We start from the raw sequence: 288,358 nt of genomic DNA on the forward strand, positions 1-288,358 counted from the left end.
CTTTCTCCATGAACCACTACTGACCTTGTGCTGATGGTCGCAGAATGGTATTAGGAAGGGATTTTAACAATATAGCAACAATCAAAGAACGGCAATACATGTCCAAATCAGGATGCTGTGTGATTAGGAGGGAACTTAAAGGTCATGGTATTTTCTTGACTTACTGCCCTTGTTCTTCTCAGAAGGGGGGAGTGAGGTGCTGTTAAAGTAACCTTGGTGAGTTCTTGTAAATTGTACATACTGTTACCACAGTGCACAGGTGATGGAGGAGGGTAGAAATTGAGTCCAGTGAACTGCTCTTTCCTTGATGGTGTTGAGTTTCATGAGTATTGTTGCAGCCGCTCATTCAGGTGAGTATTTCATCACACTCCTGACTTAAGCCTTGCAGATGATGGCGAGGCTTTGAGGGGTCTGGAGGTGAGCCACTTATTGCAGAATACTTACCCTCTGTGCTGCTCTGGTAGCTATGGGGTTGATATGGCTGATCCAGTGGTGACCTCACAAGATGTTGATAGCCAGGAGCTTGGTGATGGTGGTGCCATTGAAGATTAAGATGACATGGCTAGGTTTTCATTTGCTGGAGATGGTCTTTACCTTGCACTTATGTGGCACAAATATTACCCGCCACTTATCAGCCCAAGGCCAGATATTATCCAGGTCCTGTTACAGGCTGGCATAGGCTGCTAACATTATTGGAGGAGTTGTGGAGGAAGCTGAACACCGTGGAATCATCTGCAAATAGCCCCACTTCTGAGTTTTTGACAAAGGGAAGTTCATTCGTGAAACAGCAGAAGATGTTTGGGCTGGAAAAGACTTTGCTGAGGAACTCCTACAGTGATCCAAGGGCTGTGAAGACTGACCTCTGGCAACCTCAACCATCTTCCTTTGTGTCAGATTTCGATCCAGAATTTTGTTTGATAATGCTCCTGAGAAGCGCCTTGGGACATTTTACTACGTTAAAACCGCGATATAAATACAATTTGTTGTTATTGTCCAGCCATGAAAGGGTTTTCCGAATGACCCCCATTAACTTCAATTTTGTTCGGCCTCCTTGATGCCAGACTCAATCAATTGCTGCCTTACTGGTGAGAGCAGCTACTCTCACCTATCCTCTGGCATTCAGCTTTTCTATATATATCTCGATCAAGGCCATGATGAGGTCTGGAGCTCAGTAGTTCTGAACAGAGCATCAGAAAGCAGGTTATTGGTGATCAAAGTGAAGAAATTGGCCTTGTTTGCGTCTCCGGGGGGTGATAATGGGTTGCTAAGGGCTTACCGACCGTGCGTGGCAAAATCAGCGAGGCCCGCGAACTTCTATGGCGGATTTGCGCTGGCGCTAAAACTTACTGCCTCGATCTCTTGCGCCCTGGAGATTGTGACGTCATTCAGTGTGCAGTGCCCCGTTATCGCCCCAGATGTAAAATTCAATTCTGCCATCTGCAGCTTCGCCGGGCGTCAACAACAGCAACTGCAGGAGGCATTGTGACCTCAGCTGGCCGCTTGGGGAGTGCTAATTAAAGGCAGTGGTGGCGAGGTCGGCCAAAATGTAATTCTGTCCTCAGTGTGTTGCATCTTGATTTGTTTGTACCATGTGATTACTCAGCCCTCCACGCTGAGAGTGCTTGGGGCTGCTATGCACATATCATAGGTACCGCTGCCCAACATACACATCCTTAGGCTTCATTGAACGCAGCATTAGCCCTTGCCTTTAAGGGAGAGAAGGGGTCTGTAAAACCGACAGCACTCCACGGAACATTGTGCAGCGCTCTGCTGATATCGCCCCTCTCACTCACTTTAGCACTCCAAGGAAAGTAGTAGCTCTTGATTTTGTGTTCCACTTCCCTCTTGGAGCGCTAAAGCAGAAGTTCCCAGCACAATCAAATCTTTAGCGCCCGACGATACTTTTGCGCTCGCGCAAAAGTTATCGCCCCAAATGGGGCGCTACACAATTTCTAGCCCTAAGATTCACAGAAATTAGAAAGAGACAGAGGCTGGAATTCTCTGTACCTGGACGGGTCGGATGTGGGCGGTCGTCATGGCGGGTCGCGACCCCGTTCCTCATTCCGTCCCGCTCCTGAGATTGACCTTCCGTTAATGGTGACTATTAAAGCGGCCCTGCGCATTACCCGGCCCTATTAAATGGTGCGGGTCTGATGATGTCATCTATGACGCATTTTCAGCCGGGATATTTAAAGGAGCCATGCCCACAGTGCATTTGAAGGTTCATCTAGGATGCCGCAGGTACTGCACTGCATCATTGGAGTGTTGCAAAGAGTGGCAAACTTAACTGCACATAGACAGAGGGCTGCACTAATGTTCTCAGATGACTCCCTCCATATACGCAGGGAGGTACTCTTCCCTTCCAATGGGCGGAAGAGACCTCCCCAGCAGACCAAAGGAGCCAGGCTCCAAATAGCAGAGAAAGTCAACAGCAGGGATGTTTTCAGGACCTGGGTGCAGTGCCGCACATTTCACAGAAACATAGAAACACAGAAAATAGGTGCAGGAATAGGCCATTCAGCCTTTCGAGCCTGCACCACCATTCAATAGGATCATGGCTGATCATGCAACTTCAGTATCCCATTCCTGCTTCCTCTCCATACCCCTTGATCCCTTTAGCCGTAAGGGCCACATCTAACTCCCTTTTGAATATATCTAACGAAGTGGCCTCAACAACTTTCTGTGGTAGAGAATTCCACAGGTTCACAATTCTCTGAGTGAAGAAGTTGTTCATCATCTCAGTCCTAAATGGCTTACTCCTTATCCTTAGACTGTGAAACCTGGTTCTGGACTTCCCCAACATCAGAAACATTCTTCCTGTATCTAACCTGTCCAATCCAGTCAGAATTTTATATGTTTCTATGAGATCCCCTCTCATTCTTCTAAATTCCAGTGAATATAAACCTAGTCGATCCAGTCTTTCTTCATATGTCATTCCTGCCATCCCGGGAATCAGTCTGGTGAACCTTCGCTGCACTCCCTCAATAGCAAGAATGTCCTTCCTCAGATTAGGAGACCAAAACTACACACAATACTCAAGGTAGTCTCACCAAGGCCCTGTACAACTGCAGTAAGACCGCCCTGCTTCTATACTCAAATCCCCTCACTATGAAGGCCAGCATGCCATTTGCTTTATTTATTGCCTGCTGTACCTGCATGCCTACATTCAATGACTGATGTACCATGACATCCAGGTCTCGTTGCACCTCCCCTTTTACTAATCTGTCACCATTCAGATAATAATCTGCCTTCCTGTTTTTGCCACCAAAGTGGATAACCTCACATTTATCCACATTATACTGCATCTGCCATGCATTTGCCCATTTACCTAACCTGTCCAAGTCCCCCTGCAGCCTCCTAGCATCCTCCTCGCAGCTCACATTGCCACCCAGCTTAGTGTCATATTCAAACTTGGAAATATTACATTCAATTACTTCGTCTAAATCATTAATGTATATTGTAAATAGCTGGAGCCCAACACTGAATCCTGCGGCACCCCACTAGTCACTATGTGCCATTCTGAAAAGGACCTGTTTATTCCTACTCATTGCTTCCTGTCTGCCAACCAGTTCTCTATCCACGTCAGTACATTACCCCAATACCATGTGCTTTGATTTTGCACACCAATCTCTTGTGTGGGACCTTGTCAAAAGACTTTTGAAAGTCCAAATACACCACATCCACTGGTTCTCCCTTATCCACTCTACTAGTTACATCTTCAAAAAGTCTAGAAGATTTGTCAAGCATGATTTCCCTTTCATAAATCCATGCTGACTTGGACCGATCCTGTCACTGCTTTTCAAATGCGCTGCTATTACATCTTTAATAATTGATTCAAGCATTTTCCCCACCACCGATGTCAGGCTAACCGGTCTATAATTCCCTGTTTTCTCTCACCCTCCTTTTTTAAAAAGTGGGGTTACATTAACTACCCTCCAATCCATGGGAACTGAACCAGAGTTCATGGAATGTTGGAAAATGACCACCAATGCATCGACTATTTCAAGGGCCACTTCCTTAAGTACTCTGGGATGCAGACTGTCAGGCCCTGGGGATTTATCGGCCTTCAATCCCTTCAATTTCCCTAACACCATTTCCTGACTAATAAGGATTTCCCTCAGTTCCCCCTTCTCGCTAGACCCTCGGTCCCTTTGTATTTTCGGGAGTTTATTCGTGTCTTCTTTAGTGAAGACAGACCAAAGTATTTGTTCAATTGGTCTGCCATTTCCTTGTTCCCCATTATGAATTCCCCAATTCTGACGGCAAGGGATGTACATAGGTCTCCAGAGTGCCTCTCCAACCTGTGAAATCTTCTTAAATACCTGTGCTCCCAAAGGATTATGGGATTCCTTGGGACTCCGGGGAATGAGCCCTCTGGTGGCTGTACAGAGTAAATACAAGTCCACATATATAACAACATGCCCCCCCAAAGTCAATAGTGTAACTATTTACAATGTGAGTTGATCCAGGGCCCTTCTTGCCCTGGTTGGTTGTCTCGGTGTGAAAGCTGGTGTTGTTGAATCATTTGTTGGGCCCTCGCTGGGCTGCTGTGCAGCTGGCCTTGCTGGGCTGCCTGGTGTGTTGGGCTCTGCAGGGCTGCTGTGGATGATGGGTTCTGCTTCGTGGTCAACCGTGGTGTCGGTTGCCTCTGGTGTGTGTTGGGGGATCAAAAAAAGTAGGTTTCAAGGTGGGTTGCTCAGGGTAGTCCGTGAATCTGAGTTTGATTTGGTCCAAGTGTTTCTGGTGAATGAGTCCATTTTAAAGTTTGATCCGAAACACCCTGCTCCCCTCTTTAGCCACAACAGTGCCGGGAAGCCACTTGGAACCTTGTCCATAATTTAATACAAATATCGGATCATTGACTTTAATCTCGCGTGACACATTTGTGCTATCATGGTATGCACTTTGTTGAAGCCGCCTGCTCGCTACCTGTTCATGTAGATCAGGGTGAACTAAAGAGAGTCGTGTCTTAAGTGCTCTTTTCATGAGCAGTTCAGCAGGTGGGATCCCATGAGTGACTGTGGTCTCATGCGGTAGCTAAGCAGGACTTGGGATAGGCGAGTCTGCAGTGAGCCTTCAGTTACCCTCTTCAAGCCTTGCTTGATGGTTTGCACTGCTCTCTCTGCCTGACCATTGGACGCTGGTTTAAACCGGGCAGATGTGACATGTTTGATCCCGTTACGGGTTATGAATTCTTTGAACTCAGCACTGGTAAAATATAGCCCCTTGTCACTCACCAGGACATTGGGTAAGTCACGTATGGCAAACATGGCCCATAGGCTTTCAGTGGTGGCAGCGGACGTCCTAGTCGACATTATCTCACATTCAATCCATTTGGAGTACGCGTCTACAACCACAAGGAACATTTTACCCAAGAACGGGCCTGCAGAGTCAACGTGTACCCTAGACCACAGTTTGGAGGGCCAAGACCATAAACTTAGCGGTGCCTCCTTGGGTACATTGCTTAATTGCGAGCATGTATTACATCTGTGAATGCAGGACAAATACTGTGAATGCATCGATACCGGGCCACCACACGTGCGATCTGGCTATTGCTTTCATCATTACGATGCCTAGGTGGGTATTGTGGAGGTCATTGATGAAGGTGTCTCTGCCCTTCTTGGGGAGCACTCCTCGATTGCCCCACAGAAGGCAGTCTGCCTTTATAGACATTTCATCTTTGCACCGCTGGAACGGCTTTATCTCTTCCTGCATGTCCACTGGGACACTGGACCAGCTCCCGTGAAGCACACAGCTTTTGACTAGTGACAATACGGGGTCCTGGCTTGTCCAGTTTTTGATCTGCTGAGCAGTGACGGGTGATTGCTCACTCTCAAATGCTTCCATAACCATGGCTAAATCTGCAGGCTGCGCCATTTCCACTCCCGTGGTGGGCAATGCCAGCCTACTGAGAGCATCGGCGCAGTTTTCTGTGCCTGGCCTGTGGCGGATGGCGTAGTTGTATGCGGACAACGTGAGCGCCCATCTCTGGATGCGGGCCGATGCATTGGTATTCATCCCTTTACTCTCAGAAAACAGGGATATAAGTGGCTTATGGTCAGTTTCCAATTCGAATTTTAGCCCAAACACATATTGATGCATTTTCTTTACCCCATAGACACACGCTAACGCTTCTTTCTCAATCATGCTGTAGGCTCTCTTGGCCTTAGACAGACTCCTGGATGCATAAGCAATCGGTTGCAGTTTCCCAAAATCATTAGCTTGTTGCAATACACACCCGACACCATATGACGACGCATCACATGCTAGTACCAAACGCTTACATGGATCATACAACACAAGCAATTTGTTTCAGTATAACAATTTTCTTGCTTTTATAAAGGCATTTTCTTGGCTTTTGCCCTAAACCCATTCACCCCCTTTTCGTAGTAAGACATGTATTGGTTCTAGCAGGGTGCTGAGACCTGGTAAGAAGTTATCAAAGTAGTTCAAGAGTCCCAGAAACGACTGCAGTCCCGTCACATTCTGTGGCCTCGGTGCGTTCTCGATTGCCTCCGTCTTCGCGTTGGTGGGCCTGATGCCGTCCACCGCAATCCTCCTTCCCAGGAACTCCTCTTCAGGCGCCAGGAAAACGCACTTCAAGCGTTTTAATCTGAGCCCCACGTGGTTGAGTCGATTAAGAACCTCCTCCAGGTTCTGCAGGTGCTCGACTGTGTTCCGACCTGTGACCAAAATGACGGGGACCGACTTCAGTAAACTTTCCATGTTTCTCTGGAATATCGCCGCCGCTGATCTGATTCCAAACAGGCATCTGTTATAAACAAAAAGAGCTTTGTGCGTCTTGATGCAGGTGAGGGCCTTCGATGATTCCTCCAGTTCCTGCGTCATGTAGGCTGAAGTCAGATCCAGCTTCGTGAATGTCTTTCCTCCCGCCAGCGTTGCAAAGGGGTCGTCGTCTTTTGGTATGGGTATTGGTCCTGCAGGGAGAAATGATTGATAGTTACTTTGTAATCGCCACAGATTCTGACTGTGCCGTCTCCCTTAGAGGACTGGGACAATAGGACTGGCCCACTCGCTGAACTCGATCGGTGAAATGATGCCCTCTCGTTGCAGCCAGTCTAGCTCGATCTCTACCCTTTCTCTCATCATGTACGGTACTGCTCTCGCCTTGTGATGGATGGTTCGCGCCCCCGGAATTAGGTGGATCTGTACTTTTGCTCCTTGGAATTTTCTGATGCCTGGTTCGAACAGCGAAGGAATTTCTTTAAGACCTGGGCACAAGAAGTGTCGTCAGTGAGCGATAGCGCTCGGATGTCGACCCAGTTTCAGCGTATCTTTCCCAGCCAGCTCCTGCCGAGCAGCATGGGACCATCGCCCGGTACCACCCAGAGTGGTAGCTTGTGCACTATTCCATCGTAGGAGACCTTTATGGTAGCACTGCCGATTACAGGAATCAGTTCTTTAGTGTAAGTTCTTAGTCTCGTGAGAACTGGAGTTAAGCTGGCCTTGAGGCCTTGTTGCACCACAACCTTTCGAAAGTCTTTTTGCCCATGATGGACTGGCTTGCGCCCGTATCCAGCTCCATTGACACCGGGAATCCATTTAGTTCAACATTCAGCATTATCGGGGGACAATTTGTGGTGAATGTGTGCACCCCATGTACCTCTGCCTCCTCTGTCTGAGGCTCTGGTTCGTAGTGATGCTCCGTGGATCTGTCCTCCTCTGCATCGTAGTGGTTTGCAGGTTTAACAGGCTTAGCAGCTCACCTGCACACTCGTTGGATGTGTCCCATTGTTCCACAGCCCTTGCAAACATATCCTTTGAATCAGGATGAATGGAAACAATGATCACCCCCACAGCGCCAAAAAGATTAATGGCCTTGCATTCATCACCCTTGATGGTGGACTCTAAGACATCTGCGGACGTGTAGCTGCAGGTATGCGTGACCTGCCATGTACGTTACGATTCGAAAACAACATCACTTTGTTCACAGTACTTGTAGCAGCACTTGTGTGCTGAGAGATTTGCTTCATATTGGCACTGGTGGCAATGAACGCCTGGGCTGTCGCTATGGCCTTACTCAAGGTTGGGGTCTCTACAGTCAAAAGCTTGCGAAGTATGGTTTCGTGGCCAATGCCAAGTACAAAAAAGTCTCTGAGCATGTGCTCCAAATGTCCTTCAAATTCACAATGTCCTGCAAGGCGTCTCAGCTCTTGCAACGTAACTCGCCACTTCCTGGCCTTCAGACCTTTTGTAGGTGTAGAGCTGGTACCTTGCCATCAGAACGCTTTCCTTCGGATTTAAATGCTCTCGGACCAGTGTGCACAAATCATCGTACGATTTCTCTGGAGTGAGCAGATTCTTCATGAGGCCATATGTTGGTGCCCCACAGACGGTGAGGAGGATCGCTCTACGTTTAGCAGCACTCTCTTCCCCATCTAGCTCATTGGCCACGAAATATTGGTTGAGTTGTTCCACAAAAGTTTCCCAATCATCTCCCTCTGAAAATTTCTCCAGAATGCCCACTGTTCTCTGCATCTTTGGGTTCGCTATCTGTATCTCGTCACCAGTTGTTGTGTATGGAGAGTCAGACTGAACACTGTGAACTCAAAGTAAAATGTGACCGTAGTCTTTTATTGCAGGTTTCCAGAGTGGCTCTCCAACCTGTGAAGCCTTCTTAAATACCTGTGCTCCCAAGTGATTATAGGATCGCTTGGGACTCCGGGGAATGTGCCCTCTGGTGGCTGTACAGAGCAAATACAAGTCCACATATATAACAATGGCCAAGTCTTCCCCTGCACAGGAGAAGCAGACATTGGCCGGGCCATCACAGGCTCCAACACCCAGAGGACGGCCGCCAAAAGTGTTTAAGCAGTCGCAGCAGAAAAGTGAGGAGGCTGAGTGAATGATGAGACATAACGTTACCTCTAGCATGGGGGGGGGGGGGGGGGGGGGGGGGGGGGCGTAGGGGTGCAGTGTGAAAGGAATGGCTTGGTCATTGTAGGAATGCTTTATGGTGTTGCTGCGGGATGGTGGGAACTGGGCGCAACATCCCTGGCCTCCCCAAGAGCTTGGGCTGATGAGATCTAGACCGTAGGTTCATCCTGCTTCTCCTCCTCCTCCTCTGAAAAGGCTGTGTACTCAGAGCCTTGTTCCGCATACAGCGCTCGTCCTCGCTGTTGCGCTATGTTGTGAAGGGCGCAATACGATTCTGGAGACCCTGGCTGATGCGTATTGAAGGGCTCCTCTAGATCTGTCAAGGCATCTGCTCTATGACATATCTGGTGGAAATATGGCTTTCATTATATCTATCCTAGGCCTCAGTACTTGGCCTCCTCATAAGTGTCATGAGCTACGTCTTCAGTGAATACCCCTTAAGGGGCTAGAAATTCGGCGATTTTGCGACTGGGTTTTTGGTGCTATTTCAACTTTTTTGGCGAAAACCCGGTCGGCGGAAAATTCAGAGACGTTTTGCATCAGCGGTTTTCAAATACCACTGGAGAGAGGAGCGCCGCTGTGCAAGACTCGAAATTTTGCTTTCACCAAAAATTTGGCTCACAGCGCACCCGTATTTAGGGCGAAAAAGACCGCCAGGGAAAAAGCTGCGTTGCAGCCTTTGGAGCCGTAGTAAGTAAGAAGACGTGCAAAAAAGGTAAGTTAACGTTTGTATTTTTTAATTCTTTTGCAGCGATTCGCGAGATAAGTGTCTTGTAAATGTTTTGTGAATTAATGGGGTCAATTTTGCCCAAGCCCGTTTTCTGGCATATTTCCAGAGTTACGCTGGGTTTTTAGGTCCAGAAGTGCGCCATAAATAATTGTCCAAACTTTCCCCGATCTGTAACTCTAATCCAGAGCCACGCAGCATGTCCGGTCGTCCCGGGAGGTGGAGCCTGCTGTTTGCGGTGAAAAATGAAGCCAGGCCTTCTGCGCATGCACGGGGCAAAAAAACTTATGTTTTTGATGTCTCTGCAATGGACGCGCATGCTCAGTACAACTAGTATTTGGCAATCGGCCATTTTTAAAGAGCCAGTTGTGTGTGTGTGAGAGAAGAAGTGCTGTGTGTGTGAGAGCATTGTAAAAATCGCAGCCTCAGCAGTACAAGATGCAACGCGGACCAAAGACCAAGAATTTCTTGCTGGAAGAAGTGGAGACACTAGTTGCTGTGATTGAGAACATATGGCAAGAGCTGGATACCAGCAGAGGTCACATAAAAGTTCCACCAAAAGAAATGAAGCAACGCTGGAACCAAGTTGCAGAAAATTACCGCGCAGTGGTGAACACCACGAGATCTGGAGGCCAGTGTAAAAAGAAATGGCAGGACCTTGGTCAAGTAGTTAGTGTAAGTAATATTTGCATTTATTCAATGCAATTGTAAATGTGACCAGCTGTATATATCCCACTCAGCAGAAAGACACCCTCTCTAAAAAGTTGTATTTTCATCTTTGCAGAAGAAAATGGCACATAATAAAAGGGAAAGAACTCGAACAGGAGGAGGCCAGGCAAATCTGCACCCACTGACACCCTTGGAAAAGAGGGTCTCTGCTTTGATGGGTCCTGCCTAGAGAAAAACAATCAGTACTGCACAAGCTGGGCCCACACTCGAGGGAGAGGGTATGTTATGTATGTATGTAAACCTCACCAGTATGTAAGACTTGCCACTAGGGGCACACCTGTGGGAGACCCAAGGGTCACCTGTGCACCCTGGGGCAAGCAGATATAAAAGGTGATTCGCCATGCTGCTTCTCCACTATGGAGTCTGAATAAAGAGACCAAGGTCACAACAGTTTGAGCTTACAATATAGTCCTGTGGATTTATTCTGAACATAACAGGGTAAGTCCTGCAAATTCATCATGGCCCTTCAAATCAACCTGCTGCCTGGCCTGCTATGTGTGAGCCTGCTCATGCCTCCCATCCTGCCCCTTCCTCTGCTGCTAACCATATGACTGTTTTGTTAAATTTTGCAGAACTTGAGGCCAATCCTGAAGATGCTGAAGAGGAGAACATTGTCCAATCCATCCATGGGGGTGAGGGGGAGGGGATGGACCTGGATGAAGCTCCCACTGTTATACTGACTTTGGAGGAGGTACCGCTCATGGAGTTGACAGCCCCTTCCGTGACTAGTGGTTTGAGTCCCAGGCTGCGGGTTCAGTGGTGGAGTGCAGTGAGGCACACCCGGGCCTCACCGTCCCAGGCTGCAGGTTCCAGTGGTGGAGTGCAGTGAGGCACACCCGGGCCTCACCGTCCCAGGCTGTGGGTTCCAGTGGTGGAGTGCAGTGAGGCACATCCATGGGGAGGAGGGGAAGGAAAGCTCGACCGCGCTCTCCTGAGATGCAGGATCTAACAGATGTGGTTCAGATGATGTCATTGAGTGCGGAGAGCATTGACCTTACCCGATCACTCCTGGACACCATCAGTGTGGGGTGAGTGATGAGGTCGTGGGACTATCGGGAGAAGTAACAACACTCGCTGGGACAATCAGTGAGGGAATAGTGTCCATGAGGGAGGAAATGTCAGCGGTAGTGCCAACCACGACACTAGCATTGAGTGAGGGAATGTCAGAGGTAGTACTGGCTATTAGTGAGGGAATGTTGCAGTCCGCTGAGACACTGTCAGGGTGCATGAGGGACGGCATGTGAGAGTTAGCTGCTGCAATAAGGGAACACGCCCAGACCCTGCGCCCATTGACCGAATCAAGTGCCACTCTCACAGCAATCCCCACACCAGCTTTTGAAGAGCCCAAAGCCGGGCCCTCCAACTTACCCGACGCTGACGCCCTCCACCCTCAAGAGGTGCGCAGTACCTGAGATGTTAGATGAATAAGCTTGGCACCAAGCCCAAAATCACTGCGCCACCGCCTGCGGGCAGGGGTGGTGGAGTGTCCAAGACCGAGCTCAGCGGGCAGTCTGAGACTAAGGGGGATGAGAGATGGGTGCAGCCTTTCTTTGCTGCTGCTGTTGTTTATTATTATTGTTACTATTGTAACTGTTCTCAAATTAAAAGTTTTTTGTAAGTTATGTAAATTTACAAGTTTATAAGTGATCTTAAAGTTTTTAAGTGATATTAAAGAGTGATATTAAAGTAAAGTTTGATACAAGAATAATTTTATTACTTTTGAATAAAATATATTTTACATTAAAACTGAATCATGTTCCATTAACAAAACACATTATGGAAGTGATCTCTCTCTCCCTCCTCCTCCCCCTCCACCGGGCACCAAGCCTTCTGATCGGCTGTCTCCCCCGTCCGAGCCTGGCCCCAAGTGCCCACCTGGTCCGCTGCCCGACCCTAGCCCAGGCCAAAGGGCTTGCCAATCCAATCCCCTGCCGACCCTGGCCCCAAGTGCGCTCCCGGTCCGCTGCCTGACCCTAGCCCAGGCCGAAGGGCTTGCCGATCCAATCCGCTCCATCCCCCGCCGACCCTGGCCACAAGTGCCCTCCCTGTCCGCTGCCTGACCCTAGCCCAGGCTGAAGGGCTTGCCGATCCGCTCCTCCACTTGACCCTGGCCCCGAGTGCACTCCCGGTCTGCTCCCTGCCCTTAGCCCAGGCCGAATGGCCTCCTCCGATTTAATTACCTGCGTCGATTTCTTTAACACTCCACAAGGGTTTTCTGGAGAGTCCACATACGCTGGCCTAAGCAGAACTGGAGTAACTGTCAGCTGGCCAAAGTTCCCTAAATGGCCAGAATTGGCGTAGGTGGCTGGTTACGCCCCCTTTGGCTGAAAAAAAACTTACCTAAAAAAATCATAACTACCTGGTGCAAATTGATTGGAGAAACTGTGGATTTTTAAATTTAGGCCAGAAAAAGCAGCCTGCTCCAAAAAAACGGCGCAAATCACTGGGGAAAATTGAGCCCAATTTATTGTTAGGTGTTTTTCCGTCCTCCCAAGGTCCAACTCGCAGCGGTATCGGCCTCGGACTAAAGTTGGCGAGGATCGCGGTTTGCACCGTGAATTGTTGTGCAACGCCGATTTTTACCACTGTGCAAATTAAACCTTGAATTTATGGCCTCACAGCAATAGTGCTGTGATAACGGTAATTTTGGCAAAAAAATACAGTTCGCCGAGAACCGAATTTCTAGCCCCTTGTCTCCAAGCAGCCAGCCGGAAAGTCTGTTTGGAGGAGTGAAGAGCTGAGGGTGGATTAGCACAGGACCAAAGCGTCATGGCAGCTGCCAAGGAATTTGGCACACACATATGTGATGATCTTACAAAAGCAAAATACTGCGGATGCTGGAATCTGAAATAAAAACAGGAAATTCTGGAAATCTCAGCAGGTCAAGCAGCATCTGTGGAGAGAAACAGAGATAACATTTCAGGTCTGTGACCATTCATCAGATGATCATGATGATCTTACTTTGGTTGCAGATCAGCTGCACATTGAGTGGAAACCTTTGCGGTTGACAAAGACTCCTGGGTGATGATGGGGTGCCCTGATGGTCACATGTGTGCAGACACCCTGCACCCATGGGAAGTCAGCCAGGGCGGCAAAGGCCAGCGCCTGCTCAGTAACAATGGCCTCATCAGTGGCAAGGTTGATATAATTAGCTGACTTGTCAAAGAAGTCATTGGTTGGTGACCTGTGTGATGCATCTGTGGGTGGCCGACTGCGAGATGCCGCAAATGTCTGCTATAGAGCCCTGGAAGGAGCCTGAGGCGATGAAGTTGAGGGGCTGGTGACTTTGACAGACACAGCTCCTCTGGGCTGCAGGTCTTGCTCCAGCAAAGTGCAAATGTCTGCGACGACCTGGCACAATAGCCTGAGCCTTCTTTGGCACTGCTGCTCTATCATGTTGAGGAAGCTCATCCTCTGCCTGTATACTCTGTGTTGGGAGTATTGCCTCACTATCCTCTGCAGCATCAGGTCGTTGAGGAGTGGGTTGGTAGTGGTGTTGGTGCTGCTGGTGTGCATGTATTGGGGCTCCTGGTGTGCAGGTATTGGGGCTCCTGGTGTGCATGGTATTGGGGCTCATTTTGGTCCAATTTTGAGGATCAAGATGAGACAGTATAAACGGCATCCATACTGATGTAATAGATGACAGGTCAAGTAAAGATGACAGAAGCAATCTGTCATTGGTGTGATAGGTGGTACCAATGAGGTGACAGTGAATCCTGACTTTGCTGAATAGACTTGCAACCACTAGAAAGTTAAATCTATGCTGAAAATCAACTCAGCAACAGCATCTGCCTTGGGAAAGTGACTAGCTGTCAGGTGAGAGTTTTTATTGTACTTTTCTTGCTATGCATTAATGAGGTGGATCAATGGCCACTCAACTTCCGCCTCAGGTTCAGAGACATGGTTCCCAAGCTGCGTGAAAATCTTGGCCTCAACTCCACTTTCCTGCCCGCTCCCCATAACCCTTGGACTCCTTTATCATTCAAACATCTGTATATCTCCACCTTAAATATATTCAATGACCCAGCCTCCACAGCTCTCTGGGGTAGAGAATTCTAAAGATTCACAACTCTCTGAGAGAAGAAATTCCTCCTCATCTCCGTTTTAAATAGGTGACCCCTTATTCTGAAACCGTGGTCATCTAGGGAAATTTGAAAGGTAGGTCTAAAAAGAGGTTCAAGGATCTGACAAGTACCTCAATCATCTAAATTAGCTTCGCTGCCTCTGGCGTTCTGTGCTGTACTGTGCTGGCAAATGTGCCAGAGGAAAAGGCGCTTGGGGGAGGGGGGGGGGCGTGGGTGGGGGTAACAGCAGGTTCCCGACCTGCTCCAAAGTTTTTCAAATTTATCGACCAGTCTCCAATCAGACCTGCACATGGGCACCAGAAATTTCTAGCCAGGGAGATTGGGAAAGGTACGGGGAAAAAACTATAGCTCAGCATGAGAAAGATCAGAAGTGCGAAAGAGTCAACAGCCCTCACCCCAAATAGAGGTAAGGAGTTGGAGGAGGATAGTCTGGTCAACTCTGTTAAACACTCCAAAGGTCAAGGAGGAATAATACATTATGGTCACAATTAACATAAAATGTAATTTGTGACTTTGATTAGGGCTGTGTCGGAAACCCCTAGAGGAATTCAAATAGGGAGAGAGTTGCGAGAGATGAGCATGGATCTGGGATATGACATGTTCAAAGACCTTGGAGAAGGGAGGTTAGAGATGGAGCAGTAGCAAGAAGAATGGGGCAACAATGGTTTTTAAAGGGAGGAGGACAGGGCCTTAGGCGACTGAACCATTTATATCAGCTGGCACTGAAGGGAAGCTGATTCCAAGACTACTGATGATGCTACTGAGGGGGCATGCAGTGAGGAAGAAAAGGAGCCAAAGACAGAACCCTGATGCACTTCTGAGGTGACCATGCAGGGCAGGAGAGATGGAGATTTTCTGCCTGCGGTGGAACAGATTTGGGTAACCAGCTGAGGTCAGTATCACAGAAGTGAGCCATGCAGAACAGAAGATGGAAGAGGATGGAGTAATTGCTGATGTCAAACGGGTTTGAGAGGTCAAGAAGAGCAAAAGAGAGATAATGTTGAAAAGTCACAGTTGAAAAGGATAACAATGGTGACTTTGACCAAGGAGTTTCCATGCTGTACCCACCTTTGCTGCATGAGAGGAGAAAAAATAATCACAAAACATACACATCTTTCTGGCTCAACAATTTAATTGCCTAAAATTACAATAAAACTAGTAATGTTATACAGCAATGTGCAACACACTCTAGGCTGCGTGATAGAATACTGTATACCTATTTCTAAAATATTCTATTGAGCATTAAATACCACATAAATTGTCATTATAAATCAAACAAACTAAAGCATCTGTCCATTGTGTAGCAAAAATAATTCTAACACACTTCATTGGGGATGATGCAATTTTCCCTCCTCCAGGGATGAATTTTCTCAGTGCTTGCATGAGGACGAGAAAGGATGTCCTGAAGTTTTTTCTGGTAAACTTCTTCTTCCAGTTTTCCTGCCTCAACCTCTCGCTGTTCTTCTGCCTTCGCTATCTCACGCTGCTCTTTTTGGTACCTCATCTGAGCCAGGAGGTCCTGTTGATATGCCTTGTCTGTTTGCTTTCCTCTATAGTTAAGAAAAGAATGTCATTCATGAATGCTACCAATGCAAAATCCTTTATTTTTTTTTTTAGCTTTTATATGATAGTGCAGACTTATTGTTCTATGACAAGAAATAGCTGGTGAGACCAGGGGGTAGAAATGAAATGGGTCACATTTACCATTGTTGATGTGTTTTCATCGCAGCTGTGGATGAGGTGGCCTCTTGCGCAAAATTCAGCTCGATGTAATTTTTTTTTGAGCGGACCCGAAGTCAGTCATAATGGGGGCAGTAGTACGGTGGTGGCACTTTAGAGGGGCGGAAGTGGAGGCAGGACCGAGTCACCGCCACTGTCAGTCATCAGCCTGGTGCTGATGACATCATGGCACGTGTGTGTTACCACATCTCTCCCGTTCACTTAAAGGGGAGATCCGCTGCGAGCACTGTGATTATTTTACTTAGGTCCATTGGGTCACCAGAGAGGGTTTCAGCTGGGCCAGCGGCTTGGCACCCAAGAGGGGGTGCCAGGCTGCCTGTTGGGCAGTAGGCCAACAAAAAAAATAAAATGGCGGTCGCGGCAGTGCGCCCTCCCCTTGAATAACCACCGCACAGACATGTCACACACACAGCGAACACAGTGCACCAACAGAAAAAGCTGTCGGGGACACCCCTCCATGGCCCGAAGATTTTTTGCCCTGAATTTCAATGGAGATGTGGGGGATTGGCGGCGCACACTTTGATGATGCAGTTAGGGGTTGGTAGCACCGGGATGGAAGTGGGTGCCACCAGAAAAAACACCTAGGAGAATTTTGCCAGCGGTGGCCATTTGACCCCAAATCGGTGGCCATTTGACTCTGCGACGTGGCCGCTGCTTTCCGACAGTGAGAGCCATTTTCGGGAGGCTAAATTTTGACCCTCAGGTCTACAGCCAACTATAGGGAAATGGTGTGGTACACCTGGGATGGATCCAGATCAGATTCCCTTTCGTAAAACCGTGTTGACTCTGCCTAATCATATTGTGATTTTCCAAGTGTCTGTTACCACATACTTAATAATAGATTCTAGCATTTTCCCTACGACTATATCAAGCTAACTATGGCCTATATAGTTCCCTGTTTTCTCTCTCCCTCCTTTCTTGAACAGCAGGGTTACATATACTACCTCACAATCCACAGAGGCCATTCTACAATCTCGGGAATTTTGGAAGATCAAAACCAATGCATCCATGACCTTTACAATCACCTCTTTTAAAAACCCTACGATGTAGGCCATCTGGTCCTGGGGATTTGTCAGCTATTAGTCCAATTAATTTCTCCAGTACTATTTCTTTACTAATATTAATTACTTTAAGTTCCTCACTCTTATTAAACCCTTGGTTACCTTTTACTTCCGGTATGGTTTTTGTGTCTTCTACTGTGAGGCCATTTCCTTGCTCCCCAGTATAGTTTCTCCTGTCTCTGGGCTAGAACCTCCACTTTTTTTGCTTGCTTAACGCCCACTTAACGTCCATTTTACCGCTGAAATGACATAACGCTGATATATCGCCCATTTTGGCACAAAATGGAAACTGACGCCCATTTTTAGGAAACTTATTGGCGAGCGTTACTTTCCCCATGTGCTTAACGCCGGGAAAAAATATTACAGCCCGCCCACTTTTTTAGGGCGGAATCATCAGAATGGGCGAAATCAACACCCATAATATCGCCTAGCGTTACTTTCCGCACGGATGTAACGCCGAGATTCAATATTAATGCCCGCCCACTTTTTCTTGTCATAAAAAGCATATTTAGCGAAACTAGCGGCCATCAAATTGCCCAGTGTCAATTTCACCACCTCGCACACATATCGCCCACAATATCGCTCGCCTAAAAACCCGTCCAGAAAAAGTGGAACTAACCAGAACTAATCACAGCGTTATGGACACCATGTTCTACATCACATGTCGCATCCTTTAAAAGACCCCGCTGTGCTTCAACCTCGGCGGAGTTCGGATGTACTCTGCAGGTTGTTGGAGTTGATGTGAACATCTGTAAAAACATCTTGACCATACTGTGACCGATTGGAATTGAATAGGTGTCTTCGTCCTTGTTTGTGACCAATCGGTGGAAAACAGAGAGCTACTGCAATGGGGCCTGTCCTTTCTCACCCTCTCTTGGTGACCAATTACATGCAGCAGACTCGACATCGCCGAAGGAACGCTCCACTGCATTATGTGCCCAACGTAAGACGTGACAGAGCGATGAGGAGGACCAGATGTTACATCCTCCGCAAGTACAAGGAGAAGTATTCTTACCTCGACTTGCCCGACACCACCTGCCTTCGGAGACTGTGCTTCCACAAAGAGGTTATCACTGAGGTATGCCAGCTGATAAGGGCAGATCTGCAGCCTGTCAGCACCATCAGTACTGCACTGTCCGTTGAGGTCAAAGTCACCGCGGGTTCTTTTCAGGCCACAGCTGGAGACATTTGCGGACTTTCTCAGCATGCCACATATTGCTGCATTACACAGTTCAGTGAAGCCCTGTACGCACGCAGGAGGAACTTGATCAGCTTCCCTATGACCAGGGAGGCACAGAGTGAGAGGGCTCTAGGATTCTCCAGAATTGCAAACTTCACCAAGGTACAGGGAGCAATAGACTGTGTGCACATCCTTTTCAGGATGCTGAGGTTTTCAGGAACTGCAAGGGATTCTAATCCCTGAATGTCCAACTGGTTGTCAACCACCAGCAAATTATACTGCTCACATCCTGCGTGAGAGCACTGTATCTGACTTGTTTAACAAGAGCCACAGAGCAACTCGCAATATCTTGGAGAAAACCATTGGAGTGCTGAAGCAGCGCTTTAGATGCCTAGACCACTCAGGAGGCAAGCTCCAAACCACCCTGAGCAGGTAGCTCAATTCATGATGATGTGCTCCATGCTGCACAACTTGGCTATCAGGAGGGGACAAGAATTGCCTGATGAGTCTGACAGTTCACCTCACCAGAGAGGAAGAGGAGGACGAGGAGGCGGACGCTGACATCGGCCCAGACAATCAGCTGACGCTGAAGCCATGCCCCCGCCTCCCTGTAGACCGCATGAAAGGGCCCATGGTGGCATGATAGCTGCAAGAGCCTTATGTCAGGAGCTGATCAATGATCGTTTTACCTGAAAGAACGTTGGTGTTATTTCCATGGCTGACAGACTGCTGGGTATGCAGGTGATACATCAATGGTCGGCATCACCTTGGTGACAGTTAACGTTTAAGTTGATTGAGGTTAAGTGTGATTATACCCTTTGATATTAAGGAATCACCAGCGTGTAATGGTGCAGCTATCTGAGCCAAAGCGCTACAAGGTTTTGTTAAATAAAAAACGTTTAAACCAAACATTAGTCTGAAATCATCAGTATTTCTGTACAAACCAACCCCCCCACCCCACCTTCTCCTCTCCACCGCTACCCCTTCCTCTTCCCCTCCTGACTCCAAGCTGCCTGGCTGAGGAGTTCCTCAGGCGATGGTTCATTGGAGGGGGGCGGGGTGATGGCCAAAGCGCTGCTTGGATGGATACGGGAGAGGACGGTCCTGAGGGAACGTGCTCCGAGGCAGAGGCAAGATGTTGCTGCTGGCTCTCATGTGTGGTTGGCAATGGGGATGCGTCACCTTGGGGTGCAGTGCCGCGCTCCGGGACCACTGGGAGCCCTCTGCCACCAGTGTTCCTGTCTACCAGCTCCATGGCCTCCTCCATCCCTTCCATGTTATATCTTATTTGTTGGCCAAAAACTCGGTGCCAACTATGTTCTTGGTGCTTAGTAGGTTTTTTGCTGCTGGTGAATCTCCCTCGTGCCTCCCACAACAGCCAGATAAGCACACACCACAGCCACGCACGCTTTCAGTGCCTCCGAGCTCCGTCTCTCTGTCTCCTCTTCTGCACATGTCATGATGACCCTTGACCTCCTGAATCGCGGGAATCGAGCGCTGCCATGCTGTTGCGAAGGACGGCCGCACTTTACGACAGAAGATCAAAACAATTTAATGTTACCGCCCATTTTATATCATTCGCGGTAACGCCCATTTTCAAAAATGGAAACTAGGTGTTTTGAGAATGGGCGAGAAGCCGGCAATCTGAAAACCCTTTGTTAACGCCCATGCCGGAAATAACGCCCATTTTTGGGCGATAAGCACAAAAGTGCAGGTTCTAGCCCTCTGTCTCTAAGGGACCCACATTTTCTTTCGCTGCTCTCTTTTTATATACTTGTAGAAACTCTTACAATCTGTTTTTATATCATATTCTATTTTCTTCCTCTTTATCAATAAGGTTTAAGTAAGCCTCTCCCCCGCCCGCCCCCTCACCCAGAAGTAATGTTTAGATAGCCCTTACAAAGAGACCACCTTAAAACTATAAAAACAAATTTTCCTGGCCATATCTTCAGTAGTACAAAATTTATATATGCTTTTCTTTTTTCATGATAGTAAACATGCCTGTCACATATCGTATTCAACGTGTTCATGTGCAATGACCTAACATATAGAAACATAGAAAATAGGTGCAGGAGTAGGCCATTCGGCCCTTCAAGCCTACACCACCATTCAATATGATCATGGCTGATCATGCACTTCAATATCCCATTCCTACTTTCTCTCCATACCCTTTGATCCCTTTAGCCATAAGGGCCACATCTAACTCCCTTTTGAATATATCTAACGAACTGGCCTCAACAACTTTCTAAGGTAGAGAATTCTACATGCTCACAACTCGGAGTGAAGAAGTTTCTCCTCATCTTAGTCCTAAATGGCTTACCCCTTATCCTTAGACTGGGACCCCTGGTTCTGGACATCCCCAACAACGGGAACATTCTTCCTGGATCTAACCTGTCCAATCCCGTCAGAATTTTGTATGTTTCTATGAGATCCCCTCTCATTCTTCTAAATTCCATTGAATATAAGCCTAGTCGATTCAGTCTTTCTTCATATATCAGTCTTGTCATCCCGGAAGTCTGGTGAACCTTCGCTGCACTCCCTCAATAGCAAGAATGTCCTTCCTCAGATTAGGAGACCAAAACTGTACACAATATTCAAGGTGTGGCCTCACCAAGGTCCTGTACAACTGTAGTAAGAACTCCCTGCTCCTATACTCAAATCCTCTCGTTATGAAGGCTAACATGCCATTTGCCTTTTTCACCACCTGCTGTACCTGTATGCCAATTTTCAATGACTGATGTACCATGACACCCAGGTCTCATTGCACCTCCCCTTTTACTAATCTGTCACCATTCAGATAATAATCTGTCTTGCTGTTTTTACCACCAAAGTGGATAACCTCACATTTATCTACATTATACCGCATCTGCCATGTATTTGCCCACTCACCTAACCTGTCCAAGTCGCCCTGCAGCCTCTTAGCATCCTTCTCACAGCTCACACTGCCACCCAGCTTAGTGTCATCAGCAAACTTGGAAATATTACATTCAATTTCTTTGTCTAATTCATTAATGTATATTGTAAATATCTGGGGTCCCAGCACTGAATCTTGCGGTACCCGACTAGTCACTACCTGCCATTCTGAAAAGGACCCGTTTATTCCTACTCTTTGCTTCCTGTCTGCCATCCAGCTCTCTATCTACGTCAGTACATTACCCCCAATACCATGTGCTTTAATTTTGCACACTAATCTTGTGTGGGACCTTGTCAAAAGCCTTTTAAAAGGCTAAATACACCACATCCACTGGCTCCCGCTTGTCCATTCTACCAGTTACATCCTCAAAAAATTCTAGAAGATTTGTCAAGCATGATTTCCCTTTCAGAAATCCATGCTGACTTGGACTGATCATGTCACTGCTTTCCAAATGCATTGTTATTACATCTTTAATAATTGATTCCAACATTTTCCCCACCACCGATGTCAGGCTGACCGGTCTATAATTCCCTGTTTTCTCTCTCCCTCCTTTTTTAAAAAGTGGGGTTACATTAGCTACCCTCCAGTCCATAGGAACTTATCCAGAGTCTATAGAATGTTGGAAAATGATGACCAATGCATCCACTATTTCTAGGGCCACTTCCTTAAGTACTCTGGGATGCAGACTATCAGGCCCTGGGGATTTATCGGCCTTCAATCCCATCAATTTCCCGAACACAATTTGTTGACTCATAAGAATTTCCTTTAGTTCCTCCTTTTTGCTCGACCCTCGGTCCCCTAGTATTTCCGGAAGGTTATTTGTGTCTTCCTTAGTGAAGACACATCAAAGTATTTGTTCAATTGGTTTGCCATTTCTTTGTTCCCCATTATAAATTCGCCTGATTCTGACTGTAAGGGACCCACATTTGTCTTCACTAATCTTTTTCTCTTCACGTATCTATAGAATCTTTTGCAGTCAGTTTTTATGTTCCCTGCAAGTTTACTCTCATACTCTATTTTCCCCCTTTGTCCTCCTCTGCTGAATTCTAAATTTCTCCCAGTCCTCAGGTTTGCTGCTTTTTTTGGCCACTTTATATGCCTCTTCTTTGGATTTAACACTATCCCTAATTTCCCTTGTAAGCCACAGTTGAGCCACCTTCCCCGTTTTATTTTTACGCCTGACAGGGATGTACAATTGTTGAAGTTCATCCATGTGATCTTTAATGTCTGCCATTGCCTATCCACCGTAAACCCTTTAAGTATCATTCGCCACTCTATCCTAGCCAATTCACGTCTCATACCGTCAAAGTTACCTTTCTTTAAGTTCAGGACCCTAGTCTCTGAATTAACTGTGTCACTCTCCATCTTAATGAAGAATTCTACCATATTATGGTCACTCTTCCCCAAGGGGCCTCGCACAACAAGATTGTTCATTAATCCTCTCTCATTACACAACACCCAGTCTAGGATGGCCAGCTCTCTAGTTGGTTCCTCGACATATTGGTCTAGAAAACCATCACTTATACACTCCAGGAAATCCTAATCCATTTTATTGCCACCAGTTTGTTTAGCCCAATCTATATGTAGATTAAAGTCACCCATGATAACTGCTGTACCTTTATTGCACGCATCCCTAATGTCCTGTTTGATGCCATTCCCAACCTTCCTACTACTGTTTGGTGGTCTGTACACAACTCCCACTAGCGTTTTCTGCCCTTTGGTGTTCCACAGCTCGAACCATTCCACTTCATCCACGCAAATGTCCTTCCTTACTATTGCGTTAATCTCCTCTTTAACCAGCAACTCTACCCCACCTCCTTTTCCTTTGAGTCTATCTTTCCTGAATATTGAATACCCTTGGATGTTGAGTTCCCAGCCTTGGCCACCCTGGAGCCATGTCTTCGTAATCCCAATTACATCATATCCATTAACAGCTAAATGTGCAGTTAATTCATCCACCTTATTACGAATGCTTGTCGCATTGAGGCACAGAGCCTTCAGGCTTGTTTTTTTTAAACACTCTTTGGGCCCAAGTTTCCACATGATTTGCGGCTGATTTTTAGGAGCAACTGGTGGAGAACGGACTATCTTAGAAATCGCAATTCTCCACATTTTTTTTCTGCAGTTCTAGTCAGGTAGAACAGTTCTACTTTGGAACAGAATTTTTTCTTCAAAAGGGGGCGTGTCTGGCTACTGACGCCTGATTTCAAAGTTTCCACAGTGAAAACGTACTCCAAACTAACTTAGAATGGAGCAAGTGAAGATTTTTGTTGAACTGAAAAAACCTGTTCTACACATTAAAAAATCAGGCGCAGGTTACAAATTAGGCGTCCAGAACGAGGTGGGGGGGGGTAGGGGGTGGGGAAGGGAAGTCATTAAATTCTACAATAAATCCTTATTTATACTTATACAAATATTATACAAATAAATCCAACCTGAATAAACATTTATAAGCAAAGAAAAGATTAAATAAACCATCTTCCTACCTGTGTGAAAGTGCTTCAGCCAGCCTCACAAGTTCGTTCGTTCGTTCCCGATGGCAGGGGGGGAGGAGGAAGCCGTTCCCGACGGCGGGTGGGCGGGAGGGAGGGAGTGCGGGCCCGACCGACCGACCGCCCGCCCGACCACAGCGTGGGGGGGGGGGGGGAGGAAGACGTTCCAGACGGCGGGAGGGAGGGAGGGAGGGAGTGCGGGCCGGCCCGACCAACCGCCCGCCCGAATGCAGCTGGGGGGGAGGAAGACATTCCAGACGGCGGGAGGGAGGGAGTGCGGGCCCGCCCGCCCGAATGCACCAGGGGGGGGGGGGGGGGGGAGGAAGACGTTCCAGATGGCGGGAGGGAGGGAGCGCGGGCCCGACCAACCGACCGACCGCCCGCCTGCCCGAACGCAGCGGGGGGGGGGGGGGGGCTGGGGGGGGGCGGAAGACGTTCCAGACGGCGGGAGGGAGGGAGGGAGGGAGTGCGGGCCCGATCGACTGAACGCAGCGGGGGGGGAGGAAGTTCCAGACGGCGGGCGGGAAGGAGACAGTGAGAAGGCTGCAGGAAGCCTCAGTGCTGATGGCAATGTGCTTTTATTAAAAAATGTTCAAAAATTAAACAGCTACAAAGAACTACAAAAATGGCCGAGTGCCAATGTTTCCTTCACACTGCGCGTGCGCGAACGCTCCAACGTGCACACGCAGGGTTGCTGGCAGGAAAAAAACTAATTTAAATAGTACCCGCCCCCTCCCACTTACAAAATCGGCGTGAGTGTAGGCTCCGCCAAACAGGCAAGGAGCTGCAGGGCTCTCCAGAATCGCGAGTTTTTTTTCAAGCGCCGTTTTAGGTGCGAAAAACAGGCGCCCAGCTCGGAGGGGCGCCCGTTTTTTATCGTGTGGAAACTTGGGCCATTTGTCCTTTTTGAATCATGTTGTAATGTGGCCCTTTTTGATTTTTGCCTTTGATTTTTCTGCCCTGCACTTCTACTTTTCTCCTTCATACCTTTTGCTTCTGACCCCATTTTACTTGCCTCTGTCTCCCTGCATAGGTTCCCATCCCCCTGCCCTATCAGTTTAAATCATCCCCAACAGCACTAGCAAACACTCCCTCTCGGACATCGGTTCCAGTCCTGCCCAGGAATTTGAATCTCTCCCTCTTTCACCATTCCTCAAACCACGTATTCATCCTAACTATCCTGTTATTTCTACTCTGACTAGCACGTGGCACTATAGCAATCCTGAGATTACTACCTTTGAGGTCCTACTTTTTAATTTAACTCCTAGCTCCCTAAATTCAGCTTGTAGGACCTCATCCCGCTTTTTACCTATATCGTTGGTACCTATATGCACCACGACAACTGGCTGTTCACCCTCCCCTCCAGAATCCCTACAGCCGCTCCGGGATATCCTTGACTCTTGCACCAGGGAGGCAACACACCATCCTGGAGTCTCGTTTGTGGCCACAGAAATGCCTATCTATTCCCCTTACAATAGAATCAACGAGCACTATAGCTCTCCCACTCTTTTTCCTACCCTCCTGAGCAGAGCCACACATGGTGCCATGAACTTGGCTGCTGCTGCCCTCCCCTGATGAGCCATCTCCACCAACAGTACCCAAGGTGATATATCTGTTTTGGAGGGAGATGACCGTAGGGAACCCCTGCACTACCTTCCTTCCACTGCTCTTCCTGATGATCACCCATTCCCTATCTGCCTGTGTAACCTTTACCTGCGGTGTGACCAACTCACTAAATGTGCTATTCACGACATCCTCAGCATCATGGATGCTCCAGAGTGAATGCGATCTGTCAGGAGGGGTGTGGACTGAAGGAGTGTATGTATAACTTGTACTGTTCTCTGGCGGTGCAGGGAGTGAAGAAACCATACTCAATCATGTATTTGTAATAAGGATGTAGACTCCATTTAAATGTGTGGTTTCCTTAAACAATTGCATCTAACAAAGAGAAAAGCTTGTCCTTGGAGTCTTTAGCTGTTGATTAGATGTTATGCTCCTCTTTGTGATAAGTGCCAAGGAACCACAAAGGCCTATTCAATTCACAGACTCTTCAGTAAGAAAGTTATGGAACTCCAAAGTGTCCTTGATTATGTCTCTTACATGAAATCACTGCTATTGATTGAATTTGCTAATACTGAATTGTGTGGGTATGTGTTGAAAGAAGATATGATTGTATTTGAAACCTTGAGACAAGAGCGGAACATCATGTTGAGACATGATCAAAACCCTAATTGCAAGGATCAGCCCAGCCACATGACTGACCAAAGTGAGATGATGCCGGGTGGGTTGATTCCCCACACAAGAGCTCAACTGAACTAATTAAGCGTTTGGACATGTACCAAGGAAGTGAGGAAGTAACAAACAGGGTGGATAAAGGGGAACCAGTGGATGTGGTGTATTTGGACTTACAGAAGGCATTTAACAAGGTGCTACATAAAAGGTTACTGCACAACATAAAAGTTCATGGGGTTGGGGGTAATTTATTAGCATGGATAGAGGATTGGCAAACTAACAGAAAACATAGAAATATAGAAACATAGAAATTAGGTGCAGGAGCAGGCCATTTCAGCCCTTCGAGTCTGCACCGCTATTCAATAAGATCATGGCTGATCATTCAACCTCAGTACCCCTTTCCTGCTTTCTCTCCATACCCCTCGATCCCTTTGGCCATAAGGGCCATATCTAACTCCGTTTTGAATATATCTAACGAACTGGCCTCAACAACTTTCTGCGCTGGAGAATTCCACAGGTTAGCCACTCTCTGAGTGAAGAAATTTCTCCTCATCTTGGTCCTAGATGGCTTACCTCTTATTCTAAGACTGTGATCCCCCAGGTTCTGGAACTTCCCAGCAATGGGAACATTCTTCCTGACTCTAACCTGTCCAATCCCGTCAGAATTGTATATGTTTCTATGAGATCCCCTCTCATTCTTCTAAACTCTAGTGGATACAAGCCCAGTTGATCCAGTCTCTCCTCATATGTCAGTCCTGCCACCCCAGGAATCAGTCTGGTGAACCTTCGCCGTACTCCCTCAATAGCAAGAACGTCCTTCCTCAGATTGGGAGACCAAAATTGAACACAATATTCCAGGTGAGGCCTCACCAAGGCCCTGTACAACTGCAATAAGACCTCCCTGCTCCTATACTCAAATCCCCTAGCTATGAAGGCCAACATACCATTTGCCTTCTTCACCGCCTGCTGTACCTGCATGCCAACTTTCAATGACTGATGAACCATGACACCCAGGTCTCGTTGCACCTCCCCTTTTCCTAATCTGTCACTATTCAGATAATATTGTCCTCCTGTTTTTGCCACCAAAGTGGATAACCTCAGTTATCCACATTATACTGCATCTGCCATGTGTTTGCCCACTCACCTAACCTGCCAAAGTCACCCTGCAATCTCTTTGCATTCTCCATACAGCTCACACCACCACCCAGCTTAGTGTCATCTGCAAACTACATTCAATTCCTTCATCTAAATCATTGATGTATATTGTAAATAGCTGGGGTCCCAGCACTGAACCCTGTGGCATCCCACTGGTCACTGCCTGCCATTCTGAAAAGGATCCATTTATTCCAATGCTCTGCTTGGTGTCTATCCACGTCAATACATTACCCCCAATACCATGTGCTTTAATTTTACACACTAATCTCTTGTGTGGGACCTTGTCAAAAGCCTTTTGAAAGTCCAAATATATCACATCCACTGGTTCCCCCTTGTCCACTCTACCAGTTATATCCTCAAAAAATTCTAGAAGATTTGTCAAGCATGATTTCCCTTTCATAAATCCATGCTGACTTGGACCGATCCTGTCACTGCTTTCCAAATGCGCTGCTATTTCATCTTTAATAATTGATTCCAACATTTTCCCCACCAACGATGTCAGGCTAACCGGTCTATAATTCCCTCCTTTTTTAAAAAGTGGTGTTACATTAGCTACCCTCCAGTCCATAGGAACTGATCCAGAGTTTTTTGACTGTTGGAAAATGATCACCAATGCATCCACTATTTCTAGGGCCACTTCCTTCAGTACTCTGGGATGCAGACTATCAGGCCCCGGAAATTTATCGGCCTTCAATCCCATCAATTTCTCTTACACAATTTCCCGCCTAATAAGGATATCCTTCCGTTCCTCCTTCTCACTAGATCCACTGTCCCCTAGTACATCCGGAAGGTTATTTGTGTCTTCCTTCGTGAAGACAGAACCGAAGTATTTGTTCAGTTGGTCTGCCATTTCTTTGTTCCCCATTATAAATTCACCCGAATCCGACTGCAAAGGACCTACGTTTGTCTTCACTAATCTTTTTCTCTTCACATAGTTATAGAAGCTTTGTAGTCAGTTTTTATGTTCCCTGCAAGCTTCCTCTCGTTCTCTATTTTCCCCCCTCTTAATTAAACCCTTAGTCCTCCTTTGTTGAATTCTAAATTTCTCCCAGTCCTCAGGTTTGTTGCTTTTTCTAGCCAATTTATATGCCTCTTCCTTGGTTTTAACACTATCCTTAATTTCCCTTGTTAGCCATGGTTGAGCCATCTTCCCTGTTTTATTTTTACTCCAAACAGGGATGTACAATTGATGAAGTTCATCCATGTGATCTTTAAATGTTTACCATTGCTTATCCACCGTCAACCCTTTAAGTATCCTTTGCCAGTCTAGTCCAGCCAATTCACGCCTCATACTGTCGAAGTTACCTTTCCTTAAGTTCAGGACCCTAGTTTCCGAATTAACTGTGTCACTCTCCATCTTAATAAAGAATTCTACCATATTATGGTCACTCTTCCCCAAGGGGCCTCGCACAACAAGATTGCTAATTAGTCCCTTCTCATTACACATTACCCAGTCAAGGATGGCCAGCTCTCTAGTTGGTTCCTCGACATATTGGTCTAGAAAACCATCCCTAATACACTCCAGGAAATCCTCCTCCACCGCATTGCCAACAGTTTGGTTAGCCCAATCAATATGTAGATTAAAGTCGCCCATGATAACTGCTGTACCTTTATTGCACACATCCCTTATTTCTTGTTTGATGCTGTCCCCAACCTCACCACTACTGTTTGGTGGTCTGTACACAACTCCCACCAGCGTTTTCTGCCCTTTGGTATTTCGCAGCTCCACACATACCGATTCCACATCATCCAGGCTAATGTCCCTCCTTACTATTGCATTAATTTCCTCTTTAACCAGCAACGCCACCCCGCCTCCTTTTCCTCTCTGTCTATCCTTCCTAAATGTTGAATATCCCTGGATGTTAAGTTCCGAGCCTTGGTCACCCTGGAGCCATGTCTCCGTGATGCCAATTACATCATATCCGTTAACTGCTATCTGCGCAGTTAATTTGTCCACCTTATTCCGAATACTCCTCGCATTGAGGCACAGAGCCTTCAGGCTTGTCTTTTTAACACACTTTGTCCCTTTAGAATTTTGCTGTAATGTGGCCCTTTTTGTTTTTTGCCTTGGGTTTCTCTGCCCTCCACTTTTATTATTCTCATTTCTATCTTTTGCTTCTGCCTCCATTTTATTTCCCTTTGTCTACCTGCATAGGTTCCCATCCCCCTGCCATGTTAGTTTAACTCCTCCCCAACAGCACTAGCAAACACTCCCCCTAGGACATTGGTTCCGGTCCTGCCCAGGTGCAGACCGTCCGGTTTGTACTGGTCCCACGTCCCCCAGAACCGGTTCCAATGTCCCAGGAATTTGAATCCCTCCCTGTGCACCACTCTTCAAGCCACGTATTCATCTGAGCTACCCTGCAATTCCTACTCTGATGAGCACGTGTCACTGGTAGCAATCCTGAGATTACTATTTTTGAGATTCTACTTTTTAATTTAGCTCCTAGCTCCCTAAATTCGTCTCAAAGGACCTCATCCCATTTTTTTTACCTATATCGTTGGTAGCTATATGCACCACGACAACTTGCTTTCACCCTTCCTTTTCAGAATGTCCTGCACCCGTTCCGAGACATCCTTGACCCTTGCACCAGGGAGGCAACATACCATCCTGGAGTCTCGGTTGCGGCCACAGAAACGCCTATCTATTCCCTTACAATTGAATCCCCTATCACTATAGCTCTTCCACTCTTTTTCCTGCCCTCCTGTTCAGCAGAGCCACCCACGGTGCTATGAACTTGGCTGCTGCTGCTCTCCCCTGATGAGTCATCCCCCTCAACAGTACCCAAAGCGCTGTATCTGTTTTGCAGGGGGATGACCGCAGGGGACCCCTGCACTAACTTTCTTGCACTGTTCTTCCTGTTGGTCACCCATCCCCATCTGGCTGTGTACCCTTTACCTGCGGTAAGACCAACTCGCTAAACGTGCTATTCACGTCATTCTCAGCATCGTGGATGCTCCAGAGTGAATCCACCCGCAGCTCCAGTGCCGCAATGCGGTCTGTCAGGAGCTGCAGGCGGACACACTTCCCGCACACGTAGTTGTCAGGGACATTGGAAGCGTCCCTGACTTCCCACATAGTACAGGAGGAGCATAACACGTGTCCGAGCTCTCCTGCCATGGCTTAACCCTTAGATTAACGTAATTTGGCAACAACAATGCTAAAGGTTACTTACTGATAAAGAAAAGAAGAAAAGTTACTCACCAATCACCAGCCAATCACTTACCCCCTTGGCTGTGACGTCACCTTTCGATTTCTTTCTACTTCTTTTTTGCCTCCCTGCTGCAGCTGCACCGGCTGGCCTCTCCGACACCTCCTCGACCTCCCGTTGGTGCCTCCCGACTGATGTGCCTCTTGTAGGCCTCCCGACTCTGCTGCTCCGCCTCTCTGATGCCTCTTCGACCTCCCCTTGAGGCAAGGTTGAGTAGGTTGGGCCTCTACTCATTGGAATTCAGAAGAATGAGGCGTGATCTTATTGAAACGTATAAGATTATGAGGGGGCTTGACAAGGTGGATGCAGAGAGGATATTTCCACTGATGGGGAGACTAGAACAAGAGGGCATAATCTTAGAATAAGGGTTCACCCATTTAAAACTGACATGAGGAGAAATTTCTTCTTTCAGAGTGTTGTAAATCTGTGGAATTCGCTGCCTCAGAGAACTGTGGAAGCTGGGACAGTGAATAAATTTAAGACAAAAATACACAGTTTCTTAAACGATAAGGGGTTATGGGGTTATGGGGAGCGGGCAGGAAAGTGGACCTGAGTCCATGATCGGATCAGCCATGATCGTATTAAATGGCGGAGCAGAATCAAGGATCGGTATGGCCCGCTTCTGCTCCTATTTCTTATGTTTTTATGTATGGGCTGGATTTTTGACTTTCGGGGTTTTTCGGCGAAAACAGTAGTGATACGTGAAACTTACCTTTTTTGCTGCGCTACCGTTTTTAGGCCGAACTTTCGGCCTTTACGCCTCGGTAAGGGGGGTGTTGCACAAGAATTCGGGGCGCAAAATGAGAGTTTTGGCAACTTTAGTCTGGGTCTGGGAGCGCTGCAAGAAAGGTGTTGGGGGCGGCGGAGGGGGGGAAATTCCAAAAAACATTACAAAAACATTTACAAGACCCTTAACTAAGTAATCGATGCTTAAAAATTAAAAACTTTAACTTACCTTTTTTGCAGGTTTTCGTATTTACCGCTGCTGGCAGGGCTGCACTGACATATTTGACTTGTTGTTATTCTGGGCACAGCATACGGGTCGGGAGAGAGCCGAAAGTTAGTCGCAAATGCAATCTGCGTCATTGCACATCGGCACACCTCTCCCCGGCGGTACTTGGAAGCACCATCACAAACAGGTATCTGAGGATTCCGCCCGGGCTTTGCGACCGGGTTTTCGCTGCGGAGAGTCAAATCGCGATGAAAACCTGGTCGCAAAGCTCTTGAAAATCCGGCCCATGTATTGTTTGCTTACTGTTGACTAATCAAGTAAAATAGTTGAACTAAGAAGTACCTGTTGTTGTGCCTTTCCTGCAGGTCAACCCTTAAGCTTCTCAATTGAAGAAGCAGAATCCTACAGCAGGGTGGAACTAGTGGAATGCCACAAGGATCAGTGTTTGGGCCTCAGATATTTACAGTTTATATCAATGATTTGGATGAACATAAGAACTACTAGGGGAGTGAGGGTCTAACGAGAAGGAGGAACTGAAGGAAATCCTTATTAGTCAGGACTGGCCCAGTCGTTGAATTCCACCGGCGCGATGATGCCTTCACGTTGCAGCCTGTCCAGCTCAATTTCCACTTTTTCATGCATCATGTACAGTACCGCCCGTGCCTTGGGGTGGATAGGTTGCGTACCGGGAACCAAATGGATCTGTACTTTCACCCCTGAGAAGCTCGAACAATGATGGGAACTTGCTCAGAACCTGGGTACATGAGGCGTCGCGACGGACGAAAGCGCTCGGATGTCGTCCCAGTTTCAATGGATTTTTCCCAGCCAGCTTCTGCCAAACAACGTGGGGCCCTCCCCTGGTACAATCCACAGCGGGAGTTCATGTACTGCTCCGTTGTAGGAGACTTTGACTTCTGCACTGCCAATTACAGGGATTAGTTCCTTGGTGTAAGTCCTTAGTTTGGTGTGAATGGGGCTGAGCTTGGGCTTGTGTGCCTTATTTTCCCACAGCCTGTCGAAGGCCTTTTTACTCGTTATGGACTGACTTGCCCCCGTGTCCAGTTCCATCGATACTGGAATTCCATTCAGTTCAACTTTCAACATTATTGGTGGACATTTCGTAGTGAACGTGTGTACCCTGTACACTTTTGCCTCCTCAGTACGAGTCTCCAATTCAACCTGATCCACTGTAGATCGATCTTCCTCTGCAACGTTTGCAGAGTTTGCAGCTTGCCTGCACATTCGTTGGAGGTGTCCCATTGTTCTGCAACCATTGCACGCATAGTGCTTAAAGCGGCATTGATGAGGCGATGATCACCTCCACAGCACCAACAGGGTGTAAACTGCCTTGGGCCACAGCAGCCGGCGTGTATGTTCTGCCATGTACATTTCTGCTCAAAACCAACATTACTTTATGCACAGGACTTGCCAAAACTTCTTTGTTCTGCAAAATCTGCTTGGTGTTGTCCCTGGTGGACATAAATGCCTGGGCTATCGTTCTGGCTTTACTTAGATTCGGAGTTTCTAAAGTCAACAGTTTGCGAAAAATTGTCTCATGTCTAGTGCCCAATACAAAAATGTCTCTGAGCATTTGTTCTAGGAATCCCTCAAACTTACAATGTCCTGCGATGCGCCTTAGTTCGGCGACGTAGCTCGCCACTTGCTGGCTCTCTGATCGTTGACACGTGTAGAACCGATGTCTCGCCATCAAAATGCTTTCCTTAGGATTTAGGTGCTCCCGGATCAGCGTACACAATTCTTCATAGGATTTCTCTGTTGGTTTTGCCGGGGCCAGGAGAATCTTCATGACGTCATAGGTTGTTGCCCCACCAGACTGATTCCCGGGATGGCAGGACTGACACATGAAGAAAGACTGGATCGACTAGGCTTATATTCACTGGAATTTAGAAGAATGAGAGGGGATCTCATAGAAACACATAAAATTCTGACGGGATCGGACAGGTTAGATGCAGGAAGAATGTTCCTGATGTTGGGGAAGTCCAGAACCAGGGGTCACAGTCCAAGGGTAAGGGGTAAGCCATTTAGGACCGAGATGAGGAGAAACTTCTTCACTCAGAGAAATGTGAACTTGTGGAATTCTCTACCACAGAACGTTGTTGAGGCCAGTTCATAAGATATATTCAAAAGGGAGTTAGATGTGGACCTTACGGCTAAAGGGATTAAGGGGTATGGAGAGAAAGCAGGAATGGGGTACTAAAGTTGCAAAAATAATCAGCCATGATCATATTGAATGGTGTTGCAGGCTCAAAGGCCCAAATGGCCTACTCCTGCACCTATTTTCTATGTTTCTATAAGAAATAGGAGCAGGAGTAGGCCATACGGCCCCTCGAGCCTGCTCCGCCATTTAATATGATCATGGCTGATCCGATCATGGTCTCAGGTCCACTTCCCTGCCCACTCCCCTGAAGGGACTGAGTGCAATGTATTCTGGTTTGTGGACGATAAAGCTAGGTTGGAAAGTAAGCTGTGAGGTGGATGTAATTATCCACTTTAATAGGAAGAATGGAAAAAGAGAATATTTTTTAAAAGGTGAGAGACTAGTAAATGTTGGTATTCAGAGGGATTTGGGGGTCCTTTTACAGGAATCACAGAAAATTAACTTACAGGATCAGCAAGCATTTAGGAAGGGAAAATTCCAAGGGGGTTGGAGTATAAAAGAGTAAGGAAATCTCGCTGCACTTATACAGGGCTTTGGTGAGACCACACCTGGAGTACTGTGCACAGTTTTGATCTCTTTAGTTAAGGTAGGATATACTTGCCTTAGACTTGATGCAACGAAGATTCACAAGATTGATTCTCGAGATGAGAGGATTGCCCTATGTGGAGAGATTGAGTAGAATGGGTCTATATGCTCTGGAGTTTCAAAGAATGAGGTGTGATCTCATTGAACTGTATAAAATTCTTAAGAGGGCTTGACAGGGTAGATGCTGAGGGCTGGATTTTCACCTTGTTGCCGCCTCTGTTTTCACCCCGGAGGGGTGGCAATGGCAGCGGTAAGTTCTTCTGTGCGAATGGTCAGCTTCCAGTGTCCCGCCAGGGTTTTTGGAGCCAGTTTCGGCCAGAGGAGGCGTGCCGGTATGCAACGCCACTGGTTGCAACACCAGCTCGATTTTTGACTCCAGTCCGATCCGTAGAACGACGTGCTGGGACTGCCTGTGAATGCCTGCGGTCCGACCTGCAGCGGCTGCAATGAGGTAAGCAGTGTCGACTTCAGGTAAGTGTGATTGTTTTTTATTTTATTTTGTTTGCGATTTATATTTTGGTGGTGTGAGGTATTTATTGGGAATGTTTTTGGTGGGTTTCTTCAGGGTTATTTTTTTCTCCCCAAGCCTCTCTTCGAGTGCTCCAAGGCCGGCTGGCTAGCTCAGGGTTTTTGTATGCTCAGCCGGTCTAGCACCCTTAGAGAGTTGTGCAACGCCTCCCTTAGCATTCCACCCCACACTCAGGGCCCACACGCCCAATTTTGCTGACTAAGGTGCAAACTTTTTACAGGCGCTAACAGAAATGCCCCTCCGCCATTACCGCCCCAAAATCCAGCCCTGAGTCTGTTTCCCCTGGCTGGAGAGTCTAGAACTAGGGGTCACAATCTCAGCCATTTAGGACTGAGATGAGGAGAAATTTCTTCATTCAAAGGGTTGTGAACCTTTAGAATTCTCTACCCCAGAGGGCTGTGCATGCACAGTCGATGAGTATATTCAAGTCTGAGATCGATAGGCACCAAGAGAACAAAGGGATTTGGGGATAGGAGTGGAAAGGGGAGTTGATGTAGAAATTCAACAATGATCTTATTAAATGGCGGAGCAGACTCGATGGGCAGTACAGCCTACTCCTGCTCCTATTTCTTATGTTCTCACTTTTGATTCCCAGAAGGGAGGGGGAGGGCATCCCAAATATGTTCCTTGCCCGCTAAAGGCATGCAAATCATGGGACATCTCCCGACCCTGTGCACTTTGGTAAATAGCAGTGGAGGCCCAAGACAGGTATGTCTTGGCTTTTAAGCCATGGCTCACTGAATATTAATTTAATCTTCATCATCTTATGCCAAAAACAAATCCTTTTTATAATTTTTGTTTTGAGTAGCTTATTTGCAAGCCTGCCAATGAATATTCAGGTTTGCAGTGATGCCATGCTAATGGCCTTCAGCATAGTTTCTAATTACAATAAAAAATGCTATAAATCTGATTCTGAGACAGACCATATTGATAACACTAATCACTATGGTAAGTGCATCGGCACAGTAAGATGCACGCAGTAACTCGGAGCACTGCTCTGTTGCTGCAGGATACTCTCATCCACACATGTCCTCTCAGCATCCTGTTCATTTTAGATACTGTAGGGGTTGTACAGCAAGTTGGAGGGGGTATGCATTGAAGGGAATCATAAAGAAGAAAGGTTATGGGAGGGAAAAATGATTTGATAAAGAATGGTAGGAAATTGAGTTATCAGGAAGCTTCCAGATGCTCTCCTTCATGTGAGTTAGCCATAAATTAGCTGGGGTAGTAGCAGGGGTGCTACACTCAGTCTCAATGTACCTGAGCTAGAAATGGGGAGGAAAGAAAATCAGCCAGCATTCCTTCTTCTGTCAATATATGGTGACTCCCGCCGAACAGCGAGTACATTATGCGGAGGACAAAATCAGGCTTGGCTGTGACGTCCACTACCAGCAGCAGGTTGGCACTGCCTGCATGCTTAGGTCAATATATGAAGAATTGTTACTGCTATCATGGAACTAGACCCTAGCATGAACTGCCAGTTTCAGCAGAAACAAAGAAGGGGATAAAATCAGAAGGATAAATAAGAGCTGAAGTCAGCTGGGGGGGGTGGGGTTACTACAATCAGTCTTCATGTACTCTTACATCAACCTGCTGAAAGAAATAGGCTCAGAAAATCCATCGGTCGCAATCCTGGCAGCTACACTAGGATTGCACCCACTAATGCCCTCCCGTGCCCAAGAGTTGACTAGAAGGCACCTAATTTACATGGGGTCAATCGGCAGCGAGAAAATTCAGTGATTACCTGCCTTGGGTGGTGGGATGGTGGTGGAGGGCGGGGAGGGAGTTGCCCATACCTGCCTTGAAAGCCCAGTCATGCCTCCTTTGGTCCCCTGTGCAAAAGGGATGATCCAATAATATATATTTTTTAAAACACCTGTGCTTTCTTCAGGGCACCCTGTATCCCCTCCTCAAGAGGGCCCATTTGCGCCCATCTAGAGACTGGTACGCGAGTGAGATTAATGAGCCATGGAAGTTGTAACTCCCAGCTTACAGAATCCCACTCCCATCCCTGGGGCCATCCCCTATGGTCATTTTTTAAAGGGCAGGTGGAGGTTCTATCCCCTTACAATGCCAACTGAGAGCAACCAGAATTGACAGGGACCTGGTGATGAGTTCCCCTGCAGTCCTGCTGGAATTATAGCGAGTGTCTGGCAGAAATCCTGAGCAAATTCGGGGTCACATCTTGCAAACTGAAACATTCTAATGCGCCTTTTTGTCAACTAGGTGGGTGAGATTTCACCTAAGAGTAGGAGTAAATGGGGACTTTTCAGAATGGCAGGCAGTGACTAGTGGGGTACCACAAGGTTCTGTGCTGGGGCCCCAGCTGTTTACATTGTACATTAATGATTTAGACGAGGGGATTAAATGTAGTATCTCCAAATTTGCGGATAACACTAAGTTGGGTGGCAGTGTGAGCTGCGAGGAGGATGCTATGAGGCTGCAGAGTGACTTGGATAGGTTAGGTGAGTGGGCAAATGCATGGCAGATGAAGTACAATGTGGATAAATGTGAGGTTATCCACTTTGGTGGTAAAAACAGAGAGACAGACTATTATCTGAATGGTGACAGATTAGAAAAAGGAGAGGTGCAACGAGACCTGGGTGTCATGGTACATCAGTCATTGAAGGTTGGCATGCAGGTACAGCAGGCGGTTAAGAAAGCAAATGGCATGTTGGCCTTCATAGCGAGGGGATTTGAGTGCAGGGGCAGGGAGGTGTTGCTACAGTTGTATAGGGCCTTGGTGAGGCCACACCTGGAGTATTGTGTACAGTTTTGGTCTCCTAACTGGAGGAAGGACATTCTTGCTATTGAGGGAGTGCAGCGAAGGTTCACCAGACTGATTCCCGGGATGGTGAGACTGACCTATCAAGAAAGACTGGATTAACTGGGCTTGTATTCACTGGAGTTCAGAAGAATGAGAGGGGACCTCATAGAAACGTTTAAAATTCTGACGGGTTTAGACAGGTTGGATGCAGGAAGAATGTTCCCAATGTTGGGGAAGTCCAGAACCAGGGGTCACAGTCTAAGGATAAGGGGTAAGCCATTTAGGACCGAGATGAGGAGAAACTTCTTCACCCAGAGAGTGGTGAACCTGTGGAATTCTCTACCACAGAAAATAGTTGAGGCCAATTCACTAAATATATTCAAAAGGGAGTTCGATGAAGTCCTTACTACTAGGGGGATCAAGGGGTATGGCGAGAAAGCAGGAAGGGGGTACTGAATTTGCATGTTCAGCCATGAACTCATTGAATGGCGGTGCAGGCTAGAAGGGCTGAATGGCCTACTCCTGCACCTATTTTCTATGTTTCTATGTTTCTATGTTACTAATAGTCATTTGGCACCATCTGCTGACCATTCAGATACACTGCACTTATTTATATTTATCACTGTAAAACATTACGGGCTGGATTTTCGGTATGTTGCCGCCAATGTTCGTACCCCAGAGGGGCGGTAATGGCGGCGGGAATAATTTCCGGGCAGGCGATCAGCTTCCAGCATCCCGCCGGGCAATTCGTTGGCGATTTTGGGGGACGCCGAGTAGCACCTCCCGGGAGTGTCGAGCCGGTGTGCAACGCCACCGGTTTCGGCAGCGCTTCAATTTTTGGTTGACGCTGACCCTCATGGCATAGTGGGACAATCTGGAAAACCAGCAGTCAGAGCTGTCCTGCCCCCGATGAGTGAAGTAAGTAATGAATAAGGTAAGTTTGATTGTTTTCTTTATTTTTATTTTTGCAATTTATCCTAATGTGAGGTGGTCATGGGTATTGTGAATGTTTTTTGTGTTGATTTATTTTTCCAGGGAAGCCTCTCTTAGGACGCTCCAAAGCTGGCTCTTTAGCAATGGATTTTCAGTTGCTCAGCCGGCCAAACATCTCCACACTCAGGGCCCAGCTGCTACATTTTGTGGCTGTAGACGCAAACCATTTCCCAGTGCAAACTTTACCGCCCGACTGCCATTACCAGCTGAAAAATCCTCCATCTGAAAATCCAGCCATACCACTCTCCTTAAAAAAAACACTCAAACACTCCATTCCCTCTGGTTAGCAGTCTATCCAATCTCTGCTTTATCTCCATTGCTGTGCATTGTGTCTCACAATTATGCACCCAACTCTTCTACCCCTACCTGGTTGAGACTCTCCAATATAACTTCCAGCCCACCCACAGCAGTGATCTGTGGTCCTGACTGCAGTGGTCTCCTCATTGTCTCCAATCCTCCTCCAACATACCTCCTCAACAATCCATCCCCACAACAGAGTTCCTTCCACTCATATTTGTTATAAGGAAGACAATGCAGGAAATTTTTTTCAAGTCTGCCCCAGGTACACATATTGCTCAATGGGAGAGCAAATTAGAGAGTCAAGCATGGAGCTCAATGCAGCCGATTTATTCGTGCTCCTAAATTTCTGATATTTAGGTGGGTGGGTGTCCTTTTAAGAGTATAAGGTCTATAATTTATCATGGTGTTAGCTTTTCTCTTTCTGTCACAGTACTTATGGACTCAAAAGCTAGATGCAATTACAGAAACTGTCTCAGCTTGTTTTGATACAATAGCTACAGAATATAGATGTTGCCCCTGAAAATGAGAGAAATTACATCAGGATTGTCCCATCAGGAATTTCCAATGTTAACTCCAGTGGACTTTTTGGGGTCTTACAAATTTGGCTTCAGTGGCATCAGTTCCTCCTGTAAGTAATTGGAATGTCTTATTTTTATGCAAATTGACCCACACTACGCTATATTTGTAGAAGAACATAACTGAGGGATATAATTATGGTATAGCTTGCTATCTGAACTGGATATTCTTGTCTTTTGCACACGTGCTTCTTCAATCTCTTCGAAGGTGAATGGAGTGAATGAGACTAAATACAGTGAGTGAACAGATATGAATAGATCCACTTCGTTTATTTTATCCATGAGAAGTTATACTGATTAATGAATATGCTACACTTCCCCGCATCAGCAGGTCATCTAGGGCACTTAAACAAAATTATTTCTGATTATGTTTTCCTACATTCCAACCATTTGCATAGGCACAGACGAACAGAAGTAGGCCATTCACCCCTTGAGCCTGTTCCACCATTCAATGAGATCATGGCTGATCTGTACTTCAACTTCATTTACCCACCTTTGTTCCACATCCCATAATACTCTACCAAGCAAAAATCTATTGATCTTAGTCTTGAAAATTTCAATTGAGACAGCATCCACAGCATTTTAGGGGTGAGAATTCCAGATTTCCACTCTTTGCATGTGAAATGCTTCCCGATTTCATTCCGAAATGGCCTAATTTTAAGATTATGCCCTCTAGTTCTGGATTTCCGCACTGGAAGAAATTGTATCGACCCTATTCATATAATCATAGAATCATAGAAAGTTACAGCATGGAAGGAGGCCATTTCAGCCCATCGTATCCACGCCGGCCGACCAAGAGCTAACCAGCCTAATCCCACTTTCCAGCTCTTGGTCCTTGACCTGTAGGTTACGGCACTTCAAGTGCACATCCAAGTATTTTTAAAAATGTGATGAGGCTTTCTGCCTCTACCATCCTTTCAGGCAGCGAGTTCCAAACCCACACCACCCTCTGGGTGAAGACATTTCCCCTATCTCCTCTAAACCTCCCCCCAATTACTTTAAATCTATGTCCCCTGGTTGTTGACCCCTCTGCCAAGGGAAACAGATCCTTCCTATCCACTCTATCCAGGCCCCTCATAATTTTATACACCTCAATCTCAGCCTCCTCTGTTCCAAAGAAAACAGACCCAGCATCTCCAATCTTTCCTCAAAGCCAAAATTCTCCAGTCCAGGCAACATTCTTGTAAATCTCCTCTGCACCCTTCCCAATGCAATCACATCTTTCCTGTAATGTGGTGACCAGAACTGCACGCAGTACTCCAGCTGCAGCCTAACCAGTGTTTTATACAGTTTAAGCATTACGTCCTTGCTCTTGTATTCCATACCTTGACTAATAAAGTCAGGTATTCCATATGCCTTCTTAACCACCTTATCTACCTGGCCTGGGATCTGTGGACCTGCACTCCAAGGTCCCTTTGTTCCTCTACACTTTTCAGTGTCGTACCATTTAATGTGTATTCCCTTGCCTTGTTAGACCTCCTCAAATGCATTCTCTTCTTAGGCAGTCCTTCAGAGTCGAGGATGACTTGCTTCCACACTAAAAATGAGTTCTCAGGTGAGTCCGATGCGGGACCTACAGTCTCTGTCACAAGTGGGGCAGACGGTGGTTGAAGGGATGTTGGTTGAAGGGATGGATAGGTGGGGTGCTTGAGTTGTCGTGCGCTCCTTCCGCTGTTTGCGCTTACCCTCCGCTTGCTCCCGGTGAAGAGACTTAAGATGTGCGGCGCCTTCCCGAATACTTCTCCACTTTGGGCGGTCTTGGGCCAGGGATTCCCAGGTGTCGGTGGGGTTGTTGCACTTTTTCAAGGAGGCCTTGAGGGTGTCCTTGAAGCATTTCCTCTGCCCACCTGGGACTCATTTGTCGTATCGGAGCTCCGAGTAGAGCACTTGTTTTGTGAGTCTCGCATCAGGCATGCGGATGATGTGGCCCATCCATCGGAGCTAATCGAGCGTGGTCAATGCTTCGATGCTGGGGATGTTGCCCTAAGTGAAAACACCGACGTTGGTGCGCCTATCCTGCCAATGGATTTGCAGGATCTTGTGGAGGCAGCGTTGGTGGTACTTCTCCAGTGCTTTGAGGTACCTGCTGTACATAGTCCATGGCTCCGAAGCATATAGGAGGGCGGGTATCGCTACTGCTCTGCAGACCATGAGCTTGGTGCCGAGTTTGAAGTCCTGGTCTCCAAACACTCTTCCTCAGGCGACCGAAGGCTGCACTGGCATACTGAAGGCGATGTTGCACTTCATCATCGACGACTGCCCTTGTTGACAGTAGGCTCCCTAGGTATGGAAAATGGTCACGTTGCCCAAGGCCTCGTTGTGGATTTTGATAATTGCGGGGGGGCCGTACTGTGTGGAGAGGGCAGGTTGGTAGAGGACCTTTGTCTTACGGATATTTAGTGTAAGGCTCATGCTCTCATACGCTTCTGTGAAGGTGTTGACGATGGTTTGGAGTTCAGCCTCTGAGTGTGTGCAGACGCAAGTGTCGCCTGCGTACTGTAATTCAATGACAAGAGGATGGGACGACCTTGGATCTGGCCTGGAGGTGACGGAAGTTGAACAGTTTCCCGTTTGTTCTGTAGATTAGCTCCACTCCAGCGGAGAGCTTACTGAGGGCGAGATGGAGCATTGCAGCAAGGAAGATCGAGAAGAACGTGGTGCGATGACACAGCCCTGATTGACCCTGGTCCGTACGTGGATTGGGTCTGTGGTGGATCCGTTGGTCAGGATCACGGCTTGCATGTCATCATGAAGCAGACGGAGGATGGTGACAAACTTTTGAGGGCAGCCGAACTTGAGAAGGACGCTTCATAATCTCTCATGGTGACAGTGTCGGAGGCCTTTGTGAGATCAAAGGTGGTCATGCAGAGGTTGGCATTGTTCCCTGCATTTCTCGACGATCATGTCCATTGTGCCCCTTAGTGGGCGGAATCCGCATTGCGACTCTGGGAAGAGCTCTTCAGCCACAGGGAGAAGGTGATTGAGGAAGATTCTTGCGACAACTTTCCCTGTGGCAGATAGCAGGGAAACTTCTCTGTAATTACCACAATCGGACTGGTCCCTCATCTTGAAGATAGTCATGGTTATGGCGTCTGAGATCCCCTGGCATGCTTTCCTCCTTCCAAATAAGAAAAATGAGTTCATGTATTCGCACCAATAGTGCTTCTCCGCCATGTTTTAGTGCTTCAGCCGGGATTCCATCTGCTCCTGAGGCTTTGTTATTCTTCAGTTGTCGGATGGCCTTTTCAACCTCATGCCGGGCTGGAGTTGTGCTGAGGCGATGGCGGGTTGGCGTCAAGGACACTCGCATCGAAGACAGAGTCTCAGTTAAGGAGATCTTTGAAGTGCTCCTTCCAGCGGGTATGACTGCCGCTCCGTACTTGATGAGTACCTCTCCGTTCTTGGCCCGCAGTGGGGTCGGGCCTTGGGCGCTTGGACCAAAGGTGATCTTGACTGCGCTAAAAAATCCACGCATGTCATGGTTGTCGGCGAGTTGCTGGATCTCCTGTGCTTTCTCCACCCACTATCTGTTCTTTAAGTTGCGAGTTTTTTGTTGGATCTCAACCTTCAGACGTCTGTAGGAGTGGAGCTAAACTACAGAACCAGTGGGAAACTGTTCAACCTTCGCCGTCTCCAGGCCAGATCCAAGACCACTCCAACCTCTGTCGTTGAGCTACAGTACGCGGACGACACCTGCGTCTGTGCACACACAGAGGCTGAACTCCAGGACATAGTCGGCGTATTTACTGAGGCGTATGAAAGCTAAACATTACGCTAAACATTAGTAAGACAAAGGTCCTACACTAGCCTGTCCTCGCCACACAGCACTGCCCCCCAAACATCAAAATCCACGGCGTGGCCCTGGACAATGTGGACCACTTCCCCTATCTCAGGAGCCTCCTATCAATAAGAGCAGGCATCGATGATGAGATCCAACACCGCATCCAGCGCAGCCTTCGGCCGCCTGAGGAAAAGAGTGTTTGAAGATCAGTCCCTCAAAACTGTCACCAAGCTCATGGTCAACAGGGCCATAGTAATACCCGCCCTCCTGTATGGCTCAGAGACGTAGCCCATGTACAGTAGACACCTCAAGTCGCTGGAGAAATACCACCAGCGATGTCTCCGCAAGATCCTGCAAATCCTCTGGGAGGACAGATGCACAAACATTAGGGTCCTCATCCAGGCCAACATCAAAGCACTGACCACACTTGATCAGCTCCGCTGAGCAGGCCACATGTGTCTGGCATGTGAACTGAGACACCCAAAGCAAGCGCTCTATTCAGAACTCGTCCACGGCAAATGAGCCAAAGGCGGGCAGAGGAAACATTACAAGGACACCCTCAAAGCCTCCCTGATAAAGTGCGACATCCCCACTGACACCTGGGAGTCCTTGGCCATAGATCGCCCGAAGTGGAGGAAGTACACCTCCTGTACTATGTGGGAAATCAGGGACGCATCCGGTGTCCCTGACAACTACGTGTGCGGGAAGTGTATCTGCCTCCAGCTCCTGACGAACCGCGTTGCGGAACTGGAGCTGCGGGTGGATTCAATTTGGAGCATGCACGATGCTGAGAATGACGTGAATAGCACGTTTAGTGAGTTGGCCTTACCGCAGGTAAAGGATACACAGCCAGATAGGGAATGGAAGACCAACAGGAAGAGCAGTGCAAGGAAGGTAGTGCAGGGATCCCCTGCAGTCATCCCCCTGCAAAACAGATACACCGCTTTGAGTACTGTTCAGGGGGATGACTCATCAGGGGGGAGCAGTAGCAGCCAAGTTCATGGCACCGTGGCTGGCTCTGCTGCACAGGAGGGCAGGAAAAAGAGTGGGAGAGCGATAGTGATAGGGGATTCAATTGTTAGGAAAATAGATAGGCATTTCAACGGCCGCAACTGAGACTCCAGGATGGTATGTTGCCTCCCTGGTGCAAGGGTCAAGGATGTCTGGGAGCGGGTGCAGGACGTTCTGAAAAGGGAGGGTGAACAGCCAGTTCTCATGGTGCATATAGGTATCAATGACATAGGTAAAAAATGGGATGAGGTTCTACGAGGTGAATTTAGAGAGCTAGGAGCTAAATTAAAAAGTAGGACCTCAAAAGTAGTAATCTCGGGATTGCTACCAGTGCCACGTGCTAGTCAGAGTAGGAATCGCAGGATAGCTCAGATGAATACGTGGCTTGAGGAGTGGTGCAGAAGGGAGGGATTCAAATTCCTGGGACATTGGAACCAGTTCTGGGGGAGGTGGGACCAGTACAAACCGGACGGTCTGCACCTGGGCAGGACCGGAACCAATATCCTCGGGGGAGTGTTTGCTAGTGCTGTTGGAGAGGAGTTAAACTAATATGGCAGGGGGATGAGAACCTATGCAGGGAGACAGAGGGAAATAAAAAGGAGGCAGAAGCAAAATATAGAAAGGAGAATGGTAAAAGTGGAGGGCAGAGAAACCCAAGGCAAAAAAAAAGGGCCACATTACAGCAAAATTCTAAAGGGGCAAAGTGTGTTAAAAAAACAAGCCTGATGGCTCTGTGCCTCAATGCGAGGAGTATTCGGAATAAGGTGGATGAATTAACTGCGCAGATAGCAGTTTAAGGATACGATGTGATTGGCATCATGGAGACATGGCTCCAGGGGGACCAAGGCTGGGAACTCAACATCCAGGGGTATTCAGCATTTAGGAAGGATAGACAGAGAGGAAAAGGAGGCGGGGTGGCGTTGCTGGTTAAAGAGGAAATTAATGCAATTATAAGGAAGGACATTAGCCTGGATGATGTGGAATCGGTATGGGTGGAGCTGCGGAATTCCAAAGGGCAGAAAACGCTCGTGGGTGTTGTGTATAGACCACCAAATAGTAGTAGTGAAGTTGAGGACAGCATCAAACAAGAACTAAAGGATGTGTGCAATAAAGGTATAGCAGTAATCATGGGCGACTTTAATCTACACATTGACTGGGCTAACCTAACTGGTAGCAATTCGGTGGAGGAGGATTTCCTGGAGTGTATTAGGGATGGTTTTCGAGACCAATATGTCGAGGAACCAACCAGGGAACTGGCCATCCTAGACTGGGTATTGTGTAATGGGAAGGGACTAATTAGCAATCTTGTTGTACGAGGCACCTTGGGGAAGAGTGACCATAATATGGTAGAATTCTTTATTAAGATGGAGAGTGACACAGTTAATTCGGAAACTAGGGTCCTGAACTTAAGGAAAGCTAACTTCGATGGTATGAGACGTGAATTGGCTAGAATAGACTGGCAAACGATACTAAAAAGGGTTGACGGTGGATAAGCAACGGCAAACATTTAAAGATCACATGGATGAACTTCATCAATTGTACATCCCTGACTGGAGTAAAAATAAAACTGGGAAGGTGGCTCAACCATGGCTAACAAAGGAAATTAAGGATAGTGTTAAAGCCAAGGAAGAGGCATATAAATTGGCTAGAAAAAGCAACAAACCTGAGGACTGGGAGAAATTTAGAATTCAACCGAGGAGGACTAAGGGTTTAAGTAGGAGGGGGAAAATAGAGTACAAGAGGAAGCTTGCAGGGAATATAAAAACTGACTGCAAAAGCTTCTATAAATATGTGAAGAGAAAAAGATTAGTAAAGGCAAACGTAGGTCCCTTGCAGTCGGATTCAGGTGAAATTATAATGGGGAACAAAGAAATGGCAGACTAATTGAACCAATGCTTCGGTTCTGTTTTCACGAAGGGAGATACAAATAACCTTCCGAATGTTCTGGGGACAGTGGGTCTAGTGAGAAGAAGGAACTGAAGGATATCCTTATTAGGCGGGAAATTGTGTAAGGGAAATGGATGGGATTGAAGGCCGATAAATCCCAGGGGCCTAATAGTCTACATCCCAGAGTGCTCAAGGAAGTGGCCCTGCAAATAGTGGATGCATTGGTGATCATTTTCCAACATTCCATGGACTCTGGTTCAGTTCCTATGGATTGGGGGGTAGCTAATGTAACCCCACTTTTTTAAAAAAAGGAAGGAGAGAGAAAACGGGTAATTATAGACCGGTTAGCTTGACATCAGTAGTGGAGAAAATGTTAGAATCGATCATGAAGGACGAAATAGCAGCGCATGTGGAAAGCGGTGACAGGATCAAATCAAGTCAGCATGGATTTATGAAAGGGAAATCATGCTTGACGAATCTTCTGAAATTTTTTGAGGATGTAACAACAGAGTGGACAAGGGAGCATTTCAGTTTTGGTCTCCTAGTGTGAGGAACGACGTTCTTGCTATTGAGGGAGTGCAGCGAAGGTTCACCAGACTGATTCCAGGGATGGCTGGGCTGTCATATGAGGAGAGACTGGATCAACTGGGCCTTTATTCACTGGAGTTTAGAAGGATGAGAGGGGATCTCATAGAAACATATAAGATTCTGACAGGACTGGACAGGTTTGATGTGGGAAGAATGTTCCCGATGTTGGGGAAGTCCAGAACCAGGGGACATAGTCTTAGGATAAGGGGTAAACCATTTAGGACTGAGATGAGGAGAAACTTCTGCACTCAGAGTTGTTAACCTGTGGAATTCCCTGCCGCAGAGAGTTGCTGATGCCAGTTTACTGGATATATTCAAGAGGGAGTTAGATATGGCTCTTACGGTTAAGGAGATCAAAGGGTATGGAGAGAAAGCAGGAAAAGGGTACTGAAGGAATGATCAGCCATGATCTTATTGAATGGCGGTGCAGGCTCGAAGGGCTGAATGGCCTACTTCTGCACCTATTTTTCTATGTTTCTATGTTCTATGCATTCGGGAGGGCACTGAGCTCCTCGAGTATCGTCGCCGAGCATGCAGAAATCAAGCGCAGGCAGCGGAAGGAGTGTGCGGCAAACCAGGCTTCCTGCCCACCCTTTCCCTCAACGACTATCTGTCCCACCTGTGACAGAAACTGTGGTTCTCTTATTGGACTGTGCAGCCAGCTAAGAACTCATGCTAAGAGTGGAAGCAAGTCTTCCTTGATCCCGAGGGACTGCCTATGATGATGATGATGATGATGATAAGGTAGAGTTGCTATCTTGCTCTCGAGTTGTGTTGCTGTTTCCAGTTCAAGAATGTCTTGCGGTTGCGGTTTATTAGCTCCTGGATTTCCTAGTCATTCTCGTCGAGCCACTCTTGGTGTTTCCTGGTTGAGTGACCGAGCATTTCTTCACAGGTGCTAATTATGGAGGTCTTGGCAGACCAGGCACTGTGGGCACTCTGCGTCTCTGGGAGTTGCCAGGATGGTAGTGAGGCGCTGGCTGAATAGGGCTTTCTTCGCAGGGTCTTTGAGTGCTCCAGCATTGATTTTTCTGCGGCATTATTTCTGCCCTGCCGCTGTTTTAGGGCTACCTTGATGGAGATGACAGAGCAGATTAGGTGGTGGTCCATCCAGTAATGGCACAAGTGATGTGCACGTCCTTGCGTCCCTTGCTCGAACGATGACGTAGTCGAGCAACTGCCAGTGCTTGGAGCGAGGATGTTACCATGAAGCCTTGTACTTGTCTTTGACGGAACAGGGTATTGGTTATGACAAGGTCATATTCTAAGCATTTCGTCAGGAGTTGGAGTTGGTTTTCCCTACCCCTCTCTACCGATCATTTCGCCCCAGGAGGTCTGTGTCCTTTCCAACTCTAGCATTAAAGTAGTCAAGGAGGATCAGCTTGTCGCCCGTTGGGACTCAGGACAGGGATTGTTTGAGGCTGGAGTAGAATTCCTCGTTGGTCTTGTCTGTAGCTTCCAGTATTGGGGCGTATGCACTGATGACCGTAGCACACTGGTTCCAGGCTAGGCTGAGCCGAAAGGTCATGAGGCATTCGTTTAACCCGCAAGGGGCGTCTAAGACGGCCAACTTGCTCATTTTTTATGGTGAAGCCTATCCCATGAAGGTGGCGTTCTTCTTCTGGTTTACCTTTCCCAGAAGAAGGTGTAACCACCACCTTGCTCCTTGAGCTGGCCTTCCCCTGCCCGCTGGGTCTTGCTTAAGGCGGCGATGTCTACGTCGAAACATCGGAGTTCCCGGGCAACGACAGCAGTACGGCATTCCAGTCTGTTGCTGTTGGGGTTGTCCATGAGGGTCCTGACATTCCAGGTCCTGAACTTCATCTTAAAGGGTGGAAGATGCCTGTGTGTGTATTCTTTTAACATGGGGTGACCGTTGCACACCAGCTACCATATGGGCTTGACAGAGCAAGGTCTTGGTCCAGTGGCAAGGGGATCCAAGACGACTGCTGCATGGGCCTAGTTCATTCACACACACATACTCCGACTGTCCTTTTTCCTCTTTTCCACAGGTCCTCTCTCCCGGGGATTCATAGGATGCAGTATAGTCCTCACGACCTCGCTGTTGGCCCATGCTGCGCCCCTTCCCTGGGCCACTCCTGGGGCCTCGACCTCGCCATTCCTTGGCCCTGATCTCGCGGCTGCTCCAGGCCTCCAGTCCTCTCTGGTCCTGACCTCAGCTCCCAACCTCGGCTCCTCCGGCTCCTGGGTCCCGACCACGCTCCGATTTCCGCTCCTCTGGCTCCTAGGTCCCGAACTCTACGCTGGGCTCGGCTTCGCTCCAAGACACGCCACCAATCAGCTACCTGGATTCCGGTGATGTTGACATTATCGTCCTCTTTGCTTTTCTTGCCCTCTCGGGGTGGCTCGCACTTCCCTCTGTGGTGGCTAGCTCCTCCTTTATTCTCTGCTGCCAGTGGTGGAGTTCCCTTCAGGTCGGGTTGGGTCGGCGTAGCCTCACACTTATCCGGATTGAATTCCATTTGCGACTATTCTGCCCACCTGATCAGTACATTGATATCTTCCTGCAGTCTGCAGCTTTCTTCATTATCAACCACACCGCCTATTTTAATATCATCTGCAAACTGCTTAATCATACCCCCAACTTTCCAGTCCAAGTCATTGATATATACCACAAAAAGCAAGGGACCCAGCACTGAGCCCGGCGGAATCCCACTGGATACCCCTATTGAATACATAAGAACATAAGAAATAGGAGCAAGAGTATACCATACAGTCCCTTGAGCCTGCTCCGCCATTCAATACCATTATGGCTGATCCGATCATGGACTCAGGTTCACTTCTCTGCCAGCTCCCCATAACTCCTTATTCACTTATCGGTTAAGAAATTCCTTTATTATTTTTAAACACCTCAATTAGATCACTCCTCAAGCTTCTAATCTCAAGGGAATACAAATTTATGCAACCTCTCCTCATAATTTAGCCCTTTAAGATCTGGTATCCATTTGGCTAATCTGCGCTGTAGCCCTGCAAGGCCAATATATCTTTCCTGAGGTTTGGTGCCCAAAACGAAAAGCAGTACACCAGACAGGGTATGACCAGCACTCTAAAGTATAAAGCATGACTCCTTTACTTTTGAATTCCAACCCCCTTGAGATAAAGGCCAATATTTTAACATAAGAAATAGGAGCAGGAGTAGCCATTCGACCCTTCAAGCCTGCTCTGCCATTCAATAAGATCATGTCTGATTCTATTGGCCTTATTAATTACTTTTTATCTGTAGGTATCCTTTTAGCGATTTAGAAACATAGAAACATAGAAAATAGGTGCAGGAATAGGCCATTCGGCCTTCCTGCTTTCTCTCCATACCCCTTGATCCTTTTAGCCATAAGGGCCATATCTAACTCCCTCTTGAATATATCCAACGAACTGACATCAACAACTCTCTGCGGTAGGGAATTCCACAGCTTAACAACTCTCTGAGTGAAGAAGTTTCTCCTCATCTCAGTCCTAAATGGCTTACCCCTTATCCTTAGACTGCGTCCCCTGATTCTGGACTTCCCCAACATCGGGAACATTCTTCCTGCATCTAACCTGTCCAGTCCTGTCAGAAGCTTATATGTTTCTATGAGATCCCTTCTCATCCTTCTAAACTCCAGTGAATAAAGGCCCAGTCGATCCAGTCTCTCCTCATATGTCAGACCAGCCATCCCGGGAATCAGTTTGGTGAACCTTCGCTGCACTCCATCAATAGCAACAACGTTCTTCCTCAGATTAGGAGACCAAAACTGAACACAATATTCCAGGTGAGGCCTCACCAAGGCCCTGTACAACTGCAGTAAGGCCTCCCTGCTCCGATACTCAAAACCCCTAGCTATGAAGGCCAACATACTATTTGCCTTCTTCACCGCCTGCTGTACCTGCATGCCAACTTTCAATGACTGATGTACCATGACACCCAGGTCTCGTTGCACCTCCCCTTTTCCTAATCTGCCACCATTCAGATAATATTCTGCCTTTGTGTTTTTGCCCCCAAAGTGGATAACCTCACATTTATCCACATTATACTGCATCTGCCATGCATTTGCCCACTCACCTAACCTGTCCAAGTCACCCTGCAGCCTCTTAGCATCTTCCTCGCAGCTCACAACGCCACCCAATTTAGTGTCATCTGCAAACTTGGAGATATTACACTCAATTCCTTCATCTTAATCATTAATGTATATTGTAAATAGCTGGGGTCCCAGCACTGAGCCCTGCGGCACCCCACTAGTCACTGCCTGCCATTCTGAAAAGGACCCATTTATCCCGACTCTCTGCTTCCTGTCTGCCAACCAGTTCTCTATCCACGTCAGTACATTACCCCCAATACCACGTGCTTTAATTTTGCACACCAATCTCTTGTGTTAGACCTTGTCAAAAGCCTTTTGAAAGTCCAAATACACCACATCCACTGGTTCTCCCTTGTCCACTCAACTAGTTACATCCTCAAAGAATTCCAGAAGATTTGTCAAGCATGATTTCCCTTTCATAAATCCATGTTGACTTGGACCGATCCTGTCGCTGCTTTCCAAATGTGCTGTTATTTCATTTTTAATAACAGATTCCAACATTTTCCCCACTACTGATGTCAGGCTAACCGGTCTATAATTCCCTGTTTTCTCTCTCCCTCTTTTCTTAAAAAGTGGTGTTACATTAGCTACCCTCCAGTCCATAGGAACTGATCGAGTCGATAGACTGTTGGAAAATGATCACCAATGCATCCACTATTTCTAGGGCCACTTCCTTAAGTACTCTGGGATGCAGACGATCAGGCCCCGGGGATTTAGCGGCCTTGAATCCCATCAATTTCCTCAACACAATTTCCCACCTAATAAGGATATCCTTCAGTTCCTCCTTCTCACTAGACCCTCGTTCCCTAGTACGTCTGAAAGGTTATTTGTGTCTTCCTTCGTGAAGACAGAACCAAAGTATTTGTTCAACTGCTCTGCCATTTCTTTGTTCCCCATTATAAATTCATCTGAATCTGACTGCAAGGGACCTACGTTTGTTTTCACTAATCTTTTTCTCTTCACATCTTTTGCAGTGAGTTTTTATGTTCCCAGCAAATTTCCTCTCATACTCTACGTTTCCCCCTCCTAATTAAACCCTTTGTCCTCCTCTGCTGAATTCTAAATTTCTCCCAGTCCTCAGGTTTGCTGCTTTTTCTGGCCAACTTATATGCCTCTTCCTTGGATTTAACACTATCCTTAATTTCCCTTGTTAGCCATGGTTGAGCCACCTTCCCAGTTTTATTTTTCCTCCAGACAGGGATGTACAATTGCTGAAGTTCATCCATGTGATCTTTAAATGTTTGTTATTGCCTATCCACCGTCAACCCTTTAAAGTATCATTTGCCAGTCTATTCTAGCCAATTCACGCCTCAAACCATCGAAGTTACCTTTCCTTAAGTTCAGGACTCTAGTTTCTGAATTAACTGTGTCACTCTCCATCTTAATAAAGAATTCTACCATGTTATGATCACTCTTCCCCAAGGGACCTCGCACAACAAGATTGCTAATTAGTCCTTTCTCATTGCACATCACCCAGTCAAGGATGGCCAGCTCCCTAGTTTGTTCCTCAGCATATTGTTCTTGAAAACCATCCCTAATACACTCCAGGAAATCCTCCTCCATTGCTACCAGTTTGGTTAGCCCAATCAATATGTAGATTAAAGTCACCCTTGATAACTGCTGTACCTTTATTGCATGCATCCCTAATTTCTTGCTTAATGCTGTCCCCAACCTTACTACTACTGTTTGGTGGTCTGTACACAACTCCCACTAGCGTTTTCTGCCCCTTGGTATTCCGTAGCTCCACCCACACCGATTCCACATCATCCAAGCTAATGTCCTTCCTTACTATTGCATTAATTTCCTCTTTAACCAGCAACGCCACCCCGCCTCCTTTTCCTCTCTGACTATCCTTCCTAAATGTTGAATACCCCTGGATGTTGAGTTCCCAGCCTTGGTCACCCTGGAGCCATGTCTCCGTGATGCCAATTACATCATACCCGTTAACTGCTATCTGTGCAGTTAATTCATCCACCTTATTCCGAATACTCCTCGCATTGAGGCACAGAGCCTTCAGACTTGTCTTTCTAATATACTTTGCCCCTTTAGAATTTTGCTGTAATGTGGCCCTTTTTGTTTTTTGCCTTAGGTTTCTCTGCCCTCCACTTTTACTTTTCTTCTTTCTATCTTGAACTGTATAAAACATTAGTAAGGCCACAGCTAGGGTATTGTGTGCAGTTCTGGTCATCACATTACAGGAAAGATGTGATTGCACTCGAGAGGGTACAGAGGAGATTTATGAGGATGTTGCCTGGACTGGAGAATTTTAGCCATGAGGAAAGATTGAATAGGCTGGAGTTGTTTTCTTTGGAACGGAGGAGGCTGAGCGGAGACCTTATTGAGGTGTATAAAATTATGAGGGGCCAAATAGGGTGGATAGGAAGGAGGGGTCAACAAACAGGGGGCATAGATTTAACTGATTGGTAGGAGGTTTAGAGGGGATTTGAGGGGAAATTGTTTCACTCAGAGGGTGGTGGGGGTCTGGAACTCATTGCCTGAAAGGGTGGTACAGCAGAAACGCTCACAACATTTAAAAAGCACTTCAAGTGCAGTAACCGACAGTACTACAGACCAAGAGTTGGAAAGTGGGATTAGGCTGGGTAGCTCTGACTCGGCCGGCACGGACACAATGGGCCAAAATGGCCTCTTTCCGTGCTGTAAATTTTGTTGATTCTGTGATATATATGCATGCTCTTTCATTTTCTTTTTAATTAAACGTCCTGTGTTGGAGAGGAGTCCTAGGGGTAGGGAGGTCCCACTCACTGCCTGTGTGACATTTTCCACATGGTCCTGCCTACTGAACAGACAGGTCTTACCCATCCCCCACTCACACTATTCAATCTCATTCCCCCACCCCCGTGGCTAATCTCTGTCAGAATGTCATTTACGCTGACAAGCTTCAGATTTCTCTCTTCCTGGTTCCTTTCTGATCCACGGATTCAAATTGGCCACGAGTGGTACAGCTTTAAGAGCAGTGCGGCTTTAAGACCAGGAAGCTCCACCCTCACCTGGGCAGTGAGTTTACCCAACCCTGGGCAGTGAGTTCACCCCACCCCCGCCGCCCCGGTGTTATATATGTAGACATGTATTTACTCTGTACAGCCACCAGAGGACTCATCCCTTGGAGTCCCAAGGGATCCCATAATCCCTTCGGAGCACAGGTATTTAAGGAGGCTTCACAGGTTGGAGAGGTACTCTGGAGACCTGCAATAAAAGACTAAAGTCACACTTTACTTTGAGCTCAGTCTCACTCTTTCTCCATACACAACAACTGGTGATGAGATACAGATAGCGAACCCAAAGATGCAGAGAACAGTGGGCATCCTGGAGAAATTTTTGGAGGGAGATAATTGGGAAACTTTTGTGGAATGACTCGGCCAATACTTCGTGGCCAACGAGCTAGGTGGGGAAGAGAGTGCTGCCAAACGAAGGGCAATCCTCCTCACCGTCGATGGGGCAGCAACGTATGGCCTCATGAAGAATCTGCTCATTCCAGCGAAACCCACGGAGAAATCGTACGACGATTTGTGCACACTGGTCCGAGAGCATTTGAACCCAAAGTAAAGCGTTCTGATGGAGAGGTACCAACTCTACACCTACAAGGCTTTGTGTCTTAATGCAAGGAGTATCCGTAATAAGGTGGATGAATTAACTGTGCAAATAGATGTTAACAGAAATGATCTGATTGCGATTACAGAGAAGTGGCTCCAGGATGATCAGGGCAGGGAGCTCAACATCCAAGGGTATTCAACATTCAGGAAGGATAGAAAAAAAAAGGAAAAGGAGGTGGGGTAGCATTGCTGGTTAAAGAGGAGATTAATGCAATGGTTAGGAAGGACATTAGCTTGGATGATGTGGAATCTATATGGGTAGAGCTACAGACCACCAAAGGGCAAAAAACGTTAGTGGGAGTTGTATACAGACCTCCAAACAGTCGCAGTGATGTTGGGGAGGGCATCAAACAGGAAATCAGGGGTGCATGCAATAAAGGTGCAGCAGTTATCATGGGTGACTTTAACATGCATATAGATTGGGCTATCCAAACTGGAAGCAATACAGTGGAGGAGTATTTCCTGGAGTGCATAAGGGATGGTTTTCTAGACCAATATGTCGAGGAACCAACTACGGGGCGGGGGGGGGAAGCCATCTTAGACTGGGTGTTGTGTAATGAAAGAGGATTAATTATCAATCTCGTTGTGCGAGGCCCCTTGGGGAAGAGTGACCATAATATGGTGGAATTCTACGTTAAAATGGAGAATGAAATAGTTAATTCAGAGACCATGGTCCAGAACTGAAAGAAGGGTAACTTTGAAGGTATGAGGCGTGAATTGGCTAGGATAGATTGGCGAATGATACTTAAGGGGTTGACTGTGGATGGGCAATGACAGACATTTAGAGACCGCATGGATGAACTACAACAATTGTACATCCCTATCTGGCGGAAAAATAAAAAAAGGAAGGTGGCTCAACCGTGGCTATCAAGGGAAATCAGGGATAGTATTAAAGCCAAGGAAGTGGCATACAAATTGGCCAGAAATAGCTGCGAACCCGGGGACTGGGAGAAATTTAGAACTCAGCAGAGGAGGACAAAGGGTTTGATTAGGGCAGGGAAAATAGAGTACGAGAGGAAGATGGAAGGGAACATTAAAACGGACTGCAAAAGCTTCTATGGATATGTAAAGAGAAAAAGGTTAGCAAAGACAAACGTAGGTCCCCTGCAGTCAGAATCAGGGAAAGTCATAACGGGGAACAAAGAAATGGCAGACCAATTGAACAAGTACTTTGGTTCGGTATTCACTAAAGAAGACACAAACAACCTTCCGGATAAAAAAGGGGTCAGAGGGTCTAGTAAGAAGGAGGAACTGAGGGAAGTTCTTATTAGTCGGGAAATTGTGTTGGGGAAATTGATGGGATTGAAGGCTGATAAATCCCCAGGGCCTGATGGTCTGCATCCCAGAGTACTTAAGGAGGTGACCTTGGAAATAGCGGGTGCATTGACAGTCATTTTCCAACTTTCCATAGATTCCGGATCAGTTCCTATGGAGTGGAGGGTAGCCAATGTAACCCCACTTTTTAAAAAAGGAGGGAGAGAGAAAGCAGGGAATTATAGACCGGTCAGCCTGACATCGGTAGTGGGTAAAATGATGGAATCAATTATTAACGATGTCATAGCAGCACATTTGGAAAGAGGTGACAATGATAGGTCCAAGTCAGTATGGATTTGTGAAAGGGAACTCATGCTTGACAAATCTTCTGGAATTTTTTGAGGATGTTTCCAGTAGAGTGGACAAGAGAGGACCGGTTGATGTGGTGTATTTGGACTTTCAGAAGGCTTTCGACAAGGTCCCACAAAAGAGATTAATGTGCAAAGTTAAAGCACATGGGATTGGGGGTAGTGTGCTAACGTCGATAGAGAACTGGTTGGCAGACAGGAAGCAAAGAGTAGAAATAAATGGGTACTTTTCAGAATGGCAGGAAGTGACTAGTGGGGTACCGCAAGGTCCTGTGCTGGGGCCCCAGCTGTTTACATTGTACATTAATGATTTAGATGAGGGGATTAAATGTAGTATCTCCAAATTTGCGGATGACACTAAGTTGGGTGGCAGTGTGAGCTGTGAGGAGGATGCTATGAGGCTGCAGAGTGACTTGGATAGGTTAGGTGAGTGGGCAAATGCATGGCAGATGAAGTATAATGTGGATAAATGTGAGGTTATCCACTTTGGTGGTAAAAACAGAGAGACAGACTATTATCTGAATGGTGACAGATTAGGAAAAGGGGAGGTGCAACGAGACTTGGGTGTCATGGTACATCAGTCATTGAAGGTTGGCATGCAGGTACAGCAGGCGGTTAAGAAAGCAAATGGCATATTGGCCTTCATAGCAAGTGGATTTGAGTACAGGGGCAGGGAGGTGTTACTACAGCTGTACAGGGCCTTGGTGAGGCCACACCTGGAGTATTGTGTACAGTTTTGGTCTCCTAACTTGAGGACAGACATTCTTGCTATTGAGGGAGTGCAGCAAAGGTTCACCAGACTGATTCCCGGGATGGCGGGACTGACATATCAAGAAAGACTGGATCAACTGGGCTTGTATTCACTGGAGTTCAGAAGAATGAGAGGGGTCTCATAGAAATGTTTTCAAATTCTGACGGGTTTCGACAGGGTCGATGCAGGAAGAATGTTCCCAATGTTGGGGAGTCCAGAACCAGGGGTCACAGTCTAAGGATAAGGGGTAAGCCATTTAGGACCGAGATGAGGAGAAATTTCTTCACCCAGAGAGTGGTGAACCTGTGGAATTCTCTACCACAGAAAGTTGTTGAGGCCAATTCACTAAATATATTCAAAAAGGAGTTAGATGTAGTCCTTACTACTCGGGGGATCAAGGGGTATGGCGAGAAAGCAGGAATGGGGTACTGAAGTTGCATGTTCAGCCATGAACTCATTGAATGGTAGTGCAGGCTCGAAGGGCCGGAAGGCCGACTCCTGCAACTATTTTCTATGTTTCTAAAAGGTCTGAAGTCCAGCAAGTGACGAGTTACATCGCCGAGCTAAGACGCCTTGCAGGACATTGCGAATTTGAAGGACATTTGGAACACATGCTCAGAGACTTTTTCGTACTTGGCATTGGCCACGAAACCATACTTCGCAAACTTTAGACTGCAGAGACCCCAAACTTGAGTAAGGCCATAGCGATAGCCCAGGTGTTCATTGCCACCATTGACAATATGAAGCAAATCTCTCAGCACATAAGTGCTGCTACAAGTACTGTGAACAAAGTAACGTTGTTTTCGAATCGTAACGTACTGGGCAGGTCACACATACCTGCAGCTGCACGTCCGCAGATGACTCAGAATCCACCATCAAGGGTGATGAATGCAAGGCCATTAACACCTTGTTGGCGCTGTGGGGGTGATCATCGTTTACATTCATGCCGATTCAAAAAGTATGCTTGCAAGGGCTGTGGCACAATGGGACACCTCCAACGAGTATGCAGGCGAGCTGCGAAGCCCGTTAAATCTGCAAATCACCATGTTGCAGAGGAGGACAGATCCACGGAGGATCATGACGAACCAGAGCCTTGGATCGAAGAGGCAGAGGTACATGGGGTGCACACATTCACCACGAATTGTCCCCCGATAATGCTGAATGTTGAACTAAATGGACTCCCGGTGTCAATGGAGCTGGACATGGGTGCGAGCCAGTCCACCATGGGCAAAAAGACTTTTGAAAGATTGTGGTGCAACAAGGCCTCAAGGCCAGATCACACGAAACTAAGAACTTACACAAAGTAACTGATTCCTGTAATCGACAGTGCTACCGTAAAGGTCTCCTACGATGGAGCGGTGCACAAGCTACCACTCTGGGTGGTACGGGCGATGGTCCCACGCTGCTCGGCAGGAGCTGGCTGGGAAAGATACGCTGGAACTGGGCCAACGTCCGAGCGCTATCACTCGCTGACGACACTTCGTGTGCCCAGGTCTTAAACAAATTTCCTTCGCTGTTCGAACCAGGCATCGGGAAATTCCAAGAAGCAAAAGTGCAAACCCACCTAATTCCGGGGGTGCAACTCATCCATCACAAGGCGAGAGCAATACCGTACATGATGAGAGAAAGGGTAGAGATCGAGCTAGACCGGCTGCAAAGAGAGGGCATCATTTCACCGATCGAGTTCAGCGAGTGGGCCAGTCCTATTGTCCCAGTCCTCAAGGGAGACGGCACCGTCAGAATCTGTGGCGATTACAAAGTAACTATCAATTGTTTCTCCCTGCAGGACCAATACCCACTACCAAAGGCCGATGACCTCTTTGCAACACTGGCGGGAGGAAAGACGTTCACGAAGCTGGATCTAACTTCAGCCTACATGACGCAGGAACTGGAGGAATCATCGAAGGCCCTTACCTGCATCAACACGCACAAAGGTCTTTTTGTTTATAACAGATGCCAGTTTGGAATCCGATCGGCGGCAGCGATATTTCAGAGAAACATGGAAAGTTTACTGAAGTCGGTCCCGCACACCGTGGTCTTCCAGGACGACATCTTGGTCACAGGTTGGAACACAGTCGAGCACCTGCAGAACCTGGAGAAGGTTCTTCGTCGACTCAACCGCATGAGGCTCAGGTTAAAATGCTCGAAGTGCGTTTTCCTGGCGCCTGAAGTGGAGTTCTTGGGAAGGAGGATTGCAGCGGATATCATCACGCCCACCAACGCGTAGACGGAGGCAATCGAGAATGCACCGAGGCCACAGAATGTGACGGAGCTGCGGTCGTTTCTGGGACTCTTGAACTACTTTGGTAACTTCTTACTAGGTCTCAGCACCCTGCTAGAACTACTACATGTCTTATTACAAAAAGGGGGCAAATGGGTTTGGGGCAACAGCCAAGAAAATGCCTTTGTAAAAGCGAGAAAATTGTTACACTCAAACAAACCGCTTGTGTTGTTTGATCCATGTAAGCGTTTGGTACTAGCATGTGATGTGTCATCATATGGCGTTGGGTGTGTATTGCAACAAGCTAATGATTTTGGGAAACTGCAACGGGTTGCTTATGCATCCAGGAGTCTAAGAACATAAGAACATAAGAATTAGGAACAGGAGTAGGCCATCTAGCCCCTCGAGCCTGCTCCGCCATTCACCAAGATCATGGCTGATCTGGCCGTGGACTCAACTCCACTTACCCGCCCACACTCCATAACCCTTAATTCCCTTATTGGTTAAAAAATCTATCTATCTGTGATTCGAATACATTCAATGAGTTAGCCTCAACTGCTTCCATGGGCAGAAAATTCCACAGATTCACAACCCTCTGGAAGAAGAAATTCCTTCTCAACTCGGTTTTAAATTGGCTCCCCCGTATTTTGAGGCTGTGCCACCTAGTTCGAGTCTCCCCGACCAGTGGAAACAACCTCTCTGCCTCTATCTTGTCTATCCCTTTCATTATTTTAAATGTTTCTATAAGATCACCCCTCATCCTTCTGAACTCTAACGAGTAAAGATCCAGTCTACTCAATCTATCATCATAAGTTAACCCCCTCATCTCCGGAATCAGCCTAGTGAATCGTCTCTGTACCCCCTCCAAAGCTAGTATATCCTTCCTTCAGTAAGGTGACCAAAACTGCACACACTACTCCAGGTGCGGCCTTACCAATACCCTGTACAGTTGCAGCAGGACCTCCCTGCTTTTGTACTCCATCCCTCTCGCAATGAAGGCTAACATTCCATTCGCCTTCCTGCACCTGCAAACTAACTTTTTGGGATTCATGCACAAGGACCCCCAGGTCCCTCTGCACCGCAGCATGTTGTAATTTCTCCCCATTCAAATAATATTCCCTTTTACTGTTTTTTTTCCCCCAAGGTGGATGACCTCACATTTTCCGACATTGTATTCCATCTGCCAAACCTCAGCCCATTCGCTTAACCTATCTAAATCTCTTTTGCAGCCTCTCTGTGTCCTCTACACAACCCGCTTTCCCACTAATCTTTGTGTCATCTGCAAATTGTTACACTACACTCTGTCCCCTATTCCAGGTCATCTATGTATATTGTAAACAGTTGTGGTCCCAGCACCGATCCCTGTGGCACACCACTAACCACCGATTTCCAACCCAAAAAGGACCCATTTATCCTGACTCTCTGCGTTCTGTTAGCCAGCCAATTCTCGATCCACGCTAATACATTTCCTCTGACTCCGCGTACCTTTATCTTCTGCAGTAACCTTTTGTGTGGCACCTTATCGAATGCCTTTTGGAAATCTAAATACACCACATCCATCAGTACACACCTATATCCTCAAAGAATTCCAGTAAGTTAGTTAAACATGATTTCCCCTTCATGAATCCATGTTGCGTCTGCTTGATTGCACTATTCCTATCTAGATATCCCGCTATTTCTTCCTTATTGATAGCTTCAAGCATTTTCCCCACTACAGATGTTAAACTAACCGGCCTATAGTTACCTGCCTTTTGTCTTCCCCCTTTTTTTAAACAGAGGCGTTACATTAGCTGCTTTCCAATCCGCTGGTACCTCCCCAGAGTCCAGAGAATTTTGGTAGATTATAACGAATGCATCTGCTATAACTTCCACTATCTCTTTTAATATCCTGGGATGCATTTCATCAGGACCAGGGGACTTGTCTACCTTGAGTCCCATTAGCCTGTCCAGCACTACCCCGCTAGTGATAGTGATTATCTCAAGATCCTCCCTTCCCACATTCCCGTGACCAGCAATTTTTGGCATGGTTTTTGTGTCTTCCACTGTGAAAACCGAAGCAAAATAATTGTTTAAGGTCTCAGCCATTTCCACAATTCCCATTATTAAATCCCCCTTCTCATCTTCTAAGGGACCAACATTTACTTTAGTCACTCTCTTCCGTTTTATATATCGGTAAAAGCTTTTATTATCTGTTTTTATGTTTTGCGCAAGTTTATTTTCGTAATCTATCTTTCCTTTCTTTATTGCTTTCTGAGTCATTCTTTGCTGCCGTCTAAAATTTTCCCAATCTTCTATTTTCCTACTAACCTTGGCCACCTTATACTCATTGGTTTTTAATTTGATACTCTCCTTTATTTCTTTGGTTATCCACGGCTGGTTATCCCTTCTCTTACCGCCCTTCTTTTTCACTGGAATATATTTTTGTTGAGCACTATGAAAGAGCTCCTTAAAAGTCCTCCACTGTTCCTCAATTGTGCCACCGTTTAGTCTGTGTTCCCAGTCCACTTTAGCCAACTCTGCCCTCATCCCACTGTAGTCCCCTTTGTTTAAGCATAGTACGCTCGTTTGAGACACTACTTCCTCACCCTCAATCTGTATTACAAATTCAACCATACTGTGATCACTCATTCCGAGAGGATCTTTTACTAGGAGATAGTTTATTATTCCTGTCTCATTACACAGGACCAGATCTAAGATAGCTTGCTCCTTTGTAGGTTCTGTAACATACTGTTCCAAGAAACAATCCCGTATAGAAACATAGAAACATAGAAAATAGGTGCAGGAGCAGGCCATTCAGCCCTTCTAGCCTGCACCGCCATTCAACGAGTTCATGGCTGAACATGAAACCTCAGTACCCACTTCCTGCTTTCACGCCATACCCCTTGATCCCCCGAGTAGTAAGGACTTCATCTAACTCCCTTTTGAATATATTTAGTGAATTGGCCTCAACTACTTCCTGTGGTAGAGAATTCCACAGGTTCACCACTCTCTGGGTGAAGAAGTTTCTCCTCATCTCGGTCCCAAACGGCTTACCCCTTATCCTTAGACTGTGACCCCTGGTTCTGGACTTCCCCAACATTGGGAACATTCTTCCTGCATCCAACCTGTCCAAACCCGTCAGAATTTTAAACGTTTCTATGAGGTCCCCTCTCACTCTTCTGAACTCCAGCGAATACAAGCCCAGTTGATTCAGTCTTTCTTGATAGGTCAGTCCCACCATCCCGGGAATCAGTCTGGTGAATCTTCGCTGCACTCCCTCAACAGCAAGTATGTCCTTCCTCAAGTTAGGAGACCAAAACTGTACACAATACTCCAGGTGTGGCCTCACCAAGGCCCTGTACAACTGTAGCAACACCTCCCTGCCCCTGTACTCAAATCCCCTCGCTATGAAGGCCAACATGCCATTTGCTTTCTTAACCGCCTGCTGTACCTGCATGCCAACCTTCAATGACTGATGTACCATGACACCCAGGTCTCGTTGCACCTTCCCTTTTCCTAATCTGTCACCATTCAGATAATAGTCTGTCTCTCTGTTTTTACCACCAAAGTGGATAACCTCACATTTATCCACATTATACTTCATCTGCCACGCATTTGCCCACTCACCTAACCTATTCAAGTCACTCTGTAGCCTCATAGCATCCTCCTCGCAGCTCACACTGCCACCCAACTTAGTGTCATCCGCAAATTTGGAGATACGACATTTAATCCCCTCGTCTAAATCATTAATGTACAATGTAAACAGCTGGGGCCCCAGCACAGAACCCTGCGGTACCCCACTAGTCACTGCCTGCCATTCCGAAAAGTACCCATTTACTCCTACTGTTTGCTTCCTGTCTGACAACCAGTTCTCAATCCACGTCAGCACACTATCCCCAATCCCATGTGCTTTAACTTTGCACATTAATCTCCTGTGTGGGACCTTGTCGAAAGCCTTCTGAAAGTCCAAATATACCACATCAACTGGTACTCCTTTGTCCACTTTATTGGAAACATCCTCAAAAAATTCCAGAAGATTTGTCAAGCATGATCTCCCTTTTACAAATCCATGCTGACTTGGACCTATCATGTCACCATTTTCCAAATGCGCTGCTATGACATCCTTAATAATTGATTCCATCATTTTACCCACTACTGAGGTCAGGCTGACCGGTCTATAATTCCCTGCTTTCTCTCTCCCTCCTTTTTTAAAAAGTGGGGTTACATTGGCTACCCTCCACTCGATAGGAACTGATCCAGAGTCAATGGAATGTTGGAAAATGACTGTCAATGCATCCGCTATTTCCAAGGCCACCTCCTTAAGTACTCTGGGATGCAGTCCATCAGGCCCTGGGGATTTATCGGCCTTCAATCCCATCAATTTCCCCAACACAATTTCCCGACTAATAAAGATTTCCCTCAGTTCCTCCTCCTTAATAGACCCTCTGACCACTTTTATATCCGGAAGGTTGTTTGTGTCCTCCTTAGTGAATACTGAACCAAAGTACTTGTTCAATTGGTCTGCCATTTCTTTGTTCCCCGTTATGACTTCCCCTGATTCTGACTGCAGGGGACCTACGTTTGTCTTTACTAACCTCTTTCTCTTTACATACCTATAGAAACTTTTGCAATCCGCCTTAATGTTCCCTGCAAGCTTCTTCTCGTACTCCATTTTCCCTACCCTAATCAAACCCTTTGTCCTCCTCTGCTGAGTTCTAAATTTCTCCCAGTCCCCAGGTTCGCTGCTATTTCTGGCCAATTTGTATGCCACTTCCTTGGCTTTAATACTATCCCTGATTTCCCTAGATAGCCACGGTTGAGCCACCTTCCCTTTTTTATTTTTACGCCAGACAGGAATGTACAATTGTTGTAATTCATCCATGCGTTCTCTAAATGTCTGCCATTGCCCATCCACAGTCAACCCCTTAAGTATCATTAGCCAATCTATCTTAGCCAATTCATGCCTCATACCTTCAAAGTTACCCTTCTTTAAGTTCTGGACCATGGTCTCTGAATTAACTGTTTCATTCTCCATCCTAATGCAGAATTCCACCATATTATGGTCACTCTTCCCCAAGGGGCCTCGCACAATGAGATTGCTAATTAATCCTCTCTCATTACACAACACCCAGTCTAAGATGGCCTCCCCCCTAGTTGGTTCCTCGACATATTGGTCTAGAAAACCATCCCTTATGCATTCCAGGAAATCCTCCTCCACCGTATTGCTTCCAGTTTGGCTAGCCCAATCTATGTGCATATTAAAGTCACCCATTATAACTGCTGCACCTTTATTGCATGCACTCCTAATTTCCTGTTTGATGCCCTCCCCAACATCACTACTACTGTTTGGAGGTCTGTACACAATTCTGTATGCATTCTATGAATTCCTCCTCCAGGCTACCCCGTGCGATTTGATCAATCGATTTTTAGGTTAAAATCCCCCATGATTACTGCCGTTCCTTTTTCTCATGCCTCCATTATTCCCTTGATTATTGTTCGCCCCACTGTGAAGTTATTATTTGGGGGCCTATAAACTACGCCCACCAGTGACTTTTTCCCCTTACTATCTCTAATCTCCACCCACAATGATTCAACATTTTGTTCATTAGAGCCAATATCGTTTCTCACAACTGCCCTGATATCATCCTTTATTAACAGAGCTACCCCACCTCCTTTCCCTTCTTGACTATCTTTCTAAATTGTCAGATACCCCTGTATGTTTAATTCCCAGTCTTGGCCACCCTGCAACCATGTTTCTGTAATGGCCACTAAATCATACCCATTTGTAATGATTTGTGCCGTCAACTCATTTACCTTATTTCGAATGCTGCGTGCGTTTAGGTCGAGTGTTTTAATACTAGTTTTGAAACCATGATTTTTAGTTTTGACCCCTCCTGCAGCCCCTTTATATTCATACATATTGTCCCTTCCTATCACCTTGTGGTTTACACTTACCCCAGTGCTACTCTGCTCTGTTGCCTCCTGCCTTTTGCATTCTTTCTTAGGGTCCTGTTCATCTGAGCTCTCATCCACTCTAACTAGCTCAGAGCCCTCTCCTGGGTTCCGAATACTCCTCACATTGAGGCACCGAGCTTTCAGGCTTGCCTTTTTATTCCACTTTGACCCTTTCGAATTTTGCTGTACAGTGGCCCTTTTTGTTTTTTGCCTTGGGTTTCTCTGTCCTCCACTTTTACTCATCTCCTTTCTGTCTTTTGCTTCTGTCTCCATTTTGTTTCCCTCTGTCTCCCTGCATTGGTTCCCATCCCCCTGCCATATTAGTTTAACTCCTACCCAACAGACTGAGAGAGCCTACAGCATGATTGAAAAAGAAGCGTTAGCGTGTGTCTATGGGGTAAAGAAAATGCATCAATACCTGTTTGGGCTCAAATTCGAATTGGAAACTGACCATGAGCCCCTCATATCCCTGTTTTCCGAGAGTGAAGGGATAACTACCAACGCATCGGCCCGAATCCAGAGATGGGCACTCACGTTGTCTGCATACAACTACACCATCCGCCACAGGCCAGGCACAGAAAACTGCGCCGATGCTCTCAGTCGGCTGCCATTACCCACCACATGGGTGGAAATGGCGCAGCCCGCGGATCTAGCCCTGGTTATGGAAGCATTTGAGAGTGAGCAATCACCCGTCGCTGCCAGGCAGATCAAAACCTGGACAAGCCAGGACCCCTTATTATCTCTAGTCAAAAGCTGTGTGCTTCATTGGAGCTGGTCAAGAGATAAAGCAGTTCCAGCGGCGCAAAGATGAAATGTCTATACAGGCAGACTGTCTTTTGTGGGGCAATCGAATAATGGTCGCCAAGAAGGGCAGAGACACCTTCATCAATGACCTCCACAGTACTCAACCAGGCATCGTGATGATGAAAGCGATAGCCAGAACCAGGTGTGGTGGCCCGGTATCGATGCGGACATAGAGTCCTGCATTCACAGATGTAATACATCCTCGCAGTTCAGCAATGTACCCAGGAAGGCGCCGCTAAGTTTATGGTCTTGGTCCTCCAAACCGTGGTCCAGGGTACATGTCGACAATACAGGCCCGTTCTTGGGTAAAGTGTACCTTGTGATTGTAGACGCGTACTCCAAGTGGATTGAATGTGAGATAATGTTGGCTCGCACGTCCGTTGCCACGACTGAAGGCCTGCGGGCCATGTTTGCCACTCACGGCTTACCCGATGTCCTGGTGCGCGACAACGGGCCATGCTTTACCAGTGCTGAGTTCAAAGAATTCATGACACGTAACGGGATCAAACATGTCACATCTGCCCCGTTTAAATCAGCATCTAATGGTCAGTGCAAACCATTAAGCAGGGCTTGAAGAGGGTAACTGAAGACTCACTGCAGACTCGCCTATTCTGAGTCCTGCTTAGCTACTGCACGAAACCCCACTCACTCACTGGGATCCCACCTGCTGAACTGCTCATGAAAAGAGTTCTTAAGACAAGGCTCTCGTTAGTTCACCCTGATCTACATGAACAGGTAAAGAGCAGGCAGCTTCAACAAAGTGCATACCGTGATAGCACAAATGTGTCACGCGAGATTGAAATCAATGATCCTGGATTTGTATTAAATTATGGACAAGGTCCCAAGTGGCTTCCCGGCACTGTCGTGGCCAAAGAGGGGAGCAGGGTGTTTCGGGTCAAACTTTCAAATGGACTCATTCACCGGAAACATTTGGACTAAATCAAACTCAGATTCACGGACTATCCCGAGCAACCCACCTTGGACCCTACCTTTTTTGATCCCCCAACATACACACCAGTGGTAACTGGCACCACGGTCGACCACAAAGCAGAACCCATCATCTACAGCAGCCCAGCAGGGCCCAACACACCAGACAGCCCAGCAAGGCCAGCTGTACAGCAGCCCAGCAAGAGCCCAACAAATGATTCAACAACACCAGCTTTCGCACTGAGACGATCAACCAGGGCAAGAAGGGCCCCAGATTGACTCACATTGTAAATAGTTACACTATTGACTTTGGGGGTCGGTGGGGCGGGGGGCGGGGGGGAGGCCGGGGGAGTGTTGTTATACATGTGGACTTGTATTTACTCTGTACAGCCACTAGAGGGATCATCCCCTGGAGTCCCAAGGGATGCCATAATCCCTTGGGAGCACAGGCATTTAAGGAGGCTTCACAGGTTGGAGAGGCACTCTGGAGACCTGCAATAAAAGACTCTGGTCACATTTTACTTTGAGCTCACAGTGTTCAGTCTGACTCATTCTCCATACACAACACCTAGGCAGTGAGTTTACCACTCCACCCTGCCCCCCCCTCCCCCGGGCAGTGAATTAGATTGGGCGGCCAAAACAATTCGGGGGTTTTGGGGGTGGGCCGAGGGGGGAGGGGTTGACGGAAGCCTTGGTAAAGACATTTAAATATTACATGGATGAACTACAACAATTGTACATCCCTGTGTGGCGTAAGAATAAAAAAGGGAAGGTGGCTCAACCGTGGCTAACGAGGGAAATTAGGGAAAGTTTTAAATTCAAGGAAGAGGCATATAAATTGGCCAGAAAAAGCAGCAAACCCGAGGATTGGGGAAATTTAGAATTCAGCAGAGGAGGACTAAGGGTTTAATTAAGAAGGGAAAAATAGAGTACGAGAGTAAGCTTGCCGGGAACATAAAAACTGACTGCAAAAGCTTCTATAGATATGCGAAGAGAAAAAGATTCGTGAAGATTAATGTCGGTCCCTTGCCGTCAGCATCAGGGGAATTCATAATGGGGAACAAGGAAATGGCAGACAAATTGAACAAATACTTTGGTTCTGTCTTCACTGAGGAAGACACGAATAACTAGAGGAACGAGGGTCAAGCGAGAAGGGGGAACTGAGGGAAATCCTTATTAGTCAGGAAATGGTGTTCGGGAAATTGAAGGGACTGAAGGCCGATAAATCCCCAGGGCCTGATAGTCTGCATCCTAGAGTACTTAAGGAAGTGGCCCAAGAAATAGTAGATGCATTGGTGGTCATTTTCCAACATTCCATGGACTCTGGTTCAGTTCCTATGGATTGGGGGGTAGCTAATGTAACCCCACTTTTTAAAAAAAGGAGGGAGAGAGAAAACAGGTAATTATAGACCGGTTAGCCTGACATCAGTGGTGGGGAAAATGCTGGAATCAATTATTAAAGATGTCATAGCAGCGCATTTGGAAAGCAGTGACAGGATCAGTCCAAGTCAGCATGGATTTATGAAAGGGAAATCATGCTTGACAAATCTTCGAGAGTTTTTTGAGAATGTAACTAGAGTGGATAAGGGAGAACCAGTGGATGTAGGGTATTTGGACTTTCAAAAGGCTTTTGACAAGATCCCACACAAGAGATTAATGTGCAAAATTAAGGCACATGGTATTGGGGGTAATGTATTGACGTGGATAGAGAACTGGTTGGCAGATAGAAGGCGAAGAGTGGGAATAAACGGAACCTTTTCAGAATGGCAGGCAGTGACTAGTGGGGTGCCGCAGGGTTCAATGCTGGGATCCCAGCTATTTACAATATACATTAATGATTCAGACAAAGGAATTGAATGTAATATCTCCAAGTTTGCAGATGACACGAAGCTGGTTGGCAGTGTGAGCTGCGAGGAGGATGCTAGGAGGCTGTCGGGGGACATGGACAGGTTAGGTGAATGGGCAAATGCATGCATAATGTGGATAAGTGTGAGGTTATACACTTCGGTGCTAAAAACAGGAAGGCAGATTATCTGAATGGTGACAGATTAGTAAAAGGGGAGGTGCAACGAGACTTGGGTGTCATGGTACATCAGTCATTGAAGGCAGGCATGCAGGTACAGCATGCAGTGAAGAAAGCAAATGACATGCTGCCGTTCATAGCGAGGGGATTTGAGTATAGGAGCAGGGAGGTCTTACTACAGTTGTACAGTTGAATATTGTGTACAGTTTTGGTCTCCTAATCTGAGGAAGGACATTCTTGCTGTTGAGGGAGTGCAGCGAAGGTTCACCGGACTGATTCCCGGGATGGCAGGACTGACATATGAAAACAGACTGGATCGACTAGGCTTATATTCACTGGAATTTAGATGAATGAGAGGGGTTCTCATAGAAACGTATAAAATTCTGACGGGATTGGACAAGTTAGATGCAGGAAGAATGTTCCCGATGTTGGGCAAGTCCAAAAGCAGGGGTCACAGTCTAAGGGTAAGGGGTAAGCCATTTAGGACCGAGATGAGGAGAAACTTCTTCACTCAGAGAATTGTGAACCTGTGGAATTCTCTACCACAGAAAGTTGTTGAGGCCAGTTTGTTAGATATATTCAAAAGGGAGTTAGCTGTGGCCCTTCCAGCTAAAGGGATCAAGGGGTGTGGAGAGAAAGCAGGAATGGAGTATTGAAGTTGCATGATCAGCCATGATTTTATTGAATGGTGGTGCAGGCTCGAAGGGCCGAAAGGCCTCCTCCTGCACCTACTTTCTATGTTTCTGTGTTTCTACCAGCAGAGCGATAATGAATTTCAGATGCAATGCAATCGGAATGATCATTTGCACTGGCTCCTTTCAGCTCTTGAAGGGGAGAAGAGGAGGAGGAACAAAGCACCGCGTCACTGTATCACTCATCCACAGGCACCACCTCATATACTGGCACTACGCAATTGTTAGAGGCAGGTTTAGTCGCGGGGTCTGCACTGGGTGATGCACCGGCGACGAGCGGGCTGCAGCAAGAACAGGGAGAATAGGTAGCATGGGAGCCAGCTCCCCAGAGGGCGAGTTCGCGAGAGAGTTTTGCTGCACGGGACTCAGATGAGGACCTTGATAGGGAGACATTCACAAGAAGGGTGATGGCTATGCACTCGAAGAGGATAGTTGCAATGACAAGCAGGCCACCAATCTGTGCTCCAACAGATTGGTAGGGATGCTGAGATACTACCCCGGGGGAGTGGCAGTGGGTCAGTGGAGCTGGAACCAGCTGTCCTCTCCGAGGATGACAGCATTCCTGATCCCACCACTGCCACTCCACCATTGCACTTGTCGCTGCCCGTCATCCAGCCAGCCCAGACTGCCGCCGCCCATCCTGAGGTGGTACAGTATACAGCCGGGCCTTTTAGGTCCAGAGCTGGCAGAAGGCGTCCCGCAAGGCCATCTGTCGTCTCTGGCACCGACATTCAGCAGTCTTCCAGCTGTCCTGCTGCAGCCACTGGGGAGACACTACGTAGGAGCAGTAAATTAGGAAAAGGCACCGTTAAGAGGGGTAGTAAGGGTTTGCACAAGGGTGATTAGTTAATATTGTTGTTGTATATGTGGTTACTGAATTTGGATACATTTATCAAAGCAATGTGGCAGATTTGATGTTGTGTCTCATTTCAGCTATGCGCTGTGATATGGAAGGTGAAATTAATGGAAAGATAGGGACGGCTGAGCAACCGGGAAGTGACTTCGAATTCATTGGAACTGAAGTCTGATGAGGCGGTTACAGAGAGCCCTTTCACAAGGCCGATTGAGTGGCTGTCTCCACACTTGCTGCTATTTGGGCTCCTGTTCCTCCTCGTCTCCCTCTTCCCCCTCCAGAGGTGGTGCAGCTATGCCTGGTGGCAATGGCTTCGTCTTCATGATGGTTGGTTGTGCAGAATGCAGCTGACGATGATGAAAAGGGACACTCGCTCAGCCAAGTATTGGAGGGCTCCACCCAAGCGGTCAAGGCAGAGGATGTGGTGGCTGGAAGAGCGCTGGCACATCGGTCTGGCACAGGATGAAGACATCATGGCTGCTGCCAGGATTTGCTGCGTATGCTCGAAGCCCAACTGCACATTAAGTGAGTGGTAGCTTTTGCGGTTACGGAATATCTCAGGATTGTTATGCGGTGCCCACAAAGCGACGTGGATGCAGTCAATGGCGCCCTGCATCATAGGAGGCTCACTGGGCGCTGTCAGGGATCAGGTGGAGCAGCTGAGTCGCCCACTTCCAGTGGGGAGCACGAGATAGGCCCAAACCTGTGGTTGGAGCTGGTCGGAGGCTCACCGGGTGCTGTCGGGAATCGGGTGGCCCCACCCCACTGCTGGCCAAAAACGGGGAAACACTCATCAAGGACACCGAGGCAGTCAGAACCCGCTGGAAGGAGCACTTCGAAGATCTCCTTAACCCGAGGTCTGTCTTTGACTCGAGTGTCCGAGACTCCATCCCGCAGCATGCTACCCGCCACCATCTCAGCAAAATCCCTGCCTTGCAAGAGGTAAAAAAGACCATCCATCAGCTCAAGAACAACAAGGCAACGGGAGCAGATGGAATTCCCGCTGAGGCACTAAAGTATGGCGGAGAGGCACTATTGGCACGAATGCATGACCTCATCTCTGTCATCTGGAAGGAGGAGAGCATGCCGGGAGATCTCAGAGATGCAGTAATCGTGCACATCTTTAAAAAAGGGGACAAGTCAGACTATGGCAACTGCAGAGAAATCTTCCAGTTATCAGCCACTGGGAAAGTCGTTGCTAGAATCCTCCTCAACCGTCTTCTCCCTGTGGCTGAGGAGCTCCTCCCGGAGTCACAGTGCGGATTTCGTCCTCTGCGGGGTACAACGGACATGATTTTTACAGAGCGACAGCAGAAAAATGCAGGGAACAGCACCAACCATTGTACATGGCCTTCTTTCACCTTACGAAGGCGTTTGACACTGTCAACCGTGAGGGGCTATTGAGCGCCTCCTCCGTTTCGGCTGCCCTCAAAAGTTAGTCGCCATTCTCCGCCTGCATCACGACGACATGCAAGCCGTGATCCTGACCAATGGATGCATTACAGACCCAATCCACATCCGGACCGGGGTCAAGCAAGACTGTGTCATCACACGAACCCTCTTCTCAATCTTCCTCGCTGCAATGCTCCACCTCACACTGGAGTGGAACTAAACTACAGAAGCAGTGAGAACTTGTTCAACCTTTGTCGCCTCCAGGGCAGATCCAAGGCCGTCCCAATCTTTCTGTCGTCGAACTGCAGTAGGCGGACGATGCATGCGTCTGCACACATTTAGAGTCTGAACTCCAAGTCATAGTCAACATCTTCACTGAGGTGTACGAAAGCATGGGCCTTACACCAAACATCCATAAGACAAAGGTCCTCCAACAGCCTGGCCCCGCCACACAGCACTACCCCCCAGTCATCAAGATCCATGGTGCGGCCCTGTACAACGTGGACCACTTTCCATACCTTGGGAGCCTATTATCAACAAGGGCAGACATCAACGACGAGATCGAACACAGCCTCCAGTGCGCCAGCACAGCCTTCAGCTGCCTGAGGCAAAGAGTGTTCGAAGATCAGGTCCTCAAATCTACCACCAAGCTCATGGTCGATAGAGCTGTAGTGATACCTGCCCTCCTGTATGGCTCAGCGACGTTGACCATATCGCTGGAGAAATATCACGAATAATGTCTCCGCAAGATCCTGCAAATCCCCTAGGAGGACAGATGCACCAACGTTAGCGTCCTCAATCCGGCCAACATCCCCAGCATCGAAGCACTGACCACACTCGACCAGCTCTGGTGGGCGGGCCACATTGTTCACATGCCTGACACAAGATTCCCAAAGCAAGCGCTCTACTCAGAACTCCTACATGGCAAGCAAGCCTCAGGTGGGCAGAGGAAACATTTCAAGGACACCCTCAAAGCCTCTTTGATATAATGCAACATTCCCATCGACACCTGGGAGTCCCTGGCCAAAGACTGCCCCAAGTGGAGGAAGTGCATCCAGGAGAACGCTGAGCACCTCGAGTCTCGTTGCTGAGAGCATGCAGAAACCAAGCGCAGGCAGCGGAAGGAGTGTGCGGCAACCCACCCTTTCCTTCAGCGACTTCTGTCCCTCCTATGACAGAGACTGTAATTCCTGTATTGGATTGTTCAGTCACCTAAGAATTCATTTTTAGAGTGGAAGCAAGTCTTCCTCAATTTCGAGGGACTGCCTATGATGATGATGCACCATAGGGAAGTCTGCTATCCTGGCAAAGCCACATGCACACTCATGGAAATGTAGTCCTTTCTATTTCTGTAGAGAGCCTCTGTGACTTCACGGATGCAGAAATACATGGTGAACTGCGATATGTTAGATATGTCTCCTGTTGCAGACTGGAAGGATCCGCTGGCGTAGAAATTGAGGGCGACGGTGACTTTGACTGCCACTGAGAGAGCTGTGATCACCCTGGTCTGAGGCTGCAGGTCTGGTTGCAGAAGGTGGCAGAGCTCTGTGACTACGACCTTGGTGAAGCGGAGCCTTCTAATACACTGTTCCTCAGTGAAATTGACGTAGGAGAAGTGCTCCCACAATACCCTGGGAGGATAAGGCCTCCTGTTGAGAGCCCTCTTGACCCTCCTTCCTTTGGCCACACTTTACAATCTTTTTCTCTGCCCCCGTTGCCTCAGACGTTGATGCTGGAGGGAGAGGTCCCGTGCCAGTACAGCCCCCATTAATGAATGGAAATGTAGTACTTTTAAATGTCACCTGAATGGTACTACATGATTTTTATGAGGCAGAAGACACCTGAAACTGAAAACCAATGAAATCCCTCAAAATGGCCATTTGCCTATCCCAACCTGACAAGGCAGCATTCTTTGCTGACCCCAAATAAACCAAATGTTGATGCCTTTAAATACCGCTCTTCTAGCGGCATAGCGCCTCCTCCTCCTGCCGATGTTGACGATGGGTGCTCAGGCAGGGGGCAAGAGTGAATTTCTGATCCGGGGTGGTAACGGGGCGCTGCGCACAGGATGACGTCATGATCAACGGGCCGCAGAGAGGGATGCGGTAAGCATTAGCGCCAGCGCAAAACTGCCAGGGAAGTTAGCGGATGTCGGTGAATTCACCGCGCCCAGTTGGGAACCCATTAGCGCCCCATTACCGTCCCCGCTGGTGCTAACGGGAGGCGCAAACCAGGTCAATTTCTCCCCCAAGGACTTTAAAGGCAATGAACTTGGGGAGTTGGAGCCAATGACGGTTGGCAAGGATGGGAGTTGTAGGACTTCAGGGCTTTGCAAAGGACATGATCATAGATAGTGGATGTATTGGTGTAATCTTCCAAAATTCCCTAGATTCAAGAACAGTCCCAGCGGATTGGGAGGGAGCAAATGTAACCCACCTATTCAAGAAAGGCGGGAGAGAGAAAACGGGGAACTACAGGCCAGTTTACCTGACATCAATTGTCAGAAAAATGCTGGAATTCATTATTAATGAAGTGCTAACAGGGAATTTAGAAAATCATATGATTAGGCAGAGTCAACATGGTTTTATGAAAGGGAAATTGTGTTTAACAAATTTATTTGAGTTTTTTGAGGATGTAACTAGCAGGGTAGATAAAGGTAAACCAGTGGATGTATTATATTTGGATTTCCAAAAGGCATTCGATAAGGTGCCATATAAAAGGTTTCTATGCGAGATAAGACCTCATAGGGTTGAGGGTAATATGCCATCACGGATAGAGGATTAGTTAACAGAAAGAAAACAGAGAGCAGGGATAAACGCGTCATTTTCAGGTTGGCAGGCTCACCTAGTGGCGCAAGGATCAGTGCTTCGGCCTCAGCAATTTACAAGCTGTATGAATGACTTAGATGAAGGGACCGAGTCTAATGTATCCAAGTTTGCCAACGATACAAAGTTAGGTGGGAAAGTAAGCTGTGAGGAGGACACAAAGAGCCTGCAAAGGGATATAGACAGGTTAAGTGAGTGGGCAATCAGGTGGCAGATGGAGTATAATATGGGAAAATGTGAGGTTATTCACTTTGGTAGGAAGAATAGAAAAACAGAATATTTTTTTAAATGGTGAGAAATGATTAAATGTTGGTGTTCAAAGAGATTTTAGTGTCCTCGTACAGGAAGCACAGAGTTAGCATACAGGTACAGCAAGCAATTAGGAAGGCAATGGCATGTTGGCTTTTACCGTAAGGGGTTTGGAGATCAAGAGTAAGGAAGTCTTCCTTACAATTGTACAGGGCTTTGGTGAGACCACACCTGGAGAACTGTGCACAGTTTGGTTTCCTTATCTGAAGAAGAATATACTTGCCTTAGGAGGTAGTACAACGAAGGTTTACTAGATTGATTCCTGGGATGAGAGGATTGTCCTATTATGAGAGATTGAGTAGATTGGGCCTAAACTCCCTGGAGTTTAGAAGAATAAGAGGTGATCTCATACAAGATTCTGAAGGGGATTGACAGGGTAGATCCCGAGAGGTTGTTTCCCCTGGCTGGAGAGTCTAGAACTAGGGGGCATAGTCTCAGGATAAGGGGTTAGCCATTTAAGACTGAGATGAGGAGGAATTTCTTCACTCAGAGGGATGTGAATATTTGGAATTCTCTACCCCAAAGGGCTGTGGATGTTGAAGCATTGAGTATATTCAGGGCTGAGATAGATACATTTTTGGACACTAGGGGAAATCAAGGGATTATGGAGATCGGGCGGGAAAGTGGAGTTGAGGTTGAAGATCAGCCATGATCTTATTGAATGGCGGAACAGGCTCGAGGGATCTTATGGCCTACTCCTTCTCCTAATTATTATAGCAACAGAGTTCTGGATGAGTTGGAGTTTATATAGGATAGAATTCTGGAGGTCTGAGAGCAAATCTTAGAGTAATTAAGTCCGAGATGCTGAAGACGTGGTGATCGGGGCGAGGTAGCGACATAAGTGACAAAAGTTAGAGGTGGATCAATTAGCCTTGGTGATGGAGCAGATGTAAAGTATGAAGTTCAGCTCAGGATCAAACAGGACACAGGTTACATACCATTGGGTTCAGTCCGAGTGCAGTTCAACCCATCCAATTTTGTATAATTGATACATCATGGCGATGGCTTGAACCAAGAGAAAGTTCAATAATTTCAGATCATAACTATTATATATGTAAACTTGTATATACTTGGTACAACCACCAGAGGGCTCATCCCCTGGAGTCCAAAGGGATCCCATAATCTCTTTGGAGCACAGGTACTTAAGGAGGCCTCACAGGTTGGAGAGGCATTCTGGAGACCTGCAATAAAAGACTAAGATCACACTTCACTTTGAGCTCACAGTATTCAGTCAAACTCTTTACTCATACATAACAACTGGCGACGAGATACAGACAATGAACCCCATTGCAACATTGCAGAGAACAGTGGGCATCCTGGAGAAGTTTTCAGAGGGAGATGATTGGGAAGCTTTCACGGAGCGACTCGACCAATACTTTGTGGCCAATGAGCTGGAAGAAGTGAACACTGCCAAACGAAGGGCGATTCTCCTCACCGTCTGCGGGGGACCAACATATGGCCTCATAAAAAATCTGCTTGCTCCAGCGAAACCCACAGAGAGATCGTACAATGATTTGTGCAGACTGGTGTGGGAGCATCTGAACCCGAAGGAAAGCGTGCTGATGGCGAGGTACCGGTTCTACACCTACAAAAGGTCTGAAGGCTAGGAAGTGGCGAGTTATGTCGCCGAGCTAAGACGCCTTGCAGGACATTGTGAATTTGAAGGACACTTGGAGCACATGCTCAGAGACTTTTTCGTGCTTGACATTGGCCATGAAATGATACTTTGCAAACTTTTGACTGTCGAGTCCCCAATCTTGAGTAAGGCCACAGCGATAGTCCAGGCGTTCATTGCCACCAGTGACAATACGAAGCAAATCTCAGCACAGAAGTGCTGCTACAAGTACTGTGAACAAAGTGATGATGTTTTCAAATCGCAACATCTAGGGCAGGCCCCATATGCCTGCAGCTGCACATCTGCAGATGTCTCAGAGTCCACCATCAAGGGTGATGAATGCAAGGCCAATAACATCTTGTTGACACTGCGGGGGTGATCATCATTTCCATTCATGCCGCTTCAAAAGGGCTGTGGAACAATGGGACTCCTCCAACGTATGTGCAGGCGAGCTGCAAATCCTGTTTATCCTGCAAACCACCATGTTGCAGAGGACAGATCCACGATGGGTCACGATGAACCAGAGCCTCAGACCAAGAAGGCAGAGGTATATGGGGTGCACACATTTACCACAAAGTGTCCCACGATACTGCTGAAGGTTGAACTAAATGGACTTCCGGTGTCAATGGAGCTGGACACGGGAGCGAGCCAGTCCATTATGAGCATAAAGACTTTCGAAAAATTATGGTGCAGCAGGGCCTTAAGTCTAGTCTTAACTCCAATTCGCACAAAACTGAGAACTTACACAAAGGAACTGATTCCTGTAATCGGTAGTGCTGTAAAAGTCTCCTACGACAGAGCGGTGCACAAGCTACCACTTTGGGTGGTATCGGGCGATGGTCCCTTGCTGCCCGGCAGGAGCTGGCTGGGAAAGATACGCTGGAACTGGGACGACGTCGGAGCACTCTCGCCCGTTGACGACACTTTGTGTGTCCAGGTCTTAAACAAGTTCCCTTCGCTGTTCGAACCAGGCATCAGGAGGTGCCAAGGAGCAAAAGTGAAGATCCGCCTAATTCCGGGGGTGCGACCCATCCATCACAAGGAGAGAGCAGTACCGTACATGATGAGAGAAAGGATAGAGACAGAGCTAGACTGGCTGCAAAGAGAGGGTATCATTTCGCCGATCACATTCAACGAGTGGGCCAGTCCGATTGTTCCTGTCCTCAAGGGAGATGGCACCGTCAGAATCTGTGGCGATTACAAAGTAATTATCAATCGTTTCTCCCTGCAGGACCAATACCCACTACCAAAGGCCGACATACTTTTTGCTATGCTGGCGGGAGGGAAGACGTTCATGAAGCTGGATTTGACCTCGGCCTACATGATGCAGGAGCTGGAGGAATCATCGAAGGCCCTTACCTGCATCAACACGCACAAAGATCCCTTCATTTATAACAGATGCCCGTTTGGAATTCGATCAGCGGCGGTGATATTCCAGTATGGAAAGCTTACTGAAGTCAGTCTCGCGCACGGTGGTCTTCCAGGACGACATCTTGGTTACAGGTTGAGACACAAGTGAGTATCTGCAGAACCTGGAAAAGGTTCTTAGTCGACTCAACCGCGTGGGGCTCAGGTTAAAATGCTCGGTGCGTTTTCCTGGCGCCTGAAGTGGAATTCCTGGGGAGAAGAATCGCGGTGGACAGCATCAGGCCCACCGATTCGAAAACGAAGACGGAGGCAACCGAGAACGCACCAAGGCCACAGAACGTGACGGAGCTGCGGTCGTTTCTAGGACTCCTGACCTACTTTGGTAACTTCTTACCAGGTCTCAGCACACTGTTAGAACCACTGCATGTCTTACTGTGTAAAGGAGGCGAATGGGTTTGGGGCAAAAGCCAAGAAAATGCCTTTGTAAAAGCTAGAAAATTGTTATGCTCAAACAAATTGCTTATGTTGTATGGCCCATGTAAGCGTTTGGTACTAGCATGTGATGCGTCGTCGTATAGCATCAAGCTAATGATTTTGGGAAATTGCAACAGTTTGCTTATGCATCCAGGAGTCTGTTTAAGGCTGAGAGAGCCTACAGCATGATTGAAAAAGAAGCGTTAGCATTTGTCTATGGGGTGAAGAAAATGCATCAATATCTGTTTGGGCTAAAATTTGAATTGGAAACTGACTATAAGCCACTGATATCCCTGTTTTCCGAGATTAAGGGGATAAATACGAATGCATCGGCCCGCATCCAGAGATGGGCGCTCACATTATTCGCATACAACTACGCCATCCGCCACAGGCTAGGCACAGAAAACTGTGATAATGCTCTCAGTAGGCTGGCATTGCCCACCACGGGGGTGGAAATGGCGCAGCCCGCAGATTTAGTCATGGTTATGGAAACATTTGAGAGTGAGCAATCACCCGTCACCAGCTTGACAGATTAGAACCTGGACGACCCAGGACCCCCTTACTGTCCCTAATAAAAAACTGCGTGCTTCACGGGAGCTGGTCCAGTGTCCCAGTGGAAATGCAGGAAGAGATAAAGCCGTTCCAGTGGTGCAAAGATGCAATGTATATACAGACAGACTGCCTCCTGTGGGGAAATCGGGTAGTAGTTCCCAAGAAGGGCAGAGACACCTTCATCAATGACCTCCACAGTACCCACCCAGGTATCGTAATGATGAAAGTGATAGCCAGATCCCACGTGTGGTGGCCTGGTATCGATGCGGACTTAGAGTCCTGCATGCACAGATGTAACACATACTCGCAGTTAAGCAATGCACCCAGGGAGGTGCCACTAAGTTTATGGTCTTGGCCCTCCAAACTGTGGTCTAGGGTCCATGTCCATGCAGGCCGGTTCCAGGGTAAAATGTTTGTGGTTGTAGATGCGTACTCCAAATGGATTGAATGGGAGATAACGTCGGCAAGCACGTCCGCTGCCACCACTGAAAGTTTGTCACGCACGGACTACCTGATGTCCTCGTGAGCGACAACAGGCCATGTTTTACCAGTGCCGAGTTCAAAGAGTTCATGACCCGTAATGGGATCAAACATGTCACATCTGCACCGTTTAAACCAGCGTCCAATGGTCAGGCAGAGAGAGCAGTGCAAACCATCAAGCAAGGCTTGAAGAGGGTCACAGAAGGCTCACTGCAGACACGCCTATCCAGAGTCCTGCTCAGTTACCACACGAGACCCCACTCGCTCACTGGGATTCCACCTGCTGAACTGCTCATGAAAAGGGCACTAAAGACAAGGCTCTCGTTAGTTCACCCTGATCTACATGAACAGGTAGAGAGCAGGCGGCTTCAACAAAGTACATATCATGATGGCGCAAATGTGTCACACGAAATTGAAATCAATGACCCTGTATTTGTATTGAATTATGGACAAGATCCCAAGTGGCTTCCTGGCACTGTTGTGGACAAACAGGGGAGCAGGGTGTTTCGGGTCAAACTTTCAAATGGACTCATTCACCGGAAACACTTGGACCAAATCAAACTCAGATTCAGAGACTATCCTGAGCAACCCACTTTGGACCCTACCTTCTTTGACCCCCAAACATACACACCAGTGGCAACCGACACCGTGGTTGCCCACGAAACAGAACCCATCATCCGCAGCAGCCCAGCAGAACTCACCACGCCAGGCAGCCCAGCAAGGTCAGTTGCACTGCAGCCCAGGGAAGGCCCAACAGACGGTTCACCAATACCAGCATCTGCACTGAGACGATCAACCAGGCAAAGAAGGGCCCCAGATCGTCGCATCTTCTAGATAGTTACACTGTTGACTTTTGGAGGGGGGGGCCGGGGGGAAGTGTTGTTATATATGTAAACTTGTATATACTTGGTACAGCCACTAGAGGGCTCATCCCTTGGAGTTCCAAGGGATCCCATAATCCCTTGGGAGCACAGGAACTTAAGGAGGCCTCACAGGTTGGAGAGGCACTCTGGAGACCTGCAATAAAAGACTACGGTCACACTTCACTTTGAGCTCACACTATTCAGTCAGACTCTTTACTCATACATAACAATAACCTTTGCCCCCATTCTTTCAGACGGCAGAATATAAGAACATAAGAATTAGGAGCAGGAATAGGCCATTCGGCCCCTCGAGCTTACTCCGCCATTCGATGAGATCATGGCTGATCTTCTACCTCAACTCCACTTTCCTGCACTAACCCCATATTCCTTAATGTATAAAAATCTATCGATCTCCGTCTTGAATATACTCAAAGACTGAGCCTGTATAGCCCTCTGGGGTAGATAATTCCAGAGATTCACCACCCTCTGCGTGAAGAAGTTTCTCCTCATCTCAGTCCTAAATGACTGACCCCTTATTCCGAGACTGTGACCCCTAGTTCTAGAATCTCCAGCCAGAGGAAACAATTCTCACCATTTAAAAAATACTCTGTTTTTCTATTTTTCCTACCAAAGTGGATAACTTCCAATTTTTCCATGTTAAATTCCTTTTGCCATTTTCTTGCCCACTCACTTAGCCTGTCTATATCCCCTTGAAGTCTCTTTGCATCCTTCTGACAACTTACATTCCCACCTAACTTTGTATCATCAGCAAACTTGGATATATTACATTTGGTCTCCTCATCCAGATCATTGATATAGATTGCGAATAGCTGGGGCCCAAGCACCGATCCTTGCGGCACCCCACTAGTTACAGCCTGCCAACCTGAAAATGACTCGTTTATTCCTACTCTCTGTTTTCTGTCCATTAACCAATCCTTAATCCATGCGAGTATATTACCCCCAATCCCATGAGCCCTAACTTTGTTCAATAACCTCTTGTGTGGCACCTTATCGAATGCCTTCTGAAAATCCAAATACACCACATCCACTGAACCCCCTTATCTATACCGCTAGCTACAACCTCAAAAAATACTTAACAGATTTGTCAAACATGATTTCCCTTTTTTAAATCCGTGTTGACTCTGCCCAGTCCTATTATTCTTTTCTAAGTACTCTGTTACCACATCCTTAATAATAGATTCTAGCATTTTCCCCATTGCTGATGTCAGGCTAACTGGTCTGTAGTTCTCCGTTTTATCTCGCCTTCCTTTCATAAAATAGCGGAGTTACATTAGCTATCTTCCAATCTGCAGGAACTATTCTCGAATCGATGTAATTTTGGCAGCTGTTGCTGATGATTCTGATATTCCCATTTACAACTCATCTAGACCCATCTTTTATTACTTTATTTGCCACTTTATCGTCTCCTTTCGCCTTGCGCCATCATCCCTGTTATCATTTAATCTCTCCTGCCTTCCACCCCATCACAGACCTTCCCTTTTGTTCTTTCCTCCCCTCCCCACTTTCCCTGCCTCTGGACTTCCTTAAAACCAGTTACATCTCTTACCTTTTCCAGTTCTGACAAGAGGTCATCTACCTGAAACGTTAATTCTGTTTCTCTCTCCATAGATGCTGCCTGACCTACTGAGTGTTTCCTGCATTTTCTGTTTGTATTAAAACAAACCATATATATCCCATAATCTCATACCTGGCCAGCCTCTCCTCGTCCACTTTTTTCTGATCTTCAATGAATTTATCGATTGTTGCTCGTTCCGCTGCCACTTGTTGCGGGTTCTTTGAATATTTTTCCACTGAAAACAGAAAGCAAACATTTTTTTATGAACATCTTTCATCACCTTGAAACTATTTCCAAGGCAGCAGTGGTGGGTGGTCTAAGTGGGACAGGAAAGAGGTTGGGGAAATTAGCATCCAGCAGGCACGCTGATGGGAAAGTCAGTGAGAAAGGTGGTGGAGCAATTGTGATTGCTGCTTGTAAAGAGGCAGTGATGGATGACTCGATGGGGCCCTTCGAAGAATACAGAGAGAGGCACAGAGGGTAGCTGTGGGCTTATCCGAGGCTGGGATAGTGGCAATAAGAGGGCATCATCATCATAGGCAGTCCCTCGAAATCGAGGAAGACTTGCTTCCATTCTAAAAGTGAGTTCTTAGGTGCTGTATAGTCCAATGTGGGAATTACAGTCTCTGTCTGTTCCACCTGTGACAGTCATTGAAGGAAAGGGTGGGTGGGGAGCCTGCTTTGCCACACGCTCCTTCCGCTGACTGCACTTGATTTCTGCATGCTCTCGGTGAGACTCGAGGTGCTCAGCGCCCTCCTGGACTCTTTTGCTCCATTTTGGGCGGTCTTGGGCCAGGGATTCCAAGGTGCCGGTCAGGATATTGCACTTTATCAAGGAGGCTTTGAGGGGGTCCTTGAAACGTTTCCTCTGCCCACCTGAGGCTTGCTTGCTTTGTTGGAGTTCCAAGTAGAATGCTTGCTTCGAGAGTCTCATGTTGGGCATGCGGACGATGTGGCCCGCCCAATGGAGCTGGTCGAGCGTGGTCAGTGCTTCAATGCTGGGGATGTTAGCCTGAGTGAGAACACTGATGTTGGTGCGTCTATCCTCCAAGTGGATTTGCAGGATCTTGCAGAGGCAGCGATGATGGTATTTCTCCAGCGCTTTGAGATGTCTGCTGTATATGGTCCACGTCTCAGCCATATATTAGGATGGGTAACACGACTGCCCTGTAGACCATAACCTTGGTGCTAGATTTGAGGTCCTGGTCTTCAAACACTCTCTTCCTCAGGCGACCGAAGGCTGTTCTGGAAAGTGGTGTCAGGTTGGTGGAGGACCTTTGTCTTACGAATGTTTAGCATAAGGCCCATGCTTTCGTACGCCTCAGTGAAGGGGTTGACGATGGCTTGAAGTTCAGCCTCCGAGCGTGTGCAGACGCAAGCATCATCCGCGTACTGTAGTTCGATGACAGAGGATGGGACAACCTTGGATCTAGCCTGGAGGCAGCGAAGGTTGAACAGGTTCCCAATGGTTCTATAGTTTAGTTCCACTCCAGCAGGGAGCTTGTTGAGGGCGAGATGGAGTATTGCAACAAGGAAGATCGAGAAAAGCGTTGGTGCGATGACGCAGCCCTGCTTGACCCCAATCCAGACGTGGATTGGGTTTGTGGTGGATCTATTGGTCAGGATCATGGCTTGCATGTCATCGTGGAGCAGGAAGAGGATGGTGACAAACTTTTAGGGGCAGCCGAAACGGAGGAGAAGGCTCCATAGTCCCTCGCAGTTGACAGTGTCAAAGGTCTTTGTGAGGTCAAAGAAGGCCATGTACAAGGGTTGATGCAGTTCCCTGCATTTCTCTTGTAGTTGTCGCGCGGTGAAGATTATGTCCGTTGTACCCCTTAGTTGACGGAATCCACATTGCGACTCTGGGAGGAGCTCTTCAGCCACGGGGTGAAGACGATTGAGGAGGATTCTTGCAATGACTTTCCCAGTGGCTGACAGCAGGGAGATTCCTCTGCAGTTACCGCAGTCGGACTTGTCCCCTTTTTTGGAGATGGTCACGATTACGGCATCTCTGAGATCTCCTGGCATGCTCTGCTCCTTCCAAGTAAGAGAAATAAGGTCATGCATTCGTGCCAATAGTGCTTCTCCACCATACTTTAGTGCCTTGGCAGGGATTTCATTTGTTGTTCTTGAGCTGATGGATGGCCTTTTCTACCTCGTGCAGGGCTGGGGTTTTGCAGAGATGGTGGCGGGTAGCACGCTGCAGGATGGAGTCGAGGACACTCGTGTCGAAGGCAGAGTCTCAGTTAATGAGATCTTTGAAGTGTTCCTTCCAGCGGGCCCTGACTGCCTCGGTGTCCTGAATGAGTGCCTCTCCGTTCTTGACCAGCAGTGGGGTGGGACCTTGGGTGCTTAGTCCGTAGGTGGACTTGACTGCGCTGAAGAAACCTCGCACGTCGTGGTTGTCGGCCAGCTGATGGATCTCGTGTGCTTTTCCACTCACCCACAATTCTTTAGGTCGTGGTTTTTGTGTTGGACCTCGGCTTTCAGCCGCCTGTAGAGCTGCCTTGTTGCTCCCGAAATGAATTGCTGCTTTAGGTTCAGAAATGTCTTGTGCTTGCGGCTTATTAGCTCCTGGATCTCCTGGTCGTTCTCATTAAATGAGTCCTGGTGTTTTCTGGTTGCGTGAGCGAGCATCTCTTCACAGGCTTTGAAAGCAGACCATGTGCTGTGGGCACTCTGCGTCTCAGGGTCATCGAGGGTCATCACGTTGGCAGTGAGGCGCTGGCTGTATAGCACTTTCTTAACTGGGTCTTTGAGTGCCCCAGCGTTGATTTTTCTATGGCATTGTTTCTGTTGCCATCGCTGTTTTGGGGCTATACTGATATTAATGATGGAACGAATTAGGCGGTGATCCGTCCAGCAGTCGTCGTCTCCAGTCATGGAGCGGGTGATGCGCACATCCTTGTGATCCCTCGTTCGGACGATGACGTAGTCGAGCAGATGCCAGTGCTTGGCGCGAGGGTGTTGCCATGATGCCTTGTACTTGTCCCTCTGATGGAACAAGGCATTGGTGATGACAAAGTGTTAGGTGAGGGTAGGGATTAGGAAAGGCCAAAGTATTCAAGAGGGTTGGGGTTAGGGTGGCATGACTGGCTAACAGGAAGGGGAACAAACAGGCTAGAAGAGAGATAAACATGGGTCAAGAGAACAAAAAACACGAGAGACAGAAGTATGGACAGCCAATATGCGTGTGCGAATGGGAACAAAGGGAATTCAGATCAAGAAAGTGGGTCAGGCAATCTTCTAAAGCCATATTAGCTGCTACTTACTAGCTAATTATCATACAAATAATCGTAGATACCTTCCAGTTCACTATTACCATTAGATCCCATACCCACGCACTCTAAAAATATCAAACTACAGAACAAAATATTTTTAAAATAGACACTAAAACTATAATAAAATGGTAGCCCGTCACAAATGTTTTCCTGAAAATTTTTGCTACCATCAGTTTAACATGTTTACAAACACACTATGGACATCAAAACTAAGGCACAATGGAAAATATTGGTGTTGACTGAATAAAACTTAACCATTGTACTCCTGTAAAAAGTTGGGGTAGAAATTAGAATGCACTGCGCCCGTTTTTTGGGTGTAGAATGGGGACAATGTATACTAATTAATCAGTGGGCCGGCCGACACACGGTCTGTGCAGGCATTGGTCCTATTGCTGGGTAGATGGCTAAAATAGGTGTTTGACCCCCTTACTTATGTAAATTATGACCATTGTTTATCGATCCTTGGGCCTCGGTTCAAGCGCGGCTGATCACATAGTGTTGAGTCTGGGCTGAAAACAGGCTTAGACTAATTTCTAGGTCAAAAGCTACAAAATTGTTATCATTTTTATTGGAGTGATGCAAGAGTCCAGTGAGGAGCATTCCCAGCATTTCAGAAAACCCCCTTCCTCAAAAATGTCATACGATGGACTCATTGGTCTTGATATTAACCCCTCATGATGGGCGAGAGAGTGTCTTGGGCGGGGGGGAGGGAGGGGTTAAAAATGAAAATAACGGGCAACGTGATCCCAACCCGTGTGAATGTCCCACTGTGGAGAATCGGGAAACTACATTAACATATTTAAATCTTACTCTCACAGTGTAATTGGGAGCCTGATTTATAATTAACAGTTGCCACATGGGTTTCCCAGGACTCGAGAAACCCGGCAGTGAAAGGGAGGCGGGAGCTGCTAGCTCCACAAGGCAAGTGCCTTTTACACCACTCCTTGTGGGCCAGGAGGGGCAAGAGGGCTGTAAAATCACAGATCATCTGCCTCGACCCACCAATGTTCCTTCCATGCTGCGACTGCTGGTCAACCTCCCCCGCCACCCCAAGCACAGATGTGCGGCCTTCACATGTGACTCCAGTGGACTTGTGGCATGGAAATAAGTGTCAGGGAGTGAATGGTGACAACATTATCTTGCACAGGGATTTGTGGGGTGAGGGGTGTCCCTCGGAGTTTAGATTGCCTTGCCCGTTTGCTCAGGTTTTAGGTTGCTTTGCCTGTTTTCCTGGTATCAGAATCAAATATATAATATGACAACAACAACTTGTATTTATATAGTGTGTTTAACGTAGTGAAACGTCCCAAGGCGCTTCACAGGAGCATTATGCGATAAGAATTTGACACCGAGCCGCATAAGTAGAAGATAGCGCAGGAAAGAGGTATGTTTTAAGGAGCATCTTGAAGGAGGAAAGAGAGGTAGAGCGGCAGAGAAGTTTAGGCAGGGAGTTCCAGAGCTTGGGGCCTAGGCAACAGAAGGCACAGCCCACCAATGGTTGAGCGATTATAATCAGGGATGCTCAAGAGGGCAGAAATAGAGGAGTGCAGACATCTCGTGGGGTTGTGGGGCTGGAGGAGATTAAAGAGATAGGGAGGGGCAAGGCCATGGAGGGATTTGAAAATAAGGATAATAATTCTGAAATCAAGGCATTGCTTAATTGGAAGCCAATGTAGGTTAGCAAGCACAGTGATGGGTGAGTGAGACTTGGTGCGAGTTAGGACACGGGCAACCGAGTTTTGGATCACCTCTAATTTACGGAGGGTAGAATGTGGAAGGCCAGCCAGCAGTGCGTTGGAATAGTCAAGTCTAGAGGTAACAAAGGCATGGATGAAGGTTTCAGTTGAGGCAAGGGCAGAGACGGGTGCTGTTACGGAGGTGGAAATAGGCGGTCTTAGTTATGCTGCGGATATGTGGTCGAAAGTTCATTTCAGGGTCAAATATGACACCAAGGTTATGAACTGTCCGGTTCAGCCTCAGACAGGATTTGGGGAGGGGGATGGAGTCAGTGGCTCGGGAACAGAGTTTGTGGTGGGGACCGAAAACAATGGCTTCACAAAAGAATAAAAATAGTTGGGAGAAAGCTAAACAAATTTCTTACATTTCTCCTGAACCTGAAGCTTGCGTGTGTCCATCACTTCTTTCTTGAGGCGATCTTGAGCCTCTTTCTTTAAGCGCATCTGTTCAAAGCGTTTGGCCCAAGATTTCTCCATATCTGCTTGGATCAGCCGTTCTGTTTCCTCATCCTGAAGTTTTTGATCATCTGCCTTCTGGGCCAAATAATTTCGATACATCTGCTGTTCTCTCCGATAATCCAACTAAGTAGAGAAAGAACGAACGAATGGTTATTTTTTTTAAATTAACAGGATTGTGACCAAAATTAGCTTTTCCCCTTCCCCTCTGATGGGCTACGATCAAGCCGATACAAGCACTTGTGGGATATGTGCAATAATTGCCATTCAATTCAATAACAGGGGTGGTCCTACAGTGTTAAGTCAGAAGAAACCCATTGGATAACCATCATTTAATTCCCCAGTCTCCACTGAACTTTAATTTAAGTTTGTGCTAAAGGGCCGCTTTCATTTTGTGTATGTGGTCTGTGGGAAGGGAACAAGCCAAGGGAATCTTTTCTGCATTGCCCATTTTCCTTTCACTGCACCAAGAGGGCATATTAATAGTTGAAATATCTGCAGGCTGAATGTTGACAGCAATATTTGTTAGGGGCTGTACATATTCTCCAAGCTTTCTATTGTTGCTGGTTTCTTCAGGGCCAAATACTCTCCTGCAGCTATGAAAATGGGCCATTGGCAACACAGATCTTGGTCCAACATCAGTAGATGCATGACAGCAATTCAGCAGAGACTGCTTACTTTTTTACTTTCCTATCTGCTTGCTGCTCATTGCTTCTCTGAAGCAATGATCAGCAAGTCAGCAAAATGGGCGATCGAATGTCCTACCATTCCTATGCCACCATGTTGTTCATGGATACCAATTTTCTTATAATGATGTTAAATAAAATGATTCCAAGGGTTTGGAAAATGCAGAGCTGCGGGACAGGTTGCACTGATTAAGAACACTAACTTCTCAGGTGGGGCCTTAATTCAAATTCAGTCCAGACTGAGTGCAGCATGCTTTTTCAAATTCAAAATTAACCTTTCTCTTTCATGCATATGTCATGTATCTCACACTACTGTACATAATTGTATCTTACCATGCTATACATGACTGTAACTAGAGATGACTTGTCACCACAAGCTTACCTTACCACCAGGGGTGCACTTGCAGGAGACACTGGATACCTGTCCCAGACAGGTATATAAAGACAGGTCTCAGGCGACTGTGGCATTCAGGAGCTGTGTAATAAAGGTGCAGATCCTGAGTGACCTTGAATTCAGCATGTGCCTTGTGTGAGTCTGTACTGCAGGGACAGAACTTTACAGTGGCGACGAGTTACGGGATTACAGAATCCACAGAATGGCGACCAACGGCTCAGATGAAAAATACAATGCTGGAGATAATTGGGAGGACTTTATAGAAAGGCTCCAGCAAAGCTTCGTAACCAAAGACTGGTTAGGCGACGATAAGGCAAACAAGAGAAGAGCCCATCTCTTGACCAGCTGTGGCTCGAAAACATATGCCTTAATGAAGGACCTGCTGGCACCCGAGAAACCAGCAAGCAAGTCGTTTGAAGAATTGAGCACACTGGTAAGAGACCACCTGAAGCCAGCGAGCAGCCTACACATGGCCAGACACAGGTTCTACAACTACAGACGCTGCGTGAGCCAGAGCATACCCGACTTCGTGGAACTTCGGAGGTTGGCTAGCTTATGTGAGTTCTCCGATGAACTAAGGAGAGAAGTACTGAGAGATTTTTTATTGAAGGAATTGGCCACGCAGGCATATTCCGAAAGTTCATAGAGACCAAGAACTTGACCCTAGAGGCAGCAGCACTGGTTGCACAGACATTCTTGGCAGGAGAAGAAGAAACGAGGTTGATCTGCACTGCGGGTACGACAACTAGCAAAACATCGGAACAAGGGGTTCACAGCGTGAAACAAGCCGCTACCCCCACACACAGACAAAGGCAAGAGAGCAGGCCCTCAACAGCAGGCAGTGGCGCCAGAAGCCATCAAGGGCCACAAGGTTCACAGCTCATCAACCCACAAGGCGAGCAATCAACTACAAACTGAGAGAAGCGCAAGAGAGATCAGCCAGACGCAGCTCGTCCTTTGGAAACAATGGAAGCGGTCTGTGCTGGAGATGTGGGGGAAGGCACTCACCAAAGGGATGTCGATTTCAGCATGCTGTTTGCAGAAACTGCGACTATACAGGGCATCTGGCCCGCATGCGCAAAAAAACGGCAGCTCGGCTGGTATACAAATCGGAAGTGTCGGAAAGCGGACCAGAAGACGGTGGGGACAGTACCCGGACACCGAGGTACAGCGGGTCAACACGATCAATGGCCACTGCTCTTACAACAAGACGCCTCCAATAATGATAAGGGGCCTACTCAACGGGATACCCGTCAACATGGAGCTGGATACCGGAGCGAGTCAATCTCTCATGAGTGCTCAACAATTTCAACAGCTGTGGCCGCACAAAAGAGACAGACCAAAACACACAAGGGTCGACACCAAACTAAGGACCTATACCAAAGAAATTGTCCCAGTCCTTGGCAGCGCCATGCTCTCAGTCACACACAAAGGGACAGTGAACCGACTTCCCCTGTGGATTGTCCTTGGAGATCTCCCAGCACTGGGGAGGGGGGGGAAGCTGGCTGGCAAAGCTAAACTGGAAATGGGATGATGTTCGCGCCATGTTGTCAGAGGAACAGACCTCCTGCTCAAAAGTTCTAAATTGATTTGAACATCTCTTTCAGCCAGGTGTGGGCACCTTCAAAGGGGCCAATGTCAAAATCTACATCACACAGGATGCTAGACTGGTCCATCACCAGGCTAGAGCTGTGCCCTATGCGATGAGGGAAAAGATTGAACATGAACTGGACAGGCTTCTGCGGGAAGGCATTATCTCACCCATGGAATTTAGCGACTGGGCAAGTCCCATCGTCCCAATCATGAAGCCTGATGGATCCGTACGAATCTGTGGGGACTACAAATCTATCATAAACAGAGTCTCCCTACAGGATCAATAACCGCTGTCCAGAGCGGAGGACCTATTTGCCACACTGGCTGGAGGAAAACTTTTCTCAAAACTAGATCTCACATCTGCGTATATGAAGCAAGAACTGACCGACGAGTCTAAGCTACTCAGCACCATCAACACACATCGAGGCCTTTTCATGTACAATCGATGCCCATTCGGCATCAGGTCGGCAGCTGCTATATTCCAGCGCAACATGCAAAGTCTGCTCAAGTCCATCCCGGGGACGGTTGTATTTCAAGACGACATACTTATCACGGGCAAGGACACCGACTCCCATCTCCGCAATTTGGAGGAAGATATAAGCGGCTGGATCAGGTAGGCTTAAGAGTTAAGAAATGCAAGTGCCTGTTTATTGCGCCCGAGGTTGAATTTTTGGGCAGAAGGATTGCCACTGATGGAATCCGCCCAACAGAGTCCAAAACCGAAGCAATTCGTTTGGCACCCAGGCCCCGGAATGTCTCAGAACTGCGCGCCTTCCTCGGGCTACTCAATTACTTTGGGAACTTTAAGCAGAACTTAAGCATGCTGCTGGAGCCTCTCCATGTGCTACTCAGAAAGGGGTGCGATTGGTTTTGGGGGGATGCCCAGGAACGCAACTTCAATAAGGCACGCAACCTTCTATGTTCCAACAGTGTTTTGGCTTTCTTTGATCCAGGTAAAAAGCTAGTTCTTACATGTGATGCGTCAGCGTACGGGGTCAGGTGCTTTTTACAACATGTCAATGGTGCGGGTAAATTACAGCCCGTAGCTTATGCCTCCAGGTCACTTTCGCGGGCGGAGCGCGGGTACGGAATGGTGGAGAAGGAGGCGCTCGCGTGCGTGTACGGTGTCAAAAAGATGCACCAATACCTTTTCGGGGCCAAGTTTGCATTAGAAACTGACCACAAGCCCCTCACGTCCCGACTATCCGAGAGCAAGGCAATAAACGCCAACGCCTCGGCGCGCATTCAACGGTGGGCACTCATGCTAGCATCTTACGACTACACCATAAGGCACAGACAACTGTGCCGACGCGCTTAGCAGGCTACCCCTGGCGACCACGGAAGGGTCTGATGAACAGGACTGCGAGATAGTCATGGCAATCAATGCCTTTGAGTCCACAGGTTCGCCCATGACGGCTCGCCAAATCACGTTATCCCTAGTAAAAAGATGTGTCTTAACTGGTGACTGGGCAGAGGCTCGCGATGCCTGCCCCGAGGAGATCAAACCTTTCCATAGGCGCTTGCACGAGACAAGCAGACTGCCTGATGTGGGGCAGCCGAGTAGTTATGCCTCTGCGAGGCAGAGAGGCATTTGTCCGGGAGCTCCACCGCGAGCACCCGGGGATTGTTCTCATGAAGGCCATAGCCAGATCCCACGTCTGGTGGCATGGCACTGTCGCGGACTTGGAGCTCTGCGTCCGACGGTGCACCATTTGTGCCCAACTCAGTAATGTTCCCAGGAAGGCCTCCCCCGAGCCCCTGGCCCACCAAACTGTGGTCGCGGGTGCATGTAGACTATACGGGCCTATTCATGGGCAAAATGTTCCTCGTAGTTGTAGATGCATTTTCAAAGTGGATCGAATGCACCATTTTAAACTCGAGCACCACCTCCACCACTGTGGAGAGCCTTCGAACTATGTTTGCAACGCACGGAATTCCTGACATATTGGTCAGTGATAATGGTCCGTGCTTCACCAGCGCAGAATTCCAAGATTTTATAAGTGACCATGGCATAAATCACGTTAAGACGGCACAGTTCAAGCCAGCCTCCAACGGCCAGGCGGAGCGAGCAGTGCAAATCATTAAACAAGGCATGCTCAAAATCCAAGGTCCCACGCTGCAGGGCCGCCGTTCGCGACTGCTGCTGGCATACAGATCTCGTCTGCATTCATTGACTGGAGTTTACCCCCGCGCAACTATTGATGAAATGGACCTTAAAGACAAGGCTCTCATTAATCCTCCTAGACATGCATGAAATTGTTGAGGCAAAGCGCCGTAAACTAACTGAGTACCATGACCGAAATTGGAGGGGGAGATGGAATGAGGTAGGGGACAAAGTGTTTGTGCTAAACTATGGCAGGGGTCCAAAATGGCTTGCAGGAACAGTAACAGGCAAGGAAGGAAACAAGCTACTGGTGGTACAAATGTACAATGACCAAATCTGCTGGAGGCATGTTGACCAAGTCAAAAGTAGATTCACCAACAACACTGCTGAACCAGAGGCAGACTACAATGTGGAACTCACACCACAACTGGTGGACAGACAGAAGGAACAACCTGAGGAAAGGGCAATCCCAACAGGATTGGGATTGCCCAGGTGAGACACCAACAATCATACTGAACGAAAAAGAACAAGATACCAGCAACCACACCGAAAGAAAAACAGGCACCAAGGCAAACAACTGAACCACAATTAAGACGCTCCACGCGAGAGCGTAGACCACCTGAGAGACTGAACCTATAAAGACAATAAGACCTTGGGGGAGGGTGATGTCATGTATCTCACACTACTGTACATAACTGTATCTTACCATGCTAGAGATGACCTGTAACCACAAGCTTACCTTACCACCAGGGGTGCACTTGAAGGAGACACTGGATACCTGTCCCAGACAGGTATATAAAGACAGGTTTCAGGCAAGTGTGGCATTCGAGAGCTGTGTAATAAAGGTGCAGGACCTGAGTGACCTTGACTTCAGCATGTGCCTCATGTGAGTCTGTACTGCAGGGACAGGGCTTTCCACACTATAGGCAGGTGGATGCTAACAAAGGACTTTGTGGGTTGTCTTTCTCACATAAAACATCACATCAGAAAGGATCGTGGGCAGCTCAAAGAGCATAAATACAGCACGAGTGACAGAGAGCATCGCGAGAGGTCCAAGGAGCATAAATACAGAGCAGGTGCTTTTGGAGCGGCAGAGAGCATCGCAAAACAACCAGAGAGAGAAAACTGAAGCAGTGACGTCACAGCCAGTGCAGAGAGTGGAGCCCGAGGAATTACAGATAAATATTTAGGATAAGTATCTAAGTGGATAAAATAAACTACGTAGGGGATATTAACACTAAAAGGATTCAAAATTGTATTAAATAAGAACTTGGTGTACATAAATATTAAATAAGGAAATAATAAATAGGAGTTAAAGGGGTACCAAGATGAAACATATAAAAAATGTATTTGGATTTCCAGGAGGCATTCGACAAGGTACCACATAAAAGGTTACCGCACAAGATAGAAACTCACAGGGTTGGGGGTAATATATTAGCATGGATAGCGGACTGGCTTACTAACAGAAAACAGGATAAATGGGTCATTTTCCGGATGGCAAACAGGGTGCCACAGGGATCGGTGCTGAGGCCTCAACTATTTACAATCTATATTAATAATTTGGATGAAGGGACCGAGTGTAATGTTGCCAAGTTTGCTGATGATACAAAGATGGGTGGGAAAGCAAGTTGCGAGGAGGACACAAAGAATCTGCAAAGGGATATAGACAGGCTAAGTGAGTGGGCAAACATTTGGCAGATGGAGTATAATGTGGGAAAGTGGAAGATTATCCACTTTGGCAGGAAAAATAAAAAAGCAAATTATTATTTAAATGGAGTGAAATTACAAAATACGGGTATCTAGAACTAGGGGGCATAGTTTCAGAATAAGGGGTCGCCCATTTAGAACTCAGATGAGGAGTGTCATGTATGTAACCTTCATGTAACAACACTACATACTGTATACACCTAAGAAATGCACACCTTGACCACAGGGGGTGAACTTGTGGGAGACACTCCTCACCTGGTCATCCAGGTATATAAAGGGAGGTCCCACGCAGGGTCATCACTTCTTGGTCCTGGGAATAAAGGTTCAGGTCACAGAGTGACCTTGTCTGCAGAATGTGCCTCGTGTGAATTTATATTAGTGTGCAAGGACATTACATTTGGCGACGAGAAACGGGAGGACTGGGACGATTACGTTGAGAGGCTCCAGCAGAGCTTTGTCACGAAGGACTGGCTGGGAGATGCAGCAGCTAACAAGCGAAGGGCGCATCTACTGACCAGCTGTGGACCTAAGACGTACGCGCTGATGAAAGACCTGCTCGCACCCGAGAAGTCAGCGGACAAAACCTTTGAAAAGCTCAGCAAACTGATCGGTGAGCACCTCAAACCGGCGAGCAGTATACACACAGTCTGACACCGATTCTATACACACAGCGTCGGGAAGGACACAGCATACCGGACTTCGTTGCGGACCTTCGACGTTTGGCCAGCCTCTGTAAGTTCACAGACGCCTGCAGGGGGGAGATGTTAAGGGATTTCTTTATTGAGGGCATTGGTCATGCTGGAATTTTCAGAAAGCTAATTGGGACCAAGGACTTGACCTTGGAAGTGGCGGCGTTGATGGCTCAGACTTTCATGGTGGGGGAGGAGGAAACCAAGATAATATACGCGCGCAACTCTGCTTCCAACGTGGCGATGGATCAGGGAGTTAACATTGTAAACGCAACTCAGAATCCCGCAGGCAGGCAAGGGCAATTCGACACCACCCAGGCAGCAATAGACTCTAGAGTGGGTCCTCAACAGAGACAATGGCAGGTTGAAAGGACATTTACGCCATTACGGTGGACAATGCGTCTCGGGATGGGGCCATTGACACCCACTCAGAGTGTTCAAGAGTAATCAAAGAGACAATCAGAGAGGAATGCCTGGTAACAGCCCTTTTGTTCAGAACAATCTCAGCTCATGCTGGAGGTGCGGGGGCAGACATGCTGCAAAAACCTGTAGGTTTCAACAATTTATCTGTAGAAATTGTAACTTCAGTGGACATTTAGCCAGAACGTGCAGGAAGATCGCAGCGAGGCTAATTTACGAGGCAGATGAACCAGAAGAGGGATCTGCAAGGCAGGTTGATGCTTGGGACAAAGCAATGGATGCTGAAGTTCAGCGGGTTCATGTGGCAAACATCCACAGCTCATATACCAAAACGCCACCTATGATGATGAAAGTCCTATTAAACGGCAGCCCCGGTACGCATGGAGCTGGACACAGGGGCCAGTCACTTATGAGTGTCCAACAATTCGAGAAACTATGGCCACTCAGAGCTAGCAGACCCAAACTAGAACGCATTGACACGCAATTACGGACGTACACCAAAGAGATCATCCCAGTGCTAGGCAATGCAATGTTGGTGGTCACACGTAATGGATCAGAGAACCGGCTGCCATTCTGGATTGTCCCGGGAAATGGTCCCGCGCTTTTGGGGAGGGGCTGGCTAGCCGAGATGAACTGGAAATGAGGGGGATGTGCACGCCATTTCATCTGTGGAGCGAAGTTCATGCTCCTACAGAAATTTGAGTCACTATTTCAACCTAGTGTCAGGACTTTCAAGGGTACCAAAGTAAAGTAGTGATACGCATCACCCCGGACGCCAAACCAGTGCACCACAAATCAGAGCTGTGCCATATGTGATGCGGAAGAAAATTGAGAGTGAGTTGGACAGGTTGCTAAGAGAGGGCATAATTTCGCCCGTTGAATTCAGCGACTGGGCAAGCCCCATCGTCCCTGTCCTAAAAACGGATGGCTCGGTCAGGATCTGTGGCGACTACAAGGCCAGTATCAACCGAGTGTCACTACAAGATCAATACCCGCTTCCGGGAGCGGAGGATCTTTTTGCCACGCTGGCAGGCGGCAAGCTGTTCACCAAGTTGGACCTCACTTCAGCCTACATGACCCAGGAACTGGCCGAAGAATTCAAGCTACTGACCACCATCACCACGCACAAGGGGCTGTTTGTCTACAACAGGTGTCCGTTTGGCATTCGATCAGCGGCCGCTATCTTTCAAAGGAACATGGAAAGCCTGCTCAAATCCATCCCTGGAACAATCTATTTCAGGACGACATTCTCATCACGGGTCGAGACACCGAGGGACACCTTCACAGCCTGGAGGAGGTGCTACGCCGATTGGACCGGGTCGGCCTGCGACTAAAGAAGTCCAAGTGTGCGTTTTTGACCCCAGAGGTCAAGTTTTTGGGCAGGAGGGTTGCCGCAGACGGGATCTGGCCTACCGAATCCAAAACGGAGGCAAGTCGTCGGGCGCCTAGGCCCGGCAACACATCGGAGTTGCGTTCATTTCTGGGACTCTTGAACTATTTCAGGAACTTTCTGCCGAACTTAAGCACATTGTTGGAGCCGCTACACGTGCTCCTGCGTAAGAGTTGCGATTGGTTTTGGGGGGACGGTCAGGAACGAGCTTTCAATCGGGCGCGGAACCTGCTTTGTTCTAATAAGCCATTGACACTGTACAACCCCTGTAAGAAATTGGTTTTGACATGTGATGCATCGTCCTATGGGGTTGGGTGCATGTTGCAGCAGAGTAATGATGAGGGCCAACTCCAACCTGTGGCTTATGCCTCCAGGTCGCTCTCCCAAGCAGAACAGGGATATGGGATGGTTGAAAAGGAAGCACTCGCATGTGTCTACGGGATGAAAAAGATGCACCAGTACCCTTTTGGCAGAAGGTTCGAGTTAGAAACGGACCACAAACTGTTAACATCCCTGTTGTCAGACAGCAAAGCTGTCAATGCTAATGCGTCTGCTCGCATACAGCGATGGGCTCTCACGCTGGCTGTGTATGACTACACCATACGGCACCGGCCAGGCACGGAAAATTGCGCTGACGCGCTCAGCAGGCTTCCACTGGCCACCACTGAGGGGGCAGCGGAGCAAAGCGCTGAGATGGTCATGGCCGTTGATGCCTTTGACAGTGCAGGCTCCCCCATCACACCCCGCCAGATCAAAATCTGGACCAACAGAGATCCCCTCCTATCCCTGATTAAGAAATGTGTCCTGACTGGGGATTGGGCGCCCGTACACGGAGCATGCCCCGAGGTCAGACCGTTTCACAGACAGATGGATGAGCTCTCCATCCAAGCCGACTGCCTACTATGGGGCAGCCGTGTAGTCATGCCCCAGAGGCGCAGGGAAGCATTCATCAGGGAACTCCACAGGGAGCACCCAGACATCATGCTAATGAAGGCCATTGCCCGGTCACATGTATGGCAGTCGGGAATTGACTCAGACCTGGAACACGGTGTTCGCAGTTGCACGACGTGTGCTCAGCTGGGGAATGCTCCCAGGGAGGCCCCACTCAGCCCGTGGCCCTGGCTCACCAGGCCATGGTCACGTATTCACGTAGACTACGTGGGCCTGTTCATGGGAAAAATGTTCCTCATTGTTGTTGATGCGTACTCGAAATGGATCGAGTGCATCATATTGAATTTGTGCACGGCATCCACCACTGTGGAGCGTCTGCGTGCAGTCTTTGCGAACCACGGCTGGCCGAACATCCTGGTTAGCGACAACGGCCCGTGTTTCACTAGCTATGAATTCTGGGAGTTCATGTCAGGTAATGGCATCAAACATGTCAGGACAGCACCGTTCAAGCCGGCTTCCAATGGCCAGGCGGAACGTGTGGTCCAAACCATAAAACAGAGCATGCTCCGGATTCAAGGACCCTCCCTTCAATGCTGCCTGTAGCACCTCCTGCTGGCCTATAGGTCTCGACCGTATTCGCTTACAGGAGTCCCGCCCGCGGAACTACTCATGATACGTACACTTAAAACTCAGCTGTCCCTCATTCATCCAGTCCTGTCAAACATTGTTGAGGGCAAGCGCCAGTCCCAAAATGAGTGCCATGACCGTAACTCAAAAGGGAGATGTATAGAAATCGATGACCCTGTATTTGTTCTTAATCACGCTTTGGGGCCCAAGTGGCTTGAGGGTACTGTAATTGGCAAAGAGGGGAATAGGGTCATAGTGGTCAGACTTAATGGACAGATATGCCGCAAGCATCTGGACCAAGTAAAAAAAAGGTTCAGCATGGGCACTGACGGAGGAAGATCATGAGATGTTGCCCACATCACTGCCAGTGAACGAGCAACAAGAACATTCAGCAGCATGCACAGTCCCTGCAGCCAGCCCGGACAAGCCGGAATCACCACAGGTGACAGAGACGCATGCCAAGGCTCAACAACCAGAGCCCCAACTGTGGCGCTCCACGAGAGAGCGTCGCCCACCTGAAAGACTTAACATTTGACCCCATAAGACGTTGGCTGGGGGGAGGTGATGTCATGCATGTAACCTTCATGTAACTGTAACCTTCATGTAACAACACTGCATACACCTAAGAAATGCACACCTTGACCACAGGGGGTGAACTTGTGGGAGACACTCCTCACCTGGTCATCCAGGTATATAAAGGGAGGTCCCACGCAGGGTTATCACTTCTTGGTCCTGTGAATAAAGGTTAGGGTCACAGAGTGGCCTTGTCTGCAGAATGTGTCTCGTGTGAATTTATAATAGTGTGTAAGGACATTACAAGGAGGAATTCCTTCACTAAGGGTCGTAATTCTGTGGAATTCTCTGCCCCAGAGAGCTGTGGAGGTTGGATCACTGAATATATTTAAGGTGGAGATAGACAGATTTTTGAAAGATAAGGGAGTGAAGGGTTATGGGGAGCGGGCAGGGAAGTGGAGCTGGGTCCATGATCAGATCAGCCATGATCTTATAGAATGGCGGAGCAGGCTCGAGGAGCCAAATGACCTTCTCCTGTTCCTATTTCCTATGTTCCTAATACGCGTAGGAGGGGGAAGCTCAGAACCCAGCTCCCCGGAAGGCGAGTCGGACCAGGAGTCTCGCTGAAAGACAGGCAGATGTGGACCTGGACTTGGTGGCTATGTCCAGGGAGACCACGCAAATACACCGCAACCTCATGGGTGCATTGGAGAAGGTGCCACAGAGCATCAACGCATTTGCTGCAAGTGTGGCGGAGGCCACATCCAGCGTTGCCTGTGCCTCTCAGGAGTCCAAAGAGCCCATCATTGCCGACTCACAGAGGGAGATGGGCTCAACGAGCGATAGTGGAGGCTCAGAGGGGATGGCACGTGCCATGGTTGACGTGGCAGCAGCAATCGCATGACAGGCCCAAACCACGCAAGAACTTCGTGATGTGATACTGTCAGTGATTGCTGACATGAACTCGCAGACGGCTGCATTTCAGGCTCAGTGTGCGCTGAGTCAATCTCATGGTGATGCCATGCAATCACTGATTGCTGCCATCCTATCTGTGTTACCAGCAGTCCCACGGGAAAGTGACGGTGCCGATGCTGGCCAGCAAGTTATGCTCACACATCATGCTGACGCTCCGTCCCGTGTGAGTGGCAATGGGCCCCTGGAAAGGGAAGGTGCTGTTATTCAAGATGACAGCATTCGGCTCCCACCACTGCCACTCCGCTTTTGCACCTACCGCGGTTTACCCCCAAGTCATCCCAGACTGCTGCCGCCGATGCTGAGGCGGTGGAGTCCGCAGCCGGGCCTTCTAGGCCTAGAGCTGGTCCAAGATGTCCTGGTAGGCTGTCAGTACTGTCTGCCCCCCACACACACAGCAGCCCTCAAGCAGTCTTTCTGTCGGCATTGAGGCCACATTGACTCGAGGCGTGAGAGGGGGGAAAAAGATAAGGGGTGGGAAATGTCAAAGTCTGAGTGACGATTTTGCCCACCATGGACAGATGTACTCCCAATCTAAATAATGGCTGTAAATATGTTGTTACTGTTATGTATACAACCCTAGGTAATCTGTATCATACCGCCACTAGAGGGCATACCTGTTGGAGTTCCAAGGGATCCCAGCATCCCTCGGGAGCACTGTATATAAGCAGGCCTCCCATGCTGTACCAACACTCTGGAGTTTGAATAAAGGAGCTAAGGTCACACTTACTCATGTCTACAGTACTCAGTTACATTACTTTATTATGAGCATAACAGTTACATTGTTGAACTTCATTGTGTTTGATGGTGTTGCAATGGGACGTTGTGTTTTGTTACTTGCTGGGGGTGAGGGGGGAGGGGGTTGGTTGTGTTGTTTGAGGCGATTATATTGCTGTTGTTAATAAAATATTATTTTGACAGTTTTGCATTGACATCTTGTGTATGATTGTGGACTTTAATGGAGAGATGCCATTATCGTGGCACATAGCGCGGTCACAGTATTAGCTGTATTCCTCAGCTTCCTCCATTCAAGAGAACCGATCCATTACGAGCCGCTGACGTGTGGCTCTTGCACGCTGCCTCCACCGTGGATGGTGCTCTTCCTGGTGTGGTTGGCGATTCCAGGTCTTGCCAGGCTCCTATTCCTCGTCCTCCTGAGGTGCAATCCCCACTGGCAATGACTGGCCCCTCATGATGGCCAAGTTGTGTAGCATGCAGCACACCACAATGAATTCCAACACCTGTTGAGGGGAGTATCGAAGGCTGCCTCCAGAGCAGTCCAGGCATCGGAAACACTGCTCGAGCATCTCTATTGTCTGCCTGATGTTGTTGCAGGTGGCCACATGGTTCTCAATGTAGCGATGTGGTGGGATTGCAGAGGGCGGTCATTAGCAAGGTGGCTAGGCCATATCCTTTGTAAGGGGTGGTCTCGGGGATCAGGTTCACCTCTGACCTACTTGAGCAGTTCAAATCGCTCCCACTCCCTTGGGTTCTCGACTCTGGGTTTATTTGGGGGGGGACGGCGGGGGCGGGGGACAAAGTGCAAAGGACAACTGGTTTGATGCAAAAGAACTTATATTTTATTACAGACAAGAAAATACAATGTTAAACTTATAATCACTCTAATAAAGAACAATGCATTACACATTCAAAGGGGGTTACAGTAAAAATTACACCTCCCACCTCCCAATACCTAATCCTAGCTAGGTTAGACTCCAGGACAGGCAGGGACTATGCTTACCAATCCTTTCTGGTCAGTTAGCAGTAGTTCACGATTTCGGGGTTCGTTGAATTTTGTCGGTTCTGCTTGCCGTACCCCGAATGTCGGAGAAGACTTCTTATTGCGCAATCTTCAATTGGGTTGTGTCCGCTGACGCGTTTTGGATCTATGGGGTAAGTACCCGGTTTCCTTCGTGAGAAATAGGTTCAAAGTCTCTTTAGGTAATGTTTTCACCTGTTGGTAGTCAGGACTTAGATTGTTGAGTGGAAACTTTCGATTCTTCGGTTTCTTTCTGTTGGTGTTTTGTTTCGAGTTTGGTCGATCGCGGTGGTTTTTCGTTGGTACCACATTGGCTGTGGTCGGTTGCTGCCTCGATGGTGATGTTATCCCTTCCTTCAGGACTTCAGGGCTGGAGAAGTTAGTTTTCAACTGTCGTGTTGGTCTCTCTCCCTTCTTGATGGCATAGTCGCAGTGTAGCACGAACAATATGGCATACAGTGTTGCCTGAGGTAGCAGCAACCTAGCCTCTTAAAACAAGGGGCCAGTTATATAGTTTGAATTGCCCTAATCTTCGCACCAAATCAGTTCAGAATTCTTTGTTTAAATTCGGCGGGCTTGACTTTTCTTTGTAATATTTTGGCGGGCTCGTTAATATGTCTCAGGTGGGTTGCATTTCTAAAACTGTTTCCTGATGGAAATATTAGCTTGGTAATCGCAATGTCCTTTTGTGCTTGGTTTTTCGCATACAGGCTGTAGTGGGCCCTTTGTTCTTATTCATGTTGAAGATGGCTTTTCTTAGTTTAGTTTGATGGCTGGCCATCTCGGAGTTATTGTTGTAATGTAAATGTGTCTCTTGTGGAGAAGGGTTTTTGAATGTCCATTCCTCCAGACAAGTTAACTTAGTCTCAACACCCTGGCAGTTCCAATAATCAAGTGGGCTCCTTTAGTTCCTTAGGCATGCCCACAGGCTTGAATTTGTCTTGTAAAAGTCCAAAATTCGATTAAAAGTCGTAGTTTCTCCCATAAGCACTTTAAGATTTCAAACTTTCTGGTAGATAGTCCCAAATTAAATTTCCTTTCGAATGAGCCCAAACACTGGGGGGGGGGGGGGGGGGGGATTCTCGTGAATTTTGCACCCTTCACCTTTGTCCGTGAGCAGCCAGCCGCGCCCGTCCCGTGATGGCTGAAACAATTGTGACACAGTGCTCTCACACAGGATGAAAGCATTATGAGCGCTCCCTGGATAGCGGGCATTCACTGCGAGGAAGTGCTGCGTGTGGTCCATACCAGCTGCATGTTTAGGGGGTGGTATCCCTTTCGGTTTCTAAATACCTTTGCGTTGTCGAATGGTGCTCGCAAGGCCACATGTGTGCCGTCTATGGCTCCTTGAACCCTCGGGAAGCCCACAATCCTGCCAAACCCACATGTTCACTCATTCTGGCTCATTTACATTTTGCTGAACCATGGATTCTAGAGAATCTATTTCATGACACGAGGAATGGTTCTACAAAATTACTCTCCGTCACTCTCTTCAAAAACTAACTGAGCAAGACTCCAGAATATCTGTCTAACCTTACAAACAACATTATTTGACTCGAAACTGCTTTCCACGCATGACATTCCCAGGATTTTAGCAGCTAGGAGCTGTGCAACTTCTGATTTTCTCAATCCAAACAAACCCTATAATGTTCAATATGAGCTCTTGCAGTTATTTATCCATCTTTTTTAAAGCAGTTAAGAATATTTATGTGCCAAAGCTTTACTGTGCAACCAACCACGCTACAACTCACCTGGGATGATTTAGTGCTCATCGAGGCACAAGAAGTAGACAAGTGTTTAATTGCGAACATTAATATCACACACCTTGATGTGGACATTTGTAAACTATATCTAACAAGGTTTGTGAGGCTCAGTTTATATTACAGGGCTTTCACTGGAGGGAGCTCTGCCTGTATATAAAGCTATAATAGATTAAAAATCTTAAATTTCCGTACACTGGTGCATGGCATTGGCACTTTGCAAGCAACCATGGAGCGTGTGGTTACTTCAATGAATGCTGCAGCTGGGCCCTCCCTGCAGGAATCTTTGTTACCAGTAATAGCATTCCTCAGGGAAGCTCACTTTGAGGCCAAGCACTCAGGGAAATAGAATGGATAGGAGCTTCTGTCGATCATAGATCTCCGACAGTCTGCTTTACCACAGATTAGTGGGAGTGCTGAGCTACCGTCAGATAGCAAGAGTAACGCTATGGGAAGGGAACATATTGCCATTACTCAGGATGAGAGTATATTTGAACCTTCACCATCCCTGAACCAATGCTCACCCTGGTGCCAGAAAGCCAGCTGGGCCACACTGCCCCAACAGCCATCAAGTTGCTGCCATCGGCAGCCAGGCCCCCTCAGGCCTGAGCTGTTAGAGGTCATTAACCACGAGCAGCTCAAAGCTCATCTAAGCCACAGCAAACTTCAATCTTCCATGCTGCAGCAACTGGGGAATCACCTTATAGGAACACTCGAGTAAGAGAGCATTTTAAACAGGCACTAGGCATTCACAACAAGGTGATAATTAGTATATGGCATTAAAATTAAATTATTTTTGAAATATTTATGTGCAATGAGTATTCCTGTAGTAGCTGGTGACCCTGTAATATGAGTTGACATGAATATCACTGGGTGGATGCAGTCATTTGGGCGCAGAAAGACGAAAGACTGCCATTTTCCGATTATAAATTCCTACGTCTGAACTGCCCCCGCCAGTGGCCCCCTGCCGAAAATGCGCTGCACCAAACGTGTTTCAACTGTTTTCACTGCCGCAGTAGATGTGGTGGCCTCTTGCGCGAAATTCCAATCTTTGGCTTTTTTTTCGAGCGACCGGGAAGTTGGTCATAAATGGGGGCGGGAGTGCAGCGGAGAGCGGAAATTCGGTAAGTAGAGGGGCCGAGGTGGGGAGCAGGTGAAGTGTCCGCCACTGTCACTCATCAGTGTAGCGCTGATAATGTCATTACGCTGGCCCGTCACCACATCTCTCCCCTTCACTTAAAGGGGAGAGCTGTTGAAAGCTCTGATTCTTTAAGTTGGGTCCACCAGGGAGGGTTTCAGCCGGGCCAGTGGCCGGGCACCCAAGTCAGCCAACAAAAAGAAATAAGATGGTGGCCGTGGATGTAGGTCCTCCCCTTTAATGGCAGCTGCACCGCCATTTTACAAGCACTGCAAGCACAGTGCACTGACAAAAAAAGAGCTGTCGGTGGCACCGAGCAGCGGGAGCAAGATTTTCAGCGTGGAATTTCGCGTTCGGTGGGGTGGGGGCGGCGGGGGCACATCGGCAGTGCGCGCTTTGATGACGCACTTAGGGCGGATCGGCAGCAGCGGGATATTGCAAAAGGGCAATTTTCAAAATGGAGGCCTTAAGGATGTCATGTATCCTACATGGCTACTGTTGGTACTATCACAAGGTGTGCCACCAGAGGGCACAGCAGTGGGAGACTTGTAGGTTACCTGTACAGGTGTGCCTGGCCTAGTGTAAAAGGCAGGCCACCAGGCGTGATCCTCATTCTGGAATTAAACAAATAAAGGACTAAGGTCACTACACTTTAAGTACAACACATATCGTGGAGTCATTACTAGAGCATCCAAGGACACAACAAAGGGAATAGGGCAATTTCGGCCCCTTTACCTCTATGCACCCAGTTCCAATTATTCCAGCTCTCTGACACTGATTCACCTGATGGCTACACTTTGTCTTAATTCCCTGTATGCAATGCCACAGGTGATGGGCCAATATTATAAACAATGTGCTCTACATGAATCCAGAAGCATGGAATATCACCTCGCGAAGTGACTTTGTTCACTGCATATGAGGGTGAAATGCCATAGATAAATGGCACTCATGAATGCTACTGGTGTCATTTGCTGTCAGGTCTGTTACCTTTTTTCTGGCCACAAGTGAGCCAAACTATCAGACTACTCATATACACCTGTAATGCAATTTTCACATTCCTGGCCTTCGCCTAACATTGGGGAAGTACCGTAGCTAGAATAGGGAAATTATGGTCAAGACTTTATAGCGATTGCATAAGTACAAGATTCTGAATGTGCATTTAACTTAGTCATGCTTATGATTTTTGAGCAGCTGGATATCTACAAACCCATTGCATGCACGTGTTATTGGTGTTGCTAAATCCATCCTGCCATGTAAAGGGGACACATTTGGCACAACAAGAATCAGGTTCTATTACAAAATCTGTAATATAGAACCTGAGCATAATCTTGGCTGATACCTCAGCATTACTAAGTGAGTACTGCATTGCCAGATATAGAAACATAGAAAATAGGTGCAGGAGTAGGCCATTTAGCCCTTCGAGCCTGCACCGCCATTCAATGAGTTCATGGCTGAACATGCAACTTCAGTACCTCATTCCTGCTTTCTCGCCATACCCCTTGATCCCCCTAGTAATAAGGACTACATCTAACTCCTTTTTGAATATATTTAGTGAATTGGCCTCAACAACTTTCTGTGGTAGAGAATTCCACATGTTCACCACTCTCTGGGTGAAGACGAAATGTTGTCCCATCTGCTTGCTTTAGTGTTTCAAGTGACACTTGTTTAGTTCAGAATAACTCAACAAGACTGTTGTAAGCTCAAACCATTGTGACCTTAGTCTCTTTAATATAACTCCAAAGTGAGCAGCAGCATGGTGGACTGCCTTTTCTACCTGCTTGCTCCAGGGTACACCCATAGGTCTCCCACAGGTGTGCCCCTAGTGGCAAGTCTTACACATAGTTTAGGTTCACATACATAACATCACTTCCCCCCAAAGTCTTAAGTACAAGTTATTTACAGGTTGAGGCGATGTGGCACTCTGCGCTTCCGGGTCGATCGCCCAAGTAGAATTCCTGGCATGGGTGAGTTGGTCGGATCATTGCTGCACTGCGGTGTGGCTGGTCTGATCGGACTGTCGAGCATGGTGGGTTCATCCTCGTGGTTGACAGCGAGGTCAATTGCTGGTTGGGTGTGTGTTGGTAGATCATAGATGGTAGGGTCTTCTTCAAACTGTTCTTGGTTGTCCATGAATCGCAGTTTGGTCTGATCCAGGTGCTTTCTGCACGTTTGCCCATTCACAATTTCACAACAAACACTCTATTCCCCTCCTTGGCTAAGACAGTGCCGGCAATCCTCTTGGGACAGTGACCGTAATTTAGAACAAATACCGAATCATTGACCCCAATGTCACGCGAGAACGGCGTGCGATCATGGTAAACATTATGCTGGTGCCGCCAGGTTTCTACGTGATCATTGAGATCCGGGTGGTTTTGAGTGCTCTCTTCATTAACAATTCTTCAGGGGGAACCCCGGTGAGCGAGTGGGGGCGCGTCCGGTAGCTGAGCAGGACCCTAGATAACAGAGTCTGCAAGGAGCCGTCCGTTATGCGTTTCAAGCTTTGCTTGATGGTTTGGACTGCCCGTTCCGCTTGGCCACTGGATGCGGGCTTAAATGGGGCAGACCCGACATGCTTAATGCCATTGCGGGTCATGAACTCGTTGAATTCCAAGCTGGTGAAACATGGTCCATTGTCACTGACAAGGACGTCGGGCAAACCATGGGTGGCGAACGTGGCCCTAAGGCTTTCAATGGTGACAGTGGACGTACATGATGACATTATTATACATTCAATTCATTTAAAGTAAGCGTCCACTGCTACTAGAAACATCTTTCCTAGAAAGGGGCCAGCGAAATCTACGTGGACCCCGGACCACGGCTTGGAGGGCCATGACCACAGGCTAAGGGGGGCCTCTCTGGGTGCGTTGATCAACTGTGAGCTAGTGTTGCATTGGTGTACACATGACTCTAATTCGGAGTCAATGCTGAGCCACCAGAAGTGTGACCTGGCAATAGCCTTCATCATGACTATGCCTGCGTGGGTACTGTGTAGGTCGCGTATAAACGTTTTCCTGCCTTTTTTGGGCAAGATCACATGATTCCCCCATCGGAGACAATCCGATTGGATGGACAATTCATCCTTGCGTCGGTGAAATGGCTTAATTTCATCTTGCATTTCCCCGGAGACCGCCAACCAGCTCCCATTGAGGAGGCTGCTTTTTACTAGTGATAGCACAGGGTCTTGGCTGGTCCAGGTCCTGATCTGGCGAGCCGTGACGGGTGACCTCTCGCTCTCAAAAGCATCCATTACAAGAAGCAAGTCTGCGGGTTGCGCCATTTCCACCCCGGTGGTGGGCAATGGCAGCCAACTGAGGGCGTCAGCACAGTTCTCTGTGCCTGGTCTGTGACGGATTATATAGTCATAAGCAGACAATATTAGTGCCCATCTCTGGATGCGGGACGAAGCATTTATGTTGGTACCTTTGCTTTCTGAGAGCAGTGAGGTAAGCGGTTTGTGGTCGGTTTCGAGCTCGAACTGGAGGCCAAATAGATATTCGTGCATTTTCTTAACCCCGTATACACATGCCAATGCTTCTTTCTTAACCATACTGTAAGCTTTTACAGCCTTGAATAAACTCCTGGCACATATGCAACCTGTTGCAGTTTGCCTGATACATTTGCTTGCTGTAACACACAACCGACCCCGTACGACGACGCATCGCATGCTAGTACTAAACGTTTACAAGGGTCATACAATACAAGTAACTTGTTAGAGCATCGCAGGTTTCTGGCCTTATTAAAGGCTGTCTCTTGAGATTTACCCCAAACCCAGTCATCACCCTTGCGTAGCAATGAATGCAAGGGTTCCAGCAGTGTGCTCAACCCCGGTAGAAAGTTACCAAAATAGTTGAGGAGTCCCAGGAACGAGCGCAGCTCCGTCACATTCTGTGGTCTGGGTGCATTCGTGATGGCCTCCGTCTTGGAGTCCGTGGGTCTGATGCCGTCTGCCGTGATCTTCTTTCCCAGAAATTCGACCTCTGACATACTTGGAGCGTTTCAGCCTGAGTCCCACTCTGTCCAGTCGCTTTAGAACCTCTTCCAGGTTGTGCAAGTGTTCAGTGGTGTTGCGACCAGTGATCAAGATATCGTCTTGGAACACCACTGTACATGGAACTGATTTGAGCAGACTCTTCATGTTCCTCTGGAAGATGGCCACAGCCGAGCGAATCCCAAAGGGGCATCTGTGGTACACGAACAGTCCTTTGTTTGTGTTGATGCACGTCAACTTCTTTGACGGTTCAGCCAGCTCCTGTGTCATGTAAGCAGAAGTTAGATCTAGCTTGGTGAATGACTTACCCCCTGCTAGCATTGCAAATAGGTCCTCCGCTTTGGGTAATGGGTACTGGTCCTGTAACGCGACTCGGTTGATCGTCACCTTGTAGTCCCCGCAGATTCTGCCCGTCGCATCGCTCTTTAGCACTGGCATGATTTAGCTGGTCCACTCGTTGAACTCAACTGGTGATATGATTCCCTCTCCTTGAAGTCTGTCCAGCTCGATTTTGACTTTCTCTCGCATCATATATGGGACTGCTCGGGTCTTGGGATGAACGGGCCATGCCCCAGGAACAAGATGGATCTGCACCTTGACGCCTGTGAAGTTGCCGATGCCTGGCTCAAAAAACGCCGGGAATTTGTTTAGCACCTGGCCGCACAGGGCATCATCCACTGAAGACAGTGCTTTGATGTCGTCCCAGTTCCACCGGATTTTTCCAAGCCAATTCATCGCCTGGTACAATCCATAGTGATAAATCATGTACCATTCTGTCATACGATACTTTCACTGCCGCACTGCCAATAACAGGTATGAGTTCTTTGGCGTAAGTGCGCAGTGTGAATCGGGCTCAGGTTTGGTTTCTGTGCCTGGTTACTCCACAGTTTCTCAAAGGCCTTGTGGCTCATAATCGATTGACTCACCCCCATGTCCAATTCCATGGAGACTGGAATGCTGTTAAGTTTAATTTTTAACATTATCGGAGGGCTTTTGGTGGTGAAGGTGTGTACCCCATTCACTTCCTCCTCATGCTTGGATTGAGCTGCCTCTCCTGCTCGTTCAGTGTGATCCGCGCTGGATCGGTCGTCCTCGACTGACTCTGCCACTTGGGGAGTCCGAGGTCACTTGTACATTCGCTGGAGATGCCCCATTGTTCCACAGCCCTTGCACACGGTGCTTGAATCGACATTGATGGGCTCTATGACTGTCCCCGCAGCGTCAGCATGGTGTTAATGGATTTGCATTAGCACTCCACAGTGGCCTCTGAGTCACCCTCAGCCTGGCCTCTGCGGTCGTGTGGGCCCTACTATGTACAGTTCTGCCTGCTGAAGGCATTATTTTATGCACAGTACTTGCCAATGAGCTTCGATTCTGTGAAGATATCCGTTTCGTGTTGTCGCTCGTGGATATGAAGCCTGGGCTATCTGAGCAAGGCTTCGGCAGACAACAGTTTGTGGAGGATGGCCTCATGGCCAATTCTGAGCACGGAAAGTCCCGCAACATTTCCCCCAACGATCCTGCAAATTCGCACTGTCCCGCAAGGCATCTTAGGTCGGCGACAAAACTCGTTACGTTCTGGCTCTCAGAGCGATGGTGCATGTAAAAGTGATACCTGGTCATTAAGATGCTCTCCTTCAGCTGGAGGTGTTCCTAAGCCAGTGCACACAGCTCTGTGTAAGTCTTGTCTGTTGGGTTGTCTGAGACCAGTAGATTTTTGAGGAGGCCATATACCGACGACCCACATACGGTGAGGAGAATCGCCCTGAGCTTGGTCTCCGTCTCAGCCGTGTCCAGCTCGTTTGCCATGAAGTACTGGTCGAGACGCTCAACGAAGGCTTCCCAATCATCACCCTCAACAAATCTCTCAAGAATACCAACGGCAGCCATTTCCGCATGAAAGTTCGTGATCTGTAACTCGTTGCCAGTTGTTAAGTTCAGAATAACTCCACGAGACTGTGTTGTAAGCTCAAACCGTTGTGACCTTGGTCTCTTCAATATAATTCCAAAGTGAGCAGCAGCTTGGTGGACTGCCTTTTATACCTGCTTGCTCCAGGGTACACAGGTGACCCATAGGTCTCCCACAGGTGTGCCCCCTAGTGGCAAGTCTTACACATAGATTAGGTTCACATACATAACAACACTTTTCAAAGAAAAACAGTAAGTTCTCATTGTGTCCTGGCCAACACTGCTTCCTCAGCCAATACTATAAAAAAAACAAATGAAGTGGGTATTCATCCCCCACTGCTTTCTGCGGGACCTTACTGTGCATAAATTGGTTGCTGCAGTTGCTTACAATAAAAAGTGACTGCACTTACAAATACATAATTAATTGATTGTGAAGCACTTTGAGTGTCCCGAGGACATGATAAACATGGTATAAACATGCAAAAGTTCTCTTTCTATATATAACGGGTTACAATCAGCTCTGTTACCTTTCTCTGCATCTGCTCCTGGGCATCATCAGCACTTTCCTTCAATGTTTGGTCCCTTATCTTTGAATCAAGTGCCTGCTCCTCCTCCTGCTCTTTCGCTATTCGTTTTGCCTTCAGCGCCATTGAATAGTTCAAAGTATCACGGAATTTCTTCTGTTTTTGAGCCTTCTCCCTCGCAAGTTGCTCATCTTCCAACTTTAAAAGGCGTTGCTTTTCTTTCTGTAACAAGTATACAGCATCAATTTTAGATTAGTGAGCTCTAAGATGTTCTTTGCTTCTGGATATTCTTGAGAACCTTAGGAAAAAATTAAAGACTTATGCCAAATTCCCTCAGCTGGTCTAGCAGAATTCCACTGTAACTTCAATGGATACAGCAGGTCCCAGCTTTTTTTGGAAGTCCCAGTCAGCTTTGTAAAGGGGTGGAGCCTCTGCTGTCCCATTATAAGGACAGCCATGTCAGAGGGGCCGGGGCCAGGGTCGGGGCCAGGACCAGGACCGATGCAGGGATTTCCTACGCTGGGGTTTCCTGCTTCCCTGGCCGACATAAAAGTTCAACACAAGTTTGGAGGCCAGAAGGCCTACTGAGGTGTATCAATCACGAGAAGAGGCGAAGTGGGCCCCATAGGCTAGGGAAACATAGTAGACCCTTAAAGATGCTTTAAAAAATGTTTAGGATTGTGGAAGGGGAGTGGGGAAATTAATAGGTCTTTGGGGTGGGGAACTTGAACATTAACCCTGTGAACACCAGCTGGAGGGCACCAGCAGGCACAATGCAGGCATTAATGCCAAAACTGCAACCCACACATTTTCAGGTCCATTATTTTAGAAATGACCCTTTATTTTGTAAGCTTGTTTATTCTCCTAGAATAAACCTTTTTTCCACAATTACATCTTGAAGAAACAAGTAAAATAAACTGAATTTTGCATTCTATGAAAGTTGTCTGTTTGGTCCACCACTAGATTGGTGAGCCCAAATTAGAGCCACATGTTCAACTGGTGTAAATCAGGCAGCTGGGAACAAAGATGGCCAGGAGACTCTTCTGTTGAAACTCTACCCATTTTGTACCTCAGCATATTTCTGGTGGCAGGGACCAGAGAAGCTCAAAGTGCCCACCTCAAACATATGGTGCGCTTAATTTATGTATTAATTTGGGGACAGGGACATCCTACATGTCATTTTCCACTATTCTGACATGCAGGATATCATATATAAAGTACGACCATGTGAAATGGACATTCAGGGTTGGTAAGTATGTGGAAAGCTTTGAAAAGGACTTGTATATGAATAAAGAGTCTGGCTGGATACTGTGAGCTCAAAGTAAAGTGTGACCTTAGTCTTTACAAGATGCCCTGCAGCAACACGCCACGAGTTCTTTGGCAGAACCTCCCAAGCCCGCGACCTCTACCACCAAGAAGGACAAGGGCAGCAGGCACCACCACCTCCAAGTTCCCCTCCAAGTTACACACCATCCTGACTTGGAAAAATATCGTTGTTCCTTCGTCGCTGCGTCAAAATCCTGGAACTTCCTAACAGCACTGTGGGAGTACCTTCACCACAAGGACTGTAGCAGTTCAAGGTGGCAGCTCACCACCACCTTCTCAATGGCTTAGGGATGGGCAATAAATGCTGGCCTTGCCAGTGATGCCCACATCCCAGAACGAATAAATAAAAAATTGGCTCCATCTTCTTGCAAACATACTGCAGTGTTAACCTGTGGGGATGGTATTGTGCAGTGGCACAGAAGGCAGGCTTCCACACAACCACCTCATGCAGCACGATCTCAACTTTGGCAGCCATCAAACAGGAAGTTGGATAGAGATGAAGTAGAGGCAGTAAAGGGGTTAAGCTGCTCACGGAGGGAAAAGGAAGCAGAAGAGGAAAAGCGGAAGGAAGGATGCAACTCAGACAACCCCTTTTTGGCTGGGATATCCAGGATGGAATCATTCACCTGCGGTACCAGTAACCACAACCCCAATTCCCCTTTCAACATTTGTCCCACACCTTACCTTCCCACTGTTACTGACCATCACAGCGTCATCTTGCACACAAATAAAAATCACCACAAAGGAAACTTTCCAATCCAACTTTAGCCATAAATGCTTTCAGTATGACATCAATAAATCAACTAACCACCTTTGTGCATTCCCTTAGTGGCTGTCTTGCATGTGCCTTTGCATATCCTAGTGATGTGACACAGCACTGCAGCATGGCTGTTGGAAAGCTTCTGACTTGCAGTGGGGAAGACTGCAGATGGCCTTACAGGGCGACCTCAAGGAGCTGGTGGCTGGGAGTGTGAAATCGAGTGATGGTGTTTCTTCTTCACTCTCTTCTCCCTCTTGTTGGTCAACCACTGACTGGGCAGGCTGGATTTCTTGGGTGTCTGAAATGAGGAAGACACAAGGGTGGAGTTGTGGTGAGGGGAGGGCGGGAAAGCAAGGGATGCACCATGTGCAGTTTGTACATCAGAAGATATTGTGGGGCAAGGGGGAAGTGGGATGTGAGAAGGAGGATAACGTATGAGGATACCAGCATCTTGTATTCTTTCAGCCCTGCTGCTGGCAAAAGGCTCAGCCATGCCCCCTGCCAAGAATGGCTAGCACCGTCTCCTCCAAGGGAGTGAGGTGAAGCTGGGAATGCGAGGTGGTGCCTCGTGTTTGGTAGACGTTGTTGGTAGGTGAGTGATGGCGGGGTGGGAGGCATGGTTATGCATTGAGCAGTGTGTGAGGCTCGTGATGCAGTTGGTAAGAGACAGCTTTTGAAGTTGCATTCACTGACCTTGACCACTGGTCTGAGGTCATGAATCTTCTTTGGGCACAGGAGCCATGTCCTGGGGGCTACAGTGCTGGCAGTGGCAGCCTCGACAATCTGGTCCCACATACTTCTTTCTGGAAGGCCTCCTGCCCCTCTGTGGGTAGAGGACGTCTCTTCCATTTTTAACCCCCTGCCCAAAGCTGGAATGCTGCATGCGTGGCCCTTCCCTGGCCTGTTGAGCCGTTTGTGTTAGTGCTGAAGTACTTTTACCATTTTTACGTGCAGAAGGCAGTTTAGCTTTAAGGGCTAGAGACCACCTATTTTTAAATGATTTTTATATATTTTTTTTTAAGAAGGCAGTTCCCTTTAAGGGTTCAAGACTACTTTCTAAAATGACTGCCTTGCTTTAAGAAAAGGCAGCCCAGCCTCGCTCCAGGGCTGCTACAGCCATGCTACATTGGGCCTCCTGCTGAGCACTGCGGCAGTGCATTCTTCGTTAGGCTCTGTGCTCCAATCATTCAAATCAGCAGGCAACACCAAAATAACAGCGCTGACTGCGATCTTTATACGGGCGCGAGCAAAACTCGCCCCGCGGTGGCACCGCCCGTTTTCGGTCTTTATCGGATTTCTAGGCCATAGTTCCACTCTCACCAAATGTGCTCAATGCAACAACCAAATCTGCACCTGAAGCTATGCAAATGAGCCACACTCAGACAAGTGGCTGCAAATAATGCACTTCCATTTGACTCTGTCTAAAGTTTGTCATTAACTATTCCGATTTAAACTGCAGCAATATTGGAAAATCTAGACTTTGAACTACAGTGTAAGGAAATCAGCATTTAAAATCCCAGTTTCAAGTGGCATTCACATTCAGGCTTCTCTGGGAGTCAGAGTTTTGCCAGTCTAAACTTTTTGCCGTGTAGTTGGAAGATGTTTAAAACTTCTTACGAGCAGTCTCTTCTCAGCACTGAAGTGCACCACTTTCTCACAACAGTTGTGTGATCTTCCCAATGAATTGACCAAAAATCAAGGTGCGAGGAGGCTCGTGTGGAGTATAAACACCAGCATAGACCTGTTGGGCTGAATGGTCTGTTTCTGTGCTGGAAATTCTATGCGATTCTATGTAATTATAGCATCTATAAAGGAGTTGGTTTGTGTCAATCTTCTTCCTATACTTAAAAGACTGAGTCGTGTTACTTTTTTCAAAAGGATAGAAGGAAAAACATTCCAAAAATAAAAAAGGGTAAATATAAATAAAATCGTCCATCTGGGACACAGGGTATCGAAAAATAAAAAGGATGCTCCGCCAAAGGGTCAGTAAGTTTACCAGTGAGTAGCAATGCCATACAGATCCGGAAAATCCCAGGTTCAATTCCTGATCTGCACTGAATTAGCTGACCGTAGTCAGGTGACGGTAGGTTTATCTTCACCACATTTGGGTTAGGGAGGTGAAAATTGGTCAGGGTTCCCACCTCTGATTGCTACCATGCTGAAAATGCATACATGCGGACCAGGTGATATCTCCCATAGTCAAATAGCTTGCCAAAACTCACCATCAAGGCTCACACGTGAATAATGGCTACCAAGGTGAGGTAATAAAGTTCACCCAACAACAATGGATTCGTATCCAGCAAGGAGTCGCTGGCTTAGAAATTTGTACATGAAGGCCTCCAATATGGTGGGCCTCATTATTCAGGTACAAAGAATTCCCACTTGCCCAAACCGAATTTCTAGGCCACCACCTTTAGGACAGGAGTGGAGGAGAAGAAAAGTGACAAGGGGAACAAAAAAAGTACATTGAAGAACAGTAGGTGGCAGCTCAGGTTGTTAAGCTGAGAACAGGACCAACAAAAAAGGAAAAGTACCATGCAACTCAGCCCAATCATTTTATATTCTTTTCTTACCATCAGTTGTGCCTCCTCTTGTTTCAGCCGCTTATGATCCATGCGTTTAGCGTTGACTTCTGCCATTTGCTCCTGTTGACCAGCCAGGTTTTCTTGCTGTTTCTTATTTTGCTCTCTCATTTCTTTTTCTACCCTCTCCTCTTTGGCAAGCCGGTCCTTCTCCCACAACTCACCAAAGATCTGCTCCTCTTCCTTCTGCTGATTCTGCAGCTTCTTATTGAACTCTATTTGTGCGTTCCTGTCCTTCACCAACTCCATCTCTCGCTGACGAGATAGCTTTGGCTGCAGCTCCACACACTGCTCCCTAAAATATATACAGAAATTGGTCATAGATGGAGTGGCTGGAATGCTATACTAATGCAATCTAAACTCTGATATAAATGATTTGGGTAATGTAATGTATTTGCTTCATGGGTTCTTTGCTTAAGAATTCATAGCAACACATTGCTATCAAGAACTAGTTGGTATATTAACAAAGGTTTAACAATCACACTACACATTACCAGTTCATCCATTAGGCTTGTAATTGCATATCTCATTGTGGATGACCTAGATCCAACCGACTGGGTTTTATTGAGTCTTCTGAACATCACGTGACTGGCTAAGCCACTCAATGCTACAGCTCTACAACTATTTTTGGTAGAACGTAAATTCAAATGCAAGGGCACTAGAATCAACAAATTAGCAATTTAAACTTTAAAGAAAATTTAAATCAATTAAAATTTAGTTGCCAGGGTGATGATGCACTCCAATCCCTCCGGTGCCCTCCACGAGCATACCATGAACACCACGTGCTCCATCTCCAGGGACAACGTGGTATGAACATAACCGCAAAAGAGAGGCAGGCAGTCGGACTGAATGGCCCCCTCGACCGCCCGCTGCCTGGCCCCCTTGGCCATGCCTAGGAGCAGTCGTACGAGGAGGCCTTCCGACCTGCCCGCTCCCCTCCGCACAGGGTGCCCAAAGATCAGGAGTGTGGGACTAAAGTGCAACCAGAATTTGAGGAGTAGCCCCTTCAAATATTGGAAGAGGGGCTGAAACCTCGCACATTCAATAAAAACGGACTCTTCCAGACCGCAGAAATTGCAGGCGGCCTGGGAGCCCGTGAACCGACTTAAAAACTTATTGCACGGGACTGCTACGTGCAACTTACCCTCCAGGCCAAGTCCACAATAAATAGAAGAACGACTCCCATGTATTGGGGACCCCCGCCTCCTCCGGACGGCAAGATGGTGCATCATGGCGTGTCCGGAAGGCAGACGAGGATGGCAGCATGGAGTGTGTGCAAGAGCAACCTGTACAGAAATCCCCTCCGCGCAGAACTGCAAGGCAGGGAGGGGATTTCCCCGAGGAGGCTCAAGTTGTGAGGCGCGGTTCCCGAGGGAGGTTTCGGGGCTTGGCGCCGATGAGGATTTCCGTCCGGATGGGGGTCAGTTCGGACGGGATCTACCTATGTGCTTTGTTTTTAGTGACTCAATGGCATTGGCCGCGTGCCGGACATCGGCCCAGTTTAGGCGCCATGGCAGCACCTCTGGTGCCATCCAGCCAGCTCCTCCGCCATCGAGCAGGTCCCTGACCCTGGTCACCTCACCAGCCACAGCCCTCTTGTCCGCTTGCCACCTAAAACAGTGATCGTGGAGGTATGGATTCCTGAGCAGCGGCTCCCGAAGGACAGCCGCAACTCCAAATGGGGGAGAGCTGCACTTGGTGGCGACTGTTCCGGACCCTGATGAGTTCCTGGTAAAAGACAGGTAGCCCCCACGTGGCGGTCCTGACGCCTCCCAGGCTCACAAACAGGAACTGCGTTTCATAATTGAGGCAGTACTGCTGATGGAAAAAATACGTCGCCAGCGCACACCATCTAGGAGGGGGCTCGACGTACAGGTATCGCTGCAGGATGTGAAGACGGAAAGTCGCAGCCTGGGTGTTGACGCACACCAGCACCTGACTGCCCTCCCGAAGCAGGAGACTCAGAACCGCAGCAGAGACCCAGTACTTTCTGTTGTTCCAGAGGAAGTCGACCAGGTTCTTCTGTATCTTGGCGACAAACGCGGGGGGAGGGGGGACGGCGGTCAAAGTGACCAGCCGGTATCACAGCATAGCGGCCACCAGCTGATTTATGACTAGCGCTTGACCATTGTAGGACAGCACTCGGAGCAGTCCTGTCCAGCACCCTTGGCGAGCAGCGACCTTAGCCTCCAGCTCTTGCCAGATCGCCGGCCAGGCTTCCTCATCAGGGCTAAGGTAGACTCCCAGATAAAGGAGATGGGTCATGCTCCAGGCAAAAGGTCAACAGCTTTACAACTCTTTTGTAGAAAACAAAATTGAACACTTAAATCAAGTGCCCCCTGATCTGGGGGACACTCCAACTCTTATCAAGGCACTTTTTTTTTTTGTGTTTTGTGTTTTTTTTTTGTTTTTTTGGAGGCACTAAAATCATACATTATGCAAGTGCCCCGAAAAGGGGAGGGGGACACTAAAACCGGCAATAAAACTAATTAAACTTTGAAACATATAAAATCAAATTGAAATTTGGTTGCCGGGGGTGATGATGCACTCCAGTCCCTCCGGCACCCACCTCTTGCGGAAGGCTGCGAGCGTACCGGTGGACACCGCGTGCTCCATCTCCAAGGACACCCTGGCTCCGATGTAAGCACGGAAGAGAGGCAGGCAGTCAGGCTGAACGACCCCCTCGACCGCCTGCTGCCTGGATCGGCTGATGGCACCCTTGGCCATGCCCAGGAGCAGTTCTACGAGGAGGCCTACAGACGTACCCGCTCCCCTCCCCTCCGCACAGGGTGCCCAAAGATCAGGAGTGTGGGACTGAAGTGCAACCAGAAATTGAGGAGCAGCCCCCTTAAATAATGGAACAGGGGCTGCAACCTCGCACACTCCATAAAAACATGGAACACGGACTCTTCCAGACCGCAGAAATTGCAGGCGGCCTGGGAGCCCGTGAACCGACTTAAAAGTTTGTTGCACGGGACTGCTCCGTGCACCATCCTCCAGGCCAAGTCCTCGATAAATAGTGGGAGGACTCCCGCGTAGAGTGCACTCCATCGGGGACCCCCGCCTCCTCCGGACAGCAAGATGGTATGCCATGGCATGTCCGGATGGCAGACGAGGATGGCAAGGTTGAGAGTGTGCAGGAGCAGCCCGTACAGGAAACCCCTCCGGGCAGAACTGAAAGGCACGGAGGGGATTTCCCCAAGTTGTGAGGCGCCGGCTCCCGAGGGAGGTTTCGGGGTTTGGCGCCGATGAGGAATTCCGTCCGGACGGGGGGTCAGTTCGGACGGGATCTCCCCATGTGCTTGAGTCTCCTCGACACACCTAACGGAGTCAGGGCCCAGAGCTGTTTTTAGCGACTCGATGGCATCGGCCGCGCGGCGGACGTCGGCCAAATTTAGGCACCGTGCCAGCACCTCTGGCGCCATGCAGCCCGCTCCTCCGCCATCAAGCAGGTCCCTGACCCTGGTCACCTCGCCAGCCACAGCCCTCTCGTCCGCCTGCCACCTAAAACCTCGGTCGTGGAGGTACGGATTCCTGAGCAGCGGCTCCTGCAGGACAGCCGCCACTCCAGACGGTGGAGAGCTGCACTTGGTTGTGACTTTGTTCCAGACCCTGATGAGTTCCTGGTAAGACAGGCAGCCCCTGGACGGCGGTCCCGACGCCCCCAGGCTCACAAACAGGAGCTGCGTGCCATAATTGAGGCTGTAGTGCTGGCGGAAGAAATACGTCGCCAACGCACGGCACCTAGGAGGGGGCTCGACGTAAAGGTATCTCTGCAGGGTCTGAAGACGGAAAGTCGCTAGCTGGCTGCCGAAGCACACCAACACCTGACTGCCCTCCGTCAGCAGGAGACTCAGAACCGCAGCAGAGACCCAGTGCTTCCTGTTGTTCCAGAAGAAGTCGACCAAGTTCTACTGTATCTTGGCGACAAACGCGGGGGGAGGGGGGGCGGCGGTCAAAGTGACCAGCCGGGACCACAGCATAGCGGCCACCAGCTGATTTATGACTAGCGCTCGACCCTTGGCTGCTCGCCAAGTCCTGTCCAGCGCCCTTGGCGAGCAGCGACCTTGGCCTCCAGCTCTTGCCAGATCGCCGGCCAGGCTTCCTCATCAGGGCTAAGGCAGGCTCCCAGATAGAGGAGATGGGTTATGCTCCAGGAAAAAGGTCAACAGCTTTACAAACCTGTGAGCATATTCACAGTTGCATACATTACATGTATGGTAGTGCAGTAGTTATGTTACTGGACCAATGAAAAATTTTGGACATTTCAATATGGAATTTTTAAAACATGTTTTTAAAGAAGACTAAAAGAATGGACTTGAAACCCTCAATTACTTGGTATTGTCAACTTGAGCAAAATCAGAATGCTGGGAAAATAGGCCATTGACAAGTCCTGCAAAGTATCATGGATGTGTTTACTCCAATATTGTTGGATGTTGTTTTGCTGAGTCAGTAGATATGATGCATCAGCAAGACTGACCTTGGTAAGAGGAAACAATGTTAATAGTTGCAGAGACAAGGAAGCAAGGCCTATGGATCTGATAAGAGATTAGTTACTGTTGGAGTTCCAAAACAACTGATATTTGGTATGATGTCAAATAGCAGAATTTGAAGAGAAAAATATATACAACAGCCCATTCTACAAGGGTTTTCTGGAAAACTACATACAAAGACAGGACAAGACGGCATGGGAGAGGAACCTTCTTATTCTCCCAAGAACAAAGAACTTGATCAATTATTTGTCTCGAGTTGTACTCGCTAGAAAAAGATTGCATGAGAAGCTACTACTTTCTTGCTGGTAAAAACTGTTGTTTGTATGTCAAATTAAATTCTTTAATATTAGAAAATAACTACAGTGTCTTGCTTGATCCTTGAAATTTTGTATTCTAAATAAGAGGGTAAAGAAATCCCACACTACTAATCCAGAGGCCTGGACTAATTATAGAAACATAGAAATTTACAGCGCAGAAGGAGGCCATTTCGACCCATCGTGTCCGCGCCGGCCGACAAAGAGTCACACGGCTCTTCGTCAGCAGCCCTAAAGGTTACATACAAACCCATGAACAATGACGGAAAGGCAAAGAGCACCCAGCCCAACCAATCCGCCCCACACCACTGCAACACCCCTTATACTAAAAACATCTACGCTCCACCCCAACCGGAGCCAAGTGATCTCCTGGGAGAGGCAAAAACCAGATAAAAACCCAGGCCAATTTAGGGAGAAAAAAATCTGGGAAAATTCCTCTCCCACCCACCCAGGCGATTGAAACTAGTCCAGGAGATCACCCTGGCCATATTCTATTCCCTGCAGTACTTACCATTATATCTGCGCCGACCAATAAAAGGTCATCTAGACTAATCCCAATTACCAGCTCTAGGTCCATAACCCTGCAGGTTACTGCACTTTAAGTGCCCATCCAACCAAAAGTGGTGAGGGTTTCTGCATCCACCACGCTTCCAGGCAGCAAGTTCCAGATCCCCACAGCCCTCTGCGTAAAGAAGCCCCCCCCTCAAAACCTTCCACCAACCTTAAAACTATGCCCCCTCATAATAGACCCTTCCACCAATGGAAATAGACCCTTACTATCCACTATGTCCAGGCCCCTCAATACTTTGTACACCTCGATGAGGTCTCCTCTCAATCTCCTCTGTTCCAATGAGAACAAAACCAACCTTTCCAATCTGTCCTCATAACTAAGATTCTCCATTCCAGGCAGCAACCCAGTAAATCTCCTCTGCACCCTCTCTAGTGCAATCACGTTCTTCCTATAAAATGGCGACCAGAACTGCACGCAGTACTCCAGCTGTGGCCTAACCAAAGTATTATACAATTTAAGCATAACCTCCCTGCCTCAGCCAATATTATATGCCTCAGCCAATGAAGGCAAGCATTCCGTATGCCTTCTTAACCACATTATCAACCTAGCCTGCTACTTTCAGGGATTTGTGCACAAGCACTCCAAGGTTCCTTTGTTCATCTACACTAGTAAGTGGCCGACCACTTAATGTGTATACCCTTTCCTTATTAACCCTCCCAAAGTGAATCACCTCACACTTCTCTGAATTAAATTCCATTTGCCACTGTTCTGCCCACCTGACCAGTAGATTGATATCCTCCTGCAGCCTTCATTATCAACTACACAGCAAATTTTAGTGTCATCTGCAAACTTCTTAATCATACTCCCTATATTCAAATCTAAATCGTTGATATATACCACAAAAAGCAAGGGACCCAGTACTGAGCCCTGCGGAACCCCACTGGAAACATCCTTCCAGTCACAAAAACATCCAATCATTACCCTTTGCTTCCTACCCTCCAAGCCAATTTTGGATCCAACTTGCCACTTTGCCCTGGATCCCATGGGCTTTAACCTTCGTGACCAGTCTAACATGCGGGACCTTATCAAAAGCCTTGCTAAGGTCCATATATACTACATTGTATGCACTACTCTCATCAACCCTCTTGGTCAACTCCTCAAAATATTCAATCAGGTTAGTCAAACACGATCTTCCCTTAACAAATCCGTGCTGACTGTCCCTAATTAATCCTTGCCTATCCAAATGCAGATTTATCCTGTCTTTCAGGATTTTTTCCAATAATTTTCTCACAACTGACGTTAGGCCGACAGGCCTGTAATTACTCGGCCTATCCCTTTTTCCCTTCTTAAACAAGGGGACTACATTAGCAGTCCTCCAATCCTCCGACACCATGCCCATATCCAAAGAGGACTGGAAAATGATGGTCAAGGCCTCTGCTATTTGCTCTTTTACTTTGCTCAACAACCTGGGATGCATTTCATCCGGACCTGGGGACTTATCTACTTTCAAAGCTGCTAAACCCCTTAATACTTTCTCTCTCACGATATTTATTTCATCCAGAATATCACACTCCTCCTCTATAGCAGTATCTGCATTACCTCGTTCCTTTGTGAAAACAGATGCAAAGTATTCGTTAAGAATTCTACCAACATCTTCCGCCTCTGCACAAAGATTACCCTCGTGGTCTCTGATACCCTTTCCTTAGTTACCCTCATACTCTTAATATATTTATAGTACATCTTGGGGTTTTCTTTAATTTTACTGGCCAAGAATTTCTCGTGCTCTCTCTTAGCATTCCTAATATCCTTTTTAATTATGCCTCTTAACTTTCTATATTCCTCTAAAGATTCTGCTGTTGATATGTGACATAAGCATCCCTAGACATCCAGGGGGCCCTAGAATTATTTTTCCCAGCCTTTTTCTTCAACATGTTTGGCCTGAACCTTTCGGATCTCCTCCTTGACTGCCTCCCACTGTTCCGACATCGATTTACCCACAAGTAGCTGTTTCCAGTCCACTATGGCCAAATCACTCCTTTACTGAGCAAAATTAGCTTTCCCTCCAATTCGGAACTTTTATTCCAGGCCTATTCTTGTCCTTATTCACAACCAACTTGAATCTGACTGAATTATGGTCACTGGCACCCAAATGCTCCCCCCACTAATACCACTTCAACCTGCCCAGCTTCATTCCCCAAAACTTAATCCAAAACTGTCCCCCCTCATGTTGGGTTTGCTACATACTGACTAAAAAAGTTCTCTTGAATGCATTTCAAGAATTCCACACCCTCTATACCCTTCACACTAAATTTGTCCAAATCAATATTTGGTTAGTTAAAATCCCCTACTATTACTACCCTATGGTTTTTAGACGTCACAGCACTTTGCCTACATATTTGCTCCTCTATCTTCCTCCCACTGTTTGGGGGTCTATAATACACGTCCAGCAGTGTGATCACCCCTTTTTTATTTTTCAATTCAACCCATATGGCCTCAGTGGATGATCCATCTAACATATCATCCCTCCTCACCGCTGTAATAGTTTCTTTAATCAGTATTGCAACCCCCCGCTCCCCCCTTTATCTTTTCTAAAAATCCTGTAGCCAGGAATATTGATCTGCCAAACCTGCCCCTGTTTCAACCATGTTTCTGTAATGGCTATAATGTCATACTCCCAAGTGTCTACCTGTGCTCTTAGCTCATCCGCCTTATTCGCTATACTCCTCGCATTAAAGTATATACCATTCAGCACAGGAAGACCTCCTTGCTTACTACATACGAAGTCCTGTTTCCTCTGTCTTACAGATTCGCTTTCTAGATTCTTGCTATCCAACGTCTGCTTTACTTCCTTCCCTTTTGAATTAGTTCTCAGGTTCCTATTCCCCTGCCAAGCTAGCTTAAACTCTCCCCAACAGCACTAGCAAATCTCCCCGCGAGGATATTGGTCCCGGCGCTGTTGGGGTGCTACCTGTCCGATTTGAACAGGTCCTATCTCCCCCAGAAGCGGACCCAATGCTTCAAGAATTTAAAGCCCCCCCTCCTACACCAATTTTCCAGCCACGTATTCATCCTCTCTATCCTTCTATTCTTATATTAGCACGTGGCATCGGTAGTAACCTGGAGATTACTACCTTTGAGGTCCACCCTTTAATTTTCTTCCTAGCTTCCTAAATTCTTCCTGTAGGACCTCATCCCTCATTTTACCTATGTCGTTGGTCCAGATATGGATCATGACCTCTAGCTGTTTACCCCCCACCGCCCCCAAGGGTGCCCTGCGTCCGCTCTGTGACATTCTTGACCCTGGTACCAGGGAGGCACAAAACCATTCAGGAGTCACATCTACGGCCGCAGAAACACCTGTCTGTTCCCCTAACTATAGAATCCCCTATCACTAGGGCTTCTTTGTCCCTCCCGCCATGCAGCTGAACCACCTGTGGTGCCTTGTAATTGGCTCTGGCTGCACTCCCCAGAAGCACCATCATCCTTACTGATACTCAGAATTGAATATTGGTTTGAAAGCAAGATGAACTCACAGCGGGGGCGGGGGTACCCCTGCGCAATCTGGCTACCACACTTACTACGTATGGTGGTCACCCACTTCCCCTCCACCTGTACACCTTTAAGCTGTGAGGTAACCACCTCCTGAAACGTGCTCTCCATGTAAATCTCAGCCTTGCGGATGCACCTATTGACGTCACCCGCTGCTCCAGCTCTGAAACGCGGAGCTCGAGCAGTTGAAGCTGGAGACACCTCCTGCACACATGGCTGTCTAGGCTGCACGAAGCATCCAGGACTTCCCACATGCCACAGGATGTGCACTCCATGGGACTGAGCTGCGCTGCGATCCCTCTAGTTACACTTACCTAGTTTAAAATCTACTTAAAAAGAGAGAAAAAAAGAGAGCTACTCATCAACTCACCTCACCAACCACTGTGGCCTCCCGAACTCACCGGCCTCTGTGACCTCCCAGCCTCTCGGCCTCCGAACTCCCGGCCTACTTAACAAGAAATAGTGAAAATAGAGCTACTTACCAACTCACCTCAACGACCTCCCGGCCTCCGAACTCCCGACTCACTGACCTCGGGGCCTACCGACTCGCCGACCTCTAGATAACATGAGTTCAAATCCCTCCATGCCTGTCTGAAAATTTTAAATCAGTTTTAAAAATCTGAAAATGAAAGCTGGGATCAGTAAAAGTGACCATGAAGTTGTTGGATTGTGATAAAAATGAATAGGGTAGAATTTCATCTTGGCTGGTAATGCCAAACGGGTGTTAAATACCTTGCCCGATATTCAGTTCCATTTAAATCAACAGGCGGAAGGATACATTGCACCCATTTTGCATTACCGCCCAAGCCAAATTACTACCCTAATGTCTTTTATGGAAGGAAACCTTCCATTCTTACTGTAATGTCTGTAAGCTTGCAATGTTTGTAGCTTCACACTGTGGATGTGGACGTGTTATGTACTGCAACTGCATAGTTAACATTTAAACAGAACCAGGCAGATTCCGGAGGCTTCTGAAAGAGGAAGCTGTGCGTGCTTGTGCTCTGTGAATATATCACGTTTGGCGATGGAAGATGGGATTTTTCGGATGATTTAAAGCTTAAATTTTGTTGGGAAGGATTCAGCCAGCCGACAGAGAGACTTTGGAAGTTTCTGTCTTTGGAAAAAAGCTACCAAATCGAGGTAAAATATAGCACACGGTGTGAACAGCTAGAGATTAAAATGGCAGGTGTATTGGGACATTTGGGGGAATATAGACACGACTGGGAACTTTTTAAAGCGTATGTGGATCGGCTAGAAATGTATTTCACTGCAAATAACATAATCGAAGTTCCAGACAATGCAGTCCAGAACCGGGTTGTGTTGGAACGTAACAAAGCGATTTTCTTATCGGAGGCGGGTTCGACATTGTACGAAACCCTTGTAAATCTGCTTGTGCCTGATGAGCCAAAGGACACAACGCTTAGAGATTTTAACGAAGCTGGAGCAGCACTATATCCCCAAACCGTTAGAACTTGCTGAAAGTTATAGTTTCTGGATTCGGAATCAAAAGGCTGATGAACGTATCAGTGATTACATCGTAGCATTAAAAAAGCTATCGACGCACTGTAATTTTGGAAACTTTCAAAACCGAGCATTACGGGATCGTTTTGTCTGTGGGGTGAAAAATGATGCGATCAGAAGGAAGTTATTGATGACAGATGACTTGACTTTTGAGATTGCTTGTCAGACAGTGAGGTCGATGGGCATGGCCGAACAATATTCCCGAGAATTAAATAATGATTACAGTTGTCAGTCAACCGAGGTAAATCACCTGCAGGTTCAAAGTAAAAGACGGTGGGGGCCCAAAGACTCAGAAACTGGAAATTCTAACAGAGTGTCAAAGTCGTGCTATAGGTGCCTGGTACAACACATTGCTCAAAGTTGTCCATACGTGAAGGCAGAGTGTTTCTTCTGCAGGAAGACTGGGCATCTTGCGAAGGCATGCCGACTGAAAGGTAAACCAGCTTTTAAAGCTATGAGTCCAGCGTTCAAAGCTATGAGTAGAAATCCAAAGAGAGTACATAGCATGGAAGAACAACAACAGGACGAGGAGATGTTAGAGTTACACGTCATCAGGAGCACGAGGTTAATGGACAGCGATTCGGGAAGCATCAAAATCCACATAGATGTTGCGGGATTCAAGATACCAATGGAAATTGACACGGGTGCACCCGTGGAGTGTAGTACCGGAGTCACTGTATCTCGACAAATTGTGTGATTTCCAACTGGAGAAATACAAGATAGAGCTGCGAGGCTACTCGGGAGAGATAATTCCTGTGGTAGGTCGTATCACCGTACCGGTGAAATATAAATATCAATTTCAGAACTTGCCTCTAATAGTAGTGAAAGGAGACAAGTCTGCCTGACTAGGAAGCTGGATTGGAGTAAGATTTTCTGTGTGGAAGCGAGATTTTCATCAACGGACGAGGTTATCAAGAAGTATTCGAAGGTGTTCTGCGAAACGGGCAGTCCGATCCAAGGCTTCAAGGCACGTGTCAGGGTACAGAAGGACGCTAGATCGGTTTACTACAAGTCACGTTCCATACCATATGCACTCAAGGAGAAAGTTGAGCAAGAACTCAAAAGACTAGAGACCGAGAACATTATTTGTAAGATAGATCGATGTAATTGGGCTACACCCATTGTTGTTGTACCCAAGTCCGATGGTAAGGTAAGATTGTGTAGTGATTATAAAGTAACCGTAAACCAGGTTCTAGAGGGTAATGTCCCCAATACATTGCCGAATATAGAAGATTTGTTCACAACACTGACAGGTGGTCAGATCTTCTCAAAACTGGATCTTACGAATGCCTACTTACATTGAACTAGATGAGGAGTCCAAGTCATGTTTGACTATAAATACTCATCTCGGCTTAGATCAATTTAATAGGCTACCATTTGGAGTGTCTTCCACCCCTGCCATATTCCAAGGGGTGATGAACCTGATTTTGCAAGGTACTGAAGGGGTAGTATGTTATTTGGATGACATACTAATTTCAGCACCAAATAGGCAAATTCATAATCACATTTTGAATGAAGTCCTCAAACGGCTAGAGAAGCACAGAGTACGAGTGTCTGCTCGTAAGTGTGGGTTATTTAAAAACTAAGTGGAATACTTAGGGTACAGAGTAGACAAAGATGGTTTACATCCAACCATGGAAAAATTGGATGCAATTAGAAATACACCCACTCCCAGGAATGTCACTGAACTTCGTTCATTCTTGGGTCTTTTGAACTATTATGGGAAGTTCCTACCAAATTTGGCTACAGTATTACATCCACTGAATGAACTATTGAAAAAACAGGTCCATTGGAAGTGGTCAAAAGAATGCGATACAGCATTCAAGGAGTGTAAAAGCAAATTGGTAGAGAGCACCATGTTAGTTCACTATGACATATCGAAGGAGATTAAGCTAGCATGTGATGCCGCTCCGTATGGAGTTGGGGCAGTGATCTCCCATGTATCACGTAGTGGGGGAGGAGAGACCAATTGCTTTTGCTTCACTCACTCTCAGTGCCAGAGAGTGTAATTATGCGCAAATTGAAAGGGAAGCTTTGGCATTAATTTTTGGGGTCAAGAAGTTTCACAAATACTTGTATGGTCGTAAGTTTACCATCGTTACGGACCATAAGCCCATAACAGCAATCCTCCATCCAAAGTCCCCAGTTCCAACATTAGCTGCAGCCCGAATGCAGAGATGGGCTTTGATTTTGTCAGCATATACATATGATATTGAATACAGACGATCAGCTGATCACAGTAATGCTGATGCAATGTCTAGATTTACTCTAGATTTACAAGTTACACCCGATAGGGAAGAAGTGTTTTATTTTTCATACATTGATGAACTGCCAGTCACAGCTGAAGAGATTGGTAGAGCAACCAAACGTGACCCAGTGATGTCAAAGGTGTAGGAGTATATTGCAAATGGATGGCCAAACCAGGTAACAGACAAAGATACACATGCATTCTTCATTCGTAGGAATGAATTATCAGTCGATAAAGATTGTATCATGTGGGGTGCAAGAGTGGTTATACCAAATAAATTCAGGTCCAAATTATTAGGAGACCTCCATGACCAGCACCTGGGAATGTGCTTGACCAAGAGTTTTGCATGCAGTTATTTATGGTGGCCAGGTCTTGATAAAGATTATAGAGTACATCATGAGTCAGTGTAAGACATGTCAATCGGTAAGCAAGCAACCACCACCAGTACCATTACAGCCATGGAAATAGCCTCCAAAGGGTGTGGCAAAGGCTACATATTGATTTTGCTGAGTTTGAAGGACAACAATTGTTCATTATGATGGATAGCGATTCCAAGTGGGTTGAGGTGTTTCCAATGTGGAAAATAACAACAAGTAAAACATTGGACATTTTGTGAAAATTATTTTCTTCATTTGGCCTCCTTTCGGTCCATTTTGGATAATGGACCACAATTTCGTTCAGAAGAATTTGCACAATTCACAAGCAAAAATGGTGTGAAGCATACCAAGGTTCCACCATACCATCCTGCTTCGAATGGTGCAGCAGAGCGCACTGTACAAATTGTAAAACGTGCCCTCATAAAACAAATGTTGAATCCAAATCCAAGGAAACGATAGTTGTCATTGGATCACAAATTGGCTAATTATTTTATTACATATCGAAATACTCCTCATACAACTACTGGTAGAACACCAGCAGAGTTGTTTCTCAAACGACAGCCACGAACCAGATTCTCGTTATTAAAACCAAATTTGGCACAGTCCTTAGAAGAGACACAATTAAGACAGAAAGAGAATCATGATAGAGGTAGAGTAAAGAGAGAAGTGTGAAATTAAACCAGAAGGAGAGAGTGAAGAACCATCACCATAAATGGTTAAAGTGGTTACTAGGAAGAGTGGTGAAGATATGTGGTCCTCACACATATTTGGTCAAGATGTTTGATAATGGACAGGTTAGGTTTGTTCATATTGATCATATTTTACCTACAGACATGGAAGGAGTTGAAGGTGGGAATGATTCAATTATTTCTGACTCATCAGATAGTTTTGATATACCAGTAGCAAATCCTAAATCCAATGTACTGGAAACAAATCCAGGAGAGAATCAGAATTTAAGTCTGAGTCCAAGTCAGGAAAACAAAGAGCCTGAAGTTAGAGTGAGTTCAAATGAAAATCAAGGAAATTCCGTGGAGGAAAATGTTCCTCAGGATGAGCCTCGAATGAGTTTAGATTCGACACTGTGTTTGGAAGGTTCTGTTCGAGAGCGAAGGTATCCTCTTCGAAACAGAAAATAAGTGGTAAAGTTAAATTTGTAAATATGGAAAAAAAAAATGTTATATCCTGTGTGATGTATAAACATGAAAGTTATGTATGATGTTTGTTATAATAACTTCTTCATTAAGGTGGGAGAAGTGTAATGTCTGTAAGCTTGTAATGTTTGTAGCTCCACACTGTGGATGTGGATGTGGACGTATTGTGCACTGCAACTGCATAGTTAATAATTAAACAGAACCAGGCAGATTCCGGAGGCTTCCGAGAGAGCTGCCTGCCATGTAGGAAGCTGTGTGTGCTTGTGCTCTGTGAATATATCACACTTACCTGGTCTGGCCCATATGTTACTCCAATCCCGCACCAATGGTGGCCAGCAACAGAGCATCCCTGTACCTCTCGGCTCCACATTTAATGAAGTATTTTTCACAAGCTTACGGTTTTGGTGGTGGCCTGCAGCGGTCTCTTTAAGGACCGCTGGTTAGACCGCATGTAGTCCTAGTTTTCAGGGAAACCCGATTTTGCACAGGAGGCCGCAGACAGATATTAGGCCCATTATTTATAAATAGGGGGCCAGATACATGTTTTAGATGCGAACCCTGGGTGCTTTTTAGTTGCCTGCACCAATATGGTGCACTTCTAGCTTGTAATGAGCACACACTTCCTACCGTTCAAATTATAAGCTTACCCGACCATTCACTGCACAGCACCATCAAATTTCTTGACTCATAGGTCTATTTAGAATATGCGTCATTTGTATTTATTTCCTCCATGCTTCTCATCCAGATGGATTAATACCGTAATGTATTTTGATGGTATAAAATTGATGGGAGTTTATGTCTAGGACGTAACTAAGTTGTTTATTTCACATTTCCTGGTCAGATAGCATAAAAAAAAGAATCTGACACAAAGTCATTGTCCTGTTAATGATGTAGCTACTGTTTAACATTATTCCTGATGCTCTTAGTGACTGGGGAAACTTTGTAGCCCCATTTTGTTCTGTTTGTGCATGCACTGCACATATGCCTACCGTTGTTTTTAATGTACAGCTGACATAATGAATGACAAGCCAAGGAGTTCCAGAAAGTGGAAAAGTACAGATATAGCCTTCAATCTACCAGCTCCTTACTTTAAGATTGATTCTAACCAGGTTCATAGCATAAAACCTACTTGCAGAGGTGTGTTTGCATAGCGCATTCTGAAAAATATATACTGCTATTGCATTTATACTGGCAGTTAGAGGAATTATGTCGGCAGATAGATTGCAACACTGAAATCTCCACCCAGGTGGAGGTTTTCTAGTCAATCAAATGCTTGTTTCTAGTTGACACATTTTAAAATTCACACACTAAGATAAGGACCAAGGCCCATAATGCATGACACCAAGAGGGAAAAATTTGGGTTGTTTGTACCTCCCGTTAGGGCGCAAACGACTTTTCACCTGGGCACGGTGCCACTACCGACTCCCGTGAAATTCTGCGGGAGTTTATAAGAACATAAGAATTAGGAACAGGAGTAGGCCATCTAGCCCCTCGAGCCTGCTCCACCATTCAATAAGATCATGGCTGATCTGGTCGTGGACTCAGCTCCACTTACCCGCCCTCTCCCCGTAACCCTTAATTCCCTTATTGCTTAAAAATCTATCTATCTTTGACTTGAAAACATTCAATGAGCCAGCCTCAACTGCTTCCTTGGGCAGAGAATTCCACAGATTCACAACCCTCTGGGAGAAGAAATTCTTTCTCAACTCGGTTTTAAATTGGCTCCTCCGTATTTTGAGGCTGTGCCCCCTAGTTCTAGTCTCTCCCACCAATGCAAACAACCTCTCTGTCTCTATCTTGTCTATCCCTTTCATGATTTTAAATGTTTCTATAAGATCACCCCTCATCCTTCTGAACTCCAACGAGTAAAGACCCAGTCTACTCAATCTATCATCATTTCTCGAATCAGCCTAGTGAATCGTCTCTGTACCCCTTCCAAAGCTAGTATATCCTTCCTTAAGTAAGGTGACCAAAACTGCACTCAGTACTCCAGGTGCGGCCTTACCAATACCTTATACAGTTGCAGCAACACCTCCCTGCTTTTGTACTCCATCCCTTTCGCAATGAAGGCCAACATTCCATTTGCCTTCCTGATTATCTGCTGCACCTGCAAACTAACCTTTTGGGATTCATGCACAAGGACCCCCAGGTCCCTCTGCACCACAGCATGTTGTAATTTCTCCCCATTCAAATAATATTCCCTTTTACTGTTTTTTATCCCCAAGGTGGATGACCTCACACTTTCCGACATTGTATTCCATCTGCCAAACCTTAGCCCAATCGCTTAACCTATCCAAATCTCTTTGCAGCCTCTCTGAGTCCTCTACACAACCCGCTTTCCCACTAATCTTAGTGTCATCTGCAAATTTTGTTGCACTACACTCTGTCCCCTCCTCTAGGTCATCTATGTATATTGTAAACAGTTGTGGTCCCAGCACTGATCCCTGTGGCACACCACTAACCACCGATTTCCAACCGGAAAAGGACCCATTTATCCCGACTCTCTGCTTTCTGTTCGCCAGCCAATTCTCTATCCATGCTAATACATTTCCTCTGACTCCGCGTACCTTTATCTTCTGCAGTAACCTTTTGTGTAGCACCTTATCGAATGTCTTTTGGAAATCTAAATACACCACATCTATCGGTACACCTCTATCCACCATGCTCGTTATATCCTCAAAGAATTCCAGTAAGTTAGTGCCCCGCTCCTACCGGTAGCGCTCCGGGTCGCTGTGCCGGCGATGACAATATCATCACCGTGCGCACCGACCTATTTTCAACCCGGAACGAAAATTCAGTAGCACCCCATGAGGCTGGACACGTACCAGGCTATAGGCCGCTTGTACAGTGAAAATTAAAGGCGAAGTGCAGTGCTGAAAATTTTCTACATGGCTGATTTACCGGTTGCGACCTTCTTCAGTGCAGATCGTGGGGTCCGTGCCGTGATCCTGCAGCCAGGCACTCCGCTTGTGTGCCGGGATACTCCCACGGCACCCCACTCCTGCAAAGTCGGTAGCTTGGCCCTCCCCTTTAATGGAAGAGAGGACCCTGTCTGCCCGCCCGTGCTAAGTGTCCCTCTGCGTAGCGCTAGAAAATTCACGTTGCTTAGCGCCCCAGTCCCACCCACGAGAGGTAGTGGAGAGCAGGACTTTGCGCTCCACTTCTTCTTGGAAGGAGCAGTAAGCCCAATTTAGCATGGGGGCAGGACTTTTGCGCCTGGAACTCCCGCCTCGCGGCTGTGTGATACGCAATTTCACTCCGCAAGACTGAAAAGGGTAGAAAAGGTGACCAAAATCTGTTAGTAATGATTAGGTTGATGCAGGCTTGAATTTTAAAAATTGGAGTTTAGCAGAACACGAAAGGAAAGTTTAGAGGCGCAATGACCATAGTAAAAATAATAAGAGGAGATAATAAAGGAGGGAAGTTGGAGACTGGAGGTGAAAGAAGAATCAGTTATCAGACAAAAATCTTATTCTGGCATCCAGTCCAGAAATCTGAGAGTTGCTAGCTGAGATCGTCCCAGATAAGAGACTCGTCTTGAGTTATTCAAAAGGCAACAACTGGAAATAAAATATCTTAGGAATATGTCTCCAGCAATGCAACAATGGTGACAATAATATGATGGTGAGTATCAATGTGATGAAGCTCCTTGGGTATCTCCTTGGGAGCTGAAGAACATGCCAAAGGTGCTCACTACACTCCAATGTGAGCAGCAAAAGAGGCCGGGAGCCAACGCACTAGTTGTGTATAAACCTTTCTAGGCCACTGAGTTGTCGTAAAATGAGGCATCCACCCTATCAGTATTCCAGCCACACAGCACACATTTGCAATGGGTATTGAAGGAGAGGTCATCCGTAAATATTTTTACAATTTGGGCTCCTCTGTCTTTTCCCTTCCCTTTCCCCAGTGCCCTCTCATTGTGTCTCTCCCTTCGGCCAATAATGTACCCAGTGCACAATCCTTTACTGGCTGCTGGTATCCCACTTTACATCCCTGGTGCTCCTGGCATAAGGGACATGCCCCATATTACAATTCAATATGCAAACCATCAGGTAAATGACTTAAAACATATAAACGGATTTAAAAATCCTAGGCATGCCCAGAGGGACCGTAAAATATGGACTAATCTTATTTTATCCAACCAGCTCAGTTCAGGTGCATACAGAGCCACTGCAGTGCCCCACACCACTGGGCAGGCTTGGCTGCATTAATAACCTCAATAAGTTCATGAGTTATTTCACTGAAATTCAGCATTCTCATTTATCCTATTCTCTTCGTTTCATTCCATTTTGTATGTGGTTTTTTGAGGCTGCACAAAAGCTGGGTTTCCTGCTTTGAAAAATAAGGATAAATTACTCAGTCCCAAAGCTCAGTCCAATATAAAAGGTTACCTGAATTGCTGATCAAGCTTGTCTGCAACCAGTTTTTGTCGTTCCTGCTCCCTTACGATCTTCAGGTATTTTACTTGCTCTCTCATTTTTGCTTGTCGTTCTAAAGGTGTTTCCCCCAAAAGGGGCAGTTGCCTCATGTATTCCTTCTCTTCAGCTTCCAGAAGATCTCGCAGTCTCAAATGATTGAAACAAAATCACATTTAGGGGCAGTTATTGACCATTACAAATGCTATTGAAAAGAGATTCCACACTGGGAAAATATATCCATTAATGAAGAGCTTTACATCCATACATAGCCTACTACGATAATTCAAAGTCATTTGGTGTGCTAAAAACAAATGTAAGTTGAATTACGTAAAGTTAATTAAGTAATGGAAGGTTAAGTTGACTAAACCAAAGAAGGAAATCAAAGACTGGTCAAAGAAATGGGTTTAAAGGAGAGTCTTTAGGGTGGTGAGTTGGGGAGAAAATTTCACAGCTAGTTGGGATCGAGACTGAGCTGGCAATGGTGAGGCAAAGGGAAGGGGGATGCACAAGAAGCTGAAGTTGGAGGAATGGAGAGCTTTGGTGAGGGGGGGTGGTGGGGTGGGGGTAAGTAGTGAAGATGTAGGTATGGAGAGGTGACAGAAATAGGAAGGAACAAGGCCCTGAAGGGATTTTTAAAAAAGGATGAAAATTTTAAATTGGAGGCATTTTGTACCAGGAGCCAATGTAAATCAGCAGAGATTGGCATGATTGGTGTGGGATAAGATACGAATAGCAGAGTTTTGGATGAGTTGCAATTTACAGAGTGTAGAAGGCATGAGGCTGGCCAGGAGAGCATTGGAGAAATTGAGTCTGGAGATGACAAAGGTATTGATGAGAATTTCAGCAACAGACAAGCTGAGGTCGCCCGAGAAAGAGAGTGTTCGAAGATCAGGCCCTCAAATCTGGCACCAAGCTTATGGGTTACAGGGCTGTAGTGATACCCGCTCTGTATGGCTCAGAGATGTGAACCATATACAGTAGACACCTCAAATCACTGGAGAAATACCACCAGCACTGCCTCCGCAAGATCCTGCAAATCCCCTGGGAGGACAGGCGCACCAATGTCAATGTTCTCGATCAGGCCAACATCCCCAGCACCGATGCACTGACCACACTCGACCAGCTCCGTTGGGCGGGACACATTGTCCGCATGCCCGACACATGACTCCCAAAGCAAGCGCTCTACTCGGAACTCCTACACAGCAAGTGAGCCCCAGGTGGACAGAGGAAACGTTTCAAGGACACCCTCAAAGCCTCCTTGACAAAGTGCAACATCCCTACCGACACCTGGGAATCCCTGGCCAAAGACCGCTCCAAGTGGAGGAAGAGCATCCGGGAGGGTGCTGAGCATCTCGAGCCTCGTCGCCGAGAGCATGCAGAAAACAAGCGCAGGCAGCGGAAGGAGTGTGCGGCAAACCAGACTCCCCACCCACCCTTTGTTCCAACGACTGTCTGTCGCGGGTGGGACAGAGACTGTAATTCCCATATTAGACTGTTCAGTCACCTGAGAACTCACTTTTCGAGGGACTGCCTATGATGATGATGATGAAGCTGAGGCAGGGGCAGTTTTAGAGATGAAAGTAAGTGATCTTTATGATGAGAGGATATGGGGTCAGAAGCTCAGCTCAATGTTGAATAGGACATCGAGGTTGTGAACAATCTGGTTCAACACGAGATAATGGCGGGGGAGGGAAATGGAATTGGTAGAAGGGTATAGAGTTTGTGGTATGGGTTGGAGTTTCCGTTTTCCCAACATTTAAGTAAAGGAAATTGCGGCTCAACCATGACTGGTTATTGGGTAAGATGTCTGACAAAACAGAGGTAGTGGAAGTGTCGAGAGAGGTGGTGGAGAGGTCGTGCTGGGTATTTTCAGCATTAATGTGGAAGCTATGTCTGTGGATCATATTGCCAAGAGGCAGTGGAGGGGGGACAAGGATAGATCATTGGGGCATTCCAGAGGTAATGGTAAGAGAAGCCCTTGCAGGAGATGCTCTGGTTATGAATGAATAGGTAAGAGTGGAACTAAGTGAGGGCAGTTTCACTGAGCTGGACCACAGGAGAGATATTGGAGGAAGACAGTGTAGTCAACAGTGTCAAAAGGTGCAGAAAGGTAGGGGAGCACCAGGAGGACAAATACACCATGGCTACACTCATTGAGGATGTCATTTGTGACTTTGATTGGGGCTGTTTCAGTGCTGCGGCAGAGGACAAAATCTAATTGGAGAGATTCAAAAATGAATGTGGGGAATATGAATATGGTCAACACATTCAAGTAATGTAAATAACTTGGGATTCTAGAATTTATTGCTAAAAAATTAGAATCATCAGATAATTTGAATTACATGACTTTGGATTAAGAGGAGTAGGTTGTGCAATAATTCAACATAGGTTGATTATTGAGTATATGGCATTGCCATTTCATTTTTAGTGTCAGCTGTGGCTCAGTGGGTAACACACATGCCTCTTCTGAGTTAGAAGATTGTGGGTTCAAGTCCCACACCAGGAACTTGAGCACATAAGTCTAGGCGACACTCCAGTGTCGTGCTGAGGGAGTGCTGCACTGTTGGAATTGCAGTCTTTCAGATGAGACGTTAAACTGAGGCCCCGTTTACCCTCGCAAGTGGATATAAAAGATCCCATGGCATTATTTTGAAAAAGAGCTGGGGAGTTATCCCCGGTGTCCTGGCCAATATTTATCCTTCAATCAACATAACAAAAACAGATTATCTGGTCATCATCACAATGCTGTTTGTGGGAGTTTGCTGTGTGCAAGTTGGCTGTGTGCAAGTTGGCTGCCGCGTTTCTCACATTACAAGTGACTACGCTCCAAAATACTTGATTGGTTGTAAAGCTCTTTGAGACGTCCTATGGTTGTGAAAGGCGCTATATAAATGCAAGTCTTTCTTTACCACAAATTCCATTCCTAGCCATTGGCTCCATCCCTCTCCCTAACAACTGTCTGAGGTTGATTCACACTGTTCACAACCTTGGTGTTATATTTGACCCTGAAATGAGCTTTCGACCACTTATCTGCAGCATAATTAAGATTGCCCATTTTCACCTCCATGACATTGCCCATCTCTGCCCTTGCCTCAGCTCATCCACTGCTGAAACCCTCATCCACGACTTTGTTACCTCTCGACTTGACTATTCCAAGCCCTCTTGGCTGGCCTCCTACAGTCCACCCTACATAAACTTGAGGTCTTCCAAAACTCGGTTGCTCGTGTCCTAACTCGTACCAAGTTCCGTTCACTCATCACCCCTGGCTCCCGGTTAAGGGAACGCTTCGATTTAAAAAAATCTCAACCTGTTTTCAGATTCATCCATGGCCTCACCCCTCCCCATCTCTAATCTCCTTCAGTCCCATACGCTCCCCCCCACCCCACCCCACCCCACCCCCACCCAGAGATATCTGTGTTTCTCTAATTCTGCCCTCTTGAGCATACCTGATTATAATCGCTCAAGTAGTGGTGGCCATGTCTTCAGTTGCCTAAGCTCTGGAATTCCCTGCCTAAACCTTTCCACCTCTCTTTCCTCCTTTAAGACACTCCTTAAAATGTATCTCTTTGGCCAAGCGTTTGGTCACTTGCCCTAATTTCTCATAATGTGGCTTGTTGTCAAATTTTTGTCTTATAAATACACCTTTGAAGCGCCTTGGGATATTTTACTATATTAAAGGCACTACAAAAATACAAATTGTTGTTGGTATCTCTATGAAATAACAGCAGGAAAATTGAAGTACATATTTTTTCATCTCAGAATTTTTTATTTTCCCCATTTTTTTTCTTCTCTCCTTTCTTCCTCTCCTTAAGATGGTGATACACGTTGGATTATAGTTCCATCAGCACTAACAGAATTACAGTAGCTTCAATAGTGGCCATGCTTTATAGCTAAACACAGCAGCAAATTTGCACAAATCAAGGTCCCACAAACAGCAGTAAGATGGACGATCAATGAATTTGTTTATAATGGATAAATATTGGCCAGAATACAGGGAGAAAACCCCTGCCCTTCTTCGATTAGCGCCATAGGGTCTTGTACACTCAGCTGAGAAGGCAGGTGGGGTCTTAGTGTAATACCTAATCTAAAAGATGGCACATCTCACAATGCAGTACTCTCTCAATATTGCATTGAAGTATCAGCCTCGGTTATGTGGTCAAGCAGGAATTCGAGCTGATTTTGCTCACCTCTTTATTCCGAGTGTACTGAAACCAATTATACTCACCCTCGATGCAATCATCCAATACAGTATAGCAAAAACAAGTAATTATAGAATCATAGAATAGTTACAGCACAGAAGGAGGCCATTCGGCCTGTAAGCTCGTGCTGACTCTCTGCAAGAGCACTTCAGCAAGTCCCACTTCCCCGCCCTTTCTCCACAGCCCTGTATTTTTTTTTCCTTCAGGTACTTACCCAATTCCTTTTTGAAAGCCACAACTGTATCTTCCTCCACCACTCTTTCATACAGTGAATTCCAGATCCTAACCACTCACTGCGTAAAATGTTTTTTCCTCATGTCGCCTTTGCTTCTTCTGCCAATCACCTTAAATCTGTGGCCTTTGGTTTTAGACCTTTCCACCAACAGGAATAGCTTCTCTCTATCTACTCTGATTAGACCACTCATGATTTTGAACACCTCTGTCAAATCTCCTCTCAATCTGCTCTAAGGAGAACAACCCCGCTTCTCCAGTCTATCCACATAACTGAAGTCCCTCATCCACAGAACCATTCTTGCAAAGCTTTTCAGCGCCATCTCTAAGGCCTTCACATCCTTCCTAATGTGCGATGCCCAGAATTGGGCACAATACTCCAGTTGAGGCTGAACCAGTGTTTTAAAAAAGTTCATCATAACTTCCTTGCTTTTGTACTTTTCCACCCAAATATGTCTGCACTCCTCTAATTCTCCCCTCTTGAGCATCCCTGATTATAATCCCTCAACCATTGGTGACCATGCCTTCTGTTGCTTTGGCCCTAAGCTCTGGAATTCCCTGCCTAAACCTCTCTGTTCTCCTTCAGGACCCTTCTTAAAACCTACCTCTTTGACCAAACTTTTGGCCACCTGTCCTATAGATATGTGAAGAGAAAAAGATTAGTGAAGACCAACATAGGTCCTTTGCAGTCAGAATCAGGTGAATTTATAATGGGGAACAAAGAAATGGCAGAACAATTGAACAAATATTTTGGATCTGTCTTCACTAAGGAAGACACAAATAACCTTCCGGAAATACGAGGGGACCGAGGGTCTAGCGAAAAGGAGGAACTGAAGGAAATCCTTATTAGTCAGGAAATTGTGTTAGGGAAATTGATGGGATTGAAGACCGATAAATCCCCAGGGCTTAATAGTCTGCATCCCAGAGTACTTAAGGAATTGGCCCTAGAAATAGTAGATGCATTGGTCATCATTTTTCAACGTTCTATTGACTCTGGATCAGTTCCTATGGACTGGAAGGTAGCTAAAAAAAAAGGAGGGAGAGAGAAAACAGGGAATTATAGACCGGTTAGCCTGACATCGGTGGTGGGGAAAATTTTGGAATCAATTATTAAAGATGAAATAGCAGCGCATTTGGAAAGCAGTGACACGATCGGTCCAAGTTAGCATGGATTTATGAAAGGGAAATCCTGCTTGACAAATCTTCTAGGATGTAACTAGTAGAGTGGACAAGGGAGAACCAGTGGATGTGGTGGACTTTCAAAAGGCTTTTGACAAGGTCCCCCACAAGAGATTAGTGTGCAAAATTAAAGCACATGGTATTGGGGGTAATGTATTGATGTGGATAGAGAACTGGTTGGCAGACAGGAAGCAGAGAGTTGGGATAAATGGGTCCATTTCAGAATGGCAGGCAGTGACTAGCGGGGTGCCGCAGGGCTCAGTGCTGGGACCCCAGCTATTTACAATATACATCAATGATTTAGATGAAGGAATTGAATGCAATGTCTCCAAGTTTTCAGATGACACTAAGCTGGGTGGCGGTGTGAACTGTGAGGAGAATGCTAAGAGGCTGCAGGGTGACTTGGAGAGGTTAGGTGAGTGGGCAAATGCATGGCAGATGCAGTATAATGTGGATAAATGTGAGGTTATCCACTTTGGTGGCAAAAACAGGAAGGCAGAATATTATCTGAATGGTGACAGATTAGGAAAAGGGGAGGTGCAATGAGACCTGGGTTTCATGGTACGTCAGTCATTGAAGTTTGGCATGCACGTATAGCCAGCGGTGAAGAAGGTAAATGGCATGTTGGCCTTCACAGCTAGAGGATTTGAGTATAGGAGCAGGGAGGTCTTACTGCAGTTGTACAAAGCCTTGGTGAGGCCACACCTGGAATATTGTGATCAGTTTTGGTCTCCTAATCGGAGGAAGGACGTTCTTGGAGGGAGTAAAGTGAAGGTTCACCAGATTGATTCCCGGGATGGCAGGACTGACATACGAGGAGAGACTGGATTAACTGGGTTTGTATCCACTGGAGTTTAGAAGAATGAGAGGGGATTTCATAGAAACATATAAAATTCTGCTGGGATTGGACAGGTTAGAGGTAGGAAGAATGTTCCCGTTGCTGGGGAGTTCCAGAACCAGGGGTCACAGTTTAAGAATAAGGGGTAAGCCATTTAGGACCGAGATGAAGAGAAACTTCATCACTCAGAGAGTGGTTAACCTATGGAATTCTCTACCGTAGAAAGTTGTTGAGGCCAGTTCGTTAGATATATTCAAAAGGGAGTTAGATATGGCCCGTACGGCCAAAGGGATCAAGGGGTATGGAGAGAAAGCAGGAAAGGGGTACTGAGGTTGAATGATCAGCCATGATCTTATTGAATGGCAGTGCAGGCTCGAAGGGCCGAATGGCCAGCTCGTGCACCTAATTTCTATGTTTCTATGCCCTAATTTCTCCTTATGTGGCTCAGTGTCAAATTTTATTCTCTCGTAATACTCCTGTGAAGTGCCTTGGGAGGTTTCACTTGTTAAAGGCGCTTTAAATAAGTTGTTGTTGTTAAATATTATAATGACGCTGGCGTGCTTCACAATTTCAAATTTAACTCTGGCTGCTTGGGTTTCCCTGGCCTCGGCTAAAGGAAGGAAAGGACTGCTGGATATAGGAGATAAGCGCTTTTCTACTATCTCCTGGATCCAGCGTCCCTGTCTCACCCATCCACCAGTCCACCCCACCGTGGCACCCTTTACCCCGGCCTCCGAACCCCTCCCCCTACCCAGAGGCCTCGAATGCACTTCCTCCCCCACCCCAGGCCTCCAATCTCCCCACGGCCTCTGATTCCCTCCAGGCCTCCGATCCCCACCCCACTTCCACGAGGCCTCCAATTCCCCCCCAGGCCTCCCCAATCCCCAACCACGCCCCGATCCCTCCTCTCCTCTCTGTGGTCTAGTACCACAGGCCTACCCGCCTGCAGCCAATCAGCCTCTCAATCTGGTGGGCTGCAGTCAGGAATTAGGGCTTTCTAATGCTAGTCAGGCCCTGCCGTTAAATTCTGCACAGCCTGCAAGAAACACATTCTCAGGTGTTTCCCGACCACTTTCTAGTCCGCACCTCCCGCCACCACCCCGCTGCTGACCCGCCTCTAGGTTAAAATTTTGGCCTATATGTCTCAGTATCATATCATGCATTATATTTACAAATTAAAATGTTGCACTAGAATAACTGAGGACTATGTTCATAGAATCACAGAAGGCCATCAGCCACTCTGCCTAAACTGGTGCTAACTCAAAAAACATTTAGCACTGCTAGAATTTGATTTACCTTTCTCTTCTTTCGTCTATGCCGACCTTATAAAACACCATGGCCTGATTGAGCCTATATTTGATGTTGCATATTATTTTTCTCCGCTCTCCTTCTAAATCAGAAACATTCTTGGTCACCATCGCATGGTGCTCCTTTACATAGTTTCCATATTCTTCAGCCATTAAATTCTGTTCGACCTGTTTCAGCAAACTTGCGTATGACCTGTTACCTGTACTTTTTGCTACCTGCCAAAGACAATATTCATAAAAAACAGAGTATCATTTGAAAATTCATCACAGGTTACTTTACACTTCACCCACCACCAAAAAAAAAACAAATTATGACTCAGGGATTAGAGGGGTTGGTAATACAATGTTATTCCCCTTTGGTTCTATAGTTTAGTTCCACTCCAGTAGGGAGATTGCCGAGAGCGAAATGGAGCATTGCAGGAAGGAAGGTCGAGAAGAGCATTGGGTGCAATGACGCAGCCCTGTTTGACCCCGGATGTGGATTGGGTCTATGGTGGATCCAGGCTCGATCCAAAGTCATCCCATCTTGTCATCGAACTACAGTTCGCGAACGACGCTTGCGTCTACGCACATTCAGAGGTGAAACTCCAAGCCATCGTCAACATTTTCACCGAGGAGTACGAAAGCATAGGCCTTACACTAAACATCCTCCATCAACCTGACCCCGCCACACAACACTGCCCTCCATCAAAATCCATGGCGCGGCCTTGGACAACGTGGACCATTTTCCATACCTCGGGAGCCTACTATCAGCAAGGGCAGACATCGACGGCGACCAGTGTGCCAGCTCAGCTTCGTTCGCCTGAGGAAGAGAGTGTTTGAAGACCAGGACTTCAAATCTGGCACCAAGCTTATGGTCTACAGGGCAATAGTGATACCCGCCCTCCTATATGGCTCAGAGACGTGGACCATATACAGCAGACACCTCAAGGCACTGATGGAAGTACCACCAACGATGTCTCCGCAAGATCCTGCAAATCCCCTGGGAGGATAGACGCACCAACATCAGTGTTCTCGATCAGGCCAACATTGCCAGCATCGACCACACTTGATCAGCTCTGTTGGGCGGGCCACATCGTCCGCATGTCTGACACGTGACTCCCAAAGCAAGCGCTCTTCTTGGAACTCCTACATGGCAAGCGAGCCACAGGTGGGCAGAGGAAACGTTTCAAGGACACCCTCACATCCTCCTTGATAAAGTGCAACATCCCCACCGACACCTGGGAATCGCTGGCCAAAGTCCGCCCTAAGTGAAGGAAGAACATCCGGGAGGGCGCTGAGCTCCTCAAGTCTTGTCGCTGAGAGCATGCAGAAAACAAGCACAGGCAAAAGAAAGGAGCGTGCGGAAAACCAGACTCCCCACCCACCCTTTCCTTCAACGACTGTCTGTCTCACCTATGACAGAGACTGTAATTCCCGTATTGGACTGTACAGTCATCTGAGAACTCACTTTTAGATTGGAAGCAAGTCAGCCTCAATTTCGAGGGACTGCCTGTGATGATGATATTAACCATGGGAGCAAGGGGTCACATCTTGTCACGCACAAGCCATCTGTAATTTTCTTCCTTGAGGGGGTCAGGAAAGGCTGAATTTTTGAATAATTATGAACTAATTAGCCAAATTCCTTAGAATGACTTTTATTGCACATTTACAAACATTTCAAGTAAAGTAGTTGCCCAAAGCACTATGCAGAGCACCCTATTCTAGATTATTTTGTTGACAATGTTATTGTTTGGTTTATAGGGAGTGAGAAGGTTTGCTTATGGGAACTGACTTTTCTGCTGGGCATGAGAAAAGTATCTGGAGAGAGTCTGATTCATAACAATCGGTACAAATGAAGTTTTTTTGGAGAAAATTAATCTAAACAATAACAGCGTGCATTTATATAACACCTTCACAGAGATGCAAGGAAGATAGGCACTTAGCAAAGATGAAGGGAGTGACCAAAAGTTTGGTTGAAAAGGTGGGATTTAAGGAAGGTCTTAAAGAAGAGGCAGATGGAGAGGTGAAGGGATTTATGAAAGGAATTCCAGAATGTGGAGCCGAGGCAGCTGAAGGGAGTGGAGGATGCACAAGACGCCACAATTAAAGGAATGGAGAATTTCAGGAATGAAGTTGTAGGGCTGGAGGAGGTTAGAGAGATAGAAACATAGAAACATAGAAAATAGGTGCAGGAGTAGGCCATTCGGCCCTTCGAGCCTGCACCGCCATTCAATAAGATCATGGCTGATCATTCCCTCAGTACCCCTTTCCTGCTTTCTTTCCATACCCCTTAAACTCTTTAGCCGTAAGGGCCATATCTAACTCCCTCTTGAATATATCCAATGAACTGGCATCAACAACTCTCTGCGGCGGGGTATTCCACAGGTTAACAACTCTGAGTGAAGAAGTTTCTCCTCATCTCAGTCCTAAATGGCCTACCCATTATCCTAAGACTATGTCCTCTGGTTCTGGACTTCCCCAATATCAGGAACATTCTTCCCGCATCTAATCTGTCCAGTCCCGTCAGAATCTTATACGTTTCTATGGGATCCCCTCTCATCCTTCTAAACTCCAGTGAATAAAGGCTCAGTTGATCCAGTCTCTCCTCATATGTCAGTCCAGCCATCCCTGGAATCAGTCTGGTGAACCTTCGCTGCACTCCCTCAATAGCAAGATTAGGAGACCAAAACTGAACACAATATTCCAGGTGAGGTCTCACGAAGGCCCTGTACAACTGCAGTAAGACCTCCCTGCTCCTATATTCAAATCCCCTAGCTATGAAGGCCAACATACCATTTGCCTTCACCGCCTGCTGTACCTGCATGCCAACTTTTAATGACTGATGAACCATGACACCCAGGTCTCGTTACACCTCCCCTTTTCCTAATTTGATAATATTCTGCCTTTATGTTTTTGCCCCCAAAATGGATAACCTCACATTTATCCAGATTATACTGCATCTGCCATGTATTTGCCCACTCACTTAACCTGTCCAAGTCACCCTACAGCCTCTTAGCGTCCTCACAGCACACACCGCCACCCAGTTGAGTGTCATCTGCAAACTTGGAGATATTACACTCAATTCCTTCATCTAAATCATGACTGTATATTGTAAATAGCTGGGGTCCCAGCACTGAGCCCTGCAGCACTCCACTAGTCACTGCCTGCCATTCTGAAAAGGACCCATTTATCCTGACTCTCTGCTTCCTGTCTGCCAACCAGTTCTCTATCCACGTCAGTACATTACCACCAATACCACATGCTTCGATTTTGCACACCAATCTCTTGTGCGGGACCTTGTCAAAAGCCTTTTGAAAATACAAATACACCTCATCCACTGGTTCTCCCTTGTTCACTCTGCTAGTTACATCCTCAAAAAATTCCAGAAGATTCGTCAAGCATGATTTCCCTTTCATAAATCCATGCTGACTTGGACCGATCCTGTCACTGCTTTCCAAATGCGCTGCTATTTCATCCTTAATGATTGATTCCAACATTTTCCCCACGACTGATATCAGGCTAACCGGTCTATAATTACCCGTTTTCTCTCTCATAAGAACATAAGAATTAGGAACAGGAGTAGGCCATCTAGCCCCTTGAGCCTGTTCCGCCATTCAAAAAGATCATGGCTGATCTGGCCGTGGACTCAGTTCCACTTACACGCCCGCTCCCCATAACCCTTAATTCCCTTATTGGTTAAAAATCTATCTATCTGTGATTTGAATATATTCAATGAGCTAGCCTCAACTGCTTCCTTGGGCAGAGAATTCCACAGATTCACAACCCTCTGAGAGAAGAAATTCCTTCTCAGCTCGGTTTTAAATTGGCTCCCCCATATTTTGAGGCTGTGTCCCCTAGTTCTAGTCTCCCCGACCAGTGGAAACAACCTCTCTGCCTCTATCTTGTCTATCCCTTTCATTATTTTAAATGTTTCTATAAGATCACCCCTCATCCTTCTGAACTCCAACGAGTAAAGACCCAGTCTACTCAATCTATCATCATAAGGTAAACCCCTCATCTCCGGAATCAGCCTAATGAATCGTCTCTGTACCCCCTCCAAGGCTAGTATATCCTTCCTTAAGTAAGGTGACCAAAACTGTACGTAGTACTCCAGGTGTGGCCTCACCAACACCCTGTACAGTTGCAACAGGATCTCCCTGCTTTTGTACTCCATCCCTCTCGCAATGAAGGCCAACATTCCATTTGCCTTCCTGATTACCTGCTGCACCTGCAAACTAACTTTTTGGGATTCATGCACAAGGAAAAAAACCAAAAAAAAAAGAAAAGAAAAAAAGGGGCCTTGAAAATGTCTGCTGTGTCACCCAGGCGGGTGGCATGGTTTTAATGTTTATGTTTATTTTCAGGTAAACTCAAAAGAGTTTCATGCACAAGGACCCCCAGGTCCCTCTGCACCGCAGCATGTTGTAATTTCTCCCCATTCAAATAATATTCCCTTTTACTGTTTTTTATCCCCCCCAAGTTGGATGACCTCACATTTTCCGACATTGTATTCCATCTGCCAAACCTTAACCCATTTGCTTAACCTATCTAAATCCCTTTTCTGCCTCTCTGTGTCCTCTACACAACTCGCTTTCCCACTAATCTTTGTGTCATCTCCAAATTTTGTTACACTACACTCTGTCCCCTCTTCCAGGTCATCTATGTATATTGTAAACAGTTGTGGTCCCAGCACCGATCCCTGTGGCACACCACTAACCACCGATTTCCAACCCAAAAAGGACCTATTTATCCCGACTCTCTGCTTTCTGTTAGCCAGCCAATTCTCGATCCATGCTAATACATTTCTGCGTACCTTTATCTTCTGCAGTAACCTTTTGTGTGGCACCTTATCGAATGCCTTTTGGAAATCTAAATACACCACATCCATCGGTACACACCTAGATCCTCAAAAGAATTCCAGTAAATTAGTTAAACATGATTTCCCCTTCATGAATCCATGTTGCGTCTGCTTGATTGCACTATTCCTATCTGGATGTCCTGCTATTTCTTCCTTAATGATAGCTTCAAGCATTTTCCCCACTACAGATGTTAAACTAACCGGCCTATAGTTACCTGCCTTTTGTCTGCCCCCTTTTTTAAACAGAGGCGTTACATTAGCTGCTTTCCAAACCACTGGTACCTCCCCAGAGTCCAGAGAATTTTGGTAGATTATAACGAATGCATCTGCTGTAACTTCCGCCATCTCTTTTAATACCCTGGGATGCATTTCATCCGGACCAAGGGACTTGTCTACCTTGAGTCCCATTAGCCTGTCCAGCAGTACCCCCCTAGTGATAGTGATTGTCTCAAGGTCCTCCCTTCCCACATTCCCGTGACCAGCAATTTTTGGCATGGTTTTATGTGTCTTCCACTGTGAAGACCGAAGCAAAATAATTGTTTAAGGTCTCAGCCATTTCCACATTTCCCATTATTAAATCCCCCTTCTCATCTTTTAAGGGACCAACATTTACTTTAGTCACTTTCTTCCGTTTTATATAATCGGTAAAAGCTTTTACTATCTGCTTTTATGTTTTGCGCAAGTTTTTTTTTCTTTTTTTTTCTTCTTTCTTCCTTTCTCTTTCTTTCTTTCTTTCTCTCCCTCCTTTTTTAAAAAGTGGTGTCACATTAGCTACCCTCCAGTCCATAGGAACTGATCCAAAGTCAATAGACTGTTGTAAAATGATCACCAATGCATCCATTATTTCTAGGGCCACTTTCTTAAGTACTCTGGGATACAGACTATCAGGCTTCGGGGATATATCGGCCTTCAATCCTATCAATTTCCCTGACACAATTTCCCACCTTCAGTTCCTCCTTCTCGCTAGACCCACTATCCACTAGTACATTCGGAAGGTTATTTGTGTCTGCCTACGTGAAGACAGACTGAAATATTTGTTCAATTGGTCTGCCATTTCTTTGTTCCCCATTATAAATTCACCCGAATCCAACTGCAAGGGACCTACATTTGTCTTCTCTAATCTTTGTCTCTTCACATTTTTATAGAAGCTTTTGCAGTCCGTTTTTATGTTCCCTGCAAGCTTCCTCTCGTACTCTATTTTCCCCCTCTTAATTAAACTCTTAGGCCTCCTCTGTTGAATTCTAAATTTCTCCCAGTCCTCAGGGTTGTTGCTTTTTCTAGCCAATTTATATGCCTCTTCCTTGGTTTTAACACTATCCTTAATTTCCCTTGTTAGCCACGGTTGAGCCACCTTCCCAGTTTTATTTTTACTCCAGACAGGGATGTACAATTGCTGAAGTTCATCCATGTGATGTTTAAATGTTTGCCATTGCTTATCCACTGTCAACCCTTTAAGTGTCCTTTGCCAGTCTATTCTAGCCAATTCACGCCTCATACCGTCGAAGTTACCTTTCTTTCAGTTCAGGACCCTAGTTTCCGAATTAACTGTGTCACTCTCCATCTTAATAAAGAATTCTACCATGTTATGGTCACTCTTCCCCAAGGGGTCTCGCACAAGATTGCTAATTAGTCCCTTCTCATTACACATCACCCAGTCTAGGATGGCCAGCTCTCTCGTTGGTTCCTCAACATATTGGTCTCGAAAATCATCCCTAATCTACTCCAGGAAATCCTCTTCCACCGCATGCTACCAGTTTGGTTAGCCCAATCAATATGTAGATTAAAGCCGTCCATGATAACTGCTGTACCTTTATTGCACACATCCCTTATTTCTCATTTGATGCTGTCCCCAACCTCACTACTACTGTTTGGTGGTCTGCACACAACTCCCACTCGAGTTTTCTGCCCTTTGGTATTCCGCAGCTCCACCCATACCGATTCCACATCATCCAAGGTAATGTCCTTCCTTACTATTGCATTAATTTCCTCTTCAACCAGCAACGCCACCCCGCCTCCTTTTCCTCTCTGTCTATCCTTCCTAAATGTTGAATGCCCCTGGATGTTGAGTTCCCAACCTTGGTCACCCTGGAGCCATGTCTCCGTGATGCCAATTACATTATATCCGTTAACTGCTATCTTCACAGTTAATTCGTCCACCTTATTCCGAATACTTCTCGCATTGAGGCACAGAGCTTTCAGGCTTGTCTTTTTGACACACTTTGTCCCTTTAGAATTTTGCTGTAATGTGGCCCTTTTTGTTTTTTGCCTTCCACTTTTACTATTCTCATTTCTATCTTTTGCTTCTGCCTCCATTTTATTTCCCTCTGTCTCCCTGCATAGATTCCTATCCTCCTGACTTATTAGTTTAACTCCTCCCCAACAGCACTAGCAAACACTCCCCCTAGGACATTGGTTCCGGTCCTGCCCAGGTGCAGACCGTCCAGTTTGTACTGGTCCTACCTCTCCCAGAACCGGTTCCAATGTCCCAGGAATTTGAATCCCTCCCTGCTGCACCACTCCTCAAGTCACGTATTCATCTGAGCTATCCTGCGATTCCTACTCTGACTAGCACGTGGCACTGGTAGCAATCCTGAGATTACTATTTTTGAGGTCCTACTTTTTAATTTAGCTCCTAGCTCCCTAAATTCGTCTCGTATGACCTCATCCCGTTTTTTACCTATATCGTTGGTACCTATATGCACCATGAGAACTGGCTGTTCACCCTCCCTTTTTAGAATGTCCTGCACCCGCTCCGAGACATTCTTGACCCTTGCACCAGGGAGGCAACATACCATCCTGGAGTCTCGGTTGCGGCCGCAAATACGCCTATCTATTCCCCTTACAATCAAATCCCCTATCACTATAGCTTTCCCACTCTTTTTCCTGCCCTCCTGTGCAGCAGAGCCACCCACGGTGCCATGAACTTGGCTGCTGCTGCTCTCCCCTGATGAGTCATCCCCCTCAACAGTACCCAAAGCGGTGTATCTGTTTTGCAGGAGAATGACCGCAGGGGACCCCTGCACTACCTTCCTTGCACTGCTCTTCCTGTTGGTCACCCATCCCCTATCTGGCTGTGTACCTTTAACCTGCGGTAAGGCCAACTCGCTAAACGTGCTATTCACGTCATTCTCAGCATCATGGATGCTCCAGAGTAAATTCACCCGCAGACAGGGAGGGGAAAGGCCATAAAAGGATTTAAACACAAAAATTAGAACTTTAAATTTGAGTCACGAGTAATCTCTTTCTCCAGTAGAAGATTTAGATAGCCACCGCTAGGCTGGAATTTGCATAAGGAGCTCTGGAGCTTTTCATTTCTATCCATGGGAATCTCCAGCCCTTTCTCTCCCAAATCTCCTCGCTTCCATTGTTCAAGTTCTCCTGGCTTCATCAGTTGGTGCATTTTCGCCCCAACTACAAGTTAACTGTTTTAAACCGCCATTCTCTGCCCAAGGAAGCAGTTGAGGCTAGCTCATTGAATGTATTCAAGTCACAGATAGATAGATTTTTAACCAATAAGGGAATTAAGGGTTACGGGGAGCGAGCGGGCAAGTGGAGCCGAGTCCACGGCCAGATCAGCCATGATCTTGTTGAATGGCGGAGCAGGTTCGAGGGGCTAGATGGCCTACTCCTGTTCCTAATTCTTATGTTCTCATGTATCGTCCATCCCCCACCACTGCTCTCTGCTTCTCAAATTTGTTTTCCGAATTCCTGGACTTCTCTGATCAAGACTATGTATCTGCAGTGGACTACACTGGATTACACCACTACATTTCTCCTCTAGACTACACTGCAAGACTCATTTTCTGTATCAAAAATTATCTTGCTGAGCTGGACGATTCATTCTACTGATTGTTCTACTGTGTTGGTCACTGGCTTGTGTGGTTTTACATATACTCCGTTGCTTCTGATCTATGGTGACGTCCAACTTCGCGTCAACTTCACCATCATCTTTCTGCACTGCAAACGATTCTCATTACCACAGTAATAAACTCCATTCTTTAATTCTCTACCTTCTCATCTACATGCTGCCCTTTGGCAACATCATCTGAAAACACAGCGTCAGTTTCCACATATATGCTGATGACAACCAGCTCTATCTCACTACCACTTCTCAACCGTGGGCCCTAAGCTCTGGAATACCCCGCCTTAACCTCTTCGCTTCTCTACTTCTCTTTCCTCCTTTAAGACGCTCCTTAAAACCTTCCTCCATTGACCAAGCTTTTGGTCATCTGCCCTAATTTCTTCTTATGTGGCTTGGTGTTAAATTTTTGTCTTATAACACTCCTGTAAAGCACCTTAGGTCATTTTACTATTATAAATACAAGTTGTTATTGTTGTTGTTAAAACAGGTATAGGCCCAAACATATGCACGTCTCTCTCTCGACAGACACAACGATGCAAACTTTTCTCCCAGGATGTTCAGTCTCTTCCATGTTTATTTTCTGCTGCATGGGAGAGGTTTCTTCAAAATATTCAATCTCCCAGTTTTTATTATTTAACTCTAGTTTCATACATTCGTTCAAATTAAAAATAACTTTCTCAAAATGCCGAAAAGTTGGATTCTCTGACTCAGTGAGGTAGATGTGTGAGGTAATGCATTTGGGGAGAGAAGTGTGAGGTAATGCATTTGGGAAGGACTAACAAGGCAAGGAATACACAATAAAAAGGTAGGACACTGAGAAGTGTAGAGTTTAGGGTTATAGGTATAGGCTTTTATGGAACATGATTCTCCCTAAATTAATGGGGTCACACTGCTGGCCCAGAGTTCCATTCTTTGATCAACACATCTGCAGAAAGTTTCAAGGAAGGGAAATAATTCTTAAACTTCATGAGATCCCACTCCTGCCAGCAATGTAACAGAAAAATTAATTTACAATTTTCAGATCATTTTTTAATATTAAAAAAGAACCCGCATTTATATAGTGCATTCAAGACGTCCCAAAATACTTTACAATCAATGAATTGTTTATGAAGTGTAGTTATGCTATCCACAAACACAGAAGCTAATTTGGCACAAGATCCCACAAATGAACAAATGACCAATTAAATCTGTTTTTAATTATGTTGATTGAGGGAGGGATGTTGGCTAGATGCTGCCCAGCGTGGAGGCCCCGACCTGCATGAAACCACCAGCTGCAGGTCGGGGCCATAAAAGGAACGGAGGTGCGGCAGCCCGGGTGCAGCGCAGTGGCATGTCACTTCAGGGAGCAGCGCGAGCTGGTGCAGGGGGCAACGGCAGCGAAGAGTGACATCATGAAGGTCCAGGTCAGTGATTGAAGTGTGGGCAGATACAGCAGGAGTGGCGAGCTCGGGGTGAAGGAGCAGCGAAAGATTGTGGAGGGATGTGATCGGGGCCCAGGAGAGGCATGAGTTCGGGGCCAGAGGCCCAGGGGCAGCACGGGGCAGCCCACACTGCGATATGTGTGCGCACTAGGTCCGTGCAGCAGAGCAGGTCTCCAGTTGTCTTGAGTAATCCTTGCCACTGGACCAAGACCTAGCTCTGTCAAGCCTGTGTGCTGGCTGGTGTGCAACAGCCACCACACGTTAAAAAAATCCACGCTTCAACATGTAGTTCGGGATCCGGAATATTGGGTCCTTCATTGAAACACCTGTGAACTCATCTTTTTTTGGCATGGAAGCAAGTCATCCTCGTTTCGAGGGACTGCCTATGATGATGGTGTTGGCTAGATTTCCAGAACACCCTGTTTTTCTTCCAAATACTGTCTAGATATTTGTGTCAATACAGCATTTCCAACACAAATATCTAGGTTGACACACAAGTGCAGTACTGTTGGAGGTGCCGTCTTTCATATGAAATGTTAAAATCGAGGCCCCGTCTGCTCTCGCCGGTGGATGTAGAAGATCCCATAGCAATACTTCAAAGACGTGCAGGGGAGTTATCCACAAAGTTAGCCTAACATTTGTGGTTGGGAAAATGTTGGAGTCCATTATTAAAGAAGCAGTAGCAGGACATTTGGGAAAGCAAAATTTGGTCAGGCACAGTCAGCATGGATTTATGAATGGGAAGTCATGTTTGACAAACTTGCTGGAGTTTTTTTGAGGATATAACAAACAGGGTGGATAAAGGGGAACCAGTGGATGTGGTGTATTTGGACTACCAGAAGGCATTTGACAAGGTGCCACATAAAAGGTTACTGCACAAGATAAAAATTCACGGGGTTGGGGGCAATATATTAGCATGGATAGAGGATTGGCTAATTAACTGAAAACAGAGAGTCAGGATAAATGGTTCATTCTCTGGTTGGCAACCAGTAACTAGTGGGGTGCCGCAGGGATCAGTGCTGGGACCCCAATTATTTATAATCTATATTAACGACTTGGAAGAAGGGACTGAGTGCAACGTAGCCAAGTTTGCTGACGATACAAAGATGGGAGGAAAAGCAATGTGTGAGGAGGGCACAAAAAATCTGCAAAAGGACATAGAGACTCTAAGTGAGTGGCCAAAAATTTGGCAGATGGCGTATAATGTTAGAAATTGTGAGGTCATGCACTTTCGCAGAAAAAATCAAAGAGCAAGTTATTATTTAAATAGAGAAAGATTGCAAAGTGCCGCAGTACAGTGGGACCTGGGGGTACTTGTGCATGAAACACAAAAGGCTAGTATGCAGGTACAGCAAGTGATCAAGAAGGCCAATGTTATCTTGCCCTTTATTGCAAAAGGGATGGAGTATAAAAGCAGGGAAGTCTTGTTACAGCTATACAAGGTTTTGGTGAGGCCACACCTGGAATACTGCATGCAGTTTTGGTTTCCATATTTAAGAAAGGATATACTTGCTTTGGAGGCAGTTCAGAGAAGGTTCACTAGGTTGACGAATGAGAAAAGGTCGAGTAGGTTGGGCCTCTACTCATTGGAATTCAGAAGAATGAGAGGCAAGCTTATTGAAACGTATAAGATTATGAGGGGGCTTGACGAGGTGGATGTAGAGAGAATGTTTCCACTGATGGGGGAGGCTAGAATTAGAAGGCATGACTTTAGAATAAGGGCCCGCCCATTTAAAACAGAGACGGGGAGAAATTTCTTCTCTCAGAGGGTTGTAAATCTGTGGAATTTGCTGCCTCAGAGAGCTGTGGAAGCTGGGACATTGAATAAATTTAAGACAGAAATCGACAGTTTCTTAAATGATAAGGGGTTCTGGGGAGCGGGCAGGGAGGTGGAGCTGAGTCCATGATCAGATCAGTCATGATCTTATTGAATGGCAGAGCAGGCCTACTCCTGTTCCTATTTCTTATGTTAAACCCTGGCCAATATTTATCTCTCATTTAACATCACAAAAACAGATAATCTGGTCATTATCACATTGCTGTTTGTAGGAGATTGCCGTGTGAAAATTGTCTGCCACATTTCCTACATTACAACAGTGACTACACTGCAGAAGTACTGCTTTGGTTGTAAAGCACTTTTGGGACGTCCTGAGGTTGTGAAAGTCACTATATAAAATGCAAGTTCTTTCTTTAACAATGCACTTTTCCACAAAGCTACAGGGAAGTGTCAGCCTAGATTATGTGCTCAGGTTTCTGGAGTGGGACTTCAACCCAAGACCTTCTAACTCAAAGACGAGAGTGTTGCCAAACAAATTCAGACACTTTGCCACGTAAGTATAAAGGTGACTGGGAATCCGCAGTGAAGAATGCCTTAACTTCTCCAGTAAAGGGCCCGCATTCAACTGGAACCTAGAATGCTTTACTGCTTGGGAAATTATTGGCGTTGTGTTCGTGACAACACTGAGCTTAAATCACAAGTGGCAGAAGTCGTGGGATCCATTGCAGACTACAGGTAGCAGGTTCCTGTACCGGACAAGTGCGCTTACATTGTACACCAGAGAAACAGGCCATTCGGCCCAACTGGTCCACGTCGGTGTTCGTGCTCCAAAACGAGCCTCCTCCCACCCTCCTTCATCTAATCCTGTCAATATTTAAATAGTCTCTATGTAACTCATGGAAATAATCGATCCGTCTCAATTTCTTGGTGCCCCGAACCTGTCACTTACCACGCCCACAGAGCAGGGAGTCGGGCCCTTTACCTCCCTGCAATTTCGACACGAAGTCGCCATCGTCCGTTTCTCTCACTCGGGGAAAATGAGGGGTCGCCCTCTCTGTTATACAAGACAGAGAAAAAGGGGGCTTCACAGAGACTACCTGCCCCAGCCCCAGCGCGAACTCCCTTTTGTCGGCGCAGCAAGTCTGGTCACCAGAGCAACCAGCAAACAACCGCCCACTGCAACTGGAGCCAAGCGCGTTTCCAGGGAAACGACGCAGCCTCACCATTGCAACGGAAGTACATTACATTGCATTTAAATTAATGTGCTTTAAAAAATATATCCATATATAATAACGCGGTAATTAATTCTTCTGATATTTGACATTGTAATTAATTCAAAGTATAAACTACAGAATTTTTTTAAAAGTCTGTTATATCGGTTTCCATAGTAACGCGGGAACTGATTAACATACCGCCGCGAGAATTCCGGATCGGCGGGAAATGTGAATTTCAAACCAGCCGTTAACGAATCTTTTTATAAAAAGTGTTTTTAATGGTCAACTATTGCTTTTGTTCCAAGGCAAGAATCAGTTACAATATTAAATATTTTACATGCAGGTAATATTGACGCTACTTTTTTAAATGAATGGTTTAGATTGATTGTGTTGTCCCGGAGGCCGAGAGGAACATTGGGCCTTTCGGCCGGGTTGTGTCTGGTGGAGCCTTATTTAGCTGTACAGGATTAAAGTGGGCAGATGAGTTCAGTTCTGCCTCTCGCACGGGTAGTAGTAGCAACAGTTCGAGGTGATCAACTAGCATTCAAAAATAGGTTATTTGTCTCTTTTTAAAAAACGCATTCTTATTTAATGCCATTTCATTTGTGGACAATGTTTGCATCCCCGTGCAGTCTGGTATGTACAGGACCACAATGTGTGACAATGTAAAAACTCAAGTGAAAATAAGTATACTGATCCACAAGAGATCAAAACGGATATTTTATTAGTGCACACTTTTTAAAAACCATTATCCAGAAATTTCACCGGAGCTTTGGCAACCAAAGTACGAGAAAATAGCCTGAATTTTTTTTCTTCATTCATGGGATGTGGGCGTCGCTTTCGAGACCAGCATCCCTAATTGCCCTTGAGAAGGTGATGGAGCCGTCTTTTTGAACCGCTGCAGCCATATAGTGAAGGTACTCCCAAAGTGCTATTCAACAGGGAGATCCAAGATTCAAGAAAGGAGGGAGAGAGAAAAAAGTGAATTATAGGCCAGTTGGTCTGACAGCAGTCATAGACGGTCCCTTGAACCAGGATGACTTGCTTCCACATGAGTTTACAGATATTTCAATGAAGGACCCGATGTTGTAGTCCTGAACTCCAATTGTGTGTGTCATAATATAGAATCATAGAAATTTACAGCATGGAAGGAGGCCACTGTGTCTTTGCCAGCCGACCGAGGGCTATCCAGCTCTTGGTCCATAGTCTTGTAGGTTATGGCACTTCAAGCCTTGTAGGTTATGGCACTTCAAGTGCATATCCAAGTATCTTCTAAATGGGGTGAGGGTTTCTGCCTCTACCACCCTTTTCAGGCAGTGAGTTCCAGACCCCCATCACACTCTGGGTGAAAAACATTCCTCTCAAATCCCCTCTTAAACCTTCTACCAATTACTTTAAATCTATGCCCCCTGGTTGTTGACCCCTCTGGTAAGGCCCCTCATAATTTTATACACCTCAATAATGTCTCCCCTCAGCATCCTCTGTTCCAAAGAAAACAAACCCAGTCTACCCAATCTTTCCACATAGCTAAGATTCTCCAGTCCAGGCAACATCCTCGTAAATCTCCTCTGTACCCTCTCCAGTGCAATCACATCTTTGTAGTAGTAGGGCAAATGCTAGAATCTATTATTACGGACATGGTATCAGGGCACTTAGAAAATCATAATATGATTGGGTAACATGGATTTATGGAAGAGAAATCATGTTTGATATTGAGGTTGTAACTAGCTTTGTAGATAATGGGGAACCAGTGGATGTAGTGTATTTCGATTTTTAAAAGGCAGCAATTGCTGTCAACGAAGTTGAAGTAGTTGCGCATACGCAGTGTGAAAATGGTGGTTGTTTTTACGCAGAACACTCCCAGAGATAGAACATAAGAATGAGGAGCAGGAGTAGGCCATTTGGCCCCTCGAGACTGCTCTGCTATTCAATAAGATCATAGCTGATCTATATCAACTCGACTTTCCTGCACTATCCCCATAACTCTTGATATCCAAAAATTTATCGATCTCTGTTTTGAATATATGCAACAACTGAGCCTCCACATCCCTCTGGAGTGGGAGAATTCCAGAGATTCACCACCCTATGTGTGAAGAAGTTTCTCCTCATCTCAGTCCTAAATGGCCGACCCCTTATTCTGAGACTGTGACCCGTGGTTCTAGATACCTCAACCAGAGGAAACATCCTCCCTCAATCTACCCTGTCCAGCCCTGTAAGAATTTTGTATGTTTCAATGAGATCACCTCTCATTCTTCTAAACTCTAGAGAATATAGGCCTAGTCTACCCAATCTAGGACAATCCACCAATCCCAGAATCAGTCTGGTGAACCTTCGTTGCACTCCCTCTATGGCATATATATCCTTTCTAGGATAAGGAGACCAAAACTGTACACAATACTCTGGGTGCGGTTCCACCAGGGCCCTATATAATTACAGTAAGATATCTTTATTCTTATACTCAAATCCTCTTGTAATAAAGGGCAACATACCATTTGCTTTCTTAGTTGTGTGCTGTACCTGCATGTTAACTTTCAGTGATTCGTGTACAAGGACACCCAGGTCCCTCTGAACACCAACATTTCCCAATCTCTCACCATTTAAAAAATATTCTATTTTTCCTACCAAAGTCCTCATTCTCGGTCGACCCTTGGTTCTCCACTATAGAAGCTTTTACAGTCTGTTTTTATGTCTTTCGCTAGTTTACTCTCGTATTCTATTTTCCCATTCTTTATCAATTTCTTGGTCCTCCTTTGCTGATTTCTAAAATCGTCCCAATCCTCAGGCTTGCTGCTTTTTTGGCAACATTATGTCTCTTCCTTTGATCTAATACTATCTTTAACTTCTCTTGTTAGCCACGGTTGGACCCTATGGAGCTTTTGTGCCTTTAAGCAATGTATGTTTGTTGTAAATTATGTATTAATTATTTAAATGCTAGCCATTGCTTGTGGATGTGCACTTACCTTTTTAATGTAGTTTCCCAATCTAACTTCGCCAACTCGCCTCTCATACCTACATAGTTTGTTTTGTTTAGATTTAAGACCCTAGTTTCAGATTTAACTAAATCACCTTCAAACTCAAGATAAAATTCTATCATATTATGGTCACTCTTCCCTAAAGGCCCCTTCACAACAAGGTTATTAATTTACCCTTTCTCATTGCACAATACTAGATCTAAAATAGCTCATTCACTAGTTGGTTCCTCAGCATACTGATCTAGAAAACCATCTTGTATACATTCCATGAATTCGTCTTCTACAATATTACTACAAAATTGGTTTGCCAAGTCTATATGTAGATTAAAGTCCCCCATGATTGCTGTATTACCTTATTACATGCACCTCTAATTTCCTGATTTATACTGGCCCTATAAATACTGCAGGAGCCTGGTGTGTGGAGAAGCCTCGGTGGGGTGGGGGGGAGGGAGGGCAGGTCCTGGGGGTGCACAGTACCGCCAGTCAGATGATGGAGACGGAAGGCGGAGGGAAGATCCTGGAGCGGGGTGGAGGTGGCAGGTAGGCTTTATAAACACCCGGTGTCAGCCTCAAGCCCCAAACAAGAACCTCCAGGCCTTTTGTTTGCACTGATCTGGTCGACTGCCGAACAGAGCCGCATCAGGAAAAGAAAATCTGCGCAGCAAAACTCAGCAAAGGTCCATTTTTATTACTTTTCTTCTCCTTTTCCTTCACATGGAACTCATGCTCCAAACAAATAAATCTCTGAACCCCTCCTGCGTGAAATTACATACATTCATACTTAAACCAACTTGTGATATTATTATATATTATTAATGAACCAATCCAGAGCTCCTCAGATTCCAGATATTTATGCGATATTTCGAAATGATGCTTAATGCTTAAAACAACATGGCTTCCAGTCATTGACTGCAGCTTCTGGTTCGTTGGCAGTTGTCACTCTGTTTTTAAAAAAGCACTCTAAGATGTCACACCAGAGGTTATTATACAAAATTAGGGCTCATGGGATTGGGGGTGACACATTAGCATGAATTGAGGATTGGTTAACGGACAGAATAAGGAGAGTAGGAATAAACGGGTCATTTTTGGGCTGGCAAGCTGTAAACTGAAAGTAAACTGAGGAGGATGCAAAGAGACTGCAAGGGGATATAGACAGATTAAGTGAGTGGGCAAGAACATCACAGATGGAATCTAACGTGTAGAAATGTGAAGTTACCCACTTCGGTACGAAAAATAGAAAAGCAGAATATTGTGAGAGATTGGGAACTGTTGGTATTCAGAGACCTGGATTTCCTTGTACACGAATCATTGAAAGTTAACATGCAGGTACAGCAAGCAATTGGGAAAGCAAATGATATGTCAACCTTTATTACAAAAGGATTGGAGTGCAAGAGTAAAGAAATGGTACTGCAATTATATTCTGCCTTGGTGAGATGACACCTGGCGTACTGTGTACATACAGTATTGGTCTCCTTGCCCGAGGAAGGATATACAGGTTGCACCTCTCCAGTCCAGGACTGTTTAGTCCGGAAACATCCCTGGTCCGGCATCAGTCCCGCCGTGGGTGGCGTCCACTGGGGGAAAAAAATTGTGGTTCCATGTGTTAAACGTATGTGTGATGCATTTTGATTGACAAATCTTGACAGTCTTGCCCTGGCCAGCTGGAGGTTTTACACACTGGCTGGTGCTGCAGTTTGACACCTGCTCCTCGCTGCTGAGGCCGCCGCCTCCTTGCCTGATTGACGGCGGGCATGCATGCATGCTCTGAAAGCTGCAGCGCCAGGCTGAGCTGTCATTACCCCCTCTCCCCACCCACCCAGGTCTTGGGGGAGTGGGGGGGTTGTTTGTGTGTGTCTTGGGGCAGTCAGTCTCTGCTCACGGCTTACACACGGACTGGCGCCGGGAGTAGGATCGTGGGTAAGGGTCGGCATCTCCTTGACTTTATCCTCCACTTTATCTCCGATCTCTGGGTTTTTTTTGTGTGTATGTATGTGTTTTTTTTGAGGTGTTGGTGTTCATTTGAGGTAAGCCTGTTAGGGAAGGGCAGGCGGCTGACTGACTGAAACTGGGCCTGAGGATTTTTAAAAAACGGTGTGATTCTGGACGATTAAACGTTGCGCAGTAGGCTTCTGTGCAGCGCATGTGCAGAACGCGTCTGAGTCGTTATCACCAGTTGACCTCACGTGGTTCCGAAAATTCTCTGGTCTGGCACAGGTCCGGTCCCAACTGTACTTGCCTTAGAGGGACCGCAACAAAGGCTTTCTAGACTGGTTCCTGGGATGGCGATATTGTCCTATCAGGAGAAATTGAGGAGACTAGGCCTATATTCCCTAGAATTTAGAAGAATGAGAGGTGATCTCATTCAAACATATAAAGTTCTTACAGGGTTTGACAGGGTAGCTGTTAGGAGGATGTTTTCTCTGGCTGAGGAGTCGAGAACCAGGGGTTACAATCTCAGAATAAGGAAACGGTCATTTAGGACTGAGATGAGGAGAAATGTCTTCTCTCAGAGAGTTGTGAATCTTTGGAACTCTCGACCACAGAGGGTTGGGGATGCTCAGTCATTGAGTATATTCAAGACCGAGATCAATAGATTTTTGAATACTAAGGGAATCCAGGGATATGGGGATAGTGCGGAAAGGTGAAATTGAGGTAAATAGTCAGCCATGATCTTATTGAAAGGTGGAGCAGGCTTGAAGAGCAGCATGGCCTGCTCCTATTTCTTATGTTCTTAAGTCTGTACCCCTTGGACTTGAGGGAGCAAATATGGGGAATGACCAGGCTGGGAGAAAAGTAAAGGTTTTACTGTGTTTTTTTTTGTTACTTTTATAACTATGCTCTCAATCCAGGCATCCTACTTAATCCATGTTGTACTTATTCCACATCACTATAATGTGGCGTCAAGAACTGCAAGTAGCCTTTATTCTCCTCCATTGAAGTTCAGCACCTACTGCTTTGATCCCCCATCTCTTTCCCACCCCACCCCCCACAATCCGAATGTCCATGGTTGTGACAGCCCAGTTTCCTTTTCTTGGCCTTAAGCTTGCTGACATTTTTGTTCACTTCCTGCTATGTGGCTATCCTTTTCAAAATGACTGACTCTTCTGGTCATTCACATCTATGAAACCACTTTCATGCTTCCAATTCCAATGAGGTCGCTATGTCTACGCAAAATGTTGGTCCTCTCGTGCCCCGCGATCACATCTGTTCTGAATTAGGACTCCATCTTTGGTACACTTTCATCGATATGCCTCTGCTTGGGAATATTAATCTCTTATGGAATCGACTACAGATATGCTGTCAACACCCAAATATATCTTTCCACCAACACCTTTGCCTCTAAGGGTGTTACTCTTCTTTTTGACTGTCAGTCTGATAGCAAGACGTAGATGAGTTAACATTCCCTATCGATCTTGGATAAAACTGAAGCTGTCCTGTCCTGTTTATTTATAGGGGTGGACAGAATGTATTTGTATCAGAAACTCAACCTCAATTTGCTGCTGTAAACTGTCCAACTGAGTTCTGAATTGGCTCCAGAATCTATTTCCTGCTGAAGATGATCTTCCTGTGGCGCAAATGCAGTTTTCATGAGCTTCTCCTCAACTTCCATACTTCTGAACATATTTCTCCTTTTTGTGTTTTGTGCTTCCATCCATTATTTTTCAGCTCTTGCACCATGAGCCACCTTTAATTGTCTTTGCAGAAATATTCTAACCATCTCCCATGGAATTGCATATCCATGAATAGAGATTGGACCCTTGCCTCTTCCTGTTGCTGATTGTAATGCTCAGTGTTGTGATTACAAATCCTGTGATCTGATTGAAGGATACAGCATCACATTGACATCGATATTGAGTCATGTGGATATGAACATGCATCTGCTGTGTAGGAATCGTTATATGCTGAGAATATAAAGATTTTGTTTTAGAAGTAATGCATATACATTAGTGTATTCAGACGACAACAACAACTTGCATTTATATAGCGCCTTTTAACAAAGCAAAAAGTTCCAATGCGATTCACAGAAGCATTGTCAAATAAAATTTGATATTGGGGCAGATGACCAAAAGTTTGGTCAAAAAAGGTAGATTTTAAGAAGCGCCTTAAAGAAGAAGAGAGAGGTGGAGAGAGGTTTAGCGAAGGAATTCCAGAGCTTAGAGCCTAGGCAGCTGAAGGCACAGCCGCCAATGGTGGAGCGATTTAAAATAGGGGATGCGCCAGAGGCCAGAATTGGAGGAGAGCAGATATCTCGGAGGGTTGCAGGGCTGGAGGAGGTTACAGAGATAGGGAGGCGCGAGGCCATGTAGGGATTTGAAAACAAGGATGAGAATTGCTCAACCGGGAGGCAATGTAGATCAGCGGGCACAAGGTGGTGGGTGAACGGGACTTGGTGCGAGTTAGGATACGGACAGCAGAGTTTTGGATGAGCTTAAGTTTTGGAGGATGGAAGGCCGGCCAGCAGTGTGTTGGAATAGTCAAGTATATAGAGGTAACAAAGGCATGGATGAGGGTTTCATCAGCAGATGAGCTGAGGTAGGGGCAGAGATGGGCAATGTTACGAAGGTGGAAGAAGGTGGTCTTAGTGATGGCGTGGTTATGTGGTTGGAAGCTCATTTCAGGATCAAATGTGACACCAAGGTTGCGAACAGTCTGGTTCAACCTCGGACAGTTGCCAGGGAGAGAAAACAAGGAGAGGGCTAGCGAGCGGCGTTTGTGGTGGAGACCCAAGACCATGGCGTTCCAATATTTAGGTGCAGGAAATGTCTGCTCATGCAGTACGAAATGTTGGGACAAACAATCTGGCAATTTCGAGACAGTTGGGAGTTCGAGAAACATTGTGGGGTAGAGCTGAGTGTTGTCAGCATACATGTGGAATCTACCGCTGTGTTTTTGGATGATGTCACTGAGGGGCAGCATGTAGACCAGTTAGCCTAACATCTGTGGTTGGCAAAATGTTGGAGTCCATTATTAAAGAAGCAGTAGCAGGACATTTGGAAAAGCAAAATTCAGAATCAGCATGGATTTATGAAAGGGAAATCATGTTTGACAAATTTGCTGCAACTCTTTGAGAATGTAACGAACAGGATAGATAAAGGGAAACCAGTGGATGTGGTGTATTTGGACTTCCAGAAGGCATTTGACAAGGTGCCACATTAAAATGTTGGGGGTAATATATTAGCATGGATAGAGGATTGGCTAACTAAGAAAATAGAGAGTCGGGATAAATGGTTCATTCTCGGGTTGGCAATCAGTAACTAGTGGGGTGCCGCCGGGATCAGTGCTGGAACCCCAACTATTTACAATCTATATTAACGACTTGGAAGAAGGGACTGAGTGTAACGTAGCCAAGTTTGCTGACAATACAAAGATGGGAGGAAAAGCAATGTGTGAGGACACACAAAATCTGCAAAAGGACATAGACAGGCTAAGTGAGTGGGCAAAAATTTGGCAGATGGAGTATAATGTTGGAAAGTGTGAGGTCATGCACTTGGGCAGAAAAAAATCAAAGAGCAAGTTATTATTTAAATAGAGAAAGATTGCAAAGTGCTGTAGTTACAGCGGGACCTGGGGGTACTTGTGCATGAAACACAAAAGGATAGTATGCAGGTACAGCAAGTGATCAGGAAGGCCAATGGAATCTTGGCCTTTATTGCAAAGGGGATGGTGTATAAAGCAGGGAAGTCTTGCTACAGTTATACAGGGTATTGGTGAGGCCACAACTGGAATACTGCATGCAGTTTTGGGTTCCATATTTACGAAAGGATATACTTGCATTGGAGGCAGTTAGTTCAGAGAAGGTTCACTTGGTTGATTCTGGAGACGAGGGGGTTGACTAATGAAAGATTGAGTAGTTTGGGACTCTACTCATTGGAATTCAGAAGAATGAGAGGTGATCTTATTGAAATGTATAAGATTATGAGGGGGCTTGACAAGGTGGATGCAGAGAGGGTGTTTCCACTGATAGGGGAGACTAGAACTAGAGGGCATAATCTTAGAATAAGGGGTCGCCCATTTAAAACTGAGATGAGCAGAAATTTCTTTTTTGAGGGTTGTAAATCTGTGGAATTCGCTGCCTCAGACAGCAGTTGAAGCTGGGACATTGAATAAATTTAAAACCGAAATAGACAGTTTCTTAAACGATAAGGGGTTATGGGGAGCGAGCAGGGAAGTGGACCTGCGTCCATAATCGGATCAGCCATGATCATATTAAATGGCGGAGCAGGCTCAAGGGGCTGTATTGCCTACTCCTCCTATTTCTTACGTTCTGGTCACCGCATTGCAGGAAAGATGTGATTGCACAAGAGAGGGTACAGAAAAGATTTACGAGGATGTTGCCAGGATGAGAGAATTTTAGCTTTGAGGAAAGATTGGATAGGCTGGGTTTGTTTTCTTTGGAACAGAGGAGACTGATGGGAGACTTAATTGAGATGTATAAAATTATGAGGGGCATATTTAGAGTGGATTGGAAGGACCTATTTCCCTTGACCGAGAGGTCAATAACCAAGGGGCATAGATTTAAAGTAATTGATCGAAGGATTAGAGGAAAGTTGAGAACTTTTTTCACCCATGAAACACAAAAGGTTAGTATGCAGGTACAGCAAGTGATCAGGAAGGCCAATGGAATCTTGGCCTTTATTGCAAAGGGGATGGAGTATAAAAGCAGGGAAGTCTTGCTACAATTATAAAGGGTATTGGTGAGGCCACACCCAGAATACCGTGCAGGTTTGGTTTCCATATTTACGAAAGGATATACTTGCTTTGGAGGCAGTTCAGAGAAGGTTCACTAGGTTGATTCTGGAGATGAGATGGTTGACTTATGAGGAAAGGTTGAGTAGGTTGGGCCTCTACTCATTGGAATTCAGAAGAATGAGAGGTGATCTTATCGAAATATATAAGATTATGAGGGGGCTTGACAAGGTGGATTCAGAGAGGATGTTTCCACTGATGCGGGAGACTAGAACTAGGGGGCATAATCTTAAAACTGAGATGAGAAATGTCTTCTCCCTGAGGGTTGTAAATCTGTGAAATTCGCTACCTTGGAGAGCTATGGAAGCTGGATCATTGAATAAATTTAAGTCCGAGATAGACCGTTTCTTAACCGATAAGGGAATAAGTGGTTATGGAGAGCGGGCAGGGAAGTGGACCCAAGTCCATGATCGGATCAGCTATGATCGTATTAAATGGCAGAGCAGGCTCGAGGGGCCGTATGGTCTACTCCTGCTCCTATTTCTTATGTAGGATGATGGGGGTCTGGAACTCACTGCCTGAAAGCCTGGTAGAGGCAGAAACCTGCACCCCATTTAAAAAGTACTTGGATGTGCACTTGAGGCGTTGTAACCTGCAGGGTTAAGGACCAAGAGTTGGAAAGTGGAATTAGGTTGGATAGCTCATTTTTGGCTGGCACAGACATGATAGGCCGAGTGGCCTCCTTGTGTGCCGTAAATCTTTATGATTCTGTGCAAGCTTAGAGTAGGGTGGAATCTTCAGAGGAAGCTTGGCCTGGCGAGCTAGTGAAAGGGAGGGAAATGGCAGAGGCAACTGAACAGGTGGTCTCAATCTTGGTGACAAAGAATTCCATGAGATCGTCGCTTTTGTTGGAGGTGATGGTGCAGGAGGCAGGGGAGAGGGGTTTAAGAAGACTGTAGTTGAGAAAAGAAGCCGGCGGTTATCTTTGCAGTCCAGTATGATCCTGGAATAGTGAGCAGTTTTGGCAGGACCTGATGGTGATTTATCCAGATCTGGCTTTATTACTCCAGCCAGAGAGTTTTATCTTATTTCAGATTGTGGCACAGGGCCTCATTGTAAGGTGTAAAGCCTTGTGTGTTCTTTAGCCTGTTAGTTGCAGTATTCATTTTGACCACTCGAGAGCAATGTGCACCTTGCAAAATAATTGTTGAAAGTTTGCTTGTATCATAAGGAGATGAATTTGTACTACGTGCTTAAATTTGCTATATGGTCCAATTTTACGACAATTGACTCCTGCTGTATTGAATAGGAAGGATCGACACTCGACACCTTGTGACATTCCAGCCATCATGATGTTCTTGATGTCAAAGTAGAATGCTGTGTACATAATTATTTGTGAAGATTTACATCGTTGCACCTCGTAATGGACTCTGGCAAAGAGAAATGCTCACTATGAGGCTGCCCAACAAGATGTTGAGTAACCGGTTTATGCAGACAGGAATCCTCCCTTCCCTTTTGATCCTAAATCTGAGACGTTACCAGAATTAGCCTTTCCATTGCGTGACTTCCACTGTGCTGAAAACCAATATCTGTTAAATAATTGAATGTTAAATAAGTAATTAAAAACTGAGACACATAGAAACATAGAAAGTAGGTGCAGGAGTAGGCCATTCGGCCCTTCGAGCCTGCACCACCGTTCAATAAGATCATGGCTGATCTTTCTCCTCAGTACTCCTTTCCTGCTTTCTCTCCATTACCCTTGATCCCTTTAGCCATAAGGGCCATATCTAACTCCCTCTTGAATATATCCAATGAACTGGCATCAACAACTCTCTGCGGTAAGGAATTCCACAGGTTAACAACTCTCTGAGTGAAGAAGTTTCTCCTTATACTGTCAGTCCTAAATGGCTTACCCCTTATCCTTAGACTGTGTCCCCTGGTTCTGGACTTCCCCAACATCGCGTCAGAATTTTATATGTTTTTAATGAGATCCCCTCTCATTCTTCTGAACTCCAGTGGATACAGCCCAGTCAATCCAGTCTCACCTCAAATGTCAGTCCAGCCATCCTGGGAATCAGTCTGGTGAACCTTCGCTGCACTCCCTTAATAGCAAGAATGTCCTTCCTCAGATTAGGAGACCAAAACTGAATACAATATTCCAGGTGAGGCCTCACCAAGGCCCTGTACTTGGGATAGTACCTGCTGAAAACTGTTTATGGAGAACAGGTTAGTGAATTTAAGATCATATATCCAGGGTTGGGCGAGGCAGTGCTGCTGAAGTTTGGCATCTCCAAGATGCAGCCACTGTTTGGGATATGGTGTCCACCTCTGCTGAAATGTTTGCATTTTAGAGCTGTACTGCTCATCATGCCACTCGAGAGGACTTCCTCGTACCTGCTGTCCACCAAGAAGGGCTCAAACCAGTACTTGTCAGGCGGGTAACCAGTAACTACTGTACTTGAGTTGGGCAGTAGAAGTAGCTGGGGCTTCTTTGTGGTCAAGTTGGTTGAGAGTTCAAATACTGAGGGCTGAGATTGGGACCAAGTTGATTCTCTGGCAGACAGATCTGCAGTGTTCCCTGATGTTAAATGACTCGTGATAGCCTGGGCAATTAGGATCTGGATGGATAGACCTATCACTGCAGGTGTGTATTCTTCCCCTTGCCTCTGCAAGACAATGCCCTAAATGGACAAACAATGGGAACATAAGAAATAGGAGCAGGAATAGGCCATTTAGCACCTCAAGGCTGCTCCGCCATTTAATAAGATCATGGCTAATCTAATCATGGACTCAGCTCCAGTTCCCTGCCCGTTCCCCATAACCCTTTACTCCCTTATCGGTTAAGAAACTGTCTATCTCCGTCTTAAATATATTCAATAACCCAGCCTCCACAGCTCTCTGGGGCAGAGAATTCCACAGATTTCCAACCCTCTGAGAGAAGAAATTTCTCCTCATCTCAGTTTTAAATGAGCGGCCCCTTATTCTAAGACCATGTCCCTTAGCTTTAGTTTCCCCTGTGAGTGGAAATATCCTCTCTGCATCGACCTTGTCGAGCCCCCTCATTATCTTATAAGTTTCAATAAGATCACCTCTCATTTTTCTGGACTCCAGTGTGTATCGGCCCAATCTACTCAATCTATCCTCATAAGTCAACCCCCTCATCTAGAGAATCAACCTTGTGAACCTTCTCTGAACAGCCTCCAAAGCAAGTATATCCTTCCTTAAATACGGAGACCAAAACTGTATGCTGTACTCCAGGTGTGACCTTGCCAATACCCTTTACAATTGTAGCGGGACTTCTCTGCTTTTATACTCTATTCCCCCTTGCAATAAAGGCCAAGATTCCATTTGCCTTCCTGATTACTTGCTGTACCTGCATACTATTTGTGTTTCATGCACAAGGACCCCCAGGTCCCGCTGTACTGCAGTACTGTGCAATTTTTCGCCATTTAAATAATAACTTGCTCTTTGATTTCTTTCTGCCAAAGTGCATGACCTCACACTTTCCAACGTTGTACTCCATCTGCCAAATTTTTGCCCACTCACTTAGCCTGTCTATGTCCTTTTGCAGATTTTTTGTGTCCTCCTCACACATTGCTTTTCCTCCCATCTTTGTATATTCAGCAAACTTGGCTACGTTTTAATCAGTCCTTTCTTCCAAGTCATTAATATAGATTGTAAATAGTTGGGGTCCCAGCTCTGATCCCTACGGCACCCCACTAGTTACTGATTGCCAACCCAAGAATGAACCATGTATCCCGACTCTGTTTTCTGTTAGTTAGCCAATCCTCTATCCATGCTAATATATTTCCCCCAACTCCGTGAACTTTTATCTTGTGCAGTAACCTTTTATGTGACACCTTGTCAAATGCCTTCTGGTAGTCCAAATACACCACATCCACTGGTTCCCCTTTATCCACCCTGTTCGTTACATCTTCAAAGAATTCCAGCAAACTTGTCAAACATGACCTCCCTTTCATAAATCCATGCTGACTCTGCCTGACCAAGTTATGCTTTTCCAAATGTCCTGCTACTGCTTCTTTAATAATGGACTGCACCATTTTCCCAACAATAGATGTTGGACTAACTGGTCTATAGTTTCCTGGTTTTTTTCTGCCTCCTTTTTTAAATAGGGGTGTCACATTTGCAGTTTTTCAATCCGCTGGAACTGCCCCGGAATCCAGGGAATTTTGGTAAATTACAACCAATGCATCCACTATCCCTGCTGCTACTTCTCTTAAGACCCTAGGATGCAAGCCATCAGAACAAGGGGATTTATCTGCCTTTAGTCCCATTATCTTACTGAGTACCACCTCCTTAGTCATTGTGATTGTGTTACGTTCCTACTCCCTCTTGACTATCCACTGTTGGGATCTTGTTTGTGTGCTCTACCGTAAAGACTGATACAAAATATTTGTTCAGAGTTTCTGCCATCTCCATGTTCCCTATTACAAATTCCCCGGACTCGTCCTCTTAAGGGACCAACATTTACTTTAGCCACTCTTTTCCTTTTTATATTCCGATAGAAACCCTTGCTATCTATTTTTATATTTTGTGCTAGTTTATTTTCATAGTCTATCTTCCCTTTCTTAATCATTTTTTTAGTCGGCCTTTGCTGGCTTTTAAAAGCTTCCCAATCTTCTGTCCTCCCACTAGTTTTGGTCACTTTGTATGCCCTTGTTTTTAATTGGCTACCGTCCTTTATTTCTTTAGTGAGCAACGGATGGCTATCTTTTCTCTTACACCCTTTCCTCCTCACTGGAATATATTTTTCTTGAGAGTTGTGAAATATCTCCTTAAATGTACACCACTGTTCATCAACCGTCCGACACTTTAATCTATTTTCCCAGTCCACTTTAGCCAACTCTGCCCTCATACCTTGATAGTCTCCTTTATTTAAGCTTAGTTCGCTGGTTTAAGATCCACCTTTCTCACCCTCCATCTGAATTTGAAATTCAACCATGCTCTGATCACTCATTCCAAGGGGATCCTTTACTAGGAGATTGTTTATTAATCCTGTCTCATTACACAGGACCAGATCTAAGATAGCCTGCCCCCTGGTTGGTTCCATTACATACCGCTCAAGGAATCCGCCCGTTAGGCACACTACGAGCTCTTCCTCGAGGCTACCCTGGCCAATTTGATTTGTCCAATCAATATGGAGGTTAAAATCACCCGTGATTATTGCTGTTGCCTTTTTACAAGTCCTCACTATTTCCTGGTTTATGCTCCAACCAACAGAGTTGCTACTGTTAGGGGGCCTATAGACTACACCCACCAGTGACTTTTTCCCCTTGTTATTCCTTATCTCCACCCAAACTGTTTCAACATCCTGATCATTTGAGCCAATATCGTTTCTCACTATTGCAGTGATTCCATCCTTAATCAATAGAGCTACCCCACCTCCTTTTCCTTTCTGTCTATCCTTCCGGATTGTCAAATACCCCATAATATTTCATTCCCAGTCCTGGTCCCCTTGCAACCACATCTCTGTAATGGCTATCAGATCATACCCATTTGTATCTATTTGTGCCGTCAACTCATCTATTTTGTTAAGAATGCTATGTGCATTTCGACAAAGTGCCCTTTTTTCCTGCTTGTTTCCTCTTCTTCAAACTCACTTTCTTTATTTTTGCTTTCTAATTCCAGCTTTACTCACCTCCCTACTGAATCTATTTTCAGTTTCCCATTCCCCTGCCAAGCTAGTTTAAACTCTCCCCAACAGCACTAGCAACCCCTCCCCCGCCCACCGTGAGGATATTGGTTCCGGCTCTGTTGAGGTTCAACCTGTCCAGCTTGTACAGGCCCCACCTCCCCCAGAAGCGGTCCCAATGCCTCAGGAAAGTAAAGCCCTCCCGCCTGCACCATCTCTCCAGCCATGTATTCATCTGATCTATCCTCCTATTTCTATACTCACTAGCTCGTGGCACTGGGAGTAATACAGAGATTACTACCTTTTGAGGTCCTGCTTTTTAATCTCTCTCCTAGCTCCCTAAACTCTGTCTGCAGGACCTCATCCCTCTTTCTACCTATGTCATTGGTCCCGATATGGACCACGACCTCCCCCCAGAATGCCCTGCAGCCACTCAATGACATCCGTGACCCTGGCACCAGGGAGGCAACATACCATCCTGGAGTCACGTCTGCGGCCTCAGAAAGCCTGTCTGCTCCCCTGACTATTGAATCCCCTACCACTATAGCTCTTCCATTCTTCTTCCTCCCCTCCTGTGCAGCTGAGCCACCCGTGGTGCCGTGGACTTGGCTCTGACTGTACTCCCCAGAGCCACCATCGCCCTCACCAGTACTTAGAACAGAGTACTGGTTGGAGAGCGAGATGGACTCGGGGGACTCCTGCACTACCTGCCTAGTGCTCCTCTTCTGTCTGGCGGTCACCCACTCCCTCTCTGCCTGCACACTCTTAAGCTGCGGGGTGACCACCTCTAGAAACGTGCTCTCCACGTAGCTCTCAGTCTCACGGATGCACTGCAGTGACTCCAGCTGCCGCTCAAGCTCCAAAACGCGGAGCTCAAGTTGGTGCAGCTAGAGACACCTCCTGCACACGTGGTCGCCCCGGCTGCACGAAGCATCCGGAACTTCCCACATGTTACAGGATGTGCAATCCACGGGACTGAGCTGCCCTGCCATCCCTCTAGTTACACTCTGAACTATCAAGTGGAATAAAACTCTAAACCTTAGCAAAACACACCCAGCGACTACTCAGCAATCAACTAACCTTTATTTAAATACGAAGTACTAACTTAACAGAGAAAAAAAACACTCACCAATCAGTTACTTCCCTTGTGTTATCGTCACTTTTAAACTCTGACATCCCTTTCGAATGTTGCCTGTTAAGCCTTGCCTTTTAAGCCACTGCCGCTCTCACACAGGCCCGCTGCCTCTGTGAAATATCACAGATATTCCCACTCTTCCCGAATAAACCACTCTGTTTAACTACACTCTGTTTAAGACCTTTCTGTGCAGATCTAAATAAATCTGGAATAAAAAGCTAGTATCAGTAATGGTGACCATGACACTACCGGATTGTAGTAAAAACCCATCTGGTTCACTAATGTCCTTTCGAGAGGAAATCTGCCATCCTTGGTCTGGCCTATATGTGACTCCAGACCCACAGCCATGTGGTTGACTCTTCACTCCCCTCTGAAATGGCCTAGCAAGCCACTCAGTTCTAACAAACGGCTACAGAAAGTAAGGAAAAAAACTAGCACGGGGGTGATGGGTGAACGGGACGTGGTGCGAGTTAGGACACGGCCAGCCTCGCCCATCACACTTGTGCTCGCTGACCTGCATTGGCTCCTCGTTAAGCAATCCCTTGATTTAAAAATTCTGATCCTTGTTTTCAAATTCATCCACGCTTCGCCCCTCCCGATCTCTGTAATCTCCTCCAGTTCCACAACCTCCTGTGATGTCTGCGCTCCTCTAATTCTGCCCTCTTGAACATCAATGATTATAATTGCTCAACCATTGGTGCCTGTGCCTTCTGTTGCCTCGGCCCTCAGCTCTGGAATTCTCTGCTGAAATCCCTCCGCCTCTCTACCTCTCTTTCCTCCTTCAAGATGCTTCTTAAAACCTACTTCTTCGACCAAACTTTTGGTCACCTGCCCTAATTTCTCCTTATAGCTCAGTGTCAAATTTTTTGTCTCGCAGTACTCCGGCGAAGTGCCTTGGGACGTTTCATTACGTTAAAGATGCTATATAAATACAAGTTGTTGGCACATCAACATCATGGTGGGTCACCATTGACCAGAAATTAACTGGACCAGCCACATAAACACTGGTTACAAAAGCAGGTCAGAGGCTGGGAATTCTACGGCGAGTGCCTCGGTTGATGGGCACCCCATCCACCACCTTAAACATTCACTCCCTCCATCACTGGAGCACCATGGCTTCAGTATGTACCATTTACAAGATGCACTGTAGCAACTCACCAAGGCTCTTTGACAGCATGTCCCAAACCCGTGACCTCTCCCATCTAGGACAGGGGTAGTCGGCGATTGGGAACATTATCCTCTCCAATTTCCCCTCCAGGTCACACATCATCCTGACTTGGAAATATCCTTCATTGTCGATCGTTCAAAATCCTGGAATTCCCTCTGTAACAGCACTCCGGGAGTACTTTCACCTCATGGAGTTCAGAAGAATGAGAGGGGACCTCATAGAAACGTTTAAAATTCTGATGGGGTTAGACAAGTTAGATGCAGGAAGAATGTTCCCAATGTTGGGGAAGTCCAGAACCAGGGGACACAGTCTAAGGATAAGGGGTAAGCCATTTAGGACCGAGATGAGGAGAAACTTCTTCACCCAGAGAGTGGTGAACCTGTGGAATTCTCTACCACAGAAAGTTGTTGAGGCAAATTCACTAAATATATTCAAAAAGGAGTTAAATGAAGTCCTTACTACTAGGGGGATCAAGGGGTATGGCGAGAAAGCAGGAATGGGGTACTGAAGTTGCATGTTCAGCCATGAACTCATTGAATGACGGTGCAGGCTAGAAGGGCCGAATGGCCTACTCCTGCACCTATTTTCTATGTTTCTATGGACTGCAGCAGTTTAAGAAGGCGGTTCACCTCCATCTTCTCGAGGGTAATTGGAGATGGGCAATAAATGCTCACCTTACCAGTGACGCCCACATCCCAGGAACTAATTTTTTTTTTTAAACGTTCTCTGCTTGGGTAAGATGTATGTGCCTCTCCAGAAAGAGTGTGCACTCCATATCAGGTAATGATAACATGAATTTCTCAGTAGTTTGGCTTAGAGACTCTAAAGCATGGTGATGCATTTCTGCACATGTCATGCACCTGATTTCCTGATTAAAAAAATATAATGGGTCTAGCTGGTCAAAAGTATGTATATAATCAGACTTCATACAGATCATTGTTCACAATTTTTTTTAAATTTGGATGCAGAAAATATATGTACTAGATGGTCTTTGCCGTGAACTGAAATATGATATAATCAGGGCTCTTTATCACATCCCAATGGTATAAATCCAATTATAAATAGCTTTTCCTCACATGCTGAATGAACTCTGCAGCAGGATTTAATTTAATTTCAAATAAAGCCTTTTTATTTTGCTGCATTCAGATTCGCCTGGCTGGAAAGTCTAAAACTAAGGGGCATAGTCTCGCAATAAGGGGTCGGCCATTTAAGACTGAGATGAGGGGAAATTTCTTCACTCAGGGTGGTGAATATTTGGAATTTTCTACCCCAGAGGGTTGTGGATGCTCAGACTGAGATCGATAGATTTTTGGATCTCTTAAGCTTTAGGGTGTCAGCTGTTACCATGGTGCTGTGTACTCTGTATGCAAGCTAGAAAAGCATAGAATTAATGCAAAATCTTCAGGAACTCTTCCCTTGTTTCACCTGAGAACTTTTGAGTAACCTGCCATCAAGTTTCTGTAAATACACTAGAGATTGTGAAGAGGTATAAGAATAATGTGGGTTGACTTTTTTTGTCCTGTTTTGCTACTTTCTGTCATGAGTAGAATATATAGATATATATCCAAATGTTTTGTGTGGAGGAGTTCGAGAGATGCTGAGAGGTTGTTTCCTCTGGCTGGAGAGTTTAGAACCAGGGGTCATGGTCTCAGGATAAGGGGTCAGCAATTTAGGACTGAGATGAGAAATTTCTTCACATAGGGTTGTGAATCTTTGGAGTTCTCTACCCGAGAGGGCTGTGTATATTAAGGGAATCAAGGGATATAGGGATAGTGCAGGGAAGTGGAGCTGAGGTAGAAGATCAGCCACAATCTTATTGAATGGCGGAGCAGGCTTGAGGGTTCGTATGGCCTATTTCTACTCCTAGTTCTTATGTTCTTGTTCGAGGCAATATTGAAGATCGAAAACATGGAGGCGTATGTGGATAATGTGGAATGTCTGCAGAATATGGCAATATATTTTTAAGTGTTTTGAATATCTGCAGGGAAAGATAAGATCTTGTGCATGTGGAGATCTATACCAATCTAATATTCCCCCTCCCCCCTCCACTTTGTGATTGGAAGAGAGCTTGGATGACATTATACCAGTGAAGTACAATTTTTGTTAAACACTTCTTGTGCTATAATACCAGTGCTATGAATACATAGTGTATCCAAGGTCATGGCACATCTGTGACTGTTTCACAGGGAAATAGAATGCATATTTGCCTATGCATCGCCATTATTGAAGACATCTCTGGTCTTTCTCTGAAGGCTGTTCAATACATCAAGAGGTAAATTCCTTTTTATATTATTAGATTATGTTGAATTTCATGTTGACTTTATAAAGATGACGTCTGTGGACTTGCAAGATGTATCAATTCAACTGAACAACAAGATATCTTCTATCAAAAGATCCATGCAGCTGAAGAGCATGGGTAAGTTGAATAAACCTGCATAATGTGATTTTCAGCTCTGATATTCATTTATAAAATTGGCTAAGCTTCGACTAATAAAATGAAACTTAGTTCACCTTAAAACATGTCAAATGTGGGTTGCTTTGGGGAAGGAGTATATTATGGATCCATATAATATGTCTTGTGTAGTTTTCAGTTCAGTAAAGACATTTTTGGAATAAAAGCTCAACATTAGAAATACACTGTAGGCAAATCAGTATCTGAAAGAGAAAGATTTGGACATTAAGATCACACCATATCTTTCCCATTCAACTGCTTATTGATCTGTTGGCATTTTCAGCGATTCTGGGTGGAGGATTATGTACAATATCTGACCATTGTGGTTTCAATTTTTATTGCCTATTTTGGTCATTTTTTTATTTACTGCAGAGCAGTGACACGTTTGCTACTAGTCCTACATCTTCATTTTGAGCTCTATGACCTTGGTGAATAAAATTGTATTTGTTGAATCTTGAATTTTCTGTTGTGAGGAAATGCTATTTTCTTTCTTCATCCCTCTCCCAAGCTTATTTTAATGTACGTTGTAAATGTTTCTGTCATTAGGTAATGACCCTTCACTTACAAAAATGCTGCAGAAGATTGGGCTCGAGCTGTCCAGCATTCAGGATACGTTGGATATTTTTCAGATGCAGATACTACAGCAGCAAACGGAACTGAAATCCCTCAAGGTAAGCCTGATCTATTGCATTTGTCAAAGGGCTGGGTTCTTTTGCAAATTAAGAATTTCTTCAGATATGCAGGTCCATGTTGTTTTTGTCAATTAACAATCATTAAACATTAGCATTTTTAATAAAGTTGAATATTTTCAGTCTAGTAAAGGAAAGCATTTCAAGCAATTGCGTATATACATTTTTAATGAACTACCAACATGTGATACAGAAAGAGAATGTAGATTAATGGCTGTAATTTTGCACATGTTGAGTTTCTGATCTCTAAGTATTGTTGGAGCTCCGTGGGGAGCGGTTGAGGTGGAGAGGAGAGCACAACCCTTGTTTCCCATGCATGATATAAATTTTATGGCCTAATCTAGACCTGTTGGGTGATGTAAAACACATCCTTGTTCTGCGTGCTTCAAGCCCAACTTCATTTTGTCAAAGATTCTTTCAATACAGAAAATCAATGTACACAATGTTATAAATTGTGAGTCCCTCACCATTTAGTAATTCAATCCCTCTTTTATTAAACAAAAGTTCTTGTTTGTTCACACTACTCTTTCAACAACAATAACTTGCATTTATATAGCACCTTTTAATGTAGTAAAACCTCCCAAGGCGCTTCACTGGAGCGTTACCAAACAAAATTTGACACCATGCCACATAAGGGGATATTGGGATAGATGACCAAAAGCCTGGTCAAAGAGCTCGGTTCTAAGGAGCTTATTAAAGGAGGAGGGAGAGGCAGAGAGATTTGGAGAGGGAATAGCAGAGCTTAGTGCCTAGGCAGCTGAAAGCACAGACACCAATGGTGGAGCAACTTTTTATAAAGGGGATGCGCCAGAGACCTGAATTGGAGGAGCGCAGAGATCTCCAAATTGTAGGGTTGGAGGAGGTTTCAAAGATAGGAGAGGGGCGAGGCCATGGGGGCAGGTTTGAAAACGAGGAAGATCATTTAAAAATTGAACGCCCCCCCCCCCCACATTTGCAAGTGTGATTTCCTCAGTTTAAAATGGGGTCCACCTCTGTCTAGTTTTTGACTTTAAAGATTACTACCTCAATTAATTAATCTGTAAAAGATGGAGTGTTTCTAACGGCTTGGGTGTGGATAGCCTCATTGATTCTAACTTGTTGGATGCCCTATACTTTTTATATGTTGTCTTTTTTTTTAAAAAAAACATCTCCTGTTTCAAGCCTTGTATTCCATGCACCTACCCCAGCTGAGAGGCACTACAACCAGTTACTTGGCAACTTAGAGGATCAGTCTGAGCTGTGTCTATTTTCAATCATAACATTCTCTTCGCCCCCGCCCCCACCACCAACCTCCCACATGGAGCTGCACCTGGTCTCTCTTGCCATTCTATAATGGCACAGCTGAGATCATGTTCTACTTTCTAGCTTTTTTTTCTCTTACCAATGTTCTCTTTCTTTCTTTCTTTCTTGAAGATATTGCATTCCAGGGCATGACCCATTATTCTCCAGTAGCTGACTAACTTATTCATGTGTTTGTTTTAATAGTGTTATCAGCAGACTATCCAACAGCAGATCACATCCAAACCATTCCTGTTGTTGTCCTATGTCTGCACATGTGCCTTCCAGCAAGGGTCACTGGATAGCAATAAGGGACATGAATCCTGGCCTTTTTCCTCCTCACTAATCCAGAGGAATTGCGACCAGTTTTTGCACCCTTGACACCACACAGGCAGAGATCAGCCAACTCAACATAGACCAGGGATTTAACCAGAGACACAATCCCTGTCAGGCCTACTGAATGATCAGGAGAGTTCTTGTGTTCTATTTTAATCCATTGTAAGGGGTCAATAGTAATTACACCTGCAGGCTAAAATAGCAGCTGTCACTGTATGTTGAATGAGTACTTAACTGAGTTCATAATCTTTGTCAAATTTAAAAGAAATTCTAAATACAACAACAACTTGTATTTATATAGCACCTTTAACATAGTAAAACATCACAAGGTGCTTCACAGGAGCGTTATAAAACAAAATTTGACAAATTAGGATAGATGACCAAAAGCTTGGTCGAAGAGGTAGGTTTTGAGGAGCGTCTTAAAGGAGGAAAAAGAGGTAGAGAGGCGAAGAGGTTTAGGGAAGGAATTCGAGAGCTTAGGGCGAGGCAACAGAAGGCACAGCCGCCAATGGTTGAGCAATTAAAATCAGGGATGCTCGAGGCCAGAATTCGAGAAGTGCAGATATCTCGAGTGGGGGTTGTGGGGCTGGAGGAGATTACAGAGATAAGGGCCCCAAGTTTCGACATGATTTGCTCCTGATTTTTAGGAGCAACTGGTGTAGAACGGAGTATCTTAGAAATCGGAATTCTCGCCATTTAGTTTGCTCCAGTTCTAGGCAGTTAGAACAGTTTCACTTTGGAACAGAATTTTTTTTTCAAAAGGGGGCGTGTCCGGCCACTTACGCCTGTTTTCAAAGTTTTGGCAGTGAAAACTTACTCCAAACTAACTTAGAATGGAGTAAGTGAAGATTTTTGTACGCTCAAAAAAACCTTGTCTACACTTTAGAAAATCAGGCTTAGGTTCCAAATCAGGCTACAAATCAGGCGTAGGGAATGGGGGGGGGGGTTTAAAGGGAAGTTTACAAACATTAAACACTGCAGTTTTACAAATAAAGAGCCATCATCAATAATAAATGATAAAAACATCAATAAATCAACCAATAAATCAATCAAAAAAAATTAATAAGAAATCATTTTTTTTTTAAATCAATAAATAAAACATTTTCTACTTACCGACTGCAGCACCGGGAGCCCTCCAACAGCGTGCTGGGATGCCCCCACCCCCCAGTGTGTCTCTGTCAGTGTCTCTATCTCTCTGTCTGTGTGTGTGTGTCTCTCTCATTCTCTGTCTGTCAGTGTCTGTTTCTGACAGCGAGGGGGGGAGCAGAGGGAGGGATGGGGGGGAGAAGGGAGATAGGGAAGGGGGGAGAAGGGAGATAGGGGAGGGGGGAGAAGGGAGATGGGGGGGGAAAGGAAATGGGGGTGGGGGGGAGAAAGGAGATGGGGTGGGGGGGAGAAAGGAGATGGGGTGGGGGGGAGAAAGGAGATGGGGTGGGGGGGAGAAAGGAGATGGGGTGGGGGGGAGAAAGGAGATGGGGTGGGGGGGAGAAAGGAGATGGGGGTGGGGGGGAAAGGAGATGGGGGGGCGGAAAGGAGATGGGGGTGGGAGAAGGAGATGGGGGGAAGCGGGAGTCGGGTCCGGGCGGGAAGCGGGTGTCGAGTCGGGTCGGGAGGAAGCAGGAGCTGGCCGTGGGAGGAGCCTTATTCATGCAGCCCGAGTGAGGCCATTGGGCCAGGGCAAGGGACTGCGTGCTTCGGCCCCTCCCACACAGTTTTGGGCGCCTGGAGCTACTGCACTTGCGTGCCCACTGTAGCGCGCATGTGCAGAGGTCCCGGCACTGTTTTCAGCGCAGGGACCTGGCTCCGACCCCTACAGCTTCTGCTGCGCTGCGCCGAGCTGAGCTGCAAACGACCTGCAGGGAGCTGGAGAATCTGGAAGTTTTTTTTCGGCGCACTTTGTGGCGCGAAAAACGGGCGTCCAGGTCGGGACTGCGCCGTTCTAGGCGCGGCTCGAAACTTGGGGCCCAAGGAGTGGTGAGGCCATGGAGGGATTTGAAAACCAGGATGAGAATTTTAATATCGAGGCATTGCTTAACCAGGAACTAATGTAGGTCAGTGAGCACAAGGGTGATGGGTGAACAGGACTTGTTGCGAGTTAGGACACGGGCAGCAAAATTTTGGATGACCTTAAGTTTACCTAGGGTAGAAATGGTTCTGCTCAATACACAAAAAAATAATAATTGTTTCAATGTAGAATTGCAAAGCAGCTACTGGTGCTCTCTCTATTCATTTTATTTACATAACATTCCTAACTGTCATAAATATGTCATGTAGCATCAATCAATCAATGCTCCTGTGAATGGAATTTTGACACCTACGTATTTTGTTGAAAGCTCGCTCTGCTAGTATAACATCTGCTGTTTTTTTACCTTGTTAGTTATATGAAGATTTATCATGAATTTGTTGCTAAATGTTTTACTGTTGCATTATTGTGGAATTTGAATAAACTTAATGTCAGATGCCACTGCAATTTTGTCATTTTTTTAAGGTTAGTTTTTACTTCCAATGATTTATTTCTATAGGATCTGAGAAACTCAGTCCAGAAAAATTCTGGATTAGCACATCATTTACTGGAAAATACTCCAGCTCATCTCCCCAGGAAAGCTGTTCAGACGCGGTAGGTGAAGACAAGTATTGCATTACAATGTAATTCCTGCAACTTGCACATTACCATTTCTACTAACAATTCGCAACAAAATGCTTCTGTGAATTACATAAAAACATAAATAGGAGCAGGAGTCTGCTCCATCATTCAATAAGTTCATAGCTGATCTGATCTTGGCCTCAACTCTACTTTCCTGCCTGTTCTCCATTACCCTTGACTCCCCTCTTGTTCAAGAATCTGTCTATCTCAGCCTTGAATATATTTCAAAGATTCACGATCCTCTGAGAGAAGAAATTCCTCCTCATCTGGTCTTAAATAGGCGACCCCTTATTCTGAAGCTATGCCCCCTAGTTCCAGATTCTCCCTGCGAGGGGAAACATTCTCTCTGCATCTACCCTGACAAGCCCCCTCAGAATCTTATACGCTTCAATAAGATCACCTCTCATTCTTCTGAACTCCATTGAGTACAGGCTCAACCTTTCCATATAAGATAACCCCTTCATCCCAGGGATCAACCTAGTGAACCTTCTCTGATCTGTTTCCAATGCAAGTATATCCCTCCTTAAATAAGGAGACCAAAACTGTACTCTAGGTGTGGCCTCACTAATACCCTGTACAGTTGTAGCAGGACTTCTCTGCTTTTATACTCCATCCCTCTTGCAATAAAGGCCAACATTCCCTTTGCCTTCCTAATTACTTGCTGTACCTGCATGCTAACGTTTTGTGTTTCATGCACGAGAACACCCAGATCTCTCTTTACCACATTTATTTATCTATCGTCTCTCTCCATTTAAATCATTTTCTTTTCTATTCCTCCTACCAAAGTGGATAACCTCACATTTTCCCACATTATACTCCATCTGCCAATTTTTGCCCACTCACTTAACCTGTCTATATTCTTTGCAGACTCTTTGTGTCCTCCTTACAACTTGCTTTCCCACCTATCTTTGTATCGTCAGCAAATTTGGCAACATTACACTCGGCCCCTTCATCCAAGTCGTTAATATAGATTGTAAATAGTTGAGGCCCCAGCACTGATCCTTGTGGCACCTCACTAGTTACAGTTTTCCAACCTGAAAATAACCCGTTTATCCCGACTCTGCTTTCTGTTAGTTAGCCAATCCATGCTAATATATTAACCCAATAACCTGCGCTCTTATCTTGTGTAGTAACCTTTTATATGGCACCTTATCGAATGCCTTTTGGAAATCCAAATACTCTACATCCACTGGTTGCCCTTTATCCACCCTGCTCATTACACCTCAAAGAACTTTAATAAATTTGTCAAACACGATTTCACTTTCATAAAACCATGTTGCCTCTGCTTGATTGCTTTTTTTGATTTTCTAAATATCCTGCTACTACTACCTTAATAATGGATTCCAGCATTTTCCCAATGACAGATGTTGGGCTAACTGGCCTATCAAAATTAAATTTTACCTTTTTATAATTTGTTGAATGTTTTCATCCACCCGCAACAGGAATACTATAGTCTTGAACAACCAGGCCTTGCTTGCTTCAGGGTTTAAACATCTTTTCAGATATGTGTTTCATTGAACGTTCCTTTCTTAAGTTCTAGATACACCATCTTAAATGTTCTTCCTTCTCACTGAATTGAAATCAAAGTTCATCACACTGTCTCCAGTACTAATCTGTTCTTAGCCAGGATCTCAAAACTAGGGAACTTTTCCCCCATCATGTCTCTACCTCCTTTACAGGTTTGTATGCCAAGCTTGGCATCATCTAACCACTAATTCTTGTTTTACGTAATTTTCTTTCCTGCTCTTTTCAAAGTTTTATTCATGTCATGTGGGCAAGGCTGACTTTATTAGCGGAGAAGAGGGTGATGGATCCTCTTCTGAAATGCTGATGTTTTTGTGGTGATACTACTACCATTGGGTAGAGAATTCCAGGATTTTGATTCAGCGATTGTATTTTTCCAAATCCGGATGATGTGTAACTTGGAGGTATGATATTCCCATGATATTGTTGCACTGTGGCTGTGCATCAGGATTTCTCAATTGGGATTGTATTTGTCTGTACCTTAATTGACAAAAAATGTTAGTGCATTTCCCTTAATGCTTTGCCGTTCTAAGATGCAATGCATAACAATATATTAAAGATCTTCCATCTTTTAACTTTTTATTATGCATTCCGATATCCACATTAATAATGGAAATCGCCTATGTAAACTTGTCGTGCTGTAATTACACTCTCCTACAGTGGTGACTCTGCAAAGCCTCCACTGGTGGAATGATGTAATTGCAGCATGACAATTATGATAATGAAAATGTAAAAAAATAAAACTATATGAATTTAAAATGGGGACTGAATTACATCTGCATTCGATGACCCAATTATTCTCTGTCCTTTCACTCTGCTGCACCTGCAGACTAATGTTCCCTTTAAGCTGCGTGGCCACACATGTCTCACCGACTTTCAAATGGGGAAAAGCCGCGCGTGCGCAGTATTTTGAATGGGCCGCGCAACAAGAAAAAATTAAAGGGAGCATTGCTGAAGACTGCACATGGTCTTAACTTTTCCTTTATTCGTTCACGGAATGTGGGCAACGCTAACAAAGCCAGCATTTATTGCCCTTGAGAAGAGCCGTCACCATGAATCACTGCAGTCCGTGTGGTGAAGGTACTCCCACAGTGCTGTTGGGGATGAGTTCCAGGATTTTGACCCAGCGACGATGAAGGAACTCCATGCAATGCCACGGGAGGTTGACTAGCATAATGTTTAAAACTTGCAGATAAATATTGTGTCCACAGTTATTGTTTAACTGGCTAAAATTATGAAGCCCACCAGCTCCTAGTGATGGGCTGATAAAACTGAAAATGCTGGAAATACTCAGCAGATCAGTCAGTATCCATGGAGAGAGAGAAACAGAATTCATGTTTCAGGTCGCTGTTTATAAGCAAGTACAAAGCCAGGAAAAGAGAGGTGGGTGTGGAGTGGGCAGGAAAGAACAAAGGGGAAAGCCTGTGATAGGGTGGAGGATAGAACTCATTAAATGATGAATGAATGGGATGATGGTGCAAGGAAAAAGTGGGTGTTAATTAGACAAATAAAGCAGCAAAATATGAGTCTAGAGGAGTACTTGCTGGCCAAAAAAAATAGCAGCAGTGGTCTGAAGTTGTTGAAATCAATATTGAATTAGGAAGATTGTAAAGGGCCTAATCGAAAGATGAGGTGCTGTTCCTCGAGTTTCTGTTGAGCTTCATTAGAACAGTGCATTAAGCCAAGGTAAGCAGGATATCTTTGGGGTCCAGCTGGTTCCAAGATGACATATTATGAAGGATATTGGAAACCAAGTCAACCCTCTTTGGCACACGTGATCATCTATTTACAACTGCTGGACAATGGGTTAATGAAGCAGCCCATACCAGCCTACAGCAGGATCTGAACAACATTTAGGTTTGGGCTGATAAATGGCAGGTAATATTTAAGCTATGTAAGTACATGGTAATGATCATATCGAGCAAAAGAAAGCCCAGCCATTTCCCTTGACCTTCAGTAGCACTACCTTAACCAAGTTCCCCAGCATCTATATCTTAAAATTTCACCATTGACCAGAGGCCTAACTGGACCAACAATATAACACCATGGCATCAAGAGCAAGGCAGATGATGAGTACTCTGCAACTAGTGGCTCATCTCCTGACACTTCAAAGCCTATTCGCCATCTACAAGGTGTAGGATTTCTAAATCTCTCTGGGTTTACATTTGACAGTGAGACGATTCTTTCAGAACAATTGGCACAGTTTATTAAAAACACACACATGTATTTAACACAGTCGTCAAATATCCTATAGATCTACCTTAGTTACAACAGAGATACAATGAGGTTATAATAAAAAGCGATATACGTTACGCCCTTTGGCTGGCTGGTTTGAACACACGGCATGTTGATTTGGCTGGTCTTCAACAGGAGGTCTTTTGCCGTGTGTCCAGCAGGGAGAGAAGAGAGGAGAGAAAAGTTCCTGGCTTGCGTTTTTTATATTCCGCAAGGCCATTGTCCTCAGAGCCTCCCGATTGGACTTTAGTTCCAGGGCAGCTCCTTATTGGCTCTCCTCACACATGTGGCTGTCTGGTATGGCTCAGCCATCTCTGATTAAATGGCTTTCCAATACACGAAAGCCACGTGGCAGCTCTGGGGGCTTTCATTTTGTTTCTTACAAAACTTAGCCCATGCTGGCAATCTGTGGACTTCCATTTTATCTCAATACAAACAGGCCTTTCCGTATAATCTACACTTTTAACATTTATACATACACAGAATCAATTAATAAACACTTTTATTCTTACAAAGGCTCAATTCAGGAGTATAATGGGCTGGGTACAGCTGCAACAACACTCCAGCTCGATTACATCCAGGACACAGCAGTTTGCTTAATTGGTGCCCCTGTCATTGCGCACTGTAGCTGCATAATGAGCCTGAAATTCCGATCGGGGTCTTCCCGCAGGCAATCGACTGAAAAAGTTTTTTAAAAAGATGCGCACCTACTTGTTCCTGCTGCGCCCGCTCGAACTTCCGATCCTGAGGTTTACTCCTACGCATTGGAGCGCGTGCACGTTGGGACGTCTGTATGCTAGAGCTGGAGTCACATGGCTCTGGGCAGCCAATCAAGGTACAGTATTTTCTCATTCATAATAATGGGAACTCCGTAAGTTGGAGTTCCCATTATGAATGAGAAACCCTCCCCACCCCCAAAAACACACAACACTAATTAAAAAAAAATAGAAAAATACACTACATATTTAAGATTCATAAATTAAAGTTCTTAAAAAAAAAAAATTCCAAATTTAAAAAGAAAAATTTAAATTATGCCTTAAAATAAACTTACTGTTGTGGGGAAGGTTTTTAACAATAAAATGTGTTTTTATAACTTTATTTTAAAATGTTTGTGTATTTTTAAACACTTGCACCTGTAAAAGTAGGCTATACGCCTGCTTTTTCAGGCACAAGATTTTTGAGGACAAGATATGCGTAAATGTCGGAAATCTTGCCCTGCAAGTGTCTTCACTCCTGATATGCGCGACATCTGTCAAACCAGAAACTTGACAGATCAGAAAAGTCGATATTCAGCGCATGCGCATTACGCGCTGAAAACCGGCTTTTCCCATGCCTTCCCGGGTCTGTAGCAACTTCCTATTGGCCTGGGACATTGGAATTTCGGCACCATTGTATGATCTACAGGATACACTGTAGTAACTCACCAAGGTTATTTAAAAAGAATCCTCACCCCAACCATGACTACTACCACCAAAAAGAACACGAGCAGCAATGTCGTGGGAACACCATCATTCATAAGTTCCCCTTCAAGTCACGCACCATCCTGACTGAAATATATTGTTATACCTTCATTGTCCCCGGTCAGTATCGTGGAATTCCCTACCTAAACTATTGTTGGAACACCACTACCACAAGGACTGCAGAGGTTCAAGGAGAAGTACCAGTATCACCTCTGGGCAACTATGGATGGGCAATAAATGCAGCCTTGCCAGTGTAAAACACATCAAAATAACAGTTTAAAAAAAAATCTCATACCTGAGCGAGGCAGATGAAAGTATAATTTTCCCCACTGTGCTTCAAATAACCCTGGAATGCAATATCTTAACAGGTAGGATAGTCTGCTGTAAGCTTAAGTGTTAACCCTAGCTCTGGTAGCAAGATTGCTTTTGAATCAGAAAAAGTGTGGGTTCAAACCCCATTCCTGAGTGTACATTCTAGGCTGACATGTCAGTCTTTCACTGTTGGTGGTGATGTCTTTTGGATGAAACTTTAAACATGTCCTTAGATGAATGTAAAATATCCCATGGAAGTATATTGAAGAGCAGAGTCTAGACAACAGAGTCTGATGCCCTCGACAACATGTATCCCTCGGCCAACATCACTGAAACAGATTATTTTGTCACTGTTGTTCATGAAACGTTGCTTTGCATAAATAAACTTGCGATGACATTTCCATAAATTACAATGGTCACTGCGCTTCAAAAGTATTTAGTTGACTATGAAGTGCTTTGAGGAATCCTAAGGTTGCAAATAACTCTAATAAATGGAATCTTCTCTTTCTTACAAGCCACAATTGTTGCCTTCAGACTGGATTCAATCTCGTCTCTCATTTTCTGACCATCATCCCATTGCCACCTTTATGGCACTTAGATTTTATTATGGTAATAGCTTCTTCAGGAGTATTAATTGGGTGAGTGGTTAGTAAATATGTCTGACAGAACGCCCTGATTCAACCAATGATGTCCTGAACGATTCAATTCTATTAATCATTCACATTAGTCTCGAACATTTTGTGCAAGTTTGTTGAATGAAACACTTGCAAAGGGCAATACATACAGCTGAGAAAAACATGTGTACTTTTCACAGAGTGGAAAAGGTATGAAGGATGTTGAAGAAAAATTACAGAGTAAAATTAAGTGCGACACTTTTAAATGTATATTTATAAATATAATTGTTTTGCGGTGGATGAATGGTAATTTGTATTTCCCTTCTTATCTCTTCCACCCGCAACTCATTGCTTCCTGTAGCTTCCCTTTATTGCATACCTCATTACTGTAGAGTATATGTAGTCTATGTACCTAACTCTATGTAGTCATATATGAACTCTGGGCTCCAAGCAGCAAGTAGCTCCATAGTTTTCACCCAGATTGGCAGCCTTTTTCTTCCCAATCAAGAGATAATGCATATTGGATAATTTAGTGCCCATCTTTATTGACTGTTCCAGGCACTAATGCTTTAGTTTCAAACTGAGAACTGAAAGTCATAGAGCTCTTTGTAGCTGAAATATGGTTCTGTGAAGGCAATCCCTTCTCTTGGCACCTGTGTTAGGCAAATAGTTCATCCATAGAAACATAGAAAATAGGTGCAGGAGTAGGCCATTCGGCCCTTCGAGCCTGCACCACCATTCGATAAGATCATGGCTGATCATTCCCTCACTACCCCTTTCCTGCTTTCTCTCCATACTCCTTGATCCCTTTAGCCGTAAGGGCCATATCTAACTCCCCCTTGATAGAAGCAATTCCACTAAAAAAAAATACTGTATTTACTAATTTAACCATTTTTTGTGATTTGATGCATTTTCTTTTCTGCTAATTTATTTATAGCACTTAAAAATAAAGACATCAAATACCCTAGATTAACTCTGAGAGAAGCCCTTGAACATTGGTATCTCTGGTCTAAACCTTAGCATCAATGTCTGTTTCAGTGCGATTATAAATTAAAACTAACGGGATTATTTTGTTGTATATTTTCAGCACCGCAGATCCGAAAGATGAAGGCGTCCAAGGGGATCCTGTTGAACCTGAACCTCAAAAGAATTCTGCCAAGCCCAAACATTTTGTTCGTGAAATGGAGTTCCTCATGATGGAGGAATTTGACCTTGTCCCTGGGTACGTTTCATAAAACAGCTCCAGCCTGAAACAAATTAAAGATAGTTTTGTGTCGGGTTACTTCACACCCAAGAATACATAGAATATACAGCACAGAAATGGACCATTCAGCCCAACTAGTCTGTGCTGATGTTTATACTCTACATAAGTCTCCTCCCATTCCATGTATCTCATCTCAGCCTTTCAGCATATCTTTCTATTCCTTTTTCTCTTGTGCACTCATCCAGTTTCTTTTTGCAAGCATCTAAGTTATTTGCCTCAATCATTTCCTGTGGTAGCGAGTTCCACACTCTTAACTGCTCTGAGAGAAGAAATTTCTCCTTATATCCCTATTGGATTTATTAGTAACTATCTATCTTGTACTTATGGCCCCTAGTTTTGGATTCTCCCACAAGTGGAAATATTCTCTCCACATCTACCTTTCCAACCCTTTCATAATATTAAAGACCTCTATCAAGTCTCCTCTAAGCCCCAACCTATTCAATTTTACCTGACAGCTGGAATCCTCAGTTCTGGTGCCATCCTTGTAAATCTTTTTTTTCACTTGTTCTCATGCTTCTATGTTCTTTTAATAGTATGGAGACCAGAACTGTATGCAGTACTCCAAATACAGCCTGGCCAGAAACATAACTTCTTTAATTTTGAATTCTGTACCCCTAGAAATAAACCCCAGTGCTTTATTGCCATTCTTATTTGCTTTGCTGACCTGTAATGCTGCTTTTAATAATTTGTTTGCCTGTATCCTTAGATTCCTTTGCTCTTCTACTCCATTCAGTTTTTTTTATTTTCTAAGGTGTAGGTGATGTTTCTATTTTCCTACCAAAGCTCACATTTATCTATGTTAAAGTATATTTGCCACTCAATTGCCCAGTCTGCAAGTTGTATAGTGCCTTGTATTATGTTCCATTCCTCCTCAGTGTTAGCTATACCTCCAGTTTGGTATCCTCTGGAAATGTTGATATTGAGTTACTTATTTCCACGTTCAAATTATTAATGTAAATTGTGAATAACAGTGGTCCCAGCACTGATCCTTGTGGAACACTGCTTTCTACATTCCTCCAATCTGAATAATTACCCATTACCAATGTTCCCTTTAAGCTGAGCAGCGCTCATAGGATCCCGTGCAGCTCATGAACCAGCTTTTTAATCGAAAGAAAAACGCACATATGCGGACATTTGAGTGGCCGCACGGCCTGTTAAAAGAGCTGCATGGCCTCACAAAATTATAGGGCCTTTTATCCCTACTCCTCTGCTTTCTATATTTTAGCCAATTGGCTATCCATTAGCTATTTGTCCCCTGACTCCACAAGCCCTAACCTTTGTCATGAGCATACCATGTGGTACCTTATATAAAAGAACTTTTGAAAATCACAAGTGTATGACATCTGCTGCCTTACCCTTGTCTACCCTTTCCATTACCCCTTCAAAGAATTAGTATCAGGTTAGTTAAATATAACTTAGCCTTTCGGAATCCAGACTGACTATTTTTACTACAACAACAACAACAACAACTTGTATTTATATAGCGCCTTTAAGGTATTAAAACATCCCAAGGTGCATCGCACAAGTATTATGAACAAAACAATTTGACACCGAGCCACATTAGGAAAAATTAGGGCAAGTGACCAAAAGCTTGGTCAATGAGGTAGGTTTTAAGAAGTGTCTTAAAGGAGGAAAGAGGTAGAGAGGTTTAGGCAGGGAATTCTAGAGCTTGGGGCTGAGGCAACAGAAAGAAAATATTTATTATATTTTCTATCTCTAGATGCTCTCCGATCACTTCGTTTAGTATAGATTCGAGTGTCTTTCCTATCGCTGACATTAAGCTGACTGGTCTATAGTTCCCAGGTTTTGTTCTATTTCCCTTTTTTTGTATCATCATCATCATAGGCAGTCCCTCGGAATTAAGGAAGACTTGGTTCCATTCTTAACATGAGTTCTTAGATGGCTGTACAGTCCAATACGAGAACCACAGTCTCTGTCACAGGTGGGACAGATAGTCATTGAGGGAAGAGGTGGGTGGGACTAGTTTGCCGCACACTCTTTCCACAGCCTGCGCTTGATTTCTGCATACTCTCGGCGTTGAGACTCGAGGTGCTCAGCGCCCTCTCGGATGTGCTTCCTCCACTTAGGGTGGTCTTTGGCCAGGGACTCCCAGGTGTCAGTGCGGATGTTGCACTTTATCAGGGAGGCCTTGAGGGTGTCCTTGTAACGTTTCCACTGCCCACCTTTGGCTCGTTTGTCGTGAAGGAGTTCCGAGTAGAGCGCTTGCTTTGGGAGTCTCGTGTCTGGCATGCGAACTATGTGGCCTGCCCAGCGGAGCTGATTAAGTGCGGTCAGTGCTTCAATGCTAGGGATGTTGGCCTGGTCGAGGACGCTAATGTTGGTGCGTCTGTCCTCCCAGAGGATTTGTAGGATCTTGCGGAGACATCGTTGGTGGTATTTCTCCAGCAAATTGAGGTGTCTACTGTACATGGTCCATGTTTCTGAGCCATACAGGAGGGCGGGTATTACTACTGCCCTGTAGACCATGAGCTTGGTGACAGTTTTGAGGGCCTGATCTTCAAATACTCCTTTCCTCAGGCGGCCGAAGGCTGCGCTGGCGCCGTGGAAGCAGTGTTTGACCTCGTCGTCAATGCCTGCTCTTGTTGATAGGAGGCTCCCGAGATAAGGGAAGTGGTCCACGTTGTCCAGGGCTGCGCCGTGGATCTTGGTGACTGGGGGACAGTGCTGTGTGGCGAGGGCAGGCTGGTGGAGGACCTTTGTCTTACTGATGTTTAGCGTGAAGCCATGCTTTTGTACTCCTCAGTAAATACGTCGACTATGTCCTGGAGTTCAACCTCTATGTGCGCAGACGCAGGCGTTGTCCGCATACTGTAGCTCGACAACAGATGTTGGTGTGGTCTTGGACCTGGCCTGGAGACGGCAAAGGTTGAACAGGTCCCCACTGGATCTGTAGTTTAGTTCCAATCCAGCGAGGAGCTTGTTGACTGTGAGATGGAGCATGGCAGCGAGGAAGATTGAGAAGAGGGTTGGGGCGATGTCGCAGCCTGCTTGACCCCGGTTCAGACGTGGATTGGGTCTGTGATGGATACGTTGGTAAGGATCACGGCCTGCATGTCGTTGTGGAGCTGGCGGAGGATGGTGACTTACTTTTGGGGGCATCCGAAACAGAGGAGGACGCTCCATAGACCCTCGCGGTTGACGGTGTCAAAGGCCTTTGTAAGGTCGAAAAAGGCCATGTATAAGGGCTGGCACGATTCCCTGCATTTTCCTGCAGCTGTTGCGCTGCAAAAATCATGTCCGTTGTGCCCCGTAGGGGATGAAATCCGCACTGCGACTCTGGGAGGAGCTCCTCGGCCACAGGGAGAAGACGGTTGAGGAGGACTCTTGCGACAACTTTCCCGGTGTCTGATAGCAGGGAGATTCCTCTTTAGTTGCCGCAGTTGGACGTGTCCCCTTTTTTTAAAGAAGATTCTTCATCACAGTCAAGGTCACCTACGGTCCAAACACCCAAGGCCCCACCCCGCTGCTGGCCAAAAATGGGGAAACACTCATCAAGGACACCGAGGCAGTCAGAGCCCGCTGGAAGGAGCACTTCGAAGATCTCATCAATCGAGAATCTGCCTTTGACTCGAGTGTTCTCTACTCCATTCTGCAGCATGCTACCCGCCACCACCTCAGTAAGACCCCAACACTGCACGAGGTAGAAAAAGCCACAAGACAGCTGAAAAATAACAAGGCTATGGGAGTGGATGGAATCACTGCTGAGGCACTGAAGTATGGCGGAGAGGAACTGTTGGCGCGAATACATAACCTCATCTCTCTCATCTGGAGGGAGGAGAGCATGCGGGAGATCTTAGAGATGCAGTGATCGTGACCATCCTTTTGTATATAGGAACAACATTAGCTGTCCACCAGTCCTCTGGACATACCCTCACCCCTATCCCCCGTCCCCCCGTTCCCCCCCAACTTTTATGCATATAAACTAGTTTCCTTTGGTATTTGTGGGTACATACCATCCGGACATGGGGTTTTATTCTTAGTTTTACTAGTTTATCAATTATTTTCTCCTATCCCAACTGTATTATTCTTTATAAGCTCCTCCTCTAGTTAAATGTCTATTTAGTTATCTTCAGTAAAAACAATTGTGGCGAAGTAGTTATTCAACACTTCTGCCATGTCTGTCATTACCTAATGAGTTCCTTTAGTGACTCTACTTAATCTTCCTTTTGTTATTTATGTGTCTATAGCACACTTTATTCTTTTTATATCCCTTGATAATTTAATTTTGTAATTTCTCTTTGCTTTCCTGATTTTTTTTTTACTTCTCTCCTAGGTTCTTCGTATTCCCTTTGTCCTCTCCTTTAGTATCCAAGTACTTCTTATGTCTTTTTCTTTAGATTCACTTTTATCTTTTGTTCATTATTCACGATATTATGATAACTGGATCGAAGAACGAATGTGATATTTTTATTATATCATTGAATTTTTTATTATATTCTTTACTTCATTCAAACTTGACTTGTACATATAGTTAATTTTTTTTAAAATCTGCAAATGCTGGAATTTTACGCACCAAATCTGTACTTAAGATGGGAGCAATCATAGATAATATTTAAGAATATATGCATATAGTAATGGTATTGTATTTTCTCAATCAGGTGTCACATTCTTTTAAGCTTCTCATCCCCACAGGACTTTTTAAAATAAACCAACTGTGTTTCCTGCAAACCTTAATCAAGTGTGTTTCTGTGTTTCTAAGTGCAGCTTTTGCTATAAACCGTGAAGCCACTTTTTTAAAAACTACATTTGAATTATAGAAAATGTACATGCTTTTTAATATTACACAGTATTTGCAGATTCATTGAAGGCCTGACCCAGTTCTGTACATTGGGGTGGTATTGCTAACTGGTTAGAGGCCATTCTTCAGCAAGGGACTTGGGTCAGCCAGGTTACAGTGGTGGATGTTCTGTTGTTGAACTACTTGGTGTGCTGTGCCTTGTGGTTGTACAGGTTCTGTGGAGATATACTTTGTTCAATTTAAGAAAAAACAATAATAACCAAATGATAGCTGGTGCATTCAAATATTTAAACACTTTATCTTGTTTTTTTTTTAAATATAAAATGCAGAAGAGTAAGTAAGTCACAAAAAAATTCATTGTAATACAAATGAGTACAAGGGCTTGAAACTAGCTCGTGCTGGGCAGAATTTTTAGTAGCTGCTACTGCTGATGATTTTACCTGCTAATACCCCTGTACATTTAAAAAAAAGTTGGTCACTTCTGCAATGTTTGGAAATATTTCAAACGGATGCATTTTGTTCTAAGCAGGGTGTGGAGATTCCTAGTTCAGAGGCAGACAAGCTGAGTTCTGATGAAGGGTCATCGACCTGAAACGTTAACTCTGTTCCCCTCCACAGATGCTGCCTGACCTGCTGAGATTTCCAGCATTTTCTATTTTTATATAAGTTGAGTTGTGGCTTGATTTGCTTTAGTTGATGTAACGGAGACAGTCTAATCATTCATTGTACTGACCATCTGCAGTTCCCATCACTTAAGCCAAGACGTTGTTCTGACTCAATGGGGAGGTTTTGTAGGTAATTTAGAAGGGCTAACAAAATCAGTTTGTAATAATTTCATCAAGCTTGGAGACTTTAACTATTCTAAGGAGGTTCTAGAATGCATCCAGAACAGTTTCTTTAATCAGTATATTGCATATCCAACAAGGAAGAATGCATTGCTAGTTCTGATTTTGGGCAAAGAAGCAGGACAAATCATCTGAAGGTAGGAATATGCATGGGGAAACTGACCATGACCTCATTCGGTTCACATTGAAAACAGATTACGAAAAATAGGGATCCAAGATAAAGATGTTGGACTAGACATTAACTAATTTTAGTTAGACAAAAGAAAATCTGATCCAGATTAATTGGTTAGGTAACAAAATGGCAGATGAAACAAGAAACTGTAAGTGGGCGATATTTAAATAATGAGATGGCTATGGTACAGTTTCAGTACTTTCCCACTAGGAGTACAGTGTGTACATCAAAGACTGGGCTTCCATTGATGATCGTCATTTGATAAATATAGGGGAAATAATACAGAAGAAAATTGAAAAATGTAAAAAGGGAGATTAGGAAAGTTGGAAGGCTGGGAGATGCTGTCGAAGTAAGCTAGGTGAGTTCTTGAAATGCATGCTGTAGGTTATATATACTGCAGCCACAGTGCACCATTGATTAAATGGGTCAATAGAGTCCAGTGGCAAGGGCTCGAATGACTGATGGTGACATTCTTGCATGTAGTTTGGCTGCACCCATCTAGGCAACTGGCGAGTATTTCATAACATTCCTGACCAAAGACCGGTAAGATTGTAGAGAGGCTTGATTGGCACCCTGCCAGCGAACTCGATGTCCACCACTTGCGCAATGTATTTGGAATGGGGGGAAATTGCAGTGGGAGGCTTCCTGCGGGCGAATGCCTCCGACCAAAATGTTTTTAACAAAAATACCATAGGATTGCACTCCGAGGCCTAACTTTGCAGTCCAGCGTACGTCTTCCAGGATCGTATGCGTATCCTGAGATCACGTGGGCCTGGACCACCAAGCACAATGTAGTATTCTCATTCATAGTAATGACAGCTCCCAGCTCCCATTACTATCAATGAGAATACTCCTAAAATCAAATAAAACACGCGCACAAATTTTTTTTTAAAGTCACTTTTTTTTTTAATGAATAGAAATTGCATTAAATTAAATGTTTTGGAGAAAAATTAACTTTCTTGAAATTAAAAAAAAAATGTTTTAATAGAGTTCAAAATAAAATTACCTTCATAGACAGGGTTTTTAATATAAAAAAAATAAGTTGTAACATTTAAAACTCTCATACTGGTAAAAGTAGGCTATATGCCTGCTTTTACCAGAATTTGAAGGACTTTCGCTGGGCAAGAGTTGGGCAAATAGCCCAAATCTTTGCGCATGAATGTCCTTCTCCTGCGTGCAATCTGTCAAAAGAAAAAGCTGGTTCTTGGCGCATGTGCATCACGCGCCAAAAGCCGGCATTTACGAGGCCTCTTTTTGGGTGCCCGCGCTCACCCGAGAGGCCGCAATTTTCAGGCTACAGGATGCATTGCAGCAACTCACTCAGCTTACTTTGACAGTACCTTCCATCTCTAGGTCAGCAAGGACTGGTGGAGTGGGACTTTATGCAGGATAAGATACAGACAGCAGTGTTTGGGCTGAGCTTAAGTTTATGGAGGGTGGAAAACGAGATGCTGGCCAGAAGAACATTGGAATAGTTGTGTCTGGAGATAGATGAGCATTTCGGCAGCAGAAGAGTTGAGGTAAGGGCAGAGGTGAGCAATGTTAAAAAATGGAAGCATTCTTTGTGATGGAGAGAAAATGGGTTCAGAAACTCGGCTCGGGCTGAGACCGGTTTCTTCCCAGCCCTACGAGTGCGGGTTTGGAGGCGGGCCTGCTGTCAAAATGGCCCTGTTTGACAGCGGGTCGGGATCCCGCTCTAATCCCGCCGCCATGTGAGTTTCTCCGTTGGCAGGTCTGCGTGCCGATCGCAAACCCGATGCCAAGCAGTTGGCCAGTTCATTAACATATTTAACATAGTTTCGTGGTATTTGAGAGGATTAAAAGCAGGCACTTACAATTTTACTATCTTTGTGTTGGGTTTCCCGTCCCCCTTGGAACTCGCCAGGTAAGTGGAGTCTGGTTCAGTGACTTTCTATAGCTTTCGCAAGTTGACAGCTGCAGAAGTGATATAAAAGCTACCAAGGGTCGATGCTGTTCGCTGCATTTCTCTTGCAGTTGTCGCACTGTAAAGATCATGTCCATTATACCCCGTAGTGGACGGAATCCGCACTGTGACTCCGGGAGGTGCTCTTCAGCCACAGGGAGAAGTCGGTTGAGGAGGATTCTAACGATGACTTTCCCAGTGGCTGACAACGGGGAGATTCCTCTGTAGCTGCCGCAGTTGGACTTGTCCCCTTTTTTAAAGATGGTCACGATTACTGCATCTCTCAAATCTCCCGGCATGCTCTCCTTCCAGATGAGAGAGATGAGGTCATGCATTCGTACCAATAGTGCCTCTCCGCCATACTTTAGTGCCTCAGCGGGGATTCCATCCGCTCCCGATGCCTTGTTGTTCTTGAGCTGACGGATGGCCTTTTCTACCTTGTGCAGGGCTGGAGTTTTGCCGAGGTGGTGGCGTGTAGCATGCTGCAGGATGGAGTCGAGGACACGTGTGTCATTTCACAGCTGTTCACTTTCCAATGTCAAGCTGAAGCCTTCAGGATTTGCTAGGAAATTTTGAGCTGTATGCAGGTTGGAAGTCTTTGCAGTGAACTGTCTAATCACTGTCGCCTCTTTGGAGCAACTCTCTCATAATTGACAGATCGCATCTGTCATTTCAGCCTCAGCTGCCATCTATTCCAGCTTCATCAGTGCCCTGGAAAAAGACTCACCTTGGTCCTCATAATCCCAATACCAACAGCGCCAACCTTCTCCGCAATTACCTGATGTTGCACAGGACACAAGCCATCAGCATCTGACCACATTGCTGCTTGGGAAGCCAGAGATGGCCTCACCGTGGTTACATTTATTTCACGTGATGTTGTGCACCCTGGCTGCCACATGTGCCAGGTTGGTGCACATCAGCACCATAAAGCACCCCTGCAATGCTCAAGCCATTCTTTTCACACTCATGACCACTGTGCAGGGTACCCTTATGTCTGACCATTCACTACAACCCACTAAGCCACTTCCAAAGGTGCACGCACATCTGTCCAAGAACACACCGTGTTCAAAATAAAGATTTCAATGTTTGACAACACATTAACAGATTCTTTATATGAACATTGGCTGAAACCCAAGTGACTACCCTTACATGCTGTTAGCTGGTATGATTGGACAAGGAATGATGATGAATGTGAGGGATGACTAGTGAGATAGGGAAGTGATACTGTAGATAGAGGGATGGGTGCAGGTGCAACATAAGTTGGTGTGAGTAAGGATGTGCAGGAGTATGGTAGGGACTGCAAAGTGATGGGGATGTGATGAGTGGCACAGCAGGGTGAGGTTGAGTGTGGCTTTGCAGTAAAGTTTCGTGATCTACTGAGATCATTGAAAGGTTTGTGCCACTGCAGCCAGGTGCTCTTGCCGACATCCCTGCTTGTGTCCTCTTGTGCAATGTGCAACCAGGCTGCGTTGGTCTGGAGAGGTCTCTTCCGTCCATTGGAAGGGAAGAGAACCTCGCCGAGTGCTGTGACTCTCCATAAACATCTGGCGGGAGACATGGGAGAGCCAGGGTACAGCTTTGCACCCTTGTGCAGTGTTCGTCAGTGTTTGCAGTTGCTCAATGCTGCAAGACACTGACAGAAGAACTGTCAAACAAAAGTTGGGAATGGTCCCTTTAAGGAAACAGTCTGATGATGTGTCATCAGATGATGTCATCAGACCCGCTTCCAGTTAATTGTCAGGAAACCCACAGGGTGAACTTAACAAGCACCAGCCACTGAAGATTGCTGTTAGAGGGTGGGCTACAGCTGGGAGCGATTTCCCCACATACCACCGATACCACTCGCACCCGTTGGCGAAATCGTGGCCTGAGATTGTATCCGCAAAATGGAAATTTAGTGCTAAAAAATTATCATATATGAAGCTCTTAATTAAAAGTTATTTAATATTTTTTATCCTTTTTAAAGAAAACTTGATAAATTAAATGGGAAGAAGTGCAAATGTAGGAAATACACAGCAGGTCCGACAGCATCTGTAAACGGAAAAGATCAGTTATGTCTCAGGTGTGTCGTCTAAGCGATACATAGCCATTTTAGTAAAGTTGGAAGAAGTGATTTTAAAAAAGGGTTGGGGGAAAGCAGGGGGAATCCATGTGTTAAATGGCCTGCAAACTACTACGTAGAAAACGGGTGACATAAAAGGTTGAGAGATGATGCAGACATATGGAAAAGACAAAAGAATGCCCAAATAGGGTTTTATTTTGGGAATGGAGGGGGGAAATGGTGAGATGAGATCGGAGAGGTCAATGCAGAACAAAAGCATGTGAAATTTAGAAAGATTTTTAAAATGTCGTGGGTATAGTAGGTATGAAAGTTAAACAGAAAATGCCTGCAAAATATGATCCGTCTGCCAATCGTGAGATGAGGGAAAGAAACATTCTACACCATTGACTCAGAACCCTGCCAACACTGTGCTCTGGCCAAGGCTGTCTCTTCTCCATTCCATAAGCACCTGCTGTTATGAAGAAATGGGGGTGGGGTGGTATAGCTGAGGCCTGAAGTTAATGAAGTCAATGTTAAGACCAGAGAACTACAGAGTGCCCAACAGAGAGATGAAATACTGTTCTTGGAACTTGTGTTGAGCAAGTTTGGAACAGTGTAGGAAACCAAAGAGGGAGCGATCAGAGCAGGACCAAGACTCTGTATCCACCACCCTATCGGGCAGTGCATTCCAAATCCAAACCACTCGTCGCGTAAAACTTTTTTTCTCATGTCACCTCTGGTTCTTTTGCCAATTACTTTAAATCTGTGCCCAAGTTGAGAAGTTCAGCCTGGTGGAGCGGGTAGTGTTGGATGAGAACTGTTTGTGTTGCTGTTCAAAGCAGAAGTGAAGGACATGGTAAGGAATGGAAGTGTAGAGGGATTAGATACCCTCAGATGATGAAGCAGTCCATGCCCGCATGTAGTATGTCCTGGATGACATTCAGGCTTGGGCTGATAAGTGGCAAGTAACATTCATGCCACACAAGTGCCAGGCAATGACAATCTCCAACAAGAGAGTGTCTAACCACCTTGACATTTAATGGCATTACCATCGGCGAATTTCCCAACATCAACATCCTGTGTCTCACCATTGACCAGAAACTTATGGACCAGTCATATAAATACTGTAACTACAAGAGCAGGTCAGAGGCTGGGCATTCTGCAGCGAGTATCTCACACCTGATTCCCCAAAGCCTTTCCACCATCTCCAAGGCACAAGTCAGAAGTGTGATGGAATACTCTCCACTTGCCAGGATGAGTGCAGCTCCAACAACATTGAAGAAGCTCGATACCATCCAGAACAAAGCAACCGACTTGATTAACACTCCATCCACCACCTTAAACATTCACTTCCTCCACCACCGGCACAGTGTTGCTGCAGTGTGTACCATCTACAAGATACACCGCAGCGACTCGCCAAGGCTTCTTCGACAGCATCTCCCAAACCCGTGACCTCTACCACCTACAAGGACAGCAGGCGCATGGGAACGCCACCAACTCCAGGTTCCCCCTGCAAGTCTCACATTATCCTGACTTGGAAATATATCGCTGTTCATTCTGCGTCAAAATCCTGGAGCTCCCTCCCCAACAGTACAGTGGGAGTACCTTCACCACGCAGAGTGCAACGGTTCAAGAAGGCGGCTCATCATCATCTTCTCGAGGGCAATTGGGGATGGGCAATAAATGCTGGCCTTGCCATCAGTGCCCACATCCCAGGAATGAATTTTAAAAAAAAATAAAAATTTTAAATGATGGGAGATAGAATCTGAAATAGTTAAAAATGTCAGAGGGCATTGGAGAAATTACAGCTTTGGGGGTAGGGTGGAGTCACGGTGCGAGGAAATTATCACAGCTTTTTCTTATCTCACTGAACTAATCAGTTTATTGAAAGAATGTTGTTTATGTATCTTGGGGAGGGGGTAGAAATTAGCTTTGCAGGGTTGGGGTGCTGCGAGGTTTGAGGCTGTAGGCTGTGTCCAGATGAGATGAGGTCAGTAATGGTGGTCAGTAGCAGGGTTGTGGTCCAGAGGGAGATAGGAGGAAACATTATAAAGTTGGGGTTCAATGTTGGCCAAGTTAGAGGTTCTTTTCCTGCACAACACCTCCATTGCCAATGTGTTTAGTGATGATGTCTGGGTTTAGGGCTGAAAGAACTGAAAGTTGTACATGATCAATTCATTGAAAAATTATTGGCATTTTGCCTGCAGCTGATTACTGGAAAAGGAATGAACCCAAAATTGATGGTCAGAGTTAAGCCTTATTATGGGGTTGCACTAGTTAATTCTAATTGGCTTAATTTGACTAACTGGAGCAGTGTCAGCTGTGGCTCAGTTGATAGCACACTCGCCTCTAAGTCAGAAGGTTGTGGGTTCAAGTTCCACTCTAGGAACTTAAGCACATAAATCTAGGCTGACACTCCAGCTGCACTGTCAGAGGTGCCGTCTTTCGGATGAGACGTTAAACCGAGGCCTCGTCTGCCCGCTCAGGTGGACGTAAAACATCCCATGGCACTATTTCGAAGAAGAGCAGGGAAGTTATCTCCAGTGTCCTGGCCAATATTTATCCCTCAATCAACATAACAAAAAAACAAATTATCTGGTCATTATCACATTGCTGTTTGTGGGAGTTTGCTGTGCGCAATTGGCTGCCGCGGTTCCCACATTACAACAGTGACTGCACTCCAAAAGTATTTCATTGGCTGTAAAGCACTTTGAGACGTCCGATGGTCTTGAAAGACTCTATATAAATGCAAGTCTTTTTTCCTATTTTAGACCTTAAAAGTGTGTGCGGTATTGTGTAGAAATATGGAAAGTTCATCATCCAGGATAATTGTAGATTGTTGAACACACTAACTTCTTTCTCTCCCACAAAAAAACTATTGATGTATGTGATTGAATTTTTATTTAAAACTTCTATGACTGGTTGCCTTCATAAATTTGGTAATGCATATGGAAATGCTAAAGATGCATAAAGAAGTCTTTCCCCCATTTTGGCTAAGGAAAGTGCTAAGTGGATACCAGGCATTATTCTGCAGGGAGAAAGGATTGAATAAGGTATTTCCACCAGGCTGTTTGCCTTTGAGCAGTGACTCAAAAGTGCTCGTAGTGGTCTAGGAGGCACGTGGCTAGAAGAGGCCTGTGAACAAGAGAGATTTAAGGGGCAGGGCAAGGGGAGGATACTGAGGGGCAAATGAATTCAAAAATAATAATCAAGGTGTCACAATTTTACTTGTCCCAATTCAGCTTCATATCAGAAAAATTGAGAAGCATATTACAATATTCTCTGAAGCATAGATATGCTAGTGAACTTTCTATAGTAACGGCATGTTTTTTATCACCCATCCAATATGCCTTCAGCTCCTGCGCCATATATATTTAGATAAGAATAGAAACTGAGCCATACTGCTAAAAAGAATTGTACAAATAATTTATTTTCAAAGTTTTATATATAGTTTTGTGTGTTTAAAACTGAAATACAATCTGCATTGCAATGGCAAACAAACTACATATATCTGTAGTTCACTTTAGTAATTTGCTATCATCAGAAAGGTTTGGATTGAAGATTTGTAATTCACTGAGGTTTTTTATTCTGTACACAACATCTTTACATTCTCAGACCCTTGAACTGAATCTGTGCAAGTCTCTTTATAAGCTTTGAAAATACATCTTCGATCAGAGCTTTTATTTTTTTTTAATAAATGCTGTACTCTTTTCTAATAGCAGATTTCAGTCCTCTTAGTTGATTTAAAATAGTACCTATCTGTAGCATATTTCATGCATGACTTATTTTCTTTTTATTATCCTGTCTTGTAGGAATATTGCTTTTCATCTAGCTGTCACACATCTTGAGTAGTTGCATAAATCTTTTTTTTAAAAACGTAGATGAATTCGAAGGTGCTCACCGTTACTGGTGAAGGTTTTATGAAGAGATGATTGATATTGTCTTTCAAACCTGCAGAGGTTCCCTGTGTAAAGTGCTAAATAGCTGATAAACCCCTCTTTCACCTACCCCGACAGAGTATGTTATTTGACCAATAAGCCTCCGTTTGAATGGCTCAATCCTTGAGGTCACTGGTGCAAATCATGAAAAGGTATTGAAGTGAGTTTCTGTTTAGCTGTGCCTTATGATGTATTCAAGATGAGAGACTGAAATGCAGACTGAGAAAGAAAGTGGTATGGGTAAAATAGAGCCCCATTTGCTATACCTTGGTCTTGTGAGTTGATGTTGACATGAGGTGAAAAGTTCACATACAATGCAAGGTTCTTTCTTCAGGCACATTTCACCACTACCCATTACCGTCACAATGCCAGTGAGACATTTCCATATCTCAAATCATGACCTGTGCAGTTACAATTATTAAATTAATTAGTTTGGAATTGGAGGGCAGTCTGTGTTTATTTACTTGTTTTTTTTTCCATAATCCGTTAATGGAAACTGCTATCTACCCAGGCAATTTCAGAGTGGCATTGGTGGAGGCCCAGGAGCGATTCTCTTGGGCCTTGGGAAAATGCCAGAGAAAATTTGCTTCTTGCTAGAATATCATTTAAAGATTCAGGACAGCATGTTTTGTATGTTTCTGCTCTTGCTTCCACAATTCCAAGAAAGCCTCACTTTTTTATCTAGTAATCTTGGGTAGAAATTACTACTATATTGACCATCTGATCATCTTTAAACATGCATATGTTTTATTACTTCAACGAGATGTTATTGGACTCTGATTTCTTTTTATTTATTTTGTATTCTAGGTACATGAAAGGTCGGATGACCTATGATCAGATCAATGCTGTGATTCAGGAGCTTAATGTGGCTGTGAAAGAAAAATACAAGATCCTAAACCAGCCAAAGAAATCCATGACGAACACTGCTCGTAACCAGTACCATGCTTTTAAAGAACAAGAAACCAAGGAAACCAAAGGTACAAATAAAAATAACATGTACAGGAACAAGATGTATCAACATGCTTGTCTTTAAATTATTTTTTGTGCATCCTTTTTTGTTTCTCGCAATTTCATTTTGTAAAGCAGCGAGGAAGAGTACCATCTGTTCAAGTGAAGATGTAATGTTAATGAGAGTCAATCGCAACTTTGCACAATTTCCAGACTTTGAGCTGAAGTGCTAACTTGTGCATTTGAGCATCCCTGTTTTTACACTGGTACGATGACATTTTCCCCCACTTATCCCACGGATTGGGTGAGCAATAGATGGGAGCCCTTTTTTGGTGATCAGAAAGAAAGGGGGTTAACGTATCCGCGTCCTATTAGTCAATCTCAGACTAGTTATCACATGCAACACTTGGTCAATGTTCAGTACAATTAAACTTAGCTTAGTGGGGGTGTGGTTTGGGAAATTATTTTAAGTTTCTGAAATAAGATCATAGGGATGGGTATGAACTGAGATGGTAAATAACTTCATAGGACATTATGATTGTTATGCTAGTGGGGTTTAAGGGTTGGTGCGGGGGGGGGGGGCAACAGACCAGAGTTGAAAAATTTAAATATGACAATCAATAAATGGTAGAGATGCACAATATCTGAAAGAAACGTGGGTTAATGTTTTGGGTGTAAGACTTCATCAAAACTATCTCTTTCAGATGCTGACACATGTGGATTTCTAGCATTTTTTGTTTTATTTCCGATTTCAGCATTTGAGTTTTTTTCACCTCTATTCTAAGAACAAGCATTGCTCACTTTGTAATAGAATTATATTTTTTAATATATTAATGGTTAATAAAGCCATTTAAGATATTTCTACCTCCCACCACCAAGGATCGATAGATTTTAAAAAAATATATATTTTCTGGAGCCTTTTTTTTGAGTATGGGCAGAGGATAATAGCTTAACATTAATGAACAATTTTAAATGACAATTAACTACTTATAATGTTTTTAATATAAAATAGTGAAAAGTGCCATACTTTGCATGTCGCACTTTCATAGAGCCTTTCATGTTCATTGTTTCACAGCCAATTAAGTACTTTTTGAAGAGTTATCACCATTGTTGTGTATGCAACAGCCCAATTTGAGCACAGCAAGGTCCTTCAAACAGCGAATAAATTAAATGACCATTAATCTGTTTTGGTGATGGTTAGATAAATATTAGTTAGGAGTCTGAGAGACCTTCCCTGCCCTCCTTGAATTAATACCATAAGATCTTTTACATCCACTTTTGCACACAGAAAATAGTGGGATATAAAGAGTGAGGAACTTAAAGTAATTAAGATCAGTAGAGGAAAAAATACTTGAGAAACGAATGGGACTAAAAGCTGATAAATCTCCTGGACTTGATAGTCTATATCTTAGGGTTCTAAAAGAGGCAGCTGCAGAGCTAGTGAATGCATTGGTTGTGATCTTCCAAAATTCCCTAGTGGTTTGGAAGGTAGCAAATGTAACCCCATTATTTAAGAAAGGAGGGAGAGAGAAAGCTAGGAACTACAGGCCAGTTAGCCTGACATCATTTGTTGAGAAAATGCTGGAATCCATTATTAAGGAAGTGGTAACAGGGCATTTAGAAAATCATAAGCTGATTAGGCAGAGTCAACATGGTTTTATAGGTTTATTAAGCATATAGTACATTACATTATATGGTCATACTTACAACTACACTTGATAGTTGGTATGGGAGTCAAACATGTCACAGTTCTGAGCTCAGTATCTTGGGCCTTTACGGATCCAAATACATAAGAACATAAGAATTAGGAACAGGAGTAGGCCATCTAGCCCCTCGAGCCTGCTCCGCCATTCAATAAGATCATGGCTGATCTGGCCGTGGACTCAGCTCCACTTACCCGCCCGCTCCCCGTAACCCTTAATTCCCTTATTGTTTAAAAATCTATCTATCTGTGACTTGAATACATTCAATGAGCTAGCCTCAACTGCTTCCTTGGGCAGAGAATTCCACAGATTCACAACCCTCTGGGAGAAGAAATTCCTTCTCAACTCGGTTTTAAATTGGCTCCCCCGTATTTTGAGGCTGTGCCCCCTAGTTCTAGTCTCCCCGACCAGTGGAAACAACCTCTCTGCCTCTATCTTGTCTATCCCTTTAATGATTTTAAATGTTTCTAGAAGATCACCCCTCATCCTTCTGAACTCCAACGAGTAAAGACCCAGTCTACTCAATCTATCATGATAAGGCATCATCATACTCAGTACAACTGCCAGTTTTTATACATTTCTCTCACTCCCTCTACGTGCCAATCCACACATTTCTGCATTACATAATTATATAACAGTTCCATATCAGGAGAATTTATTTGACATGTCTTATCTTTAGTTTATCTTGCATAACAAGCTCTTTATCCACTGGGCTAATTCAGATCAGTGTAACTTCCTTACTTTGTTACCTTATCGATAGTTTCATTCTTGTTGCATATAATTGTTGTTCTACCCATAAAATGCAACCTTACTGGGCAATCTTTTGTGCTGCACCTTAATGAAGGCTTTTTGAAAATCAAAAGGGACTCTTATCAAGATCGGTGAAAATCAATCTATCAGATTTTCAACAACTTTGTAATCTCTTCAAAAAATGCTATCAAGTTGGTAATGCAGATCCACCTTTTCCAGAAGCCATGTTGAGATTCCCTGATAACTAATCTTTCTAGATGATCATACAACAAATCTCTAAATACCTTACAGCAATTTGCCTACAATTAAATTTAATCTAATGGATATATAGTTTTCTCGTTCTGACTTTTTTTTAAATATAGGCACATAGAAACATAGAAAATAGGTGCAGGAGTAGGCCATTCGGCCCTTCGAGCCTGTACCACCATTCAATAAGATCATGGCTGATCATTCACCTCAGTACTCCATTCCTGCTTTCTCTCCATACACTTTGATCCCTTTAGCCATAAGGGCCATATATAACTCCCTCTTGACGAACTGGTATCAACAACTCTCTGCGGTAGGGAATTCCACAGGTTCACAACTCTCTGAGTGAAGAAGTTTCTCCTCATCTTGGTCCTAAATGGCTTACCCCTTATCCTTAGACTGTGTCCCCTGGTTCTGGACTTCCCCAACATCGGGAACATTCTTTCTGCATCTAACCTGTCCAGTCCTGTCAGAATTCTATATGTTTCTATGAGATCCCCTCTCATCCTTCTAAACTCCAGTGAATAAAGGGCTAGTCGATCCAGTCTCTCAAATGTCAGTCCAGCCATCCTGGGAATCAGTCTGGTGAACCTTCGCTGCACAACCTCAATAGCAAGAACGTCCTTCCTCAGATTTGGAGACCAAAACTGAACACAATTTTCCAGGTGCGGCCTCACCAAGGCCCTGTACAACTGCAGTAAGACCTCCCTCCTCCTATACTCAAAACCCCTAGCTATGAAGGCCAACATACAATTTGCTGCCTTCACCACCTGCTGTACCTGCATGCCAACTTTCAATGACTGATGTACCATAACGCCCAGGTCTCGTTGCACCTCCCCTTTTCCTAATCTGCCGCCATTCAGATAATATTCTGCTTTCGTGTTTTTGCCCCCAAAGTGGATAACCTCACATTTATCCACATTACACTGCATCTGCCATGCATTTGCCCACTCACTTAGCCTGTCCAAGTCACCCTGCAGCCTCTTAGCGTCGTCCTGACGGCTCACACCGCCACCCAGTTTCGTGTCATCTGCAAACTTAGAGATATTACACTCCATTCCTTCATCTAAATCATTAATGTATATTGTAAATAGCTGGAGTCCCAGCACTGAGCCCTGCGGCACCCCACTGCCTGCCATTCTGAAAAGGACCCGTTTATCCCGACTATCTGCTTCCTGTCTGCCAACCAGTTCTCTATCCATGTCAATACATTGCCCCTAATACCATGTGCTTTAATTTTACACACCAATCTCTTGTGTGGGACTTTGTCAAAAGCCTTTTGAAAGTCCAAATACAGCACATCCACTGGTTCTCCCTTGTCCACTCTACTAGTTACATCCTCAAAAAATTCCAGAAGATTTGTCAAGCATGATTTCCCTTTCATAAATCCATGTTGACTTGGACCGATCCAGTCACTGCTTTCCAAATGCGCTGTTATTTCATCTTTAATAAATTGATTCCAACATTTTCCCCACTACTGGTGTCAGGCTAACCGGTCTATAATTCCCCGTTTTCTCTCTCCCTCCTTTTTTAAAAAGTGGTTTTACATTAGCTACCCTCCAGTCCATAGGAACTGATCCAGAGTCGATAGACTCTTGGAAAATGATCACCACACGAGCCTCTCTTTAGTCCATGGAAACAATCCAAGATTGAGCCATTGACTTGTGTAATACAGCCCTAATTTCTTTTAGCACCGTGAAGTGAATACCATGAGACCAGTAGCTCGATCGGCTTCAAGAGCCCTAACTCTTAATAAGGACTATAATCTGCATCCACATCTATGCATCTTGTGAAGATTGCATCAGAGTCGCCATTTGAAACCCCAGCTGTATCTTGGTACTCCACCCAAATCTGCCCTGCAGAATCCCTCAGTGGCCTTGTGCAGTCCTTGATGGCTCTGACTCCGAACCTAACTTTTTAAAAAAAGGCCTTTCTATCACTGTTCAGCCACCCAAGGACTCATTTTTAGAGTGGAAGCAAGTCTTCCTCGATTCCGAGGGACTGCCTATGATGATGATGACCTGCTACCTTTTTTTAATTGTTCTTGGCCAATTTCTTCAAAGTAATTTGTTTCACAGCCTTTTGCAAAAAGCAAAGAAGCTCTCAAATCCTCAAAGGATGAGGAGACACCCCCTTCTATCATTCAACTTGTATTGATGCAAAGATTGCATTATGAGAATTCTGCAAACTGAAGTGCTATCATTGAGCCTTTAAACTGATATCCTGTCAATCTTTTCAGCGGTTCAGATGGGCATTCATGTCTCATTCAACAATGCAGCTCTCTCGTAACGGCACTGAAATATCACCCTTGATTATTACATTGGATATACGACACAGAAAACAGGCCATTCAGCCCAACCAGTCCAGGCCGACGTTTATGCTCCACTCGAGCCTCCTCCTGTCTTTCCTCATTTAAATCTATAAGCAATAACCCTCTATTCTCTTCTCCCTTATTTGCTTGTCTAGCCTCATCTTAAATACATCATTGTTTGCTAAAGTCCTGGATGAGACTTGAACACTCAAACATGAAAGTTATCAATTGAGCCAAGCTGGTCAAAACAGTTTGACTTTTGTTTTAAACTGAAATTGCCTAAAGTTAAGTTGAAGTCTATTAAGGCTTCTTCTGAGCTTGACTTTTAAACTGACTGTACAAAAGCAAATCAGGTTGTGACTGGCTAACTTGATTTAATTTTTTTTGCGGCGGTAACAAGGAGGGTTGAAGGGGTAGTTGTTTGATGTACTCTACGTGGATTTTAAAAGGTTTTTGACAAGGTCTCGTATGGCAGACTGGTCAGAAAAGTAAAAGCCCATGGGAAAGTGGCACGTTGGATCCAAAATTTGCTCAGTGGCAGGAAGCAAAGGGTAATGGTTGACTGACGTTTTTATGACTGGAAGGCTGGTTCCGGTGGTGGTCCGCGGGCACAGTACTAGGTCCCTTGCCTTTTGTGGTGTACATCAACGATTTAGACTTCAATGTAGGGGGCATGATTAAGAAGTTTGCAGATGATACAAAAATTGGCTAGGTGGCTGATAATGAAGAAAAAAGCTGTTGGCTGCAGGAAGATATTCATGGACTGGTCAGGTGGGCAGAACAGTGGCAAATGGAATTCAATCCGAAGAAGTATGAGGTAATGCATTTGGGGAGAGCTAACAAGGGAATGCAGAATAAATGGTAGGATACTGAGCAGTGTCGAGGAACAGAGGGACCTTGGAGTGAATGTCCACAAATCCCTGAAAATAGCAGGACAGGTATATAAGGTGGTTTAGAAGGCAAATGGAATACTTTCCTTTATTAGCCGAGGCAAAGAATTAAGAGCAGGGAGAGACACGAGACTCCCAAAGCAAGCGCTCTATTAGGGGGAGTGTTTGCTAGTGCTGTTGGGGAGGAGTTAAACTAATATGGCAGGGGGATGGGAACCAATGCAGGGAGACAGAGGGAAACAAAAAGGAGACAAAAGCAAAAGACAGAAAGGAAATTAGTAAAAGTGGAGGGCAGAGAAACCCAAGGCAAAAAACAAAAAGGGCCACAGGAGGGGTTAAAACTAAAAATCATGGTTTAAAAACTAGTATTAAAACACTCTACCTTAATGCACGCAGCATTCGAAATAAAGTAAATGAGTTGACGGCACAAATCATTGCAAACGGGTATGATTTGGTGGCCATTACAGAAACGTGGTTGCAAGGTGGCCAAGACTGGGAATTAAACATACAGGGGTATCTGACGATTCAGAAAGATAGACAAGAAGGGAAAGGAGGTGGGGTAGCTCTGTTAATAAAGGATGATATCAGGGCAGTTGTGAGAGACGATATTGGCTCTAATGGGCTCAAAATGTTGAATCATTGTGGGTGTAGATTAGAGATAGTAACGGGAAAAAGTCACTGGTGGGCGTAGTTTATAGGCCTCCAAATAATAACTTCACGGTGGGGCGCGCAATAATCAAGGGAATAATGGAGGCATGTGAAAAAGGAACGGCAGTAATCATCGGGATTTTTAACCTACATATCGATTGGTCAAATCAAATCGCATGGGGTAGCCTGGAGGAGGAATTCATAGAATGCATACGGGATTGTTTCTTAGAACAGTATGTTACAGAACCTACAAGGGAGCAAGCTATCTTAGATCTGGTCCTGTGTAATGAGACAGGAATAATAAACGATCTCCTAGTAAAAGATCCTCTCGGAATGAGTGATCACAGTATGGTTGAATTTGTAATACAGATTGAGGGTGAGGAAGTAGTGCCTCAAACGAGCGTACTATGCTTGAACAAAGGGGACTACAGTGGGATGAGGGCAGAGTTGGCTAAAGTAGACTGGAAACACAGACTAAACGGTGGCACAATTGAGGAACAGTGGAGGACTTTTAAGGAGCTCTTTCATAGTGCTCAACAAAAATATATTCCAGTGAAAAAGAAGGCGGTAAGAGAAGGGATAACCAGCCGTGGATAACCAAGGAAATAAAGGAGAGTATCAAATTAAAAACCAATGCGTATAAGGTGGCCAAGGTTAGTGGGAAAATAGAAGATTGGGAAAATTTTAAACCACAGCAAAGAATGACTAAGAAATGCAGTAAAGAAAGGAAAGATAGATTACGAGGGTAAACTTGCACAAAACATAAAAACAGATAGTAAAAGCTTTTACAGATATATAAAACGGAAAAGAGTGACTAAAGTAAATGTTGTTCCCTTAGAAGATGAGAAGGGGGATTTAATAATGGAAAATGTGGAAATGGCTGAGACCTTAGAAGGGGGATTTAATAATGGAAAATGTGGAAATGGCTGAGACCTTAGATAATTATTTTGCTTCGGTCTTCACAGTGGAAGACACAAAAACCATGCCAAAAATTACTGGTCACAGGAATGTGGGAAGAGAGGACCTTGAGACAATCACTATCACTAGGGGGGTAGTGCTGGACAGGCTAATGGGACTCAAGGTAGACAAGTCCCCTGGTCCTGATGAAATGCATCCCAGGGTATTAAAAGAGATGGCGGAAGTTACAGCAGATGCATTTGTTACAATCTACCAAAATTCTCTGGACTCTGGGGAGGTACCAGCGGTTTGGAAAGCAGCTAATGTAACGCCTCTGTTTAAAAAAGGGGGCAGACAAAAGGCAAGTAACTATAGGCCGGTTAGTTTAACATCTGTAGTAGGGAAAATGCATGAAACTATCATTAAGGAAGAAATAGCGGGACATCTAGATGGGAATAGTGCAATCAAGCAGACGCAACATGGATTCATGAATGGGAAATCTTGTTTAACTAATTTACTGGAATTCTTTGAGGATATAACGAGTATGGTGGATAGAGCTGTACCGATGGATGTGGTATATTTAGATTTCCAAAAGGCATTCGATAAGGTGCCACACAAAAGGTTACTGCAGAAGATAAAGGTTCGCGGAGTCAGAGGAAATGTATTAGCATGGATCGAGAATTGGCTGGCTAACAGAATGCAGAGAGTCGGGATAAATGGGTCCTTTTCGGGTTGGAAATCTGTGGTTAGTGGTGTGCCACAGGGACCGGTGCTGGGACCACAACTGTTTACAATATACATAGATGACCTGGAAGAGGGAACAGAGTGTAGTGCAACAAAATTTGCAGATGACACAAAGATTAGTGGGAAAGCGGGTTGTGTAGAGGACACAGAGAGGCTGCAAAGAGATTTAGATAGGTTAAGCGAATGGGCTAAGGTTTGGCAGATGGAATACAATGTCGGAAAGTGTGAGGTCATCCACCTTGGGGGAAAAAAAACAGTAAAAGGGAATATTATTTGAATGGGGAGAAATTACAACATGCTGCGGTGCAGAGGGACCTGGGGGGTCCTTGTGCATGAATCCCAAAAAGTTAGTTTGCAGGTGCAGCAGGTAATCAGGAAGGCGAATGGAATGTTGGCCTTCATTGCGAGAGGGATGGAGTACAAAAGCAGGGAGGTCCTGCTGCAACTGTATAGGGTATTGGTGAGGCCGCACCTGGAGTACTGCGTGCAGTTTTGGTCACCTTACTTAAGGAAGGATATACTAGCTTTGGAGGGGGTACAGAGATGATTCATGAGGCTGATTCCGGAGATGAGGGGGTTACCTTATGATGATAGATTGAGTAGACTGGGTCTTTACTCGTTGGAGTTCAGAAGGATGAGGGGTGATCTTATAGAAACATTTAAAATAATGAAAGGGATAGACAAGATAGAGGCGGAGAGGTTGTTTCCACTGGTCGGGGAGACTAGAACTAGGGGGCACAGCCTCAAAATACGGGGGAGCCGATTTAAAACCGAGTTGAGAAGGAATTTCTTCTCCCAGAGGGTTGTGAATCTGGGAAATTCTCTGCCCAAGGAAGCAGTTGAGGCTAGCTCATTGAATGTATTCAAGTCACGGATAGATAGATTTTTAACCAATAAGGAAATTAAGGGTTACGGGGAGCGGGCGGGTAAGTGGAACTGAGTCCACGGCCAGATCAGCCATGATCTTGTTGAATGGCGGAGCAGGCTCGAGGGGCTAGATGGCCTACTCTGTTCCTAATTCTTATGTTCTTATGAAATCCTTCACGGCAAACGAGCCAAAAGTGGGCAGCGGAAACGTTACAAGGACACCCTCAAAGCCTCCCTGATAAAGTGCGAAATCCCCACTGACACCTGGGAGACCCTGGCCAAAGACCGCCCTAAGTGGAGGAAGTGCATCCAGGAGGGCGCTGAGCTCCTCGAGTCTCGTCGCCGAGAGCATGCAGAAATCAAATGCAGGCAGCGGAAAGTGCATGCGGCAAACCAGTGCCACCCACCCCTTCCCTCAATGACTGTTTGTCCCACCTGTGACAGTGACTGTGGTTCTTGTATTGGACTGTAGTTCTTGTATTGGACTGTAAAGCCACCGAAGAACTCATATTAAGAATGGAACCAAGTCTTCCTTGATTCCGAGGGACTGCCTATGATGATAATGATGATAAATCACTAGTTAGGCCACAGCTAGAGGACTGTGTACAGTTCTGGTCACCACATTGCAGGAAAGATGTGATTGCACCAGAAAGGATACAGATGAGATTAATGAGGATGTTGCCAGGACTGGAGAATTTTAGCTATGAGGAAAGCTTGGATAGGTTGGGATTGTATTTTTTGGAACAGTGGGGGCGGAGGAGAGACTTGATTGAAACATAGAAACATAGAAACATAGAAAATAGGTGCAGGAGCAGGCCATTCAGCCCTTCTAGCCTGCACCGCCATTCAACGAGTTCATGGCTGAACATGAAACTTCAGTACCCACTTCCTGCTTTCACGCCATACCCCTTGATCCCCCGAGTACTAAGGACTTCATCTAACTCCCTTTTGAATATATTTAGTGAATTGGCCTCAACTACTTCCTGTGGTAGAGAATTCCACAGGTTCACCACTCTCTGGGTGAAGAAGTTTCTCCTTATCTCGGTCCTAAATGGCTTACCCCTTATCCTTAGACTGTGACCCCTGGTTCTGGACTTCCCCAACATTGGGAACATTCTTCCTGCATCCAACCTGTCCAAACCCGTCAGAATTTTAAACGTTTCTATGAGGTCCCCTCTCACTCTTCTGAACTCCAGTGAATACAAGCCCAGTTGATTCAGTCTTTCTTGATAGGTCAGTCCCACCATCCCGGGAATCAGTCTGGTGAATCTTCGCTGCACTCCCTCAACAGCAAGTATGTCCTTCCTCAAGTTAGGAGACCAAAACTGTACACAATACTCCAGGTGTGGCCTCACCAAGGCCCTGTACAACTGTAGCAACACCTCCCTGCCCCTGTACTCAAATCCCCTCGCTATGAAGGCCAACATGCCATTTGCTTTCTTAACCGCCTGCTGTACCTGCATGCCAACCTTCAATGACTGATGTACCATGACACCCAGGTCTCGTTGCACCTTCCCTTTTCCTAATCTGTCACCATTCAGATAATAGTCTGTCTCTCTGTTTTTACCACCAAAGTGGATAACCTCACATTTATCCACATTATACTTCATCTGCCACGCATTTGCCCACTCACCTAACCTATCCAAGTCACTCTGTAGCCTCATAGCATCCTCCTCGCAGCTCACACTGCCACCCAACTTAGTGTCATCCGCAAATTTGGAGATACTACATTTAATCCCTTCGTCTAAATCATTAATGTATAATGTAAACAGCTGGGGCCCCAGCACAGAACCCTGCGGTACCCCACTAGTCACTGCCTGCCATTCCGAAAAGTACCCATTTACTCCTACTCTTTGCTTCCTGTCTGACAACCAGTTCTCAATCCACGTCAGCACACTACCCCCAATCCCATGTGCTTTAACTTTGCACATTAATCTCCTGTGTGGGACCTTGTCGAAAGCCTTCTGAAAGTCCAAATATACCACATCAACTGGTACTCCTTTGTCCACTTTATTGGAAACATCCTCAAAAAATTCCAGAAGATTTGTCAAGCATGATCTCCCTTTTACAAATCCATGCTGACTTGGACCTATCATGTCACCATTTTCCAAATGCGCTGCTATGACATCCTTAATAATTGATTCCATCATTTTACCCACTACTGAGGTCAGGCTGACCGGTCTATAATTCCCTGTTTTCTCTCTCCCTCCTTTTTTAAAAAGTGGGGTTACATTGGCTACCCTCCACTCGATAGGAACTGATCCAGAGTCAATGGAATGTTGGAAAATGACTGTCAATGCATCCGCTATTTCCAAGGCCACCTCCTTAAGTACTCTGGGATGCAGTCCATCAGGCCCTGGGGATTTATCGGCCTTCAATCCCATCAATTTCCCCAACACAATTTCCCGACTAATAAAGATTTCCCTCAGTTCCTCCTCTTTAATAGACCCTCTGACCACTTTTATATCCGGAAGGTTGTTTGTGTCCTCCTTAGTGAATACTGAACCAAAGTACTTGTTCAATTGGTCTGCCATTTCTTTGTTCCCCGTTATGACTTCCCCTGATTCTGACTGCAGGGGACCTACGTTTGTTTTTACTAACCTCTTTCTCTTTACATACCTATAGAAACTTTTGCAATCCGCCTTAATGTTCCCTGCAAGCTTCTTCTCGTACTCCATTTTCCCTGCCCTAATCAAACCCTTTGTCCTCCTCTGCTGAGTTCTAAATTTCTCCCAGTCCTCAGGTTCGCTGTTATTTCTGGCCAATTTGTATGCCACTTCCTTGGCTTTAATACTATCCCTGATTTCCCTAGATAGCCACGGTTGAGCCACCTTCCCTTTTTTATTTTTACGCCAGACAGGAATGTACAATTGTTGTAATTCATCCATGCGTTCTCTAAATGTCTGCCATTGCCCATCCACAGTCAACCCCTTAAGTATCATTAGCCAATCTATCTTAGCCAATTCATGCCTCATACCTTCAAAGTTACCCTTCTTTAAGTTCTGGACCATGGTCTCTGAATTAACTGTTTCATTCTCCATCCTAATGCAGAATTCCACCATATTATGGTCACTCTTCCCCAAGGGGCCTCGCACAATGAGATTGCTAATTAATCCTCTCTCATTACACAACACCCAGTCTAAGATGGCCTCCCCCCTAGTTGGTTCCTCGACATATTGGTCTAGAAAACCATCCCTTATGCATTCCAGGAAATCCTCCTCCACCGTATTGCTTCCAGTTTGGCTAGCCCAATCTATGTGCATATTAAAGTCACCCATTATAACTGCTGCACCTTTATTGCATGCACTCCTAATTTCCTGTTTGATGCCCTCCCCAACATCACTACTACTGTTTGGAGGTCTGTACACAACTCCCACTAACGATTTTTGCCCTTTAGTGTTCTGCAGCTCCACCCATATAGATTCCACATCATCCAAGCTAATGTCTTTCCTAACTATTGCATTAATCTCCTCTTTAACCAGTAATGCTACCCCACCTCCTTTTCCTTTTATTCTATCCTTCCTGAATGTTGAATACCCCTGGATGTTGAGTTCCCAGCCCTGATCATTCTGGAGCCACGTTGTATAAAATTATGAGGGGCCTAGATAGTGGATACGAACGACCTATTTCCCCAACAGAGCGGTCAATAACCAGGAGGCATACATTTAAATTAATTGGTAGAAGAACGAGAGGGGAGTTGAGTGTTTTTCACCCAGAGGGTGGTGGAGGTCTGGAACTCACTGCCTGAAAGGGTGGCAGAGGCAAAAACCTTAATCACATTTTAAAAAGTACTTGGATATACACTTGAAGTGCTGTAATCTACAAGGCTACGGACCAAAAGCTGGAACGTGGGATTAGCCTGGATAGCTCTTCGGCTGACGCACACGATGAGCCATAAATCCTTCTGTGCCGTAAATTTCTATGAAGTCATGTCATCTGTTCCCTCTTCTGTTCTGGCAAAATCTGTTCCCTACCTTTAAGCTATCTCTTTAAATGCTGCTATGATTTCCTGCTTTATCTATTTCAGAGGGGATCTCATAGAAACATATAAAATCCTGATGGGACTGGACAGGTTAGATGCAGGAAGAATGTTCCCGATGTTGGGGAAGTCCAGAACCAGGGGTCACAATCTAAGGATAAGGGGTAAGCCATTTAGGACTGAGATGAGGAGAAACTTCTTCACTCAGAGTTGTTAACCTGTGGAATTCCCTGCCACAGAGAGTTGTTGATGCCAGTTCATTGGATATATTCAAGAGGGAGTTAGATATGGCCCTTACGGCTAAAGGGATCAAGGGGTATGGAGAGAAAGCAGGAAAGGGGTACTGAGGTGAATGATCAGCCATGATCCTATTGAATGGTGGTGCAGGCTCGAAGGGCCAAATGGCCTACTCCTGCACGTATTTTCTTTGTTTCTATGTTTCTCTCACTGACCCAAAGGGGTTGTTTGAAAATGTTGCTTACCATTTTTATTCTATTTTTGTTTTGTCCTTTGCAGGTCAATATTTCTTTGTGGAAGCTGACATAAAGGACTTTACTCGTCTCAAAGTCGACAAGAAGCTTCAGGGAATCTTCAGTATTCTGCGACATTGCCACCGATTGCGGGAAGTCCGTGGGAGTCACCTCGTGCGTTATATGCTACTTTAAGGGGATTATATATTACATCAGTGCTCCTGGGCTGCATGTATCCTAAAGTCTAAAGGAATAGTATGCCAGTCATTTTACGCAAAGAAAATATTTGCTTTAATATTTTCTCCTTTCTCACTGAAAGGTAGGCTTCCTCTGGGGAGCGATGGTATCCTGCCTATGCCCAGTACCCTACCAGTGCTACCTTGTGAGGAATCATATAACATTATAAAAACATTTTTTAATTCCCTCGTGATATCCTGATGTCCTACTAAATTTTTTATTATAGGCTGCTCCCAGGCATCACCCATGTATCTAACCTGAAATCTGATACTCCCATCATGTTATCTCGGCACCATTGCTTTAAATTCTATTAAAGACCGAGCATGAAACAGGTGCTCGGAGTCCACTTGATGCAATCCGCAAATGATGTAAGCCTTGAACCTCCTTGTGGGAGTAGGTGAATACAGGGGATACAAAAGGCAAATGTGCATCTGAAGTGCGAATAAAATTTCTGCTAATAATCCTGTTGTGTATAGATTTAACTTTAAATGCATATCACAGAATTCAAAATGGCTAATCAAATTTCTGCTAATAATCCTGTTGTGTATAGATTTAACTTTAAATGCATATCACAGAATTCAAAATGGCTACCTGAGTTATCAGCACATTAGAAAGTTAATAGATGTTTCGCCCTCTGTGTTTTGATGGGGTCTGCAAGCAGTATGCTGGCCAATCAATGGAAGACTACTGAATTAACTAAAAGATTCTTTTGTCTACTTTTGTTGAGTGTGCTTTTGAATGTAATTTGAGTTTTTTCTAAAATCTACAGTAACTGACCTGAATTTTCCAATTGTGTGGCTCTCAAAAGAGTTTATGTGCTGTACTGTCTGATTAAATTTTGCATCTGTACATAACATATTAATTATTCTAGCAGGAACAGAAAAATTTCATCAATTGCTTTCCTGGCTCTGACATTGCTCTGATTAATACTCTCCCTCTAGTCTTCGTGTATTTTTTTTGCCTATCTAATAATCTTTGAAAATAACCATGTCATACCTTCTGCAGGAATTGCAGATTTTAAAAATCTGAGTACAGTGCTACAGTGCAGTGTGCTGATCTATTAGCTTGGACATAGGAGCAGGAATAGGCCATTTGGCCCCTCAAGCCTGCACCGCCATTCAATAACATCATGGTTGATCTGATCTTGGCCTTAACAATACTTTCCTGCCCGCTACCCATAACCCTTGACTCCCCTATGGTTCAAAAATATGTCTGTTTCTATCTTAAATATATTCAATGACACAGCTCTCCGGGGTAGAGAAGAAATTCCTCCTCATCTCTGTTTTAATTGTGTAACCCCTTATTCTGAAACTATGCCCCCTAGTTCTAGATTCCCCCATAAGGGGAAACATCCTCTCTACATATACCCTGTCCAGCCCCCTCAGAAACTTATATGTTTCAATAAGATCACCTCTCATTCATCTAAACTCCAATGAGTAAAGGCACAACCTGCTCAACCTTTCTTCATAAGTCAATCCCCTCATCTCAGGAATCAACTGAGTGAACCTTCTCTGAACTGCCTCCAATACAAGTATATCCCTCCTTAAATGAGACCAAAACTCCAGGTGGGGTCGCACCAACGCCCTGTGCAGTTGTAGCTGGACTTCCCTACTCCATCCCCCTTGCAATGAAGGCCAACACTCCATTTGCCAATACTGCAGCATCTGAACTGCCTCCAATGCAAGTATATCCCTCCATTTCAATAATAATTAACTTTTTTATTCTTCCTACCAAAATGGATAACCTTACATTTTCCCACATTATCGTCCATCTGCCAAATTTTTGCCCAATCACTTCACCTACCTATATCTCTTTGTAGATTCTTTGTGTCCTCTTCACAATTTGCTTTCCCACCTATCTTTGTACCATCAGCAAATTTGGCTACATTACACTTGGTCCCTTCATCCAAGTCATTAATATAGATTGTAAATAGTTGGGACCCCAGCACTGATCCCTGTGGCACCCCGCTAGTTACAGCTTACCAACCTGAAAATGATCCTTTTATTCCGACTCTGTTTTCTGTTAGTTAGCCAATCTTTTATCCGTGCTAATATATTAACCCCAACCCCGTGAGCTCTTAGCTTGTGCAGTAACCTTTTATGTGGCACCTTATCGAATGTCTTCTGGAAATCCAAATATACTACATCTACTGGTTCCCCTTTATCCACCCTGATTGTTACAACCTCAAAGAACTCGAGCAAATTTGGTCAAACATGATTTCCCTTTAATAAAACCATGCTGACTCTGCTTGATTATGATTTTCTAAATGTCTAGCTACTACTTCCTTAATAATGGACTCCAGCATTTTTCCAATGACAGATGTTAGGCTGACTTGTCCTGCTTTCTGTCTCCCTCCTTTCTTGAATAGTGGCATTACATTTGTGGTTTTCCAATCCGCTAGGATCTCTCCAGCATCTCGAGAACTTTGGTAGATTACAACCAATGCATCCACTATCTCTGCAGCCAATTCTTTTAAGACTTATGATGCAGGGCATCAGGACCATGGGAATTGTCCATTTTTAGTCCCACTCGTTTGCATAGTACTTTTTCTCTAGTGTTAGTGATTGTTTTAAGATAGCCCCTTGATTATCTATTATTGGATGCTTTTAGTGTCTTCTACCGTGAAGACCGATACAAAATATTTGTTCAAAGTCTCGGCCATTTCCCTGTTTCCTATTATTCATTCCCTAATCTCATTCTGCATTTCTATACTACCTTTAGGCCACGAAGGAGAGATTAGGAGGGTGACCAAAAGCTAGGATTTGGACATGTAGAGAGACTGGCTCACAGCTGACATACCTCAAGGTCCTGGCCATGCAAAAGATTGAGATGCAAGCAAGTCAAACCCAATAAAGCTGAGACTAAGTACTCACTAAGCCTGTGCTCACCTGGAGTTTTCACTTCAGTATTCAGATAGTGATCTGTAACCATATGCCATAATTTAACTTAATTAATGGGAAAATGTTCCTGTTACTGCCCTTGGGTGTACTGGATCGCTGAGGAGCTGCAGGAAGATAAAAATGGGGGAGGGAGAATTGTATGCCCATAAGAGACCCTGCTGATTTTTCCTTCCATTAATTTAATGGGTGGATAAACAGATGGGCTGTTACTGTATGTGATCCTTCCTGTCAACTGTCCTTTAAGCTCTGCACTTGGGTAATCCACTATAAAAGAAAAAAAGATAAATAAGATTGCAGTGTGTATTGTTTAATATAAGTGCCTTGTATTATTTTGCCCCCTCTTCATTTTAAGGCAGTGCCTTGAAATCACACTGGCGCAATTATATATGAATGCTTGATTCACTAATGAAGTAGTACTAGGTAAGATAATGGCACTTAAGGTGGACAAGTCCCCTGATCCTAATGGCTTACATCCTAGGGTCTTCGGAGAAGTGGCTGCAGAGAAAGTGGGTGCATTGGCTGTAATCTGCCAAAATTCCCTGGATTCTGAAGCGGTCCTAGTGGATTGGAAAACGCAAATGTAACGCCCCTATTTTTTTTTTTTTTTTTAAAAAGAGGCAGACCAAAAACCGGAAATTATAGACCAGTTAGCCTACCATCGGTCATTGGGAAAATGCTGGAGTCCATTATTAAGGAAGCAGTAGCGGGACATTTGGAAAAGCATGATTCAATCAAGCAGAGTCAGCATGGTTTTATGCAAGGAAGATCATGTTTGACAAATTTGCTGCAGTTCTTTGAGGATGTAACGAGGAGGGTGGATAAGGGGGAACCAGTGGATGTGCTGTATTTGGATTTTCAGAAGGCATTCGATAAGGTGCTACATAAAGGGTTACTGCACACGATAAAAGTTCACTGGGTTGGGGATAATATATTATCATGGATAGAGGATTGGCTAACTAACAGAAAACAGAGAGTTGGGATAAATGGGTCATTTTCCGGTTGGCAAACTGACTAGTGGGGTGCCGCAGGGATCGGTGCTGGGGGTCCTCAACTATTTACAATCTATATTAATGACTTGGATGAATGGACCAAGTGTAATGTAGCCTTGTTTGCTGATGATACAAAAATGGGTGGGAAAGCACATTGTGAGGAGTACAGAAAAAATCTGGAAAGGGATATAGACAGGCTAAGTGAGTGGGCAAAAATTTGGGAGCTGGAGTATAATGTGGGTAAGTGTGAGGTTATCCACTTTGGCAGAAATAATAGAAAAGCAAATTATAATTTAAATGGAGAAAAGTTGCAAAGTGTTGCAGTACAGAGAGACCTAGGGATCCATGAAACACAAAATGTTAATATGCAGGTACAGCAAGTAATCAGGAAGGCAAATGGAATGTTGGCCTTTATTGCAAGGGGGATAGAGTATAAAAGCAGAGAAGTCCTGCTACAACTGTACAGGATATTGGTGAGGCCACACAGAGTACTGCGTACAGTTTTGGTCTCCGTATTTAAGGAAGGATATACTTGCATTGGAGGCTGTTCAGAGAGGGTTCACTAGGTTGATGTATGAAGATAGGTTGATTACATTGGGCCTATACTCACTGGAGTTCAGAAGAATGAGAGGTGATTTTATTGAAACATAAGATAATGAGGGGGGCTCGATAAGGTGGATGCAGAGAGGATATTTCCACTCGTGGAGGAAACTAAAACTAGGGCACATAGTCTTAGAATAAGGGGTTTCCCATTTAAAATTGAGATGAGGAGAAATTTCTTCTCGGATGATTGTAAATATAGGGAATCCTCTGCCCCAGTGATTTGTGGAGGGTGGATCATTGTATTTAAGGCAGAGATAGATTTTTGAGCGATAAGGGAGTAAGGGTTATGGGGAGGGGGCAGGGAAGTGGAGTTGAGTCCATGATCAGATCAGCCATGATCTTATTGAATGGCGGAGCAGGCTCGAGGGGCCAAATGGCCGACTCCTGCTCCTGTTTCTTATCTTCTTATGATTTGTTCTTCTGAAGTTCATCTTTCTGCTATTTTAGTAGAAACACTAATCTGGATTAACAACGTTGCTAAAATCGTGGAAAGAGGAATTTCAGGAGACTACATTAAACGCTCTTATGCTTAATTATCCTATAGTTTAATTTAAGGAGTAGTGATTCATGCTGGGCGACAGTAATTACAGCTTTGAAACCTTGCCTATTTGATTGTCTGCTCTTGATGCATCTACGTAGTGAGTGTTGGCCATCTGTTCAAAGGGTGGGTGGGGGCACGAAGCCTGATGCTGTCCATACCCTAACATAATTCTTCACATGTACTTTCAATGGGGATTACTGGATAGCAATCGAGCAGTAACTGTACCCCCCACCCTCACCTTCCCTAGCACAGGACACTGAAGGCAAAGCCAGTGTCCCCTTACAACTACCTTATTTAAGATCCCATAATTCAGTATAGACCAGGAATTGAACCTGGGCCCTTCCTGGTATAAAAGTACCACACTGGGGCTCACTTTTCGCCAAAGCATTTTTTTGGCGTACTTGAGAGTTACACCCGATTTTTGGGGGCCCCAAGTACGCGCAAAAAAAGTGTTGTAAGTTTCCCCGTTGGATCTCTTCATTTTGGTATGGCTTAATCCGACCTTTAGTTTTGGGGGTGGAGCCTTGATGTGCGGCAAAAGATCGGGCTGCCATGGTAACCAGGGTCACAATGCGAGCTGAGGCTGCAAAGTGAAGCACACAGCCAGCTCCCAACACATTAAAAAAATTGAAAAATATATAGCACCAACTTACCTCCAACCCCGCCCAAAGGCTGTCCAGTCACCCCGGTTGTCTTCTCTCTCTCTCTATCCCTCTTCTCTCTCCCCTCTCTCTCTCTCTCTCTCTCTCTCTCTCCGGATTGTGTGTGTGAACTGGGGACCGAGAATGGAACCGGACTGTGTGTGAGAATTGGGGACCAAGAGTGTGTGGAGGTGCGTCACTGAGTCGGGAGCAGCATCGAGGAGGTGCATGGAGAGGCGTGAGTTCCGGGGTCGGCGAGAGGCCTACAAAAGGCCCAACGCGGCGGCAGTCGGGAGCAGCGTGAGGAAGTGCGTCGCTGAGTCGGGAGCAGCGTCGAGGAGCTGCGTGGAGAGGCGTGAGGCCTACAAAAGGCCCAATGCAGCGGCAGTCGGGAGCAACGTGTGGAGGTGCGTTGCTGAAGCGAGCCGGTGCAGCTTCAGGGAGAAGGCAAAAAAGTAGTAGAAAGAATCAGAAAGGTGACGTCACAGCCAAGGGGGTAAGTGATTGGTGATTAGTTTTTCTTTTTTCTCTTCTATAACAGTGAGTAAACTTTAGCATTGTTGTTGCCTATCTAAGGGTTAAGTCATGGCAGGAGAGCTCGGTCACGTGTTATGCTCCTCCTGTACCATGTGGGAACTCAGGGACGCCTCTAGTATCCCTGACGACTACGTGTGCGGGAAGTGTATCCGCCTCCAGCTCCTGACAGACCGCGTTGCGGAGTTGGAGCTGAGGGTGGATTCACTCTGGAGCATCCACGATGCTGAGAATGACGTGAATAGCACGTTTAGTGAGTTGGTCATACCGCAGGTGAAGGGTCCACAGCCAGCTAGGGAATGGAAGACCAGCAGGAAGAGCAGTGCAAGGAAGGTAGTGCAGGGGTCCCCTGCGGTCATCCCCCTGCAAAACAGATACACCGTTTTGAGTACTGTTGAGGGGAATGACTCATCAGGGGAGGGCAGCAGCAGCCAAGTTCATGGCACCGTGGCTGGCTCTGCTGCACAGGAGGGCAGGAAAAAGAGTGGGAGAGCGATAGTGATAGGGGATTCGATTGTAAGGGGAATAGATAGGCGTTTCTGCGACCGCAACCGAGACTCCAGGATGGTATGTTGCCTCCCTGGTGCAAGGGTCAAGGATGTCTCGGAGCGGGTGCAGGAAATTCTGAAAAGGGAGAGTGAACAGCCAGTTGTCGTGGTGCACATTGGTACCAACGATATAGGTAAAAAAAGGGATGAGGTCCTACGAGATGAATTTAAGGAGCTAGGAGCTAAATTAAAACATAGGACCTCAAAAGTAGTAATCTCAGGATTGCTACCAGTGCCACGTGCTAGTCAGAGTAGGAATCGCAGGATAGCTCAGATGAATACGTGGCTTGAGCAGTGGTGCAGCAGGGAGGGATTCAAATTCCTGGGGCATTGGAACCGGTTCTGGGTGAGGTGGGACCAGTACAAACCGGACGGTCTGCACCTAGGCAGGACCGGAACCAATGTCCTAGGGGGAGTGTTTGCTAGTGCTGTTGGGGAGGAGTTAAACTAATATGGCAGGGGGATGGGAACCAATGCAGGGAGACAGAGGGAAACAAAAAGGAGACAAAGGCAAAAGACAAAGATGATGAGTAAAAGTGGAGGGCAGAGAAACCCAAGGCAAAAAACAAAAAGGGCCACTGAATGTAAAGGGGCTGCAGGAGGGGTCAAAACTAAAAAATCATGGATTAAAAACTAGTATTAAAACACTCTACCTAAACGCACGCAGCATTCGAAATAAAGTAAATGAGTTGACGGCACAAATCATTACAAATGGGTATGATTTGGTGGCCATTACAGAAACGCGGTTGCAGGGTGGCCAAGACTGGGAATTAAACATACAGGGGTATCTGATGATTCGGAAAGATAGACAAGAAGGGAAAGGAGGTGGGGTAGCTCTGTTAATAAAGGATGATATTAGGGCAGTTGTGAGAGACGATATTGACTCCAATGAACAAAATGTTGAATCATTGTGGGTGGAGATTAGAGATAGTAACGGGAAAAAGTCACTGGTGGACGTAGTTTATAGGCCCCCAAATAATAACTTCACGGTGGGGCGCGCAATAATCAAGGGAATAATGGAGGCATGTGAAAAAGGAACGGCAGTAATCATGGGAGATTTTAACCTACATATCGACTGGTCAAATCAAATCGCACGGGGTAGCCTTGAGGAGGAATTCATAGAATGCATCCGGGATTGTTTCTTAGAACAGTATGTTACAAAATCTACAAGGGAGCAAGCTATCTTAGATCTGGTCCTGTGCAATGAGACAGGAATAATAAACGATCTCCTAGTAAAAGATCCTCTCGGAATGAGTGATCACAGTATGGTTGAATTTGTAATACAGATTGAGGGTAAGGAAGTAGTGTCTCAAACGAGCATACTATGCTTAAACAAAGGGGACTACAGTGGGATGAGGGCAGAGTTGGCTAAAGTAGACTGGAAACATAGACTAAACGGTGGCATAATTGAGGAACAGTGGAGGACTTCTAAGGTGCTCTTTCATAGTGCTCAACAAAAATATATTCCAGTGAAAAAGAAGGGCGGTAAGTGAAGGGATAACCAGCCGTGGATAACCAGGGAAATTAAGGAGAGTATCAAATTAAAAACCAATGCGTATAAGGTGGCCAAGGTTAGTGGGAAAATAGAAGATTGGGAACATTTTAAACGACAGCAAAGAATGACTAAGAAAGCAATAAAGAAAGGAAAGATAGATTACGAAGGTAAACTTGCGCAAAACATAAAAACGGATAGTAAAAGCTTTTACAGATATATAAAATGGAAAAGAGTGACTAAAGTAAATGTTGGTCCCTTAGAAGATGAGAAGGGGGATTTAATAATGGGAAATGTGGAAATGGCTGAGACCTTAAACAATTATTTTGCTTCGGTCTTCACAGTGGAAGACACAGAAACCATGCCAGAAATTACTGGTCACAGGAATGTGGGAAGGGAGGACCTGGAGACAATCACTATCACTAGGGGGGTAGTGCTGGACAGGCTAATGGGACTCAAGGTAGACAAGTCCCCTGGTCCTGATGAAATGCACCCCAGGGTATTAAAAGAGATGGCGGAAGTTATAGCAGATGCATTCGTTATAATCTACCAAAATTCTCTGGACTCTGGGGAGGTACCAGCGGATTGGAAAGCAGCTAATGTAATGCCTCTGTTTAAAAAAGGCGGCAGACAAAAGGCAGGTAACTATAGGCCGGTTAGTTTAACATCTGTAGTGGGGAAAATGCTTGAAACTATCATTAAGGAAGAAATAGATAGGAAAAGTGCAATCAAGCAGACGCAACATGGATTCATGAAGGGGAAATCATGTTTAACTAATTTACTGGAATTCTTTGAGGATATAACGAGCATGGTGGATAGAGGTGTACCGATGGATGTGTATTTAGATTTTCAAAAGGTGCCGCACAAAAGGTTACTGCAGAAGATAAAGGTACGCGGGGTCAGTGGAAATGTATTAGCATGGATAGAGAATTGGCTGGCCAACAGAAAGCAGAGAGTCGGGATAAATGGGTCCTTTTCGAGTTGGAAATCGGTGGTTAGTGGTGTGCCACAGGGATCGGTGCTGGGACCACAACTGTTTACAATATACATAGATGACCTGGAAGAGGGGACAGAGTGTAGTGTAACAAAATTTGCAGATGACACAAAGATTAGTGGGAAAGCGGGTTGTGTAGAGGACAGAGAGGCTGCAAAGTGATTTAGATAGGTTAATCGAATGGGCTAAGGTTTGGCAGATGGAATACAATGTCGGAAAGTGTGAGGTCATCCACCTTGGGGAAAAAAAACAAAAAAAGGGAATACTATTTGAATGGGGAGAAATTACAACATTCTGCGGTGCAGAGGGACCTGGGGGTCCTTGTGCATGAATCCCAAAAAGTTAGTTTGCAGGTACAGCAGGTAATCAGGAAGGCGAATGGAATGTTGGCCTTCATTGCGAGAGCGATGGAGTACAAAAGCAGGGAGGTCCTTCTGCAACTGTATAGGGTATTGGTGAGGCCGCACCTGGAGTACTGCGTGCAGTTTTGGTCGCCTTACTTAAGGAAGGATATACTGGCTTTGGAGGCGGTACAGAGATGATTCACTAGGTTGATTCTGGAGATGAGGGGGTTACCTTATGATGATAGATTGAGTAGACTGGGTCTTTACTCGTTGGAGTTCAGAAGAATGAGGGGTGATCTTATAGAAACATTTAAAATAATGAAAGGGATAGACAAGATAGAGGCAGAGAGGTTGTTTCCACTGGTCGGGGAGACTAGAACTAGGGGGCACAGCCTCAAAATACGGGGGAGCCAATTTAAAACCGAGTTGAGAAGGAATTTCTTCTCCCAGAGGGTTGTGAATCTGGAATTCTCTGCCCAAGGAAGCAGTTGAGGCTAGCTCATTGAATGTATTCAAGTCACAGATAGATAGATTTTTAACCAATAAGGGAATTAAGGGTTATGGGGAGCGGGCGGGTAAGTGGAGCTGAGTCCATGGCCAGATCAGCCATGATCTTGTTGAATGGCGGAGCAGGCTCGAGGGGCTAGATGGCCTACTCCTGTTCCTAATTCTTATGTTTATGTTCTTATGAGAATGTGTGTGTGAACCGGGGACCGAGAATGGGATCAGACTGTGCATGTGAACCTGGGACCGGACAGCCTTGGGGCGGGGTTGGAGATAAGTTGCTGCTATGTGTTTTTCCATTTTTTCACTGTGTCCGGGCATCTGCTGTGCCACTTTCCTTACCTGCGCCGATTTCCTTAACTCTAGGAAAGGTTTTTCAGGACAGGCCACATATGCTGGTCTAATCAGAACTGGAGTAACTCTCAGCTGGTCAAACTTCCCTAAATGGCCAGAAATGGCGTAGGTGGCTGGTTGCGCCCTCTTTGGCTGAAAAAAAAACGGACTTAAAAAATTTGTTACTAACTGAGTTACGCTGGTGCAAATTGATTGAGGAAACTGGGGATTTTTAAGTTACGCCAGAAAAAGCAGCCTGCTCCATAAAAAACGACACAAATACTGGGGAAAACTGAGCCCATACTTACTGAGCCATCAGTGTAGGAGGCATTTTCATTATTGTAACAGTGTCAGCAGCACTATATACAGTATCTGTGATCCAACTTTTGTTTATTGTATGTTGGATGAAAGCTACAGTATTATTTAATTTATGCTGGTCTCAAATGACAAAGTTAGTGCAGAAAAACAGTTAAAATACTATTTCTTTATTTCTCTATGTAAATATTGCTTGGTGTGTGCACATAGTGGGCATTTTCTTTTGAGACAAGGGAGGAGGTGAAATGCATAAATAACATAATCAGTTCTACTTTTCCAAGCTGATTTAAATGAGAACACATAATTGTATTATCCCTCTTGGCAACAGCTATGCCAGCTTAGCACTCAGTTCCATTATGGCCTCTTCTTTCTGGGAAGAGAACTATGGTAGTGAAGCACTTAACCTAATCAGATATTTTGCATTTATCATGCAACACAAAAAATCATGTATGCATACCTCACATCAGAAAATGCTCTTTCACTAATCCTGCTCTTCAGCTGCAAAGCAGCATGTCTGCAATATTACAATGCATTCTGAGAGCTGCAGTCCTTTTATATGTCTCTATCCTAGATTAAGTGTAATAATGTAAAGACCTGAAATAAAACTCACTGTTTGGAAGGTACCTCATATATTGCAATACAATAATGGTCTCGCCTTTACCAGGAAATTACACAGAAGGCTTTAAAATATCTCTATCTCTATCTTGCTCTCTCTCTCTCGCTGTCTTCGCTCTCTCTATCTCTCTCTATCGCTCTCTATCTATCGCTCTCTATCTAACTCTCTTTTTCTTTCAACTTTTCTCTTCTGAAGGTGCTGGCTCACCTTGAGGTCAGGTTCCAGAGGAGCTTTCACACACGAGCCGACACACTTGGCTGTGAGTGCTCTGAACATAACATAAGAAATAGGAGTAGGCCATTTAACCCCTTGAGCCTGCTCCGTCTTCAATAAGATCATGGCTGATTTTATCCTGGGCTTAGTTCCGCTTCCCTGCCCGCTCCCCATAACCCTTTACTCTCTTATTGCTCAAAAATCTGTCCATCTCCACCTTAAATATATTCAATGACCCAGCCTCCACAGCTCTTTCAGTCAGAGAGTTCCACAGATTTACAACCCTCTGAGAGAAGAAATTATTCCTCATCTCAGTTTTAAATGGGCGGCTCCTTATTCTAAGACTATGGGCTTAATTTTCCCCAGTTTTTGCGCTTTTTTCTTGGAGCAGGCTGCTATTTCTGGCCTAACTTTAAAATCCCCAGTTTCCCCAATCAATTTGCACCAGCGTAACTCAGTTACGAATTTTTTAAAGTCAGTTTTTTTTTCAGCCAAAAGGGGCGTCACCAGCCACCAATGCCACTTCTGGCCATTTAGGGAAGTTTGGCCAGCTGGGAGTTATTCCAGTTCTGATTAAACCAGCGTATGTGGCCTGTCCTGAAAAACCTTCCCTCGAGTCAAGGAAATCGGCGCAGCAGATGCCCGGACACACACAAAATTGAAAAACACATAGCAGCAACTTACCTCGAACCCCACCCGAAGGCTGTCCGGTCCCAGGTTCACATGCACATTCTCGGTCCCCGGTTCACACACACACAGTCCTTTCTCATCCGGGGGGAGGCGAGCAGGAAGAAAGAGAGAGAGAGACCGGACAGCCTTCGGGTGGGGTTGGAGGTAAGTTGGTGCGATGTGTTTTTCAATTCTTTTAATATGTGTTGAGAGCTGGCTGTGTGCTTCACTTTACAGCCTCAGCTCACATTGTGTCCCTGGTTACCATGGCAGCCCTCCCTATCTTTTTGGCACAGATCAAGGCTCCACCCCCAAAACTAAAGGTTGGGTTAGGCCACGTCAAAATGAAGAGATCCAACGGGGAAACTTGCAACACTTTTTTTGGCGTACTTGGGCCCCCAAAAATCGGGTGTAACTCTTCAAGTACGCCAAAAAAATGCTTTAGTTTCCCCTATGAGTGGAAATATCCTCTCTGCATCTACCTTGTCGAGCCCCCTCATTATCTTATATGTCTCAATAAAATAACGCCCAATGAGTACAGGCCCAACCTGCTCAACCTTTCTTCTTAAATCAACCCCTTCTTCTCAGGAATCAACTGAATGAACCTTCTGAACTGCCTCCAAGGCATGTATATCCCTCCTTAAATAAGTCTGATTGAAGAAAATGTGAAGGTATCTTATGGTTTCGTCAAAATACCCTAAAATGTAATGTTTCCCTTTAAAAATTGTTTCGAGCTGTTGATTTCATGAATAATTTTGGTGAATTACAAAATATGATTTGCTCTCTCAACCCTTGCATGAAGATAAAGGAAGTCACTGATTGCTTACCTCTGCATACACTACACTCTGAGCGTGTTGTGGAAATGTGAGCTAAATAGAATACTGCTATAGTTAATCCATCACTACATTTGTTCGTGCTGGGACACGTAGATTTACACACCACATTTCAATTTTCATTAAAGCTGAGATGTATTTTTACCGCCTATATTGGCTGTGGCAGCCTCCATAGTGCTGACCCATGCATTTTCAGGTGTGCTGTTCTCGGAAAAAGACACATTTTAAGAACGTAAGAAAACGTAAGCAGGAGTAGGCCATTTGGCCCCTCGAGCCTGCTCTGCCGTTCAATAAGATCATGGCTGATCTGATCATGGACTCAGCTCCACTTCCCTGCCTGCTCCCCATAACCATTTACTCCCTTATCACTCAAAAATCTGTCTATCTCTACCTGAAGTGTATTCTCCACAGCTCTCTGGGGCAGAGAATTCCATAGATTTAGAACCCTCTAAGAAGAAATTTCTCATCTGTTTTAAATGAGCAACCCCTTATTCTAAGAATATGTCCCCTAGTTTTAGATTCCCCTAAAAGTGGAAATATCCTCTCTGCATCCACCTTATTGAGCCCCCTCATTACCTTATAAGTTTCAATAAGATCACCCCTCATTCTTCTGAACTCCAATGTGTATAGGCCCAACCTATTCAACCTACCTTCATAAGTCAACTTCCTCATCTCCGGAATCAACCTAGTGAACCTTCTCTGAACAGCCTCCAATACAAGTATATCCTTCCTTAAATACGAAGACCAAAACTGTACGCAGTACTCTAGATGTGGCCTCACCAATACCCTGGACAGTGAGCTGGAGCACCGGGCCCTGGGACATTGTGGGCCACCCCGACCTGTGAGAGAACATCGCCGCAGGTCGGGGCTACAAAAAGAGCTGGAGCATGCCACTGCAGCTTCAGCGCGAGCCGACACAAATGTGCGACGGCTTTGAGGTGGGCGACTGGGAGCGGGAAGGTCGTGGCGGACTTGCGACGAGTGATTGGGGCAGATGAGTGAGGAGGGATCGTCACTGATATTTGATTGGTGATCGTGATGGAGGTTAGGCGAATGTTTGGTGCGGCGGGAGATCGTGGCAGAGGTGCGGCAAGTGTTTTTGTGGCGGAGGAGCGGTGAGGGATCGTGGCAGAGGTGTGGTGAATGCTTGTGGCAGAGGAGCGGCGACAGATGCAATGAATGAGGGTACGGGGCCCAGAAGAGCCGAGCGCCCAGGGGCAGCACGGGTCTGCCCACAATGCGATATGTGTGCGCACTAGGTCCGTGCAGCAGAGCAGGTCTCCAGTCGTCCTAGTTAACCCTTGCCATTGGATAAAAGCCTAGCTTTGTCAAGCCCGTGTGGTAGCTGGTGTGCAACGGTCACCACACGTTAAAAAAATCCACGCACAGGCATCTTCCACCCCTCAATGGAGTTCAGGGCTGGAACATCGGGTCCTTCATTGAAACATCTGTGAACTCATGTGGAAGCAAGTCATCCTCGTTCGAGGGACCGCCTATGATGATGTTGTACAGTTGTAGCAGGACTTCTCTGCTTTTATACTCTATCCTCCTTCCAATAAAGGCCAACATTCCATTTGCCTTCCTGATTACTTGCTGTACCTGCATACTAACATTTTGTGTTTCATGCAAAAGGCACCCCAGGTCCCTCTGTACTGCAGCACTTTGCAATTTTTCTCCATTTAAATTCTAATTTGCTTTTATATTATTTCTGCCAAAGTGGATAACCTTATATTTTCCCACATTATACTCCCATCTGCCAAATTTTTGCCCACTCACTTAGCCTGTCTATATCCCTTTGCAGATTTTTTTGTGTCCTTCTCACCCATCTTTGTATCATCAGCAAACTTGGCTACATTACACTTGGTCCCTTCATCCAAGTTATTATAGATTGTAAATAGTTGAGGACCCCTAGCACCAATCTCTACGGCACCCCACTAGTCACTGTTTGCCAACCGGAAAATGACCCATTTATCCCAACTCTCTGTTAACTGTAAGTTAACCAATCCTTTATCCATACAAATATATTACCCCCAATCCTGTGAGCTTTTATCTTGCGCAGTAACCTCTTATCGAATGCCTTCTAGAAATCCAAATACTCCACATCCACTGGTTCCCCCTTATCCACCCTGCTCGTTACATCCTCAAAGAACTCCAGCAAATTGGTCAAACATGATTACCCTTTCATAAAACCATGCTGACTCTGCTTGATTGAATTATGCTTTTCCAAATGTCCCACTACTGCTTCCTTAATAATGGGCTCCAGCATTTTCCCAACGACAGATGTTAGGCTAACTGGTCTATAGTTTCCTGCTTTTTGTCTGCCTCCTTTTTTAAATGGGGGCGTTACATTTGTGGCTTTCCAATCTGCTGGGACCACCCCAGAATCTAGGGAATTTTGGTAAATTACAACAATCCAGTATCTCTGCAGCCACTTCTCTTAAGACCCTAGGATATAAGCCATCAGGTCCAGGGGACTTATTCGCCTTATTTTACCTAGTACTACTTCATTAGTGATGGTGATTGCCTTAACTTCCTCCCTACCTATAGCCCCTTGATTATCCAATATTGGGATGTTTTTAGTGTCTTCTACCGTGAACACCGATACAAAATATTTGTTCAACGTCTCTGCCATTTCCCTGTTCTCCGTTATTAATTCCCCAGTCTCATCCTCCAGGGGACCAACATTTACTTTAGCCACTCTTTTCCTTTTTATGTACCTGTAGAAACTCTTACTATTTGTTTTTATATTTTGTGCTAGTTTACTTTCATAATCTATCTACCCTCTCAATCATTTTTTTAGTCACTTTCTGCTGGCTTTTAAAAATTTCCCAGTCCTCTTGCGTCCCAGTAGTCTTGGCCACATTGTATGCCTTTGCTTTCAATTTGATACCATCCCTTATTTCCTTAGTTAGCCACGGATGGTTATCCTTTCTCTTACAGTATTTCCTTCTGATTGGGATATATTTTTGTTGTGAGTTATGAACTATCTCCTTAAATGTCTGCCACTGCTCATCAACTGTCCCACTCTTTAATCTTTAATTTCGCAGTCTACTTTAGTCAACTCTGCCCTCATACCTTTCTAGTCTCCTTTAATTAAGCTTCGGACCCTGGTTTGAGAACCAACTTTCTCATCCTCCAACTGAATTTGAAATTCAACCATATTATGGTCACTCATTCCTAGAGGAATGTGAGGGAAGAATTCAATTGCATGTAATATTAATATGAAAGATCTTTTTGATGCCATTGGGAATATTTGTTTCATTTCTGCACTTTGCATTTAACTATGCTCACAATAACTTTTTCAGCCTGTGAGTTGCTGTTCTATTTTCATTGATTAGATAAGGCCTGAATTTGGTCAAACCTAAGTTCCGCCCATTTACCGTCGAAAAAACCACTAAGATCCTGACGGTACTTTGGGCGTAAGTTTGGTGAAAAAAATGGGGAAAAAACACCTGGCGGAAAAAAGGGGCGTTATAAGGCGATTCTGGGCGTCAAATGCCCTCCTCGACAAGGTAACGCCGAGGCTAGAGTCGGGCCCAGTGAGGGGGAACGGAAAAAAAATCTTCAACAAATAAAAATCAAAACATGACAAAACCTTCAGAGGACTCTTTCAAACAAAGTCGCTGCAAAAGAAATAAAGCTAAACATATCACTAACCTTTTCTTGCAGATCTTCATACCTACCATCCAGGTAAGACCTGATTCCACACAGCAGTCTTTTCTCCTGCTGGAGCGGAGGACCACTCTGATGAATGTCAGGTGGGAGGACTTTTTTTGGCGTTGCATGCCAGCAGACACTCCCCAGCGGTCTTTTCAAACCGCCGGCGTGAGGGCCTCACCAAACTCGCTCGGAGGAGAGAGCACCGAAAAAACAGGGAGACCGCCGAGAAAACTCGGTCACAGCCGGCGGTAGATTGACCAAACTCGGGCCCATAGTCTTTTTACTGACTACAATTGTTATCTTTATTTGGTAAGTGTTTATTACTTTTGTGTGGTGGCCCAATACTTTAAACCAGTGCCACTGGTACCCCATCTCCACCCTTCCTGCTCATCTGTGTCCCCCTTAGCAGACTTACTGCTTCATCTGTCTGATGGTCGAGTAAATTTCCAGCCTGGGATCCTCTTCCACCCAACCATGCCTTTCGGTCATGAGTGGACAGAGGTTCTTCCCCAAGCAAAGCCCCACAGAAATTGGTAGCAAAGCCTCCATCCCAGCCTATCTGGTTCCCAGGTCCTCTGCAGCTTGAATTACAGTGAGAGTGTATGGAAGGCACGCAGAACTTTGGAGCCACTGTCACATGACAAAATGACACCCAGATCACATAGGCCTGTTTTAAGAAAGGGTTGTATTGTTGTAAAACAGTCCCCACACCTTTTAACCACGTGTCGTGAGACTGTTCCTTTCCGTTTTCACCATGTCACATATTAGTACTTTTGTTAAGCGTTTGCCCACCTAAACTATTAGCGAATAAAGAATTTAATTTCTGTTTGCGTCCTACTTGTGATTACGCCCATTGACAATCATAAATGCAGTTTTAAAAATATCTTAGCCGTAAGCTTTACCTGCCTCATTCAGCTAAATGCAAATAAGAACATTAGAAAAAGCCATTTGGCCCATTGAAGCTCATTCCTCGGTTACTCGAAGTCTCCGAATATAACCTCCTACTGCATTTTAAGCATCCCTAGTGTTTTTTTTCTCTGCCGCCCTCCCTGGCAGGTTATTCCAAATATACATCTCTATATTCCAGAGAATATACAGTAAAAGAAATTCTCCCGAGTATTTATTTTTCACTCATTTTAAATTTATGTCCTCCGGTTCTATTTTCCTGACTTACTTTTAAATAATAATCTATTTAGCTGCATCTGCTGTTTCTCTTGCCCCAGTCTTTCAGTAATTTCTATCTCCCTTCATAGCCTCTCCGATGAGACCCCATCCTGCTCTCTCAACTTCATTTCCACTAAACTGTCAACCACCCAACTTCCCTTTGTGGCCCCCATGCGAGTTGGCAATGTAAATCGTTCCCTCTCCTTGGGTACTGTCTCTATCCTCAGAAGAAAACGCCCTCAACCCCTCTGTTCTTTCAAATTACTGGCCTATCCCCAACTTTGCTTTCCTCTCAAGTCCTTGATCTTATTGAATGGCGGAGCAGGCTTGAGGGTCCAAATGGCCTACCCCTGCTCCTATTTCTTATGTTCTTATGTTTGCTTGCCATCCAAATTCCCGCAACTCCAATCGGCTTCTATCCTGGCCACAGCATGAAATGGCCCTAATCAAAGTCATGAATGACATCCTCTCTGACCGACCATGATGCAATATCCTTCCTTGTTCTTCTCTACCTCTCAGCAGCCTTTGACACAGTTGACCACACACACAATTCTCCAATGCCTCTCGGCTGTTGTTGAGCTGAGTGGGTCTGTCCTCACTTGGTTCCATAGTACCTATTTAACCATAGCTAGAGGATCTCTAGCAATGGCTTCTCTTTTCCCCGCACTCTGCCTGTACAGTTACCTCTGGAGTCCTCGAAGAATTTATCTTTGCCCCCCTCCCCTTCCTCAGCTACCTGCTGACCCTTGGTGACATCATCCAAAGACATGGCATCAGGTTCCATTTGTGCAATGATGACACCCAGCTTTACCTCTCCACCCCTCCACTGCCTCTGTGTAGTCAGACTGCTTGTTCAACATCCAATGCTGGATGAGCTGCAATTTTCTCCATTTAAACATTGGGAAGACCAAAGCCATTGTTCTCAGACCCTGCCACAAAGTCTGTATCCTCGCCACCAACTCCATCCTCTTCCCTGGCCACTGGGTAGAGTTGAAGTCTTGGCGCCGAGCTGAGCTTCCAATACCATATCCTCACCACCGCAAAGACTGCCTACTTCCACCTCCATAACATTGCTTGTCTCCGCCGTTACCTCAGTCCATCTGTTGCTGAAACACTCATCCATGCCTTTGGCACCTCCCAACTCAACTATTCAAATGCTCTCCTGGCTGGCCTCCCATTCACTGCCCATCACAAACTTCAGCTCATCCAAAACCTTGCTGCCCATATTCTAACCCTCACCAAATACTCATCACCCCTGACCGACACTGGCTCTTGGTCCTCACGCTTTGAATTTAAAATTCTCAGCCTTGTGTTCAACTCCATTCATGGCCTTGCACCTCCGTATCTCTGTAACATCCTCCAGTACAACAACCCTCAGAGAACTATACTTTCCTCCAACTTTGGCCTCTTGTGTCCCATAATCCCTTTGCCCAACAACTAGCAGCCATGCCTTCAGCCATCTAGATCCGAAGCTATCGAATTCCCACCTTAAACCTCTCCACCGACTTTTCCTTCTTCAAGATCCTCCTTAAAACCTACCTCTTCGACCAAGCATTAATCACCCTCCTAATATCTGTTCCATCCCCCACCAACATGGCCTGAGGGCACTCCGCTTCTTCCTTGAACAGAGGCCCAACCAGTCCCCATTCACCACTACCCTCTTCTGCCTGGTTGAACTTGTTCTCACATTGAACAACAACTCCTTTGACCCCTCCCTCCAAATTAAAGGTGTTGCTATGGGAACCTGCATGGGTCCTAGTTATGGGATATGTGGAACATTCTTTGTTCCAGTCCTACTCGGGACTGCTGACCCCACCCCACCTTTTTTTCCGGTACATTGATGATTGTATCGGTGCTGTTTCCTGCTCTCGCCCGGAATTGGAAAATTTCATTCACTTTGCTACCACCTCCACCCTTCCCCTCACCTTCACATGGCCCATCTCTAACTATTCCCTTCCCTTCCTTGACTTCACTGCCTCCATTTCTGAGGATAAGCTATTGACCAACATCCACTATAAGCCACTGACACCCACAGCTGCCTTGATAACACTGTCTCCCATCCTGCTTCATGTACATAAGAATTAGGAACAGGAGTAGGCCAGCTAGCCCCTCGAGCCTGCTCCGCCATTCAACAAGATCATGGCTGATCTGGCCGTGGACTCAGCTCCACTTACCCGCCCGCTCCCCATTCATTCCATTCTCCTAATTTCTCCATCTCCATTGCATCTGTTCCAACGATACCACCTTCCATACTAGTGCTTCCAATATGTCATTATTTTTTCTCAACCGAGGATTCCTCTCTACTATTTTTGACAGGGCCCTCGACTGTGTCCGTTCCATTTCTCGCACTTCTGCTCTCACCCTTCCCCTCCATCCCTGAACCATGATAGGGATCCCCTTGGTAATGCAGTTCGGGAGTGTTTAAACTAATATGGCAGGGGGATGGGAACCTATGCAGTGAGACAAGGCGAAGTAATATGGAGTCAGAAACAGATGGTAGAAAAGTAAAGAGCAATAGTGGAAGGCCGAGGAAACAAAAAGGGCCACACTACATCATAATTCTAAAAGGACAAAGGGTGTTTAAAAAAAAAACAAGCCTGAAGGCTTTGTGTCTTAATGCAAGGAGTATCCGTAATAAAGTGGATGAATTAACTGTGCAAATAGATGTTAACAAATATGATGTGATTGGGATTACAGAGACGTGGCTCCAGGATGATCAGGGCTGGGAACTCAACATCCAGGGGTATTCAACATTCAGGAAGGATAGAATAAAAGGAAAAGGAGGTGGGGTAGCATTGCTGGTTAAAGAGGAGATTAATGCAATAGTTAGGAAGGACATTAGCTTGGATGATGTGGAATCTATATGGGTAGAGCTGCAGAACACCAAAGGGCAAAAAACGTTAGTGGGAGTTGTGTACAGACCTCCAAACAGTAGTAGTGATGTTGGGGAGGGCATCAAACAGGAAATTAGGGGTGCATGCAATAAAGGTGCAGCAGTTATCATGGGTGACTTAAATATGCATATAGATTGGGCTAACCAAACTGGAAGCAATACGGTGGAGGAGGATTTCCTGGAGTGCATAAGGGATGATTTTCTACACCAATATGTCGAGGAACCAACTAGGGGGGAGGCCATCTTAGACTGGGTGTTGTGTAATGAGAGAGGATTAATTAGCAACCTCGTTGTGCGAGGCCCCTTGGGGAAGAGTGACCATAATATGGTGGAATTCGACATTAGGATGGAGAATGAAATGGTTAATTCAGAGACCATGGTCCAGAACTTAAAGAAGGGTAACTTTGAAGGTATGAGGCGTGAATTGGCTAGGATAGATTGGCGAATGACACTGAAGGGGTTGACAGTGGATGGGCAATGGCAGACATTTAGAGACCGCATGGATGAACTACAACAATTGTACATCCCTATCTGGCGTAAAAATAAAAAAGGGATGGTGGCTCAATCGTGGCTATCAAGGGAAATCAGGGATAGTATTAAAGCCAAGGAAGTGGCATACAAATTGGCCAGAAATAGCAGCGAACCCAGGGACAGCAAGAAATTTAGAACTCAGCAGAGGAGGAGAAAGGGTTTGATTAGGGCAGGGAAAATAGAGTACGAGAGGAAGCTTGCAGGGAACATTAAAACGGACTGCAAAAGCTTCTATAGATATGTAAAGAGAAAAAGGTTAGTAAAGACAAACGTAGGTCCCCTGCAGTCAGAATCAGGGGAAGTCATAACGGGGAACAAAGAAATGGCAGACCAATTGAACAAGTACTTTGGTTCGGTATTCACTAAGGAGGACACAAACAACCTTCCGGATATAAAAGGGGTCAGTAAGAAGAAGGAACTGAGGGAAATCCTTATTCGTCGGTAAATTGTGTTGGGGAAATTGATGGGATTGAAGGCCGATAAATCCCCAGGGCCTGATGGTCTGCATACCAGAGTACTTAAGGAGGTGGCCTTGGAAATAGTGGATGCATTGACAGTCATTTTCCAACATTCCATAGACTCTGGATCAGTTCCTATGGAGTGGAGGGTAGCCAATGTAACCCCACTTTTTAAAAAAGGAGGGAGAGAGAAAACGGAATTATAGACCGATCAGCCTGACATCGGTAGTGGATAAAATTATGGAATCAATTATTAAGGATGTCATTAGCAGCGCATTTGGAAAGAGGTGACATGATAGGTCCAAGTCAGCATGGATTTGTGAAAGGGAAATCATGCTTGACAAATCTTCTGGAATTTTTTGAGGATGTTTCCAGTAGAGTGGACAAGGGAGAACCAGTTGATGTGGTGTATTTGGACTTTCAGAAGGCTTTCGACAAGGTCCCACACAAGAGATTAATGTGCAAAGTTAAAGCACATGGGATTGGGGATAGTGTGCTGACGTGGATTGAGAACTGGTTGGCAGACAGGAAGCAAAGAGTAGGAGTAAATGGGTACTTTTCAGAATGGCAGGCGGTGACTAGTGGGGTACCGCAAGGTTCTGTGCTGGGGCCCCAGCTGTTTACATTGTACATTAAGGATTTAGACGAAGGGATTAAATGTAGTATCTCCAAATTTGTGGATGACACTAAGTTGGGTGGCAGTGTGAGCTGCGAGGAGGATGCTATGAGGCTGCAGAGTGACTTGGATAGGTTAGGTGAGTGGGCAAATGTATGGCAGCTGAAGTATAATGTGGATAAATGTGAGGTTATCCACTTTGGTGGTAAAAACAGAGAGACAGACTATTATCTGAATGGTGACAGATTAGGAAAAGGGGATGTGCAATGAGACCTGGGTGTCATGGTACATCAGTCATTGAAGGTTGGCATGCAGGTACAGCAGGCGGTAAAGAAAGCAAATGGCATGTTGGCCTTCATAGCGAAGGGATTTGAGTACACGGGCAGGGAGGTGGAACTACAGTTGTACAGGGCCTTGGTGAGGCCACACCTGGAGTATTGTGTACAGTTTTGGTCTCCAAACTTGAGGAAGGACATTCTTGCTATTGAGGGAGTGCAGCAAAGGTTCACCAGACTGATTCCCGGGATGGCGGGACTGACATATCAAGAAAGACTGGATCAACTGGGCTTGTATTCACTGGAGTTCAGAAGAATGAGAGTGGATCTCATAGAAACGTTTAAAATTCTGATGGGTTTAGACAGGTTAGATGCAAGAAGAATGTTCCCAATGTTGGGGAAGTCCAGAACCAGGGGTCACAGTCGAAGGATAAGGGGTAAACCATTTAGGACCGAGATGAGGAGAAACTTCTTCACCCAGAGAGTGGTGAACCTGTGGAATTCTCTACCACAGAAAGTTGTTGAGGCCAATTCACTAAATATATTCAAAAAGGAGTTAGATGTAGTCCTTACTACTAGGGGGATCAAGAGGTATGGTGAGAAAGCAGGAATGGGGTACTGAAGTTGCATGTTCAGCCATGAACTCATTGAATGGCGGTGCAGGCTCGAAGGGCCGAATGGCCTACTCCTGTACCTATTTTCTATGTTTCTATGTCCTCATCTTTCACCCCACCAGCCTCCACATTTAAAAGATCATCCTCCGTTATCTCCAGCATGATCCCACCACCAAATACTTCTTTCCCTCTGCTCCCCTTTCAGCATTCCGAAGGGAATTATATCTCCTCGACACCCTGGTCTACTCCTCAATCACCGCCTCCCCTTCCCACGCCACCTTCCCATGCAAGCACAGGAGATGCAACACCTGCCCTTTTACTTCCCATGTTTCCACTGTCCAGGGCCCCAAACACTCCTTCCAGGTGAAACCGATTTACTTGTACTTCTTGCAATTTAGTATACTTTATTCGCTGCTCAACGTGTGGTCTCCTCTACATTTCTTCAGAACATTGCTGCATGAGTTCCTCAGCGCAGAGTCCTAGGCCTAACCATCTTCAACTGCTCATCAACAACCTTCACTCCATCATAAGATCAGAATTGGGGATGTTCACTGATAATTGCAGTGTTCAGTTCCATTCACAACTCCTCAGAAAATGAAGCAGTCCATGCCCGCATGCAGCAAGATCTGGTAACATTCGCGCCACACAAGTGCTAGGCAATGACTATCTCACCCAGCGAGTCTAACCACCTTCCCTTGACATTCAACGGCATTACCATCACTGAATCCTCCACCATCTACATCTTGGGGGTTACCATTGACCAAAAACTTAACTGGTCCGGCCACATAAATACTGTGGCAACAAGAGCAGGTCAGAGGCTGGGTATTCTCTGGCGAGTGTCTCACCTCCTGACTCCCCAAAGCCTTTCCACCATCTACAAGACCCAAGTCAGGAGTGTGATGGAATACTCTCCACTTGCCTGGATGAGTGCAGTTCCAACAACACTCAAGAAGCTTGACACCATCGAGGACAAAACAGCCCGTTTGATGGGCACCCCATCCACCACCTTAAACATTCACTCCCTCCACCACTGGCACACCGTGGCTGCAGTGTGTACCATCTACAAGATGCACTGCAGCAACTCACCAAGGTTTCTTCAGCAGCACTTCCCAAACCCGCGACCTCTACCACCTAGAAGGACAAGGGGAGCAGGCGCATGGGAACACCATCACCTGCAAGTTCCTCTCTAAGTTAAACACCATCCTGAGTTGGAAATATATCGCTGTTCCTTCATCGTCACTGGGTCAAAATCCTGGAACTCCCTCCCTAACAGCACTGTGGGAGTACCTTCACCATAAAGACTTCCAGCGGTTCAATAAGGCAGCTCACCACCACCTTCTCAAGAGCAATTAGAGACGGGCAGTAAATGTTGGCCTTGCCAGCAACGCTCACATCCCGCATCTTTTGTTTCTTTGCCATCTCCTTTATACAAAGCAAATCATAACTTTTGTCATTTAATCTCTCCTGCCTCCACTCTATCTCAGACCTTCCCTTTTGTTCTTTCCTTCTTTCCCTCCCTCTGCACTTGCTTACAACCTGTAATATCTCTAACTCTGATGAAAGGTAATCAACATAAAGCGTTAACACTGTTTCTGTCTCCACAGATGCTGCTTGAGCTGCTGAGTATTTCCAGCATTTTCTGTTTTTATTCCTAATATCTACTTTGGCTCAGTGTCAATTTTTGACTGATTATGCTCCTGCAAAGCATGTTTTATTACATTAAAAGGTGCTATTTAAATGCAAGCTTTTGTTGATTCTGAGCTGAGCTTCTGACAAATTTTCCCCATCACACTTCCACCTTCGTAACACTGCATGCCTCTGCCCCTACATCAGCCCATCTGCTGCTGAAATTCTCATCCATGCCTTTGTCACCTCCAGTCTCCCATCTTCCTCCCTCCATAATCTTCAGCTCATTTAAAAACTCTGCTTGCCATGTCTTATCCAACATCAAGTCCCGTTCACCAAGTCCTTCTGGCCTTCATTGGTTTCTAAGACCCCAATTGCCTCCAATCTAAAATTCTCATCCCACTGTTAAATTAAATTCCTACATGATCTCCAACAGTCCAACATTCCAGACCTTTTCCTGCCAGGAGACAGACTTGAGGGATGGTTCAGTGGAGATGAGGGATACCACCATCACACTTGGCTGTGAAGAACGCCACCAATGAGGCACAATAGCATTACAACCAGAGCCACTTGACTACCAAGTGTGTCACTGAGCAAGCCATCGGCATGTTGAAGATGCGCTCCAGGTGCCTAGATAGGTTTGGAGGCACCCTTCAGTACTCGCCAGGGAGGGTGTCAAGAATCATAGTGGCAGAAAGGATAGAGGTGGAGGAAAATGAAGTTGTGAATCATCAGGTGAAAACCCAACTAACTGTCTAATAGGGCCCACTGAAGTGTGAGTATTTGCGTAGGTGCCTGGCTGTATGTCCTGTGACAATGCACCCGAAGAATGACTGAGGTCCCATGAGGAATCATCATGAATCTCCACAGATTCTCCTTGTAGACGCTTGGAGAAGCAAAAGCTGGAAGAAAAATTGTATTGCTTCAATTCAGTTGCAATTGCAAATTCCGACCTGCTAACTTTACTTTTGGGTTTTGCCTTCACTATTCCACCCCGAGCTCAAAAATCGGCTTCATATTAATATCGGGACCAATGAGTCCAATTTATTGCTGGGTCTTGTTTTAAATCTTACACCACCAATTTCATTCCATGCATTCTATACTAAAGATCCACATTTTATGACCAATTATAATACGTTATATTTAGGAGTATTAACTTTCATTTATCTTTTGTCTGCCCAGTTGCTGCAAATCTTTATTTGCACTATTTTAGTATTATCAAATTTTAAAAGTTTACATTTAATTTCAATAACATGGATTAAAATGGCTGTATCTAACTCTTTTAGAGTCTACCTGCAAAACATAAACATTAAACTGTGCCACCCGACCTGGGTGACACACCAGACATTTACAAGGCCCTTTTTTTCCTTTTTTTTAATGGCTGTATCTATTTGTACTAATTGAAAGGCAGCTGTTTCTCTGATTGACTCTCCATTTTCACATGATTGCTGATTGGTTCCCTTGGAGGATAAGCCACACCCTGAAGTTTATCTGGAATGTGGAACTGGAACTAAGTTCTGACTGTCATTCCAATTTGTAATTTGATCCATTCTGACTTCAGAAGCCACAGAGGATAGATCTCCCCAAAAGCCACCAAGTGCCAGCCGAAGTCCCTTGCCCCAGCGCAAGTGCAGCCCTCCCCCAGCTAATTTCCAGCCGAAGTCCCTTACCCCAGCGCAAGTGCTGCCTTTGCCAGCTGAAGACCCTTACCCAAGCATAAGACCTTAATCCCCTACCCATAGATGGGGCATTGCATGCGGTTTGTTAACATGTTTATTGGGTAAGAAATGAATAGTGCCAATGTCATGACTTCCGGATTTCATCTATCCCAGCGATATCCCTTGTAACACAGGCACTGAGCTTGCATGCACCAGGGGGTTGGAAGAACGTGATACGTCTTCTCTGAGTTCCCTCTCTCCCCTCCAATCATCCCCCCGGGCTCCCTCTCTCTCTCCCCTCCCCATACCCCTGCTCTCTCCGCCACCCCCCCCCCACCACCTGCAAGCTCTCTCCTCCCCCCATGCTCTCTCTCTCCCTCCCCAAGCTCTCTCCCCCGCGCCCCGCCACACAAGCTCTCTCCCCTCCCCCAAGCTTTCTCTCTCCACCCCCTCCCCCCCCACAAGCTCTCTCTCAGGAGACGTATGCGCAAAAGGGAGACTTAGTACAAATAGTTACCCGATTAAAAATAGCTTGATTCCAAACATTGACTATTAAGGAACTCTACTCAGCACACCTCTTGCAAGTACAATTTTAAAGGGGATGCAGGAATAGAGAAACCTGAGGGTTTATGTACACAAATATTTGAAGATGGCAGGACAAGTTGAGAAAATTGTTAAAAAGCATACGGGATCCTTGGCTTTATAAATAGAGTCATAGTACAAAAGCAAGGAAGTTATGCTCAATCTATATAAATCACTGATTAGGTCTGAGCTGCAGTATTGTGTTCGATTCTCGGTACCACACTTTAGGAAGGATGTCATGGCCTTGGAGAAAATGCAGAGGAGATTTACTAGAATGGTACCAGGAATGAGGGACTGATGTGGAGAGATTAGAAAAGCTAGGATTGTTCTGAGAAAAGGGAAGGGTAAGGGGAGATTTAATAGAGGTATTCAAAATGATGAAGGGTTTTGATAGAGTATAGAACTTACAACACAGAATCAGACCATGTGGCCCTACTGGTCCATGCTGGTGTTCATATTTATGAGTAAATAGGGAGAGACTGTTTCCACTGGCAGGAGGTTCGGTAACCAAAGGACATTGATTTAATTGGTAGAGGGGAGAGGAGGAGAATTTTTTTCACACAACGATTTGTTCTTTTCTGGAATGCCGTACCTGAAAGGGTGGTGCAAGTAGATTCAGTGGTAACTTTCAAAAGGGAATTGGATAAATACTTGAAGTGCGATGGGGAAAGAGCAGGGAGTGGGACTAATTGGATAACTCTTTCAAAGAGCCGACATAGGCACAAAGGGCCGAATGGCCTCCTTCTGTGCTGCATAATTCTGTTACCTATTTTGAACCAATTTCTCAACTCGTCTCATGTTCTACTCTAGATTCCTGTGGCTTTAGTTTGATTAGAAGTCTTCCATGTGAAATTAATCAAAATCTTTGCAGAAGTCCAATTAAACAAATCTTAGATTTCCACCATCTGTTGAATCCTCCAGGCATTTATTAGGTTGTTATTTAAGTTACTTATATATAGATTTATGTCCAGCATGCCCCTTAGAATAGGTTCCCTTATTTTACATGTTACTGATGTTAGATGGAGTTGAATGCATCAATAATTCGTCAGCTGATTTAAAGCTTGAGTCAAAATTGCATTTGGGTCTGGATTTCAATAAATTGCTTAGAAAATAATCATTGTAATAATATTTGCAGAACAGTCTATTTAATCAGTCAGAGTGGAATTAAATCTAAATTAAAATGCTTCTCTTGTTCAGAATCTAATCTTTTACATGAGTTGTTTCTGGGCAAAGGATGACTGATGGACTGTGGCTGTTCACTGTGCTGAATAAGGAAATGGAAATAAAGGGGAATCATTTATGATTAGCTCAGCATTAGTAGCTCAATTTCTTGAGTGCTGGACTTGAAGGCAGCAAATGAAATGGGCACCTTATCCTTCGGAAGAAACATAGAAAACATAGAAACATAGAAAATAGGTGCAGGAGAAGGCCATTCGGCCCTTCTAGCCTGCACCGCCATTCAATGAATTCATGGCTGAACATTCAAATTCAGTACTTCATTCCTGCTTTCTCGCCATACGCCTTGATCCTCCTAGTAGTAAGGACTACATCAAACTTCTTTTTGAATATATTTAGTGAATTGGCCTCAACAACTTTCTGTGGTAGAGAATTCCACAGGTTCACCACTCTCTGGGTGAAGAAGTTTCTCCTCATCTCGGTCCTAAATGGCTTACCTCTTATCCTTAGACTGTGATCCCTGGTTCTGGACTTCCCCAACATTGGGAACATTCTTCCTGCATCTAACCTGTCGAAACCCGTCAGAATTTGAAACGTTTCTATGAGATCCACTCTCATTCTTCTGAACTCCAGTGAATACAAGCCCAGTTGATCCAGCCTTTCTTGATATGTCAGTCCTGCCATCCCGGGAATCAGTCTGGTGAACCTTTGCTGCACTCCCTCAATAGCAAGAATGTCCTTCCTCAAGTTAGGAGACCAATCCTGTACACAATACTCCAGGTGTGGCCTCACCAATGCCCTGTACAACTGTAGCAACACCTCCCTGCCCCTGTACTCAAATCCCCTCGCTATGAAGGCCAACATGCCATTTGCTTTCTTTACCACCTGCTGTACCTGCATGCCAACCTTCAATGACTGATGTACCATGACAACCAGGTCTCGTTGCACCTCCCCTTTTCCTAATCTGTCACCATTCAGATAATAGTCTGTCTCTCTGTTTTAACCACCAAAGTGGATAACCTCACATTTATCCACATTATACTTCATCTGCCATACATTTGCCCACTCACCTAACCTATCCAAGTCACTCTGCAGCCTCATAGCATCCTCCTCGCAGCTCACACTGCCACCCAACTTGGTGTCATCCGCAAATCTGGAGATACTACATTTAATCCCCTCGTCTAAATCATTAATGTACAATGTAAACAGCTGGGGCCCCAGCACAGAACTTTGCGGTATCCTACTAGTCACTGCCTGTCATTCTGAAAAGTATCCATTTACTCCAACTCTTTGCTTCCTGTCTGCCAACCAGTTCTTAATCCACGCCAACACACTACCCCCAATCCCATGTGCTTTAACTTTGCATATTAATCTCTTGTGTGGGACCTTGTCGAAAGCCTTCTGAAAGTAAAAATACACCACATCAACTAGTTCTCCCTTGTCCACTCTACTGGAAACATCCTCAAAAAATTCCAGAAGACTTGTCAAGCATGAGTTCCATTTCACAAATCCATGCTGACTTGGACCTATCATGTCACCTCTTTCCAAATGCGCTGCTATGATATCTTTAATAATTGATTCCATCATTTTACCCACTACCGATGTCAGGCTGACCGGTCTATAATTCCCTGTTTTCTCTCTCCCTCCTTTTTTAAAAAGTGGGGTTACATTGGCTACCCTCCACTCCATAGGAACTGATCCAGAGTCTATGGAATGTTGGAAAATGACTGTCAATGCATCCACTATTTCCAAGGCCACCTCCTTAAGTACTCTGGGATGCAGTCCATCAGGCCCTGGGGATTTATCGGCCTTCAATCCCATCAATTTCCCCAACACAATTTCCCGACTAATAAGGATTTCCCTCAGTTCCTCCTTCTCACTGGACCCTTTGACCCCTTTTATATCCGGAAGGTTGTTTGTGTCCTCCTTAGTGAATACCGAACCAAAATACTTGTTCAATTGGTCTGCCATTTCTTTATTCCCCGTTATGACTTCCCCTGATTCTGACTGCAGGGGACCTACGTTTGTCTTTACTAACCTTTTTCTCTTTACATATCTATAGAAGCTTTTGCAGTCCGTTTTAATGTTCCCTGCAAGTTTCCTCTCGTACTCTATTTTCCTTGCCCTAATCAAACCCTTTGTCCTCCTCTGTTGAGTTCTAAATTTCTCCCAGTCCCCAGGTTCGCTGCTATTTCTGGCCAATTTGTATGCCACTTCCTTGGCTTTAATACTATCCCTGATTTCCCTTGATAGCCACGGTTGAGCCACCTTCCCTTTTTTATCTTTACGCCAGACAGGGATGTACAATTGCTGTAGTTCATCCATGCGGTCTCTAAATGTCTGCCATTGCCCATTCACTGTCAACCCCTTAAGTATCATTCGCCAATCTATCCTAGCCAATTCACGCCTCATTACCTTTAAAGCTACCCTTCTTTAAGTTCTGGACCATGGTCTCTGAATTAACTGTTTCATTCTCCATCTTAATGTAGAATACCACCATGTTATGGTCACTCTTCCCCAAGGGGCCTCGCACACCGAGATTGCTAATTAATCTTCTCTCATTACGCAACACCCAAGAAAGCAGATGACTGCACACAGTCCTTGCCTGTTGTAAAATATCTATTCTTGAACAATCAGCAGTGGACAGGAAGAATCATTAGTCTACGCAATAGGCATTTGTGTTGTATTGGAAGAGTTAGAATATTTTAATGAGCTGTTCTGCTTTTCAAAAGATTCACTGTATTCCCAGTCAGTGGACTATGCATCCCCCTTGACATAAAAGCTTCAGCCTATCCTATTTCTACCACTGCGGACATATAATTCGCTTTGGATTCACACAAGTCCTAGTATGCCAGTGAATTCTCATTCAACATTTTTGTTGCAGAGGAGAGAAATACCAATTTACCACACTCGAGTTCCTTTCAGCTCCAAAGTGAGTTACAAAGTTTAATTTACAGCAGTTTTAAACAGAAGTACTAAACCCGCAGACCTTAGAAGATGCACTTTTCTCCTTCAATAGTAAAGGGTATAGAATCATAGAAAAATTATGACACAGAAGAAGGCCATTCGGCCCATCATGTCTGTGTCAGTATGTAGTCTTTTTCACGATGAGTCTGTCTCTCATTCCAATACAGACTTTTAATACAGTTTCCAAGGATGCTGTCCTTCTTCAATTCTCTCTCCAACAGTTCCCAAGATAGAGGCTTCAATGTCATATTCAAAGTGGATTATGCACAGATGGGTATCTGGCTGGCTCAGTTAACTTGTTCAGCCAGTCTGGAAGTCAAGAGCAAAAAGGAAAGACTTACAATTATATAGCACCTTGCATGACCTCAGGATGCTCCAAAGTGCTTTACAGCCAATGAAGTACTTTTGAAGTGTAGTCACTGTTGTAATGTAGGGAAACGCAGTAGCCAATTGGCGCACAGCAAGGTCCCACAAACAGCAATGTGATAAGGACCAGCAATGCTCCTTTAAGCTGTGTGGTTGCGCAGCGCTCTGGAGCCCTCGAGCAGCTTGCTCACCGGCTTTTAAATGCAAAAACCGCACATGCATGGATTTTTAAATGGGCCGTGTAGCCCCTTAAAGGGGCTGAACGACCCCCCAAAAATTAGGGGAACATTGATGCCCAGAGAATCTATTTTATTAAAGTTGGTTAAAGGGCATTATCACAGTCCAGATACACTGGTACCTGTTAGCCATTGTAAGGTTTCTGGGCGCAAAACTTAATCTGCCTTAGCTTTTAATTTATACTGAGAACTTAAACCATATGGAAGAGTAGACTTACTCCTATCTAGCTTACGGTAACATGAGCACTGAACCTGCTACATTATTTCCTCTGTGCCCTCTTTGAAAAGGTTTGCAGGGCACCTCAGTTGCATTGTTTCATAAAACTGACTTCATAAGTCACTCAAGGGTGACTACACCCTTGCAATAAATGATGTGCAAGTCATATATCTCTACCATAGTAACTGCATTTTTGTCTCATGTCAAATTCAGAATGTACTGTGACAAATGCTCCAGAGATACAGGAGCAATCTTTGCTACACGGTGCTAACACGTTACTTCTCAATCAATAAGTATACTTATTCATATGCTAAAAGCTTGCAGCTCAGGTAAAGAGGGATTCAAATCCCTGGGACATTGGAACCGCTTCTGGGGGAGGTGGACCAGTACAAACCAGACTGTCTGCACCTGGGCAGGACTGGAACCGATGTCCTCGGGGGAGTGTTTGCTAGTGATGTTGGGGAGGATTTAAACTAATAGGGCAGGGGGATGGGAACCTATGCAGGGAGACAGAGGGAAGTAAAATGGAGTCAGAAGCAAAAGGTATATTGGAGAAAAGTAAAAGTGGAGGGCAGAAAAATCAAAGGCAAAAATCAAAAAGGGCCACATTACAACATAATTCTAAAAGGACAAAGAGTGTTAAAAAAACAAGCCTGAAGGCTCTGTGTTTCAATGCAAGGAGCATTCGTAGTAAGGTGGATGAATTAACTGTGCAGATAGCTGTTAACGGATATGATGTAATTGGGATTACGGAGACATGGTCCAGGGTGACCAAGGCTGGGAACTCAACATCCAGGGATATTCAATATTCAGGAAAGATAGACTGAAAGAAAAGGAAGCGGGGTAGCGTTGCTGGTTAAAGAGGATATTAACGCAATAATAAGGAAGGACATTAGCATGGATGATGTGGAATCTGTATGGGTAGAGCTGCGGAACACCAAAGGGCAAAAGACGTTAGTGGGAGTTGTGTACAGACCACCAAACAGTCAGAGTGAGGTTGGGGATGGCATCAAACAGGAAATTAGGGATGCGTGCAATAAAGATACAGCAGTTATCATGGGTGACTTTAATCTAAATATAGATTGGGTTAACCAGGTTGGTAGCAATGCGGTGGAGGAGGATTTCCTGGAGTGTATTAGGGATGGCTTTCTAGACCAATATGTCGAGGAACCAACAGAGAGCTGGCCATCCTAGACTGGGTATTGTGTAATCAGAGAGGATTAATTAGCAATCTTGTTGTGCGAGGCCCCTTGGGGAAGAGTGACCATAATATGGTAGAATTCTCCATTAAGATGGAGAGTGACCCAGTTAATTTAGAGACGAGCGTCCTGAACTTAAAGAAAGGTAACTTCGATGGTATAAGACGTGAATTGGCTAGGATAGACTGGCGAATGATACTTAAAGGGCTGATGGTGAATAGGCAATGGCAGACATTTAAAGATCACATGGATGAACTACAACAATTGTACATCCCTGTCTGGCATAAAAATAAAACGGGCTCAACTGTGGCTTACAAGGGAAATTAGGGACAGTATTAAATCCAAGGAAGAGGCATATAAATTGGCCAAAAATGCAGTAAACCTGAGGACTGGGAGAAATTTAGAATTCAGCAGAGGAGGACAAAGGGTTTAATTAGGAGGGGGAGAATAGAATATGAGAGTAACCTTGCAGGGAACATAAAAACTGACTGCAAAATCTTCTACAGATACATGAAGAGAAAAAGATTAGTGAAGACAAATGTCTTACAGTCAGAATCAGGTGAATTTATAATGGTGAACAAAGAAATGGCAGACCAATTGAACAAATACTTTGGTTCTGTCTTCACGAAGGAAGACACAAATAACCTTCCGGAAATACTAGGGGACCGAGGGTCTAGCAAGAAGGAGGAACAAAAGGAAATCCTTATTAGTCAGCAAATTGTGTTCGGGAAATTGATGAGATTGAAGGCCAATAAATCCCCAGGGCCTGATAGTCTGCATCACAGTGTATTTAAGGAAGTGGCCTTAGAAATAGTGGATGCATTGGTGATCATTTCCCAATATTCTATAGATTCTGGATCAGTTCCTTTGAACTGGAGTGTAGTTAATGTAACCCAACTTTTTAAAAAAGGAGGGAGAGAGAAAACAGGGAATTATAGACTGGTCAGCCTGACATCGGTGGTGGGGAAAATGTTGGAATCAATTATTAAAGATGTAATAGCAGCGCATTTGGAAAGCAGTGACAGGATCGGTCCAAGTCAGCATAGATTTATGAAAGGGAAATCATGCTTGACAAATCTTCTAGAATTTTTTGAGGATGTAACTAATAGAATGGGAGCCAGTGGATGTCGTGTATTTAGACTTTCAAAAGGCTTTTGACAAGGTCCCACACGAGATTGGTGTGTAAAATTAAAGCACATGGTATTGGGGGTAATGTACTGATGTGGATACAGAACTGGTTGGCAGACAGGAAGCAAAGAGTAGGAATAAACGGGTCCTTTTCAGAATGGCAGGCAGTGACTAGTGGGGTACCGCAAGGTTCAGTGCTGGGACCCCAGATATTTACAGTATACATTAATGATTTAGACAAAGAAATTGAATGTAATATCTCCAAGTTTGCAGATGACACTAAGCTGGGTGGCAGTGTGAGGAGGATGCTAAGAAGCTGCAGGGTGACTTGGACAGGTTAGGTGAGTGGGCAAATACATGGCAGATGTGGTATCATGTAGATTAATGTGAGGTTATCCACTTTGGTGGTAAAAACAGGAAGGCAGATTATTATCTGAATGGTGACTGTTATATATGTAAACTTGTATATACTCTGTACAGCCACCATAGGGCTCATTCCCTGGAGTCCCAAGGGATCCCATAATCCCTTGCGAGCACAGGTATTTAAGGAGGCCTCATAGGTTGCAGAGGCACTCTGGAGACCTGCAATAAAAGACTACGGTCATACTTTACTTTGAGCTCACAGCATTCAGTCTGACTCTTTCTCCATACATAACAACTGGCGACGAGATACATAACAGTGACATATTAGTAAAAGGGGAGGTGCAACGAGACCTGGGTGTCAAGGTACATCAGTCATTGAAAGTTGGCATACAATTACAGCAGGCGGTGAAGAAGACAAATGGCATGTTGGCCTTCATAGCGAGAGGATTTGAGTATAGGAGCAGGGAGGTCTTATTGCATTTGTACAGGGCCTTGGTGAGGCCACACCTTGAATATTGAGTACAGTTTTGGTCTCCTCATCTGAGGAAGGACATTTTTGTCCTTCCTCAGATGAGGGAGTGCAGCGAACGTTCACCAGACTGATTCCCGGGATGACAGGACTGACATATGAAGAAATATTGGATCGACAAGGCTTGTATTCAATGGAATTTCGAAGAATGAGAGGGGATCTCATAGAAACATATAAATTCTGACGGAATTGGACAGGTTAGATGCAGGAAGAATGTTCCCAATGTTGAGGAAGTCCAGTACCAGGGCTCACAGTCTAAGGATAGGGGGTTAGCCATTTAGGACCGAGATGAGGAGAAATGTCTTCACTCAGAGCATGTGGAATTCTCTACCACTGAAAGTTGTTAAGGCCAGTTCGTTAGAAATATTCAAAAGGGAGTTAGATGTGGCCCTTACGCTAAAGGGATCAAGGGGTATGGAGAGAAAGCAGAAATGGGGTACTGAAGTGCATGATCAGCCATGATCATATTGAATGATGGTGCATGCTCGAAGGGCCGAATAGCCTACTCCTGCACCTATTTTATATGTTTCTATGATTCTCTCATTGGTCACTGAGCAATAACCCTGTTAACCAAGTCAAACACGTTCTTGTGGGCTGCAGACTTTGAGCTCCAGACAGACTAAAACTGGAGGTGGGGTGGATTTTAACCCTACCTGCCAGAACAACCCCCCGATCCAGTTGTTTCCGATTTTAAGGAACGCTTCTGAACAGTTGGCTAGGTTGTCTGCCCAAACCCATCGGGGTCCTAATTCAAATGATAATCAGGGTCCGATGATGCCATTGATGACGACGCTTTTCTCTTTGGCTTGAGGAACAGTAATGGACCTCAGGGTGTGCCTATTTGCAACATTTTCCCACAGGGAGCAATTGAGCAAGTCCAAGATAACATTTGCGCTGTTTTATTAATATGATGTCTGAGTCAAATTGGGTGAAGTGTAACACTTTGAGGTGTCGCAAAAATGCCTTATGCCAGTGTAACTATTTGTACTGCATTTGTTTTTGACAGAAATGCGTCTGCCAAGCCCTGCCCCCAAGCCCGTACTGCACTTTTTTGTTCGACATGCGCCTGTCAAGCCCCGCCCCTGTTAAGCTCCGCCCTCTCCCTGCCCTGACTCTCTTCCCCCCCCACCCCCCAACTCTCTTACCCCCTCCCGACCTCTCTCGCACCCACCCTGACTCTCTTTCCCCCCCCGACACTCTGCCCCCCAACTCTCTTTCCCCCCCCAACCTCTCTCCCCCCCACGACTCTCTCCCCCCTGACCTCTCGCCACACAAACTCTCTCCCCTCCCCGACTCTCTCCCCACCTCCGACTCTCTCCTCCCCGACTCTCTCCCCTCCCCGACTCTCTCCCCACTTGACTTTCTCCCCCCGCTGATTCTCTTCCTCCCCGACTCCCTCCCCCCCCAACTCTCTACCCCCGACCTCCCTCCACCTAAACTCTTTCCACCCATATTTTCTCCCCCCCCCCCCCACTCTCTTCCCCCGTGACTCTCTCCCCTCCCCGACTCTCTTTCCCCCCCGACTTTCTCACCCCCCCCCCCCCGGCCGGCCTGGGGCTGAGAGTGGTGGCAAACACAGAAGCGGCAGAGGGCCATGAGGGAAACTGGGGGGAGAGAGAGACTGGTGGCAGTGATAGACTGGGGGAGAGAGAAAGGCTGGGGGAGAGAGAGAGAGAGAGAGAGAGAGGCTGGGGAGAGAGGGAGATACTTGGAGAGAGAGAGAGAGGCTAGAGGGTGAGGCTAGGGGGAGAGTGAGAGAGAGGCAGGGGGGAGAGTGAAAGTGAGGCTGGGGGAGATTCAGAGAGAGGTTGGGGGGAGAGGCTAGGGGGAGAGTGAGAGGCAGGGGGGAGAGTGAGAGGTAGGCTGGGGGAGAGTGAGAGAGAGGCTGAGGGGAGAGGCTAGGGGGAGAGTGAGAGATGCAGGGGGAGAGTGAGTGAGACATTGGTGGGGGGGAGGAGAGATATGGGGGGTGGGGGGGTGATCAGAGGGGAGAGAGGGAACTCAGGGAAGACAAATCATGTTCTTCCAACCCTCTACAAGGGACATCATTGGAGTGGATAATATCCAGAAGTAACGACACTGTCACTATTCACTTCATACCCAATAAACCTTTAACAATCCGTACACAATACCTGTCTCATCTATGGTGGGGTGGGGAAGTGGGGGGGAAGAATGCACTTGCATTGGGGTAAGGCACTTTGGCTGGGGGACGCATGCACTTGGACTGGGGTAAGGCTCTTTGGCTGATCCTTGCTGTCTTCTGGGGAGCTTTGTCCTCTGTCACTTCAGGAAGTCAAAGTACATCAAGTTGCAATTTGCAAAGTCAGTGAGACCTTGGGATGGGCGGTTTCAGTTTCACATTCCTGTGAAACTTCAGGGTGTGGTTTATCCTCCAAGGAGACCAATCATAGACAAAGGGTGGAGCATGGTGGCCATTTTTGCAGTACAAATAAGCACATCCTTTTATTATACATATAAATAGAAAAAAATAGTGTTTTTTTTACGCTTTTATAGGGGTAGGATATTTAGACATAGCTGATAACTCTCTTTGGTGCTTGTTCAATGGCAAGTTTCCAACCTTTTCACCTGTGATATATTTATGTTTTGTGAATACGGTGTGTGAGCCAATCGGGTACAAGAGTAACACTTTGGGGTGTCAGAGAAATACCAAATGCGAGAGTTTTATTGTATGTATAAATAGATAAAATATTATATTGTGGATTATTTTAGTAGGAAAGGCAGCAATCAGAAATACAGGGCTTGTATTCTGTTAGAGCCAACCTCTAGTCTTCATTCCTAATTCTTGTGGAGAGCAGAATCAGAAGGCAAGCTAAGCAACAGTAAATACACAAGACATGTAGTATAGCATTTGGTCTCCACTACTAAAAGCTGGGAATACAAAATTAATAAAGGCATGAGGAATACTTCTTGGTTATCCACAGATAACGGGGAACTACAATGTTAAAACAACAACTAAGATGCTTGGACAAATTTGAAGCATCTACAAGAACAGCAGAAGCTTGTAACCAGATAAGAAAAATCCCAAATCAGGCACAAAGCAGCAGCTCGTGTTAATTTAATGAGAACTGCTATTTTCAACTACAAAGTCTAGTCGATAAGCTCACGATAAGCCCACTGACTCCCACAGCTACCTGGACAACACTTCCTCCCACACCACATCCTGTAGGGACTCCATTCCATTCTCCCAGTTTCTCCATCTCCATCTGCTCTGACGATGCCACCTTCCACACTAGTGCCTCTGATATGTCTTACTTTTTCCATAACCAAGGATTCACCTCCGCCATGGTTAACATGGCCCTCGACCATGCCTGTTCTATTTCCCGCACCTCTGCTCTCACCCCTTTCCCCTTACTCTCAGAACCACAACAGAGTTCCCCTTGTCTTCACCTTTTGCCCCACCAGCCTCCACATTCAACGGATCATGCTCTGCCTTTTCCGCCTCCTCCAGCGTGATCCCACCACCAATCACGTCTTCCCCTCTCCTCTCAGCATTCTGAAGGGACCGCTCCCTCCGCAATACTCTGGTCCATTCCTCAGTCACCCCCAGCAGCCCCTCTCCTTCCCATGCAAGTGGAGGAGATACTTCACCTGCCCTTTTATCTTCTCCCTTCCCACTATCCAGTGCCCCAAACACTCCTTCCAGGTGAAACAGCGATTTACTTGTACTTCTTTCAATTTAGTATACTGTATTCACTGCTCACGATGTGATCTCCTCTACATTGGGGATATCAAATGCAGATTGGGTGATCGCATTGTGGAACACCTCCACTCAGTCCGTAAGTGTGACCCTGAGCTTCTGTTCACCTGTCACTTTAATTCTCTGCTCCACTCCCACTCTGACCTCTCCATCCTCGGTCTGCTACATCGTTTCAATGAAGCTCAACGCAAGCTCAAGGAACAGCACCTCATCTTTTGTTTAGGCACTTTACAGCCTTCTGGACTCAACATCGAGTTCAGCAATTTCAGATCATAACCTCTGCCCATATTTTGTTCCCTTTCCTCTTTTTTTTAACCCCCCCCCCCCCCGCCACACCCTCCTCCCTGATCTTATGTATTTTTCTCTCTCTCTGTTTCCCATGGCAGCCGTTAATTATTCTGCCATTCACACCCTATCTAGACTTATCTTTTTCTAACTCCTGCCATTACCATCTCAAGTCCCTTTTGTCTCTCTAATCTCTCCTGTCTTCCACTCTATCACAGACCTTCCCTTTTGTTCTTTCCTCCCCTCCCCCTTTCAGTGCTCCTTAAGAATCTGTTCATTTTGAACTATTACCAGTTCTGACGAAGGGTCATCGACCTGAAACTTTAACTTTGTTTCTCTCCACAGATGCTGCCTGACCCGCTGAGATTTCCAACATTTTCTGTTTTTATTTCTAGTATATAAGTGTTTATTGGCAAACACATAACTCTATTTGTGTGAAAAATCATCGGGCACTTAGAAACAGATTGCGGCTTAGTTTGCTCAATTGTAAGTGGATTTTTTAAAATTCCCCATCTTCTCCGAAAAGTACTGCCTGTTGCTTGGTGGCATTTCCACTGGCATTAGCAGCCTGCTGGTGCCTTGCATATTCGCCTCTTCTTCAACCAAGAACCTAGACAATGATTGGTGACAGGCTATTTGACAATGGAAGACATCATAGCTAAGCCCGTTCTCACAGGGGGCAACAGGGATCTATGCAGAGCAATAGGCAATTCAAACACTTGCTGATTTTTCTCATCCCTACCCCGGTGTGCAGTTGTAATTGGGTTCATTTTACTCATTTCTAAATTCATCAAAGAAACTTACCAGAAAAACCACGAATAACTGATGGTATCTCTGTTTTTGGTTTTAATTTGATTTCATACTTTTGGAGGAGAGTAGTGCCAATAATTCACTTATCTCTTCAATGTTGCACCACATGGGGCCTGTATTTATTAGAATTAGAATTGTTTTTATATTGACTTAAAACTCACCAAATTGCACACTGAGAGTAAGTACAGGTTGTTCTAGTTAACACTGCCGCTTCGTAGTTTTCTTAAACTCTTGCCTCAGAAACCTTGCTGTGATAATCTTTACTTTAGCTCCAACTATAATAAAATGCTGCTGCTGCTGGCTTTGAATCAAAGGCCATTAGAAATGGTTACACACAGTAGTTGTGTTGGGCGGGGAAGAAAGGGAGCAATGATTGAAGCAGAGACCATGTCAACATTTAAGAATAGGTTGGATGGATAGTTGATGGAAAGGGAGATAAAAGGTTATGGGCACATGGGATTAGGACTACTGTTCATGTGGACGATAAGCAGCAGCACAAACGGTGCCGGACTTGCTGCGTTCAGGATAACCAGGTCTCCATGCGGCCTAACCAGTGGTCCTTATTTTTGCAATGGGACGAAATGGATCTCCCACTTCACCAGCGAGTTGCCTGGTGACCCGCAGCAGGCGCCTGCAGCATGCCAGTCTAATTTAAATGATGCTGGAGGCTTGATTTCAATCGGGCCTCGGGTCTACCTGTCCTGGCAAAGGGACTATGACAAAGTGAGTATCTAACCATTTATCATTCTTTCAATTCTCCTTATTAGTGCGTCTTTACAAATAGCACAGCAGGCCATCCAAATATCTCTGCACTTGTTTGATGCATGCAAGATGCTTTATTTTTTCAGGTTCAGAAATTCCTAAATATGTGTAAAAGCACCTGCATTATATTTGCCTCATTTAGTAATATTGTCCAGTGGTGCAGTCTTGGTGTGAATGCTTAATATAACTGCTAAATTTCTGTCTCTGCTATTTTAGAGGTTCAAACCAAAATAGCTACAGCTTCTTGCCCGTGTTTTGATTTGATGGAGGTGTTTAACATCATGAAGGGTTTAGATAGAGTAAATAAAGAGCTGAAGAGTCGAGAACCAGTAGACACAGATTTAAGGTGATTGGCAAAAGAAGCAGAGGGGACATGAGGAAAACTTTTTTTACGCAACAAGTAGTTAGGATCTGGAATGCACTGCCTGATGGGGTGGTGGATACAGATTCAATAGTCGCCTTCAAAAGGGAATTGGATAAATACTTGAAGGAGAACAAATTGCAGGGATATGGGGCAAGAACAGGGGAGTAGGACTAACTGAATTGCTCTTCGAAAGAGCCGGAGCAGACTCGATGGGCCGAATGGCCTCCTTCTGTGCTGTACTATTCTATAATTCAATGATTTCTGTCCTGTTATATTGGTTGAATTAAGTGAGTCTGATCGTAACTGTTGCTCTGTAGGTTCACTTGCTATCTATGCAATAAAAATAAAGACTTGCATTTATATAGCACCTTTCATGACCGCCAGATGTCTGAAAGCGATTTTCAGCCAATGAGGTACTTTTGGAGTGTAATCACTGTTGTAATGTGGGATACGTGGCAGACAATTGCGCACAGCAATGTGATAATGACCAGATAATCTGTTTTAGTGATGTTGATTGAGGAATAAATATTGGCCAGGACACCGGGGATAACTCCTCTGCTCTTCTTCGAAATAGTGCCATGGGATCTTTTATGCCCACCTGAGAGAGCCGACGGGACCTCAGTTTAACATCTGAAAAACGACACCTCCGACGGTGCAGCATTCCCTCAGCACTCCACTGGAGTGTTAGCCTAGATTTATATGCTCAAGTCCCTGGAGTGGAACTTGAACCCATATCATCATCATAGGCTGTCTCCCGAAAATGAGGAAGACTTGCTTCCACTCTAAAAGTGAGTTCTCAGGTAACTGTACAGTCCAATATGGGAATTACAGTCTCTGTCACAGGTGGGACAGACAGTGATTGAAGGAAAAGGTGGGTGGGTAGTCTTGTTTTCCGCACACTCCTTCTGCTGTCTGCGTTTGGTTTCTGCATGTTTGCGGCGACAAGACTCGAGGTGCTCAGCGCCCTTACGGGTGGTCTTAGGCCAGGGATTCCCAGGTGCCGGTGGGGATGTTGCACTTTATCAAGGAAGCTTTGAAGGTGTCCTTGAAATGTTTCCTCTGCTCACCTGGGGCTCGCTTGCCATGTAGGAGTTCCGAGTAGAGCGCTTGCTTTGGGAGTCTTGTGTCGGGCATGTGGACAATGTGGCCTGCCCAACGGAGCTGGTCAAGTGTGATCAGTGCTTCGATGCTGGGGATGTTGGCCTGAGCGAGAACACTGACGTTGGTGTGTCTATCCTCCCAGTGGATTTGCAGGATCTTGTGGAGGCAGCGCTAATGGTACTTCTCCAGCGCTTTGAGGTGTCTACTGTATATGGTCCACGTGTCTGAGACATATAGGAGGGCGGGTATCACTACTGCTCTGTAGACCATAAGCTTCGTGCCAGATTTGAGGTTCTGGTCTTCAAACATGCTCTTCCTCAGGCGACTGAAGGCTGCGCTGGCACACTGGAGGCGGTGCCTTCTGACTCAGAGATGAGTGCGCTACCCACTGAGCCACTGCTGACATCAATAAAGCAGTTTAACAATTTCTATTTGTCCTCATCTTACCAAGTGTGCAGCAGTTCAGCATATCAAAAAAGATCAGCGAGGCACACATGGGTACACAAGACATTGGGTCAAATTCAACTTTGACGGGATGGTGGTGGTGGTGGGGGGGGGGCATAAAATGAGCAGCAGCAAATCGGCTGCCTGTTATACACCCCACCCAATTTAGTTAAAGGAAAGGATGATGGTTGTTTTATACTGTTAAAAAAACAACTGTTCTCATAAATGCCAGCTACCAATTATTCATTCCAATTACATACAAATGATATATAAGAAAGAAAATGTCAGTCTACGTCTCTTTTTCAGGCATTGTAGGCGCTGAACTGTATATTTTGTTTCTGAACTCTAGATCTTGCCAGATGGACCAAAATGGCCTTTTCCTGTTATCGTTAAAAATGTGGGGGTTGAATTCCTTGCCAGAAGATCCACTGGAAAACCCCAATAAATGGTATACATAGTCTTTGCATTTCAAAAGTGACTCATTGCATAAAGTGCTTTGAGGTTGTGGCCAAATGGATTTTTGCCTGTGTTATCGCTGTTAGCATTTTTAACTTTTTTAATATTTCTGTACTGCCAGGATCAGTATGTAAGGGGTTAAATTTATGTCACCCAAAGTTTCTCAAAGTCTTAGCAGTTCAACTCTGGAATTGTTGGCATCGACACTGCTTACTTACACGAGTTACAGAAGCTTTGAACAATGTGTAATCCCCAGGTGGGAATTAACTGGAATGGACACATTCACTGACAAGCATCAGTAGAGATTATTTTCATTCAATATTGATGAACAGACATTCTGGTTTAATTAAATCATGACAGGTATATTGTCTAACCACTGTTCCAAGGATAGGTACCAGTCTGGAGCCCTCTGTCATTGTCAGCTCAGTGGGTGTAAAACTTGACTCACTATCTCAAGGCAGAGTCAGTCTCTATCAGGAGTTGTGTGGATTTGGCTGCCAGCGGCAAAAGGCCATCAGTATGTTTAAAGCCTGTGCCAGCTTAGCTTTAAAAAGTTAAGCTAGAGTAAATGGTCTTCTGTCATAGGGTCCATGCTTAAAAAGAAAGTAAGTTACATCTTTGTTGTTTTCATACACCGAGGAGTCCAGGGAATAGATGTTCTCATTGTGAAAACTGTTTGTTCATGTACTTTATATAAATAAACCTCAGTTTCCATACCATGCTTGTTCAGTCAGCCTTCCATAAGGAGAATGTGTGCGGTGACACATACTCTAGCATAATCTGTCCCTCGTACTCAAGACTGACGGTTTCAACAAAGAAGGGGAAATAAATTAGATGTCAGTCGTGATTGGGTGGAGTAAGGGTTCTCTGTTACAGTCCCTGGATCACACTGTTGTGCAACTAGATATTTGGACAGAAATAGATGCACTCCAGATTTTCAGTCCCCTTACAGGAGTGATGAGTGATGCTGAACCTGAGGAAATATCTAAAAGTGACAGAGATGTTTCACTATGATAAGGGACAATATGAATGCAAGCATACAATTATTATCTGTACATCAGAAGAATGCAATGTTTCTCCCTGTCACTCACTGTTTGTCAATCTTTTTGATTTTCTCATTAAGTTTGGTACAATATGCCTACTGATGCAATTCTGTCACTGCCCCTGCTTAGATTAGCTAATTCAATGCAGACCTGCGATCAATCCTGAGACCTTGTGGGGAGGAAGTCTATGATTGTGATCTTCCTGCACGGACTGTGCATGATGGACCACTCATTCTAAGCTTTCTTTTTTTAAAAATGTTTTTGCAAAACTGGATGGCTTATCTAATGAATAAATAACCTCACTGAGACATCATAGGAGATTGTTTTTTTAATTTAACTTTCTCCCTGTACTGAAGTACCTAACCTCCATTCAGCACCTTTCCACTGCAGTTTACAGCTGGATCCCGTGCAACCACTTGTTGATCCCAAACACATGAACTATGGGTTTATTACCCATTCATTGGTGCTCCAGCTGGTCCCGCCCTATATATAACACAGCTCTGGGTCCACCTGTCTCATGCACTTGGTAATGCGAGGGCACACGTTTAAAGTAATCAAAGAATTATAGGGGAGCTTAATTTTTTTTTAAATGACACAGAGCGTGGTTAGGATGTGGAATACTGTGACAAAGTGTTGTTGAAGCAGAGGGCATAACTCTTTTAAAATGGAATTGAATATTAGCTTCAAAAAGAGGAATTATTAAAGGGGTGTGGAGCAGGCGAGTGGGGATTCGGTTATGTGGTTGGTGGAGTAAAACATCAGCCTGTGTCTGTGCTGTATCACTCTGATTCTCTGTTGCATCTTGTCTCTCTCTGTTGCTCAGTGAGGCTGCAGGCATTGTGTAGATCAGGCTGCAGCAGTGCCTGCTTCTATCTCTCTCACTCGGTGGACTTAATACTATACACTCTGCACATTAGGTGGCTGCAGTATCTCCTTCAGAAAGTAAGAAAAAGCCCCAGCAGATGCTCGCTCTGTGCCCTCGAAGGTCTCGCACTTTGCACTGGCTGTACATCAGGTGGCTGCAGTGTGATTGACAGCCGCGGTGACGTCAGAGCCGTGGCGCTGTGCTCCCTCTCTCCCTCTCTGCTTCAGACTGGCTTCATTTTCTAACCCAGAGAAAGGGAATCAGATCGCACAGTCACAGATCGGATATCATCCATTCAGTACCTCCAGCAACAGAACCAGCCGCCTCCTGACCTGGCAAATGCCAAACCCGCCTCAGCCACAGAAAAAGCACCCGAGCGGGATTTATTTAATGGTAAGTTACATTTGTCAATTGCATGGAGCAGTGCCGGAGGATGAATCACTGACATCTCGTCCTGTTCTTCAAAGACATTGTCTGGAGCATTTCCAGTTGACAAGGAGCGATGCAGTGCATTTATTTCAGGCTTCTTTATTTAAAAAAAAGAAAGGCATTGGAAGCTGGCTGCCTGTGAGAAGAAATGATATTTAAATCCACACAGTCGGTCCTGGTTAATGGGAGGGATGGAGTCGAAGGCATATTTGCTCAGTACTTTGTCTTTGTCTCCCCTTAATTACTGAACGTGTGGCTCTGTTCCTCTTGATACCTGTGATCTGTGTACAGAATAGGTTGGTGGTCTTAGTGCATCCGACGTAAACTGGAAGTGCATAAATAATGGATTAATGCAGGTGCAGTATGTTCTGCAGTGTTTATGTATATGTCTGCATGATGATTTTTGCCCGTACAGTAAGTATATCGTCTGCATTTGCTGGTACGTTGCTGAGGTCAGGGCAGTACTAATATTGCTAAGGACGTATTGTTAATGCCGTTTCGTAACTGGTTACCTAAGTGGTGCTGATCCCCAAACTGCTCTGAACCTGCAGCACCTAACCATCTATAATGTACACAAAGATAGAGCATGAACTGAGGCACGCAAACAGACGCGGTGTGTTGTGATGGATAAATCGGTATTATGCAGTGATAAATAGGTGTATAATAATGGAGCATATTGGGTGACCAATACAATATGTAGCTTTCTTTTGGGAAGATTGCCAACAATGCCCTCTGTCTGCCCAGGAGGGCCTTATGCAAGAAATAAATACAGGGTATTAGTTCCGAGGGAGGGAGATATAACTTGAGGTACAACTTAGAATAAGCGGCTGCCTATTTAAAACTGAGACGAGGAGGAACTTCTCTTTGAGGGTTGTAAATCTGTGGAATTCGCTGCCTGTGGAAGCTGGGTCATTGAATAAATTTAGGACAGAAATAGATAGTTTCTTAACCGATAAGGGATTATGGGGAGCGGGCAGGGAAGTGGACCTGAGTCCATGATCGGATCAGCCATGATCGTATTAAATGGCGGAGGAGGCTCGAGGGGCTGTATGGCCTACTCCTGCTCCTATTTCTTATGTTCTTATGAGATGAGGAGATGCCATGAAACATGATGGTCACGCTTCACCAGTGTTCAGACATTACCTGACTCCACTAACTCATACCCACACCTTAGTTATCTTATACAAGAAGTCACCAAGAAATCAAATAGGGAATTCAGAAGAAACTTCTTTACCCAGAGAGTGGTGAGAATGTGGAACTCGCTACCACAGGGAGTGGTTGAGGCAAATAGTATAGATGCATTTAAGGGAAAGCTAGATAAGGGAGAAGGGAATAGAGAGTTTTGACGATAGAGTTAGATGAGGAAGAATGGGAGGAGGCTCAAGTGGAGCATAAATTGGTTGGGCCAAATGGTCTGTTTCTGTGCTGTATATCCTATGTCATCTTTTGTGAAAGAAGTACCATGATTGGTAATTTGAAGAACAAATAAAGTTAGTTTCCTTAGTGTTGAGCACAAACAGTATGGTCCCAAGATCAAGATGATTTGATTTAGAGAGAACATATTAAGCACCATTTGTTGCAGTCGGCTATGTTACCACTGCAAGGCAGGTTTTGCAGAGATAGCTGAATATAAGAACATAAGAATTAGGAACAGGAGTAGGCCATCTAGCCCCTCGAGCCTGCTCCGCCATTCAATAAGATCATGGCTGATCTGGCCGTGGACTCAGCTCCACTTACCCGCCCTCTCCCCGTAACCCTTAATTCCCTTATTGGTGAAGTGGTTTATCATCACAGGTAGTCCCTCGAAATTGAGGAAGACTTGCTTCCACTCTAAAAGTGAGTTTTTAGGTGACTGAACAGTCCGATACGGGAATTACAGTCTCTGTCATAGGTGGGGCAGACAGTCGTTGAAGGAAAGGGTGGGTGGTGGTTTGCCGCACGCTCCTTCCGCTTGCTTTCTGCATGCTCTCGGCGACGAGACTCGAGGTGCTCAGCGCCCTCCCGGATGCACTTCCTCCACTTAGGGTGGTCTCTGGCCAGGGATTTCCAGGTGTCGGTGGGGATGTTGCATTTTATCAAGGAGGTTTTGAGGGTATCCTTGAAATGTTTCCTTTACCCACCTGGTGCTCGCTTGCCGTGTAGGAGTTCCGAGTAGAGTGCTTGCTTTGGGAGTCTTGTGTCAGGCATGCGAATAATGTGGCCTGTCCAACGGAGCTGGTCGAGTGTGGTCAGTGCTTCGATGTTGGGGATGTTGGCCTGATCGAGAACACTGACATTGGTGCTTCTGTCCTCCCAGGGGATTTGCAGGATCTTGCGGAGATATTGTTGCTGGTATTTCTCCAGCGATTTGAGGTGTCTACTGTATATGGTCCATGTCTCTGTGCCATACAGGAGGGCGGGTATCACTGCAGCTCCGTAGACCATTAACTTGGTGCCAGATTTAAGGGCCTGATCTTTGAAAACTCTCTTCCTCAGGCGGCCGAAGGCTGCGTTGGCGTTGAACCTCGTTGTTGATGTCTGCTCTTGCTGGTAATAGGCTCCCAAGGTATGGAAAGTGGTCCGCTTTGTCCAGGGCTGCGCCGTGGATCTTGATGACTAGGGGGTATTGCTGTGTGGTGGGGTCAGATTGGTGGAGGACCTTTGTCTTACGGATGTCTAATGTAAGGCCCATGCTTTCGTACGCCTCAGTGAAGATATTGACTATGACTTGGAGTTCAGTCTCTGAATGTGCGCGGACGCAAGCGTCGTCTGCGTACTATAGCTCAACGACAGAGAATGGGACGATCTTGGATCTGGCCTGGAGACGACGAAGGTTGAACAGGTTCCAACTAGTTCTGTAGTTTAGTTCCACTCCAGTGGGAGCTTGTTGAGTGTGAGGTAGAGCATTGCAGCGAGGAAGATCGAGAAGAGGGTTGGGGCAATGACGCAGTCCTGCTTGACCCCGGTCCAGATGTGGATTGAGTCTGTGGTGGATCCGTTGGTCAGGATCACGGCCTGCATGTCATCATGGAGCAGGCGGAGGATGGAGACAAACTTTTGGGGGCAGCCGAAACGGAGGAGGACGATCCATAGTCCCTAATGGTTTACAGATTAGAAGGCTTTTGTAAGGTCAAAGAAGGCCATGTACAAGGGTTGGTGTTGTTCCCTGCGTTTCTCTTGCAGTTGTCGTGCTGTAAAAATCATGTCCATTGTACCCCATAGAGGACGAAATCCACACTGACTCCGGGAGGAGCTCCTCAGCCACAGGGAGAAGATGGGTTGAGGAGGATTCTAGCGACGACTTTCCCAGTGGCTGATAACAGAGAGATTCCTCTATAGTTGCCACAGTCAGACTTAGCCCCTTTTTAAAAGAGGGTCACGATTACTGCATTTCTGAGATCTCCCGGCATGCTCTCCTCCTTCCAGATGAGAGAGATGAGGTCATGCATTCGTGCCAATAGTGCCTCTCCGCCATACTTTAGTGCCTCAGCGGGGATTCCATCTGCTCCTGTTACCTTATTGTTCTTGAGCTAATGGATGGCCTTTTCTACCTCGTGCAGGGCTGATGTTTTGCTGAGATGGTGGCGGGTGGCATGCTGCGGGATGGAATCGAGGACACACGAGTCAAAGGCAGAGTCTCGGTTAAGGAGATCTTCGAAGTGCTCCTTCCAGCGGGTCCTGACTGCCTCGGTATCCTTGATGAGTGTCTCCCCGTTCTTGGCCAGCAGTGGGTTGGGGCCTTGGGTGCTTGGGCCAGAGGTGGACTTGATTGCAGTGAAGAATCCTCACACATCACGACTGTCAGCCAGCTATTGAATCTCCTGTGCTTTCTCCACCCACAATTAGGTTGTTGCTTTGTAATCACGCTCATGTACCTGTTATTCTCTGTATAAACTATGAGACAATATCCCTTATCCGGCACCACCCCTCGTTCGGCATCATTCCTGCCGCTGGGTGGTGCGTGCGCCGAACGCGGCCAGGTCCTCCAACACGAACAAACTGAAGTCCTTCCTCGCTGCCGACTCCTGCAATCGATTCTCTGCATGTTTTGGACGTTCCCCGGTGCTCGGGGATATCGGGGCTGGCTGGGGGCCGGGAGTGCGGCAGCGAGGAAGCGAGCAGGGGGCGTGAAATCGTCGTCGGTGGAAGAGATCGCCAACACCAGTCATATTTTCCCATTGCTCATCTGTTTCTCAGTAAGTTTTAAAAAAAATTTGCGGAGTTGAATTGCTGATCCAGCGGAGTTTGCAGCAGAGTGGAGTGGTCGGGGATATTAGGGCTTGGGGGCTGGGAGTACGGCAGAGGGATCGTGGGGGGTGGGCGGTTTATCGTGGGGTCAGGCCAGCGATCGGAGTTCATGAAAGTTGTAAAAATTACGCTTAATGTACACAATAATGTGTGTACTCGGTCGCTATGGCACAGAAGTGAAGGCACAGTCTGTTTTTGACCAATGACTGACACCAATGAAGTTGTAAAAACGGTTTGTATAGCATTGCTCCCCTTATTGAACTGTACAGGCACCTGAGAACTCACTTTTAGAGTGGAAGCAAGTTTTCCTCGATTTTGAGGGACTGCCTATGATGATGATGATGATAATGATAACACGTGACCTCCCCACATCCAACAAAATCCCTTATTGGGCACAGGCCAGGTCCTGAGGGTGCCGGATAAAGGAGGTTCAACCTGTATTATGTAATATTACTATGTAATGTAACCGTGACAGAAAATAATCAGTGCAATATTGCAGCGTCTGTCACATGGTATTCAGGTTGACTTCCACATCAATGACTATCTTTTGTGTTCAATGCACACATCTCAATTCACACTAAATCCATTGTTTCAATGATACATATAATCTGCTGTGGGCTTGATGAGGACATCAATGTTGCTCCTTATTTGTGAATTTTCATGGACATTGGTGGTCTGTGAAGTTGATGCATGATGACACTCTCACTTGAAGAATTAATGATTGGGCACAGGGCACTGCAGTGAGTTAATCATTGGCCATTTACCTTTGGGAGTTGGATTCAAATCCATAGTACAAAACTGCTTTTAGTTTGTCAATAATTAGCATTAAATTGTGAATCTCTCAATTGCTGGTTGGAAATGGAAAAATATTACCCTGCTCTGGCAGGGGTGCCCTATTGATGTTGGGGCTGAGGCCTATTGTTGAGTCTTCATCATCATCATCATCATCATAGGCAGTCCCTCGAAATCAAGGAAGACTTGCTTCCACTCTAAAAATGAGTTCTTCGTTGACTGAACAGTCCAATATGGGAATTACAGTCTCTGTCACAGGTGGGGCAGACAGTTGTTGAAGGAAAGGGTGGGTGGGACTGGTTTGCCACATGCTCCTTCCACTGCCTGCGCTTGTTTTCTGCATGCTCTCAGCGATGAGACTCGAGGTGCTCAGCGCCCTCCTGGATGCACTTCCTCCACTTAGGGCGGTCTTTGGCCAGGGAGTCCCAGGTGTTGGTGGGGATGTTGCATTTTATCAAGGAGGCTTCATAGAGGGAGCTTTAGTCTACATCTAACTGTTCTGAATCTCAATTGATTCTGACATTGTGTGCCTGAAATGGAAAGTGTCCAATTTCCAAGAACGAATGTGCCTCAGCTTGATGAACATAAAATAAAAAAGGTTTGATGATTGTGACCTAGTTATTGCGAGTTTATCTACTGATAATCTACTGTTACCTAACAGAAAATAACATTGGTAGTACATATCACATGGTGAATAATGATATAAGTGTTTTACAACATGGTAATTGAGTTGAAATGTTCAGCTGAGTCAAAAACCATAAGAGTGAACCTTGAATAGTTTGTTCAGCAACGCAACCCAAAGATTGGATTACAGCTTTAAACTCACCAAGAGGTATCTGTTGTAATTTCTAATTGAATTTCATACAACTGTGGGTTGATCTGTTTACCTGGCATGCTATTTGAAAATGTCATGTGGTGTAGAACAAAGAATCTTGTTGACTTACAATTTAGGATCAGCAGGTACAATGCATTTGTGACTTAGGACCTAAAGACTTGCAGGGTTATTTTTAACAATGGATTACAGGAGTGATAACGGGATAGTGCCATTCCACTATTCTCTCTCCGATCGCTTTGTGTAAACGATAGTCTACAAACTTCTTAGTTCCTCACTCAACAGCATCTTTCAGTCCCCCACCAGGGAGCTACACCTAACCTTTTTGCTAGGCCTCTGCCAGTCCTGCTCTTGAATGGCACATTGTAAGAGATTGACTTGCTCTCTGATCTACCATCCCTCCTTATGGGGATGCACCCTGTCTCTTTTTGCCACTTCCTCCAACAGTTCACTGAGATTGGGACCTCAGTATGTAGTAACATGTATGAAATGTTTGTTCTCAAGATTTATCTATGCTAATAGAGATGTTTTTGTTATTGAGAAACCATGTTGAAAGGCCAAACCTCATAATGCAAAGAACAATGTTGGAATTAAATGGAAAGATGAGCTAAATCAGGAAGAATTAGTTAATGGATTTTAAAAGTCAGGAAAAGAACATAAGAACATAAGAAATAGGAGCAGGAGCAGGCCATTCGGCCATTCGAACCTGTTCTGCCATTCAATAAGATCATCGCTGATCTTCTACCTCAATCCCACCTTCCCACACTATCCTCCTATCCCTTGATTCCCTTAATATCCAATAATCTATCGATCTCTGACTTGAATATGCTCAACAACTGAGCATTCACAGGCCTCTGGGGTAGAGAATTCCAAAGATTCACAACCTCTTGAGGGAAGAAATTTCTCCTCATCATAGTCCTAAATGGCCGACCACTTATTCTTTAAAGTTAGTCTTGAAAGTGAAAACTGAACTCATTGGAGGCAGCTATATTACTGGAAATATGGTCAAAAGAGAAAGACAAATAAGGACTATGGTTGAATCCATCAAAGGTGAGAAGCAATACCAATTATTTAGACTTGCTGGAGACACCAAGAACTGTATCTTTGAAGAATTGAAATAAATCAGACTTTTGCTGCACTATTTGGGGAGGATTAGGAGATCAAGATTTAGGAATTCAACCACAGCAATGCAAGAATGCTGGTGTTTATATGTACTGTGGGTATTAATTAATGTCCAATGATTTTCAGTGGTAACATTTAAAAATGAAGTATTTTTAAAGTAATCTACGAACAGTGAAGGATACACTATATTGCATATTAGATATGGAGAAGAAAATTACATGACTGTAATGAATTGTGAGGTTCAGATAAAATCATAAACTGTAACATGTGATGTGAACACATCGTCTTCTCAATCATCCCTCTTATCCAAGTATCCAATGTGAAGTTAGGCTTTCTTGAATGTATTTAGAAGTTATGATTATTTAGAAGTTCATTCATGCATAAATAAAAAACAAAATAGTAATTTTTAAGTGAAAATTGTTCATGATTAATTTTGACTCTACTTTAAAGAGGAAGATCTGTCATCTTAAAAATATAATCCATTATACAATATATGAACATTTCCTTGCATGTAGAAGTTTAAACTCAAAGTTAACTATTATTTCCTGAGGGCTGTTGAAGCACATTTTGATAAATCTATGACTTCCTGTTGGTACTCCAATACGATTTCTTCAAGTCATTTGTGCCCCCAGCAATCACCAGAGTCCAATCTGTAATATACAAGAACAATATAAAATAAAAGTTTTAACCTCATTATTTTAACAGATCACATGTTTTATTGCATTATCCAATGGGTGCTGATAACATTAGCTTGCATGAGAAAACAGGTTGGGAAGAGTGGCCAATCATAGCAGCATGATGGGTTGAATTGGCATGAACAACCAATTGTATTTACAGATATCACAGGGTATTTCAGTATCATGTAGTTTCAACTCTACTGTGTTAGTTCAGTTTAGCATTTTGCACTGTCAGGATCAGTGACTCGTGTTAGTGCTGCTCTTAGCATCCTGTTAGTGTTCCTTCTCATTCCCACTTGGCATTCAAATAATTTCATTTGTTGAAACATAAAAATAATTTGGGTCTTCATAGCTCTTGATTTTGATACTCAGAATATCTAACATTACAATTTATTCCATATATCATTCCTTAGAATAATTGAGATCTCAACAGCACCAAACCAGTTTAATCATCTATCTCCTCACCTATGTTTCTTTATAACATTCATTCACATTTTTAGCCAAATATTTATCATTTTAACAAGTTAATCAACATAATCTATCACTATATAAATGAAGTGGATACCCTCAAAAAAGTGTCAAAAGCATTAAAAAAGGAAAGACATTCATTTCATGCTATTTTTTTCTGACCAGTGGTGAGACATTTACAAAGACCTTGTAATCTGCAAACATCTCTCAGCAGATAAGTATTGAACTCTGCTTGACCTCAGACTGGGTTCACTTACAGCAATTAGACTTTCTGGCTTAAAGGAAAGGCCACCTTGTACACAGCTCCACTTGAATAGCAGAATAATATATTCTGTATAATGCTCCTATCATTATAAGACAATATATATTTGATATAGCATGAGCAATGCTACAATCCAATAGTATATAGAAAAGTCTTCCATTAAGCGCATTATTTTCTTTCCATTTAGTTGATGAGAACGTTTTGGCACTGAATTATTTTGGTATGTCCACAATATTTGGACAGTGGGTATCCCCTTGACATGTTTTTGGGAGGAATAAACAGAAGAGCAGTGGAAGGATACCAGAAGCAGATTGTGCCATCTGCCAGTACCCTGACATCCACATTTATTGGCAGAGGCTCACCTGCCTGGAAGTGACCATGCTCAGCTACACAGGTTACAGTCAACATCATCATCATCATCATAGGCAGTCCCTTGAATGAGGGTGACTTGCTTCCACACCAAAAAGGGATGAGTTCACAGATGTTTCTAATATGTCCTTACTATACAGGACAAATGCACACGAGGCCCATACTAGAGAGAAGGTCACTCTGTGACCAGTAACTTTTATTAGCCAGCACGGAAGTGGAGAAGATGGGTGGAGCTTCCCCTTTTATACCTGAAAGTCCAGGTTAGGAGTGTCTCCCACAAGTTCACCACCTAGTGGTCAGTGTTCTCACGGTGTACAACTTAGGTCAGTTTAGACATGGATTATAATGACAGTAGAATACATGACATCACCTCCCCCCAAAGTCTTATTGGGATCACAGGTTAAGTCTCTCTGGTGGTTTACGCTCCCTTGGAGAGCGTCTGAGTTGGGGCTCCGGTTGTTGGGTGCTGGCCTGAGTGTCTGCTGTTTGCGGTGCCTCAGGCCTGTCCGGACTGCCCACAGTGACTGGGCTCTCCTCCACTTGGTTCCAGTGTTCGGCCACCTGTGGTGGAGTGAACTCTACATAGTGTTCTTCCTCTGCTTCTTCTAAGAGGTTGCTGAACCTCCTTTTTGTTTGATCCACGTGTTTGCGGCAGATTTGTCCAGAGTCCTATTCCCCTCTTTGGCAATCACAGTGCCTGTGAGCTATTTGGGCCCTGCAGCGTAGTTGAGGACAAAGACAGGGTCGTTGACATCAATGCATCGCGCCCTCGCATTCCCGTCATGGTAGTCACATTGTGACCGGCGCCTGCTCTCAACAATTTCTTTCATGGTGGGGTGTATAAGGGATAACCTGGTTTTGAGCGTCCTTTTCATTAGCAGCTCTGCGGGTGGAACCCCTGTGAGCGAGTGTGGTCGGGATCTATTGGCCAACAGGAGGCGTGATAAGCGGCTTTGTAGGGAACCGTCTTGGATTCTGAGCATCCCCTGTTTGATTATCTGCACTGCTCGTTCCACCTGGCCGTTTGAGGCTGGCTTGAACGGTGCCGTTCTGACATGGTTGATACCATTTCCTGCCATGAAGTCCTGGAATTCAATGCTTGTAAAGCACAAGCCATTGTCGCTGACCAAGACGTCTGGTAGACCATTGGCGGCGAACATTGCCCGTAGACTTTCTACCGTGGCAGAGGATGTGCTTGAATTGAGAATGCCACACACTATCCATTTGGAGTAGGCGTCTACTACAACCAAAAATTTTTTTCCCATGAAAGGATCTGCATAGTCCACATGGATGCGTGACCATAGCTTGGCGGGCCAGGACCAGGGGCTAAGGGGGGCTTCCCTGGGCGCATTGCCCCGCTGGGCACACGTGTTGCACCTGCGAACACAAAGTTCCAGGTCTGCATCTATCCCTGGCCACCAGACATGTGACCTGCAATTGCCTTCATCATGACAATGCCCGGGTGTTCATTGTGAAGTTCTCAGATGAACGCCTCTCTGCCCATCTGTGGCATGACTACTCGGTTTCCCCATAGTAGGCAATCGGCCTGAATCGAGAGTTCATCCTTGCGCCTGTGAAATGGTTTAAATTCCTCAGGGCATGCCCCGTACGTGGCTGCCCAGTCCCCATTCAGGACACATTTCTTGACTAAAGACAGTAGCGGGTCTCTATTTGTCCAGACTTTGATCTGACGGGCTGTCACGGGTGAGCCTTCACTTTCGAAAGCTTCAACAGCCATGACCATCTCAGCAGCATGCTCAGTTGCCCCCTCGGTGGTGGCTAGTGGAAGCCTGCTGAGTGCATCGGCGCAGTTTTCAGTGCCCGGTCTGTGCCGAATGGTATAGTCATAGGCGGCTAACGTGAATGCCCATCTCTGTATGCGGGCCAAGGCATTTGCATTTATGGCCTTGTTGTCGGCCAAAAGGGATGTTAGGGGTTTGTGATCTGTCTCCAGCTCAAATTTCCTGCCAAACAGATACTGGTGCATTTTTTTTTACTGCATATACACATGCAAGCACTTCCTTTTCTACCATCCCGTAGCCCCTTTCTGCCTGGGACAGACTACTGGAAGCATAAGCTACCGGCTGTAACTGACCCTTGGCATTAACATGCTGCAACACATACCCGACCACATAGGATGACGCATCGCACGTTAAAACAAGTTTCTTACATGGGTCATATAGCGTTAACAGATTGTTGGAGCATAACAAATTGCGTGCTCTGTCAAAAGCCCTTTCTTGGCTGTCCCCCAGATCCATTCGCGACCTTTGCGTAGGAGCATGTGTAGCGGCTCAATTTGGGAAGAAAGTTACCAAAATAGTTCAGGAGCCCCAGGAATGAACGCAGCTCTGTCGTGTTACGGGGTCTGGGTGCTCTTTGGATCGCTTCTGTTTTGGATGCAGTAGGTCTGATCCCGTCTGCTGCTACCCTCATCCCCAGGAATTCTACCTCTGGAGCTAGGAAGACGCACTTCGCCTTTTTCAGTCGCAGCCCTACCCGGTCCAGTCTGCGTAGCACCTCCTCCAGGTTGTGGAGGTGTTCTTCAGTATTGTAACCCATGATGAGGATGTCGTCTTGAAAAACCACCGTCCTTGGAATCGACTTGAGGAGACTTTCCATGTTTCCTTGAAAGATCGCGGCGGCCGAGCGAATCCTGAACAGACATCTGTTGTACTCAAACAACCCCTTGTGTGTCGTGATGGTGGTCAGCTTCTTCGACTCACTCGCCAGCTCCTGGGTCATGAAAGCTGAGGTCAGGTCCAATTTTGAAAAAAGTTTGCCACCGGCTAGCGTCGCAAAGAGGTCCTCCGCTCTCAGTAGCGGGTACTCGTCTTGGAGTGACACTCGATTGATGGTGGCCTTATAATCACCACATATCCTGACCGACCCATCCGCCTTGAGCACCAGCACAATCGAGCTCGCCGAGTCACTGAATTCGACTGGCGAGATGATGCCTTCCCTCAGCAGGCGGTCCAATTCGCCTTCTATCTTGTCCCGCATCACGTACGGCACCGCTCTGGCCTTGTGGTGTACTGGCCTGGCGTCCGGGTTTATGTGAATCACTACCTTGGTCCCCATGAAAGTGCCAATGCCGGGTTGAAATCGTGAGTCAAATTTGTCCAGGACCTGTGAGCATGATATTCACTCCACAGAAAAAATTGCACTGACATCGCCCCATTTCCAGTTCATGACAGCAAGCCAGCTCCTCCCCAGCAGTGCGGGACCATCCCCCGGGACAATCCAGAGTGGCAACCTGTTCTCTGAATCTTTGTGGGTCACGACTACCGTGGCGCTGCCTAGCACTGGAATGATGATCTTTGTATATGTCCGTAGCTGTGCGTCAATCGGCAATAATTTTGGCCTCCTGGCCTTGGACACCCACAACCTTTCGAACTGTTTGATACTCATTAGGGACTGGCTGACCCCCGTGTCTAGCTCCATTGATACTGGGATGCCATTGAGGAGCACTTTCATCATTATTGGTGGCATCCTGGTATATGAACTGTATATGTGCTCCACATGAACTCGCTGAACTTCAGCTTCCAGCGATTTCCCCCAGTGTCCATTTGGCATCATAGGGCTTACATTGGGCCCGTCCTCCTCGTACATCAACCTGGCTGCAGGCTTCCTGCACATACGTGCCAAGTGACCGCTGACGTTGCAATTTCTGCAGGTATATTGCTGATACCTGCAAGCTCTGGCTGTGTGTTTGCCTCCACACCTCCAACATGAGCCGTTGTTGGAAACAAAAGGTCCATTACCAGTCGATCGTCTCTGACTGTCTCTGTAACTGTCCTTAAATGCACCATTGACAGGTGTTGATGGCCCTATTACTGTCCGCAGTGTCCCTTGCGATGGCATGAATCGCCGATCAGCTAGCCATTGTCTCTGTTGAATTCCCCCTTTGGGTTCGACTACACACTCGGGCATGTCCGATTGCCCCTATCTGCCTGGAGAACTGTGTGCCGTGTTAACAATGTTGACTCCCTGTCTATTTGCTGCATTTAAACCAAGATTTTTGTCAAACATCATTCTCGTCTCTTCCTCCCCTGAGATAAATGTCTGGGCCATCAGAGTGCAGTTTCCAGGGTCAAGTCTTTGGTCTCAATCAGTTTCCTGAAAACCCCAGCATGCCCGATGCCCTCAATAAAAAAAAAAAAAGATTCTCAGCATCTCCGCTCTGCATGCATCTGGGAACTTACATAGGCTCGCCAGTTGCCGGAGGTCTGCCACAAAGTCTGGAACGCTTTGCCCTTCTCGCCGCCGGTGCGTGTAAAACCGGTGTCTCGCCATGTGCATGCTGCTCGCCGGTTTAAAGTGTTCCCCGATCAACTTACTGAGCTCTTCAAAAGTCTTGTCCGCCGGCTTCTCTGGCGCTAGAAGGTCCTTCATCAGGGAGTATGTCCTGGATCCACAAACCGTCAGGAGATGAGCCCTGCATTTGTCGGCCGAATCCTGTCCCAGCCATTCCTTAGTGATGAAACTTTGCTGTAGTCTCTCAATAAAATCGTCCCAATCATCACCAACACAGTACCTCTCGTCTGTGCTGCTAATGGCCATGCTCGTGTGGTTTAAATCCCAGTTTCTCGTCGCCAATAATATGTCCTTGCTATACAGTACAAATGCACATGAGGCCCATACTTGAGAGAAGGTCACTCTGTGACCAGTAACCTTTATTAGCCAGCATTGAAGTGGAGAAGATGGGTGTAGCTTCCCCTTTTATACCTGAAAGTCCAGGTTAGGAGTGTCTCCCACAAGTTCACCACCTAGTGGTCAGTGTTCTCACGGTGTACAACTTAGGTCAGTTTATACATGGATTATAATGACAGTAGAATACATGACAGTTTCGATGAAGGACCAGATATTCCAGTCCTGAACTCCAATTGAAGGGGTGGAAGATGCATGTGCGTGGATTTTTTTAACGTGTGGTGGCCGTTGCACATCAGCCACCACATTGGCTTGACAGAGCTAGGCCTTTATCCAGTGGCAAGGGTAAACCAGGATTACTGGAGACCAGCTCTGCTGCAAGGACCTAGTGTGCACACATATCGCAGTGTGGGTAGGCCCGTGCTGCCCCTGGGTCCTCGGCTCTTCTGGGCCCCGTACCCTCATTTGCCGCACCTCCGCCAGATCTCTTGCCATTCCTCCGCCACAAACATTTGCCGCACCTCCGCCACAATCTCTCACTGCTCCTCCGCCACAAACATTCGCCGCACCTCCGCCACGATCTCTCACCGCTTCTACGCCACAAAACATTCATCGCACCTCCGCCATGATCTCTCACCGCACCTCCGCACCAAACATTTGCCAAACCTCCGCCACGATCACTCGCTGAATCTCAGCCAAGACCTCTCGTCGCTTCTCCACCTCAATCATTCGCCGCACCTCCGCCATGATCTCTCGTCGCTCATCCGCCTCGACATTCCCGCTCCTCCGCTGTACCTGGGCTCCGCCGATGTTCCTGCCTACAGTCAGCAGATAATTGATAGCCACATGCAAATCTGTGTCACTGCTGCAAAGGCTCCTGTAGCTGACTTGCACTACATGGCTGGCACTTCCAGTGGCAGTAATGGTCAGCTATGCCCTTACGTCTTCATCCTCCACCTCCTTCCAGGCATCCTTCAGTGATGTCCCAGGGAACTGTAACTTTGAGTAGAATCATTGAATCATAGAATGTTCCGGCACTGAACAAGCCATTGGCTCAGCAATGTGGAGCAATGTTTTTCTCCACACCTAATTTAATCCAATGTTCCTGCTCATTCCCCATATTATTTAACATTCCTCTAAGTGTCACACAATTCCACTATCTAATAATTTCTTCTAACCTTCTCTTTGATTATTTTTGTGATTATCTTAAATTATTGTCCTCTTGATACTGTTTCATTGACTGGTGGAAACACTCTATCACTAATTACCCGATCCAAAGTCTTCAAGATTACTCAGCTCCAGTGAAAATAGCCCTGCCTTCTGAATAGCCCTCTTTGGATGAGACGCCAACCGAGGCCCCTTCTTCCCGCTCAGGTGGACGTAAAAGATCCCATGGTACTATTTCAAAGAAGAGCAGGGGAGTTCTCTGTGGTATCCTGGCCAATAGTTATCCCTCAATCAACATCATTAAGACAGATTATATGGTCACCATCACATTGATCTTTGTGGGACCTTGCTGTGTGCAAATTGGCTGCTGTGTTTTTTTTTTTCTATCTCTCCTTTCTTTCCTTTTGCTCTTTTCCCCAAGTGATTCTCGACTACATCTTTTCCATTGCTTTTATATACTTCCTATAATGAGTACACAAAACTCCAACTGCATCCTAATGTATTTTACAAATTCAATATCACCTCTTTGCTTTTGTTTTTTCTGCCTCTAGATACAACATCTAGGAATCTGTTTGGCTTCTTAATGGCTATATACCTGTGCTGCCACCTTTAATGATGGGTGTATTCTGCACATCAATTAGGGTTACCAACCCTCCCGATTTGGGCGGGAGTCTACCGGAATGGGCAACTCGTCTCCCGAGCGCTGCTGCTGGCAACGTGGGAGAAACAGTCCCTGTTTGCACGGACCGTGCGGGGAGAGAGAGAAATACAAACTGGGGAAGGGAGAGAAATATAAACTGAGAGAGGGAGAGAGAGAGAAACACAAACTGGGGGAGAGGGAGAGAAATATAAACAGAGAGAAACGCAAACGGGAGAGGGAGAGAGAGAGAGAGAGAGACACACACACAAACAGGGGAGAGGGAGAGAAATATAAACTGAGAGAGAGAGAAACACAAACTGGGGAAGGGAGAGAAATATAATTGAGAGTATTGTGTTCCTAACACAGATGAGGCTGCACACAGGGAGGTTAAAGAAACAGTGACCTCAGTCTTTAATAAGACACTCCAGAGTGAGGAACAGGCCTTAGGGGCTGGTTTATATACAGTGCTCCCAAGGGATGCTGGGATCCCTTGGAACCTCAGGGGATAAGCTCCCTGGTGGCGGAACTTGGGAGTGCATGCTTTACAGATGCACAACATCACTCGCCTCCTCCAAGGTCAAAGTGAAAACTATATACAAGGTGAGGCGGTCGGGAGCCTTTCTTTCCCTGGTGGACCGCCTTGATACAAATGTCTGTTCTGGTTTGTTAGCTGTGCCCTCGCTGGGCTGGTGTGTTGTTGGCCCTGCAGGGCTGCTAGGTGAGCCTGGCCTTGCTGGGCTGTTGGGCGTGATGGGTTTGATTTCCTGGTCCGGCGTGGTGTCGCTGATCCTTTGGGTGTGTGTTGTGGGCTCGAAAAAGGTGGTGTCTGCTGTGGGTTGTTCAGGGCAGTCTGTGAACCGCAGCCTCGTTTGGTCCAGGTGCTTTCTGCAAATTTGTCCATTGTCGAGTTTGACGACAAACACCCGACTCTCTTCTTTAGCTATCACCGTGCCCTCGATCCACTTGGGACCATGTCCATAGTTTAGCACATACACAGGGTCATTCAGATCAATTTCCCGTGACACAGTGACGCGACCATCGTTTACATTTAGTTGTTGCCGCCTGCTCTCTACCTGATCATGCAGGTTGGGGTGAACCAACGAGAGTCTGGTTTTAAGTGTCCTTTTCATGAGTAGCTCAGCCGGGGGCACCCCTGTGAGCGATTGGGGTCTCGTGCGGTAGCTGAGCAGTACTCGGGACAGGCGGATTTGGAGGGTGAACCTTCTGTGACTCGTTTAAGGCTCTGTTTGATGGTTTGTACTACCCGCTCTGCCTGCCCATTGGATCTCGTCTAAACGGGGCCGAGGTGACATGTTTGTCCCATTGCGGGTCATGAATTCTTTAAATTCGGCATTGGTGAAACATGGCCATTTGTCACTGATCAGTATGTCAGGCAGGCCGTGGGTGGCAAACATGGCCCTCAGGCTTTCAATGGTGGCGGTGGCAGTGCTTCGCGACATTATTTCACATTCAATCCATTTTGAAAAAGCATCCATCACCATCAGGAACATTTTACCAAGAAACGGGCCCGCATAGTCAACATGGATCCTCAACCATGGTCTGGAGGGCCAGGACCACAAACTTAGTGGTGCCTCTCTGGGCGTATTGCTCAACTGAGCACATTCGCTGCATTGCCGTACACAGGACTCTAAGTCAAAGTCGATACCAGGCCACCACACGTGTGATCTGGCTAGTGCTTTCATCATTACTATACCAGGGTGTGTGCTGTGGAGATCCAAGATGAATGTCTCCCTGCCCTTTCTTGGTAGCACTACGCGGCTACCCCACAACAGGCAGTCTGCCTGAATGGACAGCTTGTCCTTTCGCCGCTGGAACGGCTTGATTGGCCCAGCTCCCATGTGGTACACAGTTTTTTACTAGGGACAGCAGAGGATCTTGGCTGGTCCAAGTCCTAATCTGGCGGGCCGTGACAGGTGATTTATCATTTTCAATCTCTTCCATGACCATCAACAAGTCCGCGGGCTGCGCCACCATCAGCAAGTTTGCAGGCTGCGCCATTTCCACCCCCTTGGTGGGCAATGGTAGCCGATTGAGAGCATCCGCACAGTTCCCGGTGCCTGGCCTGTGGCAGATGGTATAGTTATATGCTAATAGCGCGAGTGCCCACCTTTGTATGCAGGCTGAGGCATTAGTATTTATCCCCTTGTTTTTAGCGAACAGGGATGTGAGAGGCTTGTGATCAGTTTCCAGCTCAAATTTGAGGCTAAACAGGTACTGATGCATTTTCTTTACCCCGAACACACACGCTAATGCCTCTTTCTCAATCATGCTGTAGGCCCTCTCGGCCTTAGACAAGCTCCTGGAAGCATAGGCGGCAGGTTGCAACTTCCCCGCAACGTTAGCTTTTTGTAATACACACCCGACTCCGTACGACGATGCGTCACATGCTAGCACAAGTCTTTTACACGGGTTATACAATACAAGCAGCTTGTTGGAGCATAAAATGTTTCTGGCTTTCTTAAAAGCAATTACTTGTTTTTTTCCCCATACTCAGTTCTCACCTTTGCGCATATAATAACACATGCAGGGGCTCGAAGAGGGTGCTTAACCCCGGTAGGAAGTTACCAAAATAGTTGAGGAGTCCCAGGAACGACTGCAGCTCCGTGACATTCTGTGGCCTGATCGCATTCCTGATAGCCTCTGTATTGGCATCTGTGGGCCGAATGCCGTCCGCCGCGATCTTTCTCCCCAAAAACTCCACTTCTGTTGCCATGAAGACGCATTTCGACCTCTTCAGCCGCAGCGCTACGCGATCCAGTCGCTGGAGGACCTCCTCCAGGTGTTCCGTCCCGTGACCAATATGTCGTCCTGAAAGTGTGTGGTACCGACTTGAGTAGGCTCTCCATGTTTCTCTGGAAGATCGCTGCAGCCGACCGAATTTCAAACGGGCATCTGTTGTAGATGAACAGTCCCTTGTGCGTGTTGATGCAGGTGAGGCCCTTCGAAGACTCCTCCAGCTTCTGCGTCATGTAGGCCAAAGTCAGGTCAAGTTTGGTGAACGTCTTGCCTTCTGCCAGCGTCGCAAATAGGTCGTCTGCCTTAGGTAGCGGGTATTGGTCCTGTATCGAAAAACGATTAATAGTTACTTTATAATCGCCGCAAATCCTGACCGTGCCATCAGTTTTGAGTACTGGAACAATCGGGCTGGCCCACTCGCTGAATTCCACTGTGGAGATGATGCCCTTGCGTTGCAGCCTGTCCAGTTCGATTTCCACTCTCTCCCTCATCATGTGAGATACTGCTCGTGCCTTGTGGTGAATGGGTCGTGCCTCTGGGACCAAGTGGATCCGCACCTTCGCCCTGGAAAAGTTTCCAATGCCTGGCTCAAAAAGGGAAGGAAATTTGTTAAGAACCTGGCTACATGAGGCCTCATCGACGTGATAGCGCTTGGATGTCATCCCAGTTCCAACTGATGTTGCCCAGCCAGCTCCTTCCAAGCAGTGTGGGGCCATCGCCCGGGACAATCCAGAGTGGCAGTTCATGCACCGTGCCCTCGTAGGTGACCTTGACCATGGTGCTGCCCAGGACAGTGATAAGCTCTTTGGTGTACGTTCTCAGTTTCGTGTGGATGGGGCTCAGGGCTGGTCTGAATGCCTTGTTACACAGTCTCTCAAACATCTTTTTACTCATGATGGATTGGTTGGCGCCAGTGTCCAGTTCCATGGCTATGGGTAAGCCATTCAATTTTACGTTTAGCATTATAAGTGAACTTTTCGTCGAAAATGTGTGCACCCCGTGTACTTCAGCATCTGCCTCCTCTCTCTGAGACTCGAAATTGCTTTGATCCACCATGGACCGATCTTCCTCTGCCATGTGGTGGTTAGCAGGTTTTGCAGAGCTTGCAGCTCATTTGCAAACTCGTTGGACATGCCCCATTGTTTCACAGCTCTTGCAAACATACCCTTTGAAGCGGCATGAATAGGTTGAATGGAAGCCTCCACAATGCCAACAAGGAGTGAATTGCCTTGCATTCATCCTTTGCTGGGGACTATGAGTCATCTGGGTCACCTGAGGCCTGCTGGCAGTTGCAGACTCGTGGTCTCTGCCCTGTACATTTCTGCTTGCAAACACAGTTCCAGTTACTTTATGAACATTGCTAGCACTTGTGTGCTGAGAGATTTGTTTGTGTTATCACTGGTGGACATAAACGCCTGTGCTATCGCAATGGCCTTACTGAGGGTCGGTGTCTCTACAGTCAAAAGTTTTCGTTGGATGATCCCAGTACAAAAAGTCTCTGAGCATTTGCTCCAGGTAGCCATCAAACTCACATTGTTGCAAGTCGCCTTAGCTCGGCAACGTAGCTCGCCACTTCCTGACCTTCAGATCGCTGGCACGTGTAGAACCAATACCTTGCCATCAGCATGATCTCCCTCGGGTTAAGATGCTCCTGAACCAGTGTATACAGGTCCTCATATGACTTATCTGTGGGTTTCACCAGAGCCAGAAGATTCTTCATGAGGCTGTAGGTCGGTGCCCTGCAGACCGTGAGGAGGACCGCTCTCCTTTTTGCAGCGCTTCCTTCTCCGTCCAGCTCATTGGCTACAAAGTACTGGTCTAGCCGTTCGACATAGGCTTCCCAGTCCTCACCCTCCGAGAATTTCTCTAGAATGCCCACAGTTTGCTGCATCTTTGCGTTGGATTTGTATTCTCGTCGCCAGTTATTGTGTTCCTAACACAGATGAGGCTGCACACAGATGAGGTTAAAGTAACAGTGACCTCAGTCTTTAATAAGGCACACCAGAGTAAGGAACAGGCCTTAGGGGCCGGCTTATATACAGTGCTCCCAAGGGATGCTGGGATCCCTTGGGACTTCAGGGGATGAGCTCCCTGGTGGCGGAACATGGAGTGAATGCTTTACAGATACACAGCAAAGAGAGGGAGAGAGAGGGAAACACAAACTGCGAGAGGGAGAGAGCGAGAGAGAGTAACACAAATTGGGGAAGAGAGAGTGAGAAACACAAACTGGGAGAGGATTAGAGAGAAGCACAAACTGGGTGAGAGGGAGAGAGAGAGAGAGGGACACACACAAACTGGGGAGAGGGAGAGAGAGACACACACACAAACTGGGGAGAGAGAGAGACACACACAAACTGGGGAGGGAGAGAGAGAGACACACACACAAACTGGGGAGAGGGAGAGAGAGAGACACACACAAACTGGGGAGAGGGCTCAAGAGAGACACATACAACTGGGGAGAGGGAGAGAGAGACACACACACAAACTGGGGAGAAGGCTGGAGAGAGAGACACACAAACTGGGGAGAGGGAAAGAGAGAGACACACACAAACTGGGGAGAGGGAGAGAGAGACACAAATTGGGGAAAGGGAGGGAGAGAGAGAAACACAAACTGGGGGAAAGGGAAAGAGACACACACACAAACTGGGGAGAGGGAGAGAGAGACACACAAACTTGGAGATGGAGAGAGAGAAACACATACTGGGGAAGGGGGAGGGAGAGAGAGAGAGAGAGAGAGAGAGAAACACAAACTGTAAGGAGGGAGAGTTCATGTCGGCCTGGGATGTGCCCTGTTGCATAATGTGTTTTATTCTGTGAGTCAGGCAGCTTTGGTGTTTCTCCCTGAGCCTCACCTCCCTGAAGCCTGGCTTCAGTGGTGGGGTGTGGGAGTCAGTGAATTGAATAAGGTTTGGTTTTGGTTTTATTTATTATATTTATAACTTGTTGTTTATTGTAAAAAGTCATAAAATTGTATGATAACTTCAGTTAATTATTTATATCGATTATATTTTTGTTGAATCAGTGGTATTTATGTCAACATTTGATTGGGTCCCAAACATAAAATGTACCTCAGGATATCCAAAATTATACATAATATTGAAATGTGGCCTTGCCACTGACGTGTGCATGGTTAACATCTTTTTTGATTTATAATCGAATGACTTGGAGATGCATCCTTGTACACAATTAGCATTGTTAACAACAGCTTCATTTAGATCATGACCCCTGCAGTACAAACTTAGTTTCATGGGGCTATAACCTCCACTTTTGAGCTTATCGCCCCAGAATGGGCGTTATTTCTGGCGTGGACTTTAAAAAAGGGTTTTCAGATAGTCGGCTTCTTGTCCATTCTCAAAACATCTAGTTTACATTTTTGAAAATGGGTGTTACCACGAGCGATATCAAATGGGCGGTAGTTAAATTTTTCTGACCTTCTGCCGTAAAGTGTGGCCGTCCTTAGCAATGGCATGGCAACGCTCGATTCCCGCGATTCAGGAGGTCAAGGGTCACCATAACATGCGCAGAAGAGGAGACAGAGAGAGGGAGCTCGGAGGAACTGAAAGTATGTGTCTCTGTGGTGTGTGCTTGTTTGGCTGTTGTGGGAGGAACGATGGAGATTCACCAGTAGCAAAAAGGCCACTAAGCACCAAGAACATAGTTGGCACCGAGTTTTTGTCCAACAAATAAAATATAACATGGAAGGGATAGAGGCGGCCATGGAGCTGGTAGCTGGGAACACTGGTGGCCGAGGGCTCCCAGTGGTCCCGGAGCACCGCACTGCACCCCAAGGTGATGCACCCCCATTGCCAATCACACATGAGAGCCAGCAGCAACATCTTGCTTATGGCTCAGAGCACGCTCTCACCTCAGGACCGTCCTCTCCTGTATCCGTCCAAGCAGCGATTCGGCCATCACCCCGCTTCCCCACCCCCCAATGAAGCATCACCTGAGGACCTCCTCGGCCAGGTGGCTCAGAGTCAGGAGGGGAAGGGGAAGGGGTAGAGGTGGGGAGGAGAAGCGGGGGCGGGGGGAAGGGTTGGTTTGTTTAGAAATACTGATGATTTCAGACTATTGTTCGATTTAAATGTTTTTTGTTTAACAAAACCTTGCAGCACATTGGCTCAGATAGCTGCACCATTACACGCTGGTGATTCCTTAACATCAAAGGGTATAATCACACTTAACCTCAATCAACTTAAACTTTAACTGTCACCAAGGTAATGACCACCATTGATGTATGACCTGCACACCCAGCAGTGTGTGAGCCTTGTAAATAACACCAACGTTCTTTCAGGCAAAGCGATCATTGATGAGCTCCTGACGTAAGGCTCTTGCAGCTATCATGCCACCATGGGCCTTTCATGCGATCTACAGGGGGGCGGGGACATGGCTTCAGCATCAGCCTGATTGTCTGGCCATATGTCAGCGTCCGCCTCCTCGTCCTCCTCTTCCTCTCTCTGGTGAGGTGACTCATCAGGCAATTCTTGTCCCCTCCTGATAGCCAAGTTGTGTAGCATGGAGCAGACCACCACGAATTGAGCTACCTGCTCAGTGTGGTATTCGAGCTCGCCTCCTGAGTGGTCCAGGCATCTGAAGCGCTGCTTCAGCACTCCAATGGTTTTCTCCACTATATTGTGAGTTGCTCTGTGGCTCTCGTATCGCCTCTCGGCCTCGGTGTGGGTATCACATGGGGGGTCATCAGCCAGGTGGCGAGGCCATATACTTTGTCCCCAAGCAACCAGCATTGACCTTGTGTTAAACAATGAGACGAATTTAAAGAGCTAGGAGCTAAATTAAAAAGTAGGACCTCAAAAGTACTAATCTCGGGATTGCTACCAGTGCCACGTGCTAGTCAGAGTAGAAATCGCAGGATAGCTCAGATGAATACGTGGCTTGAGCAGTGGTGCAGCAGGGAGGGATTCAAATTCCTGGGGCATTGGAACCGGTTCTGGGGGAGGTGGGACCAGTACAAACCGGACGGTCTGCACCTAGGCAGGACCGGAACCAATGTCCTAGGGGGAGTGTTTGCTAGTCCTGTTGGGGAGGAGTTAAACTAATATGGCAGGGGGATGGGAACCAATGCAGGGAGACAGAGGGAAACAAAATGGAGACAGAAGCAAAAGACAGAAAGGAGATGAGTAAAAGTGGAGGGCTGAGAAACCCAAGGCAAAAAATAAAAAGGGCCACTGTACAGCAAAATTCTAAAGGGTCAAAGTGTAATAAAAAGGCAAGCCTGAAAGCTCGGTGCCTCAATGCGAAGAGTATTCGGAAGCCAGGAGAGGGCTCTGAGCTGGTTAGAGTGGGTGAGAGCTCAGATGAACAGGACCCCAAGAAAGAATGCAAAAGGCAGGAGGCAACAGAGCAGAGTAGCACTGGGGTAAGTGTAAACCACAAGGTGATAGGAAGGGACAATATGTATGAATATAAAGGGACTGCAGGAGGGGTCAAAACTAAAAATCACGGTTTAAAAACTAGTATTAAAACACTCTACCTAAATGCACGCAGCATTACAAATGGGTATGATTTGGTGGCCATTACAGAAACGTGGTTGCAGGGTGGCCAAGACTGGGAATTAAACATACAGGGGTATCTGACAATTCAGAACGATAGACAAGAAGGGAAAGGAGGTGGGGTAGCTCTGTTAATAAAGGATGATATCAGGGCAGTTGTGAGAGACAATATTGGCTCTAATGAACAAAATGCTGAATCATTGTGGGTGGAGATTAGAGATAGTAAGGGGAAAAAGTCACTGGTGGGCGTAGTTTATAGGCCCCCAAATAATAACTTCACGGTGGGCGGACAATAATCAAGGGAATAATGGAGGCATGTGAAAAAGGAACGGCAGTAATCATGGGGGATTTTAACCTACATATCGATTGGTCAAATCAAATCGCACGGGGTAGCCTGGAGGAGAAATTCATAGAATGCATACGGGATTGTTTCTTAGAACAGTATGTTACAGAACCTACAAGGGAGCAAGCTATCTTAGATCTGGTCCTGTGTAATGAGACAGGAATAATAAACAATCTCCTCGTAAAAGATCCTGTCGGAATGAGTGATCACAGTATGGTTGAATTTGTAATACAGATTGAGGGTGAGGAAGTAGTGTCTCAAACGAGCGTACTATGCTTAAATAAAGGGGACTACAGTGGGATGAGGGCAGAGTTGGCTAAAGTAGATTGGAAACACAGACTAAATGGGAGCACAATTGAGAAACAGTGGAGGACTTTTAAGGAGCTCTTTCATAGTGCTCAACAAAAATATATTCCAGGTGAAAAAGAAGGGCAGTAAGAGAAGGGATAACCAGCCGTGGATAACCAAGGAAATAAAGGAGAGTATCAAATTAAAAACCAATGCGTATAAGGTGGCCAAGGTTAGTGGGAAACTAGAAGATTGGGAAAATTTTAAACGACAGCAAAGAATGACCAAGAAAGCAATAAAGAAAGGAAAGAGAGATTACGAAAGTAAACTTGCGCAAAACATAAACAGATAGTAAAAGCTTATACCGATATATAAAATGGAAAAGAGTGACTAAAGTAAATGTTGGTCCCTTAGAAGATGAGAAGGGGGATTTAATAATGGGAAATGTGGAAATGGCTGAGACCTTCAATTATTTTGCTTCGGTCTTCACAGTGGAAGACACAAAAACCATGCCAGAAATTGCTGGTCACAGGAATGTGGGAAGGGAGGACCTTGAGACAATCACTATCACTAGGGGGGTAGTGCTGGACAGGCTAATGGGACTCAAGGTAGACAAGTCTCCTGGTCTTGATGAAATGCATCCCAGGGTATTAAAAGAGATGGCGGAAGTTATAGCAGATGCATTCGTTATAATCTACCAAAATTCTCTGGACTCTGTGGAGGTACCAGCGGATTGGAAAGCAGCTAATGTAACGCCTCTGTTTAAAAAAAGGGGGCAGACAAAAGGCAGGTAACTATAGGCCGGTTAGTTTAACATCTGTAGTGGGGAAAATGCTTGAAGCTATCATTAAGGAAGAAATAGCGGGACATCTAGATAGGAATAGTGCAATCAAGCAGGTGCAACATGGATTCATGAAGGGGAAATCATGTTTAACTAATTTACTGGAATTCTTTGAGGATATAACGAGCATGGTGGATAGAGGTGTCCCGATGGATGTGGTGCATTTAGATTTCCAAAGGGCATTCGATAAGGTGCCACACAAAAGGTTACTACAGAGGATAAAGGTACGCGGAGTCAGAGGAAATGTATTAGCATGGATCGAGAATTGGCTGGCTAACAGAAAGCAGAAAGTCGGGATAAATGGGTCCTTTTCAGGTTGGAAATCGGTGGTTAGTGGTGTGCCACAGGGATCGGTGCAGGGACCACAACTGTTTACAATTTTCATAGATGACCTGGAAGAGGGGACAGAGTGTAGTGTAACAAAATTTGCAGATGACACAAAGATTAGTGGGAAAGCGGGTTGTGTAGAGGACAGAGAGGCTGCAAAGAGATTTAGATAGTTTAAGTGAATATGCTAAGGTTTGGCAGATGGAATACAATGTCGGAAAATGTGAGGTCATCTACCTTGGAAAAAAAAACAGTAAAAGGGAATATTGTTTGAATGGGGAGAAATTACGACATGCTGCGGTGCAGAGGGACCTGGGGGTCCTTGTGCATGAATCCCAAAAAGTTAGTTTGCAGGTGTAGCAGGTAATCAGGAAGGCGAATGGAATGTTGGCCTTCATTGCGAGAGGGATGGAGTACAAAAGCAGGGAGATGCTGCTGCAACTGTACAGGGTATTGGTGAGGCCGCACCTGGAGTACTGTGTGCAGTTTTGGTCACCTTACTTAAGGAAGGATATACTAGCTTTGGAGGGGGTACAGAGATGATTCACTCGGCTGATACCGGAGATGAGGGGGTTACCTTATGATGATAGATTGAGTAGACTGGGTTTTTACTCGTTGGAGTTCAGAAGGATGAGGGGTGATCTTATAGAAACATTTAAAATAATGAAAGGGATAGACAAGATAGAGGCAGAGAGGTTGTTTCCACTGGTCTGGGAGACTAGAACTAGGGGGCACAGCCTCAAAATACGGGGGAGCCAATTTAAAACCGAGTTGAGAAGGAATTTCTTCTCCCAGAGGGTTGTGAATCTGTGGAATTCTCTGCCCAAGGAAGCAGTTGAGGCTAGCTCATTGAATGTATTCAAATTACAGATCGATAGATTTTTAACCAGTAAGGGAATTAAGGGTTATGGGGAGTGGGCGGGTAAGTGGAGCTGAGTCCACGGCCTGATCAGCCATGATCTTGTTGAATGGCAGAGCAGGCTCGAGGGGCTAGATGGCCTACTCCTGTTCCTAATTCTTATGTAGATACAATGCTCTCACACAGTATGTGCGCATCATGGATGCTGCCCGGAAATTCAGCATTCACAGCCAGTATAATTTGCTGGTGGTTGACAACCAGCTGGACAATCAGGGAGTGGAATCCCTTGCAGTTCCTGAAAACCTCAGCATCCTGAAAAGGTGCCCGCATCGTGATATGCGTACAGTCTATTGCTCGCTGTGCCTTGGGGAAGCTTGCAATTCTAGAGAAACCTAAAGCCCTCTCACTCTGTGCCTTCCTGGTCATAGGGAAGCTGAGCAAGTCCCTCCCGAGTGTGTACAGGGCTTCAGTGACCCGTCTAATGCAGCGATGTGTGGCATGCTGAGAAAGTCCGCAAATGTTGCCAGCTGTGGCCTGAAAAGAGCCTGAGGCATAGAACAACAGTGTTGTGGTGACTTTGACCTCGACCTTCTGATGGTGCTGGCAGGCTGCAGATCTGCCTTATCAGCTGGCATACCTCAGTGATAACCTCTATGTGGAAGCGCAGTCTCCGAAGGCAGGTGGTGTCGGGCAAGTCGAGGTAAGAATACTTCTCCTTGTACTTGCCGGGGATGTAATGTCTGGTCCTCCTTATCTGTTTGTCACTTCGTACATTGAGCACATAATGCAGTGCAGCGTTCCTTCAGCGACGTCGAGTCTGCTGCATATATTTGGTCACCAAGAGAGGGTGAGAAAGGACAGGTCCCATTGCAGTAGCTCTCTGTTTTCCACCGATTGCTCACAAACAAGAAATGACCCGACGAACACACCTCTTCAATTCCAATCGATCACACTGTGGTCAAGATGTTTTTAGAGATGTTCAAATCAAATCCAACGACCTGCAGAGTACATCCGAACTCCGCCGAGGTTGAAGCACAGCAGCCTTTTAAAGGACGCGACATGTGATCTACAACATGGCGTCCATAACGCTGTGATTCATTCCGGTTAATTCCACTTTTTGCGGGCAGTTTTTTGAGCGAGCGATATTGTGGGCGATATGTGTGCGAGGTGGTTAAATTGACGATGGGCGATCTCCATGACTGCTAGTTTGGGTAAATATGTTCTTTACGACAAAAACCAATGGCCGGGCACTAATATTGAATCTCAGTGTTAATTCCGTGCGGAAAGTAACGCTGGGCGATATTATGGCCGTTGAATTCGCCCATCCTGCTGATTCCGCCAAAAAAAAGTGGGCGGGCAGTAATATTTTTTCTTGGCGTTAAGCACATGGGGAAAGTAACGCTCGCCGATAAGTTTCCTAAAAATGCCCGCCAGTTTCCATTTTTTGTCAAAATGGGCGCTATATGGGAATTATACGTGATTTCAGCAGTAAAATGGGCATTAAGTAGGCAAAAAAAGTGGAGGTTCTCGCCCATAGCCTATTTGATCTTAGTCTATACTTATTACAACAGTCTTTTCTCATTCTTAATCACGTATTCATCTGTTTTTAAAGAAGTTAATCAGTGAATGTATCCATTTTTTGT

The 288,358-nt window shown here is 45.7% G+C and overlaps 2 protein-coding genes across 6 annotated transcripts; one reads left to right on the forward strand and one right to left on the reverse strand.

The window, feature by feature from the left end:
- Positions 1-15,564: 15,564 nt before the first annotated feature.
- Positions 15,565-154,173, reverse strand: cfap53 (cilia and flagella associated protein 53). Its single transcript, XM_070867496.1, has 8 exons — positions 153,927-154,173; positions 141,067-141,293; positions 133,297-133,470; positions 114,733-115,036; positions 110,077-110,295; positions 86,920-87,136; positions 81,670-81,772; positions 15,565-15,989 (listed from the first exon to the last, which is right to left on the reverse strand). Exons 1-8 carry the CDS (start codon positions 153,987-153,989, stop codon positions 15,755-15,757), a joined length of 1,542 nt encoding a protein of 513 aa, XP_070723597.1. The 5' UTR covers positions 153,990-154,173; the 3' UTR covers positions 15,565-15,754.
- Positions 154,174-154,401: 228 nt separating this feature from the next.
- On the forward strand, positions 154,402-215,699 carry ska1 (spindle and kinetochore associated complex subunit 1). Of its 5 annotated transcripts, none has more exons than XM_070861991.1 (7): positions 154,402-154,534; positions 173,993-174,078; positions 174,805-174,929; positions 179,084-179,178; positions 186,438-186,572; positions 201,101-201,270; positions 214,793-215,699. In XM_070861991.1, exons 3-7 carry the CDS (start codon positions 174,828-174,830, stop codon positions 214,939-214,941), a joined length of 651 nt encoding a protein of 216 aa, XP_070718092.1. In that variant the 5' UTR covers positions 154,402-154,534; positions 173,993-174,078; positions 174,805-174,827; the 3' UTR covers positions 214,942-215,699. The 5 variants fall into 5 exon arrangements, with proteins under 5 accessions (XP_070718092.1, XP_070718079.1, XP_070718073.1 ...); XM_070861978.1 differs by lacking the exon at positions 173,993-174,078 and adding an exon at positions 174,103-174,222; XM_070861972.1 differs by lacking the exon at positions 173,993-174,078 and adding an exon at positions 174,135-174,222.
- Positions 215,700-288,358: the final 72,659 nt, after the last annotated feature.

Source organism: Pristiophorus japonicus, chromosome 2 (assembly GCF_044704955.1).
Source record: "Pristiophorus japonicus isolate sPriJap1 chromosome 2, sPriJap1.hap1, whole genome shotgun sequence".
Lineage (NCBI taxonomy): Eukaryota > Metazoa > Chordata > Chondrichthyes > Pristiophoridae > Pristiophorus > Pristiophorus japonicus.

What these genes read in the sequence shown, in the direction of transcription:
- cfap53 (XM_070867496.1), bottom strand. Translation starts at nt 153,989, where the DNA reads ATGGCGACTTCGTGTCGAAATTGCAGGGAGGTAAAGGGCCCGACTCCC. An exon ending in AAGCTTGATCAGCAATTCAG is followed by an intron (nt 115,037 to 133,296) that starts GTAACCTTTTAT and finishes TATATATTTTAG; the next exon opens with GGAGCAGTGTGTGGAGCTGC. An exon ending in AAGAGGAGGCACAACTGATG is followed by an intron (nt 110,296 to 114,732) that starts GTAAGAAAAGAA and finishes TACTTGTTACAG; the next exon opens with AAAGAAAAGCAACGCCTTTT.
- ska1 (XM_070861964.1), top strand. Translation starts at nt 154,672, where the DNA reads ATGAGTTCAGTTCTGCCTCTCGCACGGGTAGTAGTAGCAACAGTTCGA. An exon ending in AGTAGTAGCAACAGTTCGAG is followed by an intron (nt 154,721 to 174,102) that starts GTGATCAACTAG and finishes TTATATTATTAG; the next exon opens with ATTATGTTGAATTTCATGTT. An exon ending in AGGAAAGCTGTTCAGACGCG is followed by an intron (nt 179,179 to 186,437) that starts GTAGGTGAAGAC and finishes GTATATTTTCAG; the next exon opens with CACCGCAGATCCGAAAGATG.